At 45.2% G+C, this 288,358-nt stretch overlaps 3 protein-coding genes across 5 annotated transcripts; all 3 read right to left on the bottom strand.

The window, feature by feature from the left end:
• Positions 1 to 43,891: 43,891 nt before the first annotated feature.
• Positions 43,892 to 72,786, bottom strand: hspa13 (heat shock protein 70 family, member 13). The gene is made up of 5 exons (XM_068041287.1): positions 72,631 to 72,786; positions 65,364 to 65,704; positions 61,632 to 61,845; positions 47,181 to 47,348; positions 43,892 to 45,535 (listed from the first exon to the last, which is right to left on the bottom strand). The coding sequence occupies exons 1-5, from the start codon at positions 72,653 to 72,655 to the stop codon at positions 44,952 to 44,954; spliced, it is 1,332 nt and encodes a 443-aa protein (XP_067897388.1). The 5' UTR covers positions 72,656 to 72,786; the 3' UTR covers positions 43,892 to 44,951.
• Positions 72,787 to 88,998: 16,212 nt separating this feature from the next.
• On the bottom strand, positions 88,999 to 183,875 carry LOC137374726 (SAM domain-containing protein SAMSN-1-like). Of its 3 annotated transcripts, none has more exons than XM_068041285.1 (8): positions 183,631 to 183,874; positions 136,291 to 136,371; positions 129,014 to 129,166; positions 127,101 to 127,227; positions 108,651 to 108,802; positions 105,936 to 106,142; positions 100,691 to 100,835; positions 88,999 to 93,387 (listed from the first exon to the last, which is right to left on the bottom strand). In XM_068041285.1, exons 1-8 carry the CDS (start codon positions 183,685 to 183,687, stop codon positions 93,188 to 93,190), a joined length of 1,122 nt encoding a protein of 373 aa, XP_067897386.1. In that variant the 5' UTR covers positions 183,688 to 183,874; the 3' UTR covers positions 88,999 to 93,187. The 3 variants fall into 3 exon arrangements, with proteins under 3 accessions (XP_067897386.1, XP_067897385.1, XP_067897387.1); XM_068041284.1 differs by having other exon boundaries at positions 108,651 to 108,805; positions 183,631 to 183,873; XM_068041286.1 differs by lacking the exon at positions 136,291 to 136,371 and having other exon boundaries at positions 108,651 to 108,805; positions 183,631 to 183,875.
• Positions 183,876 to 198,483: 14,608 nt separating this feature from the next.
• LOC137374238 (uncharacterized) lies at positions 198,484 to 273,911 on the bottom strand. Its single transcript, XM_068040026.1, has 10 exons — positions 273,749 to 273,911; positions 271,989 to 272,081; positions 271,083 to 271,133; positions 255,454 to 255,497; positions 246,966 to 247,015; positions 244,070 to 244,110; positions 232,687 to 232,751; positions 230,240 to 230,360; positions 210,412 to 210,779; positions 198,484 to 198,693 (listed from the first exon to the last, which is right to left on the bottom strand). The coding sequence occupies exons 1-10, from the start codon at positions 273,909 to 273,911 to the stop codon at positions 198,484 to 198,486; spliced, it is 1,206 nt and encodes a 401-aa protein (XP_067896127.1).
• Between the last annotated feature and the right edge of the window lie 14,447 nt (positions 273,912 to 288,358).

Below are 288,358 nucleotides of genomic sequence, written 5' to 3'. Positions count from 1 at the left end.
TACCACCTACCGCCCTCCCTCAGCTGATGACTCAGTACTCCTCCATGTTGAACAGCACTTGGAGGAATCACTGAGGTGGCAAGGATGCAGAATGTACTCTGGGTGGGGGACTTCAACGCTCATCACCAAGAGTGGCTTGGTAGCACCACTACTGACCGAGCTGGCCGAGTCCGAAAGGACATATCTGCTAGACTGGGTGTGCGGCAGGTGGTGAGGGAACCACCAAGAGGGAAAAACATACTTGACCTCGTCCTCACCAATCTGCCTGCCGCAGATGCTTCTGTCCATGACTGTATTGGTAGGAGTGACCACCACACAGTCCTGTGGAGACAATGTCCCGCCTTCACATTGAGGATACCCTCCATCATGTTGTGTGGCACTATCACCATGCTAAATGGGGTAGATTTCGAACAGATCTAGCAATGCAAAACTGGGCATCCATGAGGCGCTGTGGGCCATCAGCAGCAGCAGAATTGTACTCATCAACAATCTGTAACCTCATGGCCCAGCATATTCCCCACTCTACTGTTACCATCAGCCAGGAGATCAACCCTGGTTCAATAAACAGTGCAGGAGGAACGCCAGGAGCAGCACCAGGCATGCCTCAAAATGAGGTGTCAACCTGGTGAAGCTATAATCCAGGACTACTTGCGTACCAAACTGCGGAAGCAGCTTACGATAGATAGAGCTAAGCGATCCCATAACCAACAGATTAGATTTAAGCTCTGCAGTCCTGACACATGAATGTTGGTGGACAATTAAACAACTAACTGGAGGAGGGTGCTCCACAAATATCCACATCCTCAATGATGGGGGAGCCCAGCACATCAGTGCGAAAGACAAGGCAGAAGCATTTGCAACAATCTTCAGCCAGAAGTGCTGAGTTGATGATCCATCTCAGCCTCCTCCTGAAGTCCCCAGCATCACAGATGCCAGTCTTCAGCCAATTCGATTCACTCCGCGTGATATCAAAAAACGACTGAAGGCACTGGATACTGCAAAGGCTATGGGCCCTGACAATATTCCAGCAATGGTACTGAAACCTGTGCTGCGGCCCTAGCCAAGCTGTTCCAGTACAGCTACAACACTGGCATCTACCCAGCAATGTGGAAAATTGCCCAGATATGTCCTGTACACAAAAAGCAGGACAAGTCCAACCCGGCCAATTACTGCCCCATCAGTCTACTCTCAATCATCAGTAAAGTGATGGAAGGTGTCATCAACAGTGCCATCAAGCGGCACTTGCTTAGCAATAACCTGCTCAGTGACACTCAGTTTGGGTACCACCAGGGCCACTCAGCTCCTGACCTCATTACAGCCTTGGTTCAAGCCTGGACAAAAGAGCTGAACTCAAGAGATGGGGTGAGAGTGACTGCCCTTGATATCAAGGCAGCATTTGAATGTGTATGGCATCAAGGACTCTTAGCAAAACTGAAGTCAATGGGAATCGGGGGAAAACTCTCTGCTGGTTGGAGTCATACCTAGCGTAAAGGAAGATGGTTATGGTTGTTGGAGGTCAATCATCTGAGCTCCAGGACATCACTGCAGGAGTTCCTCAGAGTAGTGTCCTAGGCCCAACCATCTTCAACTGCTTCATCAAAGACCTTCCTTCAATCATAAGGTCAGAAGTGGGGATGTTCGCTGATGATTGCACAATGTTCGGCACCATTCACAACTCCCCAGATACTGAAGCAGTCCGTGTAGAAATGCAGCAAGACCTGGACAATATCCAGGCTTGGGCTGATAAGTGGCAAGTAACATTCGCGCCACACAAGTGCCAGGTAATGACCATCTCCAACAAGAGAGAATCTAACCATCATCCGTTGACATGCAATGGCATTACCATCGCTGAATCCCCCACTATCAACATCCTGGGGGTTGCCATTGACCAGAAAGTGGACTGGAGTATCCATATAGATACCGTGGCTACAAGAACAGGTCAGAGGCTAGGAATCCTGCAGCGAGTATCTCACCTCCTGATTCCCCAAAGCCTGTCCACCATCTACAAGGCACAAGTCAGGAGCATGATGCAATATTCTCCACTTGCCTGGATGGGTGCAGCTCCAACAACACTCAAGAAGCCCGACACCATCCAGGACTAAGCAGCCCGCTTGATTGGCACCCCATTCGTCACCTTCAACATTCACTCCCTCCATCACCGATGCACAGTGGCAACAGTGTGTACCATCTACAAGATGCACTGCAGCAATGCACCAAGGCTCCTTAGACAAACACCTTCCAAACCCATGACCTCTACCAACTCGAAGGACAAGGGTAGCAGATGCATGGGAACATCACCACCTGCAAGATCCCCCTCCAAGTCACACACCATCCTGACTTGGAACAATATCGCCGTTCCTTCACTGTCGCTGGGTCAAAATCCTGGAACTCCCTTCCTAACAGCACTGTGGGTGTACTTACCTCAGATGGACTGTAGCGGTTCAAGAAGGCAGCTCACCACTACCTTCTCAAGGTCAAATAGGGATGGGCAATAAATGCTGGCCTGGCCAGTGACGCCCACATCCCATGAATGAATTTAAAAACATAAATATCTGAACTGAAATATTAAAGCCCTGTAACTTTTATAACCTAGTCCTCGTGCAGACTCACATTTATCCAAAAATCAGTTAACTGGGAACAAAAAGGGATTTTTGTTTACAACCGTTACAAAGAAATCCAAAGAATAAAAAAATAACTTACACTGAGAAGCAGCTATGATCGTCCTTTGTTTTGGCGAGATGACCCAAAGTCGAAAACTGGCTGCTACTCAGAATCTTTCCGGGCAATGTTGGTGAACAGTCTGCTTGGGTAGGCGTTCAAAGAAATTCAACTACAGAAGGCTTCACATAGGTTTTACAGCATGTGTGCAGCAACAGTTCTAGCACATGTGATGCAAAATCATTTTGAAAATGCAAGGTTTCTGCAAACCTTCAGAATGTTGTCAAAGTACTCAAGGTAACAGTGCAACTTCATACAGGCGTTTTGCTTTTCAAGAGTAAGGATTCTTCAAAATAAGGTAACTGTGGTTCTGGATTTTTCTTCTGATTCTGGCCAGTCCATATGCAGATCTCCAAAACTCCTTTTCGTCCAAAAGCCAGCTGGCTTTTAACAGTTCAAAGTGAAACGAAACTTTTTTTCCAAGCAAGTCCCATGATAATCATAAACTCTGTCTTGTCACAACACAAAATAGCTCCTTAGTCAAACCCCCTGTTATGTTTACTTGAAATCACATGTTTTCCACTAAAACCGTGTATACTGGTCAACCTTCTGTTCAACTTACTTTTTAAAAAAACACCCAAAGTTCAGCCTCTTAGTTTTAAAATATAGATTTCAAGTTTTAACAAAAAATATGGAAACTCTTGTAACAGAGGTATACATTTTGGTAGGAAGAATAAGAAGGCCACGTTCTCCTTGGAAAAAGAGAGGGGAAGTTTATGCTCTCCTCTGTGTGGGTTTGGAGGTGGAGAGAGTATGTAATTGGATGGGAAGGTGGCGGGCAGGGACCGCGTCACCTTCCCGCCTCCACCGAAATTAAGTGTCGGGTAGGAAGGCCTGTGAACAGCCTTCCCACCCGCCTCCAATTGAGGCCCTTAACTGGGCAATTAAGTGCCTCATCCTGCCACAGCCACAATTCGCCGAGCAACAGGCAGGCCTATAACCGCACAGCACGACAAACCGTGCAGGTTGCTTGCAGACTCCGGGTGATGGTGAGGTGGTCCCTTGTTAAAAGGCACTTAGTGCCTGAACAAGGGATGGGGAACCGGGAATGGGGGGCCCCGCTGAGTGCCACCACCCTGCCCTTGCTGGCGACCCCCTCCACACTCTTCCCTCGCGACCCCATCCCACGAGACCACTCCTACCCTGACCTACTTGTAGCCTGGATCCTGCGTGGTGGCGCTGCTCAGTTCTAGAGCTGATTGGCTGGCAGCTCTCAGAGGGCGGGACTTCAGTCGCCAGGGACCTTGATCTCGTGGAAGGCCCACCACTGTTCAGTTAAGTGCCTAATTGGCGATTTGGCAGGCATACCACAGAAGAGGCATCGCGTGGTTTTTACCGGTGCTTTAGCCAGAGGTCAAGATCCCCATCGCCTGGATAAAAATCCAGTCTACATGTATAAAAGGGTAGAGGAGCAGAGGGAACTGGGGGTACGGATACACAAATCACTAAAAGTAGTGACTCAGGTTAATCAGACCATAAAAAAGCAACCAAAGTGCTGAGATTCATTTCTAGAGGGTAGAATTGAAAAGCAGAGAATTTATGTTAAACTTATATAGTACATTGCTTTGACCACATTTGGAGTGTGAACAGTCCTGGTCTCCATTTTATAAAAAGACTATATAGAGGCACTGGAGAAGATGTATAAAGGATTTAAGGGAATGCAAACAATGCTGAAAGGTTTTACCGCTGAGTAAAGATTGAACAAGCTAGGGCTTCTTTCTCTGGAAAACAAAAGTCTGAGAGGTGCCCTGAAAGAAGTTTTTAAGATTATGAAGGGGTTTGATAGGGAAGCCATAGAGAAAATGTTTCCTCTTGTAGGTGAGACCAGAACGAGGGGCCATAAATATCATATCAGAAATATAATAATGAATCCAATACGAAATTCAAGAGAATATTCTTTACCCGGTGTGTGGTTTGAATGTAGAACAAACTACCTCATGGAGTAGTTGAGGCGAATAGCAAAGATGAATTTAAGGAGAAGCTAGATGAATACATGAGAAAGAAAGGAATAAAAGGTTAAATATAATATAAAAGGAATAAAAGGTTATGTTGATCGGGTGAGATGAAGACGGAGGCTCATGTGAAGCATAAACATCAGCATAGACCAGTGCTATTTCTGTTCTGTAAATATAGTAGAAACAGAGCAGCAGGATAGATGGGCAGGGTCGTGACAGTCGCCCAGATATCACATAACATCAGAAATAAAACAAATGAGGCAGAAGCACAAATCAGCTTTAAAGCACATGATATATAGCCATTACAGAAAACTGGCTACAACATGAGCATAATTGGGAGATAACTGTTCTAGGATACTGTATCTTTAGAAAGAACAGGCAAGATGGGAAAGGAGGGGCATTAGCAATATTGGTAGAAGGCACAATTACCACTGTAGAACAAAGGGTTTCAGTGTTGGGTAATGGAAACAGTATGAGTAGAGTTAAGGCACATCAAAGTATACAAGACTTTGGTAGAGGTTGTCTACAGACCTACTGATAGTCGGGATTTAGTGGGGTCTGTGGTATTACTGTGGAGATCAGGGAAGCTTGTAGCTACTTGAAGTTGATTTGTGTAGAACATGCCTGATCCTGTGTTGTGGTGGTTGACTCCACCCCACGTTTTTCGACATCAGAAGAGCCTCATCAAATATTGGTTTTCTCACAGCTTGGTGATGAGACGGACAAAAAAAATTAGCATCTCAAAGATCTAGCTTCAACCCATTCAGCATCCTTCCTATCAGCTCCCACACATTGCTCGAGGAGGGGTGGGGAGGTTAGCGCCCTGAGGGTTAGCTGCCAGCACTTCAGCCCCTGCTGCTACTCCACTCAGTCTGGACAGTGTTTGTTTAAAGAAGATAACAAACCAGGGACATACAGTAATACAGGGCAATGCAAGAACACAACACTCCCTCACAACCTGCAATGCATTCACAAAATATCGGGAGGGAAATGTACAAACTCCAAGAAAATGAAAATAAACTGCTTGCAACATGACCATATTTTAAAGAGCCCAAGAAGCCTTTAATAAACTCAGTAAATTTATTGATTTGGAGAAAACTGTGAGAAATAATATTTATTATGCTACAAAGGACAGTGATTTATAGGACAGTAAAATTCCTGTAGGGGCTAGCTCAAGATTAAATGATATTATGGAGATATGCAATTTAATTGGACATGAGGAAGTTATGCAGTGTTTGAGGTATAACCAGGAAAATTGCACCATTGATTAGGATCTAAAATCAGCATCCTGGGTGAGCGTGGGTGATGATGGTAGATTTTATGACAACCAGAGTCAAGAAATCAGGCACTAGGAGATGTGGACATTCCCATGAGAAATACAAATCATTTGGGAACAACCCACCAAAGGGAATCAATCTAGAATCAATGCACAATCCAGGAAATGTCAGGAAGGTACAGTTAAGAAAAGCTATTTAATATTTTTCTCTTGGTGATGGTGTCAGCTATGGCTCAGTGGGTAGCACTCTTGTCTCTGAGTCAGAAAGCGATGGCTTTAAGTCCCACTCCTGATAGTTAAGCCCAAATTCAGTGCAGGACTGAAGGTTTGCTGCACTGTCAGTGGCACTCTCTTTTGGACCATTTAACCAAGGTCCTATCTGCTGTCTGAACTTTGGGACCATGGAGGTTCTCATCAATTATTTACAGACTCCCTGCCCAATCTTTCATCTGATTGCCTGGACGTTCTAGAATGGCTTGTATCTAATGTCATGTGTGGGATGAACTTAGGATACCCAGGTGCGTACAGAGTTTCGAATAGAGTTTTTGCTTTGGGCACAATTGGCGAAACAGGCACATATTGCTCCCATTTAAAGAAGTGTTTCTCTTTCCCGAGTTTCTGCTCAAACTTATTTGCATATCATTGAACACAAAATCTGCAGTGCAACTGAGCATTATCTTAAAACGTAATTTTTTTTTTTCAAAAACTTTTGCTTGAAAAATATTGTTTGATATTTAACAGTGGTAAACAGATGCATTTTGATTAATGAATGAATCACTTTGGCTAGCCTTGCTGTGCTGGATGAAGGCAGTAACTTTCTGTGGCTAACTGTTACACTGAAGACTGAGAATGGGAAAAATCAAGTGCACAAATGAAGGATTTTTTTTCAATGCTCAGCTGCAAATTGGTTTATCACAAAAAAAAACATTTATTAATCAGTGTCAATCCTCCAACTTGGAGTAATTGATCTTAAATTACTGAAAATGACTTTTAAAAATATAAAGATCTATTTCATATTTATATTGGGATACATAAGTCCAGTCCTTAGTATACTTAAAAATTATATTCAAAACCCTTAAAAAATGTTCTATTATTCTCCTTGAGGCCAAAAATCCAGTTTAATTTTTGCAGCCTCCTCAAATACCTCCAAAGGAACGCAATTAGTAGAAACGCCCAATGGTGAATAATTTGATCTGGGACATGGCCTCTTTTGTGGGTGGAGCCTGCTTCTAGCGCAGTTTTTTAAACTAGCGTGAAAGATCGGGCAAAATCAAGCTGCATTGAATGCAATTGGCTCTGTGTGGATTGCATGCTGAAGCTGAACTGCAGAATAGATTTCAGGCTGAATATAGAAGGTTCAGAGGGGATGTGAAAAAGCAAATAAGAGAAGCAAAGAGAGAGTACGAACAGAGACTGGCAGCTAACATAAAAGGGAATCCCAAAGTTTGCTACAGACATATGAATAGTAAAAGGGTGGTAAACGGAGTGGGGCTGAATAGGGACCAACAAGGGGATTTGCACATAGAGGCAGAGGGCAGAACTGAGGTATTAAATAAATACTTTGCATCAGTCTTTACCAAGGAAGAAGATGCTACCCAGGCAATGGTGAAAGAGGAGGTAATTCAGATACTAGAAGTGTTAAAATTGATAAGGAGGAGGTATTGGATAGGCTGTCTGTACTTAAAATGGATAAGGCACTAGGACCGGATAATATGCAGCCAAGGATACAGAGGGAAGTGAGAGTGGAAATCCCAGAGGCACTGGCCATAATTTTCCAGTCTTTCTTAGATTCAGGGGTGGTGCCAGAGGACTGGAGAATTGCAAATGTTATACTCCTGTTCAAAAAAGGGTTTAAAGATAAGCCCAGCAACTATAGGTCAGTCAGTTTAACTTCGGTGGGGGGGGGGAATTCTAGGAAGATTAATTCGAGACAAAATTAATTGTCACATGGACAAGTGTGGCTTCATTAAAGAAAGCCACGATGGAGTTCTTAAAAGAAAATCATGTTTAACTAACTTGCTGGAATTTTTTGAAGAGGCAACAGAGAGGGTTGATGAAGGCAATGCATTTGATTTCATGTACATAGACTTTGAAAAGGCGTTTGATATAGCGTCACACTACAGACTTGCGAGAAAAATTATAGTTCATGGAATAAATGGGACAGTAGCATCATGGATACGGAATTGGCTGAGTGACAGAAAACAAAGAGTACTGGTTAATGGATGTTTTTCGGGCTGGAGGAAGGTTTGCAGTGGAGTTCCCCAGGGGTCAGTATTGGGTCCCTTGCTTTTCCTGAAATATATTAATGACCTAGACCCTGGTGTACAATTTCAAAGTTTGCAAAATTGACAGTGGGGTTCGAGGCCCTCACTTACCTGGAAGACCGGAGCAGCAGTCGACAGACCTGGGAGGAAGGCTGTGTCTGTGCCAGCGCACACTGGGGTTGAAAAGTGGGGGGGGGGGGGAATTAACAGTGGCATCACGGGAAATCTATAATCAGATTGGTTGTTAAGTAACAGCTATTATTGCCTGTAAATAGCTTTAAAAAATCAGAGAAAAAAAGTTCTTTTTTTTAAACACTCAAATAGCTACCTTGTAAGTGGTAAGGTTAGTACTACTAAGATTTTTAGTTAGTATAATTCATTAATAATTATTAATTAGAAAGTGCTGTTTGGACAGAGAGTAAAGCTATGAGTTGAGTGTGAGGGATTTCACTGACTAGGGGCAAGAAGGTGATCTTTGCTGTCTTTTGTTTTATTTTCTGTCTTTTCAGCCTCCACGGTACAGGGAAGAAGCTGATTGGCAAGTAACTGGTAAGTTATTCTACTTATTAGCATTAGCAATAATTAGTTTGTAAAGTTAAGTAATGGCAGGGCAGCCCAGCCAAGCGGAATGTGGTATGTGGGAAGCCATGGACGCACCATGTGTCCTTGACAAACACATCTGCAGGAAGTGTCAGCAGCTGCTGAAGTTTAGCTCCAGGTTTTTGGAGCTCGAGAGCGGCTGAAGTCACTGTGGTGCATCCACAAGACAGAGAACTACATGGATAGCACGTTTCAGGAGGCAGTCACCCCGGAGCTTACGAGAGCACAGGCAGAGAGGGACTGGGTGGCTGCCAGACAGACAAGAAGGTCAAGGCAGGTAGTGCAGGAGTCCCCGGAGGGCAACCTACTTTTTAACTGGTATTCAGTTCTGAGTACTGATGGGTGAGAGGGTTGCTCTGGAGAGTGCAGCGGGAGTCATGACCAGAGCACCATGGGTGGCTCAGCTGTGCAGGGAGGGAGTAGAAAAGACACCAAATGAATGCATAGCTGGAGTGATGGTGCAGGAGGGAGGGCTTCAGATTTCTGGGGTATTGGGACAGGTTCAGGGGAAGATGGGACCTGTACAAGCCTGACAGTCTACACCTGAACAGGACTGGGACAAATAACCTTGCAGGAAGGTTTGCTATTGCTGTTGGGGATGTTTAAACTAGTTTGGCAGGGGGATGGGAACCTGAGGGCAGTTTCAGACAGGATAATTTCAGGGCAGGGAATGGAAGGCAGAAAATTAGTGAGTGACTCTGAAAGACAGAAGAAGCAAAGGTTAAAAAGTGTGCCGCATAGGAATTAGGCAGTGTTAAAAGGTATTTAGTAAAATGCAAGGAGTATAGTAAATAAAGCCGATGAGCTGAGGGCACAGATAGACACTTGGCAAAATGATATCATTGTTACAATGGAAACTTGGCTTAAAGAGGGGCAAGAATGGCAACTCAACATCCCTGGATACAGTTTTCAGGCAGGATAGAGAGGGGGATAATAAAGGAGGGAGTGTCGCATTATTGATTAAAGAATCAATTACAGCTGTGAGGAGGGATGATGTGCTAAATGAATCATCAAATAAAGCCATATGGGTTGAGCTCAGAAATAAAAAACGGGCAGCCACACTACTAGGAGTGTACTACAGACCCCCAAATAGTGAGAGGGTAATAGAAGAACAAATATGTCGGCAAATTTCTGAGTGCAACAACAATAGGTCAATAATAGTTGGAGATTTCAACTACCCTAATATCAACTGGGATACCAACAGTGTGAAGGGCACAGAATTCTTGAACTACATTCAAGAGAACCTTTTTAGCTAGCACATAACAAGCCCAATGAGAGGGGGCGCAATTCTAGATTTAGTCTCAGGAAATGAAGCTGGGCAAGTGGATGAAGTAGCAGTGGGTGACCATTTTGGAGATAATGGGCGGAATTTTACGATGGATGGGAGCCGGACTCCGATGTGAAGGTCAGTGGCCAACCCTCGTCCACCTAGCCCGGGGATCCGTCCTGTATTTTACGGGTCCCCGGGCTTTAATTGTCCCGAGGCGGGACTTCCACCCACTTCAGGGAGAAGGTCCTGCCTCAGTGAGCTGCCAGCCAATCAGCGGGCCGGCAGCTCTTAGTCCCAAAGGCGCCACTGGGAGCGGTGGCCGCTGCTGGGACTGCAGCCAAGCCGACGCCATGGATCGAAAAGGGAAGGTAAGTAGGGGCATGCCTTACCAGGGGCATCGGTCCTTCCCTGGTGAGGCTGGAGTGGTCCTTTGGGGGAAGGTGGGTGTCTTGGGTCTCGGGGTGGGTTGGGAGGCGGGGGCGGCCCTCAATCGGGCACCCTGTACCCAGCTGTCATTAAGGGCCACTTAAGGGTGTTGATTGGCCTCGGGCGGGCGGGCCATTTCCCACCCCCCCCCACCCACCCCCTGCCTGACCTCCATAAACTTGTCCAGAGGCGGAATCGGAGCAGGCGGGCCTCCCGGAGCCTGCCATTCAATTTTATGCCACCCCCATGCCACCATCCAACCCGCTGGGGCGGCGTAAAATTCCGGCCAGTACCATAATACAGTTAGTTTTAGCATCATCATGGAAAAGGACAGAGACAAAACAGGAGTAAAAGTTCTAAATTGGGGGAAGGCAAATTTTACGAAACTGAGAAGATCTGGCGAAAGTGGACTGGATACAGCGACTTGAAGGAAAATCAGTGGCAAACCGGGGGGAAACATTCAAAAGCAAGATACTACAGGCACAGTGTAGACATGTCCCCACAAAGATAAAAGGTGGTACTGCCAAATCTGGAGTCCCCTGGTTATCTAGTAGCATACAGAGTAAGTTAAAGCAGAAAAAGAAAGCTTATGACAATCACAAAAAAAAACTTTAGAAAGCCTAGAGGATTATAGAAAGTGCAGAGGTGAAGTAAAAACGGAAATTAGAAAAGCAAAGAGAGGACATGAAAAATAATTAGCAGGTAAAATCAAAGAAAACCCAAAGATATCTTATCCGTACATTAAGAGCTAGAGGATAACTAAGGAAAGGGTAGGGCCTATCAGAGATGTACAAGGGGACGTATGCATGGATGCAGAAGATGTGGGCAGGGTTCTTAATGAGTTTTTTTGTCTGTCTTCACAAAGGAGAAGGATGATGCAGACATTGTAATAAAAGAGGAGGAGTGTGAAATATTAGATACGATAAGCATAATGGGAGAGGAAGTACTAGAGGGTCTGACATCCTTGAAAGTAGATAAATCGCCAAGACTGTATGGATTGCATCCCAGGTTGTTAAAGGAAGCCAGGGAAGAAATAGTGGATGCACCGAAGATCATCTTCAAATCCTCACTGGATATGGGCAAGGTGCCAGAGGATTGGGGGTCTGCCACTGTTTAAAAAGGATGTGAGGGATAGGAGAGTCTAACCTCAGTGGTAAATTATTAGAAGCAATTCTGAGGGACAGGATAAACTGCCACTTAGAAAGGCGCAGATTAATCAGGGATAGTCAGCATGGATTTGTTAAGGGAAGGTCATGTCTTATGAACAAGAATGTTGCCAGGGCTTGAAAGTTGTAGCTATGAGGAAACCTGCAAGGCTACGTGAAGATGGGATTAGATTGGGTGGCTTGTTTTTTCGGTCGGCGCAGACGCGATGGGCTGAATGTCCTCCTTTTGTGCCGTAATCTTTCTATGGTTCTATGGGTCTATGATACAAAACTTTGAAGCATTGTGAATTGTGAGAAAGATCGTGTAGAACTTCAAAAGGACATAGACAAATTTGTGGAATAGGCGAACAAGTGGCAGATGAAGTTCAATGCAGAGAAATATGAAGTGATACATTTTGGAAGAACGTGGAGAGACAATATAAAATAGAGGGTACAATTCCAAAGAGGGTGCAGGAGCAGATGGACCTGGGTGTATATGTGCATAAGTCATTGAAGGTGGCAGGACAGGTTGAGAGAGCAGTTAATAAAGCATACAGCACTTTATTAATAGGACATAGAGTGCAAGAACAAGAAGTTATGTTGAACTTGTATAAGACACGAGTTCAGCCTCAACTGGAGCATTGCATCCAGTTCTGGGTGCCACACTTTGGGAAGGATGTGAAGGCATTAGAGAGGGTGCAGAAAAGGTTCATGAGAATGGTTCCAGGGATTAGGAACTTCAGTTATGAAGATAGATTGGAGAAGTTGGGACTGATTTCCTTGGAGAAGAGAAGGCTGAGAGGAGATTTGATAGAGGTATTCAAGATCTTGAGGGGTCTGGACAGAGTAGATAGAGAGAAACAGTTCCCACTCGTGCAAGGATCGAGACTGAAAGGGCACAGATTTAAAGTAATTGGCAAAAGAAGAAAAAGTGACATGAGGAAAAATCTTTTTGTGCAGCAAGTGGTTAAGGTCTGGAATGCACTGCTTGAGCGTGTGGTGGAGGCAGGTTCAATTGAGGCATTCAAAAGAGAATTAGACTGTTATATGAAAAACAAGAATGTGCAGAGTTACAGGAAGAAGGCTGGGGGAGTGGCACTCGGTGAATTGCTCATTCGAAGAGCTGGTGCAGACACGATGGGCCGAATGGCCTCCTGCTGCTCTGAAACAATTCTGTGATTAAATTTGCACAATCCTGTGCACCAATTGGGCCAAATTATATCAAACAAACATTACAATAAAATGGAAACTCCAGGCAGTGATATATTATGCCGGAGGAAATTAATATGTGGATTGCATGATGAAGCTAAACTGAAGAAAAGATCTCAGGTATGCTCAGACATGTTGACAACACGACAAATCATAGAATGGTCTGTGTGGCTCAGGAGAGTGAGAACATATACTGCATCACTACCAATTTCAACATTTCATTCAAAGGATTGGAACATGCTCCATAGAAAAACTGACTTTTTGCACACAAATTAATGAAATAATGAGGTTAGAGTTAAACACAAAACCAACTATTCGAGAGATTGAAATTAAAGGAGAGGGGGATTGGAAATTACAAACTTCAGGGTTGGATTCCCTTGAGTTAACACTGAAAGTGGAGCTGTTGAAGCCATACTTGTTGCAAATATCCACAAGACGGATAACTAGTGAAAGGAGTGCTGCAAGATCTTTTAAGTACAGGGGATAATTTCTTGATATCTGGTAGTACTTCAGGGAAGTGTTTATATTTTACTGTTGCTGTCTGCAAAATATCTGATGGTTTTCGTGTCTGTATCATGATGTGTAATATTATTATTCCCAGTGACCTGGCCAATATTTATCCCTCAACTAACACCTAAAAAACAGATGATATGACTATTATCACATTGCTGTTTTTGGGAGTTTGCCGTGCACAAATTGGCTGCTGTGTTTTCTCGATTACAACAGTAATGACACTTCAAACAGTACTTACAAACATTTCAGCATAGAAGCAGGTCATTCAGCCCAACAGATTCATAGGGTTTTTTATGCTCCATGTGATCCTTCTCCCATCCTTCTTCACTCACCTCATCAATTGGTTATAAAGCACTTTGAGACAACCTGAAGTTATGAAACTTGGACTGGAAGAGCAGACAGCTCATGATTCATATGTGGTGCTAACAAGATGAGGTGCAGGATCTCACAGGTTGGAGATGTAGGTTGAGCAATAATATCATTTTATTTTAGCTCTGTAGTTAAAGACATAAAACTAAAAACCTGAAAATGGAGATTACAGGCACTATTCGTAGAATTCTTTTTTCTTCATTCTTGGGATGCGTGTGTCACTGGCAAGGCCAGCATTTGTTGTCCGTCCCTAATTGCCCTTGGGAAGGTGATGATGAGCTGCTTTCTTGAACTGCTGCATTCCATGTGGAGCAGGTTCATCCATAGTGCTGTTTTCTGTAGTGGTTTGATACAACTGAGTGGCTTGCTAGGCCATTTCAGAGGGCAGTTAAGAGTCAACCACATTGTTGTGGGTTTGGAGTCACATGTAGGCCAGACCAGGCAAGAATGGCAGATCTCCTCTGCTGGAGAGTATTAGTGAACCAGATGGATTTTTAAACAATAATCCAGTAGTTTCATGATCTTTATTAATGAGACTAGCATTTGATTCCAGATGTATTAATTAATTGAATTTAAATACCCCCAGCTACTATGGTGGGATTTGAATCCATGGTTCCAGATCATTAGACCGAGCCTCTGGATTACTAGCCCAGCAACATTACCACTATGGTACCATTCCGCCATATGACAGCATGTAAATAGATGTGAATAGCTCTAATGTTCTCTTAAAAAACACTGATAAACAGATTTGCATTTCTATAGTGTCTTCCACAACCTCAGGAAGTCGCAAAGTACTTTCCACCCAATGAATTAATTTTTGAAGTCTAGACAGTTTTAATCAGGGAAATGTGGTGCCCAATTGGCCACAGCAAGTTCCCACAAACAGCAATGTGATAATGACCAGATAATCTGCTTTTTCTGTGATGTTTGTTGAGGGATGAATATTGGCTCGGTCACTGGGGATAACTCCACTTCTCTGAAATAGCACCATGGGATCTTTTACAGCCACTTGAAAGGGCAGATGGGGTCTCAGTTTAATGCCTCATCTGAAGGATGGCACCTCTTCCAATATAGTACTCCCTCAGTACTGTACTGGTAAGTCAGCCAAGATTTTTGTCTACAACTCTCTGGAGGAAAACTTGAACCCACAACCTTCTAACTCAGGGGCAAGAGCTCTACCCACTGAGCCACAGCTGATATTAAAAAGGCAGGAAAAGACCCACTTGTCCAACCAGCCTGACCCACTCAACTGTAATACCTTGTGTTTCACAATACAAACAGTCCACTCCACCCAAAACCATGGATCTCCTGCAAGAGATAAACACCCAGGCTAATTTGGGGGAAAGAAGATCTGGGGAATTCCTCTCCAACCCCTCTGAGGCAATCGAAACTTGTCTGGGAGACTTTCTGCTTGATCATTTCTATAGTGCACCTGCCTTTAGCATGGGATGAGATGTGCCCAGCAAGAAACAGGTCCACATGTATGTTTATCCTTTTCTGTAAAGATATAAGCTTGTTTATGCTGGGACTTGAGACACTTCATTGGCTGATTTTTATGGGCCCTGGGAGATGGGATGGGACAGTGGGCGGTGGGGGGTAGGCCTATAAAGTAGCGATGGCGACAGAATGTCCTTTGCCTTCCAGTCACTCTGCGATTAAGTCAAGCGCGGGAAAGGCTGAAGACGGCCTTCCCACCCAGAGGCCAATTGAGGCCCTTAAGTAGCCAATTATAAGCCACTTAAGGGCCTCATCCTGCCACTGCTGCTTTTACACCAGAAGTGGATGTATATACCCTCTGACAAGCCTGCCTTTGCCCTTTGAAGCATCATAATGAAGAAAATAGAGAAAAGGACCAGTGCCAGAACACACCCTTGCTTAACACCACTGAAGATAGGGAAGCTGCCTGAGAGGGCTCCATTCCGCTTGACCTGACCTTTCTGGCCTTCATGCAGTTGACAGAGAATGATGAGGAGACTTGATCTAGATAGTATCTTCTAAAGTCTGTCTTGGTTGACTGTATCAAACGCCTTGGTGAGATCTATAAAAGTAGTACAGGCCTAGGTTTTGTTCTGTACAGTTCTCCTGGATCTGTCTCAGCACAAAAATCATGACTGTAGTTCCCCTATTGGGTCTCAATCAGCATTGATTTTCAGGGATGCTTTCTTCAGTTATTGTCAGAACAAGTCTATTTAGAAGCACTCTGTCCAAGATTTTGCCTGCAATGGAGAGTAAGGTGATGCCTGTGTAGTTTGAACAGTCAGACTTCTCTCCCTTGTTTTTGTACAGGGGGACAATCAATGCAGACGCGTTTGGCTGAAGGTCCTGTTTCTGTGCTGTAAAAATCTATAACTCTACGACTACATCTCGAAGGTCCAGAGACATTGTCCCTTTCTCTCAGCATGTTATAAACAGATCTGTAAGCCTATCAAGAATCACATCTCCTCTATGTTTATAGACCTCGGCTGGAATCCCATCTATTCGAGGGGATTTGTGTGATTTTAATTGGGCTGTAGCGGTCTTGATCTCTTCATGGTTTGGTGATTCATCTTGTTCAGACTTCACTGCCCTTTGGGAGATCTTTGCGATGGATGTCTCCTGAATCACCCACTGGTCATCAAATAGGCTCTCAATGTGTTCTGACCATTGGTGCATGACGTACTCTTGCAAGGTTGTGCCATCCGAAGATTTTAGTGGTATCTGCACCTGTGGGAAGGTCCATATACAGATCTCAAGGCTTCATAGAAGGACCTCATCTCTCCCATATCTGCATGTATTTGTATCCTCTCAGCAAGCACTGTCCACGGGTTGTTTTGGATGACACGGAGGTGCTGCAGCTTCCCTATATGCAGCTTTTGTCAGCTTGGTCATCAGGACATGCAAGTAATATAATCTATTGTGGCAGGAATGTTTCTTTTGAAGAAGCTCTTGGATTTCCATGTCATTTTCATCAATCCCATCTTGTTTTCTTTTGGTTGAAAAGCCAACCATTTCTGCAGCTGTTTCAAGTAGGATGGATTTCAACTGTTCCAACTGCTCTGGGTTAATATCACTGCCTGGAGTGAGTTCATTGCAGAGTCCGTCTTCAAGATTTTTTTGGAAAACTGCTTTTATGCATGGTAGACAGTGTCTATGGACTTGTAGTTTCCTTGCTTGTGGGCCTTTCCTTTTGAGTGATCGTTTGATTCTGAAGGCAACATTAGCTTGAACCAGCCTGTGGTCAGTGTAACAGTCAGCCTTAGACATAACTCTGGTGTGTAGTACGTCCTGTATACCACATTGGTGCACCAGAATATAATCCAAAAGGTGACAGTGCTTTGACCATGGATGCCTCCAGGTGGTCTTAAAGCTGGTATTCTGCTGGAATAGAGAATTAGTGATGTTGAGTTCATGCTCCGTGCAGAATTCCAGCAGAAGCTGACCATTGTCATTAGAGTTGCCAAGACACCTTGCTAATGCTATTGGTCATGCCTAAGTCTTGCATTGAAGTCTCCAAGTATGAAGAGTTTATCCTTAGAGTCGACCTTCAGTAGAAGGTTGTGCAGGTCACAGTAGAAGCCTTCATTGGTCACTATATCGGCTTGTAGGGTAGCAACATATATGCTGATAATGATGGTGAACTGGTTGTCCTGGATTGGTGGTCATAGGGATATGAGTTGATCAGAAAAACCAATGAGGAGGTTCTGAAGCCTGCTGGCAATGGAGTTCCTAATCATAAAGGCATCATTCATCTTTACCTTTCCCTGACCGTAAAATAGTATAGCCTGCTCCATGCTCTGTCAATGATTCCTGCTCTGCGAAATCAACTTCACTAATCCTGTGATGTCAATGTCCAGTTGGGCGAGCTCTCTGGCTACGAACGCAGAATGTCTTTCAAGGTGTTTATGGACATCTGAATCTGACATTGTGTGAACATTCCAGCGTGCAAGTTTCAAGATGTTTTGTCTTTTTGTTTTTGTCTTCTTTCCGTTGCACTGCTGTAGGAGATGCCTGTTGGCTACAGTAAGCCAACCAGGTGAGTTGAGACAAGCAATGTTTGGGCCACCTTTTCCAGGCCGTCCCCATTCAGAGCAAGCAGTGCTATCCCTAGAGAAGGCTGCTTGGTCACTCAGAGTGCTGCCGGATGATGTTGTGGTCTCAGGTCAACAGTTCAAACGACCCATACTAGTGAGCTTCCTTTCGCCCCTCCCCCATCGCTATGGGACTTTTCTTCCTGCCTGCCCTAAGTCTGTTTAAAGTGGAAATCATCTCGCACAGACTAATCCCGCTCTTTAGGCTAAGTGTTTCTCCACTGTGGCTCAGCAGGCTGAGACGGCTGCAGCAACTGCAAAGCTGCAGGTGTTATGTCGGAGTGTCCTTCTCCTAGCCTTTAGCTCGAAAGCCTGCCCTTAAGGCAGAGGGGTTATTTGCCATAGCTGTGATTCTGGCCATCAGTTCCCTTATGCTTGAGCCGATGCCCTTGAGATGTGGAAAGTCGCCTTGCTGTATCGTCATCATGGTCATTGAACCCATCAGATCTCCTCTGCCCAGTCTGCCAAAGCAGCCTTCCTTTTTTAATTGATGTTCCTGTAAAATATTTTACTATTTTGTTTTACGCTCCTTGATAATTTAATTTCATAATTCTGCTCTGCCACCAAAATCTTTTTTTTTACTTCTCTCCAAATCTCTTCGTATTCTGTCTTAGCATGCACTTTGCTACATTTTCAACAACTCCTCAACTGTGAATCCACAATGGCAACAGATACTCTTCAGGCCATACCCCAATCTCCTGTGGTAGAATCCATGAATGAACCACCATCGATGGGAGAGCTGCAATAAGCAATCAAATGGATGAAAAATAAAAAAGCCTGCGGCCCTGATGGTATTCCAGTTGAGGTCTTCAAAGCTGGTGCGATTTTGCTCATTTCAAGACTCCATGCACATATCCTATAGATTTGGGAGGAAGAAGAACTTTCCCTCACGGACCCCATAACTTCAAGAATGTGACAATTGCAACTATCTTCAAGAAGGGAGATAAATCATGCTGTGGAAACTATCGAGGTATTTCCCTCTTGATCATAGCACAGAAAATCCTGACACACATTCTCTTGAGAAGTATAACAGATGAACTTAGAGCTTGGATTAGTACTTGGAACTATGATGTTGTTGCTATTACAGAGACTTTGTTGAGGGAAGGACAGGATTGGCAGCTAAATGTTCCAGGCTTTAGAAGCTTCAGGCGGGATAGAGGGGGATGTAAAAGGGGTGGGGGAGTTGCATTACTGGTTAAGGAGAATATCACAGCTGTACTGCGGGAGGACACCTCGGAGGGGTCATGCAGCGAGGCAATATGGGTGGAGCTCAGGAACAGGAAGGGTGCAGTCACGATGTTGGGGGTTTTCTACAGGCCTCCCAACAGCCAGCGGGAGGTAGAGGAGCAGATATGTAGACAGATTTTGGAAAGATGCAAAGGTAACAGGGTTGTGGCGGTGGGTGATTTTAACTTCCCCTATATTGACTGGGACTCACTCAGTGCTAGGGGTTTGGATGGGGCAGAATTTGTAAGGAGAATCCAGGAGGGCTTCTTGAAACTATATGTAGATAGTCCAACTAGGGAAGGGGCCGTACTGGACCTGGTATTGGGGAATGAGCTCGGTCAAGTGGTCGAAGTTTCAGTAGGGGAGCATTTTGGGAACAGTGACCATAATTCCGTAAGTTTTAACGTACTTGTGGATAAGGATAAGAGTAGTCCTCGGGTGAAGGTGCTAAATTGGGGGAATGCTAATTATAACAATATTAGGCAGGAACTGAAGAATTTAGATTGGGGGCGGCTGTTTGAGGGTAAATCAACATCTGACATGTGGGAGTCTTTCAAACATCAGTTGATTAGAATCCAGGACCGGCATGTTCCGGTGAGGAAGAAGGATAAGTTTGGCAAGTTTCGGGAACCTTGGATAACGAGTGAGCCCTGTCAAAAAGAAAAGGGAAGCATTTGTAAGGGCTAGAAGGCTGGGAACAGATGAAGCCCTTGAGGAATATAAAGAAAGTAGGAAGGAACTTAAGCAAGGAGTCAGGAGGGCTAAAAGGGATCATGAAAAGTCATTGGCAAACAGGATTAAGGAGAATCCCAATACATATATAAAGAGCAAGAGGGTAACCAGGGAAAGGGTTGGCCCACTCAAGGTCAGAGGAGGGAATCTATATGTGGAGCCAGAGGAAATGGGCGAGGTACTAAATGAGTACTTTGCATCAGTATTCACCAAAGAGAAGGACTTGGTGGATGATGAGTCTAGGGAAGGGAGTGTAAATAGTCTGGGTCATGTTGTTATCAAAAAGGAGGAGGTGTTGGGCGTCTTGCAAAGCATTAAGGTTGATAAGTCCCCAGGACCTGATGGGATCTACCCCAGAATACTGAGGGAGGCAAGGGAAGAAATTGTTGGGGCCTTGACAGAAATTTTTGTATTCTCATTGGCTACAGGTGAGATCCCAGAAGACTGGAGAATAGCCAAAGTTGTTCCTTTGTTTAAGAAGGGTAGCAAGGATAATCCAGGAAATTATAGGCTGGTGAGCCTTACGTCAGTGGTAGGGAAATTATTAGACAGGATTATTCGGGACAGGATTTACTCCCATTTGGAAACAAATGAACTTATTCGTGAGAGGCAGCATGATTTTGTGAAGGGGAGGTCGTGTCTCACGAACTTGATTGAGTTTTTTGAGGAAGTGACGAAGATGATTGATGAAGGAAGGGCAGTGGATGTTGTCTATATGGACTTCAGTAAAGCCTTTGACAAAATCCGTCATGGCAGACTGATACGAAAGGTGAAGTCACATGGGATCAGAGGTGAGCTGGCAAGATGGATACAGAACTGGCTCGGTTGGATAAACTCGGATTGTTTTCACTGGAACGACGGAGGTGGAGGGGCGACATGATAGAGGTTTACAAAGTTATGAGTGGCATGGACAGAGTGGATAGTCAGAAGCTTTTTCCCAGGGTGGAAGAGTCAATTACTAGGGGACATAGGTTTAAGGTGAGAGGGGCAAAGTTTAGAGGGGATGTGCGAGGCAAGTTCTTTACACAAGAGGGTGGTGAGTGCCTGGAACATGCTGCTGGGGGAGGTGGTGGAAGCAGGTACGATAGCAACGTTTAAGAGGCACCTTGACAAATCCATGAATAGGATGGGAATAGAGGGATATGGTCCCCGGAAGTGCAGAAGGTTTTAGTGTCGACAGGCATCAAGATCGGCGCAGGCTTGGAGGGCCGAATGGCTGTACTGTTCTTTGTTCTTTGAATCACCTACTTCCAGTGGCTGAGGGAATCCTCCCAGAGACTGTGTAGCATTAGAGCTTCCAGATGAACCTCCAACATGGTCTTTGTTGCCCAACAAATCCAGGAAAAATGTCGAGGGCACAACCAGGAACTCTTCACTGCATTCATTGACCTGACCAAAGTATTAGACTCAGTAAATCGCGAGGCTCTGTGGATTGTGCTCCAAAGATTTGGGTTTCCAAGAAACTTCATCACAATCCTGTAATTGCTCCATGATGACATGACTGCAACTGTCCTGAGTGGGAGATCTGAAACAGACGCCTTCAAAATCCAGACTGGAGTCGAGCAAGGCTGTGTGATAGACCCCATACTATTTAAAATCTACCTGACAGTGGCTAGTCATCTTGTGTAAGATCAGCTGCCCTCTGGTGTGAGTATTAAATACCGCCTGGATGGAAAACTCTTTAACCTCAATTGCCTCCGTGCCAAAACTAAACTGACCACCATAGACATACATGATCTACAGTTTGCGGATGACCGCAGTGTTGTTGCCCACTCTGCACCAGATTTGCAAGCTGCTCTTGATCTCTTCAATTCTGCACACAAGAGACTCGGCCTGTCCTTAAATGTTGCCAAAACAAAACTCATATATCAACCCACCCCTGGTCAGCCAAATATTCCACCTCCCATATATGTTGAAGGACAGACTCTGCAATATGTTGAGAACTTCCCATACCTTGACAGTTATGTCTCTCAAAAGGTCACATTGACGAGGAGATCCAACATTGGATCAGCTGCGCCAGATCAGTCTTCTACAAACTACGGCAGCAAGTGTTTGACAACAAAGACCTCCGTAAGTCGATAAAATTCCTAGTGTTGTCACCGCATTCCTGTACTACAGAGAGACCTGGACTTGGTATCAGTGACACAAGAGCACTAGAGAAATTCCATCAGCAATGCCTCCGTCGCATCCTCCAGATTCAACAGGAGGACCATCAAACAAACACGAGTGTCCTTCTTGAAGCATACAGGCAAAACTCCTGCAAAACCAAATTCGATGAACTGGACACAGTTTCCGGATGGCCGAAAACCACCTCTGCTGCCAGGTCCTGTTTTCTCAACTCACAAATGGCCAGCGTTCCAGGGGAGGACTCTTTGAAGTGCAGCAGCAATGACATTGATGACTAGGAGGGGCTTGTGACCAATCAGTCAAAATGGCGCGAACTTGTCCATCAAGCTGCATCATGCTTTGAGTCCAAATGCCTTAATGATGAGGCACAGCGGCAGCAGAGAATGAAAAGGAAGCAAATCCTGCACGATGGATCCCACTACCTCGTACAACATCCTGCCCCATGTGCCCAAAGCTCTACAGGTTGAGAATTGGCCTGTTCAGTCACCTGAAGAGCCCTGGCAGAAACTCACAACCTTGAGTAGACGTTATTCTTGAATCAAGGGACAGCCGACCACGACGACGCACTTCGCTGCTATGTACTTAATATGTGCCGCTGCCCTAACCCTTAATTGTTTCCTTATGTCTTTATTCATCCATAGAGTCTCACTAGTGTTTAATTTGTTCTTTCCTTTTAGCAGAATATTTTTCTTGCATTCTGTTGAACACCGTTTTAAATGTTTCCCATTGTTCTCATTGTTTGCTAATATTTTTGGTCATTTTTATTTTCCCAAGTTCTATTCTTAGCCCCTCAAAATTATGTTTTCTCCAGTCTATTGACCTGATTTTCATTATACTTATGTTCTTCTCTATTATCATCTTAAAATATATTATATTATGGTCACTGTTGCCTAGATGTTCCCCTACTTTTACTTATCTGCTCAGTTCATTCTCCATTACTATATCAATAGTGAATCTTCCCTTGTTGGGCTTTTTACAGAATGGGTTAGAAAGGAGTCCTATAGACATTGTAGGAACTCCATTTCTTTATCCCCTTTACCTACCTCTTTTGTCCAATTAAGCTTGGAATAGTTGAAATCCCCCATGATTATTAATGTTTTTTTACTCAATTCCCTAATTTTTCTGCATATTTCTTCCTCCACCTCCCTTCAACTATTGGTGGTCTGTAGACTGCACTTATTAGTGTGATTGATCCTTTATTATCTTTTATCTGTATCTATATGGATTCTATCTTTGTCCTGCTGGTAGTTGCATCCCTTTTTTGCACTGCCATTACTAATATGTACAGCTGCTCCATCTCCCCTTTTTTCCTCTGTCCTTTCTAAATGTGTTATACCCTGCAATGTTTAATTCCCAGTACTGACTTTTCTGTAGCCATGCCTCAGTAATCCCTACGATGTCTGGTTCCTCCCAATGCATGATTGCCTTTAGCTCCCCTGTTTTATTAGGGACACTGTGTGCACTACTGTACAGATATTTTAACTCATTTTTAATAGGATTTCCTCTCACTTTATGTTTAACCATTTTTTCAGACTCCTCTTCTATAAATCTATCTATTCTCTTACTATCAATGTCATCCCTGACTTTCTTCTTTCCTATCTCTTCCCTGTTTTGTTTACATTTAGGTTGCTTAGGTTTCTTGTAGATCCCTCCCCTCATCTTACTAGTTTAAAGTATTTGCCACCTTCCTACACAGGTCCCATCTGGATCAGGTGGAGTCCTGTCCCAGAACTGGTGCTAGTGTCCCATGAAAATGAACCCCTCTTTCCCACACCAGCCCTTTAGCCACATGTTAATTCTCCTGATCTATTTACTCCTATGCTAATTTGTACGTGTCTAGGGCAGTAATCCAGAGATTCTTTGTTCTTTGTTTATTATTCCCCTCAAGGTCAAGCTTTTTAATTTAGAAACTAACTCCTGATCCTCTTTCTGCAGGACCTCCTCCCTGTTAGTACCTATGTCATCTGTTCCAACATGGACCACGAGTTCCTCTCCAGCCAGCGTGAGATATTTCTTATCCTGGCACCATGTAGGCAACACACCCTTCAGGATTCTCATTCTTGGCTGCAGAGGACGCTATCTATCCCCCTAATCTTACAGTCCCCTACTACAACCACATTTCTATTCTGCTCTCCCCCTACTTTGGACAACCTTCTGGGTCACAATGCCTTCTTCTGCATTGTGGCTATCCTCCCTGCAGCCTTTCTTGTCAGTAGACGTGTCTGTGTCTGGTAATGGCTGTACCTCGGGTTATCAGTTCCACAGAGTTAATCAAACAAGAACCTGGAAAAACAAGGGTAAACTATTTTTTGTCAGATTGGTGCCAGGCTCCTGCATGCCAATACTGTGATTTGACAAATAGTAAAATACAAGGTGAGGAAGCAAAGACCTTTAGGGGTGACTTCACTAATTTTAATCCTGAGCAGAGGTGAGGAGAAAGTGAGACGTATGAATGCTTCAGGCATCTGCAATAACATCAGTTACGTTACAGAGTGGGTATTCTGCAAGATGCAGAAATTACACATTGGACAGAAAAGCCTAGCAATGAGGGCACTGATACAGTGTGAGAGTGCGGATTGGAGATGAGGAGAAGATCGAGACCAGCTATAGAACTGGAGCAGTGCAGGATAGTGTAGACTGATAGTGAGTTGTCTGATGTCATTGAGAATAGCAAAGAGCCTAGCATTAGTGTTGGGCTGATCAGTGAAAGAAATGGAGCCAGTGGTCATGTTGAACATTGACATTGCCACGAATGTGATTAGAACATAAGAAATAGGAGCAGGAGTAGGCCATTCGGCCCCTCAAGTCTGCCCCGCCATTCAATAAGACTGATCTGCCCCAGACCTCAACTCCTCTTTCGTGCCAGCTCCTCATAGCCCTCAACTCCCCGATATTTCAAAAATCTATCTACCTCCTCTTTAAATACTTCCATTGATCTAGCCTCCACAACTCTCTGAGTTACAGAATTCTAGACATTCACTACTCTGAGAGAAGAAATTCCTTCGCATCTCAGTTTTAAATGAGTGTCCCCTTATTCTGTAACTATGTCCCCTAGTTTGAGATTCCCCCACTCATGGAAACATCTTCTCAACATCTACCCTGTCAAGCCCCCTCAGAATCTTGTACATTTCAATAAGATCACCCCTCATTCTTCTAAACTCCAATGAAAAAAGGCCTAACCTGTTTAGCCATTCTTTGATAAGTCAACCCCTTCATCCAAGGAATCAGCCTAGTGAATCTCTTTTGAACTGCCTCCAATGTCAGTATATCCTTTCTTAAATACGGGGAGAGAAATTAAATTGTTCGATTTGGGTTGCAGTGCTGCAATGGCAGGTTTGGCACTGAATGTTAATTGAACATTTTTGCTCAGCGCCGACATGCAACTTACTGTATTTGTCTCACAAATTGCTGTAACTTGATTCAATAATGACATGGTGATATCAGGGTCACATCTACGATCTTGGGAACATCGCACCCAATGGCTTATCTCCCTGATCAGTGAATGACAAGAATAGAGAAAGAAACAAAGTGAAAGACAGCGAAGGAAGCAGGGTGACTTAAAGTCAAATTGCAATATAGTGACAGAAATGGGAACAATGAGAGGGGAAAAGTAGTTAATTGAGATAGGAAAAAGTGATAGAAACAAAAAGAAATAAAACCACTAAAAAGAGCAAGCAGAGGAGGAGAAAGTTGCCCAGTTGCATTAGGAAATTTCTCTATTTCACTTTGAGAAGGTTATGAGTGAATGGTAGGGGAGGGTGCAAAATGTGTCAAAATTCTTGACCCATAAACTATGGAGTCAACAATCACAACCACCATAATCAGAAACAGCGGAAATCCAGTGAGAACATCATTACACTGCTTTCATATGAACATTGGAATTGCTAGACCATAATAGACCACAGGCCATCTGGTTAGACTTCTCGTATCTTGTGAACCAATAATAGCGGAGTTGTTGACTAATCATAGCAATCAATCCCTATCAATTAGTCTATAATTGAAAGCTTTGAGAACCATAGATCCAAAGGTACCTTTATTCTCTCAAATAACATATGTCATGTCTCAAATTACTCATATATGTTAGCCCAAAATGTTATTTTTTGAAAGGAATGTAATTTGCATTTAATGAGTGAAACCATTCTGAGTGTTGAAGCAAATTCACTGAAAATTATAGCCTTCTGATACTAGCACAAATGTGGATGGCAAGACTAGCACAGAAAAACTGTCAAAATAGGTAAAAGGATTGAAAAATCAAAGGGCGGAATTGTATGGGGCCTTTGGGGACAGGCTTGGAGGCAACAAAATGGCATAGGACGGTAATGGGTGGTGTGCCCAACGTTTTGCCAGTGGCGGGAAAGGTGACAGATGGCCCACCCGCCTGGAACCCAATTGCGCCACTTAAGTGGCCAATTAAGGGCCTTCGAGTCTCCATTTGTATTTTACCAGTGGGAGAACATGTGTGGGGAGATCACCAGGTAAACTCTGGCAGCCTCCCAGTGATCTCCAGGGTGGGGAGCCCTTCTTTTTGGGCACTCTTTGGCCCACGAAGGGGCTCCCCAGGGGCAATGGCTGTCCCTGTGGCAACGGCGCCACTTGCCCTCAGCGACCCCACCCCCTCCCTCGCTGTAGCCTGCCGGACTGGCCCTGGTGCCCCCAGGCCCCACCTACCTTACTTTGAGGGCTTGCGTCCATCAATGCACCTTCGTCTAGCAGGTGAAGCCCCAGCAGTGACCAAGGCTCCTGCTAGTGCTGTTGAGGCAGCTGAGTTGCCGCGCCCTCTGAGTGGGCTGGCAGCTCTTGGGGACGGTCCACTGTCCTTAATTGGATGGCATGTGCACCCGCTCTCATCCCTTGCCAAAGTGGGGTCACCACCCCACTTCCCCCCCCCCAACTTTCGCCCCAACAGCGGGACCTCTGCCGCCTCCGATGTGTGATGTTTACTTACATAATAATAGTAATCACACTTAAGGAAAGAAAATCTTGCATTTATGTAGCGCCTTTCCACTACCTTAAAATGTCCTAATGCGTGACACATCCATGTACTTTTTGAAATGTAGTCACTGTTGCAATGTGGGGATGTTAACTGATGATTGCACAGTGTTCAGTACCATTCACGACTTTTCAGAGACTGACGCAGTCCAGACCCGCATGCAGCAAGATCTGGACAACATTCAGACTTGGGCTGATATGTGTGGCACCAATGTTATTTCCCACATGACAGGCAATGACCAGCTCCAACAAAAGAGAATCTAACCACCTCCCCTTGATATTCAACGGCATTATGATCACTGAATCCCCCACTATCAACATCCTGGAGGTTACCATTGAGTAGAAAGTTAACTGGACCAGCCATATTAATGCTGTGGCTACAAGAGCAGGTCAGAGGCTGAGAATTCTGCAGCGAGTAACTCACCTCCTGACTCCCCAAAGCCTGTCCACCATTTACAAGGCACAAGCCAGGAGTGTGATGGAATACTCTCCACTTGTCTGGATGAGTGCAGCTCATTCAACATTCAAAAGGATCGACACTATCCAGGACAAAGCAGTCCACTTGATCAGCACCCCATCAACCACATTAAACATTCACTCCCTCCACCACTGACCCACAGTGGCAGCAGCGTGTACAATGTACAAGATGCACTGCAGAACTTGCCAAGTCTTCTTCGACCACACTTTACAAACCCGCGACCTCTACCACCTAGAAGGATAAGGGCAGCAAATGCAGGGGAACACCACCATCTGCAAGTTCCCCTCCAAGTCGCACACCATCCTGACTTTCTGTAACCGTCATCATGAGTCTCACATAGTGTGTTGTCTCCCTGGTGTGAGGATAAGGAGAGGGTGCAGGATATTCTGCAGGGGGAAGGATGTGAGCCGGTTTTGATACACATTGGTACCAACGGCATAGCAAGGGCAGGTATTGAGGTCCTACGGTCAGATTTTAAAGAGCTAGGGAGGAAGTTGAAGAGTAGGACCTCAAAGGTAGCAAGCTCTGGATTATTCCCAGTGCCACGTCCTAGAGAGAGCAGAAATAAGAAAATAAGGAGGGTCAATGCGCGGCTTGAAGCATGGTACAGGAGGGAGGGCTTCAGCTTCTTGGGCATTGGGACCTCAACAGGACTGGGACCAATGTCCTCGCGGGGAGTTCATTACTATGGTAGGAGTGGATTTAAGCTAAATTGGCAGGGGAATGGGCATCATCATATAGAAGTAGAAAAGAGGAATAAGGTGCATAATGCAACAGTGTTTGAACAGTGCTAAAGAAAGGGATAGTTCCATATTTATTTATTTTGTTTAGAGATACAGCACTGAAACAGGCCCTTCGGCCCACTGAGTCTGTGCTGACCAACAACCATCCATTTTTTATACTAACCCTACAGTAATCCCATATTCCCTACCACCTGCCTACACTAGGGGCCATTTACAATGGCCAATTTACCTATCACCTGCAAGTCTTTGGCTGTGGGAGGAAACCAGAGCACCTGGCGAAAACCCACACGGTCACAGGGAGAACTTGCAAACTCCACACAGGCAGTACCCAGAATCGAACCCTGGTCCCTAGAGCTGTGAGGCTGCGGTGCTAACCACTGTGCCACCCACCCCTATTGGATAAGAACAGACTGAAAAGTGCTATGAGGAATGCAAAGGCACGATTACAATGCATGTATGTGAACACACTAAGTGTGGTCAATAAGGTTGGTCAGCTACAAGCACAAATAGGAGTATGGGAATATGATGCAGTGGCAATAACAGAAACATGGCTTAAAAATGGTGAGGACTGGGTGTTTAATATACAAGGATATAAAGTGTTCAGAAAAGCTCCTCCAGAATGGTCCAAGCAGCAGAAGCATTGCCCGAGAACCCCAATAGTTTGCTCAATAATGTTCCTTGTTGCAGCATGGCTGTCATTGTAGGCCTGCTAGGCAGCTGTGCCCAGGCTCCGAACTGGAGTCATGAGACTTGTCTGGATAACCCTTGCCACCCAATAGTCAAACTTGGAGGTTTGGTAGGAATATACGGGACTCTGAGGACTGGCAGAGGATGAGTCAGGACTGCTGTCAGGCAAGCGAGCACAAACCTGCATACGCACTGCCTGTGATCACAAATCAGTTTATGTTAAAGGAGTGGATGCCCTACCAATTGATAAATATTCCAGAGAGCTGATGCAAAGCAATGTGTAGTCCATGCAGTCAATGGCAGCTTGCACCATTGGGAAGTCTGCCATGCATGAGAAACCACGTGCTCTCTCCTCCTGTTTCGGTCAATAAGGAGATGTGCTTTCTCATGGTGTAGAGAGCCTCAGTGAGCTCAGTGATACATCAATGCACTACAATCTGGGACCTGTTGTTTATGTGACCTGTTGCAGGCTGAATGGAGCTCATGGCAAAAACGTTAAGGATGATGGTGACCTTGACTGTGTCAGGCAGTACTGTCCATGCCCTAGGGCAAGGCTCGAATTGTGGCTGCAACAGCTGGCATAACTTGGTAACAACCTCCTTGGTAAGGCAATGGTGTCTCATACAGGTTGATGAAGGAGAATCACTCGCTGACAATCCTCTGTGAACATAGCCTCTTGCTGATTGCCCTCTTCCTCCTCCTGCCCCCTCTTCTGATAGTTTGTCCTGCTCTGTGGTGGCTGCCTTCATACTCCCAACTATGCTCTATATCCAGGGGCAGCCCTACGGGACCCTCTTTTGCAGGCTATGGGTGAGGCTAACAGCAAAAGGCAGCCAAACCTCTCTCGGTGTAGAGAATGTGAAGTCTAAAAACACAGCCAAAATCACCTGGAAGAGAAACTGTAGCCAGAACCGACAACTAACCTGTTAAGCCCTACAGTCCTTTTAAATATCACTGGTGTTGGAGGGAGTCTTCACGCCCACTTGTACCGCATTATCCTGAGCTAGGTCAGCATATGATTGGCACGGACATAATCACAAGTGATTCCTACACACAGCAAATGTAGCACATCTGAATAAAACATTTTTGACTTTAAATGCTGGCAGTGTGGATGCAACTCAAATTCTACCTCCTGTACCAAACGAGTGAGCCGTGGGTGCCCTTCCAGTCGGTAGTATCGATCCTGCCATTTTCAGCCCTTAGGTGGTCATGTAAAATGTATGCTACATGGCATAATCACTCGGGCAACATGCAGCCGTTATCATATTGCTGTTTGTGGGAGCTTGCGGTGTACAAATTGACTGCCCCATTTCCTACATTACCATAACGACTAAACTTCAATAGTTCATTGGCTGAAAAGCACTTTAGGATGTCCTGAGGTTGTGAAAGGCACTATAGAAATGCAAGTCTTCTTACAAGCTCAATCAATAGTTTCAGATGAAGAAACCCTCAGCTCATTAATCTCATCCTTCCAGATTCCCAACCTTATCACGTTGTCATTGATACATCAGCTTTTTTTAAATTCAGTTGTATCCTGGGTTTAGCCATACTACAATCTTCCTATTCTCTCATGTGTTCTGTCCTCTGGGCCAAGATGTTAAACTGAGTCCCTATCTGCCCTTTCCAGTGGGAGTATAACTTCAACAGGAAAATATTGCAAACCCAATGTACCGGACACATGGGATTTTGATTGAAGTTACAGCAACCGATTAAGAGCACCGCTTGAGGATGATCACTGACAGGTTATTTGCATATTTGTTGTTCTTTTAATTAAGTTAATTGATATTTGAAACTTTGAATGATGTTTGCTGTAAAGTTCAACTGCTTTCAAAATAAGAGCTTATGAAGATCGAAGATAATCTTGTACCAGGTACAGAAGCATAGTGGTTATGTTATTGGACCAGTAATGCAGTATACCTGGACTGATTTTATAGCAGAGCATTTGGAGAACAATAGTAGAATCGGACAGACATCTAGAGACAGGAGTTCAAATCCCCCCATGGCAGCGAGGGAATTTAAATTCTACTAATTAAATAAATCTGAAAATACTATTAGAAGTAATATTGACCATGTAACTACCAGATTGTTGTTTAAAAAAACCCCATCTCGTTCACTAATGTCCTTTCGGGAAAGAAATCTGCTGTCTTCACCCAGTTTTACCTATATGTGACTCCAGATCCACAGTAATATGGTTGACTCTTAATTGTCCTCTGAAATGGTGCAACAAGCTACTCAGGTATCGAGTTTCGGAGCTGGAGCAGCAGCTGGGGACACTGTGGAACATCCGCAAGGCGGAGAGCATCGTGGATAGCAGGTATAGAGAGGTGGTCACACCGGAGGCTCAGACTCCACAGGCAGGAAGGGAATGGGTGACCACCAGGCAGTGCAAGAGGATTAGGCAGGCAGTGCAGGAATTTCCTGTGGCTATTCCCCTGAAAAACAGATATACTGCTTTGGATACTGTTGGGGGGAATGGCCTCTCAGGGAAAAGCAGCAACTGCCCAATTCATTGCACCACGGTTGGCTCTGCTGCACAGGGGAGGAATAAAAAGTGTGGGAATGCAATAGTTATAGGGGATTCAATTGTAAGGGGAATAGATAGGTGTTTCTGTGGCCGCAAACAAGACTCCAGGATGATATGTTCTGCAGAAGGGTCACTGACCTGAAACATTAACTCTGCTTCTCTCTCCACAGATGCTGCCAGACCTGCTGAGTATTTCCAGCATTTCTTGTTTTTATTTCAGATTTCCAGCATCTGCAGTATTGTGCCTTTATGATATGTTGCCTCCCTGGTGCTAGGGTCAAGGATGTCTCAGAGCAGTTAGAGGACATCCTGAAGGGGGAGGGTGAACAGCCAGTGGTCATGGTACACATTAGTACAAACGACGTAGGTAAAAAAAGGGATGAGGCCCTAAAAGCAGAATATAGGAAGTTAGGAAGTAAGTTGAAAATAGGACCTCAGGATTACTACCAGTACCACGTGCTAGTCAGAGTAGAAATAGCAGGATATATCGGATGAATACGTGGCTGAAGAGATGGTGTGAGGGGGATGGTTTTAGATTCCTGGGACATTGGGACCGGCTCTGGGGGAGGTGGAACCATTACAAACTGGACAGGTTACACCTGGGCAGGACCGGGACTGATGGCCTTGGAGGAGTATTTGCTAGAGTGGTTGGGGAGGGTTTAAAGTAAAATGGCAGGGGGAGGGGAACCTTTGCAGGGAGTCAGAAGAGGGGGGAATCAAGGACAAGAACAAAACACAGTAAGGGGAATAAGAAAAGTGATAGGCAGAGAAATCAAGGGCCAGGATCAACAGGGCCACAGTGAAAAATAGTGGGAAGGGGACAGGTAATGTTAAAAAGACAAGCATTAAGGCTTTGTACCTTAACGTGCAGAGCATTCGCAATAAAGTGGATGAATTAATTGCGCAAATAGATGTAAACGGGTTTGATATAGTCGTAATTACGGAGATATAGCTGCAGGGTGACCAGGGATGGGAAATAAACATCCAGGGGCATACAGTATTTAGGAAGTACAGACAAAAAGTAAAAGGTGGTGGAGTTGCATTGCTGGTTAAAAAGGAAATTAACGCAATAGTGAAGAAGGATATTAGCTCTGACGATGTGGAATCTGTATGGGTAGAGCTAAGAAACACTTAGGGGCAAAAAACATTAGTGGGGGTTGTATATAGATCCCCAAACTGTAGTGGTGATGTTGGGAATGGCATTAAACAGGAAATTAGAGACGCATGCGATAAAGGAACATCTGTAATTATGGGTGACTTTAATCTGCATCTAGATTGGGCAAATCAAATTAGTCACAATACCGTAGAGGAGGAATTCATGGAGTATATATGGGATGGTTTTCTGGACCAATACGTTGAGGAAATAACTAGAAAACAGGCCATCCTAGACTGGGTATTGTGGAATGAGAGAGGAATAATTGACAATCTAGTTGTGCGAGACCCCTTGGGGATGAGCGACCATAATATGACAGAATTCTTCATCAAGATGGAGAGTGACGTAGTTGATTCTGAGACTAGGGTCCTGAATTTTAATAAAGGAAACTACAAAGGTATGAAGCGTGAGTTGGCTATGATGGATTGGGAAACGTTACTTAAAGGGATGATGATGGATAGGCAATGGCAAACATTCAAAAAGCGCATGGATGAACTGCAACAATTGTTTATCCCTGTCTGGCGCAAAAGTGAAATGGGAAAGGTAGCCAAACCATGGCTTACAAGGGAAATTAGAGATAGCATTAGATCCAAAGAAGAGGCATACAAATTTGCCAGAATAAACAACATACCTGAGGATTGGGAACAGTTAGAATTCAGCAAAGGAGGACCAAGGGACTGATTAAGAAGGGGAAAATAGACTACGAGAGTAAGCTTGCAGGGAACATAAAAACTGGCTGTAAAAGTTTCTATAGGTATGTGAAGAGAAAAAGATTGGTGAAGACAAATGTAGGTCCCTTACAGTCAGAAACAGGGGAATTTATTATGGGGAACAAAGAAATGGCTGACCAACTAAATACATACTTTGGTTCTGTCTTCACAAGGGAGGACACAAATATCATACCAGAAATGTTGGGGAACATGGGGTTTAGTGAGAGGGAGGAACTGAAGGAAATCAGTATTAGTAGAGAAATAGTGTTGGGGAAATGGATGGGATTGAAGGCTGATAAATCCCCGGGGCCTGATAATCTACATCCCAGACTACTCAAGGAAGTGGCCCGAGAAATAGTGGATGCATTGGTGGTCATCTTTCAAGCTTCTATAGACTCTGGAACAGTTCCTACAGATTGGAGGGTAGCTAATGTAACCCCACTATTTAAAAAGGGAGGTAGAGAGAAAGCAGGGAATTGTAGACCAGTCAGCCTGACGTCGGTAGTGGGGAAAATTCTAGAGTCCATTATCAAAAATTTTATAGCAGAGCACTTGGAGAACAGCAGTAGAATTGGACAGAGTCAGCATGGATTTACGAAAGGGAAATCATACTTGACAAATCTACTAGAATTCTTCGAGGATGAACTAGTAGAGTTGATGAGGGGGAGTCAGTGGATGTGGTTTATTTGGACTTTCAGTAGGCTTTCGATAAAGTCCCACATAAGAGATTAGTGTGTAAAATTAAAGTACATGGGATTTGGGGTAGTATATTGCGATGGATAGAAAATTGGTTGGCAGACAGGAAACAAACAGTAGGAATAAATGGGTCTTTTTCCAAATGGCAGGTAGTGACTAGTGGGGTATCGCAGGGATCTGTGCTAGGATCTCAGCTATTCACAATATATATTAATGATTTAGATGAGGGAACTAAATGTACTATCTCCAAATTTACAGAAGGTAAGCATGCAGGTGCAACACGCAGTTAAAAAAGGCAAATGGTGTGTTAGCCTTCATAGCGAGAGGATTCGAGTACAGGAGCAGGGACGTCTTGCTGCAATTATACAGGGCCTTGGTGAGGCCACACCTGGAATATTGTGTGCAGTTTTGTTCTACTTATCTGAGGAAGGATGTTATTGCTATAGAGGGAGTGCAGCGAAGGTTTACCAGACTGATTCCTGGGATGGCGGGACTGACATATGCGGAGAGATTGAGTCGGTTAGGATTATATTCGCTGGAATTCAGACGAGTGAGGGGGGATCTCATAGAAACCTACAAAATTCAAACACAACTTGACAGGGTAGATGCAGGAAGGATGTTCCCGATGGTGGGGGAGTCCAGAACCAGGGGTCATAGTCTAAGGAAACGGGGTAAACCTTTCAGGACTGAGATGAGGAGAAATTTCTTCACCCAGAACCTGTGAAATTCACTACCACAGAAAGCAGTTGAGGCCAAAACATTGTATGTTTTCAAGAAGGAGTTAGATATAGCTCTTAGCGTGAAAGGGATCAAAGGATAGGGGGGGAAGGCCGGAACAGGTTACTGAGTTGGATGATCATCCGTGATCATAATGAATGGTGGAGCAGGTTTGAAGGGCCAAATGGCCTACTCCTGCTCCTATTTTCTGTTTCCTTGAGTAGGAAGCTCACCGCCAACTGTTCATGGGCAATAAGTCGCTTCTAATGTGAGATGCCCGCATCCCGTGAATGAATAAAAAAAAAACTTCACTACAATTACCAAAAAGGTTTTGCCATTTGTTTCCCTGTATGTGTTGCCAAAAACATTTAGATCTCAAGGCAAGAAGAGGCACTCTAAAAGGGTCTGAACTTCTGCTACTCACTCATGAGAGTGCTCAAAGCGACAAGAGCTAAACTGCTGTCGGATAAGAACATTTAAAAATACTCCTGTTCTGAAAATTCTTCACAAAAGTTCCCTGACTGAAGGTAAACCCTCCTCTCCAACTGTCTCCTATCATTGCTTACTGTTCTCTGAAGCACATTGAAATGTTTACTTTGTTAATGACATGACCAGAGCACCATGGGTAGCTCAGCTGTTCAGGGAGGGAGGAGAAAAGACAGGGGAGCAATAATAGTAGGAGATTCTATAGTTAGGGGAACTATAGGCGTTTCTGTGGTCGCAGACATGATTCCAGGATGGTATGTTACCTCCCTGGCACAAGGGTCATGGATATCACCGAGCAGCTACAGGGCATTCTGGAGAGCAAGGGTGCACAGCCAGAGGTCGTGGTCCACATTGGTACCAATGATATAGGAAGAAAGAAGGCTGAGATCTTGCAGGCTGAGTGTGGGGAGTTAGGAATGAGATTAGCAAGCAGGACCTCAAAGGTAGTAATCTCCGGATTACGCCGAAGGCCACGTGCTAGTGAGTATGGAAGTAGGAAAATACACCAGATGAACGCGTGGCTAGAGAGATGGTGCAGGAGGGAGGGCTTCAGATTTCTGGGGCATTGGGACCAGTTCTGGGGAAGGTGGGATCAGTACAAGCCGGACGGTCTGCACCTGAACAGGACTGGGACAAATATCCTTCAAGGAAGGTTTGGTAGTGCTGTTGGGGATGGTTTAAACTAGCTAGGCAGGGGGATGAGAACCTGAGAGCAATCTTAGATAGGACAATTTCAGGACAGGGAACAGGAGGCAGAAAATTAGCGAGTGACTCTGAAAGACAGAAGAGGCAAAGGTTAAAAACTGTGCAGCACAGGAATTTGGCAGTGTTAAAGGGTATTCATTTAAATCAAGGAATACAGTAAATAAAGCCTGAGGGCACAGATAGACACATGGCAACATATCGTTGCTATAATGGAAACTTGGCTTAAGGAGGGGCAAGAATGTCAATTCAACATCCCTGGATATAGCGTTTACAGGCGGGTTAGAGAGGGAGATAAAAAAGGAGGGGGTGTAGCATTATTAGTTACGGAATCAATAACAGCTTTGAGAAGGGATGATATGTTATATGAATCATCAAATGAGGCCATATGGATGGAGATCAGAAATAAAAAAGGAGCAACCACACTACTAGAAATGTACTACAGACCCCGAAATAATGAGAAGGTGATAGAAGAACAAATATGTCGGCAAATTTATGAGTACAAAAACTATAAGGCAATAATAGTTGGGGATTTCAACTACCCCAATATCAACTGGGATACAAACAGTGTGAAGAGCACAGAGGGGACAAAATTCTTGAACTATGTTCAAGAGAACTTTTTTAACAGCACGTAACAAGCCCAACGAGAGGAGACTTAATCTTCAGTTATGAAGTTGGGCAAGTGGAGGAAGTAACAGTGAGTGACCATTTTGGAGATAGTGGCCATAATACAGTAAGATTTAGCATAATCATGGAAAAGGACAGAAATAAAACAGGAGTAAAAAAACTAAATTGGGGGAAGGCAAATTTTAAGAAACTGAGAGGTGACCTTTGGAAAGTGGACTGGATACAGCTACGTGATGGAAAATCAGTGGCAAACCAGTGGGAGGCATTCAAATGGGAGACACTACAGGCACAGTGTAGGCATGTCCCCACAAAAATAAAGGGTGCTACTGCCAAATCTAGAACCCCATGGTTATCTTGAAGCTTACAGGATAAGTTAAAGCAGAAGAAAGCTTATGACAATCACAAAAATCTTAATACTTTGGAAAGCCTCCAGGAGCAGAGAGAGGGCAGGGATGAAGTAAAAAAGGAAATTAGAAAAGCAAAGAGGGGACAGGAAAAAATATTGGCAGGTAAAATCAAGGAAAACCCGAAGATGTTTTATCAGTATATTAAGAGCAAGAGGAAAACTAAGGAAAGGGTAGGGCTTATCAGAGATGTACAAGTGAACTTATACGTGGATGCAGAAGATGTGGGCAGGACACTTAATGAGTTTTTTGTCTCTATCTTCACAAAGGAGAGGGTTGATGTAGACATTGTTGTTAAAGAGGAGTGTAAAATATTAGATACGATAAGCATAATGAGACAGGAAGTACCAGAGGGTCTGACATCCTTGAAAGTAGATAAATCGCCAGGGCTGGATGGATTGCATCTCAGGTTGTACCATTGTTTAAAAGGAGTGCGAGGGATAGGCCAAATATTTATAGGCCAGTCAGTCTGACCTCAGTGTTGTGTAAATTGTTAACATCTATTCTGAGGGACAGGATAAACTGCCACTTAGAAAGGCATGGATTAATCAGGGATAGTCAGCATGGATTTGTTATGGGAAGATCATGTCTTAATAACTTAATTGAGTTTTTTGAGGAAGTAACAAGAAGGATTTATGAGGGTAGTGCAGTGGATGTGGTCTACATGGATTTTAGTAAGGCATTTGACAAGGTCCCACATGGCAGACTGGTCAGTAAAATGAAAGCCCATGGGATACAGGACAGTGTGGCAGGTTGGATCCAGAATTGGCTCAGGACCAGGGCCAGGAAACAAAGGGTAGTAGTGGACGGATGTTTTTGTGAACTGAACGCTCTTTCCAGTGGCATTCCACAGGGCTCAGTGTTGGGTCCCTTGTTGTTTGTGGTATATATTAATGATTTGGACTTAAATATGGGAGGCATGATTGGGAAATTTGCTGATGACACAAAAATTGGCCATGTAGTTAATAGTGAGGAGGTTAGCCATAGACTCCAGAAAGATATCAATGCTTTGGTTGAGTGGGCAGAAAAGTGGCAAATGGAATTTGATCCAGAAAAGTGTGAGGTAATGCATTTGGGGAAGGCAAATAAAACGAATGAATACACAATAAACAGGGAGATATTGCGAGGGGTAGAAGGTGTGAGACCTTGGAGTGCATGTCCACAGGTCCCTGAAAGTGGCAGGATAGGTAGATAGAATGATGCAGAAGGCATATGGGACGCTTTCCTTTTTTGGCCGAGGTATAGAATTCAGAAGCAGGGATGTCATGCCAGAACTGTACAAAACGCTGGTTAGGTCACAGCTGGAGTATTGCATACAGTTCTGGTCACCACTTTACAGAAAGGACACATTTGCTCTGGAGCGAGTACAGAGGAGATGTACAAGAATGTTGCCAGGGTTCGAAAGTTGCAGCAATGAGGAATGATTGGATAGGCTAGGGTTGCTTTCCTGAGAAAAGAGGAGGCTGAGAGTGACTTAACAGAGGTGTACAAAATTGAGGGGCATAGATAGACAAGAAGGACTTGTTTCCCCTGGTGGAAGGTCAATTACCAGGAGGCACATATGTAAGGTGATTGGTAGAAGGATTAGAGGGGACATGAAGAAAAGATTTTTCACCCAGAGGGTGGTGGGTGTCTGGAATTCACTGCCAGGAATGGTGGTGGAGGCAGAAACCCTCGATTCTTTTAAAAGATATTTGGACATGCACCTGAAGTGCTGCAAGCTGCAAGGCCATGGACCAGGTTCTGGAAGGTGGGATTAGATTGGGTGGCTATTTTATTTCAGTCGACACGGACATGACAGTCTGAATGGCCTCCATCTGTGCCGTAATTTTTCTATGGTTCTAAATAGACAAGGGTGAAATTTTGTCTTATTTACAGTTTCATACAGCAAGGAATATATACCAGGACTAACACCTCCCAAATTTACGATAGTTTTTTTTCAACCCAGAAGGCCTTATGTTGCCAATGCAATTATTATCGGTTAGTCCAAAACATCAGTTTGCATTTCCAAACTCTCAACCTCCACCGCTGAGAGGGAGGAGGGCAGCTGATGCATGGGAACACCACCACCTCAAAGTTCCCCTCCAAGTCACACACCATCTTGACTTGAAAATATATCGCAGTTCCTCATCATCGTGGGATCAAAATCCTGGAACACCCTCCTTAATGGTAATGTGGAAACACCTTCACCACACAGACTGCAGCAGTTCGAGGCGGAGGTGCACCACCACCTTCTAAAGGGCAATTAGGGATGGACAATAAATACTGGCCTTGCCAGCGATGCCCATACCCCAGGAATGAATTTTTAAAAATCTTCGTAAAGGGGCCTAACACTGTAATGGTTTCAGTTGGAATACTTCTGCTGGTGCAGCAGGTGAAGTGCTGCAGTTAACCTCAGCATCCTGGAGAAGGAAACCGAGCCTACTTTTCTGGCCCCCATAGGATGCCCATTGATATTGATGCCAAGAAGGTGCTCGCAAGCTGTGGCTGGTCGAGTTGTTTAAAATGTTAGACAGAATAGATACAGAGAAACTACTCCCACTGGTGGGGGGAGTCCAGAACAAGGGGCATAATCTTAAAATTAGAGCTAGGCCTTTTAGCAGAGAAACCAGGAAGCACTTTTTCCACATAAAGGTATGAGAAATCTGGAATTTTCTCCCTCAAAGACTATGGATGTTGGGGGAAGTTTTCAAGACTGAGATCAATGGATTTTTGTTGGGTAAGGGTGCCAAGGGATATGGAACCAAGGCGGGTAAATGGAGTTAAAAGTAACTGAATAGCAGAACAGGCTTGAGGGCTGAATGGTCTACACCTTTTCCAAATAGAATCAACTCTGTCATGTGGATCCTCTCCAAGATTTCATTTAAGTGGCGCGCAGTGGTTAGCACAGCAGCCTCACAGCTCCAGCTACCCGGGTTCGATTCTGGGTACTGCCTGTGTGGAGTTTGCAAGTTCTCCCTGTGACCGCGTGGATTTTCGCCAGGTGCTCCGTTTCCTCCCACAGCCAAAGACTTGCAGGTTGATAGGTAAATTGGCCATTATAAATTGCCCCGAGTATAGGTAGGTGGTGGGGATGTGAGAGGGTAATGGAATTAATGTAGGATTAGTATAAATGGGTGGTTGATGGTCGGCACAGACTCGATGGGCCGAAGGGACTGTTTCAGTGCTGCATCTCTAAAAAAAAATCAGATGTGCCAAATAAACTTATCATCTCAATATTTTGACTAGGGCTTGTTAACTAGTGCTAGTTCTTCAGCAGGACACCAATGCTCCAATCCGAACCCTCTCAGAGGCTCTTCCTGCTCATTATTGTTGGAAGACGCAGCAGGTCTTAATTAGAATTCAGCTCATAACCTTGACAAACTCTCGTTCAGACCCAGATGTGTGGGCTTTCTTCGCCATTAACTTGGTAGTCTTGTGATACAATGATAATGGAGTTGTTGATTAATATCAGCAAGCTATCTCTTTCAATTAGTCTAGAACATACGCAGACAAAATCACTTGTTGCTACCCTCACCAACCCCCCCAGCATGCCACACTCATGCCAGGTCGTATTGCATGTTATTCAGTCTTCCACAGGTGACCCCTGCCTCTGGAATCTGGAGGCAGAGCTGGACTGGCCAGCTGCGGACAGGACATGCAGTGACACAGCTAATTGAACCAACGAGGCTTCACCCCCCACAGTATAAGATCATGCCCATGAGGGACGGGACAACACAACCTGTAAACGGGAGAAAGTAAGGCAGGCACATTTACACCGCTCCTCACCTTTTAGGTGGTGGGAGAGGGGCAGGCCGAGACCCACCTAGCACCAATCGCTCTCACTCTCCAGGTAATGCAAGGACATCTAGATACTTTTGACTTTCAGTTCTGCAGAACTCTAGCACTCGTTTGTCTCACAGAATCTTTCTGCTGGGGGTGGAAGGTTTTGGAATGACAGATCACTCTTCAAACAGACAATCTCCTAACCACGAGGAGAGCACAAGATTCTCACAAATTGAGACACAATTCAGGAGTTAGTTCCAACTGAGGCACATTTTAATTTATTCTCCAGTCCAGAGGCTGCAGTAACGTCAAAGGTAATAACAGCAGTCATGTAAAGTATAATAAATTAAACGTTACAGTATTTTCCCATACAGATACTGTATAACATGTTCCACAGGTTTGGAGGAACCTCGGTTCGAAATCAAATCGGCAACTCGTTACTTGGCTCCCTGCAACTAATTCCAATGTCGCAATTTCCTCAGCGTGTTGGTTTCTTCTGATCTGTTGCCAAAAGCTTTGGCAGAAGATTTGCAAAAATCCCCGTCTGTGAGGTATCCCGGGAGGGGGGGGGGGGGGGGGGGGTGGTGGGTGGAGAAGGAAGAGGTGGGAGGAAGCACACAGGGAAAAAGGGGGTCACATGAATTTAAGGCAACCAGATCGGGGATAAATTCCCAACCTGTGCGTTCAAACACAGCCATGTGCGCCAGTGATTTAGACCATCCTGTGGGCAAGAGATATTGGCAGCTCCAATCAGTAGAATGCACGACTCCCGACTGCGGACGCTGCCGCTATCCGACACAGCATTTGGGGGTTGGGGTATCAGCTCTTCCCAGCGGTTGAGACCACTCAACAGATTATATCCTGGATGAAGTGGGGGGAAATGTAAAAAAAAACCCACACAGAGATAGCTCTTCGCTAGATACAGAGCTGTTGGATGTCAGCTATCCCAATCAGAAGAGACTAGATTTGTCTCTTTATTGCTGCTGGTGAGGGGGAGGAAGGGGAGGGGAAGGGGAGGAGGAGAAAGAGGAAATCTGTGTTGCCAAGATTTTTAGTAAAAGGCATGAACAATTTTTGATATCTCACCAAGTGTGAACTAGAATTTCTAATTAGTGAGTTATTGTGATCTGGAAGCTGCTGCCTGGAAGGGTGGTGGAAGCAGATTCAATGGCAACTTTCAAAAAAATGAATTTAATAAATACTTGAAGAGAATACTGTGCAGGGCTATGGGGAGCACAGGGAAAAGAATGGGACTAGCTGGATAGCTCTTTCAAAGAGCTGACATAGGCATGATGGGCTAAATGGCCTCTTTCGCTGCAATGAAAAAACAATACTACTCCACATTTTGGCTTTTCTTGAGGCATCTAACACTAGGATGAAGTGTTAATGCTCAACACTAATAAACCCAATAAGGAATTTGGGAGAAAACTTTTTACCCAGAATGGTAAGAATGTGGAACTTGCTACCACACGGAATGGCTGAGGCAAACAGCACAGATGCTACATAAACACAAGGGAGAAAAGCAGAAGGATATAATGAAGGCAGTAGAGTGAGAGGAGTTGTGTGGAGTGTAAACACTACACAGACCTATTCGGCAAATGGCCAGCTTCTGTGCTGTAATTACTATGTAAATGCAGGTGGTTAGAGGTCCGACATTAGTTCTAAAAATCATGCGAGGTAATGCATTAAAAGCAATGCACTTCACAGGGCTGAGCTGGGTTTTCTCTGTGGAAATTGGCACTGATACATGAAACAAACCCAAAGATGATTAAATTGTTGCTCATCCGCAAGCAGGCTACACACATTTTTAATGATCAAATTAAATTTACTTTAAACTTGTAAAATGAAGCAGCTACACAAACCCCGAGATTTGAAAACCAGCCCCCAAAATATTTTGTCCGCCCATACCTTTTAGATTTTTTGAAGAATTCGCCCATCAATTTTGTTTTAAACAAAAAAAAAGACACAGCTCATACCTCCTGCGAGTGCCATAATCACATTGTTACGTGGCCTCAAGTCAAACAAGATGTGATGTTCAGACTAGGGTGGAGTGGGAATCAGCTGTCAGGAAGACAGGTTCAGTAACTCACAGCAATAACGCACACCTTTACAAGTCTCAATGGGGCTGTGAAATTTTTTTTCTCAGACTTGGCCTCCACATTTCCTCATATTAATAGCGTGTTTCATAATGCTGTAAGTAACGACAGCCACAGATAGGAAACAGTGAAAATTGACTGGGATAATGCTGAGAGTGAAAGATTACAGAAGCCAGGGTGCAAGATGCTTCCAACACAATCAGCAACTGTATCAGAGCTGGTCCTATACTGCTAACTGCAGGAATGGATGAGAATTTGGTGAAGTGTGCACGTCACACACGCACGCGCAGTTACCCTTCACCATTTAAAATGTTACTTAAGTGGGAAGGACTGTCTTGTTAAAAATACTTCTCCACTTTATAAAAGTATTTTACTTATCACAACTTTGTGACATGTTTGTACAAAAAAAGATTATTTCAAGAATATTCCTTCCCCACTTCTCACTTTCAGAAGAGCCTCAAATCTGTTCTCCTTCCCTGTTCCGCTGCTGCTGTGACCCCCACATGCACAGAGCTGTCCTGCATGGCATAGCATGGCTGCAACAGCTGATCTCCACAAATGTCCTGGAACCCGGAAAACTGTGCTATTAGCTAGGCAACATGAATGCTGGCTTAGCCAGTGACGCCCACATTCCATGAATGAATAAAAAAAAAACAAGTCAGATCAAGGAGTGTGGATAGGTACAGCTGCAGCAACTCTAAAGAAGCTCAACACCATCCAGGACAAAACAGCCCGCTTGATCAGCAGCCTGTCCACCATCTTAAACATTCACTCCCTCCACCACCAGCGCACAGTTGCAGCAGTGTGTAACATCCACAAGATGCACTGCAGCAACTCACCAAGGCACATGGGAACGCTGCCATCGCCAAGCGCCATACACATCCTGACTTGGAACTATACTGGCTATTCCTTCACTGTTGCTGGATCAAAATCCTGGAACTCCCTACTTAACAGCACTACTGGAGCACCTTCACCATATGGAGTGCAGCAGTTCAAGAAGGCGACTCACCATCACCTTCCCAATGGCAATTAGGGATGGGCAATAAATGCCGACCTTGCCAGCAACGGCCACATCCCAAGAATTAAGCAAAATGAGTCTAAAGCATGAGTGCCCTAGAATGCAAAACATAAGGGGAGATTTTATTAAATGCTTACCCATTCCTATGATTTTCTAATGCATGTCTGCACCAAGGACAAAAATGGCCTTCAAACCAGGTTCGATTCATAAAGACAACTTGCTTTATGTATAAAATTTTAAAAATATATATATAAATATATATTTAATAAATTTACTCTACCTTCACATTTTGGCTTACAGCACTGTTTAAATAAACAAACAAAAGTATAAAAATTACTTTCAATAAACAAACCTTCGATCAGGTAGAAGCAGTGATTTCCACCCCCCCATTCCCCACCTTGTTTGAATCTTCTGAAGCTCTTCTCGATCCTCTCAGAACTTCCAAAACAAAGTCAATTCCTTCATCATCCACCTTATCTTCAGGCTATTTACAGGACACTTTTCTAAATCCAGTCTTTGATCGCCAATCCTCCTGTCTCCTGAAGGCATTGTCATCGAGAATCAACGGCTGCTTCTGTACCTCTCTGAAAGTTGCTCATCCTTTGTGTGCCAGCTTAAGACCAGACAGTGTCCAGAGGCCAAGTCAATCTAGTCTTTACCAGACATCCGCTGCCCAGCACAGGAGAGCAGAGGCAGGAACTCAGCCCGACCATTCCCGCCATCTGCCCCTGTGACACTTGTGTTCAAACCTACAGGGGGACCCAGATCAGACAAGAGCAGAAACAGCGTGGATCAGGGCCAAAACCCACAACCTTGTCCCAGTCTGCTGGACTCGACGGAATGCAACGAGTCAGGTTGACACAGGGAGTCATTGGCGAAGCAAGAAAGGAAAATAAAACAGTGCAAATCGGGAACCGCCAGATTTCTCGAAGATTTCAACAAGCATCGACATCTGGTGACTGGCTCAAAATAATGTGCAATGCAGTATTAATCAGTTCCAGTTAATTCACTAAACGCATTTAAAAATAAAAAGAGGAATGTGGAAATCCAGAGTGTTGAGAAAGCAAAAATCCAAAATTAACAATGACTGACCTTGTGGAATGATCTGACTGAAAATTGGGAAATGGACCAGAAGAGAGTGGTAATTGTGTTAACACTAAGTGCTCATTCACCCACCTCTGATCATCTAATCCTTTATGAATGAATTCAATGTGGCGGGGTGGGGGGGGGGGGGGGGGGTGGTGGGAAAAGGAATCCATTAGTTAAAGTTCACTTTCTGTAAATGCCTGTTGGGAATCTCCAGGGCACTGACTTGCAACGGCCACGAGCCGCCCATGATCCCTGCCTGTATGGAAACACCAATCACCACTGCCAGGTCGGGATCCACTGAGGTGTTTGGCTCCTTGCCGAAGAACTCACGGATAACCTGGCGTATCCGTGGGATGCGGGTGGAGCCGCCAACCAGTACGATCTCGTCCACCTCGTACCTGCCCAGATGACCGCGGGACAGCACTTCCTTCACTGGGTCCAGGATCTTCTTAAATAGGTCTTGGTTCAGCCCCTCAAATAGATCCCTGGTCACCGTTTCTTCAAACAAAACTCTGTTGCCGCTGCCGTTGTCTCCTCCTTCACCGGAGTGCCCAGGGTCCGGCAGCGACAGTGGAACCCGGATCAGCACCGAGTCGTAGAGGGTCAGGTTCAGTTTGGCCCATTCCACGGCTTGGCGCAGATGGTGCACGTCCTGCTTGCGGGACAGCACAGATCCGTACCGCCGGTGTATCTGGTTAAGAAGGAACTGCAGCAACCGCTGGTTGAAATCCTGACCGCCCAACTGGTTATTTCCTGTGAGAATAAATCAAGTCAGATGGTCATAACATAAGGGGAAGGCCATTTGGCCCAACTGGCTGTGCCAGTTTACTGGAAGAGTTATCTAATTAGTGTCACACTCCACAATGCTCTTTCCCCATAGATCTGCAAATTTAAAAAGGAATTTTATTCTGTATCTAACCCATTCTGTACCTGCCTTGGGAGTGTTTGATGGGACAGTGTAGAGGGAGCTTTACTCTGTACCTAACCAGTGCTGTACCTGCCCTGGGAGTGTTTGATGAGACGTGTAGAGGGAGCTTTACTCTGTAGCTAACCTGTTTTTCTTTTATTTTCTTCTTTCTCTTAACGCATATGCTGTACCTGTCCTGGGAGTGTTTGATGGGACAGTGTAAAGGGAGATTTACTCTGTATCTAACGCCGTGCTGTACCTGTCCTGTGAGTGTTTGATGGGCAGTGTAAAGGGAGATTTACTCTGTATCTAACTCCGTGCTGTACCTGTCCTGGGAGTGTTTGAAGGGACAGTGTAGAGGGAGCTTTACTCTGTATCTAACCCGTGCTGTACTTGCCTTGGGAGTGTTTGATGTTGAGTGATCAGCAGTAACATCCCTCATAACAGTGACCACACTTCAAAAGAACTTCATTTTCTGTAAAGCGCTTTAGGTATTCCTTGAGTGTGGAGGGCGCGACAGAAATGAATGTCTTTTTCTATATCCCTAAGTATTGGCTGCTATAAATATGGGAATACAAGTTTAACCATTGCAAGCGGTACTCTCGCACAAACCTTAGCAGGTCAGAAAGGATAAAAGACCTGGGCACCCTCGTCTGGGATGCAGTTAGTGCCATTACTGGGAACCTGAATGGAATGAGCTCCGTCCCCCAACACAAACATCCTTCATCCTAATAAAAACTAATATTTGGGCAAGTGCTGTTCCAGTTAAGAAGAGAGACAGCAGGAGGATATTCAGCCCCTCAAGCCTGTTCCGCATTCAATAACCGCACAGCTGATTTGTATTTTAACTCCATCCACCTGCCTTAATATGCTTGGCTAGCAAAATCTATCGCTCCCAGATTTAATACAGTTAATTGAGATAGCATCTGCTGCTTTTTCTGTGAGAGGGGTTCATGTTTCTACCACCTTGTGAGTGGAGATGCTTCCTAACTTCTCTCCTGAATGGCCTGGCTCTGATTTTAAAGTTTATGTTCCCTTGTCTTTGGAATTTTATACCCCAGAGAGCTTTGGATGCTTGAGTTTATTCAAGACAGAGATCAATAAGTTTGGGTAAGAAGGGAATTAAGGGACATGGGGATAGCGTGGGAAGGTGGAATTCAGGTAGAAGAGCAACCATGATATTACTGAATGGCGCAGCAAGCTTAAAGGGCTGAATGGCCTACTGCTGCTACTATTTCTTAGGTTTGCCCTAGACTTCCCACACCAGCAGAAAATATTTCTATCTTTCTACCCCATCAGTTCAAATCAAATTACCCCAAACCTTCTATATTCCAGGAAACACAAGCCTTGTTCATGTAATCTCTCCTCATAATCTAACCCTCTAAGCTCTCATAACATTGTTCACAATCTGCACTGAACTCCTTCCAAGGCCAATATATCCTTTCTAATAAAAAGTGACAGAGCCCAGAACTCTACACGTGATTCTTTTACCTGCCATTGCTCTGGTCAGGAACATCCCTCCCTGTTTGTTCAGCAGGGATACATCCAAGGTGCCGCCCCCCAAGTCCACCACCAGCACATTGAAAACATCCACCTTGTGGAGCCCGTAGGCCATGGCTGCTGCGGTCGGCTCATTGATCACTCGTAGGATGTCCAATCCTGCAACAGAAACAGCCAGTTTCACTAAACCTGTTAACAGCCCTCAGGGCATGAATAGTGGGTGCAGTGATGCTAACGTGGTTTGCTTGCTGGAGGGAGAAAATGATAATACATCAACATGCATATAGATACAAAGAACACTTTCAAAAAGGGAGCTCAGGTGAAGCTTTCTCTCCATCAATCCCCACCCCACCAAGGCTAATCAAGTTGTGGATTAAGTTACCAGGAAAGGACACTAAAGCAAATAATGTAAAGGGGGCATCAAGGGATGACTGATGTGCTTCTGGGTACAGCAATGATTGAGGGATACGAGGAGGTAGCAGGACTAAGAGATCTGGCAAGCAGGTGGGTAGGTGGGATTGAGGGATATGGGGAGCAGGTGGATAAGCTGTGGCTGATCTATGGAAAAAGAAGATCAGGCTATGTTTTCCTGATCATAACAGACATGATGTTCAATCAAGAATTCTTTCCTCGATTTTCTTCTGTCGTCTGCAGAGACATTGTTACTTAGTCTGTTAGCAGTCAAAGTGTGAAAGCAATATGCTGAAATCATTCAGTACATTGCAGTTATAACCTCATCTCCTTCATTTCTACATAATGTATTGTTCACCTCATGGCAACCAGCTGTTTATGAGGGGGATTTATTTCCACCTCCGGCCATAACCATCCAGACAGTTGTACGCAAATAAACATCAAATGCTTCCTGACTGAACTGAAGCAGCAACGTTAGAGATTTCATCTCCCTTGTGGGTTTGAATGCAGCTCAGACTGATGGACGAGTGTCCAACGGCTGCGAGGATAAAACATACCATAATTTTATGTGGTCCCAGCTAATTCCTAAAGGACATGGACCTTCATTGGACAAAGCTGCCTGTAATTCACCACTAAATAAACTATCTTGTTCAGACAGTCTACAGTGCCATTTCGTGGGAAGGGAAAACGTGTTGAACTGGTGTAAGCGAATGCACAAGTGAAGGGTCAGAGCATTGACCTGTCCGGTACAAGCAGCCTTACTCTGGATTTAACCCGTGCTGTACCTGCCCTGGGAGAGTTTGAGGGGACAGTGTAGAGGAGCTTTACTCTGGATCCAACCCGTTTTTTTTTTGTAAAGGGAGCTTTACTCTGTATCTAACCCGTTTTTTTTTGTGTAGCGTCTTTTTATGCAATAAAATTTGAACATCTAGAGATTTCAGCTCCTTATTTCAGTTCTTTCACAGCCAGACCTGGAGGCAGAGACTGTTTAAGTTTTTCAGCCTTTTCTTTGTCTGTTATGCTGTATCTAACCCGTTTTTTTTTTTTGCAGAGGGAGCTTTACTCTGTATCTAATCCTTGCTGTACCTGTCCTGGGAGTGTTTGATGGGGACAGTGTAGAGGGAGCTTTACTCTGTATCTAATCCGTGCTGTTCCTGTCCTGGGAGTGTTTTATGTTGAGTGATCAGCAGTAACATCCCTCACTTTGACGAGAAATGATTACAGAAAAGAGCTAGTGCTGGGACTATGCTGCTCTGTGAATGGCGAAGAGGCACTGAGGCACTATCTCTAGCTAACCTTGCTCCAACACAGAATTCAGGTTCTGACCAAAAGCAAGCAAACCACAAAAACTTTCAGCTTGGTTCACTTGGTAGCACAACGTTCAGCACAATTCGCGATTCCTCAGATACTGAAGCAGTCAGTGCAGAAATGCAGCAAGACCTAGACAATATTCAGGCTTGGGCTGATAAATGGCAAGTAACAATTGCACCACACAAGTGCCAGGCAATGACCATCTTCAACAAGAGAGAAGTTAACCATCTCCCCCTGACAATTAATGGCATTACCATCGCTGAATTCCCCCAATATCAACATCCTGGGGGTTACCATTGACCAGAAACTGAACTGGAGTATTCATATAAATGCCTTGGCTACAAGAGCAGGTCAGAAGCTAGGAATCCTGCGGTGAGTAACTCACCTCCTGACTTCCCAAAGCCTGTCATAAGATCATAAGAACTAGGAGCAGGAGTAGGCCGTCCAGCCCCTCGAGCCTGCTCCACCATTCAATAAGATCACGGCTGATCTTTTCGTGGACTCAGATCCACTTACCCGCGCTCCCACCGTATCCCTTAATTCCTTTATTGTTCAAAAAGATATCTACCTTAGCTTTAAAGACGTTTACTGAAGAAGCGTCAACTACTTCACTGTGCAAGGAATTCCATAGATTAACAACCCTCTGGGTGAAGAAGCTGCTTCTTAATTCAGTCCTAAATCTGCTCCCTCTAATCTTGAGGCTATGCCCTCTTGTTCTAGCTTCACCTGCCAGTGGAAACATCCTCTCTACTTGTATCTTATCTATTCCCTTCATGATTTTATATGTTTCTATAAGATCCCCCCTCATTCTTCTGAACTCCAATGAATATAATCCCAATCTACTCAGTCTCTCCTCATAAGCCAACCCCCTCAACTCCAGAATCAACCTAGTGAACCTCCTCTGCACCCTCTGCAGTGCCAGTATATCCTTTCTCAAGTAAGGAGACCAAAACTGCACACAGTACTCCAGGTGCGGCCTCATCAGTACCTTATACAGCTGCAACATAACCTCTCTGCTTTTAAACTCAATCCCTTTAGCAATGAAGGACAAAATTCCATTTGCCTTCCTAATTACTTGCTGTACCTGCAGACCAACCTTCTGCGATTCATGCACAAGGACACCTAGGTCCCTCTGCATAGCAGCATGCTGCAACTTTTTACCATTCAAGTAATAATCCTATTTACTGTTACTCCTACCGAAATGAATGACTTCACATTTATTAACATTGTATTGGGTTGGGGCCGACCATGACTCATGGCCCTCCTGCCTTGGGCGCTATGGCGTTGGAAGGATGAATGAGAACGGGCAGAGACTGCTTGAGTTGTGTACCTATCATAACCTCTGCATCACCAACTCGTTCTTTCACACTAAACCCTGTCACCAGGTTTCATGGAGGCACCCAAGATCGCGTCGTTGGCACCAGCTAGACCTCATTGTCACAAGGCGAGCCGCCTTAAACAGTGTTCAAATCACACGCAGCTTCCACAGTGCAGACTGCGACACCGACCACTCCCTGGTGTGCAGCAAGGTTAGACTCAGACCAAAGAAGTTGCATCACTCCAAGCAGAAGGGCCACCCACGCATCAACACTAGCAGAATTTCTCACCCACAGCTGTTACAAAAATTTCTAAATTCACTTGTAACAGCCCTTCAAAACATTCCCACAGGGGATGCTGAGACCAAGTGGGCCCACATCAGAGATGCCATCTATGAGTCAGCTTTGACAACCTACGGCAAAAGTGCGAAGAGAAATGCAGACTGGTTTCAAACTCATAATGAAGAGCTGGAACCTGTCATAGCCGCAAAGCGCATTGCACTGTTGAACTACAAGAAAGCCCCCAGCGATTTAACATCCGCAGCACTTAAAGCAGCCAGAAGCACTGCACAAAGAACAGCCAGGCGCTGCGCAAACGACTACTGGCAACACCTATGCAGTCATATTCAGCTGGCCTCAGACACCGGAAACATCAGAGGAATGTATGATGGCATGAAGAGAGCTCTTGGGCCAACCATCAAGAAGATCGCCCCCCTCAAATCTAAATCAGGGGACATAATCACTGACCAACACAAACAAATGGACCGCTGGGTTGAGCACTACCTAGAACTGTACTCCAGGGAGAATGTTGTCACTGAGACCGCCCTCAATGCAGCCCAGCCCCTACCAGTCATGGATGAGCTGGATATACAGCCAACCAAATCAGAACTCAGTGATGCCATTGATTCTCTAGCCAGTGGAAAAGCCCCTGGGCAGGACAGCATTACCCCTGAAATAATCAAGAGTGCCAAGCCTGCTATACTCTCAGCACTACATGAACTGCTATGCCTGTGCTGGGACGAGGGAGCAGTACCCCAGGACATGCGCGATGCCAATATCATCACCCTCTATAAAAACAAAGGTGACCGCGGTGACTGCAACAACTACCGTGGAATCTCCCTGCTCAGCATAGTGGGGAAAGTCTTTGCTCGAGTCGCTCTGAACAGGCTCCAGAAGCTGGCCGAGCGCGTCTACCCTGAGGCACAGTGTGGCTTTCGTGCAGAGAGATCGACCGTTGACATGCTGTTCTCCCTTCGTCAGATACAGGGGAAATGCCGTGAACAACAGATGCCCCTCTACATTGCTTTCACTGATCTCACAAAAGCCTTTGACCTCGTCAGCAGACGTGGTCTCTTCAGACTACTAGAAAAGATTGGATGCCCACCAAAGCTACTAAGTATCATCACCTCATTCCATGACAATATGAAAGGCACAATTCAACATGGTGGCTCCTCCTCAGAGCCCTTTCCTATCCTGAGTGGCGTGAAACAGGGCTGTGTTCTCGCACCCACACTTTTTGGGATTTTCTTCTCCCTGCTGCTTTCACATGCGTTCAAGTCCTCTGAAGAAGGAATTTTCCTCCACACAATATCAGGGGGCAGGTTGTTCAACCTTGCCCGTCTAAGAGCGAAGTCCAAAGTACGGAAAGTCCTCATCAGGGAACTCCTCTTTGCTGACGATGCTGCTTTAACATCTCACACTGAAGAGTCTCATCGACAGGTTTGCGGTTGCCTGCAATGAATTTGGCCTAACCATCAGCCTCAAGAAAACAAACATCATGGGGCAGGATGTCAGAAATGCTCCATCCATCAATATTGGCGACCACGCTCTGGAAGTGGTTCAAGAGTTCACCTACCTAGGCTCAACTATCACCAGTAACCTGTCTCTAGATGCAGAAATCAACAAGCGCATGGGAAAGGCTTCCACTATGTCCAGACTGGCCAAGAGAGTGTGGGAAAATGGCGCACTGACACGGAACACAAAAGTCCGAGTGTATCAGGCCTGTGTCCTCAGTACCTTGCTCTATGGCAGCGAGGCCTGGACAGCGTATGTCAGCCAAGAGCGACGTCTCAATTCATTCCATCTTCGTTGCCTCCGGAGAATACTTGGCATCAGGTGGCAGGACCGTATCTCCAACACAGAAGTCCTCGAGGCGGCCAACATCCCCAGCTTGTACACACTACTGAGTCAGCGGCGCTTGAGATGGCTTGGCCATGTGAGCCGCATGGAAGATGGCAGGATCCCCAAAGATACATTGTACAGCGAGCTCGCCACTGGTATCAGACCCACCGGCCGTCCATGTCTCCGCTATAAAGACGTCTGCAAACGCGACATGAAATCCTGTGACATTGATCACAAGTCGTGGGAGTCAGTTGCCAGCGTTCGCCAGAGCTGGCGGGCAGCCATAAAGACGGGGCTAAAATGTGGCGAGTCGAAGAGACTTAGTAGTTGGCAGGAAAAAAGACAGAGGCGCAAGGGGAGAGCCAACTGTGCAACAGCCCCGACAAACAAATTTCTCTGCAGCACCTGTGGAAAAGCCTGTCACTCTAGAATTGGCCTTTATAGCCACTCCAGGCGCTGCTTCACAAACCACTGACCACCTCCAGGCGCGTATCCATTGTCTCTCGAGATAAGGAGGCCCAAAAGAAAGAAAAGAAAGAAGAAGATTCCATCTGCCAGACCTTTGACCACTCACTCAATGTATCTATGTTCCTCTGCAAAGTTTCACAGTCACCATCTACAAGGCAGAAGTCAGGAGTGTGATGGATGGGTGCAGCTCCAACACTCAAGAAGCTCGACACCATCCAGGACAAAGCAGCCCGCTTGATTGGCACTCCATCCACAAACATTCAGTCCCTCCACCACCGACGCACAGTGGTAGCAGTGTGCACCATCTACAAGGTGCACTGTAGCAATGCACCTAGACTCCTTAGACAGCATCTTCCAAACCCACAACCTCTACCAGCTAGAAGGACAAGGGAAGCAGATGCATGGGTACACCACCACATGCAAGTTCCCCTCCAAGCCACACACCATCCTGACTTGGAACTATATTGCCATTCCTTCACTCTGTCACTAGGTCGAATTCTGGAACTCCCTTCCTAACAGCACTGTGGGTGTACCTACCCCACATGGACTGCAGTGGTTCAAGAAGGCGGCGCACCACCACCTTCTCAAGGGCAATTAGGGATGGCAATAAATGCTGGCCTTGCCAGTGACGCCCACATCCCACGAACAAGGTAAAAAAAAAGTCAGAATGAGGGTTGAAGACCTATTTTAGGACTTTAGCAGGAGTAACTAGTGCTCCAATGCTGATTAGAGGTCAGATGTTAAACTAAGGCCCCAACTGCCTGCTTCTAGGTTAGTGTGACTTTAGAAGATCCTGTGGAGCTGTGAAGAGCGGGGCATTCTTAGAGTCTCCTGTCCAATCTCCTCCTCCTTGGCACCACCAAGAGCAAGTTGGCCGGTCACTCAGCTACTGTTACTGGGACCCTGCTGATGAGTTTCTCCACCTGACAGTAACGACTACATTTGAACAAAGTACAGTACCAGACTTGGTTCATTGGTAGCACTCTTGCCTGTCAGAAGATTGTCATTGTATAACACTGGGATACAGTACTGGTGGGGACAGGTCTGTCACTGCATAACACTGGAGTGCAGTACTGGGTGGGGGTTAGATCTGTTGCTGTATAACACTGGGGTACAGTACTGGGTGGCAGTGTTGAAGGTATTTATTTAAAAGCAAGGAGTATAGTAAGTAAAGCCAATGAGCTGAGGGCACAGATAGACACATGGTAACATGATATCGTTGCTGTAACAGAAACTTAGTTTGAGGGGCAACTCAACATCCCTGGATATAGATAAAAGCAAAATACTGCGGATGCTGGAAATCTGAAACAAAAACAAGAAATGCTGGATTCACTCAGCAGGTCTGGCAGCATCTGTGGAAAAAGAGAAGCAGAGTTAACGTTTCGGGTCAGTGACCCTTCTTCAGAACTGATAAATATTAGAAAAATCACAGATTATAAACAAGTGAGGTGGGGGTGGGGCAAGAGATAACAAAGGAAAAGGTGCAGATTGGACCAGGCCACATAGCTGACCAAAAGGTCACGGAGCAAAGGCAAACAATATGTTAATGGTGTGTTGAAAGACAAAGCATTAGTACAGATTAGGTGTAAATACACTGATTATTGAACAGCAGCAAGTGCAAACCTGAAGAAAAACAACCTGAAAAAAACAGTGGGTAAGCAAACTGAACAAACTAAGATGAAATGAAATAAATGCAAAAAAAGATAGTAAAAAATGTAAAAAGGAATGTAAAAAAAAAGGAAGAAAAAATAACTAAAAATGAAAGTAAAATGGGGGGCTGTCATGCTCTGAAATTATTGAACTCAATGTTCAGTCCGGCAGGCTGTAGTGTGCCTAATCGGTAGATGAGATGCTGTTCCTCGAGCTTGCGTTGATGTTCACTGGAACACTGCAGCAATCCCAGGACAGAGATGTGAGCATGAGAGCAGGGGGGAGTGTTGAAATGGCAAGCAGCCAGAAGCTCAGGGTCCTGCTTGCGGACTGAGCGGAGATGTTCCGCAAAGCGGTCACCCAGTCTGCGCTTGGTCTCCCCAATGTAGAGGAGACCACACTGTGAGCAGCGAATACAGTATACTACATTGAAAGAAGTACAAGTAAATCGCTGCTTCACCTGAAAGGAGTGTTTGGGGCCTGGGATAGTGAGGAGAGAGGAGGTAAATGGGCAGGTATTACACCTCCTGCGATTGCAGGGGAAGGTGCCCTGGGACGGGGATGAGGTGGTGGGGGTAATGGAGGAGTGGACCAGGGTGTCGCGGAGGGAACGATCCCTTCGGAATGCTGACAGGGGAGGGGAGGGGAAGATGCGACTGGTAGTGGCATCACGCTGGAGGTGGCGAAAATGGCGGAGGATGATCCTTTGGATATGGAGGCTGGTGGGATGAAAAGTGAGGACAAGGGGAACCCTGTCACGGTTCTGGGAGGGAGGGGAAGGGGTGAGGGTAGAGGTGCGGGGAATGGGTCGGACACGGTTGAGGGCCCTGTCAACCACAGTGGGGGGAAATCCTCGGTTGAGGAAAAAGGAGGTCATATCAGAAGCACCGTCATGGAAGGTAGCATCATCAGAGCAGATGCGTCGGAGACGGAGAAACTGGGAGAATGGAATGGAGTCCTTACAGGAGGTAGGGTGTGAAGAAGCGTAGTCGAGGTAGCTGTGGGAGTCGGTGGGCTTATAATGGATATTGGTCTCGGGTCGCTGGAGCTGTGAGGCTGCGGTGCTAACCACTGTGCCGCCCTAAATGAATCGTCAAATGAGGCCACATGGGTGGAGCACAAAAATAAAAAAGGGGCAGCCACACTACTAGGAGTATACTACAGACCCCCAAATAGTGAGAGGGCGGTAGATGGACAAATATGTAGGAAAATTTATGAGTGCAAAAACTATAGGGCTAAAATAGCTGGGGATTTCAACTACCCCAATATCAACTGGGATACAAACAGAGTGAAGGGCACAGGGGGGACAAAATTCTTGAACTACGTTCAAGAGAACATTTTTAGCCAGCATGTAACAAGCTCAACGAGAGGGGGCGCAATTCTAGATTTAGTCTTCAGTAATGAAGTTGGGCAAATGGAGGAAGTAACAGTGGGTGACCATTTTGGAGATAGTGACCATAACACAGTTAGTTTTAGCATAATCATGGAAAAGGACAAAAGACAAAACAGGAGTAAAAGTTCTAAATTGGGGAAAGGCAAATTTTAAGAAACTGAGAGGTGATCCGGTGAAAGTGGATTGGATACAGCTACTAGAAGGAAAATCAGTGGCAAACCAGTGGGAGGCATTCAAATGGGAGACACTACAGGCACAGTGTAGGCAAGTCCCCACAAAGATTAAGGGTGGTACTGCCAAATCTAGAACCCCCTGGTTATCTGGAAGCTTACAGTAAATGTCTTATAATGATCATAAAAATCTTAACACTTTAGAAAGCCTAGAGGAGTATAGAAAGTGCAGGGGTGAAGTAAAAAAGGAAATTAGAAAAGCAAAGAGAGGAAATGAAAAATTATTTGCAGGTAAAATCAAGGAAAACACAAAGATGTTTTATCAGTACATTAAGAGCAAGATGATAATTAAGGAAAGGGTAGGGCCTATCAGAGGTGTACAAGGGAACTTATGCCTGGTTGCAGAAGATGTTTGAAATGTGTCTACTTCAACGCCAGGAGCATCCGGAATAAGGTGGGTGAGCTTGCAGCATGGGTTGGTACCTGGGATCTCGATGTTGTGGCCATTTTGGAGACATGGGTAGAGCCGGGAACAGGAAAGGATGTTGCAGGTTCCGGGATTTAGATGTTTCAGTAAGAACAGAGAAGATGGTAAAAGAGGGGGGGGGGTGTGGCATTGATAATTAAGGAGAGTATTACGGCGGCAGAAAGGACATTTGAGGACTCGTCTACTGAGGTAGTATGGGCCAAGGTTAGAAACAGGAGAGGAGAGGTCACCCTGTTGGGAGTTTTCTATAGACCTCTGAATAGTTCCATAGATGTAGAGGAAAGGATAGCGAAGATGATTCTCGACAGGAGCGAGAGTAACAGGGTAGTTGTTATGGGGGACTTTAACTTTCCAAATATTGACTGGAAATACTATAGTTCGAGTACTTTAGATGGGTCAGTTTTTGTCCAGTGTGTGCAGGAGGGTTTTCTGACACAGTATGTAGACAGGCCAACCAGGGGCGATGCCACATTGGATTTGGTACTGGGTAATGAACCCGACCAGGTGTTAGATTTAGATGTAGGTGAGCACTTTGGTGACAGTGATCACAATTCGGTTAGGTTTACCTTAGCGATGGGCAGGGACAGGTATATACCGCAGGGCAAGAATTATAGCTGGGGGAAAGGAAATTATGATGCGATTAGGCAAGATTTAGGATGCGTAGGATGGGGAAGGAAACTGCAGGGGATGGGCACAATCGAAATGTGGAGCTTATTCAAGGAGCAGCTACTGCGTGTCCTTGATAAGTATGTACCTGTCAGGCAGGGAGGAAGTTGTCGAGCGAGGGAGCTGTGGTTTACTAAAGAAGTTGAAGCGCTTGTCAAGAGGAAGAAGAAGGCTTATGTTAGGATGAGACGTGAAGGCTCAGTTAGGGCGCTTGAGAGTTACAAGCTAGCCAGGAAGGATCTAAAGGGAGAGCTTAGAAGAGCGAGGAGAGGACACGAGAAGTCATTGGCGGATAGGATCAAGGAAAACCCTTAGGCTTTCTATAGGTATATCAGGAATAAAAGAATGACTAGAGTTACATTAGGGCCAATCAAGGATAGTAGTGGGAAGTTGTGTGTGGAATCAGAGGAGATAGGGGAAGCGTTAAATGAATATTTTTCGTCAGTATTTACAGTAGAGAAAGAAAATGTTGTCGAGGAGAATACTGAGATACAGACTACTAGGCTAGATGGGATTGAGGTTCACAAGGAGGAGGTGTTATCAATTTTGGAAAGTGTGAAAATAGATAAGTCCCCTGGGCCAGATGGGATTTATCCTAGGATTCTCTGGGAAGCTAGGGAGGAGATTGCAGAGCCTTTGTCCTTGATCTTTATGTTGTCATTGTCGACAGGAATAGTGCCGGAAGACTGGAGGATAGCAAATGTTGTCCCCTTGTTCAAGAAGGGGAGTAGAGACAGCCCTGGTAATTATAGACCTGTGAGTCTTACTTCGGTTGTGGGTAAAATGTTGGAAAAGGTTATAAGAGATAGGATTTATAATCATCTTGAAAAGAATAAGTTCATTAGCGATAGTCAGCACGGTTTTGTGAAGGGTAGGTCGTGCCTCACAAACCTTATTGAGTTTTTTGAGAAGGTGACCAAACAGGTGGATGAGGGTAAAGCCGTGGATGTGGTGTATATGGATTTCAGTAAGGCGTTTGATAAGTTTCCCCACGGTAGGCTATTGCAGAAAATACGGAAGTATGGGATTGAAGGTGATTTAGTGCTTTGGATCAGAAATTGGCTAGCTAAAAGAAGACAGAGGGTGGTGGTTGATGGCAAATGTTCATCCTGGAGTTTAGTTACTAGTGGTGTATCGCAAGGATCTGTTTTGGGGCCACTGCTGTTTGTCATTTTCATAAATGACCTGGATGAGGGTGTAGAAGGGTGGGTTAGTAAATTTGCGGATGACACGAAGGTCGGTGGAGTTGTGGATAGTGCCGAAGGATGTTGTAGGTTACAGAGGGACATAGATAGGCTGCAGAGCTGGGCTGAGAGATGGCAAATGGAGTTTAATGCGGAAAAGTGTGAGGTGATTCACTTTGGAAGGAGTAACAGGAATGCAGAGTACTGGGCTAATGGGAAGATTCTTGGTAGTGTAGATGAGCAGAGAGATCTTGGTGTCCAGGTACATAAATCCCTGAAAGTTGCCACCCAGGTTAATAGGGCTGTTAAGAAGGCATATGGTGTGTTAGCTTTTATTAGTAGGGGGATCGAGTTTCGGAGCCACGAGGTCATGCTGCAGCTGTACAAAACTCTGGTGCGGCCGCACCTGGAGTATTGCGTGCAGTTCTGGTCACCGCATTATAGGAAGGATGTGGAAGCTTTGGAAAGGGTGCAGAGGAGATTTACTAGGATGTTGCCTGGTATGGAGGGAAGGTCTTACGAGGAAAGGCTGAGGGACTTGAGGTTGTTTTCGTTAGAGAGAAGGAGGAGGAGAGGTGACTTAATAGAGACATATAAGATAATCAGAGGGTTAGATAGGGTGGATAGTGAGAGTCTTTTTCCTCGGATGGTGATGGCAAACACGAGGGGACATAGCTTTAAGTTGAGGGGTGATAGATATAGGACAGATGTCAGAGGTAGTTTCTTTACTCAGAGAGTAGTAGGGGCATGGAACGCCCTGCCTGCAACAGTAGTAGACTCGCCAACTTTAAGGGCATTTAAGTGGTCATTGGATAGACATATGGATGAAAATGGAATAGTGTAGGTCAGATGGTTTCACAGGTCGGCGCAACATCGAGGGCCGAAGGGCCTGTACTGCGCTGTAATGTTCTATGTTCTATGTAGGCAAGGTTCTTAATGAGTTTTTTGTCTCTGTCTTCACAAGGGAGAGGGTTAATGTAAACAGCATAGTTAAAGAGGAGTGTGAAATATTAGATACGAAAAGCATAATGAGAGAGAAAGTACTAGAGGGTCTGACATCCTTGAAAGTGGATAAATCACCAGGGCCAGATTGATTGCATCTCAGGTTGTTAAAGGAAGCCAGGGAGGAAACAGCAAATGCACTGAGGATCAACTTCAAATCCTCACTAGATACAGGAGAGCTACCAGACGATTGGAGGTCTGCGAACGTTGTACCAGTGTTTAAAAAGGGTGCAAGGGATAGGCCAAATAATTATAGGCCGGTCAGTCTGACCTCAGTGGTAGGTAAATTATTAGATACTATTCTGAGGGACAGGATAAACTGCCACTTAGAAAGGCATGGATTAATCAGGGATAGTCAGCATGGATTTGTTATGGGAAGGTCATGTCTTCATAACTTGATTGAGTTTTTTAAGGAAGTAACAAGAAGGATTGATGACGATAATGCAGTGAATTTTAGCAAGGCATTTCACAGGTTCCCACATGGCAGACTGGTCAGTAAAATGAAAGCCCATGGGATACAGGGAATGTGACAGGTTGGATCCAAAACTGGCTCAGAGCCAGGAAACAAAGGGTAGTCGTCGATGGATGTTTTTGTGAATGGAAAGCTGTTTCTAGTGGCGGCCCACAGGGTTCAGTGTTGGGTGACTTGTTTGTGGTATATATTAATGATTTGCACTTAAATATGGGAGGCATGATTGGGAAATTTACTGATGACACAAAAATTGGCCATGTAGTTAATAGTGAGGAGGTTAACCATAGACTCCAGAAAGATATCAATGCTTTGGTTGAGTGGGCAGAAAAGTGGCAAATGGAATTTGATCCAGAAAAGTGTGAGGTAATGCATTTGGGGAAGGCAAATAAAACGAATGAATACACAATAAACAGGAAGATATTGCGAGGGGTAGAAGAAGTGTGAGACCTTGGAGTGCATGTCCACAGGTCCCTGAAAGTGGCAGGATAGGTAGATAGAATGATGCAGAAGGCATATGGAACGCTTTCCTTTTTTGGCCGAGGTATAGAATTCAGAAGCAGGGATGTCATGACGAAACTGTACAAAACGCTGGTTTGGTCACAGCTGGAGTATTGCATACAGTTCTGGTCACCACTTTTCAGAAAGGACACATTTGCTCTGGAGCAAGTACAGAGGAGATGTACAAGAATGTTGCCAGGGTTCGAAAGTTGCAGCAATGAGGAATGATTGGATAGGCTAGGGTTGCTTTCCTGAGAAAAGAGGAGGCTGAGAGTGACTTAATAGAGGTGTACAAAATTATGAGGGGCGTAGATAGAGTAGACAGGAAGGACCTGTTTCCCCTGGCGGAGAGGTCAATTACCAGGGGGCACAGATTTCAGGTGATTGGAGGCAGGATTCAAGGGACAGGAGGAAAAGCTTTTTCACCCAGAGGGTGGCGAGTGTCTGAAATTCATTGCCAGTAATGGTGGTGGAGGTAGAAACTCTCAATTCTTTGAAAAGGTACCTGGACATGCACGTGAAGTGCTGTAACTGGCAAGGCTATGGACCAGGTGCTGGAAGGTGGGATTAAATTGGGCAGCTAGTTTATTTAGCCGGCTCGGACAGGATGGGCTGAATGGCCTCCTTCTGTGCCATAACTTTCCTCTGGTTCTACGGTGGGGACAGGTCTGTCACTGTATAACACTGGGGTACAGGTCTGTCATTGTATGACACTGGGGTATACTAATTATAGATTGAGGTGGAGAGAGAACTTTGAGATTGAATTAAGATTATCCCACTCCAGAGATCTAGAATCATAGAATGACCTCCTTCAGTGCAGTATCCATTTGGCCTGCTGAGTCAGTGCTGGCTTTCTGCAACAGACAGTCCCATCCCTCTGCCTTTCCTGTAACCCTGCACATTTTTGTCTTGACTGCTTATCCAATTCCCTTGGAAAGCCACAAATCTGCCTCCACCACCCTCTCAGGCAGTGCATTCCAAATCCTAACCACTCACAGCGTAAAAAAATGTTTTCTCAAGTTGCCTTTCATTCTTTTGAGCACCTAATCCAATGCGGTGCTCAGGCAGTGCTGCGCTAGAGGCACCATCTTTCAAATGAGACTTTAAACTGAGGCCCCACCTGCCCTGTCAGGGGAGATGCATTAGATCCCACGGTCATTATATCGAAGAGCAGGGGAAATCTTCCTTGTGCACTGAGCCAATACAACTGCCATGAATTGGGCAGAGATGCCAAACAGAGATGAGAGGGACCCAGCCATAGTTCCATCACAAGACCAGTGACACCCCGCTTACCCGCCAGCTGTGCAGCTTTCACCGTGTAGTTCCTTTGCCTCTCGTCAAACTCTGCCGGTACCGAGATGACAGCTTTGCTCACCGGCGCTCCCAGATACTCCTCTGCCATCTTCTTCAGTTCTAACAGCAAACGGGAGCCGACGTACTCGGGTGTGACGCGCAATGATTCGTTAGCAAAGACAGAGAACTCTGCATTGCCCTCATTATACAAGACCTGTAAGAGGAAATCACAGTTTGCTCAATACTCTATAGATTAAAAAAAAAACACTTTTTGCGTGATAATCTGAATTCAACCTCAAAGTGCTCCTACCCCACCAGTGATAGATTTGTACCCACCAATGCTGCACCCCAATGCTATACAATGACAGACCCCATAGTACTGTACCCCAGTGTTATACAGTGACAGATCTGTACCCACCAGTACTGTACCGCAGTGTTACACAGTGACAGATCTGTACCCACAACATATAGTATCCCAGTTATAACATAACAGATCTTTACTGTACCCCAGTATTCAGCAGCAGCATACCTGTACTCACAAAAAGTAATCAGAAAGGTTAATGAGATGTTGGCCTCTATCTCAAAAGGGTTGAAATACAAGGTGAGGAAGTGATAACTCAGCAGTGGAGCCTTGATCAGATCCCATCTGCAGTACAGCCACCAGTTTTGGGCAAAGCACTTCAGAAAGGATGCACTGGTCTTGGAAGTGATATAGATCAATTCCCCAGAATGATACCCAGGCTTAAAGGGTTAAATTATGGTTGCATGGATTTAGTGTGTACTCCTCTGAGTTTAGTGGTTGATGGGGGACCTAATTAAAGTGTTTAAAATTATGAAAGGATTCAGGGTAGGTACAGAGAAACTATTTCCTCTGGTGCAGTATTCAGAACAAGGGCTGGGGATGGGGGCATAATAAAATTAGAAACAGCTGTTCAGGAGTGATGTCAAGAAGGGCAAACACAAAGGGTAGTGGAAATCTGGAACTCCCCCCACCAAAAGTCAATGGTTGCTGGGCTCAACTGTAGACTTCACAGAATCGTTACAGTGCAGAAGGAGACCATTTGGCCCATCATGTCCACACTAGCTCTCCAAAAGAGCAATCCCCTCAGTTCCATTGCCTCCACCACATTCTCAGGCGGCGCATTCTGGACCTTAACCACTCGTTGCGTGAAAAAGCATTTCCTCATGTCACTTTTGCTTCTGTTAGCAAATACTTTAAATCTTTTCACTCCTTTCACAAGTGGGAACAGTTTCTCTCTATCTACTCTGTCCAGACCCTTCATGATTTTGAATACCTCTATCAAATCACCTCTCAGCCTTCTCTTCTCCAAGGAAAACAGTCCTAACTTCTCCAATCTATCTTCATAACTGAAATACCTCATCCCTGGAACCATTCTCATGAATCTTTTCTGTAGTCTCGCCAATGCCCTCACGTCTTTCCTGAAGTGCGGCGCCCAGAACTGGACACAATACTCCAGCTGAGGCCAAACTAGTGTCTTATGCAAGTTCACCATAACTTCCTTGCTCTTGTACTCTATGCCCTATTAATAAAGCCCAGGATACTGTATGCTTTATTAACTACTCTCTCAACCTGTCCTGCCACCTTCAATGATTTATGCACATATACACCTAGGTCCCTCTGCTCCTGCACCCCCTTTAGAATTGTACCCTTTATTCTATATTGTCTCTCCATGTTCTTCCTATCAAAATGAATCACTTCACATTTCTCCACATTGAACTTCATCTGCCACCTGTCTGCCCATTCCACCAACTTGTCTATGTCCTTTTGGAGTTCTACACTATCCACTTCACAGTTCACAATACTTCCAAGTCTCATATCAGCTGCAAACTTTGAAATTGTGCCCTGTACACCAAGGTCTAGGTCATTAAAATATATCAGAAAAAGCAAGGGTCCCAACACTGACCCCTGGGGAACTCCACAACAAACCTTCCTCCAGCCCGAAAAACATCCATAAACCACTACTCTTTGTTTCCTGTCACTCAGCCAATTTCAGATCCATGTTGCTACCATCCCTTTAATTCCATGAGCTACAAGTTTGCCAACAAGTCTGTTGTGTGGCACTGTATCAAATGCCTTTTGAAAGTCCATGTACATCACATTAACAGCGCTGCCCTCATCAACCCTCTCTGTTACCTCCTCAAAAAACTCCAATAAGTTAGTTAAACATGATTTTCCCTTAAGAAATCCATGCAGGCTTTCCTTAATTAACTCACATTTGTCCACGTGACTATTGATTTTGTCCCAAATTATTTTTTCCAGAAGTTTTCCCACCACCAAAGTTAAACTGACTGGCTTGTAGTTGCTGGGCTTATCGTTTTGCACCCTTTTAGACTGAATCTAGATTGAAATTTTTTTTGAATAAGAATTTCAAGGGATACGGAGCAAACCCAGGTAAATGGAGTTGTGGTACAGATCATCCATGATCTAATTGAAAGGTGCAGCAGGTTCGAAGGGCTGAAAGGCCTTCTCCTGTCTCTATACAAGCTGCATAGGGGACAGTGATAGAGGTCACAAGAAGCTTCTTGGTCGCAATATAAGGGATGTTTATGGAGGAGTGACATACACATTGCTTTGGTAACCTAAATCAGTGGAAAGGCAGAAAGCCCATTTTGAGCTATACAGCCCAGGAGGCCATTTGATCCATCGTGCCTGTGCTGGCTCTTTGAAAAAAAAACTATCCAATTAGTCCCATTCTCTCTTGGTCTTTTCCCAGTGCCCTGCAAATGTTTCCTTTTCAAGTATTCATCAAATTCCCTTTTGACCTCCACCATCCTTTCAGGCAGTGCATTCCAGATCATAACAACTAACATTTCTTCTCACCTCTTGTTTTTTGCCAATGATATTAAATCTCTGTCCTCTGGTTGCTGACCCATCTGCCAGTGGGAACAGTTTCTGCTTATTTACTTTATTATCATTCATAATTTTGAACCCCTCTGTCAAATCTCCCCTTAGCCTTTTCTGCTCTAAGGAGAACAATCGCAGCTTCTCTCCAGTCTCTCCACATAACAGATGTCCCTCATCCCTGGTACTATTCCAGTAAATCTCCTCTTCACCCTCTTCAAGGCCTTAACATCCTTCCTAAAGTGTGGTGCCCAGAATTGGACACAATGTTCCAGCTGGGGCCAAATTAGTGTTTTATAAAGGTTCATCATAACTTCCTTGTTTTTGTACTCGATGGTTGTACTTATAAAGCCAAGGATTCTATATGCCCTTGTTTTCAATAAAACAATCCTCATAGACTCATCCTTTAACTTTCAAAGATTTGTGTATGTGAACTCACAGGCCTCTGTTCCTTGTACCCTTTAATATTATTCCATTTAGTTTCTTTTGCATTTCCTCATTCTTCCAAAATGAATCATTTCATGCTTCTGTACTCCATTTATCTTGTCACCTGTCTGTAGCCTGAAGTTTCCCCTTAACCATCTGTGCTCCAAGAAAAAGCCCCGCTTCTCTCCATAATCAAACTCTCTCAGCCCTGATACCATAGGAAATAGAAGCAAGACTAGGCCATTTGGCCCCTCAAGTTTGCTCCACCATTTAACTAGATCATGGCTGATCTTCTACCTCAAAGCCATTGTCCCACACTATCCCCACATCCCTTGATACCTTTTATATCTTTAGTACCATTCCAGTAAATTGCCTCCACACTCCTAAAAAAGAAAGCGGTGCACCCAGATTGGATTTAATGAACAAAATGACTTGGCCTTTACCTTAAACTGGTAGCGGCTACTTTCTGTGTTCAGCTCCTCCGGCGTGAAGTGCTTCCCTATGAAGCGTTTGGCATCATATACCGTATTCAGTGGATTGGCATCTGCCAGATCCTGCGCCTCGTACCCTACCAGTATTTCCCGGTCGGTGAACAACACCACGCTCGGCAAGCTCTTTCGCCCAGCCTTGTCCGCAATTACCTCCACCTTCCCGGTGCCAGGCTGGAACACGCCAACAGAGCAGTAGGTGGTGCCAAGGTCCATGCCGATCACCTTCGGTTTGGGTGGGGGCAGGTATTGCTGCGCCAAGTACCCAGCCAATAAGAGGGCCAGAATAGAGGAGCCTGCAGAAACACAAGAACCTGAGTGAAAGACCGCTTCAAACCAACGGCAACCTGCAATGTAAATGAAACTCGAGGGAAGTCCGAGTGGAGTGATTTTTCCTGAGTTTTTCCTGCTCACTCATGCAGAAACCCAACCATAGTTGGCAGCTGGGGCTCAGTGGACAAAACTCTCACCTTCAAGTCAGAAGGTTGGAGGTTCAAGTACTGCTCCAGAGACATGAGCTCAAAATCCAGGCTGACACTTCTGGTGCCAGTCCTGAGAGAGTGGCACACTATCAAAGGTGATGTCTTTCCCACTGAATATTAAACAGAGGCTGCGATCCTTTGGTAGTTGAACAGCTCACAGTGTAGACTCATATGTGAAAGGTGGGCATGTGCAGAGGGCTAGTGGCACCCATAAAGAATCTGTGCTTTTGAGGTTGAAAGGGCTCCAAGGAAAAAGAGAGAGAGAGAGAAAGAACATAAGAGCATAAGAAATAGGAGTAGAGGTAGGCATTTGCCCCCTCGAGCCTGCTTCACCATTCAATAAGATCATGGCTGATCTGTTTGTGGCCTCAACTCCACTTTTCTGCCTGCACCCCACAACCTCTGAATGCCTTGTAGATCAAAAATCTGTCTAACTCAGCCTTGAGTATATTCAATGACCCAGCTTCCACTGCTCTCTGGGGAAGAGAATTCCAAAGATTAACGACTGAGAGAAGAAATTCCTCCTCATCTATGTCTTAAATGAGACACCACATATTTTGAAACTGTGCCCCTACTTCTAGATTCCCCCACAAGGGGAAACATCCTCTCTGCATCTACCCTGTCAAACTCCCTCAGAATCTTACATGTTTCAATAAAGTCACCTCTCATTCTTCTAAACTCCAATGGATATAGGCCCAACCTGCTCAACCTTTCCTCATAAAGACAACCCTTCATCCCAGGAATCAACCTAATAAACCTTCTCTGAACTGCTTCCAATGCAAGTATATCCCTCCTTAATTAAAACCAAAATTGTCCACAGTACTCTAGGTGTGGTCTCACCAAAGCCCTGTGGAGCTGTAGCAAGACCTCCCTACTTTTATACTTCCATCCCCCTTGCAATAAATGCAAACATTCCATTTGCCTTTCAAATTACTTGCTGTACCTGCAGGCTAACTTTTTGTGATTCATGTACGAAGACACCCAGATCACTCTGCACTGCGGAGTTGTGAAGTCTCTCTTCATTTAAATAATATTCTGCTTTTCTATTCTTCCCATCGAGAGAGGGGGAGAGGAAAAACAAAGCAACAGGAAAAGGAAGATTTCAAATTTGCATTCATCCCACAATGCATTCCACATTGAGATATTTTAATCATTTGAGCTACTGAGGAAAAATGTTTGACATTGGGCGTTATGCATTTAATCACTATGGAGAGATTTTTAAAAGTCTTTTTTCATCTGATCAGAGCCTCACATTGTTGATTAAAATTACATAAGTGGAGAGAGAGAAAAAAGGTGCTTAGTGTGAGATAAGCTCATTTGCATTTATGTGTCAGCCATGCCTCAATGGCATCACTCTCACCTGAGTCAGAGCTTGTGGGCTCAAGTCTCTATCCTGGAGACTTGAGCCAATAATCTAGGCTGACCCTTCCAACGCAGTACTGACGGAGTGCTGCACTGTTGGAAGTGTCATCTTTTGGATCAGACATTAAATCTGCCCTCTCAGGTGGACGTAAAAGATCCCAACTTTCTATTCAAGGCAAAGGAGATGAATGCTCCCCAGTGTCCTATCCAATATTTATCCCTCCCAGTTTCTGGACAAAACCAAAGTTTCTCAGGCCTTTATCAGTCCAGTGAATTTCCTCTGTACATTCTCCAAGGCCTCCATGTCCTTCCTAAAAAGTGTAGTGCGCCCAGAATTGGAATTGATAAATAAAACAGCTTGGCCTCTTCAGAGGACAGTTAAGAATCAACCACATCGGTGTGGGATTGGAGTCATGTTTAGGCCAGAAAGGACGAGGACAGCAGATTTCCTTGCCTGAAGGACATCAGTAAACCAGTTGGGTTTTTATTTCAATCTGACAACATCATGGTCACTTTTATAGAATCATACAATAATTACAGGACTCAAGGAGGCCATTCGACCCGCCGTGTCCGTACTGGCTCTCTGAGAGAGCAACTCAGCTAATCCCACTCTCTGCCTTTACCCCGTAGCCCAGCACACTTTCTCTCTTCAGATAATTATCCAATTCTCTATTGAAGGCCTCAATTAAATCTGCCTTCACCACACTCTCAGACAGTGTTCTCCAGATCCAAACCACTCGCTATGTAAAAAAATGTTTTTCCTCATATCGCCATTATTTCTTTTGCCAATCACTTTAAATCTTTGTCCTCGGGTTCTCAGCCCTTCCGCCAATGGAAAGTTTCTCTCTACATGGACTGTCCAGACCCCTCATGATTTTGAATATCTCTACCAAATCTCATCTCAGCTTTCTCTTCTTTAAGGAGAACAATTCCAGGTTTCTCCAATCTATCCACATAAGTGAAGTCTCTCATCCTGGAACCATTCTCATAAATCTTTTCTGCACCCTCTCTAATGCCTTCGTATCCTTCCTAAAGTGCGGTGCCCGGAATTGGACACAATACTCCGGTTGAGGCTGAACCAGTGTTTTATACAGGTTTATCATAACTTTCTTATCTTTGTACTCTATGCCTCTATTTATAGAGCCCAGGATCCAGAATGCCTTATTAACCACTTTCCCAACCTGCCCTGCCACCTTCACGAACGTGCACATATTCCCCCCAGCTCTCTCTGCTCTGCACCCCCTTTAAATTGCATCCTTTATTTTCATTTGCCTTTTTCTCGTTCTTCCTACTTTTACTGATACCAGCTTATTTCCAGATTTATTTATTCTTTTAAAACTGAATATAAATTCAAAGATTTGAACACTCTAGATTACTAGTCCAGTGACATAACCACTACACGACCATATCCCTTGAATATATATTGTCTGGTACAGTAAGAGGTGGGTATATTCAGTGTCCAGTACAGTAATACTGGACATCCAATTGAGTAACACATCCCCTTTTTCATTCAAATTAAAACATAGTTCTTTTTCTCAAAGGCTTTGCATTGCCAGCAGAAATGTCACCTCCTTAAATCAACAAGCACCAGCCCTCCAGTAAATATACCTTGCACCAAACACTTTGGACTTTATCTGGACAAAATATATATTTAACGTTTGGTTTATCAGTTGCACAGAGTGGGATTGAAGGAACACACAGTGCAGTTAAAAATACCGTAACATCTAGTATCTAAATCACACATCATTATGTGCTTAATGACCTTTAAATAATGATCAACTTTATAGAAACTTCTCCCCCACCTCTCTTCCTGAAAGGGCTGACCCCCTTCCCGCAGTGGCCCTCCACTAGTCACCCAAGTGGCCACTAGTCTTGTGAAGTCAACATGAGTGTCAGCAGGCTACCTGACCACGGGGGGAATCACAGCTGAACTAAATCCTGCACTCACCCAAAAACATAGGCAGGATATACACGTAGAATATACATAAAATGTAAATCTACACATTATCTGTACAGATAAATAAATGATATGTGAATACTAATATTTGGTATATTTACAAACAGAGCATATGGGAGCAAAATATATACACATCTATTTTATGCAAAGAGAAAACTATTTTTCTATCCTATATTTAGAAATTAGATATATAAACATATAATGAGAGATGGTACTTTTACAACAGATATAGTCAAGCAATTGCTGCTCCAGAAGTACACTGTTCCTATAAGGGTATCTGAAATTAGATGCCAGGTAGCACACAGCATTATACTGCTCTAAGTCGTGATACTATAGGATTACAAAAGCAACATATATTTACATAGCACCTTTCAAGTTATAAAACATCCCCAGACACTTTACAGAAACATTATAAAATAAAGCATGACACCGAACCACAAGGAGATGTTAGATGACCATGACATATAATAGTCATAGAGTTATACAGCACAAAAACAGGCCCATCGTGTCCATGCCGGCCATCAAGCACCTATCTATTCTAATCCCATTTTCCAGCGCTTGGCCCGTAGCCTTGCATGCTATTGCTTTTCAAGTGCTCATCTCAATACCTCTTAAATGTTGAGGGTTCCTGCCTCTACCACCACTTCAGGTAGTGCGCTCCAGATTCCAACCACCCTCTGGGTGAAAAGATTTTTCCTCAAATCCCCTTTAAACCTCCTGCCCCTTACCTTAAATCTATGCCCCCTGGCTAAGGATAAAAGTCTCTTCCTACCTAACCTATCAATGCCCCTCATAATTTTGTATACCTCAATCATGCCCCCCCTCAGCCTTCTCTGCTCTAAGGAAAACAACCCTAGCCTTTTCAGTCTCTCTTCATAGCTGAAATGCTCCAGCCCAGGCAACATCCTGGTGAATCTCCTCTGCACCCACTCCAGTGCAATCACATCCTTCCTAAAGTGTGGTGCCCAGAACTATACACAGTACTCCAGCTGTGGCCTAACTAGCGTTTTATACAGCTCCATCATAACCTCCCTGCTCTTATATTCTATGCCTCAGCTGATAAAGGCAAGTATCCCATTTGCCTTCGTAACCACCTTATCTACCTGTGCAGCTGCCTTCAGTGATCTATGGACAAGTACACCAATAGATGATAGATGTATATAATGGAAGATGCTGGTCCATCTCAAACAGATGCTGTACTGCTATATAAGCACAGTGTTACTACAGGGAGGTCAGAAATGCTCCATCCATCAATATTGGCGACCACGCTCTGGAAGTGGTTCAAGAGTTCACCTACCTAGGCTCAACTATCACCAGTAACCTGTCTCTAGATGCAGAAATCAACAAGCGCATGGGAAAGGCTTCAACTGCTATGTCCAGACTGGCCAAGAGAGTGTGGGAAAATGGCGCACTGACACGGAACACAAAAGTCCGAGTGTATCGGGCCTGTGTCCTCAGTTCCTTGCTCTATGACAGTGAGGCCTGGACAACGTATGTCAGCCAAGAGCGACGTCTCAATTCATTCCATCTTCGCTGCCTCCGGAGAATACTTGGCATCAGGTGGCAGGACCGTATCTCCAACACAGAAGTCCTCGAGGCGGCCAACATCCCAAGCTTATACACACTACTGAGTCAGCTGCGCTTGAGATGGCTTGGCCATGTGAGCCGCATGGAAGATGGCAGGATCCCCAAAGACACATTGTGCAGCGAGCTCGCCACTGGTATCAGACCCACCGGCCGTCCATGTCTCCGCTTTAAAGACGTCTGCAAACGCGACATGAAATCCTGTGACATTGATCACAAGTCGTGGGAGTCAGTTGCCAGCGTTCGCCAGAGCTGGCGGGCAGCCATAAAGACGGGGTTAAAGTGTGGCGAGTCGAAGAGACTTAGTAGTTGGCAGGAAAAAAGACAGAGGCACAAGGGGAGAGCCAACTGTGTAACAGCCCCAACAAACAAATTTCTCTGCAGCACCTGTGGAAGAGCCTGTCACTCTAGAATTGGCCTTTATAGCCACTCCAGGCGCTGCTTCACAAACCACTGACCACCTCCAGGTGCTTATCCATTGTCTCTCGAGATAAGGAGGCCAAAGAAGATATGATAGGTGTATGTAATGGGAGAAATATTTTACTGCTCTATTAGCAGTGTTACGAGAGATATCTATGATCGATGCTGTATTGCTCTATAAACATTGTTACTATAGGAATATATGAAAGATGTATATAATGGGAGAGATGCTGTAATGCCCTATAAGCAGTTTGCATAGGGATATATGATAGATGTATATAGTGGGAGAGTTGCTGTGATGCCCTATAAGCAGCTAGCATAGGGATATATGATAGATATATATAGTGGGAGAGTTGCTGTGATGCCCTATAAGCAGTTAGCATAGGGATATATGATAGATGTATATAGTGGAAGAGATGCTGTAATGTCCTATAAGTAGCTAGCATAGGGATATATGATAGATGTATATAGTGGGAGAGATGCTGTAATGTCCTATAAGTAGCTGGCATAGGGATATATGATAGATGTATATAGTGGGAGAGATGCTGTAATGCCCTATAAGTAGCTGGCATAGGGATATATGATAGATGTATATAGTGGGAGAGATGCTGTAATGTCCTATAAGTAGCTGGCATAGGGATATATGATAGATGTATATAGTGGGAGAGATGCTGTAATGCCCTATAAGTAGCTGGCATAGGGATATATGATAGATGTATATAGTGGGAGAGATGCTGTAATGCCCTATAAGTAGCTGGCATAGGGATATATGATAGATGTATATAGTGGGAGAGATGCTGTAATGCCCTATAAGTAGCTGGCATAGGGATATATGATAGATGTATATAGTGGGAGAGATGCTGTAATGCCCTATAAGTAGCTGGCATAGGGATATATGATAGATGTATATAGTGGGAGAGATGCTGTAATGCCCTATAAGTAGCTGGCATAGGGATATATGATAGATGTATATAGTGGGAGAGATGCTGTAATGCCCTATAAGTAGCTGGCATAGGGATATATGATAGATGTATATAGTGGGAGAGATGCTGTAATGCCCTATAAGTAGCTGGCATAGGGATATATGATAGATGTATATAGTGGGAGAGATGCTGTAATGCCCTATAAGTAGCTGGCATAGGGATATATGATAGATGTATATAGTGGGAGAGATGCTGTAATGCCCTATAAGTAGCTGGCATAGGGATATATGATAGATGTATATAGTGGGAGAGATGCTGTAATGCCCTATAAGTAGCTGGCATAGGGATATATGATAGATGTATATAGTGGGAGAGATGCTGTGATGCCCTATAAGCGCAGTCACCATATGATCCCCTATGGACACAGGATGGACCGGATCCGCCAGCCGCACAGGCCGAACCGGGGAAAGAGGGGTCAAGGAGCGGACACTCACCCAGGATAGCCATGGCCCCGGCCATGGTATCACCACTTTTGAAGGCTCTGTCCCCCGGTGTTCTCAGTAATCCTCCTCCTGCTGCTGCCGAGGCTCCAGGAATCAACTCTGCCCACAGCGCTGACTGTCCCTAACGGCGCCCCGCGGCCTGATGGGACCTGTAGTCCTTCCTCCTTCCCTGTCCCATCTCTTCCACTGACACCGGCGAGGGACGAGGACTACAACCCCCGGCATACCCCGCGCCGATGACGATGCCACGGCGGCAAGAGCAGCCCTCGCTCCTGATTGTTCTGATCCCGCTGACTTAGTGACAGCGACATCCGCAGGTCGGCAGAGGAGCACAGCATCTCACCCAAATTCTGAAACCAGTATTTGCTTGGGATCTAAAGGAATGCCTCAGCCCACCTGTTAATTTATGTGAATTATGAGGAAAATAGTGACGAGAGGATATAGACAGGCTGGCAGATGAAATTTAATGTAGAAACAGTGTGAAATGATACATTTTGGTAGGAAGAATGAGCAGAGGCAATATAAAATGAAGTGCATAATTCTAAAGGGGGTTCAGGAGCAGAGGGAGCTGGGGTATGTGTGCATTATTCATTGAAGGTTGCAGGGCAGGTTGAGAAAGCAGTTAATAAAGCATTCTGGATCCTGGGCTTTATAAGTAGAGGTATAGAATGTTATAATAAACCTGTACAAATCATTGGTTCGGCCTCAACTGGAGTATTGTGTCCAGTTCTGGGCACCACACTTTAGGAAGGGCGTGAAGGCCTTAGAGAGGGTGCAGAAAAGATTCACAAGAATGGTTCCAGGGTTGAGGAACTTCAGTTGTGTGGGCAGAGTGGAGAAACCCGTGTTTGCGTGGGTTTTCTCCGGGTGCTCTGGTTTCCTCCCACAGCCAAAAGACTTGCAGGTTGGTAGGCAAATTGGCCATTATAAAATTGCCCCTAGTATAGGTAGGTGGTAGGGAAATATAGGGACAGGTGGGGATGTGGTAGGAATATGGGATTAGTGTAGGATTAGTATAAATGGGTGGTTGATGGTCGGCACAGACTCGGTGGGCCGAAGGGCCTGTTTCAGTGCTGTATCTCTAAATAAATAAAAAAATAAAAAATAAAATTATTTCTGTTCTCTTAGAGATGAGAAGATTAAGATGAGATTTGATAGAGGTGTTAAAAATCATGAGGGGTTTGGACAGAGTAGATAGGGAGAAACTGTTCCCATTAGTGGCAGGGTCGAGATCCAGAAGATACCGATTTAAGGTGATTGGCAAAAGAAGCAATGACGACATGAGTAAAAACTTGTTCATGCAGCTAGTGGTTAGGATCTGGAACGTACTGCCCAAGAGTGTGGTGGAGGCAGATTCAATTGAGGTCTTCAAAAGAAAATTGGATAATTATCTGAAGAGAAATTATTTGCAGGGCTATGGGGAAAGGCAGGGGAGTGGGACTAGGTGAGTTACGCTTGCAGAGAACCGGCACGAACACAACGGGCTTAATAACTTCCTCCTGTGCTGTAGCTATTTTATGATCTTATGATTCCATGATAAGGTGTAGGTGAGGGCTGTGCATATTTCTGTTGGGCTTTTGCTCCATAAGGGTAACCATCCAACTTGTGATCTCCATTGAGACCTCCCCACTTTCATCCCCGGGTTCTCCCCTATTTATTTTTTTAAAATCCTCAACAATACCTTGCATCTATATAGAGCCTTTAACATATTAAAATGTCCCAAGACACTTCATAGGAGCATTGTCAAATACATTTTTGGCACTGAGCCACAGAAGTAATATTAGCGCAAAAGCAAAATACTGTAGATGGTGGAAATCTGAAATAAACAAATAAGCAATGTTGACAACACTCAGCGGTGAGGCCGCAACTGTGGAGAGAGAATTAGAGTTAACGGCTGGGATTTCATGTTGGATGGACAGGAGCTGGCCACTGATTGAAAAGTCAGTGACGAACCTGCTTCCGCCTTGCCTGGGGATCCGACCCACATTTTACGGGTCCCCAGGCTTTAATTGTTCCGAGGCGGGACTTCCACCTGCTTGAGGGAGGAAATCCCGCCTCATTGAGCTACTGGCCAATCAACGGGCCGGCAGCCATTAGTCCCAGCAGCGCTACGGGGACCAGTGGCCACTGCTGGGACTGCAGCCCAGCCGAAGACATGGAGCCTGGAAGACAGGTAGGATTTGGTTGCCTCGCCGGGGATAATTGGTTGGGCCCCGGCGAGGCAAGGGTGGTTGGTTGGGGGGAAGGAGGGGGGTGGCGGCGTGTTGGGCGCTGGGGGTGATTGAGGTAGATGTGCCCGATGAGTAGGGCCCGCCCCCCCCGAGACGATTGCCGCCTCCTGGTTTTCACAGGCGTCTTTTCTCGGCTCCAGGACGCCCACTTGCCATGCGTAAAATCCGCGTGGAGGCAGGCAAAGGCTCTTAAGTGGCCCTTAAGCCCTTGATTGGCCTGGAGCGGGCAGGCTGTTTTTTGCCACCTCCCCTGCCCAATGTAAAGGGGACGGAGACAGGAGCGGGTTGGGAAAGCAACCCGAAGCCTCCCGCTACATTTTACGCCCCCCCCCCACCCTCCGCCACCATCCGGCTCGTTGGGGTGGCGTAAAATTCCGGCCAATGTTTCAGGTCGGTGACCATGTCAGTGCTCAGATGAAAGGTCATCGACCTGGATTGTTAACTTTGTTTCCTTTTCCATGGATATGCCTGACCTGCAGAATATTTCCTGCTTTTTCTGTTTTTACTAAATTTGCTATGAGGTCCAGTGACCAGTGACCAACAGGTTTGACAAAGAGGCATCTTAAAAGGAGGGTAGAGAGGCAGAGAGGTTACGGAAAGGAATTCCGGAGCTAAAAGGCCAGAATTGGAGGAACGTAGAGATCTTAGGGGGTTGTGGGCCTTGAGGAGGTTACTGAAATAGGGAGAGGGGAATCCATGGAGGGATATGGGCATCCCTAACAAGGATGGCATTTATTACCCGTCCTTGGTTGCCCTTTGAGAAGGTGGAAATGAGTCTTCCTCCTGAACAGCCACAGTCCCGTTTGGTGTAGGTGCTCCCATGGTGCTATTAGGTAGAGAGTTTCAGGATTTTGACACAGTGACCATGAAGGAATGTCCGATATATTTCCAAGTGGGGATGGTGTGTGTAACTTTGTTGGGGGATTTTGGCGGGGAGGGCTGGAGATGGTGATGTTCTGATGCCCCTGTTCTTCTGGGTAGCAGTGGTTGCGAGTTTGCGAGTTTCTGTCAAAGGAGCCTTGGCGAGTTGCTACTGTGCATCAGGCAGGTGATGCACATGCCAGTGGTGGACGGAGTTCATGTTTAAAGCTGGTGGATTTGCCAATCTAGCCGACTGCTTGGTCCTGGATAGTGTCAATGCTTCAACTTATAATCATATATAAATGAGGGTCTTTGCCATCACCATACCAAAATCCCAGCTATTACGGTGGGACAGGGGTAACCTTAAACTGAGCTAAATGGAGCAAAAGTGATTCACATTGAGCCTGAAGAAGGTTTGAGCTTCATCTGACAGCCTGAGGCCACTGGGATCATTCTGTGCAACACCACCCCCCACCCCCAACTCTCAGTGAGAGGTTCTGATTCCCACTTAACGTAAGAGCATTAAAAAATAGGAGCAGTCATAGGCCATACAGCCCCTTGAGCCTGCTCTCCAATTCAGTACTATCATGGCTGATCTATCTCCACTCCACTTTCCTGCCCTATCCCATATCCCTTGATTCTATTAGTGTACAAAAATAATTCCTTTTTTTGCCATTGCAAAGTGCTTACCGCTAAGGAAATACTTTCAAAGTATAGTGACTGTTGTAATGTAGCAAACACAGCAGCCAATTTGCATACAGCCGGCTCTCACAAACAGGGCGGCACAGTGGCGCAGTGGTTAGCACCGCCGCCTCACAGCTCCAGCGACCCGGGTTCAATTCTGGGCACTGCCTGTGTGGAGTTTGCAAGTTCTCCCTGTGTCTGCGTGGGTTTCCTCCGGGTGCTCCGGTTTCCTCCCACAAGCCAAAAGACTTGCAGGTTGGTAGGTAAATTGGCCATTATAAATTGCCCCTAGTATAGGTAGGTGGTAGGGAAATGTAGGGACAGGTGGGGATGTGGTAGGAATATGGGATTAGTGTAGGATTAGTATAAATGGGTGGTTGATGGTCGGCACAGACTCGGTGGGGCCGAAGGGCCTGTTTCAGTGCTGTATCTCTAAACTAAACTAAACTAAACAATGCGATAAGGAGCAGATAATTGGCCAAGCGATAAATATTGGCCAGCGCAGTGCTTTACGTGCTCTTCTTCAAAATAGTAATGTGGGATCTTTCACATCCGTCTGAGAGGGAAGATGGAACCTGGGTTTAATGGCCAAAAGATGGGATCTGTGACAGAGCCGCACTCCCTCAGTACTGGACTGGAGTATCATCCTCGATTACATGCTCAAGTTTGGGACTTGAACCCACAACGTTCTGACTCAGGTGAATGATATCCTATGCCTGGAAATGAAGACTCCTGGGAGATAGTCCTGGTTGTTTTTGTAAGTGGAAGAACATGGATTGGATCATAATAAAAAAGCATAATACTGCAGATGCTGGAAAACTGAAATAAAAACAAGAAATGCTGGAAATACTCAGCAGGTCTGGCAGCATCAGTGCAGAGAGAAGTAGAGATAACGTTTCAGGTCAGTGACCCTTCTTTAGAATTGACAAATATTAGAAATGTAAAAGGTTTTAAGCAAGTAAAGCAGGGGTGGGGCAAGCGATAACAAAAGAGGTGTTGATAGGACAAGGTCACAGAATAGCTGACCAGAAGGTCATGGAACAAAGGCGAACAATATGTTAATGGTGTGCTGAAAGACAATGCATTAGTACAGAGAGGGTGTTAATGACTGAAAAGCACAAAGCACTCCAAGCACAAACATAAAAAAACACATTAAAAAAACCAGAACAGTGGGTAAGCACACTGGAAACAAACTAAACAAACTGAAAAACCTAAAATAAAATAACCAAATAAAAAATAAAAAAATAACCAAGCATAACCAAGCTCCGAAATTATTGAACTCAATGTTCAGTCCGGCAGGCTGTAGTGTGCCTAATCGGTAAATGAGATGCTGTTCCTTGAACTTGCATTGATGTTCGTTGGAACACTGCAGCAATCCCAGGACAGAGAGGTGAGCATGAAATCAGGCGGGTGTGTTGAAATGGCAAGCAACCGGAAGCTCGGGATCATGCTTACGGACTGAGCGGAGGTGTTCCGCAAAGCGGTCACCCAATCTGTGTTTTGTCTCCCCAATGTAGAGGAGACCACGTTGTGAGCAGCGAATTGAAAAAAGTACAAGTAAATCTCTGCTTCACCTGAAAGGAGTGTTTGTGGCCTTGGATAGTGAGGATAGAGGAGGTAAATGGGCAGGTATTACACCTCCTGCGATTGCAGGGGAAGATGCCATGGGAAGGGGACGAGGTGGTGAAGGCGTCGACCAAGGTGTCGCGGAGGGAACGATCCCTTCAGAATGCTGACAGGGGAAGGAAGGAGAAGATGCGTTTGGTAGTGGCATCGCGCTGGAGGTGGTGGAAATGGCGGAGGATGATCCTTTGGATATGGAGGCTGATGGGGTGGAAAGTGAGGACAAGGGGAACCCTGTCGTGGTTCTGGGAGGGAGGGGAAGGGGTGAGGGTAGAGGTGCGGGAAATGGGCCCGACACAGTTGAGGGCCCTGTCAACCACAGTGTGGACGAATCCTCGGTTGAGGAAAACGGAAGACATATCGGAAGCACTGTCGTGGAAGGTAGCATCATCAGAGCAGATGCATCAGAGATGGAGAAACTGGGAGAATTACAGGAGGCAGGGTATGAAGAAGTGTAGTGGAGGTAGCTGTGGGAGTCGGTGGGCATATAATGAATATTCGTAGACAGCTTATCCCCAGAGATGGAGACAGAGAAATCGAGGAAGGGAAGGGAAGTTCCGGAGATGGACTATGTGAAGGTGAGAGAAGGGTGGAAATTAGAAGCAAAGTTAATAAAGTTTTCGAGTTCTGGGCAGGAGCAGGATACGGCACCGATACAGTCATCAATATACCGGAAAAAGAGTTGGGGGAGGGGGCTTGAGTAGGACTGGAACAAGGAATGTTCAACATATCCCACAAAAAGACAGGCAAAACTGGGACCCATGCAGGTGCCCATAGCAACACCTTTTACTTGGAGGAAGTGAGTAGAGTTGAAGGGGAAGTTGTTCAATGTGAGAACAAGTTCAGCCAGGTGGAGGAGGGCGGTGGTGGATGGGGACTGGTTGGGCCTCTGTTCAAGGAAGAAGCGGAATGCCCTCAAACTGTCTTGGTGGGGGATGGAGTTGTAGAGAGAGTATGGATTGGATCATCACTGACCGTCTCTGTAACCTACAGATTCTTGGTGGTGTATGTGCCCTATAGATTCCTGACTTTTTTTTATTCTTTTCATGGCATGTGGGCGTCACTGGCAAGGCCAACATTTGTTGCCCATCCCTAATTGCCCTTGATAACTGAGTGGCTTGCTAGGCCATTTCAAAGGGCAGTTAAGAGTGAACCACACTGCTGTGGGTCTGGAGTCACATGTAGTCTATTAGGCAGATTTCCTTCTCTAAAGGACATTAGCAAACCAGATGGGTTTTAACAAAACTCGACGATAGTTTCATGACACCATCTCTGAGACTGTCTTTCAATGCCAGATTTTTATTAATTAATTGAATCTAAATTCCACCAACTGCCACAGTGGGATTTGAATCTGTGTCTCCAGGGCATTAGCCTGGACCTCTAGATTGCTAGTTCAGTGACATTACCACTACTCCACTGCCAACCTTTTTGCACTTATCTATATATTCCAGACTGTCTCTGTATCATACAGATTCCTCCCTGTCTCTGTATCCTATAGATTTCTCACTGTCCCTGTCCTACAGATTCTTGCTTTGCTCAGTATCTGCGTTGCTTTGGTCTAGATTTATCAAAATTATTTTTTCTGCCCCATTTTCCGATCCCTGCACCAGTCTCCAATTAAGAGAACGAGATTTTGATTGTGCACCTTTCTGACTAACCACAAGGAGGAGTAAGTGAACAACCTCTGCTCACTGAATGTTCTGCTTCAGTGTGAAGTGTGCGTGGACTTTGCCTTTCCCCAGATTAGTGGCATTGCAGTGTGGGTGAAAAACCATTGCGGTACACAACCGCCCTGCTTATCATTGTTTTTCTTCGAGTCATACTCCTAATAAGCACTGGTTAGACGCAGATTGCGTCCAGATTCTGAATACCATACTTTAGGAAGGATATCAAGGTTTTGGAGAGGGTGAAGAGGAGATTTACTACAATGGTATCAAGGTTATGCGGAGAGACTGGAGAAGCTGGGATTGTTCCCCTCAGAGCAGAGAATTTAAGGGGAGATTTAATAGAGATGGGCAAAATTATGAGGGACTTTGATGGATTGGGCAGGGAGAATTTGTTTCCACAGGTCGGAGAATCAGTAACCAGAGGACACAAATTTAAGGTAATTGGCGAATAATCCGGAGAGGAGATGATAAGTCATTTTTTTAGGCAGCGAGTTGTGATCTGGAATGCACTGTCAAAGGGCAGTGGAAACAGATTCAATAGTAACTTTCAAAAGGGAATTAGATAGGATTTGAAAAGGAAAGATTTGCAGAGCTATAGGAAAAGAGCAAGGCGAGTGGGACTAATTGGATAGCTGTTTCAAAGAACCAGCACAGACACGATGAGCTGAAATATTATAGATGCCAGAAATTAAACAAATTCCTGAAAAAACACTCAACAGGTCAGGCAGCATTTTTTGGAGAGAGAAACATTTAACATTTCAGGTCAATGATTTTATCAGTACTGACAGATGTTAGAAACAAACAGTTTTAAAGTAAGTAACATCCATAACCTTGTTACTTGTGGACTCGATGCTGTCCAGGCCGGCCTCCCATCTTGCGCACTCCATAATCTCTGCTGCCTGTATACTAACTCGCACCGAGTCAAGTTCACCCATTCTCCCCTATGCTTGCTGTCCTACATTGGCTCCTGGTCCAGCAATGCCTCAATTTTAAACTTCGCCATACTTGTTTCCAAATCCCTCCATGGTCTCACCTCTGTCTATCTCTGTAACCTCCTCTAGCCCCACAACCCTTTGCGATATCTGCAAGGTGTGTCCTCGATTTCCTTTACTCCACCATTGGTAGCCATGCCATCAGTTGCCGAGGCCCTAAGCTCTGGAATTCCCTCCCTAAATGATATGGGGAGGCAGTGGCATAGTGGTATTGTCACTGGACTAGTAACCCAGAGACCCAAGGTATTGCTCTGGGGACATGGGTTCAAATCCCACCACAGCAGAAGGTGGAATTTGAATTCAATTAATAAATCTGCAATTAAAAAGCTAGTTGAATGATGGCTATGAAACCATTGTCGATTGTTGTAAAAACCCATCTAGTTCACTAATATCCTTTAGGGAAGGAAATCTGCTGTCCTTACCTGGTCTGGCCTGCATGTGACTCCAGACCCATGCCCTCTGAAATGGCCTAGCAAGCCACTCAGTTGTATCTAACCGCTACAAAGGTACACTGTGGGTGTACCTACCCCACATGGACTGCAGCGGTTCAAGAAGGCAGCTCACCACCACCTTCTCAAGGGCAATTAGGGATGGGCAATAAATGCTGGCCTGGCCAGTGACGCCCACATCCCATGAATGAATTTTAAAAAAGCTTTCCAACTCTGTATCTCTCTCTCCTCTTTTAAGATGCTCCTTAAAACCTACCGCTTGACCAAGCTTTTGGTCAACTGTCCTGATATCTCCTTATGCGATTTGGTGTCTAATTATGTATGGTAATGCTCCTGTGAAGCACATTGGGAGGATTTACTATGTGCTGTATAAATGCAAGTTGTTATAGTAACAGGGCGAAAGAGATAAATGAAAATCCCATAAGAGAGAACAGCAAGACACCTCCGAGTGGGAGCTGTGCCTTGTCGAGAAGGGGTAGTGAATTAAACATTAAAATGCAAAAGGCAAAAGACCGCAGAAAGTAGAAAGTTAGAACAAAATAGTGATCTGTAGCTTTGTCCGTGTTGGTTGAGAGAGGAATGTTGACTAGGATTCCTGAAAAACTCTGTCAGCTTTTTTGGATGGTATCAAGTGGCAACAGGCAGGTGAAGTGTTTAATTTTGACTTTGAAGCGCGGGAACCCCCGACAGTGATTCACACCCTCAGGAAGGAAGCTGGACGGTTGGTCCAGATTTTGGTGCACGAAGCTTGTGGGACTGGAACCCACAACCTGCTGACTCAAAGACTGGACTTCTCCCAGCTGACAACAAAGTAGCATTTAGGCAGCATCTCCAACAGAGCAAAGCATCCCGAGGTGCTCCTCAGCAGAATTATCAGGCAAAAGTGGACATCAGGTTAGAGATTTTTGGAGAGGGTGACTAAAAGCTTAGTCAAAGCCATGGGTTTTAAGGAAAGTCTTAAAGGATGTGGGGGAGCTGGAGAGGATTCAGCAGAGAATTTCAGATTGTAAGGCCACAGGTGGGTGAAGGCACAGTTACCAATGAGGTCTCACCTCTTAGATCCCAGTATGTAGCTGTGACTTCATCGGTAGCATTCTTTTGCCTGAGTCAGAAGGTTGTGAGTTCGTGCCTCACTCCAGAGAATTTAACTGCATATTCTGGGTTGGCACTCCTAGTCCAGTGCTTAGGGAGTGCTGCACTGTTGGAGGCGCTGTCTTTCAGAGTAGATATTAAACCAGTCTCTCAAGTGGTTATGATCTATGGCCACTATTTTGCAGAAGAGCAGGGAAGCTCTCACTGGTGTCCTGGCCAATATTTATCCCGCAAACAACTTCACTAAAAATAATTATCAGGTCATTTTCACTTTTCTATTTGTGGAATGCTGCAATGCACAAAAGTGGCTGCTGCACTCGGATCTCCTGAGCTTGTGAAATCTGCAATATGAATATAAGATCTTTCTTTCTTTCTCTCTTTCTTTCTTTCTTTCTTTCTTTCTTTCTCTCTTTTTGAAATGTGTTAAGAAAACACATTGAAATTATGCTGTTGAAAGAGAGGTTTTCCCGTGGCAAGCTTAGGTAAACTTGGAATTAGTGTAAACAGTTAGATTTTACTTAACTGGGACTGAGTGTTCTCTGAACTCACAGCAGCCGGATGTGAGCAGTCAAAGGAAACCACTAACACCTTGCGAAGTGCAAAGTTCGTCTGGTCATACCACAAAAGAAATTTTTTAAAAGAATATATCTTTTAAAAATCTCTTAACTTTCCAAAAGCAAAGATAGAGATGGCAAAAGAATGAGAGAGAAGATGTGGACTATTATTTTACATGGCGAGTTGTTGTGATCTGAAATACACTGCCTGAAAGGGCGGTGGAAGCAGATTCAATAGAGAATTGTATAAATACTGGAAAAGGAAAATTTGTAGCTATGGGTAAAGGGCAGGCAGTGTGGGGCTGATTAGATAGCTCCTTCAATGAGACGGCATGGGCATGATTGGCCAAATAGCCTCCTTCTGTGCTGTATAATTCTATGGTGTCCTGGCTGTGCTTTGCTAGCATTGTGCCTGCTCTTCGAAAACACATTACAAAATGAGGGAAGGAAAATGTTTCAGAGGAGAGACGAACATTGGGCTGGGGTGGGGTGGGTGGTGCAGGGTTCACGGATGGAGGCCAATGGCATGGCTGCCAAGGAGAATGTTAAGGAAAGAAGCTTTTGAAGTTAATAGAAGGAGGTGGCAAAGCAGGAAAATCTAAGTCAAGAGTTGCAGTGGGTAAGTGACGGAAAGAGCATCCATCATTGGTAGGCCGCAAGGAGTCGGATTAGGGTTGCCAACTCTGGTTGGACATGTTCCTGGAGGCTTCATTCCATGATCCCCTGCCTCCAACCGCTCCACCCCCGCACTCCAACCATTGGTCGCCCGACACAGCCACCCTCGCAATGCCCTTTATTCTCACGACCAGAGAGTGAATGGACTCTTTATTGATGCTGTTCTTTGAGCTTGCATTGAGCTTCATTGGAACATTGTAGTAGGCCAAGAACAGAGATGTCAGCATAAGAGCAAGGTGGAGAATTAAAGTGGCACAGTGGGGGGAAAATCCTCAGTTGAGGAAAAAGCAAGACATAAAGTCTCCATTCCATTCCATTCCCCAGTTTCTTCATCTCCGTCACATCTGTTCAAACTGAGGATTCTCCCCCTACTGTGGCCACTTTAATTCTCCACCTTGATCTCACACTGATATCTCTGTCCTCAGCCTACTTCAGTGTTACAATGAAGCTCAACAGAAGCTCGAGGAACAGTGCTTCATCTTTTGATTAGGCACCTTACAGCCTTCTGAACTCAACAATGAGTTCAATAATTTCAGACCATAATCTATCCCCCCCATTTTGTTTCCTTTTCTTTGCATGTTTTGGTCTGAATCTTTTTGTCTCTGTTTTGCTTTCTGGCGGCAGTTGTTCATTATTCTGCCATTCACACCTCCTGTTGTCACATCATTTGTCTCTTTACTTGTCCCATTATAATGTCCTTTGGCTCTTCCCCACTGTTCATTACTGTGGCTGGGCCAAAATCCTGGAACTCCCTTCCTAACAGCACTGTAGGTGTACCTACACCACATGGACTGCAGCAGTTCAAGAAGGTGGCTCACCACCACCTTCTCAAGGGCAATTAGGGATGGACAATAAATGCCAGCGATGTCCACATCCCATGAACGAATAAAAAAACAATTCCGTTGTCGTTTCATGTCTCCCATCATCCGCCCTATTACCTTCCCTTTAGTTCTTTTTCCACCTTCCCACATTTGACCTACTTAAAACCTATTACATTTTTATCATTTTTCCCAGGTCTGATGAAGGGTCATTGACCTGACACATTAACTCTGTTTCTCTCTCCACAGATGCTGCCAGACCTGCTGAGTGTTTCCAGCATATTCTGCCTTTTTTGCCATGTCTGATAACTTTATAACTAATAAACAAAGTGTTCAAAGAAAAAAAAATTCTTTTGCTGTGATGTTTCTGTAGAGTTGTTTACAGCAGTGTCCTGGAAATCAGTTCTTAGTTCCTGGAGACTCCAGGGCAATTCTGGAAGGGTTGGCAACTCTCAGTGAGTGTGATGGGTAATCCATTTTCAGAGGAATGAAGTGGGGATGTATTTATCTTATTCTTTGATGGGATGTGGGCATCGCTGGCAAGGCCAGCATTTATTGCCCATCCTAATTGCCCTTGACAACTGAGTGTCTTGCTAGGCCATTTCAGAGGGCAGTTAAGAGTCAACCACATTGCTGTGGGTCTGGTATCACATGTAGGCCAGACCAGGTACGGATAGCAGATTTCCTTTCCTAAAGGACATTAGTGAACCAGATGGGTTTTTACAACAATCAATCATAGTTTCATGGCAGTATTACTGAGACTAGATTCCAATACCAGATTTTTAAAAATTCAACTGAATTTAAATTCCACCAGCTGCACAGTGGGATTTGAACGAGTGTCTGCAGAACATTAGCCTGGGCCTCTGGATTATTAGGCCAGTGATACTACCACAACGCCACCGGCTCCCCTGGTACTAATAACAGATAAGGATGAGGCTGCAAACCATTTCCAACCAATACTGAACCACATAGAGTGTTTTTCCTAATTCTATTGCCAACACTCAACAGCAGAAAGGTCAAAGGCATATATAAGATTTCTGCTGTCCTTCATAATGGGTGGCTGTGGTCTGGTATGTGGACTTTACATGCATTCAATCAAGTCATGGCTGACAGGTAAAAGACCTTCTTCCCCACCTAGCCTGTTCCACACAATTGTAATACCTTGTGCACTGCAATACTCTCCAACCCTGCCCGAAACCATGTGATTTCCTGGGACAGGTGAGAAAACAGATTAAAAACCCAGGTCAATTTGGAATAAAAAAAAAATCTGGGAAATTCCTCTCTGATTCATCTAGGCAATTGAAACGAATGCAGGAGATCACTCTGGCCCTGAATTATCTACCTTGTGTAAGAGGTGGTGTCTGTCCCATTCGGGAAAAGGTGCAACTTTTCTTATGTAACTTAAAACTGTGACCCCTGATCCTTCGCTATCTATTTAATTGGAACAAACTGCCAACTGCCAACGCAATCAAACAGAGTCAACATGGTTTTGTGAAAGGGAAATTATGTTTGACAAATTTGCTAGAGTTCGTTGAGGAGGATATAACAAGCAGAGTTGATAAAGGGGAACCGGTAGATGTAGTGTATTTAGATTTCCAGAAGGCATTCGATAAGGTGCCACATAAAAGATTATTGCACAATCATGGTATTGGGGGTAATGTATTAGCATAGATTGAGGATTGGTTAACTCACAGAAGACAGAGAGTCGGGATTAATGGGTCTTTTTTGGGTTGAAAAGACGGAACTAGTGGAGTGCCACAAGGAACAGTCCTAGGGCTTCAATTATTTACTATCTATATTAATGATTTGGAAGAGGGGGCAGGGTGTAATATATCCAAATTTGCTGATGATACAAAAATAGGTGGGAGGGCATGTTGTGATGAGGACATAAGGAATCTGCAAGGGGATATAGATAGGTTGAATGAGTGGGCAAAAACTTGGCAGATGGAGTTTAATGTAGGAAATTGTGAGGTCATGCACTTTGGTAGGAAGAATCAAAAGGCAGACTAGTATTTAAATGGAGAGAGACTTCAAAAAAGTGCAGCACAGAGGGATCTGGGTGTTCTTGTGCATGGAACACAAAAAATTAGCATACAGGTGCAGCGAGTAATTAAGAAGGCAATTGGAATTTTAGCCTTTATTGCTAGGGGGTTGGAGTTTAAAAATAGGGAAATCTTGTTACAATTGTACAGGGTGTTGGTGAGGCTGCACCTGGAGTACTGTGTACAGTTTTGGTCCCCATATTTAAGAAAGGATATACTGGCATTGGAGGCAGTTCAAAAGAGATTCACTAGACTGATTCCTGGGATGAAGGGGTTGACTTATCAAGAATGGCTAAACAGGTTAGGCCTTTATTCATTAGAGTTTAGAAGAATGAGGGGTGATCTTATTGAAACTTACAAGATTCTAAGGGGGCTCGACAGGGTAGATGTTGAGATCATGTTTCCACTAGTGGGGGAATCTCGAACTAGGGGACATAGTTACAGAATAAGGGAACACTCATTTAAAACTGCAATGCAAAGGAATTTCTTCTCTCAGAGGGTAGTGAATGTCTAGAAATCTCTACCACAGAGAGTTGTGGAGGCTAGATCACTGAAAGTATTTAAAGAGGAGGTAGATAGATTTTTGAAATATCGGGGAGTTGAGGGCTGGGACAGATCGGCCATGATCTTATTGAATGGCGGGGCATGCTTGAGGGGCCGAATGGCCTATTCCTGCTCCTATTTCATATGTTCTTAACTGAAGGGCAATCTATTCCCTTCATTATATTATAAACCTCAATCAGATCAGCCCATCATTTATTAAATCTTACAATGGCTGCCTGACAATGGTAGCACCTTTCTCCATTTACTCCACCATGTATGGACCTGTTATTAAGATTTTCAATGAGCAACCAGTGGAGAAACAAACATCAAAAAATAAGCCAGGATCCAGCTCCCCTATACCAACCACAGGCTCCTCTTCTCGATATCCCATGCCAAGATCCCACTCTCAAACCTCATTTCTATCCCAATACAAGGACCCACCCACCCATCCTACATTAGAGTCCATCTCCTGCTACTGACCCTAACCCACTTCCTTCTATCCCAAACCAGGATCACACTCCATTCATTGTTGGTTTTCAGTAAGCTTACTGATTCATAGGGTCTCTATTCCTCACCCTGTCCAGAAAGGGTTTTCACCAAACTGGTAATGAGTGCTAATTAATTCATTCTCAAGATATTGGTATCAATGACAAGGCTGCCATTTATTGTTGTCTAGTTGCCCTGACAACTGAGTAGCTTGCAAGGCCACTCCAGAGTTGTGAGTTAAACACATTGGCGGCCGTGCCTTCATCTGCCTAGGCTCTAAGCTCTGGAATTCCCTCCCTAAACCTCTCCACCTGTCCATCTCTCTTTTCTCCTTTAAGATGCTTCTTAAAATCTACCTCTTTGACCAAGTTTTTGATCACCTACCCTAATAACGCCTTATCTGCCTCAGTGTCAAATTTTGTTTGATGACACTTTTGTGAAGTGCTTTGAGGTGTTTTACTGCATTAAAGGTGCTATATAAATACAAATTGTTCTTGTGTGGGACTGGCATCACACACAGGCCATACTGGTAAGGATGGCAGGTTTCCTTTCCTAAAGGGACATTAATGAACCAGTTGGGTTTTTACGACAATCCAACACTTCATGGTCATTTTTACTGATACCAGTTTTCTACTTCCTTTTTTAACTGAATCCAAATTCTGAAGTGACCATGGTGGGATTCAAAGTCTTGTTTGCTAAATTGTTAGTTGAGGCCTCTGGATTACTTGTCGTCCCAACAATGTAAGGCCAGGAATTCCACAGCAAAACAGGATGGGACTTGAGTGTGATACCTTCCAGGGTCAAATAGTCTGGCAACATGCATGAAGTATGGGCAGGTGTTAGAGGCCAGCTGACGCAGTTGGTTTTATGGCCTAGCACAAGTCAGCACTTTCTAGATGAGGAACAAAATAGCAGAAAAACTAAGAAGATTAAAGGAGTGAATTAATTGAGGTTTAAGATGATTAAAGGAGTTAACAACAACATAAGAAATAGGAGCTGGAGTAGGCCATTTGGCTTTTCGAGACTGTTTTGCCATTAAATACGATCATGACTGATCTTCTACCTCAACTCCACCTTCCTGCACTGCCCCCATATCCCTTCGTATCCAAAACTTGTTTGACCTCCGTCTTGAATATACTCAGCGACTGAACATCCATAGTTCTCTGAAGTAGGATAGGATAGACAGAGAGAAGCTATTTCCTGTGGTGGGAGAGTCCAGAACAAGGGGACATCGTCTTAAAATTAGAGCTCGGCTGTTTAGAGGTGATATCAGGAAGCACTTCGTCACAGTGAGGGTAGTGGAAATCTGGAACTCTCTCCCAACCAAAGAAAAGCTGTGACTGCTAGGACAATTGACAATTTCAAAACAGAGATTGTTAAATCTTTGTTAGGCAAAGGGTATGAAGCGATACAGAACCAAGGCGGGTAGGCAGCAAAGAGGTGCAGATTAGCCCCAATCCAATGGAATGGCGGAACAGGCTCATGAGGCTGAATGGCCTCCTCCTGTTCTTAGTTTCCTGAGGAATAAAAGATTTATTTCCCTTTCTGAACCAGCAATAAAGGCCGTTCCGAACAAACCGCCAATCTGAATCAGTTTGACGCAGTGGAGAACCACTTTGGTTTCTGAACGCAAGCTGATTGCTCTTATCTGATAGTTTTATTAGTCAAATATGCAAATTTAATGTTCTACAAATATTTTATAAATCTTATAATTTACTCATTGAGCTACATTTAAAGAATTTAAAATGTTTTCATATAATTTCATTAAAGATCCGAATACAGACTACAACAGTAACGAGGGAACAATTCAAGCCAGGGCTTAAAATACAGGAAATTCAAAAACAACCTACATTCACAGATAAAATACAAAAATCTAATAAATATTTACACATAAAGTGTCTAAAATAAGCTTAAGACACGGACTGATGCAAATCACTCAACTGAATGTTGATTGAGGAAGGGAGCAAAGCGCCTTTTCCACAACCCGGTTAAAGGCCACAAACATGACCTAGCTAGTTATACAAATTGAATGTTTTTGTTTGCATTTATCATTTAATAAGTTAAAAAAAGTAGAGCAGTGGTTGCAGTTTATTATGTGTATGTTGATGTCTGTGTGTTTAATTGTCTGTATCTGCTTGTGTGTATGGTTGTATGTGTGTGTACATTTGTGTGTATTTGTATGTATGTTCATATGTTTGCGTGTATCTGTGTGTGTACATTTGTGTGTATATGTATGTTCATACACCTGCATCAATGTTCCCTCTAAGCTGTACGCCGCACTAGTCGGCCCCTTTAAGTTACCGCACATGTGTAAACATGCAAAAAATTTAAAGGAGCCATGCACTTAAATAAATCACTCCAAAAAAAGTTAGACGGAACGTTAACCTGCATGTATTTCTGTATGTATGTTGTGTGTGTAACTGTAGGCGGAATCTTACCAGCTTTAGTATTTTTCAGGCGTTGGGATCAAATGCGGGTCACCACTCCGCTGGTATCAGCTGGATGCATGGCGTTGTGATCTTACAGGAGGTGGTCAATTAAGGGGCCACTTCTGCTTTCACTGTCCAATGATGTCACCTAAGGTGAGAGGCCCAATCAGCGAGCTCACAGCACTGAATGGCCAGCAGCCCCACCGAGAGAGATGGGCATTGTTGAAGCAGGTAGGGGAGCGCGAGGGCACCTCAGAATGGAGACAGTCTCTGAAGCATGCCGAAAATTTTAAAATGAGGAATGGCCACAGCTGTCAGGGCCATTCGTTGTGCCGGGGAGCCTCTCCACAGGACTGCTTGTTGCCATGGCTGTGGCCTTCTCATCCCAGCAGCTCCGTGATAGGGGGATTGCGAGAAGGCCACCTCCAGGTAGCTGCCGGGCTCCGGCCTCAATATGGGGGCCCGTCCAACTTCAGGAAGATGCCGGCAGTTCTGGAACTGGCCCCGAAGTGGGACCTTAATTGCCTGAATTGGCTTCCTGCCCCTGTGGAGTAGTCTGGCAGTTCCTGTGGCAGCCAGCCTCCAGCAGGAACTCCCGGAGGCGGGAATCTGTCAGGAAGCTGACATGCCATGCAACTTTCAAAAATTCCCCACCCCACACTGCCTTCAAAGACACCTCCCCTGGCCTGATTCCATCCAATATGTGTTCTGTGTGTGTATCTGTGTGTAACTGTATATTCGCTGTGTGGCTCTGTGTGCAACTGTATGTGCGCTGTGTTATGTATTTGTGTGCATCTGTATATGCGCTTTGTGTGTATCTGTGAACTGTATGTATGCTGTTATCTATTCGTGTGCATCTGTATTTGCGCTGTGTGTGTATCTGTGTATTTATCTGTGTGCGTGGGATCAGACACAAGTACCAAGATCCTTTCCCATTTCTGTATTTCCCTGTGTAGCAATGCACTGTGGGGTGAATCACTAATTTTGTTGCTAGATTTGCTGCTTTTAATTTTCCTTTCATGAAAATTTTTAAACTATTCAGGCACAGGAAGGGGAAGTTAACCCCACCAACTCTCTCCTTTTTCACAAAGATCACCCAGCTTCTCACCTTAACCTTCACTCAGTCCTTTCTCTCTCCAGAGAACAAGCCAATTGTCTCTTAAACCCATTTATATTCTTGGTGGTGAAATTTCTGCTTTTTTTTCTGATTTTCCACCAGTAACTTTGGTGGAAATCCCCCATGACCTGTCCGTCCTGTCCCTGGAGAAACCCCAAAGTGAATGAAAAAACCCAGAGGAAATTCAACAGTTTTTCCCATCTAAAGTTGCCAACTTTATTAAAGATTAATCTCCAGGACACTGTTGTGAGCAAAACCCAGAGAGAAAGGTCACAGGAGCACCAATAAAATTTTGAGTTTCTATTATTTTCTTTGCATAGTTTCATTGATTAGTTCTCAAAATATTGGAATTGGGGAAAAAAGACTGTTTGACAATCAAGAAACAGCCAACCAAGTCATGAAGAGTCCATTTGCTTTCTAATTGGCCAGTGAAGGTGGAATGGATGTGCCAGATGACCAATGGTGGGGGCAGGGCAGTGGGAGGTGGTGTGCCCTGGAATTAAACCTCCAGGAATACATCCAAAGTTGGCAACCCAATGCCCATCACTAGCAAATATGGGCCCTGGAACAACTTACATCTTGTGTTATAGCACCTTAACCAAGTGGAAAGGGTTTAACAAAACATCTTCCTGTTAAAAACAGTGCCCCTTTTAATGACATGACCCTCATGTTCAAAGGCCAAGCCATCCATTTCCACATAGTCCACTGAATGGTCATTTCACCTTGCCAATTCCCTCTTCCAGGTCTACACCCTGGTTGGGAAAAAGAAATGCAGATGTGACCCAACCAGTTGGGAAATTGGGAAAATGCAGTTGCCAATTTCATGAGCTCAATCCCGGGCCACGGCGGAGAGAACCAAGATGGCAGAGATCTGCCTGCCACTCATTGTGTTGCAGAAGGTCTCTGCTGGTGGTCGGAGCTGCGGAATGGCACAACACTTGCGTCCCCACAGAGCTCAACCTCTCCAAATGCATATCCGATGAACGTGTAGCTTCCATCAGCTAGTCTGGCTTTCCCAATTTGTAACTCGTTCAATTTCTCCATTCTGGCATTGAGCATTGGCGCAGCCCATTTGTTTAGCTGATCTTTACATTAGGGAGGGTCATCCATTCTAGCAGGCAAGTGATCTTGGTTCGAATGCCTCCCAGGATGACATTGATCATGGAATAATACAGCACGGAAGGAGGCCACTCAGGCCCACCGTACCCATGCTGGTTCTTTGGTCGAGCTAAACAACTAGTCCCAATCCCTTTCCCCATAGACCTACAAATTTTTCTCCTTCGAGTACTTATCCAATTCCCATTTGAAATATATAAACAAAATTAAATAAGGGTGCAAAAAATCACAAGAGGCTTATTGGGCAGAAATTTCCCTGTCCTTTGGAGGCAGCTTTGGTGGTGGTAGGCTGGGAAATTTCGAGAAAAAAGCGACAGGATGGCTCCCTGATGTGTTCCCGCCTCCTCGCGATTTTTCCAGAGGCAGCTTCAGGGAAACGACCGCTACCCACCCGGCAGCATAGGAAGCCAATGTAGGTAATAACTGAGCCAATTAGCGGCCATTTTTAGAAGGGATTTTAATTTTGTCGGTAGAGCACGGGGCCCTGCCATGTCTGCAGCTTGCCTCCTCACAGGAGGCAAGAACACAGTGGGAAGTTGGAGTGTCATGAGATGCATATGCAGTGTTCACTTTAAAGGACCAAATTGGTGATGCTCAGTCCATCTGCCTGCAAAGGTTGCAAATCCAAGCATTTCACCTGCAGAAGGATCCAGCAGATAGCGCTGGGTGTGAGGGAATTGGCTACTGGTTCCATTATCAGTATCACACCTCCATATGGTGCTGCCATCTCCTTCTCCATTCAGCTCAGCATCATACAACCTTCGCAGTGGAGCTGCTAGCCATCCTTCACTTCAGGCACTGAGATTGGCCCTCCTGCATCTCCTTGCCACCTGCCGTCCCTAATTGGACAGCAGACACGGAGGTGACCTACTAATTGGCAATGACATCAACGTCAGGTTACCCACGCTCGTGCCAAAATTCACCCCATTGAGTGGAAATAATTTGCCATTCACCAAACTTTTTAACAAGTGTTCTGTGTTTTTCAGGAGATCGCAGGGTGAAGTCAAAACCATGCCCATCATTTTCCCTGGTAGATTCATATTAAATAAAGGAAACCGTGTTCAATGTACACCCATAGATATTAATACAGAGAATGAAAAGCCTCTCAAATGTCCACTGGCTCCCACTGCATGACTCAAAACTGTACAACTTGATTATTCCCAACATGATCAGTTGGCAAGGGAAACACCTTCAACCATTTCTGGCAAGTTGTCTACATCCAAGTCTTCTTTTCCATTGTCTGAGATTTCAGAGGTAGCATAACATCCAGAGTCCCTGGGACATTCTATCAGGTGTGATTGGTCAGACTTGAGGTTGGAGGATTGGCTCTGTGTTATAACATCGTTGTTTACTTCCTCTTCACTTAGAACTATAAGACAAAAGTGTAAAAGTATTATTCTCTTTATCCATCATGATCTATTCACTGGTAATTAAGAACAGAAAATTAATAATGCTCTTGTCTGGGAATCAGGTGGTTGTGAGTCCAAGCCCTGTGTTTGTACTTGGCCACATACTAGAGTACCACTCCAGCATATGATGATAGTACTGCATTGTCCGAACTTCTTTGCCCTGACCGCCCCTCCAACCTTTCAACTAGATCCCTCAATTCCACTGACCCACCTTCTGCCCATATCCCTCAACACCACCTATCCACCTTCTTCCTGTATCCCTCAATCCCACCTACCCACCTTCTCCACATATCCCTCAACTTCACCTGTCCACCTTCTCCGCGTAACCCTCAACTCACCTACCCACCCTCTTGCCGTATCCCTCAATCCCACTTTATCTCCAGTATCCCTCAATTTTTGGATGACCTCAAGTTTACCCAAGATAGAATGTGAGAGGCTGGCGAGGAGTAGGTTAGAATAGTCAAGTCTAGACGTAACAGAGGCATGGATGAGCAGCAGCTGAGTTGAGGCAGGAATGAATTCGAGCGATGTTATAAAAGTGAAAGTAGGCAGTCTTAGTGACGGCACAGATATGTGGTCAGAAGCTCACCTCGAGGCTAAATATGGAACCAAGGTTGCAAACAGTCTGGTTCAGTCTCAGACAGTTGCCAGGGAGAGGGATGGAGTTGGTAGCTAGGGAATGGAACCAAAGGCAATAGCTTCAGCCTCCCAATATTTAATTGGAGGAAATTTCTGCTCATCCTGTTCTGGCTGCCAGATAAGCAGTTTGATAATTTAGAGACAGTGGTGGAGTCGGGAGAGGAGGTGGAGAGGTAAAGCTGGGTGTCGTCTATCTACATGTGAAAACTAACACTTTATTTTTGGATGGTTACCGAGGGCAGCATGTAGATGAGAAATAGGAAGGGACCAAGGGACACGAGTGGGAAGAGAAGCCATTGATGGTGATTCTCTGGCTGTGATTAAACAGATAAGATTGGAACCAGGCAAGTGCAGTCCCACTCAGCTGGATGACCGTGGAGGGGTGTTGAAGGAGGATAGTGGGGTCAACCACGTCAAAGGATGCAGACAGGTCAAGGAGGATAAGGAGGGATAGTTTACCTTTGTCATAGTAATTTGTGACTTTGATAAGAGCCGTTTTGGTACTGTGGCATGGGTGGAAACCTGACTGGAGGGATTCAAACAAGGAGTTCCAGGAAAGATGGGAACGGATTTGGGAGGTGACCACATGTTCAAGGACTTTGGAGAGGAAAGGGATGTTGGAGATGAGACAGTAGTTCGCAAAGGTCAAGCATTTTTTTTTTGAGGATGGGTTGATGACGGCAAATTTGAAGGAAAGAGGAACAGAACTTGAAGAGAGAGAACCATTAACATTATACGAACATACGAATTAAGAGCAGAAGTAGGCCATTCGGCCCCTCTAGCCTGCTCCACCATTCAATAAGACCATAGCTGATTTGTTTGTGTCTCAAATTGCACACTCCCATCTACCCCTGATAACCTTTGATTCCCTTGCGTAAGAAGAATTTATCTACCTCCACCACCTTCTGAGGCAGAGTTCCAAAGTTGTACAACCCTCCGCAAGAAAAAATTTCTCCTCATCTCTGTCCTAAAAGGGCGACCCCTAATTTTAAAACAGTGCCCCCGAGTTCTGGACTCACCCACAAGAGGAAACATCCTTTCCACATCCACCTTGTCAACACTGTTCAGGACCTTATATACTTCAATCAAGTCTCCCCTCACTCTTCTAAACTCCAGTGAAAACAAGCCCAGTCTGTCCAACCTTTCCTCATAAGACAACCCGCTCATTCCAGGTATTCCACATAATTACGGAAAAAGACAGAGATAGGACAGGTGTTAGAGTTCTCAATTGGGGCAAGGCCAATTTTATTAAACGAAGGAGTGATTTAGTGAAAATGGACTGGAAACAGCTACTTGAAGGTAAATCAGTGTCAGAGCAGTGGGAGGTATTCAAAGGGGAGATTCACAGGGTTCAGAATAAACATGTGAGACTGGGTGAGTCTCACCCAGGGTGAGATGGCCAAATCTGGAGCCCCATGGATGTCAAGGAGCTTACAGGGTAAGAATAGGCAGAAAATGAAAGCTTATGTCCGACAACGAAAATCTACTACAGAAAGCCGAGAGGAGTATAGAAAGTGGAGGGGTGAAATCAAAAAGGAAATTAGGAAAGCAAAGAGAGGGCATGAAAGAATATTGGCAAAGAAAATCAAGGTGAACGTTGAACTCTTATTATATTAAGAGTAAGAGGATAACTGAGAGAGTAGGGCCCATAAAAGACCAAAAAGGTAACCTATGTGTAGGGGTGGAAGATGTTGGTATGGTTCTTAATGAATACTTTGCATCTGTCTTCACAAAAAGGGAGGGGGGGGGGGGGACATTGTAGCTAAGGAGGAGGAGTGTGAAGTATTGGATGTGATAAACATAGGGAGAGAGGAAGTGTTAATGGGAATAGCATCCTTGAAAGTTGTTAAATCAAAAGGGCTGGATGAAATGTACCTTAGGTTGTTCAAAGAAGCAAGAGAGGAAATAGCAGAAGATTTGACCATCATTTTCCAGTCCTCCCTGGATAGAGGTGTGGAGCCGATGGACTGGAGAATTGCTAACGTTGTACCTCTATTTAAAAAGGGAGTGAGGGCTGGACCGCATAATTACAGGCCAGTCAGTCTACCTCAGTAATGGGCAAATTATTGGAATCTATTCTGAGAGACAGGATAAGCTGTCACTTAGAAAGGCACGGATTAATCAAGGATAGTCAGCATAGCATTGTTAAGGGAAGATCTTGTTTGACCAACTTGATCGAATTTTTTGAAGAAGTAACAAGGAAGATAGATGAGGGTAGTGTAGTTGATGTGGTCTACATGAATTTTAGCAAGGCTTTTGACAAGGTCTCACATGGCAGACTGGTTAAAAAGAAAATCCCAGGCGATCCAGGGAAATGCAGCAAGGTGGATACAAAATTAGTTCAGTGGCAGGAAGCAAAGGGTAATTGTTGACGGGTGTTTTTTTGCAACTGGAGGGCTATTTCCAGTGGCGTTCTGCAGGGCTCAGTACTGGGTCCCTTGCTTTTTATGGTACATATTAATGGTTTGGACCTAAATGTAGGGGGCATGATCAAGAAGTTTGCAGATGACACAAAGATTGGCCATGTGCTAGATAGCAAGGAGGATAGCTGTAAGCTTCAGGAAGATATTGATGGTCTGGTCAGATGGGCAGAAAAGTGGCAAATGGAATTCAACCTGGAGAAGTGTGAGGTGATGCATTTGGAGAGGTCAAACAAGGCAAAGGAATACACGATTAATGGGAAAATACTGAAAACTGTAGAGGGACCTTGGAGTGAATGTCCACAGATCCCTGAAGGTAGCAGGACAGGTAGATAAGATGGTTAAAAAGGCATATGGAATACTTTCCTTAATTAGCCGAGGTATAGGATAGGTTATGCTGCAACTGTATAACTCATTGGTTAGGCCACAACCTGAGTACTGTGTGCAGTTCTGGTCACCTCATTACAAAAAGGATGTAATTGCACTAAAGAGGATACAAAGAAGATTTACAAGGAAGTTGCCAGGACTGGAAAAATGCAGCTATGAGGAAAGATTGGATAGGCTGGGGTTGTTCTCCTCAGAACAGAGAAGGCTGAGGGGAAATTTGATTGAAATGTACAAAATTTGAGGGGCCTGGATAGATTGGAGGTGAAGGGCCTATTCACCTTAGCAGAGAGGCCAGTGATTAGGGGGCATAGATTTAAAGTGATTGGTAGAAAAATTAGAGGGGAGATGAGGCAAAACTTTTTCACCCAAGTGTGATATATGCATTGCTCTGAAATAAATCAGCTATACATACCCATATCCAGGGGGTTAGATTTTTCCAGCAGCAGACACAGAAGGAGGTAGAGTTGGAATGTGGAAGAGGGATGTGAATGGAGAAAGATACAAGGAAGTAATCAGAGATGGCCTGCTCTGTGATTGATACCATGAGAGTAGTGAAGCCATGTGAGATAGCAAGGTCAACGAGGTGGTCGTGAATATGGGTTGTGGAGTTTATATAGAGGGAGAGATTTAGGGAGGATAAGAGGGCAGTGAGCTCAGAGGATGGAGAGCATGATGAGTTGAGATGAAGGTTGAAATCACTGAGCATGAGAAGTCATCCGGTGCAGAGGCTGAGGAAGAAAAACAGTCAAGATATCTCGGTGAGGAAATTTTTATCATACTTGGGTGGACTGCAGAGAACCAGGATTTTAATTGAGAGGTGAGGGTGGCACAGTGGTGCAATGGTTAGCACCACAGCCTCACAGCTCCAGCGACCCGGGTTCAGTTCTGGGTACTGCATGTGTGGAGCTTGCAAGTTCTCCCTGTGACTGTGTGGGTTTCCGCCGGGTGCTCCGGTTTCCTCCCATTGCCAAATGAACTTGCAGGTTGATAGGTAAATTGGCCATTGTAAATTGCCCCTAGTGTAGGTAGGTGGTAGGGGATATGGGATTAACGTAGGATTAGGATAAATGGATGGTTGATGGTCGGCACAGACTCGGTGGGCCGAAGGGCCTGTTTCAGTGCTGTATCTCTCTATGACTCGAGGTGAGGGGGTGGAACAAGGCTCAAAGGAGAAGAAAGTGCCAGAGGATTAGGGGGTCAGACCAAGGCATGATTTGATTATAAGAACCACACCACCACCACGACAGTCTTGCTGGGGTCAGTAAGTAGAAGGCATAGCAAGGCAGTGACGCTTCATTTATGTGGAAAGTGTCATCACCCCTCAGCTAGTTCCATCAAGGTCATGATGTCAATATAATCACCACAATGGTGGCAAGAACTGGTCTTCCCAGTCTCAGGTGTTTTACTGTTCAAGGTTGATGTTACTAATCTTTAAACATGACTTAATTAGCTGGGCGAAATTAGATCACAAGGGACACGTCCTTACACAGTACAGCACAAAGACAGTTCCACCACAAACTGATAACTGGTCTCTTATCAATCAAGCATTTTCGCAGAATCACCAGACTTTCCTTGAGTTAAAACTGCTAATTGACTCACCATTGGAATATGTCTGTTATCAAAAGCTGTGTGATCCACAATTTTGCATTGAACAGGGACTGTCAGGTTAGCTGTGGCTGAGAGGGTAGCACTTTCACTTCAGTCTTAGAACTTTGTGACCACAAGTCTCTGGAGTCAAGCGACCACACAACCTTCTAAGTCTGAATGCTAAGCCAGAATAAGCATGACATTTCCCTGTTCAATGCAAAGTCTACTCCAGAGACCTAAACACAAAATCCAGGCTAATACTCTCAGTGCAGTACTGAAGGAGTGCTGCACTGTCAGAGGTGTCTCCTTTTGGATGAGATGTCAAACTGAGGCCCAGTCTGTGATCTCAGGTGGGTGTAAAAGATCCTGTGGTCACTATTTTGAAGAAGAGCTGGGGCCTTCTCACCAGAATCCTGAGCCAATAGTTACCCTTCAACCAACATCACTAAAAACAGAGGATTTGGTCATTATCATATTGCTACTTGTGGGGCTTGCTGTGCATAAATTGGTTCTGTGTTTCCTTACATTACAACAACTACACTTCAAGACATTGACACTGATGCACACACTGAATCCAGATACTGGGCCAACATTTTATTCAAGTGATGGGGGTCTTGGGAGCAGGTCACAGGCTGGGGAGAAACCACCTTGGACCTCTGCCGGACCCTTGATGCTTTTTCATGGTGGGCAGGCAATTAACTGCCCGCCTTCGGGAATGCTATCCCTTTGAGGGACGGGCTTCTGCCTCCAAATAAATTGGAAGGCCAGCAGATCTGCCATACTGGCAGCGTCACTGGGAACTACGGCCACTGCCAACAGCACAAGAGGCCCTGCAGTATGAAGGCCCTGAATTGCCCCAAAAGGAGGGATCTCCCCATATTCCGCTGGACTTTACCTGGCGGCATCTCCCCACGGCAGCAAGCCCCTCTGTTTTCAACAAAATAGGCGACAAGAGGCTCTTAAGCAGCCATTAATTGGCCACAAGGGCTGAAATTGGCTTGGAGCAGGAAGGGCCTCAGTGACTTTCTCTGTCCCGGACAAAATGGCAGGAATGGAACCCCTTGCCATTTTGTTTGACCTCCCCCCTGCTTCCAAGGAAAGCATGAAATCTTGCCCACTGACTCACACACTGGGCTGAATTTTCCAGCCAACGTCAGGTTCCCAATGTTGTGACCATATGTGGGTCCCAACCCTGATGGTGTCCAAGTCTTGCCCGCCTGCGGGATCTTCCTGGAGGTGACCAATTAACAGGCTTGCTCTGGGAACCCCATCTAATTAGGGACGGAGGACGTGTTGTGCAGCCAGGAGGCCAGTCAGAGAGCCCAAAGCTGTGGACAGTCTGAAACCCTGATGTTGGCGGGAGACCACTCGGGCACCTCAAGAGGGAGGTGTGTTCTGGAGACTTCCTAAATTGTGAACAGTAAGTGTGGCCAAGCTTGCCAGGCTATCAGTGTAGAGCCAGAACCCCTCCACAGGATGGCCAGCGGTCACGGGTGTGACCCTCCGATACCCGCAGCTTGTGGGGGGCAGGATTTAAAGGAGGTGTCGATGACCCCCAACCCCAGCGTCAGTGGGGGGTTCATCTGCCATCAGGAAGATCCCGGCGGCGTCACGAATCTTCCCCCAGGTGGACACAATTGATCTAAATTAGCTTCCCATTGTTACCCGGCGGGTACTGGTGCTGGACAGATGACACCTTTATCAATATTACTTGGAGGCAGGAACGTGTGAGGAAGCCATCCCAACAGGATATTCTTTATTATTGTGACAGGTCCCTACTCAAAATCCTTCTCAGAGAGTCCAGGAAAATTCAGCCCACTGAATCCAGACACTGAATCACTCCCTGATTTTCCTCTTTTGTCTATGTGGAACTACCTGGCCTCCAGTTACTCCTTTCCCACCCCAGGTCTGTCTCCTCCACACCCTTTCTCCCACTCCCTCAACGCTGCATCCCCCTACTCCCGCTGCCCTCAACAAGTAGTACAGGAGCAAAAATGATAGATTTGAGGAACTTAGAGATACGAAATGAAATTTTGAAAAACAAGAAACACACGAGGGAATAGAATGAGAGAATAGATCTGGCAAATATCTTTGGGCACAGGAATATCCTTGTGCATGTGAGAGGAAGTGATGGCAAAGCTGCGGCAGGTGATATAAGGACTCATGCACCTTCATGTATAGAGACTGACAGAGTAACAGGGTCAGGCAGAAGTACTAATATCGTCCTTACCATCATAATCCTGCTGAGCAGCAGTCAGAAGCTTTGCTCTGTGTTCTGCATCTGTGATGTTAAGTTCAATGAGGTGACTCTCCTTGAGGTCCTTGAGGTCCTCCAGACTCTGGTAGCCATTCAGAAGGAATGTGGAATAAAGATCCTACATAGGCCAACAACATGGAAATCAGAACAATTATACACAGAGAGAGACAACAAAGCGTTCAGCACTTATAACATGATGCTCCTTAAAACCTACCTCTTTGACCAAGTTTTTGGCCATCTGCCCTAATTTTGCCTTATGTGGCTTAGTATTGAATTTCATCTGATAATTGCTCCTGTGAAGCATCTTGGGACTTTTTTTTTTACCTTAATGCACCATATAAATGCAAGTTTTTGTTGTTGCGAGTACCATTCTGCTCGCCAAACATTTCAGTGAATTCAGCTAATTCAGCTATCCCGCTTTCCGAGCAAGGAAACTGCCCAGTGAACTATCACTGTGGTATTTGAGTTCTATCTCTAAGCCATGCTTCCTCTAAACACAGCAGCTCTCTGGATAGACGTGAGTGCTGAATCTATCCTTTGGTGTCGGTGTGAATAGATCCCCGTTGTAAAAGCTTGTCACCTGCAAGTCTCCTTATATTTGAAATATGGCAAGGAGGATGAGTTATACTGGTCTGTTATGATTTAGCACAGCACAAGTGGAGAGAGGATGGTGAATAAGGTTGGTGAGCGACAAGCACAAATAGCAGTATGGGAATATGATATCGTAGCAATAGCGGAAACTTGGCTTAAAAATGGCAAGGACTGGGCGCTTAACATACAAGGATATAAAGTGTTCAGAAAAGATAGAGAAGGGAAAAAGGGAGGTGGGGTGGCAGTGCTGATTAAGGAAGACATTGTAGCGTTGGAAAGAAAGGATGTCCTTGAAGGGATAAGATAGAATCCATTTGATTAGAGTTGAGAACCAACTACTAGGGGTATTCTGTAAGCCTCTAAATAGTGAGAGAAAGATAGAGGAGCAAATCTACAGGGTAATCACAGAGATGTGCAAGTGGTGGTATTGGGGGACTTTAATTACCCAACTATTGGTTAGAATAATGTTAGAGTAAAGGATAAGGAGGGGAAGGAATTTCTGAAATGCGTTCAAGAGAACTTCCTTGATCAGTATGTTAACTCCCAACTAGAAAGGAGACATTGCTGAATCTGGTGCTGGGAAATGAGGTGGGCCAAGTGGACCAAGTATCTGTCAGAGAGCACTTGGGTAAGAGCAGGGATAGGCAAAAACATGTTGCACCACGGATAATTGACAAAATTATTGACTCAGTCACAGACATGGGGGCCATTAATTGGTATATAAAGTGCATAGCCAACCTAATGTATCTAAACACAGTCCGATTTAAAACACATTTCTCCCTATTAAGTGAGATACTCGATATTGCTTTTGTTTGCGCCAGTAGTCAATGTCTGCCCACACACTTGATGTAGTGATGCAGAGAATTTGGATAGATGTCCATCTGTCACAAGTGATCTTGCTCTCTCCATCTCCCCACCACCCGTCCCCCCCGCCCCCCACCCTCCCTTGCTGTGTCCTCTCTGTGCCCATCTCTTCCCTCTCTGTGCCCAGCCCGCTCCTCTCTGTGTCCCCTTCTCTTTCCTCATCCTCTCTCTCCCCTCTCTCGCCCCTCTCTGTATCCATCTCTCTCCTCTGTGTCCTCCTCTCTCACCCCTCTCTGTGTCTATCTCTCTCGCCTCTTTCTCTCCCCTCTGTCCATCTCTCTCTCTCTCTTCCTCCACTGTGTCCCTCTCTCCCCCTCTGTGCTCCCCTCTCCCTTCCCTCTCTGTGTACCCCTCTCTCTACCCCTTCCACTCTGTACCCATCTCTCTTTCTGTCCCCTTGTGTCCCCCTGTCTCTCTCCCCCTCTCTCTCTATCCTCTGTGTCCCCCTCTGTCTCTCTCTCTCACCTGCTCTCCCCCTCTGTGCCCCCTCTCTCTCTCTACCCCTTCCCTACTCTATGATCCCCTTTCTCTCCCCCCAAGTCCCTCATGGACGTCAACATTTTTACCACGGACTCTGGTGTTTGAGTACTGACACATTGCTGACCCTGGGTAAGAGTGATCTTCGTATCATAAGGTTTAGACGAGTATTGCAGAAAAGCAAAGAATGAAATAAGGTAGAATATCTAGATTTGAAGAGGGCTAATTTCAATGCTATGAGAAGGAATCTAGCCAGGGTAGAATGGAAACAAAGACATACAGGAAAAACAATATCGGAACAATGGGTTATCTTTAAGGAAGAGATGTTTCAGGTACAGGCTAGATACATTCCAACAAGGGTGAAAGGCAGGGGAACCAAAAACAGGGCTCCTTGGATGATGAGAGAGATAGAGATTATGATGAAACAAAAAAAGAGGCTGTATGATGCATGCCAGGTGAATTCTTCCAGTGAGAACCAGGTCAAATACAATAGGATGAGAGAGGAGGTGAAGAGGAAAATAAGACTGACAGAGAGAATATGAGAAGTGAATGGCAGGCAACATAAAAGGGAACTCAAAAAATCTTCTACTGGTATGTAAATAGTAAGTGGGTAGTAAGAGGTGGGCCTGTTAGGGACAAAGAGGGCAATATATGCTTAGAGGTGCAGGGCAAGGCTAGAATACTTAATAAGTACTTTATATCAGTGTTTACGAAGGAAGAGGAATCTGACAAAATATCGGTAAAAATGAAGCAGGTGGAGGCAATGGATAGGTAAAAATTGAGAGTGAGGATGTACTGAAAAGGCTGGCTATGCTTAGGGTAGATAAGGCACCCGGTCTGGATGGTTTGCATCCCAGGTTGCTAAAGGAAGTGGGAGTGGAGATAACAGAAGGGCTTGCCAAAACCTGTCAATCTATTCTGGATACGGGGAAGGTGCCAGAGGATTGGAGAGTAGCAAATGTGACACTCTTATCTAAGAAGGGTGTAAGGACAGTTCTAGCAACTACAGGACTGTTAATTTAACATAAGTGGTGAGTAAGGTTTTAGAAACAATAATCAATAATCTAATTGAACTTTTTGATGATGTAACAGAGAAGGTTGATGAACAGAATGCAGCAGATGCTGATTATGTGGATTTTAAGAAAGCGTTTGATAAAGTACCACTTAAAAGGCTGGTTACCAAAATTGAGGCTCATGGAATAGGAGGTCAGTGTCCAATTGAATGAAAATTTTGTTTAAGGACAGAAAACAGTGAGTCGTGGTAAATGGTTGCTTTTCTTTTTTTTTATTCATTCATGGGATGTGGGCATTGCTGGCCAGGCCAACATTTATTGCCCATCCCTAATTGCCCTTGAGAATGTGGTGGTGAGCTGCCTTCTTGAACCTCTGCAGTCCATGTGGGGTAGGTACAGCCAAAGTGCTAGTGGTTAGATACAACTGAGTGGCTTGCTAGGCCATTTCAGAGGGCATGTAAGAGTTAACCACATTGCTGTAGATCTGGAGTCACATATAGGCCAGACCAGGTAAGGACAGCAGATTTCCTTCCCTAAAGGACATTAGTGAATCAGATGGGTTTTTACAACTATCGACAATGGTTTCATGGCCATCATTAGACTAGTTATTTAATTGCAGATTTATTAATTGAATTCAAATTCCACCTTCTGCTGTGGTGGAATTTGGACCCATGTCCCCAGAGCAATACCCTGGGTCTCTGGGTTACTCGTCCAGTGACAATACCATTACGCCACCGCCTCCCCATGGAGAGTCGGTGCAGACACGATGGGCCGAATGGCCTCCTTCTGTGCTGTAACAATTCTATGATTCTGTGGGTGCAGGCACATTGATCTTTGAAGGCAACAGGGCAGATTGAGAGACTGGTTAGGAAAGAATTTGGGAACTTGAGCTTCATAAGTAGAGGAATGGAGTACAAAAGCAGGGAAGTTATGCTGAACCTTCAAAAGCTCTGGTTAGTCCCCAACAAGAGTATTGTGCCCAGTCCTGGTCACCACACTTCAGGAAGGATGTGAGGGTCCTTGAGAGGGTGCAGAGGAGATTTACCAGAATGGTTCCAGGGATGGAGCATTTTAGTTACAAGGTTTAGTTGGAAAAGCTGGGGCTGTTCTCCTTAGAACAAAGGAGATTGAGGGGAGTTTTGAAAGAAGTGTACAAGATTATGACAGACTTAGATAAGTTAGACAAGGAAAAAATGTTTCCATTAACTAATGGTAGAAGGATTAGGGGTTACAGACTGAAGGTTTTGGGCAAAAGATATGGGGGAATTTGAGAAAGAACATTTTTTATGCAGTGTGTGGTAATGAGCTGGAACTCGCTGCCCACGAGGGTGGTGGAAGCGGAGACAATCAATGATTTCAAGAGGAACCTAGTTGAGAACTTGAAGAAAATCAACTTGCAGGGATACGGGGAAACGGGAGGGGAGCAGGACCAACGAGTAGCTCCCCGGGATCTGGCATGGAATTGATAAGCCGAATGGCCTCCTTCTGTTCCATAAATGACTCTATGATATCATACCGATAGTACAAAAAAGAGGGATTTCTGACTGAGCGAGGAGGAATGAAAATGATCTGTTGTGACTTTTTACACAATATTTTCTTGGGATATTTACATCGCTGGTAATGCCAGCATTTATTGGCATCCTTTGTTGCCCTGAATGCATCGGAGACTAATTAAAGGTTTAAGTTCAACTAAGTTGGAGTCACATATAGGGCCAGACCAGTTAAGGGCAGCATGTTTCCTTCCCGAAAGGTCATCTGTGAACCAGTTGGGTCTGAATGATAATCCAAAAGCTTCATGACCAATTTTACTGATACCAGCTTTTTAACTTCCAGATTTTAAAAACTTGCTTCAAACAGTTATGGTGGAATTGGGACTCATACTTTCTGGATTATTAGTCTAAGCCGGGAGTGGTACTAGTCCAGTAAGATAACCAAAGTGCGAGTGTAACTACCTACTAAAAGGAGCTCAATTTCAGACAGTAATTCCATGTTATTTGCCTTCAGTGCCTTGGGAACTGGGAAATGGTGGGAGGGGCCTTCCAATCTTGATTTAGTGAGCCATACCAGAAAGTGCATATGTGTTAACATAAGCCAATGCGCACCCCACCACACCCCACTCCCAACATGATTAAAAAGGGCTCCCATCACTCAATACTAGACATACAATTGAAGAATGGATGAAGGGTAAGCTGCTTTTGGGTTCCCGTGCAAGAATCAGCATGGTCAGGAGAGGACAAGGTCGGGAGGAAACAAAGAGTGCGGACTGTACTGACCTGCAATTGGATTCTTTCCAACAGCTCCTGCAAGGAATCAGGAGCTGGCTGCTTGCTCTTCCTGTGTGTCCTTAGTTTCTTGGGCATAGCTTCTTCATTGGGCAGGATGTCCACGTATATGAACTTGAAGTTTCCCACCTTGTCGTTCAGCATTCCTGTCCAGGTGCCCATCGTTGGCTTGTTAATTATATCGATGATGTCACCTTTCTGAAAGCGAGGTTTAAGGTCGGTGTAAATTAACCTTTTCCCTTTGAACTCAAAAGGCCTGACAGAACTGAGCCAAAAACACAAAGATGGGCCAGCTTTAACTCGAGGCGGGTAGTGGGTAGAAGGCAGGTGATGCTCGGCAAAAAGACACTTCCCCTCCCCTCCCTTTCTCTCTATGCAGCTCACCAGTTGTGGGAGATGCAGGGATTCAGCTGGTTCCTGCGTCGAGCCTGGGTGAGGACATGGCAGGGGTGGGGGAGACACTGGGGAAGAGTGAAAGGGCCAAGACGGGCGGGCAACGGCCCCGAGTTTTTGCATTTAACACTCCTGCTGCTCTTGACAACACAATAAAAACAAATTGGCTATTTCCTGGGCTGTTTTCTGAGCAGTCAGCTCTGAGGAATTTCTCAGCCCGTGTGAGTGTCAGCTGTGGTTCAGTGGGTAGCACTCTTGTTGCGCTCTCAAGTTCCCCTGCCAGAGGCTTTGAACACTAAAATCTAGGCTGATACTCCATGGCAATACTGAAAGAGTGCTGCTCTGTCAGAGGTGTCATTTTTCAGATGAGATGTCAAACCAAGGCCCCGCCTGCCCTCTCAAATGGATGTCAAAGATCCCATGGCACTATTCTGAAGAAGAGCAGAGGAGTTATCTCTGGTGTCATGGCCAATATTTATCCCTAAATTAACATCACTAAAAAAAACCCAGATAATCTGGTCGTTTATCACATTGCTGTGTGTGGGATCTTGCTGTGCGCAAACTGGCTGCTGCATTTCCGACATTGGAACAGTGACTACATTTCAAAAGTACTTCATTGGCTGTAAAGTGTGTTGAGGCATCTTCAGGTTGTGAAAGGCGCTATAAAAATGCAAGTCTTTATTGTGTTCTAGGGAGCAAGACTGTTTTACAATTGTGTACAGTCAAAGATTTCTGTGGGTGATGTCATTGTCAGCAAACTGGGAGGTTGTCGGAATGCCAGGAAAAGTGACGTAAATGGTGGTTTTCAGTCAGTTTCCCTCCAGGGGATGCAAGGACCTCTCACCAAATATACAGCATGTGATTGGTGCAAACCCCACCAAATTCAGAGCCCAGACCTTCATAGATAGAAAGATTTGCATTGATACAGCACTTTACACAACCTCAGGGCATCCCAAAGTGCTTCACAGTTAATGAAGTATAGTCAATGCTGTAATGTAGGTGAACACAGCGGCCAATTTGCGCACAGCAAGATCCCACAAAGAGCAATGAGATAACTGACCAGACAAGCTGTTTCCTTTCCTGAAGTAAAATACTGCAGATGCTGGAAATCTGGAAATACACAGCAGGACAGGCAGTGCCTGTGGAGGGAGAAACAGTTAATGTTTCAAGTCGATCACCTTTCAGTTATGACTAAAGGTCATTGACCTGAAACATCGGCCAGTATTTTATTCTGGTAATTGTGGTCGTGACGTCCCGCAAAAGCGCCAGCAAGAATCACGCGTCGCCCCTTCTGTGTGAAGCCCGCCCAATCAAGTGCCAATTAGAAACTTAACTGGACAGCGGAGCGCCTTCCACGGGATCAAGGACCCTGGCAACTAAAGTCCCACCCTCTGAGAGCTATCAGCCAATCAGAGACAGATCTATAACCGAGCAGCGCCACCACGGAGGCAGCGGCTGCTGCTGGTGGAGAACCCACCTGAGACTCAGGAACAGTGCTGGACCCAAGTCACAGATAGGTCATGGCGGGAGAGGTCTCACGGGGTAGGGGTCGTGGGTGAGGGTGTGTATGGGTTCGGCAGCAAGAGCAGGGGTGTGGCCCTCAGCGGGCCCCCCTACCCCTTTCCTCGTTGCCAGGTGCCCCGATCAGGCGCTGGGTTCTTTTTAATGATGAACCACCCCGCCCCCCCCACCCCCCCACTCCATCCCGGAGCTGGCAAGCAGCCCACACAGGATTTCTTGGTATGTTCCCCATGCGGCAACAGGCCCACCTGCCGCAGGGCTAATTCCTGCCATGCTGGGATGAGGTTCTTAATTGGGCATTTAATTGCCCACGTAAGGGCCTCAATTACCGGTGGGGTGGGAAGGCTGTTCGCGGGTCTTCCCGCCCCAGTTTAAATTCGGTGGAGGCAGGAAGATGGCTGCCAACCTGCCCAATTGCATGCTCTCCCAGCCTCCAAACCCGCCATGGGGGAGAGCATAAAATTCCCCCTATTAACTTTATTTTTTAGTGACATTTATTGAGGAATAAATATTGGTTAGGAAACTGGGAAGAACTTCCTGGATCTTTTTCAAAATAGTGCCTTGGGATCTGTTTACATCCATCTGAGAGGGCAGACAGGGCCTTGGTTTAATGTCTCATCCAAAAGGCCGCACATTCAACAGTGTTGCACTCCCTCAGTACTGCACTGGGAGTGACTTCCTGGACTTGGTCTCTGGAGTGGAGCTTGAACCCACAACCTTCTGACTCAGAGGTCAGAGTGCTGCCCATTGAGCCACCGATGCCCAAACCCAGACAAATCAGCTTTATCTTACCTTGAGCTTGAGGGAGTCGGTATCGTAGGGGCTCGGAGTGAAGTCCGTATGAACCTTTGCTCGACCACAGAATGGGCCTGTGTAGGATACCTCCTCATCCATCCTGAAACTGTCCCGGTTACTTGTTGCATCTGAGCTACTGGCGATGCCACCTGCTTAAGAAACAAAGAAGCATCATGACTACTAAAGGTAGCTCGATCTACAACTCTTTCCATATCCTTCAGCATTGTTACCTGTCTCTCTCCCCCTTCAAGAGCATTCCTGAAAATCTTGCTTCCTGTGCCTTCAGTTCCCCCAACTCCCTTCTCACTTCCCTTTTAGTGTTACTCTCTCTCTAGTACACCCTTCTTGGTAAAAGAAGCCTTATGTATGAAGAGACACTTGGAAGCTCAGCTGAGCCTATCCCAATCTGTAACTTTGGCATGAATTCTGGAGAAATTAAATAAATTAAATTAAAGAAAGTAAGAACTTGTATTTATGTAGTGCCGTTTGCAACCTCATGACAACCCAAAGTGCTTTACAGCTAATGAAGCACTTTTGAAGTGTGATCATAGGTGTAAACTTAGGAAATATAGCAGCCAATTTGCACATTGCAAGATCCCACAAAAAGGAATGCAATAATGATCAGATAATTTGTGCTGATAATGTTGGTTGAGAAATAAATATTGGCCAGGACACTGGGAGAATTCCCCTGCTCTTTGGCAAAATAGTGGCCGTTGGATCTTTGATGCCCAACTGGTATTAATGTTTTATCAGAAAGATATCACTGCCAGTGGTGTAGTACTATGTCAGTACGAGCACCAGCCTAGATCAGGATTTGAATCCACAACTTTCCTGATTTAGAGGTCACAGTGCGATACACTGAACCCCAGCTGACACCCAAAACTAATCACTTGTGGTGTTTCCCCAGAGTGTTCATTGACCTTCTGACACCATAACAGCAGGAGATTGGGAGACAACCTCATGGATATTCTCTCCCAAGGTTTTGAAGATATAAAGAGTGAAGGGCATTTTAAATTTACTTTCTAAAAGAGTGCAATAAATATGGACACATCAGCAGTAAGGGCAGAAAATGTTAGGAATGTACAAACGTCAGCATCTGAAAGTAAATGTAAGTTTTTAATCAGGCCCTTTAATATTAAATTATCTTCCTCTTTAAGATCCACTCATTATGTATTTGCAGAATGTATGCTACAATTTGCTGGATTGTGCATTAAATATTCTCTCAGCTTCAGTAGTAACTCCCAGAAGTGGACCACATGTCCCCTATGATCCAGAGCATACCTATATTGTCCAAATACCTAGTTCAATGTTAGTGTACGACAGTGGGTGGTAACAAAGAACATATGGGGAGGTGAAATTGGTCTTTGGCAGTAACACAAAATTCCTGATAGAAAATCAACTCCCCACCCCCCATTTTACACCCTGCTCAATTTTCTTTCCCATTGGCTTGCTGAATATGGAGCCATGGGTCATCACTTGTGTCGTTCTGTCTTTACGTAAGATGAACTTAAAAGACACTCTAGTGAGATGGGTACAACTGTAAACCAAAAAACGTATTTATTCTGCAGAAAACACAAAAATAAAGAAAATATAGTTTTCAACAATTAGCATTAAAATAGTAAAACACCCCAAAGGACTTCATGGGAGCATAATCAGATAAACGTTGACACTGTCACATGGGAAAATATTATAATAGATGACTAAAAGTTTGGTGAAAGAGTAGGTTTTAAGGAGCATCTCAAAGGAAGAGAGAATGAGGCAGAGAGGGAATTCCAAAGTTTAGGGCCAGGTAACTGAACGTATGGTCACTAATGGTAGAATGAAGAAAATCAAGGATGTGCTATTAATTATATATCAATTGTGTTTAATTATATGCAAGTGGAGGGCATTAATTGGGGTTTCACTTGATTACATTTCAAGAGATAGTTATTGAAAATGTGTGTGGTTGAGTTAGGAGATATATGCTTGTAATGTTTCACTCTGTAAATAAATGTAAGACTGAGTAAAGATGGGCTCCAGTATTATCCTTCACCAGCTGGCTTTCCGGAATAGAACATGGTAGCAGAGAATGGTTGCCTAAAGGTGAAGATTGGAAGCTGAGAAAAAAATTCCGACAGAAAATTACAAGTAGCCATTGTGGAGAACTGTAGATAACACGTGTAAATTGTCGGCACGATTGCCCTCCAATGTTTTTTTAGAATTAGAATTAGAACATTACAGCGCAGTACAGGCCCTTCGGCCCTCGATGTTGCACCGACCTGTGAAACCATCTGACCTACACTATTCCATTTTCATCCATATGTCTATCCAATGACCACTTAAATGCCCTTAAAATTGGCGAGTCTACTACTGCTGCAGGCAGGGCGTTCCACGCCCCTACTACTCTCTGAGTAAAGAAACTACCTCTGACATCTGTCCTATATCTATCACCCCTCAACTTAAAGCTATGTCCCCTCGTGTTTGCCATCACCATCCGAGGAAAAAGACTCTCACTATCCACCCTATCTAACCCTCTGATTATCTTATATGTCTCTATTAAGTCACCTCTCCTCCTCCTTCTCTCCAATGAAAACAACCTCAGGACCCTCAGCCTTTCCTCGTAAGACCTTCCCTCCATACCAGGCAACATCCTAGTAAATCTCCTCTGCACCCTTTCCAAAGCTTCCACATCCTTCTCAGAGTCCGAACCATATGACCAGTGTAAGAAAAAAGTAGATATGCGGACACAGGTTGCATCTCCACCAAAAAGAAAACAAGTTATGGCCTCGATGTTTTCGTTTCCTACAAGAAGTAGAATTAGAAATAAAGGCCAGGATTTTTCATGGGACCCAACGGGACAGGGAAAGTAGAACTGGAAGCGGGTGGTGAAGGCCTTCCCACTCCGACTCCCGTTCCCATTAGAATCTTGCGCTGGCCAGCCAATTAACGGCCGGCAAGTGGGGTGGCTGTCCAGTATGTGGCCTTCTGCTGCTTCCCTATCAGGAGGCTACCCCTATAGATAACCAGTAGGTTTCTGCTCTGCCTATCTGAGTGCCCGCAACTACCCCACACCCCCACCTCCCAGGTTCTGCTCCTCGCTGGAGTACCCTCCTCTGGAATGAACGATGCCCCTGGCACTTGGGCACTGCCAATCTGACTGGCACACCCTGGTAATAGCTGCTCCAATGCTGCCCGACCTGCACCTCCACCCCCTCGCCTCTCCGGTCCCTCTCTAGTGTGCCCCCTCCAAGTAGCATGATCTCATCAAGGAGGCCTCAACCCCAAAGAAATAGCTGCCTATTCCTTACAACCAACTAAAGAAAAGAGCCTACTGCACAGTTGCCAAGTGCAGCAACGTGTTGCCACCTTTAAAAGCTGACGAGGCTCAGATGTCCTGTGTTCCCCCATGCGCTCACTGTTAAATCCAGAGGGGCCCGTTAAATTGTGTTCAATTGCCTCATTAACAAGATTAAACGTCTGTCAATTGCTACTTTCAAAAATGCGGGCGGTTTCCCCACATGACTTCCTGTTGGGCACAGCGCGATGCTATCGGGAGGGGCTGAGCTGATGCCATCACACACAATTTTACATCTCCCCCCATCTCCATTGCTGCCTATTTCAGCAGCCTGAAATCCCAGTCAAAGTATTTTGTGAGCTGGATAGCTGTCAATTGGAGAGTGATGAAGGTTTGGATCTTCCATTAGAGTTCTTGGACAAAATTTACAAGACAGATGATCTATGAAATGCTTCTGACACATGGTCAGACTTTGATAGATTTCAGAAAACAGATGGTAGTTCAATGGAGAAATATATCATGGACTTTAACAGACTGTGTAAAAGATTGATAAAATTCAATTTAGAGATCCCTTGTTCAGTGCTAGTGTTTAAATTGCTGGCTCGTGCTAATGCATCGCATATGGGCAGGCTTCTGGTTCTAACTGGTGATTGGTTCTCAGACAGACTGCAGGTTGAATTTTATGGGACCCCGAGACAGGCTTGGAGGCTGGGGTGGGGTGGGAACCATATAATTGTGACTGGAGGTGGGGGTTGGAGGGCCTGTTGCCTCCCTGTTGCAACACAGTTTTGTCGGGGACAGGATAAGTCGAAGATGGCCTTCCCACCCAGAGGCCAATTGAGGCCCTTATGTAGCCTATTAACAGCCACTTAAAAGGTCTCTTCCTGCCGCCACTGGGATTTAACCAGAGGCGGGAGTGGGGGGGTGGGGGGGTGACCTCTGCCACACGAGAAAGTCGGCCAGTAAAAAGAAGCAACCCCACTGCAGGCTTGGAGGGGGGAGGGTCCTCTGTGAGCAATCTGTGGCCCACGGAGGGCCCCCCTCCAGGAAAACCAGCATCTCCAAGAACCACCCTCCCCCCCTGCACTAAACACCCACCCTCCCACCCCACCTTGCTGGGACCTGCCGGTTCGGCACCGGTGACCCCGCCTCACTTACCTTGGATCCGGGCTCCAGTGCTGAGCCTGAGTCCATGGCCTCTTGCAGTACCGGCAGTGGCCACCACTCCAAGTGGCACCGCTGATCCGGCTGAGCTGCCGGCCCTGTGATTGGTCGGCAGCTCTTGGAGGCGGGATCCCCATCTTGAAAGGGAAGGGGATCCTGGTGCCAGGCTGTTAATTGGCTCGGTGCTGTAGAATTGCTCCTAGGGGGCTCCAGCTGACTGAGGCCAGATTCTCCCCGCTTTTTTATTTTGGCGCTGGGAGCCCTGCCAGGGGCTCAAAATTCAGCTCCCCGTGTTGGATCACGTGTCTGCTGCCTTGAAAAAATTCCTGTAGGAACAATCATTTCCTGCAGCCTTGGTGGAACAAATGGGACATTCTGCAGTGACACAAAAGATAGAGGACTCAATGATTGCTGGATTTCAAAATGGTCCAGTTACTTGTGTGATACAATGGTAGGGTTACAGACAGGCAGAATGTGGATGAAAGCACCTTTAGCAGATCTGGCTATTATAGCAGAAGACAGAATTGGAACAGCAATAATGGGTGAATGAATCCCAGGAGTTCCCAAGGAACAGTTAATAGATTCTTCAGGTTTGACTCAAAGAACTGCCCCAAGTGGAGAGGCAGGGTCCTCAAAATGACACATGACACAGAGAATTCTGAGGCAGAAGAGGAAAATAATGATATATCCAAACAAATCATACTGGTCACAAAGAGTTTTCGTCCTGCGATGAATGTGTGAGTTGTGGAATCGTTCATCTGTGCTAGACAGTGCTGGCATTTTGACAGTATGTGGAACAGATTGGTTAAAATGTGATCTAGATTCACTCAGTAGTGAGGATCGGTGCAAGATAAGGAACGTAAAAGTATGACTTGCTTTAGGTTTGGTGACGACAACACATTGAGGTCACTGAAGAGAGTTGTAATTCCATGTAAACTAGCTGGAGTAAGCTATTTTCTAGGTATTGATGTAATCTCTAGTGAGATACCGTTCTGTTGAGTAAAGCTTCTATGAAAAAGGCACAAATGAATAAAATCAAAATACTGCAGATGCTGGAAGACCAGCCGAATATTTCCAGCATTTCTTGCTTTTTATCAAGGCACAAATGAAACTTGGCATGGAGCATGTTTTTCATTAGAGTTAGAGAAGTAATGATGGCATCAGGCAATAAGAATCAGAGGAAAAAAGCAAATTGTCTTAAACCTTACTTGTCAAAAATTAAAAACCCTGCTAAAGGATGCAGTGTGGTTGATGACGAGTATACTAGGCTAATAGAAGAGATTAGCGATAAGTGTGAAATCTGTATAAAGTATTGGAGGATGCCACTACATTCTATGGTAAGCCTTCCATTGGCACGAGACTTTTACAAGGTAGTTGCCATGGATCTAACGATATGGGACAAGGACAGAAATATTTTCATTCTACATTTTATAGACCTGGTAAACAGGTTTAGTCTTTCTACAATAATAAATAGTAAGGACAAAAGGGTGATTACAGACAAAATCATTGAGAAATGGATAGGGACTGGACTTGGGACACCAGCTAAGTTTCTGACTGATAATGGAGGGGAATTTTCCACTGACAAGTACAGAGATATGTGTGAAAACAGGAACCTCATGGTCATGAATACCACAGCTGAATGTCCTTTTCAACAATGGACTCTGTGAAATGAATCCCACGGTGATCAATGAAATGCAGAATAAAATCCTAACTGATTAGTAGGTTGACAAATACACTGGCAAGGGCGGTTCATGCAAAGAATTTGCTTCAGTTGATTGGAGGGTATAGTCCCTATGAATTAATCCATGGACAAAATTCCAAATTGTCTTCTGTGCTGTGGGATAGTCCTCCTGCTCAGGAAGGTACTACAATTTGAATACTTTACATGCAGGGAGACGGGCTTTAATCTGGCTGAAGTTTCGGAGAAAAATCGAAGAACTCAGGCATCGTATAAGACCATCTGGGTCCAACTTAATTCAGGAGAATTGGTGTATTATAAAAGAGAGGGTCCTAGGAAATGAAGAGGACCTGGTAAGGTAATAGGTTGTGACGGCAAGACAGTAGTTATCAATCACGGCAATCAAATTGTTAAGTTTCATTCCATAGACTGATCAGGTTTAATTACAAAATCTCTGACTCTGAGCACCTGATAGAAGTAAAAGAGGCACTTTGTACCTCAGTGCTCATGCATTTTATTATAAAGGTCCTGAGGAACAGAATACGGTAGATCAAGGGCTGGATAGTGGTATTGTGAGTGATCATGACACACAGGACAAAGCTATCACATCCACAGGTCAATTGCCAGAGTGGGTACTCAGGTGACATAAATATACAGAGGGGTCTAGTGAATGGAGGGAAGTGCCAATTGTGGGACGTGTAGGAAAAGCTACTGGCAAATTTAAATATGGGTTGAATGTTCAGGATGATGGCCAAGAAGTGAGGTCCATAGGTGGCACAGTGGCGCAGTGGTTAGCACCGCAGCCTCACAGCTCCAGCGACCCGGGTTCGATTCTGGGTACTGCCTGCATGAAGTTTGCAAGTTCTCCCTGTGACTGCGTGGGTTTTCGCCGGGTGCTCTGGTTTCCTCCCACTGCCAAAGACTTGCAGGTTGATAGGTAAATTGGCCATTATAAATTGCCCCTAGTATAGGTAGGTGGTAGGGGAATTGAGGGATGGTGGGGATGTGGTAGGAATATGGGATTAATGTAGGATTAGTATAAATGGGTGGTTGATGGTCGGCACAGACTCGGTGGGCCAAAGGGCCTGTTTCAGTGCTGTATCTATAAATAAAATAAAATAGACTGTCAGAATGGGGTGAATGAGTGGAGAGTACGAAAGTGCAGTGCATGTACTGATAGTGGTTCCAGAAGTGACCCTTATATCAGAAAATGATCAAGTCCCGAGCAAAAGCCTCCGATAGTGCAAGAGGGAGAACTCACACTAATAGTTCCGACAGACATAAAACTGCAAAGACGGCTATAGTTTGAATAGATTCTCCAATGAAATGAAGGCTGCAGAACAATCTTGGAACAGAACTAGAAGCAGAAGTCCCCATAACCGTGAAGTTTTGGTGGCTGCCAATCAACTTGAGGACCAAATAATGAGAGGCAAAACAAAGGGAATTAAATAGTTGGAGAAAGTTTTGTGTTTATTATGAGGTACCAGATAAGGGGCAACCTTGTCACATAAGTGGATTTGTACTGAAAACCTCTTACAGATGGGACTTATAAAGCGAGGCGAGCTGTGAGGAGTTTTGAAGAGCGACTGGGTTACACAGATGAAAAAGTAATCTGGAAAATCTTTTTAGCTCTTTTGGCCACATAAAAATGGGAGTGTGGGTCAATCGACATAAAAGCTGCATTTTTGCAGGTCAACAATTTTCAGAGAAGTGTTTCTGAAACTGCCAAAAAGGTAGCAGATGCAGAAGAAAAACTATGGAAAATAACTAAATGCTTCTCTGACCTGAATGATGATTCCAGGTTGTGGTATTTTTCAGTGAGATCTGCTTTGCTGAAAATAGCTTGTGTTAAACTACAAGCAGATCCCGCTAAGTTTTATTGGTATCATAAAGGGAACTTTCAGGCATGTTCATGATGCACATCGATGATATCTTATCAGGAGGGACTGCAGAATTTGAGAAATGTGTTATTAATAAGATTAGAGTAAAATTTAAGATTGGGAGTCAGGCTTGTGGGGTTTTTTAAATATATTGGTTTAGATATTAAGCAGACCAAGTCTGGAATAACTTTAAATCAAAAATCCTATTTAGAGAGTGTTCCTCCCATCCCGGTTAATCGTACCAGGTAATCTGAGAAAGATAATGGCCAGAATTTTATGGTCCCCCAACAAGCGGGCTGGTGGTGGTGGTGGGGGTGGGGGAGGGGGGCAGGACTGAAAAATTAAGTGAGAGGTGGGGGTGCTGTTTCCAATGCCTTCCTGCCCCCGTTGCAATTTTATGAGGGGTGACGGCGGCGAGAAACGGCCTAGCTGCACCATGCCAATCAAGGCCCTGAAGTGGCCAATTAACTGACACTTAAGGGCCTCCTCCTGCCGCCTCTGGTATTTTACCCACGGTGGCCTGATAACAAAGGCCCTAAGAACCCCGCCTGGTAAAACCTGGCGGCCTTCTTGTGGGCTGTGGGGGGGCCCTCCTGATGGGCACATCGTGACCCTCAAAGGGCTGCCCCTAAAATCCCACGCACCCCCAACACAAAACACTTCTCCAGCTCCCCTAACTGACCCCCATTGCCTTGCCGGGGCCTGGTTGATTGTTCCCGGCGAGACACCAAAAACTTACTGTGGTCCTGAGGCCGTCCTTCCTCGTGCTTCCAATGGCTGGGTGTAGTCCCAGCAGTGACCACCGCTCCCAGTGACGCTGCTGGGCCTAAGAGCTGTCAGCCTGATGATTGGCCGGCTGCTTCGTTAGGCAGGACTTCCTGCCTCAAGAAGGTGGAAGCCCCGCCCAAGGACAATTAAGGGCCTGGGGAGTGAAAAATCCCAGCCTGGCTTCCCAGGCCTGGTGGAGACGGGCTCGCCACTGATGTTTTGGCCGGTGGGTGTGGCCTCTCGCCCAACGTTAAATTCCAGTCAATGTTATATCTAAAGGACAGACAGAGCAATTGCGAAGCTTGATTGATCAATTAAACTGGTTCAGCACTCAGACTAGACCAGATGCTAGTTTTGATGTGTTGGAGTTAAACAAGCATCTCCCCTTGACATTCAAATAGCATTACCATTGCTGAATCTCCCACTATCAACATCCTAGGTGTTACAATTGACCAGAGTAGCCATATAAATACTATGGCTACAAAAGCAGGTCAGAGGCTAGGAATCCTGAGGCAAGTAACTCACCTCTTGACTCCCCAAAGCCTGTCCACCATCTACAGGCACAAGTCAGGAGTGTGATGGAATACTCTCCACTTGCCTGGATGGGTGCAGCTCCAACAACACTCAAGAAGCTCGACACTATCCAGGACAAAGCAACTCGCTTGATTGGCACCCCATCCACAAACATTCACTCCCTCCACCACCGACGCACAGTGGCAGCTGTGTGTACCATCTACAAGATGCACTGCAGCAACGCACCAAGCCTCCTTAGACATCACCTTCCAAACCCACGACCTCTACCAAACAGAAGGACAAGGGCAGCAGATGCATGGGAACACCACCACCTGCAAGTTCCCCTCCAAGTCACACACCATCCTGACTTGGAACTAAATCGCCGTTCCTTCACTGTCGCTGGGTCAAAATCCTGGAACTCCCTTCCGAACAGCACTGTGGGTGTTCCTACCTCACATGGACTGCAGCGGTTCAAGAAGGCAGCTCACTGCTGCCTTCTCAAGGGCAATTAGGGATAGGCAATAAATGCTGGCCTGGCCAGCGACACCCAGATCCCATGAATGAATATTAAAAAAAGTACTGCGATGAAACACCATCAAGTCAAGAATATTTCAAGGACAAATAAAACATCAAAAAAAAGTTTAATCTTTAGAAATACATACTGAAGACTCAAAAAACATGAAACAAGTCATTTTTAGTAATGTTTCACGTGTTAATCTTCCTGATGGGTATTTGAGTGTAGCTGGTTTCATGATATTTCTTCTGGGTGAAACCTGGAAATTTAGCTTGGGAAGCGAAGAAAATAAAACGGGTTCTTCAAAGAACTTTAGTTCCTGAAACACTGACGTTTGTAGAGGCAGTGGATATGGAATTCTATTTGTCAAATATTTTAAGTGAGATTCTATACAAGGGGTATACTAAAGATAATATACCCATCGAAGGTTGTGTAGATAATCGTTCATTGTGGGATACAAAAAGTTGCGTGAGAAAAGGTTACGGATTGACCTTGCTGGCTTGAAACAAATGCTGGAGAGAAAAGAAATCTCGAAAATTAAATTGGCGGAGGCAAGTCTGTCAGATGTTTTACAAAAAGAAACGCTTGCACGAAGAAATTGTTAGGGGTCCTTAGGAGAGGTGCCTCGCAATGTAATGCTCTGTACAGATTATGGAAGTGTTTTGATTTGTTATGAAATTTTAGTTGAGCATATTAACTTTTCATTAATTTTTATTTCAAGAGAAAGAAGGAAATTTGTTAATTGTATATCAAGTATGTTTAATTATATGCAGGTAGATTTTCATTAGAGCACATATAAAGAGACACTTAGTGAAACTGTGGTGCAGTTGAGTTAGATGTATGCTTGTAATGTTTCATTCTGTAAATAAATGTAAGACTGAGTAAGGATTGGCTCCAGTGCTATCCTTCACCAACTGACTTTCCAGAATAGAACATGCACAAGGAGCCAAAATTGGAGAAGGATGGTGATCTCAGAGGGTTGTAAGGCTGGAAGAGGTTGCAGAGGTTGCGAGGCCATAGGGGGATTTGTAAACAAGGATATGAACTTTAAAATCAAGGCATTTCCAGACCAGGTCAGCGAGCGCAGAGGGGCTGGATAAATGGGACTTGGTGCGAGTTAGAATACAAGCACAGAGTTTTAGATGAGTTCAAGTTTACAAATAGTGCAAGAAGGGAAGTCAGCCAGGAAAGCATTGGAATAGTCAAATTAAATCCAACATTTTAAAGTGTTATTGTACCACTGTTCTAGGCAATATTTCATTTTCAAACAAGCTGTTGCTAACCTAACTGGCTCGAATTTTCTGGTTACAAGCAGGCTGTATTTATTGCACCATTCTGGTACTTCCTCCTGAGAGACAGAGAGAAAGAGTTACCTCAGTCTGTGTGCCTGCAATTTGTTCTTTCAGATTTAATTAACCCATGAATAGATATTCCACCAACACTGACTGAAAACAAAGGCTCAAGATGCTACTCAACAATGTGACCAATTTGGCTAACTAACCCCTGGGAAAAGATTGGGTGTGATGGCCGAATGGCCTACTTATTGGCATTAATGTGTGGAGTCTTACAGCTCTTCGGCATCCCACTGTCCAACTCAATAACTCCCGCCTCCAGTCAAATGTCATCAGCACTCATTGTTCATACGGATGTTTAAAATTACACTAAACATGAGGAAATAGACAGATTTTCAGCTCATCAATGTTTGTTTTCTGGCAAAGGAATGTGATTGGGAAACGTAGGGGACAATTTTTCTGGCTTTACCCCCTCTCACTCCCAGCTCCTCCACCTTGCACACCCAAAGCATGCAACTCCTGTCCTAGAATCAATGGTATTTCCTGTCCCAGGATAATGACAGGGCTTGAGGGGCCATCCTAAGTTTCAGGCCTAGTCCCATGGCCAACCCCCAGTGCCAGTGGTTGGGGGCAGGAAAAGCAGACCCCTTCGGCCTCCAGCTGGTTGCCTGTCCCCAGTGATGGGTTTGATAGCTAGCAGGTCTCAATTTGACTGTACCATCTTCAGTGGGGTTGTTGGAAAACTAAAAAGACATTCTCACTTACAATTCTTTGGCCTGTCCACTGAGCCTCTGCACAGTGGGCATTGGGACAAGTTACAGTGCTATGTTCTCTGGGCACTCAGGCCTGGGGTGTCCAGCCAACAAGCAAGACTAGGGTTGCTAACACTCTAGAATTATCCTAGAGTCTCTTAGGAATTAAAGATTATTCTACTGGACGCTGCTGCAAGCAACATTGTTGTAAAAACCCATCTGGTTCACTAATGGCTTTTAGGGAAGGAAATCTGCCGTCCTTACCTGGTCTGGCCTACATGGGACTCCAGACCCACAGCAATGTGGATGACTCTTAACTGTCCTCTGATATGACCTACCAAGTCGTTCAGTTGTCAAGGGCAATTAGGGATGGGCAACAAAAGTATTAAGGGATATGGGTAAAGGTGGGTATATGAGTTAGATTGCAGATCAGCCATGATCTTATTAAATGACAGAACAGGCTCAAGGCTGAATGGGCTACTCCTGTTTCTATTTTCCTGTGTTCTTTGAAGACTTGCTTCATATAATTATAAAGACATTGAAGATGATGGCAGCTGGGGTTTGGGGTGTGGTGCGGTGCAGCGGGGAGGCTGTTTAATTTGGGTCGGGTAGTTGAAGGCAGGAGACTATCTGATGAAGTCTCCAGGAATATGTCCAAACAAGAGTTGGCAACCCTAGGGAAGCCATAGATTGGAATGGGTGGGAACACCCCTTCTCTTCACCACCATCCTCGTGCCCCCTAACTCAGGCATTCTAGAGGGGAAAAGATCAAGATAGTCTGTCCAATAGACCTTGAGTGAATAGCCAGTTTGTGGACTTATATGAAGCCTCCTACCCAAGAAAGACTTGTCTTTCACAGCCTCAGGACATTCCAAAGTAGTTTACAGTCAAATGACATACTTTCAAAGTGTGATCACTGTTGGAATGCAGGCAACACGGGAACCAAAGGTGCACAGCAAGCTCCCACAAACAGCAATGTAATAAATAACCATGGCATGCACCTTAGATGTCGATTGAGGGATACACGTTGACCACGTGCTAAAAGTGAAATCTCCATCGCACTACAAAAATAAAAGATCTCTCATGATCCAAAGCGTGCCCTTTCAAACAAAGGGAAAATGGAATAAAGTAGCAGCTCTGTGTGTACCTTTAACAGTCACCATGGAGCTACTGATAAGAACGTGTGGGTGTTTTTTTGTGACGCAGAGATAACCACATTACTAGCTCAAGTGCTCTTTGCCTGAGTTTGCTTATCACCTGAATCTGCTGAGGTAGTTTAACACCGGTGCACATCCTCACTAAATGTGGCCATGGTAACAGAGAAATGTTCTTTATTTTTTAACCCTTATAATTTACAGTATTCTGCAACTCAGTTAAAAAATTCAACCAGCACATCAAACCAGGCCTGTTGTTAAATTACAAGGAAGACCTTAGGAAAGTGGGCTTGTTTTCTTCAGGAAAGAGATGGTGAGGGAACCTGACTGAGGTATTCAAGATTATGAATGAAAATGACGATGAGGCAGGAAAACTGTTCCATTTGATGAAGGGTTCAGAGGTTGCAAACACAAACAAGGAAATTAGAAGTACACAGGGAAGTCTGGGGGAACTTTTTCATCAAAAAACAAAGAACAAAGAACAGTACAGCACGGGAACAGGCCATTCGGCCCTCCAAGCCTGCGCTGATCTTGATGCCTGCCTAAACTAAAACCTTCTGCACTTCCAGGGACCGTATCCCTCTATTCCCATCCTATTCATGTATTTGTCAAGATGCCTCTTAAACGTCTCTATCGTACCTGCTTCCACCACCTCCCCCGGCAACAAGTTCCAGGCACTCACCACCCTCTGTGTAAAGAACTTGCCTCGCACATCCCCTCTAAACTTTTCCCCTCTCACCTTAAACCTATGTCCCCTAGTAACTGACTATTCCACCCTGGGAAAAAGCTTCTGACTATCCACTCTGTCCATGCCGCTCATAACTTTGTAAACCTCTATCATGTCGCCCCTCCACCTCCGTCGTTCCAGTGAAAACAATCCGAGTTTATCCAACCTCTCCTCATAGCTAGTGCCCTCCAAACCAGGCAACATCCTGGTAAACCTCTTCTGTACCCTCTACAAAGCCTCCACGTCCTTCTGGTAGTGTGGCGACCAGAATTGCACGCAGAATTGCATCCAAGGGGTCATTGCCATGAAGGGATATTGAAGCAGACAGAATAATTTGGTTAAAGAGCCTTTAGATATATCTCTATAGAGAGAAAGAATTGAGGGATATGGGGAGTTTGAGTGATATAGAGAGAAAGTGATCCTGGTCTATGAATAAGGGTCAGGGCTGTTGGACCCAATAGAATTTTCCTGTTCCTGAAAAATTCTGATATAATAAAGCTAGGGCTTGGACAATAACATAGTAACAGCTACTTGAATGGGAAGAACCCATCACACATTTAAATCTTTGTCTCCATTTTGTTGCTGGCTTCTGTTTCTCAGAATACTTTTGTAGGTGAGCCCTCTTTCTGTACATCCTCAGGAATCTTTACTCAAGCTCTGATATGCAGGCGCTTATCTACCCAGAAACAGAAGCACGTTCATCAAATTTGCTTGAGCCACTAGTTGTAACAGGTGCCTATACAGAACTCTCTTTGACTTTGAGAAGTAGCAGAATAACCCTACACTGGTCATTCTTTTAAGCTTTAACAGACAATCAACTTAATTAAACTCTAAATGAACAAGTGAGTAAATAGCAGAAACTTAACATATATGCTTATAGTAATTGTAGTAACTTTGCTAACCTGTTGCATAGTAGAAATAACACACAGTTCAGAATCTGCACTGTTGGACGTGTTGTTTTTGGGATGAGACTTTAAACCGATTCTGTGCTTTCAGATTGATATAAAAGAATTTTGAAGAAGAGTGGGGGAGTTCTCCCCAGTGTTTTGGCCAATATTTATCCCTCAACCAACATCACTAAAACAGATGACCTGGTCATTATCGCATTGCTGATGTGGGAGCTTGCTGTGCACAAATTGGCTGCCTCTACCCTACATTGCATCAGTGCCTACACTTCAAACATACTTCATTGGCTGTAAGATGCTTTGGGAAGTTCTGAGATCATGAAAGTTGCTACAGAAATGAAGTCTTGCTTTTTATCATTTTTAATCAGCCTTTTTATGTAATGATTCTTGTTCCCTTTCTCATTAACTCGAGAGTCATCTATCTTCATTAATACACTTCAGAACCTCAGTCTGCCTGTCAAGATAATGTAACAAAGGAAAGTTTAAATTGGTGCTTTTACGAAGTGCGACTAGGTAGTATTAAGGGGTCATATTTAGCCAGGACTAGATGAATAAAAGCCGATTCCCTTCATTCTTCATAAAGGTGTTGAGTGAGATCAGTCTGACACAGGGGCAGCGTGTTTCCTACTTTGCAACAGTCCAGAGGGGAAACCATTGATAAATTGGATAGCTCAATCCCATTCATTCAACATAACACGGACACATCATTTATTTGCACTCTCATTATCTACCAGAGCTTTCCAAATAGAAGGAGATGTTAAAGATGATTGAATGATTTGATATGGTACAAAAGGAGAAACTATTTCTTCTGGTGGAGAAGTCCAGAACAGGGGGGGGGGTATAACCTTAAAAATAGAGCTAGGTCATTTAGGGGTGATGTCAGAAAGCAGTTCTTCACACAAAGGGTAGTGGAAATCTGGAACTCTCTCCCCCAAAAAAAGCTGTTACAGCTGGAGGTCAATTGAACATTTCAGAATTGAGATTGATAGATTTTTGTTGGGCAGAGGGTATGAAGGGTTACGAAACCAAGCTGGGTAGATGGAGTTAAGTTGCAGATCTGCTGTGCTCTAACCGAATGGCACAAGAGGCTAGAGGGGTCGAATGGCCTCCTCCTATTCCTACTGTCCTTAAAGCCTTGTTCAAGACACCAAAACCACGCATTTCTTTATTTGCTATTTGTGTTTACATCTGTGCACATTGGAAAAGTGCATGGCACAGCCCACAGATTGGCATCCAAATGGTCAGATACCCATGGGCATTTACACTCAAAGACTTGCTCTTGGTAGTTGAGGCTCCCAGCAAGGAGTGTAAAGTCAGGGGGTTAATGCTGATGTTTCCACATTATTTTGTCGTGTGTTTGTCCACCCTCCTGTGCCTTGGGTGTCTTTGTACTATTTATGTGCAATCAAAATCTGGGGCCTCTTAATTAACTGATATCCACTGGTCTTGGTGTAAAGAGAAGCAGAGAAAGAAATGAGAATTTTTTTTTCATGCAACCAGTTGTGATTGAAAGGGCGGTGGAATCAGATTAAATAGCAACTTTCAAAAGGGAATTGGATGAAAAAAATGCTTGAAGGGGAAAACCTTTGTTGGGTGACAGAGAAAGAACAAAGGGGAGTGTGGGACTAAGTGGAGAGCTCTTTCGAAGAGCCAGCACAGGGGCAGGCGACTCGTCTGCTGCTGAAACCCTCATCCATGCCTTCATTATCTCTCGACTTGACTATTCTAAAGCACCCCTGGCTGCTCTCCCACATTCTACCCTCTGTAAATTTGAAGTGATTCAAAACTCCACTGCCCTTGTCTTAACTTGCACCAAGTCGCATTCGCATATCACCCCTGCGCTCAATGACCAACATTGGCTCCCGGTCAAGCAATGTCTTGATTTTATAATTCTTGTCTTTGTTTTCAAATCTCTCCATGGCCTTGCCCCTCCCTATCTCCAATATCCTCCAGCCCCACAATCACATAAAAGGTTATTGCACAAAGTAGCAGCTCATGGTGTAGTGGGTAACATACTAGCATGGATAGAAGATTGGCTGGCTGGCAGAAAACAGATAAATGGGTCCTTTTCTGTTTGCAGAATGTGGCGAGAGGAGCCCTGCAGGGGTCTGTGCTGGGGCCTCAACTTTTTACAATTTATATCAATGACTTAGATGAGGGGAGCGATGGCATGGAAACTAAATTTGCAGATGACACCAAGATAGGTAGGAAAGTATGTTGGGAAGAGGACATAAGGAGCTTGAAGACTGATATAGATAAGTTGAGTGAGTGGGTAAAGATCTGACAGATGGAGTCTAATGTGGGAAAATATGAAGTTGTTCACTTTAGCAGGAAGAATAAAAAAGCAGAGTATTACTTAAAGGGAGAACGACTGCAGAAGTCTGAGGTGCAGAGGGATCTGGGTGTTCTAGTGCATGAGTCACAAAAAGTTAGTATACAGGTACAGCAAGGAATAAAGAAGGCTAATGGAATGCTATCCTTTATTAAGAGAGGAATTGAAAATAAAAGTAAGGATGTTATGCTTCCGTTATACAGGGCATTGGTGAGACCACATCTTGAATACTGTGTGCAATTTTGGTCTCCTTATTTAAGGAAGGATGTGAATGCATTGGAGGTGGTACAGAGGAGGTTTACTAGATTGATAGCTTGACTGAATGAGTTGTTTTATGATGAAAGGTTGGACAGACTGGGCTTGTTTTCACTGGAGCTTAGAAGAGTGAGGGGAGACTTGATTGAAGTATATAAGATCCTGAACTCAACAAGGCGGATGTGGAAAGGATGTTTCCTCTTGTGGGGGGAGTCCAGAACTAGGGGGCACTGTTTTTAAATTTAGGGGTCGCCCTTTTAGGACAGAGATGAGGAGAAATTTTTTCTTGCGGAGGGTTGTACGTCTTTGGAACTCTCTGCCTCAGATGGTGGAGGAGGGTCATTAAATAATTTTAAGATGGGGTAGATAGATTCTTCTTACGCAAGGGAATCAAAGGTTATCAGGGGTAGATGGGAGTGTGCAATTTGAGACACAAACAAATCAGCCATGGTCTTATTGAATGGTGGAGCAGGCTAGAGGGGCCGAATGGCCTAATTCTGCTCCTAATTCCTATGTTTATCTATAACCCTCTGAGTTATCTGCGCTCCTCTAATTCTGGCCTCTTGCATGTCTACGATTTTAATTGCTCTACCATTGGTGTTTGTACCCTCAGTTGCCTCAGCCCCAAGCTCTGGAATACCCTCCCTACACCTCTCCACCTCATTTTCCTCCTTTAAGACACTCCTTAAAACCTACCTCTTTGACCATGCTTTTGGTCATCTTTTTGTGGCTCGGTGCCATTTTTTAAATAATGCTCCTGTGAAGCGTCTTGGAATGTTTTATTATGTTGAAGATGGTATTATATATATATATATATATATATACACACACACATTTATATTTGTTGTTATCATTTTCAGCTCCTCTGGGCCCATCTTTTGTTTCTTTACTTGTCCCATAGTTACCCCCTTTTTGCCTTGCACCTTTTGTCAATTAATTTCTCCTGCCTTCCACCTTATCTCAATCCTTCGGTTTTGTCCTTTCCTACCCTCCCCCATTTCCCTGCCTCTGTACTTACATAAAACATGTTACATCTCTAACTTCTTCCAGTTCTGACAAAAGGTCATCGACCTGAAATTCTAACTCTGTTTCTATCTCCAGAGGATACCCTGCTATTTCCAGCATTTTCTGCTTTAATTTCAGGTTTTCCTCCTTATTATTGTGACAGCGTAGCTTCTAACATTTGACCATGAGCCTGCAACAGGCTACACCTTTGGAAACACAATTTAGTGGACTTACTGGATGAGCTTTGGCCACTGTTCAGACTATAAAGGCTCTCCATAGACTCGGAAGCTTTCAGGGAACCTTCCTCTGCTTCATGTTCTCCTATGGCTTGGTTTGAAGGATCTTCTGCATTGTCCACACACTGGAAGACACAAGTTTTCTCTTAAAAACTTTAAACAATTGCGACGGTCACTGATTCCCTCCCAGAACCAATTAGATAATATAGGAACACAGGAACAAGAGTAGGACAGTTAGCCCCTTCAGCTTACTCTGCCATTCAGTGACTGATGTCCAATTAACTTCTTTGCCCCATATGCCTTAATACATTTGGTTAACAAAAATCTATCAATCTCAGATTTAAACTTCTACCACCCTTTGTGTGTAGAAGTGTTTCCTAATTTCACTCCTGAAAGGTCTGGCTCTAATTTTTAGACTATGCCCCCAGTCCCAGACTCCCCAACTAGCGGAAATAGTATCTCTCTGTTTCCCTTAATATCTTGAAAACTTCCATATGATAAGTGGTGAAACTTAGGTGCTAAATTGTTCCACTGATCGTGACATCATTTGCTGTACCATTTAGGACAGAACAATATGACTCCTGTGTTGCTGTGTGGAGCTAGTCACCAGGCTGTGATCAGAAGCAGGAAGCCTGCTTGATCTTTGCTGTTGGCAGCATAATGCAACTGAAGCAGCTCAACAAGCACCCCTGGTTCACTCAACACTGTCCTTTGTGGGACTTTCCTGGTCTGGTCTGTACCCATTGAGACACCAAAGTGGCACCTAACAGATCTTTAAGAAGGCAGCGCCCTTTTAAATGCAATCCCCATGTGATTTGCCTCCCATACGCGACAGCCGGTATTAACGTGATCGTGCTATTGCTATATAACAAGAAAGCTTCTTCTGTCTAGCGACCTTTTGCACAGTTGTCTCCAGCTCCACTCTGACCTGCAGCTATATTTAAACTACAGTCAGTGCTTAGTACAAGATGTACTCCCACACTTTGTGGGGACAAGCAGAGTATTACACAGAATTTACAGCACAGAAGCAGACCATCCAGAACAACTGGCCCATGCCAGTGTTTATGCTCCACATGACCATCCTCCCACCTAACTTAATCTAACACTATCAGCATATCCTTCTATTCTTTTCTCCCTTATGTGTTTATCCAGCTTTCCCTTTAATGTATCCATGCTATTCACCTCAAAAACTCCATGTGTTAGGACATTCCATATTCTAACCGCTCTCCGGGTAAAGAGGTTTCTCCTGAATTCCCTATTGGATTTATTAGTAGCTATCTTATATTTATGACCTCCTTCACAATTGGAAACATCTTCTCTGCGTTTGTCCTATCGAACTCCTTCATAATGTTAAAGAGCTCTATTAAGCTGCCCCTCAGCTTTCTCTTTTCTAGTCAGTCTATCAGGATAAGTGCATCCTGTCAGATGTGGTATCATTGGTGTCAATCTTTTTTCAGCACCTTCATTGGTGCCTTGATCTTTTTTGTAAATATTGGAGACTAGAACTGTGCAGAGTACTCCAAGTGTGGTCCAACCAAGATTTGATACAAGTTTACTTTAACATAGGATTAAAATTAGAAGGGCTTAAGCATATCAAAGGTAACTGAATGTTAATGTGGTGTTATTTACCGCACCTAAACGCAGATAAACTAATGAATAAACACGGCTGTTTCTGCTTAAAATAAAAAGAGTGCTTAAAGTGCTATAACTGGTAACTTTCAAGTTGATGTTAATGTGAATGGATAATGCTTGTCATTAGTTTTTCCGATATAAACAACTGCCCCTTTTAAACACTGCCATTTTAATTGATGGGAACTGCGCTGTTGCTCAGATGAGATATTACCATCTTCATTAGAAAACAGTGATGCCGTAATCAGATCAGGGTGAGCACAGTGCGTCGGTAGAACTCACCATCTCCTCCGACAGAGCCTTGATGTACTTGCGTGCCATTTTCTTCTTCATGGTTTTGGAAATGGCTCGCATGGTTTTCCCCAGCCCGCTCTGTCCAGACTTGGATGGATTCTGTTCCCCGGCGGATTCTGCCCCTTGCTCAGCTTCGCCACTCTATGCAGAGCAAAAGAAATCCCTTATCACTAGGCTTGCAAGTCACTTCAGGTTTCACCCTACCACGTAACAAGTGAAAAGAAAAGTCCATTCTCTGCTTTAATGCTGTTTGTGCCCAGAAAGGAATTTTACCACAAGATGTTATTAAAGAACTTGCATTGATATAGCACCTGTCATGACCCTCAGTACACCTCAAAGTACTTCACAGCCAATTAAGTACTTTTTGAAGTGTAGTTACCATTGTAATGTAGGAAACGCAGCAGCCAATCTGCACACAGCAAGGTATTAAGGAGCATCTTAAAGGAAGAAAGAGAGATAGAGAGGCAGAGAGCTTCTTTTACTGTTAATCTTTAATTCTTGGAGACTCCAGGAGAATCCTGAAGGGTTGGCAACCCTGATTTTATTTTATTCCTTTTTCATTTTCACCCTGAAGGCCCTTGACCGTTCACTGAGGTATAGGTTCTACAGGCATCGCATACTATTTGGTACCAAACTACCAGGGGGCCATTTAGCACAAATTGAACCAAACAGTCAGTGTCAATGGGCTGTCCAACTACAGGAGGCATCACTACCAAGCCTGATGAGCTCCTCACCTTGGCATTTAGCAGGCTGCACTGTGAGGTGATTGGGAATTGTTGATCTTTGTTTTCCCTTGGTTCCTGACTAAACTGCATCATCAGCGGATGACTTTTTTTAAAAAAAAGGTCTCCTGCATTATGCAGTATCTCTCATAGCCTGACAACAGGTGACACTCCCACTGCCGGGTACCCATATCCTGACAACAGGTGACACTCCCACTGCCGTGTACACATATCCTGACAACAGGTGACACTCCCACTGCCATGTACCCATATCCTGACAACAGGTGACACTCCCACTGCCGGGTACCCATATCCTGACAACAGGTGACACTCCCACTGCCGTGTACACATATCCTGACAACAGGTGACACTCCCACTGCCGTGTACCCATATCCTGACAACAGGTGGCACTCCCACTGCCGTGTACCCATATCCTGACAACAGGTGACACTCCCACTGCCGTGTACACATATCCTGACAACAGGTGACACTCCCACTGCCGTGTACCCATATCCTGACAACAGGTGACACTCCCACTGCCGTGTACCCATATCCTGACAACAGGTGGCACTCCCACTGCCGTGTACCCATATTCTGACAACAGGTGACACTCCCACTGCCGTGTACACATATCCTGACAACAGGTGGCACTCCCACTGCCGGGTACCCATATCCTGACAACAGGTGGCACTCCCACTGCCGTGTACCCATATTCTGACAACAGGTGACACTCCCATTGCCGTGTACACATATCCTGACAACAGGTGACACTCCCACTGCTGTGTACACATTTCCTGACAATAGGTGGCACTCCCACTGCCGTATACCCATATCTTGACAACAGGTGACACTCCCACTGCCGTATACCCATATCTTGACAACAGGTGGCACTCCCACTGCTGTGTACACATATCCTGACAATAGGTGGCACTCCCACTGCTGTGTACACATATCCTGACAACAGGTGACACTCCCACTGCTGTGTACACATATCCTGACAATAGGTGGCACTCCCACTGCCGTATACCCATATCTTGACAACAGGTGACACTCCCACTGCCGTATACCCATATCTTGACAACAGGTGGCACTCCCACTGCTGTGTACACATATCCTGACAACAGGTGACACTCCCACTGCTGTGTACCCATATCTTGACAACAGGTGACACTCCCACTGCCGTATACCCATATCTTGACAACAGGTGGCACTCCCACTGCCGTATACCCATATCTTGACAACAGGTGACACTCCCACTGCCGTATACCCATATCTTGACAACAGGTGACACTCCCACTGCCGTGCACCTCTGGCCCAGAGGGACCAGTAACTCCTGCCCCACCATCCAGTCTGAGAGGTTTACATCTACTCTCTGGTGACAGATACATTCTTCATCATGGAAGTTTCTTAATGATGCACTGTCACTGACGATCAATGATTTCGAAAAGGAAATTGGATGGGCACTGAAGGAAATAAACTTGTAGGGCGATGGGGATAGAACTTGGGAATGAGAGTGATTGGAGAGAGCCAGCATGGACTCAATGGGCCAAATGGCCTCCTTCTGTGCCATAATGACTGCATGACTTCCACTGACCTATGCTGCAATGATAGTCCCTGTTCTGCAATAGCTGCAACTCAGTGGGCAGTACTCTCACCTTGTGAGTCAAAAGGTTGTGGGTTCAGAATCCCCTTTGCTGAGATTTGAGCACATATTCCAGGATGGCATTCCCAGTGCAGTACTGAGGGAGTGCTGCACTGCTGGAGATGTTTTCTTTTGGATAAGACATCTGCCCCTCAGGTGAATGTAAAAGATCCAATTTAAAGAAGAGCAGGGAAGTTACCCCCGGTGTCGTGGGCCAATGTTTATCCCTCAACCGACATCATTAAAACTGATTATCTGGCCATTTTCTCATTGCTGTTTGTGGGAGCTTGCTGTGCACAAATTGGCAGCCATGTTCCTCTATATTACAACAACATCACAAATGAATGACAAAAAGAGGCACTTTCATTGAAAGGTGCTATATAAATGCGAGTTTTTTTTGAGTTGCACATAGCAAAGACTGCTATAATTTGATTCAGTTTCTCTGGATCAGGGAGTTAGTTAGTGTGCCTGCTTCTGATCGCTACCTACTTAACCTTGACTACAATCCCTTTCAGTCAAATACCCTCAGACAGTAGAGTTGCCAAACCTCCAGGATTATTCGGGACTCTCCATTATTAAAGATTAATCTCCAGGACAATGCTGCCAGTAAAACCCAGGGAGAAAGATCATTAAAATAAATGTGTGTTTCTTTCATTTTGTTTGGACACTTTTGTTTATTATTGATAAAAATATTGGAAACAAGTGGGCAAAGTCCATTTGACTAACAGGCGAGAATCACCCAATCAAGTAATTAAGACACAGATCGTTCTTCAATTGGCCGTGGGAAGCCGGGGTCCTGTGAGGATGTGTCGGTGAACCAATGGCAGAAGGGTGGGAGGGCGGGGCGATGGGAGGCAGGAGACCATGTGATGAAGCCGCCTGGAATCCTTCTGTCCAATCAGAGTTTCAATTCATTAGGTAGGCTTACACTTGAAAAATGGCGAGGTGAGTAAGGTGTTTGAGGAAACTTAATGGGAATAGTACCATCATGGTTGCATTACAGGGTTACTAATCTAGCATGCCTAGGTTAATGGTCGAGCAATACGGGTTCAAATCCCACCATAGCAGTTGATCAAATAAATCTAGAATTTTTATTTATTTGTTTCATGGGATGTGGACATCGCTGGCAAGACCAGCATTTGGGCCCATTCTTAATTGACCTTGAGCAAGTGATGGTAAGCTGCCTTCTTGAACCACTGCAGTCCATCAAAAGCTAGTACCTGCAATGATGACCATAAACTACTAGATTATTGTAAAAATACATCTGGTACACCAACATCTTTCAGTGAAAGAAATCTGCTGTCCTTACCTATCCTGGCCTGTCTGTGAATCCAGAGCCACAGCAATGTAGCTGGTTCCTCTAAATGCTGTCTGATATGGCCCAGCAAGTCACTCAGTTGTCAAGAAGGCAGCTCACCACCTCCTTCTCAAGGGCAATTAGGTATGGGCAACAAATGCTGGCCTAGCCAGCGACGCCCACATCCCACAAATGAATGAAAAAAAGGCTTGCTGAGTGGTTAATGAGCCAGAATCAGGACCTTCAGCGGAGGAGTGAAGGGAAATGTTTTTAAACAAGAGGGAGTTTTGCACTGACTGAAAAACAAAGGTATCAATGAATTGGCAGAAATAGGACCAGCAATAAAGTGGACAGGCTGGTGTAGCTAGGTTGTTCTCCTTCGGAGCAGAGAAGATTAAGGAGAGATTTAACAGAGGTGCTCAAAATTATGAAGGAATTTGATAAAGTGGATAGGGAAAACTGTTTCCACTGTCAGGAGGTTGGCAAACAGAAGACACAGATTGAAGATAATTGGCAAAAGAACCATGGAGGGAGATGAGGACAAATGTTTTTAAACTGACTGTTTGGTCCGATATGTTATGATCTGGAAAGCATTAACTGAAAGAGTGGTGGAAACAGATTCAACAGGAGAATTGGATAAGAACTCGAAGCTGGGACTATGGACAAAGAACGGCAAGGAGTGGGACTATTTGGAGAGTTCTATCGAAAGCCAGCACAAGCATAATGGGCTGAATGGCCTCCTTCTGTATCGTAAAATTCTCTGATTTTTTTTTTCCTTCCTCTCAGTGGAACTGCACTGTGCAGCTCACCTAGTTGATAAGCCAGACATCTAACCCCAGCCCGATGCATTGTACAACCAGCAACCAAGAGGAGCCCAAGTTCAATCATGGGGAGGAGGGATAGATTCCGTTATTCATTCATTCCGCTACTCACCCGCTCCATCAGCTTCCATTACCATGATACAGCTGAGATTAGACACTCATTGTCTGGAAATTACAAACTAAATTATGAGTGGAACAATATGGGAGGGGGAGGGAGGCAATACATTTATTGCGTTTTGCTTCCCCTCATCCTTCAGGCATTTTTATGTCTGACAGATGCAGTAAATCAACAGCAATAATTAGAGTCACTGAAACATGGAGATACATAGACAGTGAATCTGTGTGCCAGTGAAAGAGGGGGAGAGGCATGCACACACTGAATACAAAATACTGAAAGGGATAGACAGGGTAGATGCAGGTAAGATGTTTCCCCTGGTTGGGGAGTCTAGAACCAGGGGACACAATTTCAAAATAAGGGGGAAGCCAATTAGGACAGAGGTGAGGAGAAATTTCTTTACTCAGAGGGTTGTGAATCTTTGGAATTCTCTACCCCAGAGAGCTGTGGAAGCTCAGTCATTGAGTATGTTTAAAACAGAGATTGACAGATTTCTAAATACCAATGACATAAAGGAATATGGGGATAATGTGGGGAAAAGGCATTGAAGTGGATGATCAGCCATGATCGTATTGTTTGGCGGAGCAGGCTCGATGGGCTCAATGGCCTATTCCTGCTCCTATGTTCCCATGGTCCTACACAGTCAGACACACACAGACAAACACAAACACATAGAGTCAGACACACACACACAGACATATGCACACAGTCACACAGATGCACATACACACACACAGACGCACAAAGACACAGACACATACACTCACAAACAGACACAGTCAGACACACACACAATCGCATGCATGCACAGTCAGACAGACATATACACACAGTCAGACAGAGATATGCAGACATACAGATACACACACGGCTACACAGATGCACGCACAGACACATACATTCACACACACTGTTTAGATCAGGTGAGAGGGGCCCAGGAGTTCCCTCTGAGCCTTTGCCCGGTTTAACAGTAACAGGGTTTAATTTTTAAAACACTGTATTTTTACCTCCCCCTTAGTGAATCCTTGTTCACCACTTTCCAATTGTAAGGGAAAGAAATCAATTCAGACAGGTTTTCTTAGATTTTAAACAAGAAGGGTAGAAGTTTATTAATCTTTAACTCTAATCCTGTTACCGACCACGAACAGGTGACGCGATCACGCTAGCATGCATAGGCAATAAACACACACGCAGATAGAGACAGAAAAGTAGACAAGAATAAAGGGGACAAGTTTGACGCAACAGATGGATTTCTATTTTACTGTCCTTTCAGTTTGTTGTGAAGTTTTTGGTTGCCAGTCAGACTTGCAAAACGCTTCAACTTGTTTCAAGGTCGGAGTCTTTTCTCTCTTGAGGTTTACGTGTCTTTCGTGGGTCCGGTGGCTTGGGGAGAAAGCGAGAGAGAGAGAGAGAGAGGCTTCCTTGCTCCAGCTTCAGTTTCAACTAACTTCTGAGTCTTTCTCTGTGGCACAATTCAAAAACCCCAGGTTGCCCAGCAGGGAAGGTGGTGGTGTAGTGGTAATGTCACTAGACTGGTAATCCAGAGGTCCTGGCTAATGCTCTGAGGACACCATGGCAGATGGTGACATTTGAATTCAATCTGGAATTAAAAGCTAGTTTAATGGTGACCATGAAATCATTACTGATTGTTGTAAAATCCCATCTGGTTCACTAATATCCTTTAGGGAAGGAAATCTGCCGTCCTTACCTGGTCTGGCCTACATGTGACACCACACCCACAGCAATGTGGTTGACTATTAAATGCCCTCTGAATTGGCCTAGCAAGCCATTCAGTTCCAGGGCAATTAGGGATGGGCAATAAATGCTGGTCTAGCCAGCAATGCTCACATCCCACGAACGAATAAAAAAAAAGGTTAGTCATGTGACTAGCTGGTCTGACCACCTCTGTTTGTGGATTCTGCCATCTTAGCAGCCATCCTGGAATGCGAGCTTCCTCACCTTCAATGTCTGGTGATCAAAGTCTACAGTGGGTTAAGCGGACCAGGTAATAGTCCTTTGTCTCCACAAGCAGCATCTCTTAGTATGTAAATGTCCTTCCAGCCAAGTGTCTGGAGATTTTTTAACAAGTCATTTCTTCACTCCAGCAACAGTTTAAAATCAATCTTCCTATGACAAAATTAATATGCCTCATTCTTGACAGGTGGGGATCTGCATGACAACACACAGACACACTGATACAGTCACAGTCCCACTCAGACAGGGAAAGCAAGAGAGAACAGGAATCTAGAACACAGGGGCCCAGTCTCAGAATAAGGGGCTGATCATTTAGGACTGAGGTGAGGAGAAATTTTTTCCATCAAAGGGTTGTGAATCTTTGGAATTCCCTACCCCAGAGGGTTGTGGATGCTCCATCATTGAATATATTTAAGGCTGGGATAGACAGATTTTTGATGTTTCAGGGAAACAAAGGATATGGGGAGCGGGCGAGTGGAGGCAGACATGCTCATATTGAATGGTGGAGCAGGCCTGAGGGGCAGTATGGTCTACTCCTGCCCTATTTCTTATGGTCTTATGAGATTCAGTGTGCCATTTTTGAAGGATATGTCAGCTGGTGAAGTGGATAGACAGTGTCCTGCTGCCTGAAATGATACAGATAGCTGGATCCATTCACACTCTGTGACCTTGACCTGACAGTGAGGACACGTACACTGTTCTCAGTTTTCTCCTCTGGCTTTGGTGAGTGTGGATGATGTCTGAATCGGTCAAAACTCCCGAAACTGCTGGTGCGCTGTAATAGAGACGAGAGAAACAGCACTGATTAGTTACAAGCCGCAACCATTGACACGTGCTAAAACTGGAACTTACACAGGTAGAAGACTTTCAGATTTTACCATGTTTCAAAACTTTCTTTCTGGCCACCTTTTTCTGCAACAATTCTCTTGCCTCCTCACCTGAAAGTGCTGTGGAACAGCTGAATAGTCACTGGTCACCATCTGATGACTTCACCTTGCTCTTCGTATCTCCTGTTTACAACAATGGCTACCCTTCAAAAGTACTTCATTGGCTGAATAAGCAGTTTGGGGCATTCTGAAGTTGTGAAAGGGGCAATATAAATGCCTTTGTTCTTTCTTTCCCAGACAGTGAGCATCATCAGGCTATTCCATCACGGAAGCCCTCAAAATTGACCTCGACATTTAGATGAGACATGAAACCTCTGCTCTCAGGTGAATGTCAACAATCCCAATGGAAATATTCGAAGAAGATCAGGGGAGTTCTCCCCAGTGTCCTGGTCAATGTTTATCACTTAACATCATTAAAACAGATGATCTTGGTCGTTGGTGTTTGTGGGATCTTGCTGTGCACAAACTGATTGCTACATTTCCTACATTTCACTTCAGAAAGTACTTCAGAGGCTGTAAAGAACTTTAAGACATCTGGCGGTCATGAAAGGTGCTATATAAATGCAAGTTTTTCTTTCATTTTGACCCTCTGATCAACCAAAGTCTTCCCATCTTGCTGAACCTTGCCTGGGATATTGATTGGGAGAAGGAACTCAGTGATTTTCCAAACTCTGAGTTACCAAGGCGGATTCTAGAAACCTGGCACTCCAGTGAAATCAGCACAGGTGAGGAATTGAATCGGTTACTTTCTGGTGTGAATTAGCTCCCACCTTACAAATCCAAACCCAACCATTATTCCATTCAGCATACAGTCTCTGCATTGGTTAAATTAAATCTACCTCCCATCCAGTGACAGAAATTAATCAGAGAGAAAGATCTTTTTTCTCAACGTCACTAAGACGAGGGATGTTAGAGCTAGGGAATGGAACAGTCCGTATCAGCATCAAACAATATCCAGGCTTGAGCTGATAAGTGGCAAGTAACATTCGCGCCACACAAGTGCCAGGCAATGGCCATCTCCAACAAGAGAGAATCTAACCATCTCCCCTTGACATTCAATGCATTACCATTGCTGAATCTGTATTTTATTTAATTTATTTTATTTAGAGATACAGCACTGAAACAGGCCCTTCGGCCCACTGTGTCTGTGGTGACCATCAACCACCCATTTATACTAATCCTACATTAATCCCATTACCCTCTCACATCCCCACCTTCCCTCAATTCCACTACCACCTAGCTATACTAGGGACAATTTATAATGGCCAATTTACCTATCAACCTGCAAGTCTTTGGCTGTGGGAGGAAACCGGAGCACCCGGCGAAAACCCACACGGTCACAGGGAGAACTTGCAAACTCCGCACAGGCAGTACACAGAATCGAACCCAGGTCGCTGGAGCTGTGAGGCTGTGGTACTAACCACTGTGCCGCCCACTTACAACTTCCTAGGGGGTTACCATTGACCAGAAACTGAACTGGAGTAGCCATATAAATACCGTGGCTACAAGAGCCGGTCAGAGGCTAGGAATCCTGCGGCAAGTAACTCACCTCCTGACTCCCCAAAGCCTGTCCACCATCTACAAGGCACAAGTCAGGATTGTGATGGAATACTCTCCAATTGCCTGGATAGGTGCAGCTCCAACAACACTCAAGAAGCTCGACACCATCCAGGACAAAGTAGCCCGCTTGATTGGCACCCATCTACAAACATTCACTCCCTCCACCACCAACGCACAGTGGCAGCGGTGTGTACCATCTACAAGATGCACTGCAGCAATGCACCAAGGCTCCTTCGACAGCACCTTCCAAACACGCAATCTCTACCTCCTAGAAGGACAAGGGCAGCAAATGCATGGGAACATCACCACCTGCAAGTTCCCCTCCAAGTCACACACCATCCTGACTTGGAACTATATCGCCGTTCCTTCACTGTCGCTGGGTCAAAATCCTGGAGCTCCTTTCCAAACAGCACTGTGGGTGTACCTACCCCAAATGGACTACAACGGTTCAAGAAGGCAGCTCACCACCACCTTCTCAAGGGCAATTAGGGATGGGTAATAAATGCTGGCCTGGCCAGCGACACCCACATCCCATGAATGAATTAAAAAAAACACTCCTGGGCAGGTACAGCATAGGGTTAGATACACAGTAAAGCTCCCTCGACACTGTCCCATCAAACAGTCCCAGGGCAGGTACAGCACGGGTTAGATATAGTGTAAATCTCCCTTACACTGTCCCATCAAACACTCCCAGGGCAAGTTCAGCATGGATTAGATACAGAGTAAAGCTCCCTCTACACTGTCCCATCAAACACTCCCAGACCAACGCTGTCCCATCAAGCACTCCCAGGGCAGATACATCACGGGTTAGATACAGAGTAAAGGTCCCTCTACACTGCCCCATCAAACATTCCCAGGGCCAATACAGCACGCTTTACCTTTTATCTAAAGTAGTAAGTGGAAAAATATTTAAGTGGGGTGAGCTGACATCCTTTGCAATGACCTAAAAGATACTGAAACTGAGTTTTGTATGTTGATCTGAGATAACATGCTGCGCCTCAGAGGATGAGGTTTGTTGTTTTTTTAATCTACACTTGATATGAAAAGATGAAAAGATAACAGTGTCAACGAGCTTTTTATCACAAAAGAGGCAGATTGCCCTCTCGGATCCTCAGCAGACACTACACAAGTTCCAAAACGAGGAGGAAATTTGTTCTGTCTGAAACTAGCTTATCATGAAGGTGTTCAGGATGGCTAGGCTAGTGGACAGTTATCCGTTCAGAATGGTGGTTGAGTCTAGATGCTTGGACAGGGTGGGATAAAGTCTCGACATTTAGACAGGGTGGGTTGAGTCTGAATGTTTTGGACAGGAAGGGATTGAATCTAGACATTTGGATAGGGTGGGGTTGAGTTTAGATGTTTGGGTAGGGTGGGGATTGAGTCTAGACGATTCGATCGGATGGGGTTGAGTCTGGACGTTTGGACTGGAGGGGGATGAGTTCAGAGGTTTGGCTGTGCCTGGTTTGATATGATTGGTCTTGTATTGCTGATTTTCACCAGGGCATCTGAGGGGCTGCTATAAGCATAAGAAATAGGAGTAGGAGTAGACCATATGGCCCTTCAAGCCTGCTCTGCCATTCAGTACGATCATGGCTAATCTTCTACCTCAGGCCCGCTTTCCCACATGTTCCCCATATCCCTTGATTCCCTGAGAGACCAAAAATCTGTCAATCTGAGCCTTAAATATACTCAACGATGGAGCATCCATCTCTGAGATAGACAATTCCAAAGATTCACAACCCTCTGAGTAGAGAAAATTTTCTTCTTCTCAGCCCTAAGTGACCGTCTCTTGATCCTGAGACTATGCCCTGTTTTCTAGATACCCCAGCCAGGGGCAACAGCTTCTCAGTGTCTAACCTGTCAAGACTCTTCAGAATCTGGTATGTATCAATGAGATCACCTCTTATTCTTCTAAACGCCAGAGAATATAGGCCGAACTTAGCCTCTCATCATAGGACAACCCTCTCATCCGAGGGACCAATCTAGTGAACCTTCGCTGTACTGCCTCGAATGCAAGTATACCCTACCTTAAATATGGAAACCAAAACTGCACATAATATTCCAGGTGTGGTCTCACCAAAGCCCTGTACAACTGTAGTAAGACGTCCTTATTCGTGTACTCCAATCTCCTTGCAATAAAGGCCAACGTGGCATTTGCCTTTCTAATTGCTTGCTGTACTTGCATGTTAACTTTCTGGGTTTCTGGTACAAGTACACCCAACTCTCTCCGAACATCGAAATTTACAAACTCCATACCTTTTTAAAAATATTCTGCTTCTCTATTCTTATCACCTCACACTTCCCAACATTAAACTCCACCTGCCACCTTGTAGCCCACTCACTTCACTATTAATTAGCTTCATTCACCCATGCTAAAAAAAAAAGGAAAGGAATTTGCATTTCGATAGCACCTTTCACAACCTCAGGACATCTCAAAGCACTTTATAGCTAAGGTAGTACTTTTGAAGTAAGAGCAGAATACTGTAGATGCTGGAAATCTGAAATGAGAACAGAAAGTGCCGGAAATACTCAGCAGGTCTGGCAGCGTCTGTGTAGAGAGAAACAGAGTTAATATTTCAGGTCTACAACCCCCTTCATCAGAACTGTCGTGGCTTTTGTGGAAAGGATTGTTCATAACACTAACTGAGATAAGCACTTTTGGTCCGGGGATTAAAACATCTCTAGAACCAGTTCTGAGGAAGGGTCGCAGACCTGAAATGATAACTCTGTTTCTCCAAGTACTTCTGAAGTGTAATCACTGTAGTAATGTAGGGAAACAGCATCTAATTTGTACACAGTAAGATTCCACAAACAACAATACGACCTTGACCAGATCATTTGTTCTTAAGCAATATTGATTGAAGGCTAGATATTAGCTAGGACACTATAGAGAACTCATAGGAACATAGGAAGATAGGAACAGGAGTAGGCCATTCAGCCCCTCGAGCCTGTCCCGCCATTCAATGAGATCATGGCTGATCAGTGGCCTAACTCCATATACCTGCCTTTGGCCCATATCCCTTAATATCTTTGCTTGACAAAAATATATCTATCTCAAATTTAAAATTAACAACTGTTCTCGCTTCAACTGCTGTTTGTGGGAGAGAGTTCCAACCCTCTACCACCCTTTGCATGAAGAAGTGCTTCCTAACATCTCTCTTGAACGGTCTAGCCCTAATTTTTAGACTATGCCCCCTAGTTTTAGAATCTCCAACCAGTGGAAATAGTTTATCTTTATCTACGCTGTCTTTTCATGTTAATATCTTGAAGACTTCGATCAGATCACCCCTTAACCTTCTAAATTCTCTTCTGTGAAATAGTGTCATGGGAGTGTTTATTTCCACCTGAGAGGGGAGATGGAGTCTCTGTTAAGTGTCTCATCTGAAAGACAGTTACCTTCAACAGTGTAGCACTCCCTCAGTACTGCACTGGGAGCATCAGTCTAGATTTTGTACTCGGGTCTCTGAGTGGGATTTGAACCTGTGACTTTTAGACTCTGAGGTGAGAGGGCTTTCCGCAGAGCTAAGGCTAACATCCTACCAACTAATACACACCTCATTCAAATATTTAGAATCAGGGGCTCCTGAGTTCTCAAATAAGCACATTGTTATTTATCAACACCTTTACAACACTTTTAACCGACTGAAAACAAGGTGGGGCTCACTGCCACACATCAGGTATTGGGACAATATTAGGGGAGGTGTCTGATCGCACTGTCAGAGACATGCATTCAAATAATACAGGGTAGGGAAAATATCCTGTGAATTGTGCTCTCAAAATGGAACTTTAATCTAAAAGTGCCCACACAATATGAATCTTAAGTACTTAAACTACTGAGAAATCAAAACTAATTAAAATCCTGAAAGTCTTCCTTGTCAGTGATAGGACAACTAGAATTGAGGCCTGAGTACCAAGGGTAGCTTGTTAGTGAGTCATAAATATGCTATACCTTATCTGGTAAGAACCTTTGTTAAAAGGAAGACTGGAATGTTGGGAGTGGAAATGTGAATTTGGTATATCTAGCTGACCATGGCTCATTAAGTTTGACATATTCCAGAATCATTTTGTAGCAGGAGTGATTTTGTTTTTTATTCATTCCTGGGATGTGAGCATCGCTGGCCGGGCCAGCATTTATTGCCCATCCCTAATTGCCCTTGAGAAGGTGGTGGTGAGCTGCCTTCTTGAACTGCTGCAGTGCTGTTAGGGGGACAGTTCCAGGATTTTAAACCAGTGACAATGAAGGAATGGTGATACATTTCCAAATCAGGATGGTGTGTGACTTGGAGGGGAACTTGCAGGTGGTGGTGTTCCCATGCATTTGCTGCCCTTGTCCTTCTAGGTGGTCGAGGTCCCGGGTTTGGGAAATTAATTTTATTCTTTCATGGGATGTAGGCATCACTGACAAGGCCAGCATTTGTTGCCCATCCCTAACTGCCCATTTCAAACTACATTGTTGGTCTGGAGGCACAAGTAGGCCAGAACAGGTAAGAATAGCAGATTTCCTTCCCTAAAGAACATTAGTGAACCAGATGGGTTTTTACGACAATTGATGATAGTTTCATGGCACCACGACTGAGACTAGCTTTCAATTCCAGAGTTATTTTTAAATTTAATTAATTGAATTGAATTTAAATTCCACCAGCTGGTGTCGCGGGATTTGAACCTGTGTCACCAGGGCATTAGTCTGAGCCTCTGGATTACTAGCTCAGTGATATTACCACGACACCACCATCTCCTGTCGTAGATTTTATTAACACCAAAGGAGATGAACCATTTGGATGGAAACACGTCATTCAGTTTGGCCAATTGTATGAAAAGCACATTTCTTTGAAATCCGGATTTATTGAGTGATACTTTGCACATAACTTGGGAGATTTTCTTTGTTTCCATTAGATTTTCTTGAACAGGCTTGGTGTTTACTGACTTTTCTCACAAACAGTCCAGAATTTCTAAAGAAACAAAGTTATTTTGAACATACAAGAAAGTAGGAAATGAGAAAAGTCTATTCAGCAATCACTCTGTCTCAATTCTCACAAGTTTAGTTCATTTTTTTTCACCAATTGGTGGCTTTTGCACCTCCAGAATATGTAAATTGCAGGTTAGATAGAGCGTAAACTCCCTCTACACTGTCCCAAGAAACACTACCAGGGCAGCCACAGCACGGGCTAGATATAGATATATCAAAAAAAAAAGCTCCCTTAGTCTGGGAGAAGATTATTTTTCTGAAGAAATAATCTACAAAAGAATGTGAAACATTTCAATTGTCCCTTTATTTTCTTGTCCCCTATCAATATACATTGGCAATTTGCTCTGGGGTCTCCCAAATGCTCCCTATAACATTAGTGGAAGGTCAGGAGAAGATCAGTCTATGAGGTGTATGCAGGGTACTGCCAATCGTCAGCCAGAATTATAGTGTTTGATCTCGAACAAATCCCCAGCTCACAAACCTCAAGCAAGGAACGGCTATTCAGACAATGAAATCCATCATATCCAGAGTCTATGTGTGATATTTGTATCATTGGTTCTCCCCACCTCCAGCATCATTCATTGATCTTCAGTTCACAGAAAGACTAAGTTCCTCCCTTGATTTACCTGGTGTCAGCCGTGGCTCAGTGGGTAGCATTCTCAACACTAAGTCAGAAGATCCAAGGTTCAAGCTCCAACTCCAGAGACATCAGCCCATAATCCAGGCCAACACTACCAGTGCAGTAGTGAGGGAGTGTTACACTGTCGGAGGCACTGTATTTCAGATGAGACGTCAAACCAAGAACCCATCTGCCCTCTCGTGTGGATGTAAAAGATCCCAAGGCACAAAGAAGAGTAGGGGAGCTCCCCAATATTTATCCCTCAACCAACATCACTAAAGCAACTTACTTGATCATTCTCACATTGCTGATTGTGGGATCTTGCTGTGTGCAAATTGGCTGCTGCGTTTCCTACATTACAACAGTGACTACACTTCAAAAGTGCTTTATTAGAGTCATAGAGTTATACAGCACAGAAACAGGCCCTTCGGCCCATCGTGTCTGTGCCAACCATCAAGCACCTAACTATTTTATTCCCATTTTCCAGCACTTGGCCTGTAGTCTTGTATGCTATGGTGTTTCAAGTGCTCATCTAAATACTTCTTAAATGTTGTGAGGGTTCCTGCCTCTACTACGTCTTCAGGCAGTGCGATCCAGATTCCAAACACATTTCCAAATGTGAAAACATTTTTCCTCAGATCCCCTCTAAACCTCCTGCCCCTTACCTTAAATCTATGCCCCCTCGTTATTGACCCCTCCGCTAAGGGAAAAGGTTTCTTCCTATCTAACCTATCAATGCCCCTCATAATTTTGTAATGGCTGTGAAGTGTTTTGCGATGTCCTGAGGCCATGAAAAAAATTATAGAAATACAAGTCTTTCTTACTTTAAAAGAAGCAGCTTTGACGTTTATATCTGTCTGATGCTCTGTCCCAATTTAACAGCTATTCAATAACTCAGATCCCTTCTCATAATCTTTTCTACATGCCTCTATCTGGGAAAAAAAATATTTTTTCTAAGTTTGGCAACTCTTGTAAAAGCAAGTTACCAAAAGATTATTTTAAATTGTTTCTTGTTTCACTTCCGTTTTTATGTAATTCCTTTGATGGTTAATTTTGGGGTCTATCTCGCTCTTTCCGTAATAAATCAGTTTCGATGTAAAACCCCTTCACTTTAGTTTTCTATTTTTTAAATCACAAAGTCCTTCCTCTCAGTAGCTTGTTTGCCAGATGTTGTAGAGAGACCAGGAAAACTCCAGTTTGATTGTCAGTCTATTCTGTGTTTGTTGAGCTCAAGGTGGTGGTGGGGAGGCGATGTGGTGGGGGGAGGTGCTTTTTTAGTGAGGGAAGATACAGGAATTCAGCTCCTGATTCCTGTCCTGTGCTCGTGTGTCACTATTGGGTGAGGACAGGATTGCCACAGTCAAATAGCTGCAAAGCTGACTGTCCAGGCTCACAATTGATCACCTGGGTGAGATATTGGAGATCTGTTGAGGTCATTGATCTACCCCAGGAGAGAGCAAACAGCCACACAGCAAATCTGAAAAAAAAGAACTATTTGCTTCTTTGTGTTGTCACAGTTCCCAACTTTGCCTCCAGCTCAAGCAGTGAGGAAAATCCACACCGCAGCACTGTCCCAGCACAGATAGTGAGGACAGCTTACATCCCAGCAGAGATAGTGAGGACAGTTCAAATCCCAGCACTGTCCCAGCAGAGATAGTGAGGACAGTTTACATCCCAGCATTGTCCCAGCAGAGATAGTGAGGACAGTTTACATCCCAGCACTGTCCCAGCAGAGATAGTGAGGACAGCTTACATCCCAGCACTGTCCCAGCAGAGATAGTGAGGACAGTTCACACTCCAGCACTGTCCTAGCAGAGATGGTGAGGACAGTTCAAATCCCAGCACTGTCCCAGCAGAGATAGTGAGGACAGTTCAAATCCCAGCACTGTCCCAGCAGAGATCGTGAGGACAGTTCACACCCCAGCATTGTCCTAGAAGAGATAGTGAGGACAGTTCAAATCCCAGCACTGTCCCAGCAGAGATGTTGAGGAAGTTCACATCCCAGCACTGTCCCAGCAGAGATAGTGAGGACAGCTTACATCCCAGCACTGTCCCAGCAGAGATAGTGAGGACAGCTTACATCCCAGCACTGTCCCAGCAGAGATAGTGAGGACAGTTCACACTCCAGCACTGTCCTAACAGAGATAGTGAGGACAGTTCAAATCCCAGCACTATCCCAGCAGAGATAGTGAGGAGAGCTCACACACCAGCACTGTCCCAGCAGAGATAATGAGGACAGTTCAAATCCCAGCACTGTCCCAGCAGAGATGGTGAGGACAGTTCACATCCCAGCACTGTCCCAGCAGACCAACACCCCAGCATTATCCCAGAAGAGATATAAAGGAAAATCTACACCCTAGCACTGTTCTCACAGAGAAAGTTAAGGACAATCCTCACCCAGCACTATACCAGCAGAGAGAGTGAGGACAATCTCCAGCCCAGTATTGTCCCTAGAATTTTTAACTCCCCTCTTTCCCCAGAACACGAGAGCTAAAATCAATCAATAAAAGTCATCACTCACTCTCATGGGTCTTATTACAACAGAAAATTAGGAAAGCAGAACTGCTGCATGGTGCCGGAGCGAATCTTCATTTCTGTCATTTCCGCCTAGTCTTGTTGGAAAGGAAACATCTTAAATAGAAACCACAGAAACTGGCTATTCGGCCCAACTGCTCTATACCGGTGTTTAAGCTCCACACAGGGAAGTGCCCCAAAACTCATCACTTAATATCTCGCACTGGAGAAGTGACAAAAGGAATTTGACAAGTAATTAAAAACAAAACAAACTCAGAGTGAGATCTTCTTCTCTCCCTCTTCTTTGGCCTCCTTATCTCGAGAGACAATGAATAAGCGCCTAGAGGTGGTCAGTGGTGTGTGGAGCAGCGCCTGGAGTGGCTATAAAGGCCAATTCTAGAGTGACGGGCTCTTCCACAGGTGCTGCAGAGAAATTTGTTTGTTGGGGCTGTTACACAGTTGGCTCTCCCCTTGCGCCTCTGTCTTTTTTCCTGCCAACTACTGAGTCTCTTCGACTCGCCACACTTTAGCCCCGTCTTTATGGCTGCCCGCCAGCTCTGGCGAACGCTGGCAACTGACTCGCACGACTTGTGATCAATGTCACAGGATTTCATGTCGCGTTTGCAGACGTCTTTAAAGCGGAGACATGGACGGCCGGTGGGCCTGATACCAGTGGCGAGCTCGCTGTACAATGTGTCTTTGGGGATCCTGCCATCTTCCATGCGGCTCACATGGCCAAGACATCTCAAGCGCCGCTGACTCAGTAGTGTGAATAAGCTGGGGATGTTGGCTGACTCGAGGAATTCTGTGTTGGAGATACGGTCCTGCCACCTGATGCCAAGTATTCTCTGGAGGTAGCGAAGATGGAATGAATTGAGACGTCGCGCTTGGCTGACATACGTTGTCCAGGCCTCGCTGCCATAGAGCAAGGCACTGAGGACACAGGCCTGATACACTCAGACTTTTGTGTTCCGTGTCAGTGCGCCATTTTCCCACACTCTCTTGGCCAGTCTGGACATAGCAGTGGAAGCCTTACCCATGCGCTTGTTGATTTCTGCATCTAGAGACAGGTTACTGGTGATAGTTGAGCCTAGGTAGGTGAACTCTTGAACCACTTCCAGAGCGTGGTCGCCAATATTGATGGATGGAGCATTTCTGACGTCCTGTTTTCTTGAGGCTGATGGTTAGGCCAAATTCATAGCAGGCAGCCGCAAACCTGTCGATGAGACTCTGCAGGCATTCTTCAGTGTGAGATGTTAAAGCAGCATCGTCAGCAAAGAGGAGTTCTCTGATGAGGACTTTCCGTACTTTGGACTTCGCTCTTAGACGGGCAAGGTTGAACAACCTGCCCCCTGATCTTGTGTGGAGGAAAATTCCTTCTTCAGAGGACTTGAACGCATGTGAAAGCAGCAGGGAGAAGAAAATCCCAAAAAGTATGGGTGCGAGAACACAGCCCTGTTTCACACCACTCAGGATAGGAAAGGGCTCTGATGAGGAGCCACCATGTTGAATTGTGCCTTTCATATTGTCATGGAATGAGGTGATGATACTTAGTAGCTTTGGTGGACATCCGATCTTTTCTAGTAGTCTGAAGAGACCACGTCTGCTGACGAGGTCAAAGGCTTTGGTGAGATCAATGAAAGCAATGTAGAGGGGCATCTGTTGTTCACGGCATTTCTCCTGTATCTGACGAAGGGAGAACAGCATGTCAACGGTCGATCTCTCTACACGAAAGGCACATTGTGCCACAGGGTAGATGCGCTCGGCCAGCTTCTGGAGCCTGTTTAGAGTGACTCGAGCAAAGACTTTCCCCACTATGCTGAGCAGGGAGATTCCACGGTAGTTGTTGCAGTCACCGCGGTCACCTTTGTTTTTATAGAGGGTGATGATATTGGCATCGCGCATGTCCTGGGGTACTGCTCCCTCGTCCCAGCATAGCAGTTCATGTAGTGCTGAGAGTATAGCAGGCTTGGCACTCTTGATTATTTCAGGGGTAATGCTGTCCTTCCCAGGGGCTTTTCCACTGGCTAGAGAATCAATGGCATCACTGAGTTCCGATTTGGTTGGCTGTATGTCCAGCTCATCCATGACTGGTAGAGGCTGGGCTGCATTGAGGGCAGTCTCAGCGACAATATTCTCCCTGGAGTACAGTTCTAGGTTGTGCTCAACCCAGCGGTCCATTTGTTTGCGTTGGTCAGTGATTGTGTCCCCTGATTTAGATTTGAGGGGGGCGATCTTCTTGATGGTTGGCCCAAGAGCTCTCTTAATGCCATCATACATTCCTCTGATGTTTCCGGTGTCTGAGGCCAGCTGAATATGACTGCATAGGTGTTGCCAGTAGTCGTTTGCGCAACGCCTGGCTGTAACTAGCAAATGATAGTTTCCTTCATTGCCCATTTTACACTTTTATTCTTTTAAGTTAAGTTTGAGTTTTTGTTACGCTAACTTCGTTACTGTAAGCTCACGACTCACTCAGCACAAGAGCAGTGCTCGGCCGATAAATTAGCTGCTCGCACATGTGGCTAATTGGGAATCCAGATGTGGCTAATTACATTTCTGAACAGTAAATAAAAAATGAATAATGAAACATCCTTGTGCAATCTCAATATCGATATTCACCAAGGGAGTGCTGTACTGCCGGAGGTGCCGTCTTTCGAATGAGACATTAAACTGAGGCCCCATCCGCCATCTTGGGTGGGTGTAAAAGATCATAAGGGCACCATTTTGAAGAAGAGCAGGGGAGTTCTTCCCGGTGTCTTGGCCAATATCATTAAAACAATTATCTGGTCTTTATCTCAGTGTTGTTTATGGGATCTTGCTGTGCACAAATTGGCTGCTGCGTTTCCCACATAATAACAGTGACTACACTTCAAAAGTATTTCATCAGTTGCAAAACACTTTTTTGTTTATTCGTTCCTGGGATGTGGGCGTCGCTGGCAAGGCCCACATTTATTGCCCATCCCCAGCTGCCCTTGAGAAGGTGGTGGTGAGCCGCCTTCTTGAACCGCTGCAGTCCATGTGGTGTAGGTACACCCACAGTGCTGTTAGGTAGGGAGGTCCAGGATTTTGACCCAGCGATTTTGGGACATCCTGAGGTCATTAAAGCTGATAAAGAGATGCAACTCTTTCATTCTTTCCCCTTTCACTCTCAGTGTTCACTCCGCCTGCGAGGCAGACAGTTTAACATTCAGGTGTTTTAATTCGCCAAAAAGTTGGCCTTACAGTTCAGAAGAACAGTGGCTGCGATGCACAGGCCCATGAGAGGCTGAAAAGAAGAATGGTTTAACTTTAAACCAACTTCACTCAGTTCAGGTCTTTTGAGGAAGATGTGGGTCGAGATGTTGCATTTACAAATCGAAGATTGCGGGGGAATAAGATTGTGTGTCTTGCAGTCTGATGTCACTCGATGGACTTTCTACCTCAATGTTCTTCATCGCGACTCCACTCAATATGAAACTGTTAGCAGCAAAGTCAACTCATTCTATCAGGAGTGTGTCAACTCGGAATCAAAAGAAGTTTTTTTTGATTGAGGAGCATGTGGTCAACCACGTCATTAGGAACATAGGGATAGGAGGAGATCATTCAACCCCACCATTCAGTTATATCACGGCTGATCTGTATCTTAACTCTGTTTGTCCACCTTGGTGCTGTAACCTATAATAGCCTTACCTAATAAAAATCTATTGATCTCAGCGTTGAAATTTTCAAGTGACTCCCAATCTCAACAGCGTTTTTGGGGGAGGGAGTTCCAGATTTGCACAACCCTTTGTGTGAAGAAGTGCTTCCTGACTTCGCTCCTGAATGGCCTGGCTCTAATTTTAAGGTCATGCCCCCCACCCCCACCGCACCCCTTCTTTCTATCTACCCTATCAACTCCTTCCATCATCTTAAACACATCACCTCTCAAACTTTTTTACTCAATGGAATACAAACCAGTCTATGCACCCTCCCTCATAACTTAACCTGGTGTCATGTCAAAAGCTTTAGGAGAGGTTGAGGAGGCTGCTGCTCACAGACGATGTAATTTGAGACTTTGATAAGAGCAGTTTCAGGGCTACAGCCCGAGAAGAAAATCTAATTGGATAGACTCAAAGATTGGCACAGAATTCAAAATCAAAAATCATGTTCAAGGACTTGGTTTTTTTGAGGAAGAGAGTGATGACAGCTGTTTTGAACGGAATAGGAGTTGAGGGAACCAGTAACTATATCAACTAACATGGGAGCCATGAGGGGACATTGGGTGGTCAACTGTTTAGTGGGAATAGGATGAAGAGAGCAGATGGTGGGTAGCATGACAAAATGAAATTTAAAAAATGGTCGAGGGGAGCTTGGAGAGAAACTAGAGAAAGGTGCAAGTTCACAGCTATGGTCAGGTGGAAGATTGATTGGCCAGATGAAGGTAGGTAAATGCCAGAGGCAGCTGAATAGAGAGTGTGAATCTGAGTGATAAAGAAGTCCATGAGTTCTTTGCACTTCTTATTGTTATTGGAGGTTAGGGTGGAGGGAGCAGGGGCGAGGGGTTTGAGAAGAGGGTTTGGAGAAGAGAAGCCAGGGGTTATCTTTGCCCTCCAGAAGTATCAAGCAGTTTTGACAGAGTGTATCATGTGGTCCCATTAGATGTGGTGATTGATGGCTAAACCAGTTGTGTAGCAGATAGGCTCAAGAAAAGAGAAGGCTGCGAGGGTACCTGATCGAGGTCTTTCAGATAATGAACGGGTTCGATAGGGTAGATGTAGAGAAGATGTTTCCATTTGTGGGGGAGACCAAAACTAGGGGCCATAAATATAAGATAGTCACTAATAAATCAAATAGGGAATTCAGGAGAAACATTTTTACCCAGAGAGTGGTGAGAATGTGGAACTCACTACAACAGTGAGTGGTTTAGGTGAATAGTATAAATGCATTTAAGGGGAAGCTGGATAAACACATGAGGAAGAAAGGAATAGAAGGGTGATAGGGTGAGATGAAGAGGAAGGGGAGGATGCTCGTGTGGAGCATCAACATTGGAATGGACCGGTTGAGCCGAATGGCCATTTTCCGTGTTGTACACTCAAAGTATTTAATGTTAGTCTTAAGGGAATGAAGATGGGACTGTATCAGAAATGACATGGGTGCAGGAGAGAGGAAGTGCAACAAGTGTAACAATCTTCAAGAAGTGCCGAGTTGATGATCCATCTCGGCCTCCTCCTGAAGTCCCCAGCATCACAGATGCCAGTCTTTAGCTAATTTGATTCACTCCACGTGATATCAAGAAACGGCTGAAGGCACTGGATACTGCAAAGGCTATGGGCCCTGACAACATTCCGGCAATAGTACTAAAGACCTGTGCTCCAAAAATGCCTCGCCCTTAACCAAGCTATTCCAATACAGTTACAACACTGGCATCTACCCGGCAATGTGGAAAATTGCCCAGGTATGTCCTGTACACAGAAAGCAGGACAAGTCCAACCCAGCCCATTACTGCCCCTTCAGTCTACTCTCTATCATCAGTAAAGTGATGGAAGGTGTCGTCGACAGTGTTATCAAGCAGCACTTGATTAGCAATAACCTGCTCGTTGACACTCAGTTTGGGTTCCGACAGGGCCATTCAGCTCCTGACCTCATTACAGCCCTGGTTTAAACATGGACAAAAGAATTGAACTCAAGAGGTTAGGTGAGAGTGACAGCCCTTGACATCAAGGCAGCATTTGACTGAGTATGGCATCAAGGAGCCTTAGCAAAACTTGAGTCAATGGGAAACAGGGGGAAGACTCTCCATTGGCTGGAGTCATACCTAGCGCAAAGGAAGATAGTTGTGGTTGTTGGAGGTCAATCATCTCAGCTCCAGGACATCACAGCAGGAGTTCCTCAGGGTAGTGTCCTAGGCCCAACCAACTTCAGCTGCTTCATCAATGACCTTCCTTCAATCATAAGGTCAGAAGTGGGGATGTTCGCTGATGATTGCACAATGTTCAGCACCATTTGCAACTCCTCAGATACTGAAGCAGTCCGTGTAGAAATGCAGCAGGACCTGGACAATATCCAGGCTTGGGCTGATAAGTGGCAAGTAACATTCACGCCACACAAGTGCCAGGCAATGACCATCTCCAACAAGAGAGAATCTAGCCATCTCCCCTTGGCATTACCATCGCTGAATCCCCCACTATCAACATCCTAGGGGCTACCATTGACCAGAAACTGAACTGGAGTAGCCATATAAATAAAAACAAGAAATGCTGGAACCACTCAGCAGGTCTGGCAGCATCTGTGGAAAGAGAAGCAGAGTTAACGTTTCGGGTCAGTGACCCTTCATCGGAGCCATATAAATACCATGGTTCCAAGAGCAGGTCAGAGGCTAAGAATCCTACGGCGAGTAACTCACCTCCTGACTCCCCAAAGCCTGTCCACCATCTACAAGACACAAGTCAGGAGTGTGATGGAATACTCTCCACTTGCCTGGATGGGTGCAGCTCCAGCAACACTCAAGAAGCTCAACACCATCCACGACATTGCAACCCGCTTGATTGGCACCCCATCTACAAACATTCATTTCCTCCACCACCGATGCACAGTGGCAGCAGTGTGTACCATCTATAAGATGCACTGCAGCAACGCACCAAGGCTCCTTAGACAGCACCTTCCAAACCCACGACCTCTACCACCTAGAAGGACAAGGGCATCAGATGCATGGGAACACCACCACCTGCAAGTTCCCCTCTAAGCCACACACCATCCTGACTTGGAATTATATCGCCGTTCCTTCATTGTTGCTGGGTCAAAATCCTCGAACTCCCTTCCTAACAGCACTGTGGGTGTACCTACCTCACATGGACTGCAGTGGTTCAAGAAGGCAGCTCACCACCACCTTCTCAAGGGCAATTAGGGATAGGTAATAAATGCTGGCCTGGCCAGTGATGCCCACATCCCATGAATGGATAAAAAAAGTGTTTAACTGAGAACAAGGGCATTAAAAGTTGAGGAGAGGGAGTGGGTGAGAAGCTCGACAGCTGCAAAAATATTGTGGCAAATGGAGGGCCAAAAGTCAGGCAATTGGTAGCTTGAAAGTACAATTATAAATGACTGGTGCAGCATCTTTCTAACTTTTTCAGCACAAACCAGGATTCAATGCTGAAAAATTACCTCTGTCACAATGATTGAAATCTTTCATTCAGCCAAGACCAGGAATGGACATTCTTGCCCTTAGCTGGAGATGGTGTCCAACATTGAGAAATGGAGAAAGGGAAGGAGAGAATAAAATAAAACACCTAAAAATTTTACTCAATCTGTCTTTAAGCTTTAACCTTGTGTTCCACTTTGCAGACAGTGAATGATGTAATCAGACATGAAGAATACAGCCAATTGGCTCTGGTTAATAGCAATGATGAAATCCCTGTAGAAAGACAGAATGACTCAGTGAGAATTCAGTCTCGCCAAGACCTCCATTTTCTTTATAACGCATTCAAAAATAATTTTTAATGAAAGGAAGACCTTTGCCTGCTATATATTTCCCTGTGAGTGTCAGCCTAGATTTTGCCAGAATACTGGGAGATCGATAGCACTCTAGTAAGGGAATAATAATCTATTGGGTGAGGTTACAGTAAGGGAGATAGTAATAAAGTCTGAATCAGGGTTACTATGCATGTTTGTGAATGCACAAAGAGTGGGAAATAAGATTGGGTAAGTTACAGGTGCAGATTGCTATGTGGAAATATGAAGTTGTGGCTATGACAGAGACCTGTCTCAAAGAAGGACATGACTGGGTATTAAATATTCCTGGATACAAGGTGTTCAGGAAAGATAGGAAGGGAAGAAAGGGGGATGGGTGGCAGTATTAATTAAGGAGAACATTGCAGTGCTGGAGAGAGAGCATATCCCAGAGCGGTCAAGGACAGAATCTATTTGACTAGAGCTGAGGAACAAAAAAAGGTATAATTACATAGCTCGGTGTATTCGAAAGGCCACCAACTGGCAGAAAAGATGTAGAGGAACAAATTTGCAAGGAAATTGCAGAGAGGTGCAAGCATTATACAGTAGTTATAATGGGAGACTTTAATTATCTGAATATAGACTGGGATAATAGTACTGTAATGAGGGGCAAGAGTTCCTAGAGTGTGTTCAGGAAAATTTTCTACTGCAGTATGTTTCCAGTCCAACAAAAAAGGAGGCACTGCTAGACCTGATTCTTGGGAATGAGGTGGGCCAAGTGGATCAAGTGTCCGTAGGAGAATATTTAGAGGGCAGTGATCATTGTATCATAAAGTTTAGGTTGGCTATGGAAAAGGACAAAAAACAATCCAGAGTAAGAATAATTAACTGGGAGAACACAAACATCAATGAGGTAAGAATGGATCTAGACCAGATAAATTGGAATCAAAGATTGGCAGGAAAAACAGTGCCTGATCAATGGGCTTACCTTCAAAGAAGAGATAGTTCAGGCACAGTCAAGGTATATTTTCACGAAAGGGATAAATAGGGTAAAACAAATCCAGAACTCCCTGGATGATAAAAGCGAAAGAGATTAAGATAAAGAAGAAGAAATGTGCTTATGACAGATGTCAGGTAGATAATACAGCAGAGAACCAGGCTGAATATAGAAGGTTCAGAGGGGATGTGAAAAAGCAAATAAGAGAAGCAAAGAGAAAGTATGAAAAGAGACTGGCAGCTAACATAAAAGGGAATCCAAAAGTTTTCTATAGACACGTAAATAGCAAAAGGGTGGTAAAAGGAGGAGTGGGGTTGAATAGGGATGAAAAAGGAGATTCAGACATGGAGGCAGGAGGCATAGCTGAGGTATTAAATGAATACTTTGCGTCTGTCTTTACCAAGGAAGAAGATGCTATCCAGGTCATGGTGAAAGAAGAGGTAATTAATACACTAGAAGGATTTAAAATTGATGTGGAGGAGGTATTGGATAGGCTATCTGTACTTAAAGTTGATAAGGCACCAGGACTGAATGATATGCATCCAAGGATACTGAGGGAAGTGAGAGTGGAAACTGAGGAGGCACTGGCTATAATTTTCCAGTCTTCCTTAAGCTTAGGGGCAGTGCCAGAGGACTGGAGAATTGCAAATGTTCAAAAAAGGGTGTAAAAATAAGCCCAGTAACTACAGACCGGTCAGTTTAACTTCGGCGATGGGCAAACTGTAGTGGAATTCCCCAGGGGTCAGTGTTGGGACCCTTGCTCTTCCTGATATTAATGACCTAGACCTTGGTGTACAGGGCACTATTTCAAAATTTGCAGGTGATAAGCAACTTGGAAATATTGTGAGCTGTGAGGAGGACAGTATAGAACTTCAAAAGGACAAAGACAAGTTGGTGGAATGGGCAGATAAGTGGCAGATGAAGTTCAATGCAAAAAAGTGTGAAGTGATTTATCTTGGTAGGAAGAAGGTGTAGAGAGAATATAAAATAAAGGGTATAACTCTGAAGGGGTGCAGGAGCAGAGGGACCTGGGTGTACATGTGCATAAGTCATTGAAGGTGGCAGGACAGGTTGAGAGAGTGGTTAATAAAGCATACAGTATCCTGGGCTTTATTCATAGAGTACAAGATCAAGGAGTAAAAACAGGAAATGCTGGAAATACTCAGCAGGTCTGGCAGCATCTGTGGAGAGAGAAGCAGAGTTAACGTTTAGGTCAGTGACCCTTCTTCAGTTCTGAAGACCCTAAAGATGCCATTACCAGGACGAGATGCTGGGGAGGGGCAGCTTAAATGTCGAAATGACCTTTTTTTGTCCTGCTTCCATTCTCAAACACTACAGTGACACGAAGTACCTTACAATCTCCAGATTAACCAGAAGTAGTGTCCAAACTGTTGCTCTCAAATCATGAGACCAACCAACCTCTTTGTGCTTCTATTTCTGAATTATTGGCTTGTCCTGTTCTAATTTCATGGCAGTTCAGAAAGGCTTTTAGTGCTTCTGCGTCACAGCTGCTGAATCTTAAATCAGAGCACCTAGGACATGTTCGTATCTATAACTTGAGATGAATAAAGAAAGAACTTGCATTTCTGTGGAGGCTTTCACATCCTCAGGATATTACAAAGCACTTTACAGCCAATTTGCGCATAGCCAGCTCCCACAAATAGCCATAAAAGATGCAATAGGCCGAATGGCTTCCTCTGTCCTTTAAACTTCTAAGGGCAGCACTGTGGCGCAGTGGTTAGCACCGCAGCCTCACAGCTCCAGCGACCCGGGTTCAATTCTGGGTACTGCCTGTGTGGAGTTTGCAAGTTCTCCCTGTGTCTGTGTGGGTTTTCTCTGGGTGCTCCGGTTTCCTCCCACATGCCAAAGACTTGCAGGTTGATAGGTTAATTGGCCATTATAAAATTGCCCCTAGTATAGGTAGGTGGTAGGGAAATATAGGGACAGGTGGGGATGTGGTAGGAATATGGGATTAATGTAGGATCAGTATAAAAATGGGTGGTCGATGGTCGGCACAGACTTGGTGGGCCGAAGGGCCTGTTTCAGTACTGTATCTCTAAAACTAAAGAGTCTGGGTAGGTTCCTGCTTCTGGTTTCTACCTCAGTGACAATAACAACAACAATTTGCAGTTACATAGGATGTGTCTGTCCTTGGATTGCTGCAGTATTCCTGTGAACATCAACGCAAGCTCGAGGAACAGCATCTCGTTTACCGATTAGGCACACTACAGCCTGCCGGACTGAACATTGAGTTCAATAATTTCAGAGCATGACTGGGCCCTATTTTATTATTATTTTATTTTATTTTGTTTTATCATTTTTTTTAACCATGTGCCTGCCTTAAACTGGGTTTTTCATATTTGTGCTTTTGGCTAGGGCTGTTTGTTTGGTAGGCTCATTCAGAAAGTAAGGAGGCATGGGATTCAGGGAAAGTTGGCTGTCTGGATACAAAATTGGCTGGCCCATAGAAGTCAGAGGGTGGTAGTAGATGGAAAGTATTTAGCATTGAGCTCGGTGACCAGTGGTGTTCCACAAGGATCTGTTCTGGGACCTCTGCTCTTTGTGATTTTTATAAATGACTTGGATGAGGAAGTGGAAGGCTGGGTTAGCAAGTTTGCTGATGACACGAAGGTTGCTGGAGTTGTGGATAGTGTGGAAGGCTGTTGTAGGTTGCAACGGGACATTGACAGGATGCAGTGCTGGGCTGAGAAGTGGCAGATGGAGTTCAACCTGTAAAAATGTGAAGTGATTCATTTTGGAAGGTCGAATTTGAATGCGGAATACAGGCTTAAATACAGGATTCTTGGTAGTGTGGAGGAACAGAGGGATCTTGGGGTCCATGTCCATAGATCGCTCAAAGTTGCCACCCAAGTTGATAGGGTTGTTAAGAAGGCGTATGGTGTGTTGGCTTTCATTAACAGGGGGATTGAGTTTAAGAGCCGCGAGGTTATGCTGCAGCTCTATAAGGCCCTGGTTCGACCACACTTGGAATATTCTGTTCAGTTCTGGTCACCTCACTATAGGAAGGATGTGGAAGCTTTAGAGAGGGTGCAGAGGAGATTTACCAGGATGCTGCCTGGACTGGAGGGCATGTCCTACGAAGAAAGATTGAGGGAGCTAGGGCTTTTCTCATTGGAGCGAAGAAGGATGAGAGGTGACTTGATAGAGGGGTACAAGATGATCAGAGGCATAGATAGAGTGGATAGCCAGAGACTTTTTCCCAGGGTGGAAAGGGCTATCACCAGGGGGCATAATTTTAGGGTGATTGGAGGAAGGTTTCGGGGAGATGTCAGAGGTTGGTTCTTTACACAGAGAGTGGTGGGTGCGTGGAATGCGCTGCCAGCGGTGGTAGTAGAAGCAGATACATTAGGGGCATTTAAGCGACTCTTGGATAGGTACATGGATGATAGTAGAATGAAGGGTAGGTAGTTAGTTTGATCTTAGAGTAGGTTAAATGTTCGGCATAACATCGTGGGCCGAAGGGCCTGTACTGTGCTGTACTGTTCTATGTTCTATGTTCTAACTCTGCACTAATGCTTTGTCTTTCAGCACACCATTAGCACACTCTCTTTGCCTTTGCCCCATGACCTCCTTGTCAGTTAATCTCTCCTGCCCTTTGCCTATCACACACCTTCCATTTTGTTCTCTTTCCCCCCACCCCAGCTTCACTTGCTTAAACCTATTACATTTCTAACCTTTGCCAGTTCTGATGAAAGGTCACAGACCTGAAACGTTAACTCTGCTTCTCTCTCCACAGATGCTGCCAGACCTGCTGAGAATTTCCAGCACTTTCTGTTTTTATTTCAGATTTCCAGCATCTGAAAAATTTTTTTTTATTCATTCATGGGATGTGGGCAACGCTGGCTAGGCTAGCATTTATTGCCCATCCCTAATTGCCCTTGAGGAGGTGGTGGTTAGCTGCCTTCTTGAACCGCTGCAGTCCATTTGGGGTAGGTATACCCACAGTGCTGTTAGGAAGGGAGTTCCAGGATTTTGACCCAGCGACAGTGAAGGAACGGCGATATAGTTCCAAGTCAGGATGGTGTGTGACTTGGAGGGGAACTTGCAGGTGGTGGTCTTCCCATGTATTTGCTGCCCTTGTCCTTCTAGTTGGTAGAGGTCACGTGTTTGGAAGGTGCTGTCTAAGGAGCCTTGGTGACTTGCTGCAGTGCATCTTGTAGATGGTACACACTGCTGCCACTGTGCGTCAGTGGTGGAGGGAGTGAATGTTTGTTAATGGGGTGCCAATCAAGTGGGCTGCTTTGTCCTGGATGGTGTCGAGCTTCTTGAGTGTTGCTGGAGCTGCACGCATCCAGGCAAGTGGAGAGTATTCTATCGCACTCCTGATTTGTCCTTGTAGATGGTGGACAGGCTTTGGGGAGTCAGGAGGTGAGTTACTCACCGCAGGATTCTTATTCTCTGACCTGCTCTTGTAGCCATGGTATTTATATGGCTACTCCAGTTCAGTTTCTGGTCAATGGTAGCCCCTAGAATGTTGATAGTGGGGGAATTCAGCGATGGTAATGCCATTGAATGTCAAGGGGAGATGGTTAAATTCTCTCTTGTTGGAGATGGTCATTGCCTGGCACTTGTGTGGGGCGAATGTTACTTGCCACTTATCAGCCCAAGCCTGGATATTGTCCAGGTCTTGCTGCATTCCTGCACGGACTGCTTCAGCATTTGAGGAGTCACGAATGGTGCTGAACATTGTGCAATCATCAGCGAACATCTCCACTTCTGACCTTATGATTGAAGGAAGGTCATTGATCAAGCGGCTGAAGTTGGTTGGGCCTAGGACACTACCCTGAGGAACTCCTGCAGTGATGTCCTGGAGCGTAGGTGATTGACCTTTTGCTTTTATTGCAGTTATATAGTGCCTTTATTGCAGGAAGACATCCCAAGGTGCCTCGCAGAGTATAATCAGACTAAATTTGATACTGAGCCACTTACAGAGTGACCATCTTCTAGAAAGACTGTATGATTATGATCACCAAGTGAGTACAGGAACAGGCTGGTGTGTGATGCCTACCAGAATTGAATAGCCACCTAATATTCACTCTGTAGGCTCAGGCACAAAATTTGAAGCCTCCGGCACTCTTGGTACTGTGCCATAGTGTGAGGCAGCACCTTCGGACAAGAAGGGAGGAGATAGAAGGGAAGACAAACTTTGTATCTCAGGATCGATTCAACAACATTCGTAAATGCTGCATCAGGACAGACAATTTTTGGATGTGATTGTATCTACAATGATGCAATCTTAACCCAAGCCCATTTATTCTCAGAATCACTCCCTAAATAGCAGTACTGACGGGCAGTGAGAGCTGAGTCATCGCTATCCAACATTTAACCACCATTTCACCGTCCTTATGTCACCATACAGCCTGCATTATTGCACTATATTCAACCGTCGCATGATGGCTCCTAGTAAACCTTGACACACGACCAGGGAACTGCTGTAATACAGACACACTCTGAAATCCATTAAAATACAGTCACACTCCCAGAGACCCTTGTAAATATAGACGCACTTCCAGAGACCACCGTAAATACAGACGCACTTCCAGAGACCACCGTAAATACAGACACATTCCCAGCGACCCCCTGTAAATACAGACAGACTCCTACAGATCACCTGTAAATACAGACACACTTGCAGAGACCCCTGTAAATACAAATGCACTCCCAGAGACCCCCTGTAAATACACACTCCCAGAGATCACCTGGAAATGCAGACACACTCCCAGAAACCCCCTGTAAATACAGACACACTCCCAGAAACCCCCCTGTATATACAGACACTCTCCCAAGGACCCCCTGTAAATACAGACACACTCCCAGAAACCCCCTGTAAACACAGATACCCTCCCAGGGACCTCCTTTAAATATTGTCAGCTTCCTGGGGACTCTTTACAAATATGTACAGAGATTCCATGTGCAGAGAAGAAGAACCTGCATTTATAAAGCACCTATTCCTATCTTCAGGACATCCCAAAGTGCTTTACAGCCAATGAAACAGTTTTGAAGTGTAGGTACTAATGTAGGGAAACATGTCCTGCAAATCGTGCAGAGAAACACCCACAAACAGCAATGCGTTCAGTGACCAGATAAGTTGTTTTGGTGTCATTTGTTGAAACATAAATATTGCTCCTTTGCTTCAAACTGAGATTGCAATAAATGTAAGGGACCTGGTGACTCTTTCATGTGATATATTTTAGTTCTCTCTTTCAGCAAGCGCACAATCCTGCTTAATTTATCGTGTTTTAATCACATATTGGAACCCACCTTAATGATTTCCTTCTCTTGGAGAAGCTATTATCATTTTAATTATTTATGTGTAATTTATCAGTGTGAGGATGTTAGTGGCAGTGGATGCAACACTTTCCATGTCAGACAACCAGTGTCAGCATCAAACACTCCCAGGACAGGTACAGCATGGGTTAGATACAGAGTAAAGCTCCCTCTACACTGTCCCATCAAACACTCCCAGGGCAGGTACAGCATGGGGTTAGATACAGAGTAAAGCTCCCTCTACACTGTCCCATCAAACACTCCCAGGACAGGTACAGCACAGGTTAGATACAGAGTAAAGCTCCCTCTGCATTGTGCTCATTGGAAACCTTAACTGCAAGTTCAGAAAAGCACCTGGATGCACAATGTGAATTTTATTTCCAGTGCTCTCAGTGAAATTGCCGACTCGAAAAAAACGGGTTAGATACAGAGTAAAGCTTCCTCGACACTGTCCCAACACTGTTCCTCTTTCCCTAATCAGAAATACCACTTTTGTACCAATGTGGCTTTTCTCCATATCCTGCACGAGCCACGTTATTGTCAAATTATGAGCAGCTTTCTTATTCTGGATTCCCGTTGAGAACGGGATTAATTTTCTCATTAGTTCTCATGGACCCATTTCATCCTAAACAGGTTTCACTTTCTCTTCTCCATGTTATGCTGAAGGAAGACAGCCAAGAGCAGGATCTTTGATGTCTGCACTGTATATTCAATGTAATTCTATGAGATGATGTTGTTGTGAACAGAACATCATAAATAGTAGCAGGAGTAGGCCATATGGCCCTTCGAGCCTGCTCTGCCATCCAATAAGATCATGGCTGATTGTCTCTCAACTGCAATTTCCCATCTGATCCCTATATCCACTGGTTCCCTTCAGTCTTGAATATACTCAATGACTGAACATCCAAAACCCTCTGGGGTATAGAATTCCAAAGATTCACAACGCTCTGATTGAAAACAATTCTCTCATCTCTGTCCTAAATAGCCAACCCTTTATCCTGGGACTATGACCCCTTGTTCGAGACATGCCAGCCGGGGGAAACAGCCTCTCAGCATTTACCCTGTTAAGCCCCTTAAGAATTTTGTGCTTCAATGAAATACGTGGAGAGGCGATGGATGGATACACCCCTCATGAAAAGATCCAAAAACAAATTCCAGAACATTCCACTTCCACTGCAAGAATTAGGATCAAAAAGAGATGGGTCATGGGAGAAATCCATCTACATGTAGAGACATAGAAACATGGAAATATTTACGCTACACAGGGAGGCCATTCGGCCCACCATGTCTGTGCTTCAAGGAGATGCAATACCCCTCCCCATGATAAAGTTCTAATATCCGAGTAAAATTTCCATGGGACAAATTGCCAATTAGAGGGTGAAGAGATACCAGGCAGCTTAAAGCCATTTCTTCAAAGCTTACATGAATTGGGCAACTCCTAGGGAGGCCAGAACATGGCCACAATATAAAGCCTTCCCAGTAAAAGATAGGAACATGACTTTATATAACATCTTACACTGCCTCTGGAAGTCCCAACACATCTTACAGACAACTAAGTTGGGGTTTTTTTTTTGAAGTGCAACTACTGGGCTGGATTTAGTGGCCCCGTCTCGGGTTCTGGAGGCAGACCCGGAAGTGGGTGCTGTTGCCAATCGTCACGTGTGCGGCCGGCCCACCGCAATCACGTGGCGGGCAGCCAATTATAATAATGGAAGCGCGGGGCCTGGCCAATTACGTGATGGGGGCAGGATTCGAGCCACCGCAGATGACTCCAGAGCACGTGCTGATGCCATATTTAAAGCCCTGCCAGCCCTGGTTTCATTGCTGCCTTAGAGTCATTTGCTGTTTGCTGTTGAGTCTGGTGCTGAATGACTCCTGGACCTTCCAACCCCCTGACAAGGAAACCAGAGTATGGCTCAGGCAAGATACCAGGTGGCCCCACAGTTTAGCGATGCCTCCCTCATGATTCTCCTCCAGGGTGCAAGGGAAATGCGGGACATCCATTTCCCCAGGGATGACAGGAAGAGGTCCTCCCACCTGACCAAGCAAGCCTGGATGGAGATCACACAGGGGATCAGCAGCCATGGGGTCACCCCACCCCTGAACATGAGTCCAGTACAGGAACATAGTGAATGACCTCCTTCCACTTCCATCTGACAAGGTGAGTGCTCCATACCAATCTCCTTTTTGGGTATTGTATGTGGCTGCGTGGGATTCACGGGAACAAGGCACCACAAAGGCACTGGCAAAGAGTGATAGGCATTAACACTTTCTACCAGATACAATGTGGCATCTCGGCCACAGGCACCTTCTTGGACAGATCACTCCCACCTCCCCTGAGAGTCGATGTGGGAATGAGCCACATAGGAAAACCCTGCAGTGGATGAGGGGCTGCCGCGAGCACACCTGTCTTGTAGCTCTTCCTGTGAAGTATGACTATCTCCCTCTTTCCACTTTCAGGCCCATAACAACAGGGAGACCTCGCAGACTGGTGGTGGAATTTCCGACATATGGTCTCTCTCAGCAGCTCAGAATAAAGCATTGGGCTTAGCGGGGACCCAGAACTGCTGCTCAATAGTGAATGGTGAGACTCGAGGCTCCATGCAAGAGAATCTGGATTGTCTTTCATGGACATCTAACACACTTCTGGAGATCCACGTAATGTATGGATATCATGACAAGATCTGCAATGTCCAACACACACATGTTTGTGTTCTTTCATGCAGGTCAGTGTTCGCAGGAGACTCAGTCCAAAGGGGTACAGCAGTCAACCTCTGAGGACGAGCACTCAGGGGATGCAGTGTCCCATGACTCTCCTGCACCTTCCACCAGTGCCGATACTTGCAGTTCAGTGGCTTTGTTCTCAGCTTTAGAATCAAGGTCACAAGCTGGTGAGAGCACTGTACACATGCCTGAGCAGCTAGCTTAGGCTGAGACGACCAAGAGACTGAGGGTGGCCAGGCACACGCTGAGCCCCTGCAGGATGACGAGCCTCTGGTGTCGACAGCGCAAGTCATGCAGGAGTTGTAGAGAGAGGTAAGGCAACATCTGAGGGAAATGCCGGACGTCATGCGTAACCATGGGCGCATGATGGTGGAGTCCATCCATGATATGAGTTCTGCCATGTCTCATGCATGGGAATGCATGGCTTCCTCCATCGAAAGGTTGGCAATCCTCATGGAGAGACAAAGCCCACAGATGTGTGCAGACCTGTACACCATCGCCTTGGCCACAAGCTAAACGCAGCACTGAAAAGGTGAGAGAAGGATGAGGCACCTGGAGTCTTTGTTAGCTCCTCGTCTTTCTCTGATGAGCAGGGAGGTTCAAGTGAGCCTTGAAAGGGAGGAGAGGCTGACCTCCACAACTGGGAGCTCCCCTCAGGGCACTCCAGGTGTGGAATGCGGCTCCTCAGCCTCTCGGCCAGTGAGCCCAGCTCCAGTAGCCACAATGCCTGAGGAAAGTCTGCACCTGTGCAGGAAACCCACAGGCAGCCAGGGCCCTCCAGGTCTCAGGCAGCCAGAGGGAGCCCACCAAAGTTATCCCAGGCCAAGGGGCAGCCTGATCAGCAGCCTGCATCCAGCCCAGCTGCTGATGCAGGGGTTGCACCCCATAGAAGCATTCGGAAACGTATAATGAAAACCAGCTAGAGACACTTGGCGTTTCATGAAATTTGCCATTTGTTTCTGTTATAATGCTTTTCGCTTTTGAAGTTAACATTCATTGTGGAAAATGCTTATCCCTTCATGCCATAATTGGGAGATGTAGGCACAGCCCTCCTTTGGTAAGTGTCTCTGGTACACCAGAGTGCATGGTTAAGCTGGGCACCAGGCAAACAGACTGAAGACTTTTCGGTAAGTTTTTATTGCTTCCGCTCTGAGAGGTCATCATGGTGGTTTAAAGCGGTGAAGTATGAGACTGTCTCTTGCCTCCTGGTCCTCCCTCCATTGGAGGCACTGCATCACCTATGGGGGATCCACAAAGACAGGGTGTATGAGATCCATGCCAGGTGATCAGTAGGCCGACAGAGTGCTGTCCTTGCAGAGACAAAGTCACCTTAGCATCTTTGCCTTTGCTACTCCTCTCGACTTATGTACTGATGGCCCTCAGTGCCCACCTTGCCGACACATGGCAGGCAATTTGCGCACAGCAAGGTCCCACAAACAGCAATCTGATAAATGACCAGCAATGAGATGAATTTTTTTTTTGTGATGTTTATGGATAAATATTGACAAGGACACCAGGGAGAACTGCTCTTGGTCGTATTTGAGATTGTGCCTTGAGAAGTGTTATGTCCATTTGACAGGGCCGTGGTTTAATGTCTTATCTAAAAGATGGCAGCTCCCTCAGTACTGCACTGGGACGGTCAATCTCAATTATGCACTCAAGTCTCATGGAGTGAGATTTGGACCCACAAGCTTCTAGCTTAAAAGCAAGAGTTCTACCACAGAACCAAGGGTAACATCAGTACCTAACACAGTAAAGCAACCTTACAAGATCTTTCCTTACGGGGGTAGCACTCCTGGCTTTCTATTGATCCAATTGAATCACCAAGTCTATGGCCAAACTTTCATCATCCTTCCCCCCACCAACCTCCATTCCCACAAAATAAGTGTGTTGTGGTCAGTGTGTGTACATGCATTCAATCAACAGGGGAGTGGATAGTTTAGCACCCATTTTTAAACTGGGAGGCAGAACACATCTGGGTAATTACAGATCAGTTAGTTTACTGACTACAACAACTTTCATTCATATAGCATATTTAATAACTGTAAAACTTCCCTAAATGCTTCAGCAGAGTATAATCAGACAAAAATTGACACCGAGCCATGCAAGGAGATATGAGGAGAGGTGACCAAAAGTTTGGACAAATTGATGGGTTTTAAGGGGCGAATTAAAGGGGAAGAGAAAAGGCTTGGCCGCAAATGGTTGAGCGATGAAAATCGGGGATGTGGAAAAGGACATAATTGGAGAAGTGCGAGATCTCGCCGAGTTGCAGGGCTGGAAGAGGTTACAGAGATAGGGAGAGGCAAGGCTATGGGGAAATGTAAACACAAGGGTGAGAATTTTAAATTAGCGGCTTCGCCAGTCCGCGAGCCAGTGTAGGTCAGTGAGCACAGCAATGATGGGTGAATGGGGCTTGGTGTGAGTTTGGATGTGAAGGGTAGAGCTTTGGATGGGCTCAATTTTACAGAGTGTGCAAGTTGGGATGCTGGCCTGTACAGCATTGGAATAGTCAAGCCTGGAGGTAGTCAAGCCACGGATAAGGGTTTCAACAGTAGATGAGCTCATGCAACAGAGGAAACGGGTTCTGTTACGAGATGGAAATAACATGTGCGGTCGGGTTTTTAACTAAGAATGCATTTGCCACGTATCTAGATAACGAGAAGATAATTATATGTAGCGAGCAAGGATTTCAAAAGAGCCAATCATACTCGACAATCCTCAGAGAATCCTTTGAGGAGGTAACAGATATATTGGTGAGGGAAAATACAATGATGTAGTATCTGTAGACTTCAGAAAAGTTTTTGACAGTTGAGATTCACTAGAAAAGTTTGTGGAATTAGCAGGAGGAGAGCAAACTGGAATAGAAATTGGTTATAATAGAGAAAACAGAATGTAGGATTTAAGGGCAGAAGTGTGCAGTGATGTCCCACAGGGTTCAGTTCTGGGGCCACTTTTATCTGCTGTGTATATCGATGATTTGGTTTAGAGCTAGAGGGAATGGTGACAGAAATTTGCAGATGATATCAAAGTAGGAAGTAGAGTTAGTTCTTTAGAAAACCAAAGGAAGGGACAAAAGGATATTGCTAAGATGGGGGGGATGGGTGGAAAGAGTGGCAAATGGAATTCAATATCACGTGTTTTATATTGGTTTAAAAAAAAAGTAACAGCAGTAATGATACTGTGAATAGAAGTAGGGTTAGTGCTGTGGAAGAGTGAGGGATTTGGGAACACAGGTTCACAGGGCTTTAAAACAGCACCTCAGATTGACAAGACTGCAAAAATGATCCGATGGAGTTGCTCTCTCTCTCTCTCTCTCTCTCTCTCTCCTGTTTGATGTAGATATGGAGCAACAACTATAATTTTGCATTCAGGTCATTAAGCCAGATAGAGTCAGGAATGCCAGAGTGTATTGCTGTGATTGACGGCACAGAAGGAGGCCATTCGGCCCATCGGTCAGGATTTTATGCTCCGTTAGAAGGCGGGATTTTTGGCAGGGGTGGCCGGAGAATTGACGCAGAATTGTCCGCCACAGAAACCGATGCCTTAATGCCAGTTAAGGGAAGGGGGAACTCTGCAAGTGGATACTATTGGGGGGAAGGGGGAACTCTGCAAGTGGATACTGTTGGGGGGGGGAAGGGGAACTCTGCAAGTGGATACTGTTGGGGGGAAGGGGAACTCTGCAAGTGGATACTGTTGGGGGGAAGGGGGAACTCTGCAAGTGGATACTGTTGGGGGGGAAGGGGAACTCTGCAAGTGGATACTGTTGGGGAGGAAGGGGGAACTCTGCAAGTGGATACTGTTGGGGGGAAGGGGGAAGTCTGCAAGTGGATACTATTGGGGGGAAGGGGGAACTCTGCAAGTGGATACTGTTGGGGGGAAGGGGGAACTCTGCAAATGGATACTGTTGGGGGGGAAGGGGAACTCTGCAAGTGGATACTGTTGGGGGGAAGGGGAACTCTGCAAGTGGATACTGTTGGGGGGAAGGGGGAACTCTGTAAGTGGATACTGTTGGGGGGAAGGGGGAACTCTGCAAGTGGATACTGTTGGGGGGAAGGGGGAACTCTGCAAGTGGATACTGTTGGGGGGAAGGGGGAACTCTGCAAGTGGATACTGTTGGGTGAAGGGGGACTCTGCAAGTGGATACTGTTGGGGGGAAGGGGGAACTCTGCAAGTGGATACTGTTGGGGGGAAGGGGGACTCTGCAAGTGGATACTGTTGGGGGGAAGGGGGAACTCTGCAAGTGGATACTGTGGGGGGGGGGAAGGGGGACTCTGCAAGTGGATACTGTTGGGGGGAAGGGGGACTCTGCAAGTGGATACTGTTGGGGGGAAGGGAGGGACTCTGCAAGTGGATACTGTTGGGGGGAAGGGGGAACTCTGCAAGTGGATACTGTTGGGGAGGAAGGGGGAACTCTGCAAGTGAATACTGTTGGGGGGAAGGGGGAACTCTGCAAGTGGATACTGTTGGGGAGGAAGGGGGAACTCTGCAAGTGGATACTGTGGGGGGAAGGGGGAACTCTGCAAGTGGATACTGTTGGGGGGAAGAGGGGAACTCTGCAATCCAACATCAGGAGACGGCATTAACGGCGGCACCAATGCCACCCCCTCCACATGATTGGGAGGACGGCTGCCGTCATTATTCTCAATGGCCGCGCACTGCGCAATCGCGACTGCACAGCTGCTAACCTCACAGGCAGGACTGCCGCCATTTTGCACACCCGCTGCTCCTCTCGGTGGTGGGATAATAAAATCCAGCCCATCATGTCTGTGCCGGCCCAAAAAAAGACCAACCGAGTTTAATCACACTTTGCAGGTCCTCATCTGTAGTCCTGTTTACAGCACTTCGAGTACATATCCAATTGTTTTTTTAAATACGATGAGGATTTCTGTTTCGTCCACCCTTTCAGGCAGCAATTTCCAAATTTCCCCTCAATTCCCCTCAAATCCTTCTATCAATTGCTTTAAATCTATGTCCCCTGGGTATTGAAATAAAAACAAGAAATGCTGGAACCACTCAGCAGTTCCGATGAAGGGACACTGACCCGAAACGTTAACTCTGCTTCTCTTTCCACAGATGCTGCCAGACCTGCTGAGTGGTTCCAGCATTTCTTGTTTTTATTTCAGATTTCCAGCATCCGCAGTATTTTGTTTTTATCCCCTGGGTATTGACCTCTCTGCCTCCTTTGTAGTTGTGAATCAGACATTGAGTCATTACATGTTTCATGGTCTGAGCAGTTGCACACTGGAGAATTTTCACATTTTCATTTCGGCATTGAGTATCCACATCTGCCAGAGTTTGTGTGGACGTGGTTTAGGGTTGCCTGGGAACGTCGTGGAAGCATAAAGCCAGGGACCTTCTGCATCGGATCAGGAGGTAATGAATGTAAAAGCCAAGTGCTGGTAATGAGACCTAATTAAAACCTTAATAAGACCTCATTTAGAATATTGTATTCAGTATTGGGCTCCACACCATAGGAAGAATATTGAGAGTTTAGAAAGGCTACAACACAAACTCACCACGATGCTACCTGGTATTAGGAAATACAAATCTAAAGAAAGGCTTGGAGAATTGTTGATGTTCTCATTAGAACAGTGCAGATTGTGGCCAGCAATGAAAGGGTGTGACTGGGTAGATGGAATTAAACTGTCTCCAGAATTGAGGGTCTAGAATGAAGGACCATAAATACATGATTAATTGTAAGAAATTTTACACAGTTTTATGAAGATAAGGAATTCACTTACTGGGGAATTCTCCCCAGTGTCCAGGCCAATATCTAGCTCTCAACCGACATTACTTTAACAGATTATCCGATCATTGTCATATTTCTGTTTTGGGATCTTGCTGTACATAAATTGGCTGCCACATTTCCTACATTAAAGCAGAGACTGCACTTCAAAAGTACTTCATTGGCTGCAAAGCACTTTGGCATGTCCTGAGGTTATAAAAGGCACTTCATAAATGTAATTTTTTCTTTCCTTTCTTTGCAGGGTTTGTGATTGAGAGAGAAGCCATGTCAACATGCAAAATTAGATTAGATAGGTAGATGAGGGATAAAGGATAGAAGGAAGATGGGAACTGTGCTCATAAATATGATTGAGAGAACTATTTGCTCGGGTGCAGGGTAAACGCTGACACCGACTCGATGGGCTGAGTGGACTCTATTCATGTTGTAACATCTATGTGTTTCCTTGTAGGATAATCATAAATGCATTTGTTCTGATCCCCTCTGTCTGATATTTTGCTGAAATCATAAAAGCATTTTCCTGCTTGTTTGGCAGTTGGCGCATTTCAAAGTGATTCATTTTGTAAGAAGGGTTTTGAGGTTCTTCTGAGCGATGTGAGAGGGTCTGATGGCTTTGCAAGGCTTTCTATCTCTGTCCGCTGGAAGAAGTGTGAATTCCTTTTAACAGCGAGGTGGACCAAGATAGTTGATATTTTAACCAAAATGAGCTGCTAAGTCTGTGAATCAGACCCACGTATTCCCTTTCACACTCACATATACTCTTCCTCTACGAGCTACTCCATCTGTACTTGCGAGGCTATTATTATAGTTTGTCTGTATGAATATAAAGTGAAACTGCGGTCGGTTATGGTCATGCACTGTGAATGCAGAACAGGCCTGTTTGACGTGTGAATTTATCAATTTGATTGTAAAACAAAAGTTACAGGCCAAATGACAAAGCCTTCCATGCAAGATGTACATCTGGTAGAATTCGTCCTTTGAACCCCTCATCTTGTGTCAGCTGTGACTCCGTGGGCAACACTCTCACCTCTGCTTCAAAGGGTTGTAGGGTTAAGTCCCACTCCAGAGGTTTGAGGCCATAATCCATGTGGTACTTTGGGGATGCTGCATTTTTTTGGGTGAGATATTACACCCAGACTCTGTCTGCCCTATGAGATGAACTACGTGTAGAACAAACAGTTGGATTGCTGGGTGAATTGAAGCTATCAGATCTGAGATCGATAGATTTCTGTTGGGTAACGGTATCAAGAGATATGGAGCAAATGCAGCTAAACTGTTGAGGTGCAGATCAGCCAGGATCTAATTGGTTGGCTGAACAGGCAGAGGGCTGAATGGCCTCCTCCCGTCCCTATGCTCCGACATTCCTTCCTGTCTCTTTGGAAGGTTGATAAAAATCCATGCATTCCACCCTCTACCTTCACACAACCTTTGGAGGCCGTGCCTGCAACACCTTGGTCCCACACTCTGGAGTCCCCAGCCTCAACCCCTTTGCCTTTATCCTTTTAAGTCCTTCTCAAAACCAGTTATTGCAAAGGAATGCTTGGGCACCTCTCCTCATCCCTCCCCTGGCAGCTCATTGGTTGTACCCCTATCTATCTCCAATTGGCAGACACATTCTGACACATTTTTTTTATGTTACAGGCTCTATATAGAGGCACAATTCTTATAAACAGATGATCTGGTTGTATGTGGGATCTTGCTGTGTGCAAATTGCTTGCTGCATTTCCTACATTACAACAGTGTCCATACTTCAAAAGTATGTCATTGGATGTGAAGTGCTTTGGAACATCCTAAAGTTTTGAAAGATGTTATAGAAACTCAAGTTCATTCTAGCTGCAAGGCCTTGGCAGATGGCCATTTACAGTGCTTCCCGGTCTGACAATGCCTCAATTTTAAAATTCTCATCCTTGTTCACAAATCCCTCCATGCCCTCTTCCCTCCCTATCTCTGTAATCTGTTCCAGCCCTACAAGCCTCTGAGATCTCTGCACTCCTCCAGTTCTGGCCTTTTGTGTATCCCCCATTTGCATTACTCCACCATTGTGACAGTTCCTTCAGCTACTGAGACTCTAAGCTCTGGAATTCTCTCTAAAATCTCCTAAACTGCTCCATCTCTCTACCTGCCTACCCTCCTTTAAGGCAATCCTTAAAAACATACTTGTTTGACCAAGCTATTGGCCATCTGACCTGATAGCTCCTTCTGTGCTTTGATGTCATAAATGTTTTTATTTGGGCTTGACCTTGTCAGGAGCCTTGGGATGTTTTGGTAAGTTAAAGGCACTATATAAATGCAAGTTGTTCTCACTGTGACCGTGAGCTCATAGTACATACAGCGAGGTGGGTTGTGATGACTGACCGCTTGACCAATGGATGATCAGAGCTCGATTGCTGCTCTCCCCCTCACTAATTTCTGCAAATTCCACTGTGCGGAATTGCTGACAAAACTGATCAACATCAACAAAAAACAAACCTAACAACCTTTGTGAAATGTCAAAGAACAAAGAACAAAGAACAGTACAGCACAGGAACAGACCATTCGGCCCTCCAAGCCTGCGCCGATCTTGATGCCTGTCTAAACTAAAACCTTCTGCACTTCTGGGGTCCGTATTCCTCTATTCCCATCCTATTCATGTATTTGTCAAGATGCCTCTTAAACGTCTCTATGGTACCTGCTTCCACCACCTCCCCCAGCAGCAAGTTCCAGGCACTCACCACCCTCTGTGTAAAGAACTTGCCTCGCACATCCCCTCTAAACTTTCCCCTCTCACCTTAAACCTATGTCCCCTAGTAACTGACTCTTCCACCCTGGGAAAAAGCTTCTGACTATCCACTCTGTCCATGCCACTCATAACTTTGTAAACCTCGATCATGTCGTCCCACCACCTCCGTCGTTCCAGTGAAAACAATCTGAGTTTATCCAACCTCTCCTCATAGCCAATGCCCTCCAGACCAGGCAACATCCTGGTAAACCTCTTCTGTACTCTCTCCAAAGCCTCCATGTCCTTCTGGTAGTGTGGCGACCAGAATTGCATGCAATGTTCCAAGTGTGGCCTAACTAAGGTTCCGTACAGCTGCAGCATGACTTGTCAATTTTTATACTCTATGCCCTGACTGATGAAGGCTAGCATGCCGTATGCCTTCTTGACTACCTTATCCACATGTGTTGCCACTTTCAGTGACCTGTGGACCTGTATGCCAAGATCTCTCTGCCTGTCAATACTCCGAAGGGTTCTGCCATTTACTGTATACTTCCCACCTGTATTAGATCTTCCAAAATGCATTACCTCACATTTGTCCGGATTAAACTCCATCTGCCATTTCTCTGCCCAAGTCTCCAACCGATCTATATCCTGCTGTATCCTCTGACAATCCTCATCACTGTCTGCAACTCCACCAACCTTTGTGTCGTCCGCAAACTTACTAATCAGACCAGCTACATTTTCCTCCAAATCATTTATATATACTACAAACAGCAAAGGCCCCAGCACTGATCCCTGCGGAACACCACTAGTCACATCCCTCCATTCAGAAAAACACCTATCCACTGTTACCCTCTGTCTTCTATGACAGAGCCAGTTCTGTATCCATCTTGCCAGCTCACCTCTGATTCTGTGTGACTTCACCTTTTGTACCAGTCTGCCATGAGGGACCTTGTCAAAGACTTTACTGAAGTCCATATAGACAACATCCACTGCCCTTCCTTCAATCAATCAAGTCCACATAGACAACATCCACTGCCCTTCCTTCATCAATCATAACTTTGTAAACCTCTATCATGTCGCCTCTCCACCTCCGTCGCACATAAACCCATTAGCATGTGGTACAGAGACATAGATGCCAGAAAAGTGCCATGATCCATCCTGGGCCTCTGATGATTTGACCTTAGCTCGGTTTACCAGTCCATTGCTGCCCAGTGAATCTTGACAGTTGTTGGATATCAAAGGGAAAACTCACCAATCCCACCCTCTCCGTGGACAGCCTCACCCCTCAAAGTGATCACAGTTTGGGGACAGGGTTTAGTGAGAGGGAGGAACTGAAGAAGATCAGTAGAGAAATGGTGTTGGGGAAATGGATGGGATTGAAAGCCGATAAATCTCCAGGGCCTGACAATCTACATTCCAGAGTACTTAAATGGCCCTAGAAATAGTGGATGCATTAGTGGTTATCTTACAAGATTCTATAGGCTCTGGAACAGTTCCTACAGATTGGAGGGTAGCTAATGTAACCCCAATATTTAAAAAGGGAGGTAGAGAGAATACAGGGAATTATAGACCAGTCAGCCTGACGTCAGTAGTGGGGAAAATTCTAGAGTCCATTATCAAAGATTTTATAGCAGAGCACTTGGAGAACAGTGATAGAATCGGACAGTCAACATGGATTTATGAAAGGGAAATCATGCTTGACAAATCGACTAGAATTCTTTGAGGATGTAACTAGTAGAGTTGATGAGGGGGTGGCAGTGGATGTGGTTTATTTGGACTTTCAGATGGCTTTCAACAAAGTCCCACATAAGAGATTAGCGTGTAAAATTAAAGCGCATGGGATTGGGGTTAATGTATTGCGATGGATAGAAAATTGGTTGGCGGACAGGAAAGCGTAGGAATAAATGGGTCTTTTTCAGAATGGCAGGCAGTGACTAGTGGGGTACCGCAGGGATCGGTGCTAGGACCCCAGCTATTCACAATATATATTAATGATTTAGATGAAGGAACTAAATGTAATATCTCCAAATTTGCAGATGACACAAAACTGGGTGGGAGGGTGAGTTGTGAGGAGGATGCAGAGAGGCTTCAGGGTGATTTGAACAAGTTAGGTGAGTGGGCAATTGCATGGCAGATGCAGTATAATGTGGATAAATGTGAGGTTATCCACTTTGGTAGCAAAAACAAGAAGGCAGATTATTATCTGAACGACTATAAACTGAGAGAGGGGAATCTGCAACGAGACCTGGGTGTTCTCGTACACCAGTCGCTGAAGGTAAGCATGCAGGTGCAACAGGCGGTAAAAAAGGCAAATGGTATGTTGGCCTTCATAGCGAGAGGATTCGTGTACAGGAGCAGGGATGTCTTGCTGCAATTATACAGGGCCTTGGTGAGGCCACACTGGAATATTGTGTGCAGTTTTGGTCTCCTTATCTGAGGAAGGATGTTTTTGCTATAGAGAAAGTGCAGCAAAGGTTTACCAGACTGATTCCTGGGATGGTGGGACTGACGTATGAGGAGAGATTGAGTCGGTTAGGATTATATTCGCTGGAGTTCAGAAGAGTGAGGGGGATCTCATAGAAACCTATAAAATTCTAACAGGACTTGACAGGAAGGATGTTCCCGATGGTGGGGGAGTCCAGAACCAGGGGTCATAGTCTAAGGATACGGGGTAAACCTTTCAGGAGTGAGATGAGGAGAAATACTTCACCCAGAGAGTGGTGAGCCTGTGGAATTCACTACCACAGAAAGCAGTTGAGGCCAAAGCATTGTATGTTTTCAAGAAGGAGTTGGATATAGCTCTTGAGTCTAAAGGGATCAAAAGGTATGGGGAGAAAGCAGGAACAGGTTACTGAGTTGGATGATCAGCCATGATCATAATGAATGGCGGAGCAGGCTCGAAGGGCCGAATGGCTTACTCCTGCTCCTATTTTCTATGTTTCTATGTTACATCAGCCCCGTGGCACCAATACACCAACGCTCGGGTGCAGTTTGGCTGACTGCAACGCCTTTTGCAGTCGATGGTCTGCTAGCACTCTCTAGTCTGGACTCAGCCATCTGGTGACAGTGAGGTCCAGCAGCAAGAATTGGTGACAATAGGAGAGTAGAGGGTAACACTTTGTAGGGATGGGGAGATGGGTGACTCTGAGCCTGTATCCCTGCAATGCGGTTTGACCCTGATAGCAACAAGAGTAATGGAAAAGATTAAGTGTGTTGTGTTATCATGTGTCAGTTGTTGCAGTTTGACAGATTGTAGAGATAGTGTCAGTCCTACAACACAGCTAACACAGTAGCTGTTGTGTTATAGAACCTTATCTCTGTAATCTCCTCCAGCCCTACAACCTTCCGAGATCTCTGCGCTCCAACAATCTTGCCCTCTTGTACACCCCTGACTTCCGTCCCCCCACCATTGGTGACTGTTCCTTCAGGGGCCTGGGTCCTGAGCTCTGAAGTTGCCTCCCCTAAGCTCTCCAACTCTCTACCTCTCTCTCCTCCTTTAAGATGCTCCTTAAAACCTAGCTGTTTGACCAAATTTTTGGTCAGCTGTTCTACTATCTCCCTAAGTGGCTCGGTGTCAAATTCTGTTTGATAATCGCTCCTGTGAAGCTCCTTGGGGTGTTTCACTGCTTTAAAGGTGCTATATAAATGTAAGTTGTTGTTGCATCGATGTAACTGGGTCCTCACACACAAAAATTTTCAGCTGCTATGATTCAGATGCCCACAGCAGAATGGATGTAGAAGGAGCAGATCGCACTGTTCATATCTCATGTGGGTGTATAAGTGGAGCTTATCACATTCTATATTATTTCATGCATTCTTTTCCCCACATAATTTAATATAACTGTGGCCAGCTCTGAAGATTGCATGAGTTTGCTACTACTAATTATTTTTGTTATCAGTCTTCGGGGTGTGGGCATCGCTGGCAAGACCAGCATTTATTGCCCCTCCCGAATTGCCCTTGCGAAGGTGGTGGTGAGCTGCCTTCTTGAACCGCTACAGTCCATTTGGTGTGGGCACACTCACAGTGCTGTTAGGGAGAGAGATCCTGGATTTTGACCCAGCGACATTTAAATTACATCTGATGCAACTCACAAGAATGACCTTTAAACTGGATAAGATTTTCCTGGTCTCCCAAGACAACTCTCAGGGAAGTGGCTAAAAATCACATTTCACTTATGACAGAAAAATCAGGGCAAGCCCAGTACAAAAGCAAAATGCTGCAGATGCTGGAAATCTGAAAGAAAAATGCTGGAAATACTCAGCAGGTCTGGCAGCATCTGTGGAGAGAGAAACAGAGTTAACGTTTAAGGTTGGTGACATTTCATTAGAACCAGGGGAACCCCATGTAAGTTCAGGGCTAATAAATCCAGTACAATATCTGTACTGGAGATTACATACGTATTGACTTTCCAAAACTTTTTGATAAGGTTTCTCACAGGACACATACGGCAAAAGTCAAAAGCTTGGAGGAACTAAGCTGAATACAAATGTAAGGACATGTTATTGAGTTTGTAGGATGAGATGAAGTAGGGTGGTGGGAGGCTTGGAGTGTGAATAGCCTGTTTTGGTTCTTTAAAAGTCATTGCTTTCCTTTAAAACACAAAGCATATTGCGTACAGTTCTAGCTAACCAATTAGCAGAAGGATATTACTCATGGAAAGATAGTGGTGAAGATTCACTAAATTGATAACAGAAATGAGAGCGAGAAGGAAATAATAATATCATTCCTCTGAGACACATCTTTTGGAGTATAGACAGCCTTGTTATATAAGGCAAGGGAAAGAACTTGTATTTATATAACACCTTTCTCATCATCAGGATGTCTCAAAACATTTGACATAATTAATTACCTCTGATGTACAGTCACCGTTGTTACGTCGGCAAATGCAGTAGCCAATTTGCACTCAGCAAGTCCCACAAAAAGCAATGAGGTCAATGACCAGTTTAAATTTTTTTTGGCGTTGGTTGAACATTGGCCAGATCACCAGCACAAAGCTTTCAACATTCTTTGAACCGTGCCATGGCATCTATTAGATCGATCTGAACTGTCAGACGCGGCCTTGGTTTAATGTCTCATCTAAAAAAACAACACCTCTGACAGTGCAGCACTCCCACACAGGTGGCGAGTGAGCACGGTCAAGCCACTGGGATCCTGGGCCTGGACTAGATGGGCAGAATAGCCTGTTGCTGCTGCTGGAAATTCTATGTAACTGGCAAGCTGCCCTGGGTGGGCAACAGGACTCTGGCCAATCTCTCCTCTCTCCCAGGCTCACTGTAGCATCTTCCAGTTGACTGAGTTCACTGAACTCGGCATGGAGTGGGGAAACTCTTTACATCAGGTACCGCAGTGTGCCAGGTACCTGTGAATCTATACAAGGAGCAGGAGTTCAGGGCTGCAAGATATGAGGAGAGGAGACGGGGGTGGGGGTGCAAAACATTGCTTAGTGAAGGGCTGATAGCAAACAGAGTAGGTTTTAAAGGATGGTAAGGAAAGAGAAAGAGGCTGGAATTTTACATTGGGCGGGAGGCCCCACCCACCGGCCAAAAGGTTGGGGGTGAGCTCCCCTTCGCCGGGCCTGGGAGCCACGCCAGGATTTTACATGGCCCAGGACCTTAATTGGACTTGGGTGGGACTTCCACCACCCCCCCCACCCCCAAGGCAGGAAGTCCCACCTCCAAAAGCTGTCAGCCAATCAGCGGCCTGCAGTTAATAAATGCTCTGGTTAGACCTCAATCTAGAGTAACTGCATTCAGTTCTGGGCACTGCAGTTCAGGAAGGATATGTTGGCCTTGGAACAAGTGCAGTGGTGATTCACCAGAATTATAATGGGGCTAAAAGGGTTATATTATAAGGACAGGTTGGATAGATTAGGCTTTTATTCTATGAATATAGACGATTAAGGGGCGCTCTAATCGAGATGTTTAAAATGATTAAAGGAGTTGAGCGCGTAAACATAGGCCATTCTGCCCATCGAGCCTGCTCCGCCATTCAATACAATCATGCCTGATCATCCACTTCAATGTCTTTTCCCCCACACTATCCTCATATCCCTTTATGTCATTGGTATTTAGATATGTGTCAATCTCTGCTTTAAACATACTCAGTGACTGAGCTTCCACAGCCCTCTGGGGTAGAGAATTCCAAAGAATAGTAAAGAAGTTTCTCCTCATCTCTGTCCTAAGTGGCTTCCCCCTTATTTTGAAATTGTGTGCCCTGGTTCTAGACTCCCCAACCAGGGGAAACATCTTAGCTGCATCTACCCTGCCTATCCCTTTAAGTATTTTGTAGGTTTCAATGAGATCACCTCTCATTCTTCGAAACTCTAGAGAATACAGGCCCAGTTTCCCCAATCTCTCTTCATAGGACAGTCCCGCCATCACGGGAACAAGTCTGGTGAACCTTTGTTACACTTCCTCCGTGGCAGTAATATCCTTCCTAAGGTAAGGGGACCAAAACTGCACACAGTACTCCAGGTGCGGTCTAACCAAGGTTGTATACAATTGAAGCAAACTTCGCTACTCCTGTACTCAAATCCTTTTGCGATAAATGCTAACATACCATTAGCCTTCTTAATTGCTTGCTGCACCTGCATGTTAGCTTTCAGTGGCTTACTGACAAGGACACCCAGGTCCCTTTGTACATCTACACTTTCTAATCTCTTACTATTTACGAAATACTCTGCACGTCATTGTTTCACCACGTTTGACACTTTCAGTGTTAACATTCAGCTGTTTTACTGTTTATCCATGATAGAGAGAAACTATTTTCTCTGATGGGGAGAATCCAGAGCAAGGGGGCAAACCTTAAAATTAGAGCTAGGGCATTCAGGGGTGATGTCAGGAAGCACTTCTGCACACAAAGGGGAGTGGAAATCTGGAACTGTCTCCCCTAAAAAACTGTTAAGGCTGTGGGGAAAATCGAAAATTTCAAAATTGCGATTGATAGCGTTTTGTTTGGTAAGGGTATTGAGGATTACAGAACCAAGGTGGGTAGATGGAGTTCAGATACAATTCAGCCATGATCTAATCGAATGTCAGAACTGGTTCAAGGGACTGAATGGCCTCCTCCTGTTCCTGTGTTGCTATGTTCCGATACTGTGGACTCTATATAGAAACCTTGTACAAGATCAGCTAGCGTGGATAAACAGTAAAACAACATTTAACTGCAAATGAAAAGTGATGGATGTTAACAGTAAAAATGCCAAACATGGTCAAACAATCTTGGGTGCAGGTTTTAAAGGCAGCAGGAAAGGGGTTTTGATGTGGTAGCTTTTTTAAAGTATGATTGCATTTTGGGGTTTTGACAGTCGATCGGGAGAATCTGTGCCAACATGCAGGAGGATCAGTACAAGAGGACACAGTTTCAAGATCATCGAAAGGAGAACAAGAGAGGAGATGCAGAGAATTTTTTACACAGTGAGTTGTTATGATCTGGAATGCGTTGCCTGAAAGGGCAATTAAAGCAGATTCAATAGTAACTTTCAAAAGGGAATTGGATAAATACTTGAAAAGGAAAGAAAAAATCAGTGCTATGGGGAAAGAGCAGGGAAGTGGAACTAACTGAATAACTCTTACAAAGAGCTAACACAGGCATGATAGATTGAATTGCCACTCTCTGTCATGCATGATTTCTTCTTTGCAAGTATTTATCCGATTCCCTTCTGAAAGTTACTATTGAATCTGCTTTCACCGCCCTTTCAGGCAGTGCATTCCAGATCACAACAACTTGCTCAATTAAACGATTCTCCTCATCCCCTCTGGCTCTTTTGCCATTTACCTTAAATCTGTGTCCTCTGTTTTCTGACTCGCCTGCCACTGGAAAAAGTTTCTCATTATTTACTCTCTATCAAAACCTTTCACAATTTTGAATACCTCTATTAAGTCTCGCCTTAACCTTCTCCGCTCTAAGGAGAACTATCCCACCTTCCCCAGTCTCTCCAGGAAACTGAAATCCCTCATCCCTCGAACCAGTCTAATGTTTATCGCGGCAGTAGCTACAGATCACTGTAGGAGAGTTGGCTCTGAAAGAAGTGATAAATTATTTTCGGCAGTTCTCAGTTTCAGAAAGTCCATCCTTTCATGAATAAACAATCAACTTTGGACCAGTTCAGGGAATTGTGACTGTGAATCCACTGTGAAATTTGAATGCTCTTATACATGAACTGATACCAGACCCACCGGCTGTCCATGTCTCCGTTTTAAAGACGTCTGCAAACGCGACATGAAGTCCTGTGATATTGACCACAAGTCGTGGGAGTCAGTTGCCAGTGATCGCCAGAGCTGGCGGGCAGCCATAAAGACGGGGCTAAAGTGTGGCGAGTCGAAGAGACTTAGCAGTTGGCAGCAAAAAAGACAGAAGCGCAAGGCGAGAGCCAACTGTGAAACAGCCCCGACAACCAATTTTATCTGCAGCGCCTGTGGAAGAGCCTGTCACTCTAGAATTGGCCTTTATAGCCACTCCAGGCGCTGCTTCACAAGCCACTGACCACCTCCAGGCGCTTACCCATTGTCTCTCGAGACAAGGAGGCCAAAGAAGAAGATATACGAACTGTTGCCTAAAATCATTTATAAAAGTTGCTCATAAAAGCCCCATAGCTTTATACCTCTGTACAGAAGCAGAAAGCAACCGACAGTGACTAAACACTGCGATATGGAATAGGAAGGTGAATCAATTTTTCTCAATAAGGTTTCAGCCATGGCTCAGTTGTGAATGCTCTCACCACTGAGTTAGTAGATTGTGAGTTCAAGCCCCCACTGCAGGGACTTGAGCACAACATCTAGGCTGACACACCCCATGCAGTAATGAGGGAGTACTGCACTGTCGGAGGTGCCATCTTTCAGCTGAGATGTTAAACTGAGGCCCCATTTGCCCTCTTAGGTGGACTTAAAATACACTATTTCAAAGAAGAGCAGTGGTGTTCTCCTGATATCCTAGTCCAATATTTATCCTTCAACCAAAAAAAAATCAGATATCACATTGCTGTTGGTGGGATCTTGCTGTGCGCAAGCTGGCTGCTGAGTTTTCCTCTGCAGCCTGCTTTGCCTGGTACTACAACACAAATAATTGTTATATGAATCCTACCCTCTGGTTCATTGTAAAAAAACAAAATAGCCTAACCTGACACGCAACAAGCAATATTTTGAATCCTTTTCCCCGAAGGCTGTGGATGCTCAGTCATTGAGTGAGATCAATAGATTTTAGGCACTCGGGGAATCACGGGTCATGGGGAGTGAGTGTGAAAGTGGAGTTGAGGTCGAAGTTGAGCCATGATCTTATTGACTGGCAGAACAGTCTTGAGCAGCCGTACGTCCTACTTATGTTATTACGATTGATTTTGACATGCTGTTGGGATGACATTGAATAATCTTGTAAAGGAAAGACTTGCATTTCTATAGCACCTTTCACAACCTCAGGACAGGCATTTTACAGACAATAAAATACTTTTGAAGTATAGTTCCTGTTGTAATGTAGCAAAGTGCAGTTTTGATGCCCAAGTGGTTATATCTCCGTAGCAATGCACAATGGACAGAGTCCTGGATATAAACAGAGTGTGTATGATCTTTAAACGCACTCGGGCTAAGGCTTGGGTACAAGAAATCCCTAAATTACTGAAATGCCACGCTGATCAAGGACCCAGATTTGCCGTGAAGTTGCATTTGAGCGTCAAATTTCAAACTGTTTTCAAAGTGACCATCAGCAGCTTTTACAGTTGTATACACACAGGTGCGCTCAAACACACACACTCACACAGATCACAAACATAAATCCGTGCAGACTCATAGGCATACATACACAAATATAGTACATTTCCACATTCATCAGGCATGCACATTTATGCACACATTACACATGCCTACATACATGCACATGCAGACACAGACACTCATATATCCACATTCTCTAGATGCTGCATATGCACAGCAATACACTTCTAGAAAACCACATGCACATACATACAGACAAACATGTAGAGACACCATATGCAAACACACACGCAGATACACACAAATACACTTCAGAGTCCTCACAAAGTCCAGTACTGAATTGTTTAATTCCTTCTCCTGTATTCTAATTATTTGCTCTCTCATGTAACTTCTGCCTAGCAGTTTAATCTATAATCGGCTCTTCACATATCACAGATAATGTAGGCACCAAACAGATGTGAGAAGCACGATTGCAAGAGACAGATTAGAAGCCTTGTTCTGATCCCTTGACTTCTATGGATGGTTTACATCTATAAAAGGTTGGGACTGTTGCTTCATCAAAACCTTTTAAGTCACAAAAAGAAAATTTTACAAGAAAGCTCTGAGTGGTGATTATTATTTGGTGGGTACTAGCAGCTACCATCAGTGATCATTCATCCTAGGTGCTGTACCATTAACTCAGGAAGTTCTGCAAACCCCCTGCACATACACTCGATTCTTGTTATACACTTTTGTAGAATTGGGCAGTTACAACATTTCGAAGCTACAGCCAATTTCAGGAAGTACACGTCCCAGACAGGGCAGATTTACTATTCTACTACTCTCCCCACCGCTCCCCCCATCCCCGCTGTCTCACTGTTTCTCCTCCCTCAATCCAAAGGCATTAACTCACACTGGATTAGGGGTCTACAAGTGATCACTACCCTGCAGTCCCTCATCCAAGTGGTCACTCTTAGAGTATGAATCCAGACAACAGCAAAAGCAACAACTTGCATGTATATAGAACCTTTAATGTAGTAAAATGCCCCAAGCCACTTCACGGGAGCAGAAATGAAACAAAATTTGACAGTGAGCCACGTAAGAAGAAATTAGGAGAGGTGACCAAAAGCTGGTCAGAGGTATAAGGAGTGTCTTAAAGAAAGAGAGATGGGTAGAAAGGCAGAGAGTATTAGGGAGGGAATTCCAGAGTTTAGGATCTTGTCAGCTGACAGTGAGAAATGGAAAGCCTAGTCCTGTCTTTACTCTGCATCCAGATGCGTGCACTTCCTACACAAATATCACTGGAGAATGCCCAGGAGTGAGAATTTTGCCTGTTTTTGGCCCTGCCCGGCTCAGATGTCCCAAACACCAACATGTTACAGCTTGACTAACACATCTGGTCTCGATGCCTCGGCGTTACTCTACATGGTACCTTCATCCACTGAGTCACTGGATATAATTCTGAATAAAGCCTCTTCATTTTCACTTCCATTATATAGAGTCCCAGTGGACCAAATCTCTTTATATTTACTCCCTGGATACAGTATCCCAATGAACTAAACTACCTCCCATTGCAGAGTCCCAATGAATTAAACCCCTTCCCATTTAGTCCCGTGATATAGATGTCCAATGGACCCATCTAATCCCATTTGTTCCTATTACATAGAATGGCAAACCACCAAACCCTTTCATAGACTCTGCCATTCTATTGAATCCCAATATACCAAACCATAGAACTTTCTGAAGTTATCCAACTGTAATGCAAACTAATGTCTTGTTCGGCCGAATCTATGGTGAAAACCTCAGTGTGCACTTTAGGTCTTCAATGCCCAAAGTCCTGGATTGTAAACTCTCAATTACTCACTGGCAAATCCCACATACTCAAATAAAGTGTTTCGCCTTTTTACAGAGTAAGGACATTTCACAATCCCTCAGCATCGAACTTACCTTAGGCTTTAAGCATTTCTCTTTATCCGAAGCATTTGAAGCTTTCCGGCGTATCATCTTTCCAAGCTTTGATTAAACCCCTGACGCCTAAGAAAAAGAAACGACACTAAGGCTAAACAAGAGCTGAAGAAGCAACTGTCTTGAAACCACAGTGTTTCAGATCAGAACAGTTAAACTTCCTCATAGAAGCCGGAAGTATTATCTGCAGTGAAGAGATACAGGAACATCGCTGAAGTTTCTGAAGCATAACTAAAGCATGAGTGACCTAATATCAGCCATTAGATGCCTTGATAATTTCCACTCGTGTGCCACCAATGAGGTAAAAGCAATTTCCCCACACTATATCTCAAAAGCCTTTCCCTCCATTTCCTTTATAATTACACTATTATTTGGTTTATCACCATTTATTATTTTAGCAGGATACAGAACATTAACTGACAAAGAAATTGAACTGTTATGATAATTTTCTGATTACAGTGAGGCATTTAGGTTTCTGTTTTATTTCTAAACAGAATGCAAGAAACCACTAGCAATTTGACATTTGACCCCTTTCTCTCAGCTTCAACCAACAACATCTCTATCTTTACTACAATCTTTCATATCGCTCTGCTTTATTGACACTGCCACAGGGACAGAGTAGAGGAATTTATGCTGTACCTGTCCTGGGAATGTTTGACAGAACAGTGTAGGAACATAGGAGCAGGAGTAGGCCATTCAGCCCATCGAGCCTGCCCTGCCATTCAATACAATCATGCCTGATTATCCACTTCAATGCCTTTTTCCAACACTATCCTCATATGTCATTGGTATTTAGAAATCTGTCAATCTCTGCTTTAAACATACTCAATGACTGAACCTCCACAGCCCTCTGGAGTAGAGAATTCAAAAGATTCACAACCCTCTGAGTAAAGAAATTTCTCCTCATCTCGGTTCTAAGTGGCTTCCCCCTTATTTTGAAATTGTGTCCCCTGGTTCTAGACTCCCCAACCAGGTGAAACATCTTACCTGCATCTACCCTGTCTATCCCTTTAAGTATTTTGTAGGTTTCAATGAGATCATCTCTCATTCTCCGAGACTCTAGGGAATACAGGCCCAGTTTCCCCAATCTCTCTTCATAACACAGTCCCTTCATCTCGGGAACAAGTCTGGTGAACCTTCGTTGCACTCCATCTATGGCAATAATATCCTTCCTAAGGTCAGGGGACCAAAACTGCATACAGTACTCCAGGTGCGGTCTAACCAATGTTCTATACAATTGAAGCAAGTCTTCACTACTCCTGTACTCAAATCCTCTTGCAATAAAGGCTAACCATTCGCTTTCCTAATTGCTTGCTGAACCTGTATATTAGCTTTCAGTGACTTATTGACAAGGACACCCAGGTCCCTTTATAAATCTAGATTTTCTAATCTCTACCATTTAAGAAATACTTTGCACATCTATTCCTCCGGCCAAAGTGGAGAATCTCACATTTTTCCACATTATATTCCACCTGTCATGTTCTTGCTCACTCACTAAGTCTGTCCAAATCCCCTTGAAGCTGCTTTGCATCTTCCTCACAACACACATTCCCATCTAGTTTTGTGTCATCTGCGAACTTGGAAATATTACATTTGGTCCCCACATCCAAATCATTGATATATATTGTGAACAACTGGGGCCCAAGTACTGATCCTTGTGGTACCGCACTAGTCACAGACTGCCAAGACTTTATCAAAATCCTTCTGAAAATCCAAGTATACCACGCCCACTGACTCCCCTTTATCAATTCTGTTAGTAACATCCTCAAAAAACTCCAACAGGTTCGTCAAACATGATTTCCCATTCATAAATCCATGTTGACTATGCCCAATCAGATCATTATTATCCAAGTGTCCATTTATCACATCGTTTAGAATAGATTCTAATATTTTCCTAATGACTGATGTAAGACTAACAGGTCTCTAACTCCCTGTTTTCTCTCTCTCTTCCCTCTTAAATAGTGGGGTGACATTTGCGACCTTCCAATCTGCAGGAACCACTCCAGAATCTATAAAATTTTGGAAGATGATCATCAATGCATCCACAATCTCCATAGCTACCACTTTCAACACTCTGGGATGTAGAATATTCAGTCCTGGGACTTATCAACCTTCAGCCCCATTAATTTCTCCAATACAACCTTCTTACTAATACTAGTTTCCTTCAATTCCTCATTTCCCCTAATCCCTTGGATCTCTAATTCTGGGAGATTTCTTGTATCTTCCTCAGTGAAGACGGGCACAATGCAATCATTTAGCTTCTCTGCCATTTCTCTAGTTTCCATTATAAATTCTCCTGACTCTGCCTGTAATGGACCCACGTTTGTCTTAGCCAGACGTTTCCTTTTTATGTACCTGTAGAAGCTTTACAGTCTATTTTTATATTTTTTGCTAGCTTACATTCATATTCTATTCTCCCTGTCTTTATCAGTTTCTTCGTCCTCCTTTGCGAGCTTTACTCTTCTTTTTTTTTTTTGGTTTTTTTTCCTTTTTTTTTTACTCTGTATCTAAACTGTTTTTTTTTTCAATTGGTGAGACACACCTCAACACAACGAGAAAACAGAGATATACCTGAGAGTGGGAAATACACAGTGTTTGCTCATGCAGTATAGAGCAAGTTTTACTCTGTATCTAACCCCACCCCTCCCCCGTGCTGTACATGTCCTGGCAGTGTTTGATGGGGACAGTGTAGAGGGAGTTTAATCTTTATCTAACGTGTTTTTTTTTCTTTTTTTCTTTTTTTTCTTCATAGAGGGAGCTTTACTCTGTATATAACCTGTTTTTTTTTTCTGTATCTAACCCCGTGCTGTACCTGTCCTGGGAGCGTTTGGTGGGACAGTGTAGAGGGAGATTCACTCAGTATCTAACTTGTACTCTACCTGCCCTGGGAGTGTTTGATGGGACAGAGTAAAGCTGCCTCGACATTGTCCCATCCACTTACCGAGCAACCCAGGGAAAAATTATAGGGCCTTAATAATCATGGTTATTTTCATTCTCTTTGAACACTTTTGTTAATGAATTATCAAACTGTTAGAGATAGGGGAAAAGGCTGTTTGACTGGGTGAAGCAGTTGGAGGCGGGAAGTCATTTGATGAAATCTCCAAGCATATGTCCAACCAGAATTGGCCATCATATTGGTGGAGCCTGCAGTGCAATATTTCCACATTTGTTGAAGATGTGGTATTGGGGCCTTGTGTTAATGAAGTCCCTCATGTTCCTTGCACTGTCTTGGTCTGGTCAAGCGAGTGAACTCTCCATCAGCTTTCAGATTGGCTTGTGGTCTGGATGCTATCTCATTCACCATTCGCGACTCCTCAGATACTGAAGCAGTCCATGTAGAAATGCAGCAAGACCTGGACAATATCCAGGCTTGGGCTGATAAGTGGCAAGTAACATTTGCGCCACATAATTGCCAGACAATGACCATCTCCAACAAGAGAGAATTTAACCATCTCCCCTTGATATTCAATGGCATTACCATTGCTGTATCCCCCACTATCAATATCCTGGGGGTTACCATTGACCAGAAGGACGTGGATGAGCTTTCCGGACGTCGATGGTGGGCACTGAGGAAATGGCTTATTACCTGCACCCGCTTCCCCCCCCACTTCCCCTCACCCTTCCCCCCCACTTCCACACACCCCCCCTGCCCCGTCCCCTTCCCTGCTCCACCCTCTCAGCTCACCCCCTCACAACCCCGTCCCAGGCCCCCCCCCGCATGATCTTCCCCTCGCACCCCATTCCCCTGCACCCCCCCCACCCCCTTACAGCCCCCTTCCCAGCTCCCCCTTGCACCCCCCTCCCTCCACCCCTCCCCCTCACATCCCCTCCTCCCACCGGCATCATCCGACACCTGTGTAGGGGCCCTAACAACCCCACTGCCCTGTGGGCGTCTCGGGAGAGACCAAGGCTAAGGGAGTAAACCCTAACAAAAAATCCGGAGCGGAACCCCGTAGGCGGTCATGTGTCACCTTTGGCATGTTTCCAGCAGTTCCTGCAGCCATACCGGTGCCAAATGTCGTGCTCTGCACTCCTTTGGACCCCACCAGAAAGGCCGAGAGGGGGGTTTTGACGACTGGGCAACTCTCAACCTCCATAAATTCGCCCAGGCATGCGCCATGGAGAGGTCACTCCATAGTTGCCTCACAACGACTGAAACAACACGGAAGGCAGCAGTTACGGGTTATAAGTGCAGATAAATTGGCATAGAAACTGGGCGCCACGGGTTGCCTTTGTCGGTGGGAGAGGTCATCACACCTCACTGGACAGCTACCGCCCGCCTCAAACCGGGCAGCCCCCGGTCAATAAGGTTCTGTCCCGCCACTCTACCTGCTTCAATGGGTGCTTGGAGCTCAGGGTCATTGCCCGAAAGGTGGACTGATACACCGCACCAAACAGCACGAAAAAAGGAAAGAAGGTACCAGCCCTGCGATTTGCAAGCTGGAACGTCAGAACTATGTGTCCTGGCCTGTCGGAAGACCTTACACAAATCAACGATTCTCGGAAGACCGCCATCATTAACAACGAGCTCAGTAGACTCAATGTAGACATTGCAGCACTTCAGGAGACACGCCTCCCCGCGAGTGGATCTCCAGCAGAGCAAGACTACACCTTCTTCTGGCAGGGCAGGGATCCTGAAGAACCAAGACAGCATGGAGTGTGCTTCGCCATCAGAAACTCCTTGCTCACCATGATAGAGCCTCCCTCAAATGGCTCGGAAGGCATACTGTCCATCCGACTGCTCACCACCTCTGGTCCAGTACACCTACTCAGCATCTATGCTCCAACACGCTGCTCCCCACCTGAAGCTAAAGATCAGTTCTACGAGGAACTCCATAACATCATTAGCAGCATCCCCAACACCGAACACCTATTCCTGCTGGGGGACTTTAATGCCAGGGTTGGGGCCGACCATGACTCATGGCCCTCCTGCCTTGGGCTCTATGGCGTTGGAAGAATGAATGAGAACGGGCAGAGATTGCTTGAGTTGTGCACCTATCATAACCTCTGCATCACCAACTCGTTCTTTCACACTAAACCCTGTCATCAGGTTTCATGGAGGCACCCAAGATCGCGTCGTTGGCACCAGCTAGACCTCATCGTCACAAGGCGAGCCACCTTAAACAGTGTTCAAATCACACGCAGCTTCCACAGTGCGGACTGCGACACTGACCACTCCCTGGTGTGCAGCAAGGTTAGACTCAGACCAAAGAAGTTGCATCATTCCAAGCAGAAGGGCCGCCCGCGCATCAACACGAGCAGAATTTCTCACCCACAGCTGTTACAAAAATTTCTAAATTCACTTGAAACAGCCCTTCAAAACACTCCCACAGGGGATGCTGAGACCAAGTGGGCCCACATCAGAGACGCCATCTATGAGTCAGCTTTGACCACCTACGGCAAAAGTGCGAAGAGAAATGCAGACTGGTTTCAAACTCATAATGAAGAGCAGGAACCTGTCATAGCCGCTAAGCGCATTGCACTGTTGAACTCCAAGAAAGCCCCCAGCGATGTAACATCCACAGCACTTAAAGCAGCCAGAAGCACTGCACAAAGAACAGCCAGGCGCTGCGCAAACGACTACTGGCAACACCTATGCAGTCATATTCAGCTGGCCTCAGACACCGGAAACATCAGAGGAATGTATGATGGCATGAAGAGAGCTCTTGGGCCAACCATCAAGAAGATCCCCCCCCCTCAAATCTAAATCAGGGGACACGATCACTGACCAATGCAAACAAATAGACCGCTGGGTTGAGCACTACCTAGAACTGTACTCCAGGGAGAATGTTGTCACTGAGACTGCCCTCAATGCAGCCCAGCCTCTACCAGTCATGGATGAGCTGGACATACAGCCAACCAAATCAGAATTCAGTGATGCCATTGATTCTCTAGCCAGTGGAAAAGCCCCTGGGAAGGACAGCATTACCCCTGAAATAATCAAGAGTGCCAAGCCTGCTATACTCTCAGCACTGCATGAACGGCTATGCCTGTGCTGGGACGAGGGAGCAGTACCCCAGGACATGCGCGATGCCAATATCATCACCCTCTATAAAAACAAAGGTGACCGCGGTGACTGCAACAACTACCATGGAATCTCCCTGCTCAGCATCGTGGGAAAAGTGTTTGCTCGAGTCGCTCTAAACAGGCTCCAGAAGCTTGCTGAGCGCGTCTACCCTGAGGCACAGTGTGGCTTTCGTGCAGAGAGATCGACCGTTGACATGCTGTTCTCCCTTCATCAGATACAGGAGAAATGCCGTGAACAACAGATGCCCCTCTACATTGCTTTCATTGATCTCACCAAAGCCTTTGACCTCGTCAGCAGACGTGGTCTCTTCAGACTACGAGAAAAGATTGGATGTCCACCAAAGCTACTAAGTATCATCACCTCATTCCATGACAATATGAAAGGCACAATTCAACATGGTGGCTCCTCATCAGACCCCTTTCCTATCCTGAGTGGCGTGAAACAGGGCTGTGTTCTCGCACCCACACTTTTTGGGAATTTCTTCTCCCTGCTGCTTTCACATGCGTTCAAGTCCTCTGAAGAAGAAATTTTCCTCCACACAAGATCAGGGGGTAGGTTGGTCAATCTTGCCCATCTAAGAGCGAAGTCCAAAGTACGGAAAGTCCTCATCAGGGAACTCCTCTTTGCTGACAATGCTGCTTTAACATCTCACACTGAAGAGTGCCTGCAGAGTCTCATCGACAGGTTTGCAGCTGCCTGCAATGAATTTGGCCTAACCATCAGCCTCAAGAAAACGAACATCATGGGGCAGGACGTCAGAAATGCTCCATCCATCAATATTGGTGACCACACTCTGGAAGTGGTTCAAGAGTTCACCTACCTAGGCTCAACTATCACCAGTAACCTGTCTCTAGATGCAGAAATCAATAAGCGCATGGGAAAGGCATCCACTGCTATGTCCAGACTGGCCAAGAGAGTGTGGGAAAATGGTGCACTGACACGGAACACAAAAGTCCGTGTGTATCAGGCCTGTGTCCTCAGTGCCTTGCTCTATGGCAGCGAGGCCTGGACAACGTATGTCAGCCAAGAGAGATGTCTCAATTCATTCCATCTTCGCTGCCTCCGGAGAATACTTGGCATCAGGTGGCAGGACCGTATCTCCAACACAGAAGTCTTGGAGGGGGCCAACATCCCCAGCTTATACACACTACTGAGTCAGCGGCACTTGAGATGGCTTGGCCATGTGAGCCGCATGGAAGATGGCAGGATCCCCAAAGACACATTGTACAGCGAGCTCGCCACTGGTATCAGACCCACTGGCCGTCCATGTCTCCGCTTTAAAGACGTCTGCAAACGCGACATGAAATCCTGTGACATTGATCACAAGTCGTGGGAGTCAGTTGCCAGTGATCGCCAGAGCTGGCGGGCAGCCATAAAGGCGGGGCTAAAGTGTGGCGAGTCGAAGAGACTTAGTAGTTGGCAGGAAAAAAGACAGAGGCGCAAGGGGACAGCCAACTGTGTAACAGCCCCGACAAACAAATTTCTCTGCAGCACCTGTGGAAGAGCCTGTCACTCTAGAATTGGCCTTTATAGCCACTCCAGGCACTGCTTCACAAACCACTGACCACCTCCAGGCGCTTACCCATTGTCTCTCGAGATAAGGAGGCCAAAGAGATGACCATTGACCAGAAACTGAACTGGAGTAGCCATATAAATACCGTGGCTACAAGAGCACGTCAGAGGTTAGGAATCCTGTGGCGAGTAACTCACTTCCTGACTTCCCAAAGCCTGTCCACAATCTACAAGGCACAAGTCAGGAGCGTGATGGAATACTCTTCACTTGCCTGGATGGATGCAGCTCCAGCAACACTCAAAAAGCTCAACACCATCCAGGACAAAGCAGCCTGCTTGATTGGCACCCCATCCACAAAATTTCACTCCCTCCATTACCGATGCACAGTGACAGCAGTGTGTACCATCTACAAGATGCACTGCAGCAACGCAGCAAGGCTTCTTAGACAGCACCTTCTAAACCCGCACCTCTACCACCTAGAAGGGCAAGGGCAGCAAATGCATGGGAACATCACCACCTGCAATTTCCCCTCCATGTCACACACCATCCTGACTTGGAACTATATCGCCGTTCCTTCACTGTTGCTGGGTCAAAATCCTGGAACTCCCTTCCTAACAGCACTGTGTGTGTACCTACCCCACATGGACTGCAGCAGTTCAAGAAGGCAGCTCACCACCACCTTCTCAAGGGCAATTAGGGATGGGTAATAAATGTTGGCATAGCCAGCGATGCCCACATCCCATGAATGAATTTTAAAACATCCTCCTTCTGCCCCTCCTTTCTAGACGGGAGTTACAGGTCTCAACCTGTTCCAGTCACTTACTTTCATATCTTGAATTTTTAAAAATAGTTAACTAAATAAGCCATAAGAAGCTTTATAATTGGAGGTAGAGTGTACAAATGCAAGGAAGTTAGACTGAACCTTTACTAAACATTGGCTGGGCCCCAGCTGGAGCAATTTGTCCAATTCTGGGCACCACACTTTTGGAAGGATGTCAAGGTCTCGGAGAGTGTGCTGAAGAGGTTTAGTGGAATGATACCAGGAATGAGGGACTTCAGTTATGTGGAGAGACTGGAGATGCTGGGATTGTTTCCCTTAGAGCAGAGAAGGTGAAGGAAATTGTGAAGGTGTTTGATGGAGTAAATCAGAAGAAACAGTTTCCAGTGCAGAAGAGTCAGTAACCAGAGGACACAGATACAATGTGATTGGCAAAAGAACCAAAGGTGACATGAAGAAAAACATTTTTACACAGCGAGTTGTTGTGATCTGGAAGGCACTGCCTGAAAGGGTGGTGGAAGTGGATTCAATAGTCGCTTCAAAAGGAAATTGTATAAATATTTGAAGTGGAAAATTTTCAGGACTATGAGGAAAGAGCATGGGAATGGGACTAATTGGATAGCTCTTTCAAAGAGCCACCACAGTCACAATGGGTCAAATGGCCTCCTTCTATATTGTATGATTCTCTGATTCTTTATCAAGAAAAAAACTCAAAATTGAAATATAAAAGATGTAGTTGTGTGGGGAGGATGGGGAGTGGAGATGAGAGTGTGTAAGGAAGGGGGAGAAATGTATGTACATGGGAGGGAAGAATGGAGATGTGTAGGGAAGGAGAGGATAGGTGTGTGTTTGTATGTGTGTATGTCTATTTGTGCACGCTTGTGTAATTGTATCTTTTTTTTGTTTGTTCACGGGATGTGGGCGTCGCTGGCAAGGCCACTATTTATTGCCCATCCCTAACTGCCCTTCAGAAGAGCTGCCTTCTTGAACCGCTGCTGTCCTTGGGATGTAGGTATACCCACAGTGCTGATAGGGAGGGAGTTCCAAGGTTTTGACCCAACAACGGTGGAGGAACGGCGATATATTTCCAAGTCAGGATGGTGCGTGACTTGGAGGGGAAATTGCAGGTGGCGGTGTTTGCTGCCCTTGTGTTTCTAGCTGGTACAGATCGCAGGTTTGGAAGGTGCTGTCAAAATGATTCAAAGTGGGCTTGATTCTTTGTTTGTGTTTATGTGTGCCAGTGATTAAGTATGGGTGTATGCGTGTTTGTGTGTGTGTAAAAGGAAGAGCTGATTTGAAGGATTTTGATGATATCATACTTCCCCCTCTGTTTCATCATTTCCTTTCATTTTCCTAATCCATTAATGAATCAGTCTCCTGGTAAAGTACAGATGACTGTGTACACACTGATATCATTTGCTTGATTTTCGTGGCAAAATATCCCCAACCTCACATGTTGCCTCGATGTACAGCTTGGTGCAGATCCACACTGGACTGAGGCAGACAGGGGACTGGGGGAATGAATCAGACAGCGACCTCCTGCTACATAGCCTGTGTTGGGTGAAGTTAGCCTCGGCTCAACTGTTAAGGTCGAATAGCTTGCCTGCACTCACTTTCATTGCCCCCAATTATAGAATTACCATGTGGCAATGTACCAAATGATTGTCAGCACCTTTGGGACGTGGTGACAGCCACCACCCTCAGCAGAGGAGGTGAAGAGAGAAAGACCTTCAAATTGATTATAAAACCTTGGCAAGATCGCAGTTAGAGCACTGTGTGTAGTATTGGGCTCCACACTAGAGAAGATCTCAAGGCATTAGAGAGGACACAACACAGACTTCCTGTATCCCTGTTGTGAAGCAATGCAAATACTAAGAAAGAATCGCAGATAGATACAGCACAAGTGAGGCCATTTGGCCAATTGCGTCACGCTGGCTCTTTGAAGGAGCGATCCAAATAGTCACACTCCCTCTCTTATTTACCCACAGCCCTGCTCATTTTTCTCCTTCAAGTATTTACCCAATTCCCTTTTGAAAGTTACTATTGAATCTGCTTCCACCGCCCTTTCCGGCAGATCACAACAATTAATTTTAGAATGTTAACGAGAAAGGACAAGGCAATAGTGCAGAGTAGCAATACAGGTAATGATAACCAGAGTGTGACAAGAAGGGACAGAGCATAAAAACATAAGAGTGCACCAGCAAATAAGGTATAAGGTCAGAGTAGGGAAAAATGATAAAAAGGCAGATTTAAAGTTCTTTATCTGAATGCAGCATTCAAAACAAGATGGATGAATTGATAGCACAAATAACAATAAATAAGTATGATACAATAGCCAGTACAGAGATTTGGTTGCAAGGTGACCAAGGCTGGAAACTAAATTTCAGAAGGATAGGAAGAAAGGAAAGGGAGGTAGGTTCTGTTCATAAAGGATGAGATAAGTAGTGAGAAATGATCTTGGCTAGAAAGATCAAGATATTGAATCAGTTTGGGTGGAGATAAGAACTAACAAGGGAAAGAAGTAGTTACTCTGGAGGACAGGGTATAAATCAAGAAATAATGGGACCTTGTAGGAAAGGTACTGCAATAATCAGGTGATTTTAATCTTTATATAGATTAGATGAATCAACTTGGCAAAGGTAGTTTGGAGGATGAGTTCATAGAGTTCTGAAGAAGGGTCACTGACCTGAAACGTTAACTCTGCTTCTCTCTCCACAGATGCTGCCAGACCTGCTGAGTATTTTCCTGTTTTATTTCAGATTTCCAGCATCCGCAGTATTTTGCTTTTATCATAGAATCTATTTGGAACAATTTCTTAGAACAATACATTCTGGAACCAACCAGGGAGCAGGTTATTTTAGACTTGGGAATGTGTAATGAGAAAGTATTAATTAATGATCTCATTGTAAAGGACCCTCTTGGCAAGAGTGATCATAACATAATGAATTTTACATTCAGTTTGATAATGCGAAACTTGGGTCTGAAACTAGTGTCTTAAACTTAAATAAAGGTATGAAGATAGAATTGGCTACAGTAGCCTGGGAAAATAGGTTAAAAGGTAAGACAGTAGATAAACAATGGCAGATATTTAAGGAGATTTAAGACAAGGCTGAAGCATTTGCATCCATCTTCAGCCAGAAGTGCCTTGTGGATATCCATCTCGGCCTCCTCCTGAGGCCCCCAGCATCACAAATGCCAGACTTCAGCCAATCCAATTCACTCCGCATGATGTCAAGAAATAGCTGAAGGCACTGAATGTTGCAAAGGCTATGATCCCTGACAACATTCCGGCAATAGTACTGAAGACCTGTGCTCCAGAACTAGCCACGCCCCTAGCTAAGCTTTCGAGTACAGCCACAACACTGGCATCTACCCGACAATGTGGAAAATTGCCCAGGTATGTCCTGTCCACAAAAAACAGGACAAATCCAACCCGGCCAAATCCCACCCCATCAACCTACTCTCGATCATCAGCAAAGTGATGGAAGGGGTCGTCGACAGTGCGATCAAGCGGCACTTGCTTAGCAATAACGTGCTCACTGACGCACAGTTTGGGTTCCACCAGGGCCACTCAGCTCCTGACCTCACTACAGCCTTGGTCCTAACATGGACAAAAGAGCTGAACTCCAGAGGTGAGGTGAGAGTGACTGCCCTTGACATCAAGGCAGCATTTGACCGAGCATGGCATTAAGGAGTCCTAGTAAAACTGGAGTCAATGGGAATCAGGGGGTAACCTCTCCGCTAGTTGGAGTCATACCTAGTGCAAAGGAAGATTGTTGCAGTTGTTGGAGCTCAATCATCTCAGTCCCAGGACATCATTGCAGGAGTTCCTCAGGGTAGTTTTATTCGAACAAGTCAACATGGTTTTACTAAAGGGAAATCCTGCTTGACATATTTATTACAGTTTATTGAGGATGTAACTAGTAGGGTAGATAAAGATGTAGTATACCTGGATTTCCAAAATTCAATAAGGTGCCACACGTAAGGTTAATAGATAGTGGGGTGCTGCAAGGACCAGTGCTGGGGCCTCAGCTATTTACAATCTATATTAATGACTTAGATGAAGAGACAGAGTAATGTATCTAAGTTTGAAGATGATACAAAGGTAGATGGAAAGGGAAGCTATGGGGAGGACACAGAAATGCTGCAAAGAGATATAGACAGGTTAAGTGAGTAGGCAACAAAATGGAAGATGGAGTATAATTAAGGGAAGAGTGTAGTTAAGCACTTTGGTCATAAGAATAGAAAAGTAGAATATGTTTTAAAAGGTGTGAAACTTGTAAGCGTCGATGTTCAAAGAGAATCGGGTGTGCTTATACAAGGAATGCAAAAAGTTAACATGTAGGTATAGAAAGCAATTAGGATGGCAAATGGCATGTTGGCCTTTATTGCAAGGGAGTTGGAGTACAGGAATAAGGAAGCATTGCTACAATTGCACAGGGTTTTGGTGAGACCACATCTGGTGTACTGTGCGCAGTTTTGGTCTCCACACTTAAGGAAGAATATACTTGCATTGGAGGCATTGCAGTGAAGGTTCACTAGATTGGTCCCTGGGGTGAGGGGGTTGTCCTATGATGAGAGACTAAGTAAATTGGGTCTGTATTCTCTGGAGTTTAGAAGAATGAGAAGTAATCTCATTGAAACATAAAAGATTCTGAAGGGGCTGGATAAGGTAGATACTGAGAGACTATTTCCAGTTCTCAGGGAATCTATAACGCGGGGGCACAGTCTCAGGATAAGGGGCCGATCCTTTAGGATTGCGATGAGGAAAAATTACTGCACTCAAAGGGTTGTGAATCTTTGGAATTCCCTACTTCAGAGGGTTGTGGCTGCTCCATCATTGAGTACATTTAAGGCTGGGAAAGACAAGATTTTTGGTCTCTCAGGGAATCAAACGATATGGCAAGCAGGCGTGAAAGTAGAGTTGAATCATAAGATCAACCGTGATCGTTTTGAATGGTGGAGCAGGCTCGAAGGGCCTTATGATCTACTCTTGCTCCCATTTCGTGTGTTCTTTGTTTAGACTCAACCATCTTCAGCTGCTTCATCAATAACCTTCCCTCCATCATAAGGTCAGAAGTGGGGGTGTTCGCTGATGATTGCACAATGTTCAGCACCATTCGTGACTCCTCAGGTACTGAAGAAGCCCGAGTCCAGATGCAGCAAGACTTGGACAACATCCAGGCTTGGGCTGATAACTGGCAAATAACATTTGTGCCATGCAAGTGCCAGGTAATGATCATCTCAAAGAGGAGAGAATCTAACCATCCCCCCTTGCTGTTCAATGGCATTACCATTGCTGAATCTTCCACTATGAATAACCTGGGAGTTATCACTGACCATAAAGTGAACTAGATCAGCCAGATAAACACTTTGGCTACAAGAGCAGGACAGAGGCTAGGAATTCTGTGGCGAGTAACTCACCTCCTATCTTCCCAATGCCTGTCCACCATCAACAAGGCACAAGTCAGGAGCGTGATGGAATACTCTCCATTTGCCTGGATGGCTGCGGCTCCAACAACACTCAAGAAGCTCAACACCATCCAGGACAAAGCAGCCCGCTTGATTGGCACCCCATCCACCACCTTCAACATTAACTCCCTTCACCACTGATGCAGTGTGTACCAACTACAAGATGCACTGCAGCAACTCACCAAGTTTCCTTAGACAGCACCTCCCAAACCTGCGACACCTACCACCTAGAAGGACAAGGGCAGCAGATGCATGGGAACATCGCCAACTGAAAGCCACACACCATCCTGACTTGGAACTATATCATCGTTCCTTCATTGTCGCTGTGTCAAAATCCTGGAACTCCCTTCCTAACAGCACTGTGGGTGTACCTACCCCAAATGGACTGAAGCATTTCAAGAAGACAGCTCACCACCACCTTCTCAAGGGCAATTAGGGATGGACAATAAAGGCTGGCCTAGCCAGCAACACCCACATCCCATGAGCAAATAAAAAAAAAGATATTTCATAAATCTCAGCAAAGATATATTCTATTGAAGAGGAAAGACTCTATGAGAAGGATGTGTGGCTAATGAAAGAAATCAAGGATGTTATCAAATTGAAAGTAAAGGCATACTGTGCTGTGAAGATTAGTGATAGGCCAGAAGATTGGGAAAATTTTAGAAACCAGCAAAGGATGGCTAAAAAAAATAAAAAGGGAGAATTAGAGTATGAGTAAACTAGCAAGAAATATAAAAACAGACAATAAAAGCTTCTACAAATATATAAAAAGGAAAATAAATTATGCATTGGTCCCTTCGAGGATGAGACTGGGGAATTAATAATGGGAAACAAAGAAATGTCAGAGACTTTGAACAAAGTATTTTGTATCTGTCTTCATAGTAAAAGACACAAAAGGCGTCCCAAGAATAGCAGAAAATCAAGACGCAAAATGGAGGGAGGAACTTAAAACAATGACTAACAATCAAGAAAAATAATGAGGAAACTTAATGGGACTAAAGGTTGAAAGGTCCCCTGGACCTGATTGCCTGCACCCTAGGGTCTTCAAAAAGAAGTTGCTACAAAAATAGTGCGCTGGATTTTGCCAAGCCCACAATGTCGGGCTACGTGATGGAGGTGGGGGGGGAGTGGGTACGGCTGGAAGATCATTCCGTCAAAGGCCCGCCACATAGGCCGATGCCAGGAGGGCCCGGCCTGATCCTCCGAGCGGCAGCAAGGCTCCGTGGCGGCCCCCCCGCAGCTGGGCGACGGAACCTGGATTTAAATATTTAAATGAATGAGATGAATAAATTTAAATCAACTTACCTTGAATCTTTGGGGCCCACCGTGATCTTCAGTGCAGTGGCTGGCACTCCCGCGCCTTCAATTCCCCGTCTGGGGAACGCAGGCGTGACACTTGTGAGGAGGGGGGAGGAGCTGAGATTTTATACTGCGGGGGAGGGGGAGCAGGTCAAATAAGCATCAGCAGTGTAAGGGATGGTGGGAAGGGTTGAATTTTCAACTTTCTGCAGGCTGGGGTGGGGAGGTCAGAATTCAAAGGTAAATGTTTTTTGCGGGGAAAGGGAAAATACTCACTGTAGTTTTTACTGGGGAGTTGGAAAGGGGCTTTACAATCTTATTTTGTAAATTTTTGGGGGGGGATTCACTTTAAAAATTCAAATTTGCCAGCAGGGAAAAAGGGCACCAGCGCCTGTGTACAGGTAGCTGACACCATTGCCTGTGACGGACTGCCTGCCCCCTCTACATGATTGGTGGGGTGGGGGCACAGGCCACCTCGGCTATCTAAATGAGCCGCTGTGTGGGAGATTGTGGCGGCTCTTCAGTGGGTGCGGCCACCATTTTTTGGGCTCGCTGCTGGCAGCTAAGGCGGGCTTTTAAAATCCAGCCCAGTGGGTGGATTGGTTATAATCTTCCAAAATTCCCTAGATTCTGGAAAGCCCGCAGCGGATCGTAAAACCACAAATGTAACACGTTTATTCAAGAAAGGAGGGAGATACAAAGCAGGAACTAAGGGCCAGTTAGCCTAACATCTGTCATTGGGAAAATACTAGAGTTCATTATTAAGAAATAGTAGCAGGACATTTAGAAAATTATAGTACAATCAGGCAGAGTCAATATGGGTTTATGAAAGGGAAATCACCTTTGACAATTTTATTAGAGTTCTTTAAGGATGTAACAAGCAGGGTGGATACAGGAAAACCAGTAGATGCAGTGTATTCGGATTTCCAAAAGACATTCAATAAGGTGCCACATAAGCAGTTACTACACCAGATAAGAGCTCATGGAATAAAACCAAAAAGTGCTGGAAATACTCAGCAGGTCTGACAGCATCTGCGGAGAGTGAAGCAAAGATAATGTTTCAGGTCAGTGACCTTTCATAAGAAATGTTCTGATGAAAGGTCACTGACCTGAAATGTTAACTTTGCTTCTCTCTCCGCAGATGCTGCCAGACCTGCTGAGTATTTCCAGCACCTTTTGGTTTTATTTCAGATTTCCAGCATCTGCAGTATTCTGCTTTTATTTATATAAGAGCTCAGGGTGTTGAGGATAACATATTAGCATGCATTGGGGAATGACAAACTAACAGGAAGCAGAGAGTCAGGATAAATGGGGCATTTTCAGGTTGGCAAACTATAACTAGTGGAGTGCCACAGGGATCAGTGCTGGGGCCTCAACTATTTACCATCTATATCAATGACTTAGATGATGGGACCAAGTATATTGTAACCAAATTTGCTGATGATACAAAGATAGGTGGGAAAGCAAGTTGTGAGGAGGATGCAAAGAATCTGCAAAGGGAAATAGATAGGTTAAGTGAGTGGGAAAAAAAATTGGCAAATGGAGTATAATGTGGGAAAATGTGAGGTTGTCCACTTTGATGGGAAGAAGAGAAAAGCAGGATATTATTTAAATGGAGAGAAACTGCAGAATGCAGTACAACAAAATCTGGGTGTCCTCGTACATGAATCAATAAAAGAAAGCATGCAGGTATAGCAAATAATTAGGAAGGAAATTGAAATGTTGGCATTTATTGCAAGGGGATCGAGTATAAAAGTAGGGAAGTCTTTTTTTTCTTTTATGAGATGTGGGTGTCACTGGCAAGGGCAGCATTTGTTGCCCATCCCGAAATACCCTTGACAACTGATTGGCTTGCTAGGCCATTTCAGAGGGCAGTTAAGAGTCAACCACATTGCTATGGGTCTGGAGTCACATATAGGCCAGACCAGATAAGGACAACAGATTTCCTTCCCTAAAGGACATTAGTGAACCAGATGGTTTTTGCAACACTCCTCAGATACTGAAGCAGTTCGTGTAGAAATGCAACAAGACTAGTACAATATCCGGGCTTGGGCTGATAAGTGGCAAGTAACATTTGCCACACAAGGGCCAGACAATGACCATCTCCAACAAGAGAGAATCTAACCATCTCCCCTTGATATTCAATGGCATTACCATCGCTGAATCCCCCACTATCAACATCCTAGGGGCTACCACTGACCAGAAACTGAACTGGAGTAGCCATATAAATATTGTGGCTACAAGAGCAGGTCAGAGGCTCGGAATCCTGCGGCGAGTAACTCACCTCCTGACTCCCCAAAGCCTGTCCACCAGATTGGCACCCCATCCACAAACATTCATTCCCTCCACCACCAACGCACAGTGGCAGCAGTGTGTACCATCTACCAGATGCACTGCAGCAACGCGCCAAGGCTCCTTAGACAGCACCTTCCAAACCCACAACTTCTACCAATTAGAAGGACAAGGGCAGCAAATGCATGGGAACACCACCACCTGCAAGTTCCCCTCCAAGTCACACACCATCCTGACTTGGAACTGTATTGCCATTCCTTCACTGTTGCTGGGTCAAAATCCTGGAACTCCCTTACCTACCCCACATGAACTGCAGCGGTTCAAGAAGGTAGCTCACCTCCACCTTCTCAAGGGCAATTAGGGATGGGTAATAAATGCTGGCCTGGCCAGCGACGCCCACATCCTATGAATGAATAAAAATAGCAATCATTGATAGTTTCATGGCACCATTATTGAAACAATTCCAGATTTTTCCTAATTAATTGAATTTAAATTCCACCAGCTGCTTTGATGATATTTGAAACCATGCCCCAGGGCATTAGCCTGGGCCTCTTGATTACTACACCATCAACTCCCCGAATGTACAGGACATTGGTGAGATTGCACCTAGAGTACTGTGCACAGTTTTGCTCTCCTTATTTAAGGAGGAATATACTTGCATTAGAAGCAGTTCAGAGAATGCTAATTATTGGGATGAAGGGATTGTCTTATGAGGAAAGGTTGAGAAGTTTGGGCCTATACTCATTGGAGTTTAGAGGAATGAGAGAGGTGATCTTACTAAAACATATATGATTCTGAGGGGGCTTGACAGGATAAATGCTGAGAGGATGTTTCCCTTCGCGGGGGAATCTAGAACTAGGGGGGCACAGGGGTCTCCCATTTAAGATAGAGAAGAGGAGGAATTTCTTCTCTCAGAGGGTCGTTTATCTTTGGAATTCTCTTCCTCAGAGAGCAGTGGAGTAGGTCATTGAATATATTCAAGGCTGAGTTAGACAGATTTTTGATCTACAAGGGACTCAAAAGTTAAGGGGGGGGAGGGGGGAGTGGATGGTGGGGGTGGGAGGCAGACAGGAAGCTGGAGTTAAGGTCAAAATCAGATCAGCCATGATCTTATTGAATGGCGGAGCAGGCTCAAGGGGCTGAATGGCCTACTCCTGTTCCTATTTCTTATGATCTTACTGCATGAAACTTCTTGTCATGTCACCTCTTGTTCTTTTCCCAATCACCTTGAAACTGTGGCCAACGACTACCCACCTTCCTGCCACCAGAAACAGTTTCTCCTTACTTAATCTATCAAAACCCTTCATGATTTTCAACATCCCTATTAAATCTCACCTCAACCTTCTCTTCTCTAAGGAGAACAATCCTAGCTTCTCTAGTCTCCCCATGTTACTAAATTCTTTCCTCCCTGGTACTATTCAAGTACATCTCCTCTGTACCCTTTCTAAGGCCTTGATATCCATCCTAATATGTGGTACCCAGATTTGGATGCAGTTCTCCAGCTGAGGCCTAACCAATTATTTGAAGAAAAGTCAGCATAACTTCCTTGACTCTGTTTATAAAGCAAGGCTTGGAAAACTGGATTGTTTCTCATTAGAACAATGCAAAGAACAATGCAAAGGGCGGCACAGTGGCGCAGTGGTTAGCACCGCAGCCTCGCAGCTCCAAGGACCCGGGTTCGATTCCGGGTACTGCCTGTGTGGAGTTTGCAAGTTCTCCCTGTGTCTGCGTGGGTTTTCTCCGGGTGCTCCGGTTTCCTCCCACAAGCCAAAAGACTTGCAGGTTGATAGGTAAATTGGCCATTATAAATTGTCACTAGTATAGGTAGGTGGTAGGGAAATATAGGAACAGGTGGGGGTGTTTGGTAGTAATATGGGACTAGTGTAGGATTAGTATAAATGGGTGGTTGATGTTCGGCACAGACTCGGTGGGCCGAAGGGCCTGTTTCAGTGCTGTATCTCTAATCTAAAAAAAAAAAATCTAATAATCGATGTGTTTAAAACGATGGAATGATGAAACAGTGTTGAAAGAAGCAGACTGTTTCCTGCAGTTGGGGGAATCAAAAAATTAACTCAAATGCTAGTTTTTATTCCTGTTTATTTTGAGGGGGAAAAAATCTATTCATTGTGGAGTAAAAGTTCTTATAATTAATTAGAATGTGTCATTTTTACTTTAAAATTTCAATTTTTCCCAATGAACAGGAACCAATGGTGTAAGGTGGTTGTTGGGGAGAGGCAGTATTTGGAAGGAAGCTAATAATCACAAATTATTCCCCCATGACCTGTACAGTTGAACCCATTTAATCTCCTAAGAAAAGATGTGCATAGATTTACCCTTTGAACTGACCCTGGATTGGTTGAATTTGACTTTGAGTCTGTTTGAGCTGAGTTGGCTAAATTTACACCAAATCAAGCCAAATACATGAAGCTTGATCTAGAAAGTAACCACCAATCCTTATGGTTGCTTCTTTATGTAGAGACAAGGTTAAAGGACACTCAAATCTCTTCAGGAGTAAGTATAGATCAGAAGTAAGCTTTCTGCTGCTTGTCCATTGAAGGCCACCATGTCTCAGATGTGACTCAGTTGTTAACGCTTTTGCCAATGAGTCAGCAAGTTGTGGGTTCAAGTCCCACTCCAGAGACTAGAGCACAACAGTCTAAGCTAACACTCCAGTGTTGCACTGTTGGAAATATTATCTTTAGGAGGGGATGTTAAGCCGAGGCCCTGTCTGCTCTCTCAAGTGGACATGAAAGATTTCGCGACACTTTTTTTGAAGAAGAGCAGAAAAGTCATCCCTGCTGCACTGGCCAATATTATTGTCACTTAAAAAACAGACTATTTGATCATTACACATTGCTGTTTGAGGGAGCTTGCTGTGTGCAAATCGGCTGCCAGGTTTCTCACATTACAACAGTTGTAAAAGGTGCCATGTAAATGCAAGTCTTTCTTTACCCGTTGGCGTGCAAGATTATCTGAAATCAAATGGATAGAATCCCAGCCTTATTGACGGTTCCACTGTGTCAGTTTCCATTACCGAGCTGGGCTCACTTAATCAATCAGCACCAGGTCAAGAGGATTCAAATCACCCATAGTTGTGGACAAGAAGAAAGTGGTGGCATTTATTGGGCAACTATGAGGATTTCTGTTGTGGTTGGCATTCTGAAATAACTAAAGAATCTGAATTCATATAGGGCCTTTCACAACCTCAGTATATACTAAAGCGCTTTACAGTCAGTATTTTTGAAATTAGTCACCATTGCAATGTAGGAAATCTGGCAGCCAATTTGCTCACAGCAAGCTCCCACGAACAGCAAAATGGCCAGATAAGCTGTTTTAGAAAGTTGGTTGAAAGATAAATATTGGCCAGGATGCTGAGGAGAACCCACTGCAATTCTTCGAGTAGAAGCAGGATAGCTGGGGCCTTGGTTGCACCTCTCTTCCAAAAGGCAGCACTTCTGACAATGCAGCACTACCTCAGTACTTCACTGGGAGCATCAGCCTAGATAATGTGCTCAAGTATCTGAAATGAGCTTTAAAACCACTACTTTGCGCTCTAGAGGTGAGTGTGCTGACCACTAAACCATGGCTTGCCCCCAAACCTTGTCACCCTTCCATCAGGAGTACTTCAAAATACTTAGATCATAGAAACTTTCAATGCAGAAGGAGACCATTTGGCCCAACGTGCCTGTGCTAGCTCTTTGAAAGAGCAGCCATACTTAGTCTCACAACCATGCTTTTTGTCTGAAAACCCTGTAAGTTCCTTATCCCCAAGTTCCAGTACAACTCCCTTTTAAAATTATTTACGGAATCAGCTTCCACCACCTTTTCAAGTAGAGCATTCCAGATCCCGACAACTCTGAGTGAAAGAAAATGTCTTCATATCCCTTCGAGATGTGTTAACCGAGTTAATTAAATAAATTAACTTCACATTATAGAGTAGCATCAGCTCACTTTGGTGCAGGTAGTGCTTTATGAGTGGCAGTCCAGGCACTGTTGTACCAAGGTAGCTTTACCAAGGTAGCTTTATTGGCTTATGGTGTTCATCTAAACAGCCCAAAGAAGCAGAAAGATTAGACAGGCCTGTCCTATAGCAGTGAAATAGCCAGGATTTTGTTCTGTCAGGTGCCATGGCAAATAAATCTACTTCAAAATGTCCTTTTATCAAATAGGAATTTCACAATAAGGTTGAAATGGAAATGTATATACTTTCATTAATCCACTCAAATAAAGCATATTGTCATGAAAACGTGCTATGCTGAATGATGATTTTTAATTCATTGGTTGTAACCCTACATTAAACTTTTCAAAGGAAAGCTGGAATCTTAAATTCACTTTAAAAAGACAGCAGCTAAGATGACCACCGCAATTTGCCTTGAAATACCTCACATTCCAAGGTATCATGGTGGAGACGCATGTCTGAACAAGCTCTTATCCAGAACAATAGCTTGAGCAGTTGAATGAATTATATGGTATCACCCTCATTAGCAAGACATTCAAAGTCATCTTGGAACATTGACCCTAGTGGAGATGAATCTCCAGGGGGTAATCATTGAAACAATAAGACCTGAGAGAGATTGAAATTCTTCGATTTGAATCTCATTAAAATGAAAAAGAGAGTACACTGAGACAATCATATGACAGTCTGTCCATCTCTGTGAAAACTTAGAGTTCCCTTTGGACATGAGAGACAATCTTTGAGTGCTAATCAGTGCAGGGCCCTACTGGGGGTTGTCTCTCTCTCTGTCTCTCCAGGTAATACTGTAAGTTTTGAACCCTGTTTGCGGACTGCAAAACATTCAAGTCTATCACTGCTGCAGACAGAGAATCCTGGGAGAAAATCATCTACATCACTGTTTCCAAGAAAACCCTGAACCAGGTGGCCACCTCTACCAACCAGGAACTTTAGGACAACAAATTCATCCAGAAGACAACTGAATTACCAGATTCCGCAGACTGTATATTATTTTATTTGCTCTGGACTCTAATCCAACCAATCTAGTCTTCATCACTCTGTAACCTATTTGTGTGTGTGTGATTCTCGTGTGTGTATGTGTGAAAGTTGGAGCGTAGTTTATTATTTTTACTTAGATTGGGTTTTGATTTTAAGTACAATAAACTAAGCTCTTTCTTGTTTAATCTCAAGAAAACCTGTCCAATTGGTTCTTTTATGATCATAGCACATAAAGGGTTAAACACTTACTAAATTGGTACTGTTTAAAATAAATAAATCCTGTTGCGGTCAAACGGGGAGAGGGACAAGAGGGGAGCCTTTCAACCTCTCCTCACCTGGTCGCAACAATATGAAAAGAAAAATCAGTCTCATCAGAAAAAACTCTTAAAGCATCATCACTCATAAAGGATTGTGAATCTTTGGAACTCTCTACTGCAGAGAACTGTGGACACTTAGTTGGATACATTTAAGTCAGCGATCAACAGATTTATGGATACTAAGGGAATCAAGGGATATAGGGATTGGGTGAGAAGGCGGAGTTGAGGTAGAAGATCAGCATGATCTTATTGAATAGCAAAGGAGGCTTGAAGGACCAAATGGTCTACTCCTGCTCCTATTTCTAATTTTCTTACGCTCATGAAATCCAAGCACTGGTTATGTGCCGTGAGTCTATCAATAAATATTCTATCAATAACTAGTCTATCAATAACTTCACTACTATTCACTACAATATCCTAAAGAACATTTAGAATCATAGGCCCAACTAAATCAGTTTTTTATTGGTCAAATGCAGAATTGATTAACTCTGGGAGAACTCCCATTGTTCCTGTGTCCTTTCCAATGAGCTAAACTCCATCTTTTCTCAAGGATTAGTCAGATAAAAACAAAACAATGTAAATTTTAGGGGGAGTGGTGTTTGAACGCCATGCATACTCCACTCTCCATGTCCCGTCCTTTACGCCCATGACATAGAAATTTATAGCACACAAGGAGGCTCTTCAGCCCATCCTCTCTGTGCTGGCCCGCTGTGAAAGCAATTGGGGACTGATTGCACCTATGACATTCTGTGATGTATTTCCTGAGCCTCAATCCAAACTGACGTCAACCTGCTGTCCGCAGTGCCACAGTGAGGAGGTGAAGGCGGAATTGTTCACCATCAATAAGTGAGACAAGATGCAATAATAAGATCCAGTCACCCTCTTTCACCATTTCCTCCTCCCCTGTGGTTGACTAATCCCTGCTACGCCAGCAGTGAGAGCGATTGCACAAAGTTGCAGCAAGGACAATGGTAGTGAAGTAAAATAGAGATGTTCCCCCTGTTCAAAACACATTGTACTCGTGACTAAACGGAGGTTCACCATTGTTACCACATATTTCTCCTGAAAACACACTGCCCATGTTTTAAGCTGTTTTCAGAGAAAATGTATTTTCATGTCTTGAGGTTACATTACAACAACATGCATTTACTACATTAAAGGCTCTGTCTAAAACATCTCAAGGCACTTCACAGGAGAGATTATCCAACATGATTTGATACTGAGTCACATAAGAAAATATTAGGACAGGATCAAAGACGTAGGTTTTAAGGAGCATCTTAAAGGAGAGATAGAGAGTTGGAGAGGTTTAGGGAGGGAATTCTAGAGCGTAGGGCTTAGGTAGCTGAAGGCACGGCGGCCAATGATGGAGAAATTAAAATCGGAGATAAGCAAGAGGCCAGAATTGGAGGAACGCAAATAGCTCGGTAGGATTGTAGGGCAGGAAGAGATTACAGAGATAGGGAGGAACGAGGCCATTAAAGGAGTTGCAAACAAGGATGAGAATTTTAAAATCGAGGCTTTGCCAAACTGGGAATAATACAGGTCAGTGAGTACAGGGTTGATGGGTCAACAGAACTTGGTGTGACACGTTATACCAGTGCATTCCCCTGAAAGCAAGTTTTGGGCCAATACCAGCATAATACATGGTTCTTCATGTTAATACAGGAATATGGTTACCAAATACATACAATTCATTCCAATAGAACCTGTTTCTAACTGCCTTACTGATGCGGGGTCTAAGGTGCAGTGCTCAGATATGTACAGTGCACAGGGCTGAATTTTATGTGTCCACCGCTGATTTAGGTGGCAGGCGAGAAAAACAATCTCCCGTCCATGCGGGCCGCATGTTGCAGAGCTGCCGCAATCTTCCGTGTGGCGGCTCATTTAAATAGCCGGGGTGGGGGCCCCTCCCCCACCAACCCCACCGAGCACATGGAGGGGGCGGGCTGTCTGTCCCCGACAATGGCGTCAGCTGCCTGTGTGCAGGCACTGACGCCATTTTTAAAGGGCTCTCAGCATTACTGGGAAATTTAAATATTTAAAGGGAAATGGAATTAAAATAAACAAATACATCTCTTTTGCCCATCTCCCACCCCCCCCCATCGCAATTAAATTAATTATTTGCCCTTTTCCCCCAAAAGAACACTTACCTTTATCATCTGACATTTCCCCTCACCCCCCCACAAACTGCACAAACCTTTAACTCCAACCCTTCCCCCAACCCCTACACCCATGATGTTACTTTGACCCCGTTCCCTCCCTTCCTGCATTGATAAACTTACCTCCTCCCCCCTCCCCCCCAGTGTGGCACCTTGTTTCCCCAGAAGGGGATCCGAAGATGTGGGAGTGCCAGCCACCGGGCCAAAGATCACAATGGGACATCAGGTGGTGACGTGAGTTTCATTAATTCATTCATTTAAATTTATTTAAATGTTTGGGGTCCCATCGCCGAGTGGCAGCGGTGCCACCACGAGGCCTCACTGCCACCAGTAACATCGGGCTGGGTCCTCCCGCCGTTGGGGTTTTGGCGGCCCTCTCCCGCAGGCATCTTCAGGCAGCTCCCCTCCCCCCACCATGGAACCCGATGCTTGGGGAGGACAAACTCCAGCCCACAGTGCGTAAAGGAAGACAATTCACTTCCCTCTGGTAGTTGACAGCTCATGTGTGTGTTTCACTATGAGCTTTTGTACTGCACATTACGCAATGCACAAGTACAAATATGTTGAATGAAGATAGCATTCTTACCTCCGAGTCAGAGGTTGTGGGTTCAATTCTCACTTCAGAAGCTTGAGCATACAGTCTAGGTGGGCACTGCAGTGCTGTACTGAGGGAGTGCTGAAATGCCGGAGGTGTTCTCTTTCAGATGAGAAGTTGAACCAAGGCCCTGTCTGCTCTCACAGGTATATGTAAAAGATCCTATGACATTATTTCGAAGAACAGCAGGGGGGGATTACCCCAATGTCCTGGCTAATATTTATCTTTCAGCCAACACTGGAAAAACATTATCTTATCATTGCTGTTTGTGGGATCTTGCTGTGCTCAAATTGACTGCTGCATTTCCCCACAATGGGGACTACACTTCAAACGTAATTCATTGACTGTCAAGCAATTTTGGACATCATGAGGTTGTGAAAGGTGCGATATAATTTCAAGTTCTTTCTTTATCATACACACAATGGTTAAAAGGGTACAATTCACCCTTATCTGGTAGTGTCTCTTAGGCAGGTGGAGAATGCCTGTGCCTGTTGTTTTTAAGGCTGCGTTTGCTGACAATGCAACCACTAGGTGGCGCAGTACTTGCACATGCACAAATGCAGCCTCGTGCACTGAAATATCACTGTCTGCGACGTTTTAGATAGCTGCCAGTAATAAAAATGGCGCTGCTCAATTTATCATAAGATTTGTCACAAAAAACAAATTAAATTCATTTGCTGCGATCCCACCTCCACCCCCAACAGTATCCCGCTTCTCTTCCCCGGCGCTGCCTCCAACGCCGGCCTGCTTGCTCCCAGCTTCAACCGTACCCCCCCAGCCTGTTGGCCACTCACTTCGCCCTCGCTGCTTCATCCCACTCAGCCACCTACTCCGCTCACTGCCTCAACCCCCCCTCTCCCACCCCACATTGGTCATTCGCTCCAGCCCTCACCTGAGTTTTCCCCACCCCCCAGTACAATGCTTCTGGAGAGACCCCAACAGCTGACCTTCCTACTCTCCAGCCGTCCTCTCCCTCCTCCCTCCTGCTCCTCCCGTAGCTCCCCCTAATTGCTGGGTCTGCCACCAACACCGATCGGACTTCCCGCTCTGCTCTCACTCTCACTCCGGCTCCCCGCCCCGCTGCTCGCCCCACAGACCCGCTCTGCCCCTGCGCTCTGTCCTCTAGCCCTGCTCCACTCTCACTCCCCCAAACAGTAAGAACCACAGTCTAAACCTACCTTCTACCATTCTGCAGCATGTTGATACACCAGTGCATGCGCCACTGGATATATTCATGAGCGGCCTCCGCTCAGTGTTAATCCATAACGGCCAATCTCTCTCGGGGCTAGTGTAGAGCCCATCTGTATCTCAGTGTCAACCCCTGAAAGAACGTTAGCAAATATTGAAACATATACATACCAATGTGTACGACAGATCCATTTCTGTGATGGAGCTCGGAAACCTTTGGCAGTGGCAAGTGTGCGTACAGGAGAAGAAAGACCAATTGCGCTCCATTGGCAGAGTTATATCAAATCGGAAGTTCTCCAAATCCTGCAGCTTCTTACAGCAGGAATGGTGCTTTCGATCCCATGGAGAGAAGAATTCTGGTATTTCATACCACTCGGGGCTGTGGATCCTAATCAGTGATCGGTCGGAGAGGTCCCAATCAGGGTCTGGCTCATACATTTCCTTCAGTGTCTCGGCACAGCATTTCTTCCCCTGAGGATTGGGTTGTGGATGCAGTGGTTTCTCCACACACATGGCATCTTCTGATCCCTGAACAGGAGCTAGTCAAATGAAAGCACACATACACACAGCTCAACTGCATGATAATAGGTCAAAACACAGGACATTAACAAACACAGAATGGGTGTGCATTTGGCAATGAACCTTAATATAGGTAAGTGTGAGGTAATACATTTTGGCCAGAAGAATAAAGAAGTGACATACTCCTTGCAAAATTAAGGCCGGGATTTAATGAGGAGGTGATGGCCCCGACCACCGGCTGGAAAGTCCGGGGCAAGCCTGCATCCACCGACTCTGGAAGCCACAGTGCTATTTAATGTGACTCAGGTAATTAATTGTCTGAGGGTGTGGCATCCGCACCTCTGAAACAGGATGTCCTGCCTCCAAGAGCTGCCGCCCATTCAGTGGGCCAGCAGCTCTTCAGTCTCAGCAGCGCTACCGGGATCTGGCCACTTCTGGGACTGCAGCAGTCCCCAGATCCCGGACGGTGGGGTGGGAGAGGGGGGGGTCTTCCAGTGGGGGGAGGCTGCTGCCACAGGGGAGCCTTCCACAGCACAGAGGGGCCCAATCAGGAAGGACCCCTCCCCATCCCAGCCCACAAGGAGGCCGCCAGGTTTTACTGGGCGGCCTCCCCAGGTGGTGAAGTGCACATCCACCGCTGGTAAAATACCAGAGGCGGTGGGCAGAGGCTCTGAAGTGGCCATTAATTGACCACTTATAGGCATCAATTGGTCTAAGGGCGGCTGGGCCGGTAAAATATCAGCGGAGGCAAAGGGCATAGCACCCTCCCACCATCCCACCCAATTTTAAGTCTCCTTCACCTCCCATTCCACTCCCAGGGACCTACCCGCCTTCTCTCCATATCCCCAGCCTTCTCTCCATTTCCCTCAATCCCACCTACCCGCCTTCTCTCCATATCCCACAACCTTCTCTCTATACCTCTCAACTCCACCTACCCGCCTTCTCTCCATATCTCCAACCTTCTCTCCATTTCCCTCTATCCCACCTACCCGCCTTCTCTCCATATCCCACAACCTTCTCTCTATATCTCTCAACTCCACCTACCCACTTTCTCTCCATATCTCTCAATACCATCTTTTTTAATGGGATGTGGGCATCGCTGGCTAGGCCAGCATTTATTACCCATCCCTAATTGCCCTTGAACTGAGTGGCTTGCTGGGCCATTTCAGAGGGCAATTAAGAGTCAACCACATTGCTGTGGGTCTGGAGTCACATGTAGGCCAGACCAGGTAAGGATAGCAGATTTCCTTCCCTGAAGGGATGGGTTTTTACAACAATCGACAATGGTCCCCATTAGACTAGCTTTTAATTCCAGATTTATTAATTGAATTCAAATTTCACCATCTGCCATTGTGGGATTTGAACCCATGTTCCCAGAGCATTAGCCAGGGCTCTGGATTACTAGTCCAGTGACATTATCACTACATCTCCCCCTTCTCCCTATATCCTGCAATCACACTGACCCACCTTCTCCCCGTATCCCTCAACCCCACCTACCCACCCGTCACTGTATATTTAACTCACCTCATCATCAGGAGGATAAGCAACTTCATGGACAGGTTGGGCCGAATGGCCTATTCCTGTGCTGTAATTTCTATGTGATTCTATGCAAAACCGTTGTCGGAGCAGAATCCAGAATTTAATTGAAAAGAGAATTTGCTAGTTTGTGAAAAAAAGAGGAATGTTACGTGATAGACGGAGTTAGCATGGGAATGGCACTAGAACAATATGGATGAGATGGCATGAACAGTTTTTTTTTCTTTTGTAACAGTCTATAACTTATATATTTTAAATTACAAGATCGAGGAAATGATTTTTAGGCAACATAGTTTGCACTTTTAAGGAGCTATAATGATGGGGGGACTTTCACTCTCCTGAACTGGACTGGAATGAGGAAACTGTTGATGGCCAAAATGGAGAGTGGTTCCTCGAATGCACTCAAGACTGTCCCTTAAAACCAAGAATCATTACTTTGCTAATCTTGTTCTGTGCAATAAAGTGGAAGAACAACCTGAGGGAAGAGAATAGTTGGGAAATGGTGAATATAAGCAAGGTAGGTCTTTAAGATCTTTAAGGGCGGCGCAGTGGCGCAGTGGTTAGCACTGCAGCCTCACAGCTCCAGGGACCCGGGTTCAATTCTGGGTGCTACCAGTGCGGAGTTTGCAAGTTCTCCCTGTGACCGTGTGGGTTTTCACCGGGTGCTCTGGTTTCCTCCCACTGCCAAAGGCTTGCAGGTGATAGGTAAATTGGCCATTATAAATTGCCCCTAGTGTAGGTAGGTGGTAGAGAATATGGGATTACTGTAGGGTTAGTATAAACGGGTGGTTCTTAGTCGGCACAGATTCGGTGGGCCGAAGGGCCTATTTCAGTGCTGTATCTCTAAATAAATAAATAAGATTTTGGAACAGTTTGATAGGGTGGATGTACAGAAAATGGTTCCATTGCAAGTGAGACCAGATAGGGTTCATGAATATAAGATAGTCCCTAAATCCAATGGGGAATTCAGGAGAAACTTTGTTACCCAGGGAGTGGTTAGAATGTGGAACTCGCTACCCCTGGGAGTAGTTGCAGAGAATAGTACAGATGCATTTAAGGGAAAGCCAGATAAACATATGAGGGAGAAAGGAACAGGAGGATGTGCTGACGGGTTCAATGAATAGGGGCAGGGGTAGACTCGTGTGGAACATAAATGCCAGGAGGGCCGAATGGCCTGATTCTCTGGGGTAAATACTATGTAATACTACAGGCTGAAATTTACACTTCCGCCACCATAATAGGCAGTGGACATAAACAAACTTTCAATTTAAATTTTTAAAAGTAAGTTTAATGAAAAAATTTAAATTCATTTAAATTGCCCCTCTCCTATCATCCCAATAACCATGAAATTCATGAATTGCCCTCTCCCCCACCAAAATACTTCCCCTGCCCACCTGACCTTCCCCTCCCCTCCAAGTACATAAACTTTAAACTCTAATCCTTCCCACCATCCCCTAAACCAATGATATTAGTTTGAGCCCGCTCCCCCGCCTTCCGCTGAGAAACCTACTTGTTCCCCCCTCCCCACCTGTGTTCCACTTCGGACCCCCGGAAGGCGCGGGAGTGCCGGCCACCGACACCAATATTGCAGTGGGAAGGAAGGCGGAGGCGAAAAGGTAATTAATTCCTTCATTTAAAGTTTAATTTCCATATTTAAATTTTGCTCCCATTGCCACGAGGCCTCACCGGCAATATCAGGCTAGACCTTCCTGGCATTGAGGCCCATGATGGGCCTCCACCAACGGCATTTTCCAGCCAACCCCCGCCACGACCCCCAACAGAACAGGTTCACTTTTTTTTTAATGGGATGTGGACATCACTGGCTAGGCCAGCATTTATTGCCCATCCCTATTTGCCCACTGAAGGCGTTTTTACATGTGTTTGTGAATCAATGTATTTCTCAAATGATTGATATTTTACGAATTACGATGTGTTGCTGTATTCAGTAGCAGGTTTTTTTGTCCAATGACATTACCACTACGCCAACTCCTCCCCAACAATAGATAAGGAACAAGATTCAAAGGTGAAAGTGTTAGACTGGAAACTGGCTCATTTCCAGTGTATGATAGGAGCATGAGCCCCGATAAATTGGTTTTGGGGGAATAAAATGACAGGCTAACGAGTAAGCGAGCAGTAGAAGATATATAAATGTGACATAGACATGGTTAAAATGTGCAGAAAGGGAGAAAAACAGGGATTAGGAAAGGTAAGAAGGGTTATGAAAAAAACAGTGCCCAAAAAAAATCTAGGCCCTTCTAAGCTGTAAAAAGAACTGATGAAGGAAGACATACAGACAAGTCTGAGGTGTTGAATTTTGGCAGAAGGAATCATAGAAAGTTTAAGGCACAGAAAGAGGCCACTTGGATAGGGTAAGGCAATACAGAACTATATATAATATAAAACTAGGCACAGGTGTAAAGAGTGTGCTGGAACTGAGGGACCTGGGGGTGCATGTGTATTGATCTTTGAAGGTGGCAGGACGTATTGAGAGAGTGGTTAATAAAGCATATGGGATCTTGGACACCATAAATAGAGGCATAGAGTACAAAAGTAGGGAAGTTATGCTGAACCTTTATAAAGCTCTGGTTAGGACTCAACTAGAGTATTGTGTCCATTTCAGGTCACCAAATCTTAGGAAGGATGTGAGGGCCCTTGAGAGGGCGCAGAGGAGATTTACCAGAATGGGTCCACGGATGGGGGATTTTAGTAACAAGGTTAGTTTGGAAAAACTGGGCTTTTTCTCCTTGGAGCAAAGCAGATTGAGGGGAGAATTGATAAGAGGTGTACAGGATTATGACAGGTTTAGATAAGTTAGACAAGGAAAGACTGTTCCCATTAACTGATGGTAAAAGGACTAGGGGACACAGATTGAAGGTTTTGGGCAAGAGATGTGGAGGGAATGTGAGGAAGAACTTTTTTACGTAACGAGTGGTAATGACCTGGAACTCGCTGCCCACCAGGGTGGTGGAAGCGGAGACAATCAATGATTTCAAAAGGAAATTTGATGGGCACTTGAAGGAAATAGACTTGCAGGGCTACGGGGATAGAGCGGGGAAGTGGGATTGATTGGATTGCACCTTGGAGAGCTGGCATGGAATCAATGGGCGGAATGGCCTCCTTCTGTGCCGTAAATGATTCTATGACTCTTGTGCCGAAGAGTGAGGGAGAGCAGAGATTTTCAATAAGTATCTCACCATAGCTTTTACAGAGGAAGATGAGAGTGGGATTAAATAAATGTATTTACTTAAGGGCAGCTCAAAACATTAAATAGACAATGAACTTCTTCTTGAAGTTCAAATACCATGAATAAACATAGTATCATAGAGTCATAGAGTAATGCAGCACAAACTAGTAAACCAGAGACCCAGAGCATTCCTCTGGGGACATGGGTTCGAATCCTACCATGGCAGAAGGTGGGATTTTGAATTCAATTAATAAATCTGGAATTAAAAGCGAGTCTAATGATGGCCATGAAACCATTGTTGATTGTTGTAAAAACCCATCTGGTTCACATCCAGCCGTGAATGGTGGTGGACAATTAAACTAATAACTGGAGGAGGAGGCTCCATAAATATCCCCATCCTCAATGATGGGGGAGCCCAGCACATCAGTGCAAAAGATAACACTGAAGCATTTGCAACAATCTTCAGCCAGAAGTGCCAAGTGGATCATCCATGTCGGCCTCCGCCTGAAGTCCCCAGCAACACAGATGCCAGTCTTCAGCCAATTCAATTCACTCTGCGTGATATCAAGAAATAACTAAAGGCTACGGGCCCTGACAACATTCCAACAATAGTACTGAAGACCTGTGCTCCGGAACTTGCCGCGCCCCTAGCCAAGCCAAGAGGAAGAATGGACAGGTTAGCAGAATGGACAGATAGATGGCAGAGGTCGTTCAATGGGGAGACATTTGAAGTCCTGTATTTCGGGTAAAAGAACAGAGGAATGAATTTCACTCTAAATTTTTAAGATCCTTAACTGAATGAAGGAACAGAGATGTGCAGATACATAAATCTAAAAGATTGGGCTGCTTGGGATTATTTTGTGCAGTTCTGGGCACCCTAGTATATAGGAAGAGCCATTGAAAGGTAGAAGATTCATTGGGATGACACCAGAATTGATAAATTATCACACTGAAGGAGGGCTGGAAAATATTTTTAGTTTTTTCTTTGTGCAACAGATTATGGGGGAGATCCAATGGACGTTTTCAAATGCGAAGAAAATTTCTCTTTAATCAGTAAAATGGGCTGCAGAATGCAACTAAAACAAAGCCAGAAGCTTGAAGAAATGCTTTAGGTCAGAGAATTATAGAACATGAACCTTGTTCCGCAAATAGCAACCAAGTCACGGATAATAATGGTAATTGGAAGGGAATTAGATAAGCATTTGAAAAGGAGGAATATATAGCATTAAAGGAAAGAGCAGAGAAACAGAATTGAAATAGATTGGTCCACGTGGTGAGTTAGCAATGGGTAGGCGGTGACGTAGGGTATTATCACTGGACTAGTGACCCAGGGTTCAAATCCCACCACTGCAGAAGGTGGAATTTGAATTTAATTAATAAATCTGGAATTAAAAGCTAGTCTAATGATGGCCATGAAACCATTGTCGATTGTTGTAAAAACTCATCTGGTTCACTAATGTCCTTCAGGGAAGAAAATCTGCTGTCCTTACATGGTCTGGCCTACATGTGACTCCAGACCCACAGCAATGTGGTTAACTCTTACATGCCCTCTTAAATGGCCTAGCAAGCCACTCAGTTGTACCTAACCGCTATGAAGTCAATAAAAAGGAATGAAACTGGACGGACCACCTGGCATCGACCTAGGTACCGGAAACGACAACGGCAAACCCAGCCCTGTCGACCCTGCAAAGTTCTGCTTACTAACATCTGGGGCCTTGTGCCAAAGTTGGGAGAGTGTCCCACAGACTAGTCAAGCAACAGCCTAACATAGTCATACTCATGGAATCATACCTTACAGACAATGTCCCAGACACTGCCATCACCATCCCCGGGTATGTCCTGTCCCACCGGCAGGACAGACCCACCAGAGGTGGTGGCACAGTGGTATACAATAGGGAGGGAGTTGCCCTGGGAATCCTCAACATCGACTCCGGACCCCATGAAGTTTCATGGCATCAGGTCAAACATGGGCAAGGTAACCTCCTACTGATTACCACCTACCGCCCTCCCTCAGCTGATGAGTCAGTATTCCTCCATGTTGAATAACACTTGGAGGAAGCACTGAGGGTGGCAAGAGCACAAAATGTACTTTGGGTAGGGGACTTCAATATCCATTGCCAAGAGTGGCTCGGTAGCACCACTACTGACCGAGCTGGCCGAGTCCTAAAGGACATAGCTACTAGACTGGGTCTGCGGCAGGTGGTGGGGGAACCAACACGAGGGAAAAACATACTTGACCTTGTCCTCACCAATCTGCCTGCCGCAGATGCTTCTGTCCATGACTGTATTGGTAGGAGTGACCACCGCACAGTCCTTGTGGAGACGAAGTCGCGCCTTCACATTGAGGATACCCTCTTCATGTTGTGTGGCACTACCACCGTGCTAAATGGGATAGATTTCGAACAGATCTAACAATGCAAAACTGGGCATCCATGAGGCGCTGTGGGCCATCAGCAGCAGCAGAACAGTACTCAACCACAATCTGTAACCTCATGGCCCGGCATATCCCCACTCGACCATTACCATCAAGCCAGGAGACCAACCCTGGTTCAATGAAAAGTGCAGGAGGGCATGCCAGGAGCAGCACCAGGCATACCTCAAAATGAGGTGTCAACCTGGTGAAGCTACAACACAGGACTACTTGCGTGCCAAACTGCATAAGCAGCATGCAATAGACAGAGCTAAGCGATCCCATAATCAACGGATGAGATCATGGGCAGCACAGTGGCGCAGTGGTTAGCACCGCAGCCTCACAGTTCCAGCGACCCGGGTTCAATTCTGGGTACTGCCTGTGTGGAGTTTGCAAGTTCTCCCTGTGTCTGCATGGGTTTCCTCCGGGTGCTTCGGTTTCCTCTCACATGCCAAAGACTTGCAGGTTGATAGGTAAATTGGCCATTTGCCATTGCCCCTAGTATAGGTAGGTGGCAGGGAAATATAGGGACAGGTGGGGATGTGGTAGGAATATTGAATTAGTGTAGGATTAGTATAAATGGGTGGTTGATGGTCGGCACAGACTCGGTGGGCCGAAGGGCCTGTTTCAGTGCTGTATCTCTAAACTAAACTAAACTAAGCTCTGCAGTCCTGCCACAACCAGTCATAAATGGTGGTGGACAATTAAACAACGAACTGGAGGAGGTGGCTCCACAAATATCCCCATCCTCAATGATGAGGGAGCCCAGCACATCAGTGCGAAAGGTCAGGCTGAAGCATTTGCAACAACCTTCAGCCAGAAGTGCCGAGGTGATGATCCATCTCGGCCTCCTCCTGAAGTCCCCAGCATCACAGATGCCAGACTTCAGCCAATTCGATTCACTCTGTGTGATATCAAGAAACGACTGAAGGCACTGGATACTGCAAAGGCTATGGGTCCTGACAATATTCTGGCAATAGTACTGAAGACCTGTGCTCCAGAAATTGCCGCATCCCTAGCCAAGTGTTCCAGTATAGCTGCAAAACAGGCATCTACCCGGCAATGTGGAAAATTGCCCGGGTATGTCCTGTACACAAAAAGCAGGACAAGTCCAACCCGGCCAATTACCGCCCCATCAGTCTACTCTCAATCATCAGTAAAGTGATGGAAGGTGTCATCAACAGTGCCATCTAACAGCACTTGCTTAGCAATAACCTGCTCAGTGATGCTCAGTTTGGATTCCGCCAGGGCCACTCAGCTCCTGACCTCATTACAGGTTTGGTTCAAACATGGACAAAAGAGCTGAACTCAAGAGGTGAGGTGAGAGTGACCGCCCTTGACATCAAGGCAGCATTTGACCGAGTATTGCATCAAGGAGCCCTAGCAAAACTGGAGTCAATGGGAATCAGGGGGAAAACCCTCCGCTGGTTGTAGTCATACTTCACGCAAAGGAAGATGGCTGCTCCAGGACATCACTGCAGCAGTTCCTCAGGATAATGTCCGAGGCCCAACCATCTTCAGCTGCTTCATCAATGACCATCCTTCAATCATAAGGTCAGAAGTGGGGATGTTCGCTGATGATTGCACAATGTTCAGCACCATTCGCGACTCCTCAAATACTGAAGTAGTCCGTATAGAAATGCAGCAAGACCTGGACAATATCCAGGCTTGGGCTGATAAGTGGCAAGTAACATTTGTGCCATACAAGTGCCAGGCAATGACCATCTCCAACAAGAGAGAATCTAACCATCTCCCCTTGACATTCAATGGCATTACCATCGCTGAATCCCCCACTATCAACATGCTAGGGACTACCATTGACCAGAAACTGAACTGGAGTTGCCATATAAATACCATGGCTACAAGAGCTGGTCAGAGGCTAGGAATCCTGCGGTGAGTAACTCACCTCCTGACTCCCCAAAGCCTGTCCATCATGTACAAGGCACAAGTCAGGAGTGTGATGGAATACTGTCCACTTGCCTGGATGGGTGCAGCTCCAGCAACACATCCAGAAGAAAGTGGCCCGCTTGATTGGCACCCCATCCACAAACATTCACTCCCTCCACCACTGACGCACAGTGGCAGCAGTGTGTACCATCTACAAGATGCACTGTAGCAACGCACCAAGGCTCCTTGGACAGCACCTTCCAAACCCACGACCTCTACCACCTCGAAGGACAAGAGCAGCAGATGCATGGGAACATCACCACCTGCAAGTTCCCGTCCAAGTCACACACCATCCTGACTTGGAACAATATCGCCGTTCCTTCACTGTCACTGGGTCAAAATCCTGGAACTCCCTTCCTAACAGCACTGTGGGTGTACCTACCTCATATGGACTGCAGCGATTCAAGAAGGCAGCTCACCACCACCTTCTCAAGGGCAATTAGGGATGGGCAATAAATGCTGGCCTGGCCAGTGACGCCCACATCCCATGAATAAATTAAAAAACATAGGCAGGATGGGTCAGTTGGCCTATGCTGTCGTCTGTATGCCTCTATGATATGCTGACTGCAAGGCATGACTGACCCAGTCAAATATTATCCTGTTTCCCCCTCTACGCATGTTAAAGAAAGATTTGCACTTAAAGGATTTGATAAGGTCGATAGAGAGAAACTGTATCTAATGACGAAAGAATCCAGAAGAAGGGGGCATAACCTTAAAATTAGAGGCAGGCCATTCAGAGGTGAAGCCAGGAAGCATTTCCTCACACAAATGGTAGTAGAACTTTGGAACTCTCTCTCCCAAGAAGCTGTTGAGGCTGGGAGTCAATTGAAAAATCTAAAACAGATTGACAGATTTTTGTTAGGCAAAGGGTGTTCAGGAATCTGAAACCAAAGTGGGTAAATAGAGTTGAGATACAGGTCAGCCTTACGCTAATTGATTGATGGAACAGGTTTGAGGGGCTGAATGGCATATTCCTGTCTCTATGTTCATATATCGTGCATTTCATGACCTCAGCATGTCCTTAAGTGTTTTGCAGACAATTAATAACTTTTAAAGTCTAGTCACTGTTGTAAGGTAGGAAACACTGCAGCCAATTTACACATCAGGGTCAAACGGCAAAGCTAATGACCAGATAATCTATTTTTAATGATGTTGGTTGAGGGATAAATATTGGCCAAGGATATCGCAGAGAACTCCCCTCCTCTTCTTTGAAATAGTGTCATGGGATCTTTTACATCCACCTGAGAGCGCAAATGGGGTCTCGGTTTTACATTTCATCTGAATGGTGACAACTCCAACAGGGCATCACTCCCTCAGTACAGCACTGGAAGCGTCATCCTTGATTTTTGTGATCAAGACTGTATTTTGGGACTTCATAATGTTCTGACTCAAAGGCAAGAACACTCCTCACTGAGCCACGGTGAAAGAATGTGAGCAAATGTTGCAGCTTTCATTCATCACAGCCCATGGCACGAAGAGTTGGCACTTTCCCACCAGACAAAAAGTATTTTAAAGTGGTTCTACACTGAAAAGCCAAGGAACCAGGGGTTCGGTAGCATAGTGGTTATGTTACTAGACTAGTAATCCAGAGGTCTGAACTAATGATACAGAGACATGAGTTGAACTCGAGCTACAGCAGCTGGGGAATTTAAATTCAATTAAAATAATACCTGGAATTAAAAAGCTCGTGTCTGTAATGGTGACCATTAAAGCCTATCAGATTCAGGGAAGGAAATGCCATCCTTACCCAGTCTGGCCCATATGGCGTCCAGACCCAAAGTAATGTGGTTGACTTGTAATTGCCCTCTGAAATGGACGAGCAAGCCATGCAGTTGTAGTCAAGAACTTCCATCACCACCTTCTCAAGGGCAATTAGGTAATAAATGCTGGCCTTACCAGCAATGTCACTTCTCATGAATGAATTAAAAAAAGACATAAAAACCAGCGGAGCCCATTCAATACTTTGAGCCTGCTCTGTCATTCAATTAGATCAGGGCTGACCTGCTCCTCAACTCCGTACATCTGCCTAGTTCCACATTCCTTGATACCTTACCAATAAAAAAAAATGCACCTCTGAGCAACGGAAAAGAGGTTATGCATAGGGAGTATGAGGAGCTAGGCACTAAATTAAAAAGCACAACCTCAAAGGTAATAATCTCTGGATTATTACTTGAGACATGTGCAAATTGGCACAGGGTAAATAAGATTAGAGAGATGAATGTGAGGCTCAAAGACTGGTGTGGGAGAAGTGGGTTCCGGTTTGTGGGCCACTGGCATTACTGTTGAGGAAATTGGGACTGTACCGCTTAAAAGAATGAGAGGTGATCTCATTCAAACTGACAAGGTTGATGCAGGAAGGATGTTTTCCCTGCCTGGGGAATCTAGGACTAGGGGACACAGTCTCAGAATAAGGGGTTGGCCATTTAGGACTGAGATTATGAAGAATTTCTTCACTCAGAAAGTGGTGAATCTTTGGAATTCTCTACCCCAGAGGGCTGTGGAGGCTCAATCGTTGAGTATGTTCAAGACTGAGATCGATAGATTTCTACACATTAAAAACGTTAAGGGATACGGGAATACTGCAGGAAAATGGTGCAGAAGTAGAAGATGAGCCATGATCTCTTTGAATGGCGGATTGGGCTCAAAGAGATGAATGGCCTACTCCTGCTCCTATTTCTTATGTTCTTATGACAGTGCAGCACTGCCTCATTACTACATCGTGAGTATCAGTCTGGATTAGGGGGCTTAAGTCTCTGGGGCTGGCAGAGACAAGAGTGATACCCACAGAGCTAGATACCCTCTGAGGACAAGAGCTTCACCTCAAATCAGGTGCAGTTGTCATTCCTTAGCCTGAGTGGAACCTCTCGACAGGGCAGCCCTTGTCTGTAACAATGGAAGGGAAAAATGAAGGAATACCGATGGAAGGAAAGGCATATAAGATGGAGGAAATGAGTGTGAGGATGGCATGTTTTAGCTATGGTATAATGATCACTCAGAAGTATGTGACCTCTTCTCGAGGTCACCTTGACCCTGCCTAACAATGGTTGTGGGATATTGTTTCTGCATCAGCAACCTCGAGGTCAACTAGAACAAAGCACTTGAGCACTAAATCAAACTGCAAACGCTGTAATTGAAATTCTCACATTGAAGCAAATCTCCATCATCAATTGCTAACTATAAAAGGAAAGAATTCTGAAATCTTAAAGGGACATGGTCTTTGTATAATATTGTTTGAAGAGTGTTCAATGATATATGCACCGGGTGTGATACTAGGAGATAAACAACAACTTGTATTTATATAGCACCTTTAATGAGGGAATACATCCCACAATGCTTCACAGAAGCCTAATTTTGACACCAATCCACATTTGGAAACAAGTTTGAGAACTTTAAAAATCGGGGTGTTGCCAGACCAGGAGTCAGGGGTGAATGGGGTTTGGTGCAAGTAAGAATGTGGTCAACATAGGAAAAGTCATTGGATAATTTCAATGAGATAGTTAGTTAATGACTCACAAGTACCAAAGTCATAAATAGATTTGGTTTAGTGTCATCAGTGGGAGAATCTTGAATTCCCAGTGCTTTTCACCTTACATAGAACATAGAACATACAGCACAGAACAGGCCCTTCGGCCCACAATGTTGTGCCGATCCTTTGTCCTCTGTCAAGGACAATTTAATCTATACCCCATCATTCTCCTTTATCCATATACACCTTGCATCCATTTACTTTGTACATATTTTTTTATCCAAGTTTCTCAGTTAAAAATAAATGCTCACAGAGCACAGCAAGGTTGAAAAAAGTAAGAGATGACAAGAAAAATCAGGAAGTAAAGCTTAACACCAAGCCTGAAGACAGTAGGACAAATATAAATTAGGAGAAATAGGGAATTGTACAGTTTTGAACTCCTGGGAAACAGCAGACAATGGCACAATAAATCTTGATTTCAGTACAGTGAGGATCCAGGGAGAAGGAAGAGAATGTCAGATGGTAGTCCCTGAGGAACGTGAGAAAATATCAGAGCAGCATTTACCATATTTGAAGGGGGAACAGATAAAGGCAAAGATCTGAGCAAGGAGATTCAGTTGATAAGTTCACTGGTGCTTGATATAAGAATTTATCCGTGTGCAGCTGGAAGCAGATATGAGTTCGGTTCTTCTGCAATATAGCATTCATAGAATCATAGAGCCATACGGCACAGAAGGAGGCCATTCGTTCCATCATGCCTGTGCTGAGTCCAATTAGTCCCACATTCCAGCCCTTTCTCCATAGCCCTGCAAATGTTTCCTTTTCAAGTATTTATCCAAATCCCTTTTGAAAGTTACTATTGAATCTGCTTCCACTGCCCTTTCAGGCAGCACATTCCAGATCACAACAACTAGCTGCCTATAAATTCCTTCTCTTCTCCCCTCTGGTTCTTTTGCCAATTATATTAAATCTTTCATCCTTCTGGTACTGACCCCTCCTGCCAGTGGAAACAATTTCTCCTTATTTGCACTACCAAAATCCCTCATAATTTTGAGTCCTTCGATTAAAACTTCCCTTGACCATTTCTGCTCTAAGAAGAACAATCCCAGCTTCTCCAGTCTCTCCATTTTAGAAGCTTTAGAATGTTTTCTTCAAAAATTCCCTTCAAATGAATACTCAAAGATAAATAATTGTGCTGTGACCCCATGTCGCCCTCATGAAGGAAATACATGTCATGCAAGTGATATCTGCAAAGTGTAAGAAATGTTTTAAAGGGCATATGTCTTCAAGAAATTCTATGTGGCAAACCTACTTCTGTTTCGGGGGAGGGGAAAATCCAGAAAAGCATAAAATTATTGCCACAGTGACATTATGAACAAGTAATGAGTTATAGCATGATTCATGCCACAAGTGTTTTAAAACTAATAGAAAAGTTTCTCAACTCTGCCACTTCTATTAACCCCAATTTCTTCCCCTCTTCCCCGAAGGTTCTGGCTCCCTTTGGGATACTGTATTATTGGGATAATGTATTTTGTTCAGCAGTGATCCTGAGGTATTCGAGTGTCAGCGTGTACGACAGACAAATACGATTCTGTCCTTATCTGGGATAGGAACAACATCAAGCCCAAGATTTTCTCAAAGTCACACACACACTATCCCAAACTGGACATGCATTGCCGCTGCTTTGGAACATAGGAACAGGAGTAGGCCATTCAGCCCTTCGAGCCTGTTCTACCATTCAATCAGATCACAGCTGATCTGTATCTCAACTCCATTTGTCCGCCTTTGTCCCGTAACCCTTAATGCCCTTTCCCAACAGAAATCTACCGACCCCAGTTTTGAAATTTTCAATTGAACCCTGCCCCCACCGCCCGAGCCTCAACAGCGTTTTTGGGAGGTTGAGGGGGGGGGAAGAGTTCCAGATTTCCACTACTCTTTGTGTGAATAAGTGCTTCCTGACATCACCCCTGAATGGGTAAGATCTAATTTTAAGATTACGCCCCCGTGTTCTGGACACCCCCTACCAGAGGAAATAGTTTCTCTTCATCTACCCTCTCAAATTATTTAACCATCTTCAGCACCTTGATTAGATCACCCCCACCCCTCTTAATCTTTTATACTCAAGGGAATACAATCATCATTTATGTGACCTGCCCTTACATTTAACCCTTTTAGCCCTGGTTTCATTAATCCTAGCTGGATCAATTTTTTTTTTATTCTTTCATGGGATGCGGGCATCGCTGGCTAGGCCAGCATTTGTGGCCCATCCTTAATTGCCCTTGAGAAGGTGGTGGTGAGCTGCTTTCTTGAACTGCTGCAGTCCATGTTGGGTAGGTACACCCACAGTGCTGTTAGGAAGGGAGTTCCAGGATTTTTATCCAGCAACAGTGAATACCTGGAACTCCCCACCTAACATCAATTGGGAGCACCTTCACCACCAGGACCCAAAGGTTAAAAAGAAAAGAAAAACCTGCATTTATATAGCACCTTTCACAACCTCAGGATGTCCCTAAACTCTTTACAACCAATGAAGTACTTTCTGAAGAGTAGTGATTGTTGTAACATAGGAAGCACAGCAGTCACTTTGCACACGGCAAATTCCCATGAACAGCAGTGTGGTGTTGACCAGGTAATTCTCTTTTGTGATATGATTGAGCGATAAATATTGCCCAGAACACCGGGGAGAACTCTGTTGCTCTTTTTTAACATAATGCTATGGGATCTTTTACATCCACCTGAGAGGGCAGATGGGGCCTCATCAAGAAAGCCCGCCACTACCTTCTGAGGACAACTAATGATGGGCAATAAATACCAGCCTTACCAGTGACACACATGTCCCAAGAACAAATTTTAAAAAAACATGCATAAACATTCCATTTTGGATGGACAGCATAGAGATCGGGAGCAGGACCCAAGTCAGATTTTGGCCTCCCAGCTCAGAGATACTTAGGCCAAGCATATCATTCTCACTGTTACCCACGTAAGACCAGTGAACACAGCACAGGCAAGGGAATGAACGTGCTGCCTTTTGTCTTCACTGACCTACATTGGCCTCCGGTCTGGCAACGTCTCAACTTTAAAATTCTCATCTTAATGTTCAAATCCCTCCATGGCCTAGCCCCTCCCTCGCTCTGTTACCTCCTCCATCCCCACAGCCCTATGAGAGCTCTGCACTCCTCCAACTCTGGCCTCTTGTGCATCCTCGATTTTAATCGCTCCACCATTGATGGCCATGCCTTCAGCTGCCTGGGCCCCAAGCTCTGGAATTCCCTCCCTAAACCTCTCTCCCTCTCGGTCTCTCCCTCTCTCTTTCTCTCTCTTCCTTTAAGACACTACATGAAACCTACATCTTTGACCAAGCTTTTAGTCATCCGTCCTAATATCCTTTTTGTGGTTTGGTGTTAAATTGTGTTTGATAACGCTCCTGTGAAGTGCTTTGGGTTGTTTTACTAGGTCACAGCTGGAGTACTGTGTACAGTTCTGGGCACCACAAAGGAAGGATGTGATTGCACTGGAGAGGGTGCAGAGGAGATTCACCAGGATGTTGCCTGGGCTGGAGCATTTCAGCTATGAAGAGAGACTGAAAAGGCTAGGGTTGTTTTCCTTAGAGCAGAGAAGGCAGAGGGGAGATATGATTGAGGTATACAAAATTATGAGGGGCATTGATAGGTTAGATAGGAAGAAACGTTTTCCCTTAGTCAAGGGATCAATAACCAGGGGGCATAGATTTAAGGTAAGGGGCAGGAGGTTTAGCGGGGATTTGAGTTTAAAAAAATTTACCCAGAGGATGGTTGGAATCTGGAACGCGCTGCCTGAAGGGGTGGTAGAGGCAGGAACCCTCACAACATTTAAGAAGTATTTAGATGAGCACTTGAAACACCACAGCATACAAGGCTATCTGCCAAGTGCTGGAAAATGTGTTTGATGGCCGGTACAGACACGATGGGCTGAAGGGCCTGTTTCTGTGCTGTATAACTCTATGAATCTATGACTCTACATTAAATGCACTATATAAATGCAAGCTGTTAATGTTTAGTGAAATACATGAATCATCCTTTGGTCTGAGAAGATTGATATTTTTGTGCAGAATAGTCTTACCAACTCAACTACTGACTTCATTTACTGGAACTATTCATTCAGAAAGTGAGGAGCACATAGCTTTATTAACATTTAAAGTGTAGGTGCTTACATTTAATTCTTTACTTTTCAAAAATTTATTTTTACATTTTGGAACCCCATTTGCTTCTCTCCATTAAGTAGCAGGAAAAGGCCATTCAGCCCAACTGGTCTGTGCCAGTATTCGTGCTCAAGATGAACAACAAGTTATTGTGGCTCAACATGGGCCTCCTCCTGCTTGACCTTTCACTTTTGGGGCAGTTCAAAACTAAGGGAGATAAATATATAGATAAATCAATCACTAATTAATCCAATAAGGAATTCAGAAAAGATGTCTTTACTCTGGGAGTGGTGAGAGTGTGGTACCAGGTAGAGTGTTTGAAGGAAATAGTATAAATGCATTTAAGGGGAAGTTAGATATCTACATGAGGGAGAATGGAATCATTGGGTATGACAATAGGCAACATTCCCTATAATTCTCCTACGCTGTGCATGGCCCGTTTGTTGCACTGCACAGTCCCGTTAAGATTGACACGTAACCACACATTTGCACGTCTTAAAGGGATCACTTCTCGAATGCGGCCTATTTGTTCCCTGTGCGGTAAGTTTTGGACTGCTGTGGGGCCCTGCGCCCGTGCAGCTTAGAGGGAATATTGCTGATAGGGTGAAAGGAAGAAGGATGGGAGGAGGCTCATGTGGAGCATAAACACCAGCATGGACCAATTGGGCTGAATGGCCTTTTCCTATGCTGAAAGATTCTACGCAATTCTACGTATTTCATCTAACCCTTTCAACACATCCTTTCATTCCTTTCTCCATCATGTATTCATCTAGCTTCCCTATCAATACACCCATGCATTCTGGATGACATTGTGTCATACTTTCAAAGGTTCCTATGGATGCCCACCAACTTCCCTATTCTTCTTATATGAGGCTGGAGAGCAGATCATTCAATTTTGGTGCCATTTCACAATCCTCAGGCAACATCAATGCATGCCCACCCTCTCGGCAAGAGCACAAGAAGATGGGTCACTCTTGGGATCTCCAGTTGATTCTTCCCTTCCCACAAAAAGCTTCTGGATAATGGTAGAATTTCTTGATTGCTTTCCCAGCAGAGACCAGTTAACACAGATTAAATAATTTAAAAGTCTTATTGAATGCGGTCCATTATTTCAAGTGGCACTGGAATACAAAGGGTTGAAAGTTCTGATAAAGTTAAATAGAGCTCTGGTTAGATCTCATTTAGAGTACTGCTTTCATTTCTGGGCACCGTACGTCAGGAAGGATTATATTGGCTTTGGAGGGGGTTCAGCACAGTTTCACCAGAATGAGACAGGAGCTAAAAAGGACTAAATGCATAGACTAGGCTTGTATTCCCTTGGATAGTAAAGATTAAGGGGTGATCTAATTGAGGTGTTTAAGATGATTAAAGGAGATGATAGGTTAGATCAAGAGAAACTATTTCCTCTGGTGTGGGAGAGTCCAGAACAAGGGAGCATAACCTTAAAATTAGAGCTAGTCCATTCAGGGATGATGTCAGGAAGCACTTATTCACACCAAGGATAGTGGAAATCTGGAACTCTCCACCCACCCCCCACTCCCCAAAAAAAAGCAATTGAGGCTGGGGAGGGTCAGTTGAATATTACAAAGCCAAGATTAATAGATTTTTGTTTGGTAAGGGAATTAAAGGTTAGAGAACTGGGGCAGGTGGTTGGGAGTTAAGATGCACATTAGCCATGATCTGTTTGAATATGGGACAGGCTAGAGGGGCTGAAAGGCCTCCTCCTGTTCCTATGTTTTGAACTCATTACAAATTGAGAGTCTCCTGGTTTGTATGGTTCATTTCCACAGTAAGGGTTGATTCACTGAGTCAATTAGACTGGCTCAGAGAGTGATCCTAAAAAACACACCACCAAACAAATATGTGCAAGTGAAATCACCTCCTTCCTTTAACATAAGGCTTTTGGATAAGGCAATAAATAGATCCCTAGGGTGGCCAATCCTGGTTGGATGTATTACTGGCAGATTCATTACATGATGTCCCGCCCTCCCATTGCCCCGCCCCCCACACTCCTGCCATTGGACACCCATTAGGTTCATCATCACGGCGCACCAGCTTCTCATGATCAATTGGAAAATAAATAGTGGAAACGATACAGAACCACATATATTGGAATGCTGTTTGTGGGATCTTGCTGTGCATACATTTGCTGCCATCTTTTCTGCATCACAATAGTGACAACACTTTACAAGTACTACACCAGCTGTAAAGCACTTTGGTTATGAAAAGTGTTGCATAAATACAAGTTTTTTTCTTTCGCTCCTGACGGTGATAATGACCAGGATGATCTGGTTTTTCGTGATGTTGGTTGGGGGATAAAGATTGGACAGGACACTGGGGAAAACTCCCCTACTTTTCTTTGACATAGTGCCATAATGACCTTCCACATGAAAGGGTAGACGGACGCTCAAATCTCGAAGGCATTATCTCAGAAAGTGCAGCACTGCAGTGGGAGAGTCAATCCAGATATCCTGGACTGAGATCTTGGGAGCGGGACTTTAACACACAGCTTTCTGACTCAGTTTGTCACCCACTGTGCCATGGCTGACATCAGTATGTGTAGGTGGACATCAGTTACCGATTCTGCTGTGAAATCCATCTCTGTAGTGTCGCCCATTGCCACAGGAGAAATGATAGGACACTGGCTACTGCCAATGCTACAGAACCCATACCCCAGCAAGCGTGAGTGTCTTCAGGTCAGGAGCAAAGATACGGAGTGAAAATTTTTTTTAAAAGGAAAAAATTGATTGCAACACTTACTGTGAGGAAGTGCGGTTTGTTTTCCATCTTCGGTGCTGTGGCTCCTTCTATTCCGAATCAGTTTCTGAAGTCGCTTTAAGGTTCCAATCTCTTCCGTCTCTTCACTGCCCGGCTCTACACACTGCAAAAAAAGGGAGGAAGCTAGATGAGTACATGAGGGAGAAAGGAATAAAAGGATATGTTGATAGGGTTCGATGAAGTTGGATAGGAAGAGGCTCATGTGGAGCATAAAAAATGATTTTGGACCAAGTAGCCTGATTCTATGCTGTAAGTTCGATGTCAAAGTATCACAGGCTGTATTTGTGCACTCCAAAGATCTTAACATTGAAAATAAAATCAAACAACCAAAAATGTGAATGTCCTAATGTGCTACAAAACTTGTCAAAATGTCTAAAGTTTGTTAATTGAAAAACATGTTTACAATTCTATAACCATAATTAGATGTGGTTCAATGGTTAGCACTCTTGCTTCTGAGTCAGAGGTTGTGGGTTCCAGAGACTCAAGTGCAGAAAGTCTAGGCTGAAACACCCACTGCAGTACTGATGAAGTGCTTCACTGTTGGAGGTATTGGCTTTTGGATGAGATGCTAAAACAAAGTCCCATCTGCCCTATCAGGATGTAAAAGATCCCTTGGCACTTTTTCACAGAAGAGCAATGAAGTTCTCCCCGGTGTTCCAGCCAATATTTATCCCTCAACCAATGTTACTAAAACAGAGTACCTGGTCATTATCACATTGCTGTTTGTGGGGTCTTGCAGTGTATACCTTTACTGCTGGGTTTCCTGCATTACCACAGTGACCACACTTCAAAAAGTATTTCATTGGCTGTAAAGTGTTTTGGGATGTCCTGAGGTCATGAAAGACACTACAGAAAAATGCAAATGTTTCTTTATCAAACTATAGAGGGAGGTTTCCTTAGAGCTATAGTGTCATTTACAGCATGAAGGAGGCCATTCAGCCCATCGAGTCCATGCCAGCTCTCCACAGAACTATCCAGTCAGTCCCACTCCCCTGCTCAATCCCAGTAGCCCTGCAAGTTTATTTCCTTCAAGTGGCCATCCAATTGCTTTTTGAAATCATTGGTTGTCTCCTTTTGCTCAGATTGTTGAATGCACAAGCAAAGGGGGTGGAGCAAGGGGAGTGAAAAGTGAGCTTAAAAAATGGTTACTTTTCCTTCTTGGGAATATTAGAAACTGCTCAACAATGAAAGGAACAAGGTGGGAAAGAAGATTCAGGAGAGAGAGTTTTTAGGAGGGGAAGCATGAGATTCAGGAAGAATTGCATTTATATAATGTCTTTCTCAACCTCAGAACATCCCAAAGTGCTTTAGAGCACATGAAGTACTTTTTGAAGTGTGATCACTGCTGTAATATAGGAAACGTGGCAGCCAATTTCCACACAGTAAGGTCCCACAAAATGACCTGATCATCTGTTTAAGTGATGTTGGTTTGAGGAATAAATGCTAGCTAGGATACTGTGGAGAAAATTAATTGTATATTAATTGAATTTAATTGTATACAGGTGGTGGGCTTTATCTGGGATTCACTTCTATTCCCATAAATAGGAACAGAGTAAAACAATGATTGTTGGGTTAGCAGGTGCATGTTTGTAATGTGTATCCATGTAACTAAATGCTTATGAAAGTGTGTGTAAAGATTGGCTCCAGTTCTATCCTTCACTACATGGCTTTGTGGAAGTGAACAGAGAACTCCCCTGATCTTTGAAATAATGCCATGGGATCTTTTACATGCAACTGAGAGGACAGATGTTTCCTCATTTTAAAATCTCATCCAAAGATAGCACTTTCAACATTGCAGTTCTCCCTTCAAGAGTATCAGCTTGGATTATGTATTTAAGTTTATGGACTGGGACTTGAACCCACAACCTTCCTCCTCAAAAGATGAGCGTGCTATCCATTGAGTCAAAACTGCCAGCACTGACTGTTCATTAAATTTGCATTTGAAGTCCTAATTGACAGACATAAGAAAATAAAACAGATGCAAAAAAGCTGGAAGTTGAGCTCAATGACTGTAATGTGTGAGCTTTTGCAGCAAAGCATTGTACTGGTGAGCTGTCTATGAGTATGTTCATGTAACTTGCCAAGATCTGACCCTTGCATCTAGAACCCTCATTTCTGGCATGTTGACAGGGACTGTAGCCTCTGTCAATTATCACAATGTGTACAATGAAGAAAGGAAGACAAAGAAAGCAAGGGAGACACAGAAGCTGAGAAATGCAGAATATGGAAAGGATGCAGAGAATACATGATGGCGTGGCCGTATCTATACTTGATGCTTTTAGCTAGGTCTTTGTTTAGCTGTAAAGCAATGCCTCAGACATACAGGATCGTAACCAATAACTCACACCTGCGATTTTCCCAGTGTTAAAATCTCTGCGTTGTAAATAGCCAGCACTGGACTGAGAAAACCTGGTTTCCTTGCCCTTTACCTTAAGCAGGTGATTTCCTTCATCATTCCTGGCATGTTCCTTGAAGAGGTAATCAACATTCCAGTCTGTAACAGGTAGCAGGAAAAAGCACAGTCAGAACAGAACAGGAACTGGTTTAATGTGTAAGTATGTATGTATGTCTCCTGTGTGTGTGTCTGTGCATGTATGCACTTGTCTCTGTGTATGTCACTGTAGACTTACATGTCTCCTGTTTGTGTGCATCCTGTTTATGTCCTCTGTGCCTGTGCATCTGTGCATGTGTGCTTGCAAGTGTGTGCGTGTGGGTGTGTGTGCTTGCGAGTGTGTGCGTGTGGGTGTGTGTGCACTCACACATGTGTCACACTAGCCAGCAAAGGTAAGGAAATATATGGGAAATGGAAGAAGCCGATGATCCAATCACTTGTTCTTGCCCCAAAATCCAAAGAGGAATTACACTGACCTACAACATACATAGATGTCTCACCTGGAGACATGTAGAGGGGTGTATCAAAGCAGCTAAAAGCTTTCATGCACTCCTCCTCTTCTCCTCTCTCCCTTCGTTCTACTAGATCTCAAAGTTGTGCATTTCCTCACCTCCCTCACTCTTCCCCTCCTCACACAGTCTACAAGTTTCTAAAACTCATGTTTCCCTCACCTACCCACAACTTCCAGATCTACCTTACCTTCTCTCCTGCTTCAGTAAGTGTCTAATACTGTAGGCCCTTGGGCCTCAAGGTGTGTCAATCAAAATATACAGACTGCAATGTTATCAAATGCTTCTAATTTGGGATAAAATTAATTATAATTCAATAAATTTGAATTGACACTGGACAGACCATAAAGAAAAGCATTTTTTTAACAACAACAATTGATATTTATATAGATTTACAGAACAGAAAGAGGCCATTCGGCCATCATGTCTGTGCTGGTCGAAGAAGAGCTATCCAGCCTAATCTCACTTTCCAGCCCTTGGTGCGTAACTCTGTAGGTTACACAAGTGCATATTCAAGTATTTTTAAATGCTTTCCAGGTTTGGATCCCTCCAATCAGATTTCTGCCCCTGCCACAGGACTCTTATCAAAGTTCTCCACCCTTCAACTTCCCCTTTGTGACAGTGACAAAGATAAACTATCCTTCCTTATCCTTCTCGACTTAGCTGCATCATAGAGTCATAGAGTTATATAGTACAGAAACAGGCTCTTCGGCCCATCATGTCCATGCTAACCATCAAGCACCTATCTATTTCAATCCCATTTTCTGGCACTTGGCCCATAGCCTTGTACACTATGGTGTTTCAAATGCTCATCTAAATACTTCTTAAATGTTGTGAGGGTTCCTGCCTCTACCACCTCTTCAGACAGTGTGTTCCAGATTCCAACCCCCTCTAGGTGAAATTTTCTTTCCTTAAATCCCCTCTAAACCTCCTGCCCCTTACCTTAAATCTATGCCCCCTGGTTATTGATGCCTCGGCTAAGGGAAAAAGTTTCTTCCTCTCTAACCTATCTATGCCCCTTATAAATTTGTATACCTCAATCATGTCCCCCCTCAGCCTTCTCTGCTCTAAGGAAAACAGCCCTAGCCTATCCAGTCTCTCTTCATAGCTGAAATGCTCCAGCCCAGGCAACATCCTGGTGAATCTCCTCTGCACCCTCTCCAGTGTAATCACATCCTTCCTATAGTGTGGTGCCCAGAACTGTACGCATTAGTCCAGCTGTGGCCTAACCAGCGTTTTATACAGCTCCATCATAACCTTCCCTGCTCTTATATTCTATGCCTCAGCTAATAAAGGCAAGTATCCCATCTGCCTTCCTAACCACCTTATCTACCTGTGCTGCTGCCTTCAGTGATCTCTGTACTTCCTAGTGTCCTACCATCCATTGTATATTCCCTTGCCTGGTTAGTCCTCCCAAAATGCATCACCTCACACTTCTCAGGATTACATTTCATTTGCCTCTGCTCCGCCCATCTTACCAGCCCATCTATATTGTCCTGTAATCTAAAGCTTTCCCCTCACTATTTACGACACCACCAATTTTCATGTCATCTGCGAACTTATTGATCATACCTCCTATATTCACACCTAAATCATTAACGTACACTACAAACAGTAAGGGTCCCAGCACCAATCCCTGTGGTACACCACTGGTCACCATTGGCTTCCAATCGCAATCCTTTGACTTGGTTGACCGCACCATTCTCCTCCAACGCCTCTCCACTATCGTCCATTCTTAGCTATCTAATCACAACTAAAGTAAATGGTTTATCTTCCTGCTCATGCACAGTTATCTCTGGTGTTCCCCAAGGATCTATTCTTGGCCCCTCCTATTTCTCATCTACATGCTGCAATATCATCTGAAAACACAGCTCTGATGACACCCAGCTCTACATCACCTCCACCTCTATTGACGCCTCCACTGTTGCTAACCTATCAGCCTGCTCATCTGACATCCAGTAGCAGAAATTTCTTCCAATTAAATATTGGGAAGTCTGAAGCCATTGTTTTCAGTCCCTGATCTAAACACCATTCCATAGCTATCAACTCCATCCCTCTCCCTGGCAACTGTGTGATGCTGAACCAAACTGTTCGCAAACTTGGTGTCATAGATAACCCCACGATGAGCTTCCGACCACATATCCATGCCATCACGCAGACCGCCTATTTCCACCTCCATAACATCACCTGACTTACTCCCTTACTCAGCTCATCTACTGAAACCCTCATCCATATCTTTGTTACCTCTAAGCTTGACTATTCCAATGCAATCCTGGCCAGTCTCCCACATTCTAAAATCTATAAATTTGATGCCATCCAAAACTCTGCTGCCCATGTCCTTATTTGCTCCAAATTCCATTCACCATCACTCTGTGCTTGCTAAACTACATTGGCTCCCAGTCAAGCAATGCCTGCATTTTAATATTCTCATCCTTGTTTTCAAATCCCTCCATGGCCTCACCCCTCCCTATCTTTGTAATCTCCTCCAGTTCCACAACACTCAGATATATGTGCACCTCTAATTCTGGCCTCTTGAACATCCCTAATTTTAATTGCTCCACCATTGGTGACTGTGCCTTCAGCTGCCTGGGCCCCAAGCTCTGGAATTCCCTCCTTAAATCTTTCCAACTCTCCACCTTGCTTTCCTCCTTTATGATCCTTAAAATGTGCCTCTTTAACCAAGCTTTTGGTCATCTTCCCTAATAACGCCTTATGTTGGCTCGGCGTTATTTTTGTTTGATAATGCTCCTGTAAAGTGCCTCGAGACATTTTGTTACATTAAGCACGCTATATAAATACAAATTGTTTTCATTCTAGAGGGAGCTTGCACTGAGTTCATTGGTTGCTCTGCTTCCCTATAACACTTCAAGAGTAAATGACTGGATGTAAGCACTCTGGGACTTCCTGAGGTTATGAAAGACGCCATTGAAATGCAAGTTCTTTACCTTTCTCTCTTTGGCTTCTACACACTCTTGACTTTGGTAGCAGAAACTTAATGGACAGTCAATATTTGTTTCAATTTAACCACAGCAAATATTTTTTTATTCATTCATGGGATGTGGGCGTCACTGGCTATGCCAGCATTTATTGCCCATCCCTAATTGCCTTTGAGAAGGTGGTGGTGAGCTGCCTTCTTGAACCGCAGTCCATATGAGGTAGGTACACCCACAGTGCTATTAGGAAGGGAGTTCCAGGATTTTGACATAGCAACAGTGAAGGAACGGTGATATTGTTCCAAGTCAGGATGGTGTGTGACTTGGACGGGAACTTGCAGGTGGTGGTGTTCCCGTGTATTTGCTGCTCTTGTCCTTCTAGGTGGTCAAGGTCGCGGGTTTGGAAGGTGCTGTCTAAGGAGCCTTGGTGCGTTGCTGCAGTGCATCTTGTAGATGGTACACACTGTTGCCACTGTGTGTCGGTGATGGAGGGACTGAATGTTTGTGGATGGTGTGCCAATCAAGCGGGCTGCTTTGTTCTGGATGGTGTGGAGCTTCTTGAGCGTTGTTGGAGCTGCACCCATCCAGGCAAGTGGAGAGTATTCCATCACACTCCTGACTTGTGCCTTGTAGATGATGGACAGGCTTTGGGGAGACAGGAGGTGAGTTACTCGCCGCAGGATTCCGAGCCTCTGACCTGCTCTTGTAGCCACGGTATTTATATGGCTACTCCAGTTCAGTTTCTGGTCAATGGTAGCCCCTAGGATGTTGATAGTGGGGGATTCAGCAATGGTAATGCCATTGAATGTCAAGGGGAGATGGTTAGATTCTCTCTTGTTGGAGATGGTCATTGCCTGGCACTTGTGTGGCACAAATGTTACTTGCCACTTATCAGCCCAAGCCTGGATATTGTCCAGGTCTTGCTGCATTTCTACACGGACTGCTTCAGTATTTGAGGAGTCGCGAATGCTGCTGAACATTGTGCAATCATCAGCGAACATCCCCACTTCTGACCTTATGATGAAGCAGCTAAAGATGGTTGGGCGTAGGACACTACCCTGAGGAACTCCTGCAGTGATGTCCTGGAGCTCAGATGTTTGACCTCCAACAACCACAGTCATCTTCCTTTGCGCGAGGTATGACTCTAACCAGCAGAGAGTTTTCCCCCTGATTCCCATTGACTCCAGTTTTGCTAGGGCTCCTTGATGCCATACTCAGTCAAATGCTGCCTTGATGTCAAGGGCAGTCACTCTCACATCAACCTCTTATATTTATCTTCTTCTTTGGCCTCCTTGTCTCGAGAGACAATGGGTAAGCGCCTGGAGGTGTTCAGTTGTTTGTGAAGCAGCACCTGGAGTGGCTATAAAGTCCAATTCTAGAGTGACAGACTCTTCCACAGGTGCTGCAGATAAAATTGGTTGTCGGGGCTGTTACACAGTTGGCTCTCGCCATGCGCTTCTGTCTTTTTTCCTGCCAATTGCGACGTCCCTTCGACTTGCCATACTTTAGCTCCGCCTTTATGCTGTCCGCCAGCTCTGGCGATCACTGGCAACTGACTCCCACGACTTGTGGTCAATGTCACAGAACTTCATGTCGTGTTTGCAGGCATCTTTAAAGCAGAGACATGGATGGCTGGTGGGTCTGATACCAGTGACGAGCTCGCTGTACACTGTGTCCTTGGGGATTCTGCCATCTTCCATGTGGCTCACATGGCCAAGACATCTCAAGCGCCGCTGGCTCCGTAGGGTTTATATGCTGGGGATGTTGGCCGCCTCGAGGACCTCTGTGTTGGAGATACGGTCCTGCCACCTGATGCCAAGGATTCTCCGGAGGCAGCGAAGATGGAATGAATTGAGACGTCGCTCTTGGCTGACATACGTTGTCCAGGCCTCTCTGCCGTAGAGCAAGGTACTGAGGACACAGGCTTGATACAATCAGACTTTTGTGTTCTGTGTCAATGCGCCATTTTCCCACACTCTCTTGGCCAGTCTGGGCATAGCAGCGGATGCTTTTCCCATGCCCTTGTTGATTTCTGCATTGAGAGACAGGTTACCGGTTGAGCCTAGGTCGGTGAACTCTTGAACCACTTCCAGAGTGTGGTCGCCGATATTGATGGATGGAGCATTTCTGACGTCCTGTCCCATGATGTTCATTTTCTTGAGGCTGATGGTTAGGCCAAATTCGTTGCAGGCAGCCGTAATCCTGTCGATGAGCCTCTGCAGACACTCTTCAGTGTGGGATGTTAATGCAGCATGGTCAGCAAAGAGGAGTTCCCTGATGAGGACTTTCCGTACTTTGGTCTTCGCTCTTAGATGGACAACCTGCAATCTGATCTTATGTGGAGAAGACTTGAACGCATGTGAGAGCAGCAGGGAGAAGAAGATCCCAAACAGTGTAGGTGCGAGAACACAGCCCTGTTTCACACCACTCAGGATAGGAAAGGGGTCTGATGAGGCGCCACTATGTTGAATTCTGCCTTTCATATTGTCATGGAATGAGGTGATGATTCTTAGTAGCTTTGGTGGGCATCCAATCTTTGTGAGTAGTTTGAAGAGACCACGTCTGCTGATGAGGTCAAAGGCTTTGGTGAGATCAATGAAACCAACGTAGAGGGGTATCTGTTGTTCTCGGCATTTCTCCTGTAGCTGGCAAAGGGAGAACAGCATGTCAATGGTGGATCTCTCTGCTCGAAAGCCACACTGTGCGTCAGGGTAGACACGCTCAGCCAGCTTCTGGAGCCTGTTTAAAGTGACTCGAGCGAAGACTTTCCCCACTATGCTGAGCAGGGAGATTCCACAGTAGTTGTTGCAGTCACCGCGGTCACCCTTGTGATGATATTGGCATCGCACATGTCCTGTGGTACTGCTCCCTCATCCCAGCACAGGCAAAGCAGTTCGTAGAGTACTGAGAGTATAGCAGGCTTGGCACTCTTGATTATTTCAGCGGTAATGCCGTCCTTCCCGGGGGCTTTTTCACTGGCTAGAGAATCAATGGCGTCACTGAGTTCCGATTTTGTTGGCTGTTCGCCCAGCTCATCCATGACAGGCAGAGACTGGGCTGCATTGAGGGCAGTCTCAGTGACAACATTCTCCCTGGAGTACAGTTCTAGGTAGTGCTTAACCCAGCGGTCCATTTGCTTGTGTTGGTCAGTGATTGTGTCCCCTGATTTAGATTTGAGGGGGGCGATCTTCCTGATGGCTGGCCCAAAAGCTCTCTTAATGCCATCATACATTCCTCTGATGTTTCCGGTGTCTGAGGCCAGCTGAATACGACTGCATAGGTGTTGCCAGTAGTCATTTGCGCAGCGCCTGGCTGTTCTTTGTGCAGCGCTTCTGACTGCTTTAAGTGCTACAGATGTTAACTCGCTTTGGGTTTTCTCGTAGTTCAACAGTGCAATACGCTTAGCAGCTATGACAGGTTACAGCTCTTCAAAGTGAGATTGAAACCAATCTGCGTTCTGCTTCACACTTTTGCCATAGGTGGTCATTGCTGAGTCATAGATGGCGCCTCTGATGTGGGCCCACTTGGTCTCTGCATCCCCTGTGGGAGTGTTTTGAAGGGCTTTTTCAAGTGAATTTCGAAACTTATGTAACAGCTGTGGATACGAAATTCTGCTAGTGTTGATGCGTGGGCGGCCCTTCTGCTTGGAGTGATGTAGCTTCTTTGGTTTAACCTTGCTGCACACCAGGGAGTGGTCGGTGTCACAGTCCGCACTGTGGAAGCTGCGTGTGATTTGAACGCTGTTTAAAGAGGCTCGCCTTGTGACGATGAGGTCTAGCTGGTGCCAACGACGTGATCTTGGGTGCCTCCAAGAAACCTGGTGACTGGGTTTAGTATGAAAGAACGAGTTGGTGATGCAGAGGTTGTGATAGGTACACAACTCAAGCAGTCTCTGTCCATTCTCATTCATCCTTCCAATGCCATAGCGCCCAAGGCAGGAGGGCCATGAGTCATGGTCGGCCCCAACCCTGGCATTAAAGTCCCCCAGCAGGAACAGATGTTCGGTATTGGGGATGCTACTAATGATATTATGGAGTTCCTCGTAGAACTGGTCTTTAACTTCAGGTGGGGAGCAAAGTGTTGGAGCATAGATGCTAAGTAGGTGTACTGGACCAGAGGTGGTGAGCAGTCGGATGGACAGTATGCGTTCCGAGCCATTTGAAGGTGGCTCTGTCATACTGAGCAAGGAGTTTCTGATGGCGAAGCCCACTCCAAGCTGTCTTTGTTCTTCCGGATCCCTACCCTGCCAGAAGTAGGTGTAGTCTTGCTCTCTTGGAGATCCGCTGGCAGGGAGGCATGTCTCCTGAAGTGCTGCAATGTCTACATTGAGACTACTGAGCTCATTGTTAATGATGGCGGTCTTCCGACAGGCCAGGACGCATAGTTCTGACATTCCAGCTTGCAAAATGAAGGGCTGGTACCTTCATTCCTTTTTTTGTCGTGCTGTTTGGTGCGGTGTTGCAGTCCACTTGTCAGGCAGTGACCCTGAGCTCCAAACACCCATTGAAGCAGGTGGACTGTGGCGGGACAAAACCTTACTGACCGGGGGCTGCCCAGTTTGAGGTGGGCGGTAGCGGTCCAGTGAGATACGATGACCTCTCCTGCCGACAAAGGCAACCCGTGGCGCCCAATCTCTACGCCAATTGAACTGGGCTTATAACCCGTAACTGCTGCCTCCCGTGTTGTTTTGGTCACTGTGAGGCGCATGCCTGGGCGGATGTATGGAGGTTGAGAGTTGCCCAAGCGTCAAATCCCCCCTCTCGGCCTTCCTGGTGGGGTCCAAATGAGTGCAGAGCACGACGTTTGGCTCCGGTATGGCTGCAGGAACTGCCGGAAACATGCCAAAGGTGACACATGACCGCCTTCGGGGTTCCGCTCCGGATTTTCTGTTAGGGTTTTACTCCCTTAGCCTTGGTCTTTCCCGAGACGCCCACAAGGCAGTGGGGTTGTTAGGGCCCCTGCTCAGGGGTAGGCGGATGCCGGTGGGAGGAGGTGCGGGGGGAAGGGGCAAGCGGGGAAGGGGGTGCGGGGGGGAGGGGGTGCGAGGGGGAGTGGTGTGTGGAAGGGGGGTGGAACTTATATTTATATTTATACTTATACTTATATTTATATAGCACATTTCACATAATAAAACATCCCAAGGCGCTTCACAGGAGCATTATAAAACAAAACATGACCCTGAGCCACGAACCACCTCAGGAGATATTAACAAAACCTTGGTCAAAGAGGTAGGTTTTAAGGAGTGTCTTGCAGGAGGAAAGTGAGGTGGAGAGGCAGAGAGATATAGGGAGATTATTCCAGAGTTCGGTGCCGAGGCAACTGAAGGCATGACCACCAATGGTGGAGCAATTAAAATCAGGGATGCTCAAGAGGCCAGAATTAGATGAGTGCAAGTATCTCAGAGGGTTGTGGGGCTGGAGGAGATAACAGAGATAGGGAAGGGGTGAGGCTATGGAGAGGTTTGAAAACAAGGATGAGAATTTTAAAATCAAGACGTTTCTTGACCGGGAGCCAATGTAGGTCAGTGAACACAAGGTTGATAGAGAGCCGGGTCTTGGTACAAGTTAAGACACGGGCAGCAGAGTTTTGGATGACCAAGTTTATAAAGACTAGAATGTGGGAGACCAGTCAGGAGTGCATTGGAATAGTCTAGAGGTAACAAAGGCATGAATTAGGATTTCAGCAGCAGAGAAGCTAAGATAGGGGCGAAGTCAGGTAATGTTATGGAGGCGGATGACGTGAATATGAGTTCATCTCAGTGTTAGATGGAACACCAAGGTTGAGAACAGACTGGCTTAATCTTAGACTGTTACCAGGGAGAGAGTTGGAGTCAGTAGCTAGGGAATGGAGTTTGGAGTGGGGACTGAAAACAATGGCTTCAGTCTTCCCAATATTTAATTGCTTTCTGATGATGTCGCCAAGGGGCAGAATGTAGATGAGGAATAGAAGGGAGCCAAGGATAGATCCTTGAGGGTCACCAGAAGTAACAGTGCAGGAGCAGGAAAGGAAGCCATTGCAAGTGATTGTATCGCTGTGATTAGATAGATAAGAATGGCGCTAGGTGAGAGCTAGTCCCATCCAGCTTGTCAACAGTGGAGAGTTGTTGGAGGATGATGGTGTGGTCAACTGTGGCAAACAGTGCAAATGAGTTAAGAAGGGCGAGGAAGTAAAGTGAACCTTTGTCACAGTCACATAGGATGTAATTCGTGACTTTGATAAGAGCTGTTTTGGTACAGTGGCAGGGGCAGAAACCTGATTGGAGGGATTCAAAAGTTCCGGAAAAGATGGGAATGGATTTGGGAGGAGACAACATGTTCAGGACTTTGGAGAGGAAAGGGAAGTTGGAGACAGGATGGTAGTTGGCAATGACAGTGGGGTCAAGGCTTTTTTTTTTAGGGGAGGGGTGAAGCAGCAGATTCAAAGGAGAGAGGGACAACACCTGAAGAGACAGAATTGTTAACAATATTGGCCAACATGGGGATCAGGCGGGGAAGTTGGACGATCAGTAGTTTAGCAGGAATAAGAGCCGGAGGTGGGTCTCATGGACAAGATGAACACGGAGAGGGCATGAGAGGAGATAGGAGAGAAAGTGGACAAAGATGCGAGTTCAGGGCTAGGGCAGGCGGGAGCTTTACAGGAAGTTTGGCCTGATGGGCTAGTGGAAGGGAGGGACACGGCAGAGGCAGCTGATCAGATGCCCTCGATCTTAGTGATAAAGAAGTCCATGAGCTCCTTGCATTTATTGTTGGAGGTGAGGGTGGAGGGGACTGGGGAGAGGGATTTAAGAAGACAGGTTTGCATTAAAGGAAGTAAGCCGGGGGTTATCTTTGCATTCCAGGATGATCCTGGAGAGTGAGCAGTTTTAGCAGATGAGAGCAGGACCTGATAGTGCTTTAAGTGGTCCAGCCGGATCTGGTGGTAGATGGCTAAACCAGTTGTCCGCCAGATCCTTTCAAGTGTGCATCTCATGGAGTTAAGGAAGCAGAGATGAGGGCAATACCAGGGAGAACTCCCAGGGTGAGAGAGAGTAATGGTCTTATTGGGGACTGGGGCATCAAAGGCAGAGATGAGGGTGCATTTGAGCAAATCAGTGGCTGCAGAAATATTGTGGCAAATGGAGGGCCAGAGGCTAGACAGTTGGGATTTTGACAGTACAGTTGTATGTGAATTGGGGGATAGTTACACTCTACTCTCTCTACACTCTAGTGGGTTAACTGTTCTAAAAATGGGAAAGATTACTACCAGTTTTGAGTAGAAAACAGTTTCTGTTCCATGAACTGTTCCAGTGGATGCTAAAGATCTTGCATGTCAGGATTTGAAGAAGAGAGTGAGAATTTTTCAGGTCTCACTTACTGAATAATGAGTTTATTTGATAGGTAATAGCAAAGGTCTTTTTTTTGCCCGACACATATGGCCATTAGCACTAAGCATTTTGGTTCCAAAGTGTGATGAAACCCTACATACAAAACTCCTCCTTGTATCCTTATTGTCTCCTATCCTCCATTTTACATTTAACAAGCAACCTCCATTTTAATGTATTTCAATGGATATAAAACTATAGACTGAAGTTTGACTGTTTGTCACAGTCAGTGCTCCCTCATGATCTACATGCTCTGAAACTTCTTTGAACATAATGATTGCACAGAATTACAAAGAATTGGCAGCGCAGAAAGAGGCCATTTGGCCCGACTGGTCTATGCTGGTATTTATGATATACATTAGGCTCCTCTCGCCCTACTTCATACCCTATCAGCAAATCCTTCCAATTCCTTCCTCCCTCACATACTTATCTAACTTCACTCTAAATGTATCTATGTTATTCACCTCAGCCACGGTCTCAAGTTCTGCATTCTCAAGAGGCAATGGCAAAAAGGTATAAAAAGTACTTGCTAAGCAAAAGGGTCACTGAGTTCCAGAACAACAGGGTTATCATGTAGACAGACACAAGTACATGTTGAACAAAGATGTAGCTACAAACCAGAGGAGACGCCTTCAGATACCGGCCTCTGAGATGTGTTTCTTTAAAAAAAAATTAAAACAAAGATTTATTATGTGATAATTAAACAAGAAGGGTGAAACTTGCTGTCTTGAGGAATATTGTGAACATAAAGTGCGAGAATTCTCTCCACCTATCCTTTTTCCAAAATGTTTCCTGCCACCACTGTGTCAGCCAATGAGTTGGATAAGACTGACAGTAGGACTCACAGCAAACAGTCTATTTTGCACCAAACAAGTTGATTTACTCAACAAATGGCACACTACAGCAGTCTTCAGAGTCTGTTTAAAAAGCGTTTCTATGAACTACAGCAAACTGAACTCATGACTGAAACTACAGCAACATCTCCTGATAAAAGCAGGTGTATTTATCCAACATAATGCAGTAAGTGGAGGATAGTTACTGAATACAGATTATGCACACAAATTCAATCTGCAGTCACTTACAGCAGTCTGGTCTCCAGGCGTGATTGGCAGTGGAGTTATCTGTCCAAGATCGTGGTGTCATTATAGCTAGCCTTATGCTTTAAGTGATATTTGAGGGGCAAACTTTTTTAGTCTGCATTATGGCAGGAATGTTCACCCTCACCAGCGGTGGGTTTGGGAAACCCAAGCACTCTGCCCACCATTGTGGTCAAGAGCACACCCCTTCTTTTGATCCACGAGGCCAACAGCCCAGACTTGTAAACTTTTCAGAGTGTGAGCAAGGCTGCACTCATTGGCTGCCCTTTGCTGCTTATAGAAAAGATTGTTGGCAATGATTGGTCTTCTTTTTGAAGTAATTATTTTACTGTCAGTGGTTTTAACCCTCTGGAAGAGTGCGTAGACCCATACAACAGGCACACCTAACGGATTCGTAATCACCTCTGTCTTGTCAGACAATGTGATCGATCAGTCTGTAATTTGGAGGCCAATTTCCAACATACGTCATTATGTTGTATATCCATCACCATGAAAGTCTTAGCTTTATTTACATTATTATTTATGAGATTCATGTGAGCTGAGCTTCCAACTCCATCTTATCACCATGACGATGACTATCTTGGCAATATCACCTAACTCCGTCCCTCTTCAACCTCTGAAATCCACTTCTTTGGCACAATGCCTATTGTATTTTTCCCTTAAAACAGCAACTTCTACTGATGTAGTACATTTAACATAACAAAACATCCCAAGGCTCTCAGAAGCACCGTTGTATTATTTTCTACATTAAAGGCACTATATAAATGCAGGGATGTTGTTCTTATTGAAGGAAAGAACTTTAAAAGATTTTTAAAAATACAAAATGCTCCTATAGAATCATAAAATAATATAACACAGAAGGAGGCCATTCAGCCCATCGAGTTGGCAGTAGCTCATTTAAAGAACAATTCAGTTAGTCCCACTTCCCTGCTCGTTCCCCATATCCCTGCAACTTTTTCCTTCAAGTATTTGTCCAATTCCCTTTTCAAAGCTACTATTGAATCTGTATCCACCACCCAATCAGGCAACACATTCCAAATCCTGACCATTCATTGCTTTAAAAGGTTTTTCGTCATGTCACCTCTGGCTCTTTTGCAAATCACTTTGAATCTGAACCTTCTAGTTATCAACTCTCAGCTATTGGAAACAGTTTCTCCTTATTTATTCTATCTAAACCCTACATGATTTTGAACACTTCTATCAAATCTACTCTTAGCCCTTCTGTGCCCTAAGGAGAACCAAATGTTTTTATTTGTCTTGCATTAAAAATCTTGCAGTTTTTCCAGTCTATACACGTAACTGTATTCTCTCATCCCTGGATTAATTAGTCAAATCCTGAACTCCTAATTCAATGAGTTTTGACCTCTTTGAAGTTCACAATGTTATGATCATCTGGTTAATGGTTTGTATTAATTTTCTATAGGTAACTTTTAATTTGGGAATTGACTTTTTTTAATGCATGGCAAATGAAAACACCTGGTTTGAGAGCTGGCAAACAAATGAAGTGTGGTTACAAATCAAAGGGAGGCCCATGATTACTGAATAAGGTCATAATGGGAAACATGAAGACTCAAAACAATGGGAACCTCTCTGAAATTGCTATTCGAGATGGAGTGCCTGCAGCTACCTCAATCAGGGATTTAAATTATTCATATGATTTTCCAGAACAAAGGGAAGATTTGAAGTTGGAAATAATTAGTCTAAATTCCTATCTGTGACATCCCACATGTACTACTTGCTATGGAGATAGATATTGCGCAGGAAATGCCTTTTGGGTCAGGTGTTTTTTTTCTGTCCACTTGTTGACAGACAAGCAGTTGGCTTTTGGAAAAGCAGATTGGCTTTGAGAGCAGCTGGACTCAGGAGCAAAGAGGCCATCAGGAACCAGGGGAGTTTCTGTCTTGAGGCAGAGCCGTGCTCAAGCTGAGAAGTCCAGATTCAGGAAGTGATCTCATACCTCAGAAGAAAGCTGAGAAATTAAGTACATTAAAGTGAATTCCTAAGAGCTATGGTGCACTTGGGATTGGTCCCAGGAAAAGTGAACAAACCACCAAGATCCTGGCTCTTTGGTTGGAAGTAAAAGTCAAACGGGAGTGTTCTGTAAGTTTTTAAGTTTAAAGTATAAATGTCTCAAGTTGTAGTGTTAAATTAGTGTTTTGCTTCGTTTAACTCTTGTACAGTAAAGTTTTTGTTTAAGATGTGAAATCTTGTCGCATAATTCTTTCAGTAATAACTGGCAATTCGACTTTCTCTTTTTAATGGTTTATAATCTCTAACAGGATCATAACAACAGTTAACAACACCCAGCAGTCTGAGATCTAAGTTTGATATTCTCAATTGAAAATTACTTCTTATAAAGTAGTAAAAATCCTAATTCAACAGAGAATTTGATGTGAAATGCAATAAATTCTACTTACTTTGCCTTTTTCCGTATTTTTGTGTCTAGCTTGCTTGCTTCGGAGAACTCCTAGAAGTGTATATAAGCAACTGGTGAAAAGGATACCAAAGGTTGTAAAGGAATTTCGAATTATTAAACCAACAAGCCTTATGGAGGATTATTGAAGTCGAGTCCAAGTCCTAATCGGCTCTGACTTAATTTGAACTTTTTTTTGTTGTTTACATACCTTTTCTTTTCTGTGTTTTCAGCACATATTCTAGAGCTGCGTACAAATCATAGAATATTCCGGCTTAAAAAGAGGCCACTCAGTCCATCGTGCCTGTTTTGGTTCCTTTAGTTTGGTTCCTTTAGTTATCCAATTAATCTCACCACCCTGACCTTTCCCCATATCTTCTTCCCTTCAAGTATTTATCCAATTTCGTTTTGAAAGTTACGATTGCTTCCACTGCCCTTTCAGCGAACACATTCCAGCTTACAACAACTTGCTCCTTTAAAAAAAAAGTCTCCTCATCTCCCCTCTTGTTATTTTAAACTTGTCACACAATTGACTCTAATTGGCAAAGAAACAGCTCAGCAGCCTTCATCTTGGCCAATCAAGTGCCAGTAAATGTAACATGCTGAGGTGAAACAGGTGATTTTGGATCTATGGTGCTCAAAGCTCTTCATTACTGAGTCTTTTCCTCACTTGTGTCTGGGTTAGTTACAGACCATTCATAGAGTTTGACACTTGTCTGAGTGGAGGCAATTTGTGGACATGCGTGGAGGTCAGGGGATTGCGAGTGTTCCATACTGGCTATGTCCAACCGCAAAAACGTGAGGGGATAATGTTCATCTGACAGTCCTCTGGATTGGTGAGTCCTATGCTACAAGATTGTGTTACGATCAGAGCTGTCATTACTGTGGGATAAATCAATTTTGAATTAACATTAGAGGCATTCTGCCTTTCTTTCTTCATATGCTCAAGCAACTTCATGAAAAGAAATCATGATCTGATCATTATCACAGTCCACGGGAGCTTGCTGTGTGCAAATTGGCTGCCATGTTTCCTTATATTTCTTCAGTGACTACACTTCAAAAGTATTTCATCTGCAGTAAAGCACTTTGGGATGTCTTGAGGTTTTGCTATAGAAGTAAAAGTTCTTTCTTTTTTCTTCTTTATACACTCAGCGAGTAAAAGTGAACAATTGGCTCCCGTCTGTCACTGCACAACTCATATGTGTTCAGGCTCAGCTCCTGTACATTTATAGTGCACAGAGGGTAAAAGGGAATGATTCACTCTTGTCTGTTACTGTACGGCCCGTGCGTGTCTCAATGTCAGTTCCGGTACGTGCACCATAAACAGCATATAAACATAACAATTCACTGGCAAGTAAATAGTAAGCGAGTAGTAAGAGTGGCGCATATTAGGGACAGAGAAGGTAATATATACTTCGAGGTGCAGGGCAAGGCTAATATACTTAATAACTGCATTGTATCAGTGTTCACTAAGGAAATGGAGGCTGACAAAACATCAGCAGAAGCAGAGAGAGTAGAGGCACTAGATAGGATAAAAATTGAGAGGGGGTGTTACTAAAAAGACTGGCTATGCTTAGGGTAGGTAAGTTTTTTTTAATCGTGCATGGGATGTGAGCGTCACTGGCCAGGCCAGCATTTATTGCTCATCCCTAATTGCCCTTGAGAAGGTGGTGGTGAGCTGCCTTTTTAAACCGCTGCAGTCCATGTGGGGTAGGTACACCCATAGTGCTGTTAGGAAGGGAGTTCCAGGATTTTGACCCAGCGACAGTGAAGGAACGGCGATACAGTTCCAAGTCAGGATGTTGTGTGACTTGGAGGGGAACTTGCAGGTGGTGGTGTTCCCATGCATTTGCTGCCCTTGTCCTTCTAGTTGGTAGAGGTCACGGGTTTGGAAGGTGCTGTCTAAGAAGCCTTGGTGCGTTGCTGCAGTGCATCTTGTAGATGGTACACACTGCTGCCACAGTGCATCGGTGGTGGAGGAAGTGAATGTTTGTAGATGGGGTGCCAATCAAGTGGGCTGCTTTGTCCTGGATGGTGTGGAGCTTCTTGAGTGTTGTTGGAGCTGCACCTATCCAGGCAAGTGGAGAGTATTCCATCACACTTCTGACTTGTGCCTTGTAGATGGTGCACAGGCTTTGGGGAGACAGGAGGTGAGTTACTCACCGCAGGATTCCTAGCCTCTGACCTGCTCTTGTAGCCACGGTATTTATATGGCTACTCCAGTTCAGTTTCTGGTCAATGGTAGCCCCGAGGATGTTGATAGTGGGGGATTCAGCGATGGTAATGCCATTGAATGTCAAGGGGAGATGGCTAGATTCTCTCTTGTTGGAGATGGTCATTGCCTGGCACCTGTGTGGCACGAATGTTACTTGCCACTTATCAGCCCAAGCCTGGATACTGTCCAAGTCTTGCTGCATTTCTACACGGACTGCTTCAGTATCTGAGGAGTCACGAATGGTGCTGAACATTGTGCAATCATCAGCGAACATCTCCACTTGTCACCTAAGTGACAAGGCACCTGATCCAGATGGCTTGTATTCCAGGTTGCTAAAGGCAGTGGGATGGAGACAGTGGAAGGGCTTGCCATAATCTTCCAATCTTCCCTGGATACAGGGGAGGTGCCAGAGGATTGGAGAGTGCCAAATGTGAGACCTTTATTCAGGAAAACGTGTAAGGACAGTCCTAGCAGCTAAAGCCAGTCAGTTTAATATCAGTTAGAAGCTATTTCAGGGAAAATATCAATGGACACTTAGAGAAGTTTGAGTTAATTAAGGATAGCTGGCATGGATTTGTAAAAGGCAGATCATGCTTGACAAATCTAACTGAATTTTTTAATAAAGTTACAGAGAAGGTTGATGAAGGGAATGCGGTGGATGGTGTTTATTTGGATTTTAAGAAAGCATTTGATAAGGTACCACATAAAAGGCTGGTTAACAAAGTTGAAGCTCATAGACTAGGAGGGTCAGTGTCCAACTGGATAAAAAAAATTGACTTATGGACATGAAACAGCGAGTCGTAGTAAATGGTTGTTTTTCAGACTGGAGGATGGTAGATAGTGGTGTCCCCCAAGGTTCAGTGCTGGGACTACTGCTTTTTTTGATATATATAAATGACTTGTATCTTGGAATACAGAGTAGAATTTCAAAATTTGCTGACAACATCTATCTTGGAGGTGAGGCAAACAGTGAGGATATGAACCGCCTGCAACAGGGCATAGATAGGCTAGCAGAATGGACAGAGAGGTGGCAGATGGAATTTAATACTGATAAATGTGAGGTAATGCATTTTGGTAAAAGGAATAGGGAGAGCCAATATAAACTTAATGGCAGAGTTCTAAAGAATGGGCAGAAACAGAGGGACCTAGGGGTGCATGTGCATTGATCTTTGAAGGTGGCAGGACAGATTGAGTGAGTGATTAGTAAAGCATACGGGACCTTGGGCTTCATAAATAGAGGCATTGAGTACAAAAGCAGGGAAGTTATGATGAATGTATATAAAGCTCTGGTTAGGCCCCAACTAGAGTATTGTGTCTAGTTCTGGTCACCACACTTCAGGAAGGATGTGAGGGTCGTTGAGAGGGCGCAAAGGAGATTTACCAGAATGGTTCCTGGGATGAGGGATTTTAGTTACAACGTTAGGTTGGAAAAGCTGGGTTTGTTCTCCTTAGAGCAAAGCAGATTGAGGGGATATTTAATAGAAGTGTACAAGATTATGACAGGCTTAGATAAGACAAGGAAAAGCTGTTTCCATTAACAAATGGTAGACTACAGGATACAGATTGAAGGTTTTGGGCAAAAGGTTCAGGGGGAATATGAAGGAAGCACTTTTCTACGCAGCAGGTGGTAATGACCTGGAACTCGCTATTACAAGAGTTGGTGGAAGTGGAGCCAATCACTGACTTCAAAAGGAAGTTGGATGGCCACCTAAGAGAAATAGACTTGCCGGGCTACAGGGATCGAACTAGGGAGTGGGACTGACAGCATAGCTCTGTGGAGAGCCGGCAATCACTCAATAGGCCGAATGGCCTCCTTCTCTGCCGTAAATGACTCTATGGCCCACTCCCATCTGGTATTGTACAGCCCCGCGTGTGTCTCAGCATCAGCTCATAGATAAACATCCATAACCGTTGCAAAATAAATTATTTTTGTTTTCAAAGGCTGATAATACCCCTCAAAATTCTGGAAGATATGCCAAAAGGTGGTAAAAATCAAACTTTCCTGGGGTGGAAAAATAAGGTTTTTCTTCAGTGCTCACATCCCAGTACAAAAATCCTGAGATTCACATTGACAACAGGCACATTTTTTTGTGCATTACAGTTTTTCCCTGAAGTATAAATGATGGATCTACTGATTACACCTGCAGCGTAAGTTATAACAAGTTCCTGTCCTGCTGCACTCGCAGTGGAACTACTTGTTTTCATATCATAGTCAGAAACAAAAAGAAAGATTTGCATTTTTATCGCACCTTTCATAACTTCAGGATATTTCAAGGTGCTTTACAGCCAATGAACTACTTTTTGAAATGTAGTCTCTGTTGTAATGTAGAATGTGACGGGGGCATGGTAGCATAGTGGTACTGTTACTCGACGAGCAATCTAGAGACGAAGATTAATATTTCAGAGCCATGAGTTCACATCCCACCACAACTGCTGGTAGAGTTTAAATTCAATTAATTAATAAATCTGGAGTAAAATACCAGTTTCATTGATAATGCTAGATTGTTGCTTAAAAAAAACTCAGCTGGTTCATGAATGTCCTTTAGGGGAGGAAATCTGACACCCTTACCTGGTCTGGCCTACATGTGACTCCAGACCCACAGCAATGTGTTTGACATTTAACTGCCCTCCGAAATGGCTGAGCAACAAACTCAGTTGCAGTTGGCTCACCACCACCTGCTCAAGGGCAATTAGGGATGGGCAATAAATTCTTGCCTTGCCAGTGATGCTCACATCCCAAGAAAGAATGTTTAAAAAGCCAATTTATGCACAGCAAGCTTCCACAAACAGAACTGCGAAAATGACCAGATAATCTCTTTCTTTTAGTGATATTGATTAAGGGATAAATATTAGTCCAGGACAACCTGGGAGAACTCCCCTGCTCTTCTTCAAAATATGGGATCTTTTATATCCATGTGAGAGAGCAGACAAGTTTTGAGTTTAACATCCCATCCAAAAGCTGGCACTTCTGATGATACAACACTGCGAATTTCAGTCTGATTTTGTGCTAAACTCCCTGGAAGGGGACTTGTACTCATAAATGAGGCTGCCATCCACTGTGTTACAGCTCTCAAGAACTTTAAGTTTTGATTTACACTGAAGAGTTGTAAAACCTGATCCTATAATGCCAGTGAAAATCCTGGAATCCCATGGAATAAAAGAGCATTTAACACTACAAAGTAGAGACACTGGGCATAGCCAGATTCACCAGAATAGTCCTGGGGTTTAGAGGGTTAAATTATGAGGACAGGTCACATAAACTCGGATTGTACTCGCTTCAGTGTAAGAGATTGAGGTGTGTTCTCATCAAGCAATTTAGAAACGTAAAAGGATTCAATAGGGTAGATACAGAGAAACAATTTCCTCTGGTAAGAAAAATTAGAGCCAGGCCATTCAGGAACAAAATCAGGAAGCACTGCTTCACACAAAGGGTAGTGGAAATCTGGAATTTTCTTACTTCCGCCCCCACCCCCACACCTGTCATGAGTTTCTTTGTGTTATTAAGCAACACAATGAGGTATGTGGATTCCAGTTCCTTGAAGATCTCTAGAAGGTTTATTTACAGCTAAACTAATACACACAATACAGAGAAACCTATATACAGAACCTTGGCCAAGAACATTGCAGAGTGACTATTGGCTTCTAGTCACATGACTACATTCTGGTACTTAGCTCATTAGCACACTGAGTTCTTAAAGGAACATCACTCTCAAAGTGATTATACAACACCCCCCAAAAGGTGCTTGGACAATTGGAGCTTTCCGGACTGAAATAGATATATTTTGTAAACCATGGCGTGGAGTCAACTCCCCCTTGGCCCCTTTATTCCCTTCACCCACTTGATCCTGGCCGTCACGTGGGACTAAGTCCTCTTAATTCAGGCTCAGGCTGGGTGTTTGGGATATTAGGGTTTCAGGAGAGTCAACCTGCACCTAATCCACCGGCTATGGTTAATGGCTTAGTACAAAGAGGAGGAAACTCAGTCCTTTCTTTAACTATCAATTTACTTTATTCACGTTGTTGTACAATGTAAGAATAAGGCTTATACACTTGGTTAGACAAAAGCATGCAACTTAAACTGGGTTATACAGTTAATAACAAAGCTAACTGGAATCGATGAGCACACCCACTAGGTTCCTCTGACCTTTCCCTGACCTAGTCACAGAAAACAAAGGATAATAACCGAAAAAGGGGAGAGCTGACGCTGGCCAGGCGTTCCGTTCTCTCTCTTTTACATCGTCGCCGCGTTGCTCATGCAGGGTCTTCCACTTCCGCGATGGTTGGTCTACGGAGTTTCTCGCTGGCTCTATGACTGAGATTCTCTATACTTATTCTCTTATCTCTTCAAACTGTGCTGTTTCTTTCCGGTTGGTTTAGGCCTGCTCGCCTCGTTCGTATCTTCTCCTTATTGGCCCAGGCCCAAAGACCCTGGTATCACACCGTGTCCAAATAAGGCTCTATTCCTGTGATCTCTCCCTTGTCTGTCACATAAATTAATTAGTTCAAACTGGTTTTTACCAGCACAGGCCAGTGTCTGAGCTCAGGTTACTTTAGTTCACAAACAATCCAACAGTTTGTAACAGATTCTGTACTTCTCGCAGCCCCTGGCCAACAATTTTATGTTAAGTAAAGGTATAGATGGATTTGGAGCTAAGGTGGCTAAATAGAGTTGAGATACTGATCATCGTGGTGTAATTGAATGGCGGAGCAGGTTGAACGGTCTGCTCTTCTTCCTAATTTTTCTATATTTAGGATTAATTTAAGAGTTTTTGGTCAAAAATAGCAGACAGCACTTGAAGTGTTAGCATTTTTTTGCAGCTGTCTCCCTTTTTAAAAATTTTTGGCAGCTTTTTTTAGTTTAGTTTAGAGATACAGCACTGAAACAGGCCCTTCAGCCCACCGAGTCTGTGCCGACCATCAACCGCCCATTTATACTAATCCTACACTAATTCCATATTCCTACCACATCCCCACCTGTCCCTATATTCCCCTACCACCTACCTATACTAGGGCAATTTATAATGGCCAATTAACCTATCAACCAGCAAGTCTTTGGCATGTGGGAGGAAACCGGAGCACCCGGAGGAAACCCACGCAAACACAGGGAGAACTTGCAAACTCCACACAGGCAGTACCCAGAATTGAACCCAGGTCACTGGAGCTGTGATGCTAATCACTGCGCCACTGTGCCGCCCTAAAATTGAATTCAAACTTCATCACTTGCCATGGTGGGATTTGAACCCATGTCCCCAGAGGATTAGCCCAGGCATCTGGATTATTAATCCAGTGACATTACCACTATGCCACTACCACCCCTTTTGTGGGATTTATTTTTATATTGCCTTGAGGGAAAATTAGAAAGAGAGAAAAAACTAAAAAAAAAGGAAATAACTGGGCTAACACCACAGTTTTCTGATGCATCACATGGGGCACTGCTAAGCCATTCGGCCCAGGGTAGGTTAAGATTCACTCTCACCTATGCTGGGCCTGCTGTTCTCAGCCAGAGGGGTAGTACAGGTCATTACCACTGTAAATTGCGGACCAATCACAAGAATACTGCAGAGTCGGACTGAGAGTGAATGTGGACATAATTTGGTCCATTTGAATTCTGAATAATATGAGTGAATGAGAAGAGAACAGATTGGCAGTAAATGGGGAGGGATTTGTCCATTGGGATTCTGTACAATGGAAAGGGGTTTGGTCCATTGGGATGTCACACAATGGGAGTGAATGGGAAGGGGTTTGGTCCATTGGGATTATGTACAATGGGACTGAATGAGAAGAGATTTGGCCGTTTGGGATTCTGTACAACGGGAGTGAATGGGAATAGATTTAGTCATTTGGGATTCTGTACGATGGGAGTGAATGGGAAGAGATTTGGTCGCTTGGGATTCTGTACGATGGGAGTGAATGGGAAGAGATTTGGTCGTTTGGGATTCTGTCCAATGGGAATGAATGGGAAGAGATTTGGTCATTTGGGATTCTGTACAATGGGAATGAATGGGAAGAGATTTGGTCATTTGGGATTCTGTACGATGGGAATGAATGGGAAGGGGCTTGGTCCATCGGAACATGCTTGGATCAGATATATGTAAATTAATTATATCCTCTATGCCTGATTTCACTGAAGCTTTGCACAGCAACTTAAATTTCAGAGTTCCATTATTCTATTCAAACTGAGCTTGTGCTACACAATTTTCAGCAAACTCTAAATCAAAATAAGATTTCAGAATCATCTGAAAGGTTTAAGGATGGCAGTCTGCATTTTTCCACTTACCCAAGATTCCGATTTTTGTGGCAACCTCCGTGTCGGAGTTGGATCTGGAAGAGATGGATTACTGATGTCAGCCTCACCCACCAAGCCTTTGTTATCCTGATGACATTTAACGGGTTCATAGAGACTATCCATGGAACCCTCCTGCACACAATGGGATTAAACCATTTTGTTAAAACAAAGACATGATGGGGGAGGGGGCGAGAATTCTAACTCCAGACTATGACCATCTTCAACAAGAGAGAATCTGACCATACCCCCTCGATATTCAACAGCATTAACATCGTTGAACTCCCAATATTAACATCTTGGCGGTCACTGCTGACCAGAAACTCAACTGGACCAGCCATGTAAACACTGAGATTACTAGAACAGGTCAGAGGTTCGGTATTTTGCGGCAAATCGCTCACTTCCTGTCTCCGTAAAGCCTGTCTACAAGGCACAAGTCAGGAGTGTGATGGTTGAGTGCAGCTCCAACAACACTTAAGAAGCTTGACACCATCCAGCACAAAGCAGCCCGCTTGATTGGCACCCCATCCACCACCTTAAACATTCACTCCCTCCACCACCAACACACAGTGGCAGCAGTGTGTACCATCTATAAAATGCACTGCAGCAACGCATGAATGCTCCTTCGACAGCACCTTCCAAACCCGCAATCTTTACCACCTAGAAGGCCAAGGGCAGCAGATGCATGGGAACACCACCACCTGCAAGTTCCCGTCCAAGTCACACACCATCCTGACTTGGAACTATATCGCCGTTCAGGTGTGGATATCGAGAAAGGCCAGGATCGGGTTAGGCTGTGGTGCCTTCCTGGGTCAATTGGCCTGCCAATATTCACTGTCCCCATATCAGATAGTGAGTGAAAATTCAATGAAAAGATTTAAACACAAGGATGATCATTTTAAATTGGAAGTATTGCTTACCCATGCGCTAATGTAGGCCAGCGAGCACAGTGGTCAACTGGACTTGGTGTGGGATAGGATAAAGGAAGCAGTGTTTGGATGAGTTGGAGTTTATTGAAGGTGGAAAATGGGAGACTGGAATAGTTAGGTCTTGAAGTGACAAAGGCATGGATGAGGGTTTCAGCAACAGGTGGGCTGAGATAGGGATAGAGGTGGACAATATTGCAGAGGAGGGAATAGGCAGCCCATGTGGTGGAGAAGATACGGGGCCAGAAACTCAGCTTGTGATTGAATAGGACGAGTGTGCAAACAGTCTTGTTCAGCCTTAGACAGTGGCCAGGTGAAACTGATGGCGGGGGAGTTGGTGGTGGGGGCTGAGAGTAATGTCTTCTCTTTTAACAGGAGGAAACTGTGACTCATCCAGGAATGTATATTGGACAAGCAGTCTGACAACACAGACAGTGGAGGAATCAGAGCTGGCTGCTGCCACTGTGCATGTGGAGCCTGACCCCAGTCCGGCAATGCCTCAATTTTAAAATTCTCATCATTCTTTTCAAATCCCTCCGTGGCCTCACCCCTTCCTATCTCTGTAATTTCCTCCAGGCCCACAACTCTCTGAGATCTCCGCACTCCCACATGCCAAAGACTTGCAGGTTGATAGGTAAATTGGCCATTAGCAATTGCCCCTAGTATAGGTAGGTGGTAGGGAAATATAGGGACAGGTGGGGATGTGGTAGGAATATGGAATTAGTGTAGGTTTAGTATAAATGGGTGGTTGATGGTCGGCACAGACTCGGTGGGCTGAAGGGCCTGTTTTAGTGCTGTATCTCTAAACTAAACTAAACTAAACTAAACTCCTCTAATTCCAGCCTCTTGTGCATCCCCTGATTTCCATCGCCCCCCCATTGGTGGCTGCACCTTCATATGCCTGGGCCCTAAGCTTTGGAATTCCCTGCCAATGCCTCTCTACCTCTCTCCCCTCCTTTAAAACGCTCCTTAAAACCTACCTCTTTGACCAAGCTTTTAGTCACCTGTCCTAATAACTCCATATGTAGCATGGTAAAGTACCTTGGGACATTTTACTATGTTACAGGTATAATGCAAGTTGTTGTTGATATTTGTGGATGATGTCGCCAAGGGGCAGCATGTAGAGCAGGTGGAAGAGGAAGGGCCAAGGCAGACCTTGGGAGAGACTCCAGAGGTAATAGTGCAAGGGTAGGAAGAGATATCATCGCTGGAGGTGCTCTGGTTACAATCGGATAGGTAAGGCTGAAAATGAAAGAGGGGAGTTCCACTGAGCTATAACAGAAAAGGGGATTATGGTATGGTCAACCATGTCGAAGGCTGCTGAGAGGTTGGAGAAGACAATTGCAACACAGTCACAACACAGTGGGTGTAAATTGTGACTTTGACTAAGGCCACTTCAGTGCTGTGGCAGAGGCAGAAATATAAAAGTTGGGGGAAAGGTGAGCACAGATTTGGGAACGTGGGAGTGACTAGGTGAAAAAAGACCAAGGTCCATCTATTACACCTTCTAGCTTCCTGGTAATCGCATGATGCAGTGACAATGGAGTTGTTAACTAACCATAACAATCAATCTCTATCAATTACTCTACGAACAGACCCATACATGAAGCAATGACAACCATAGTGTTGGAGAGACGTGGGAACCATCAGTCCAAACTGCTCCTGACTTCCCTTTTAACATCAGCGTTTTTATTTTCCAAATGTTTCCAACATTTGAACCCTTATCCCTGGTTGTTCAATCGCTTCAGAATTTACACCTGCACACATGAGGTAAAAGCCCGTGAGCAGTAAAACATGCCCGTCAACAAGAGAATTACTCTCTTATTTTGCAGTATTAATATTAATGGTCATGAAAAGCACTGCCAGTGTTAACACCAAAAATACAGGGAGCAGCAGCACGGTCCAGACACAAGTGATCTAGAAGATTAATTTATTCATCACACTTTATTTTTGCGATCCTCAGTAAGAAAATGCCAGACCAGGCCAGAGAATCTTTCATCAGCGATCCTTTTCTTTGCTGCTCATGCAGGGAATTAAATCACAGCGGACACACATTCTGACTTAAATCCCAAGCTAGCCAGGGCCCACTTTCTAATCAATAACCTGCTGCGCCAGCTCTGGGCCTTCGCCAGCTTATCTGTAACTCTCACATGGAATTTACCAAAAACAGAACTTACCAGCGAGAAACAGAAGAGGTTCATTCTTCACGGTGAAATGAGGGCAAGGTGCGGTGGGGGGTGGGGGGTTGGGAGGGCAAATAATCTAAAGAATATATTTGAGAGAGACTCGACTGTCCCTGCACTGTTGCTGACAGGCGAGGCTCAGTGAGAGGCTCAACTGTCGGTGTAGAGATTATCGCTGGATGAAACCTCTAACTAATCTGGGTTCAGAGCCATTAAAAGCTCAACTGGATCAGACTGCAATCTGTTTCCTTATCTCTGTTATATGCCACAATATTCAAGTCTTTTAACCGAGTGGACAACAAACCGCCACAGTCTGTAGCTGAAAATAACAGCCTTGGAGAAGGCGCAGAAGAGATTTACTAGAATGGTACCAGGGATGAGGGACTTCAGCTATGTGGATACTGGAGAAGCTGGGGTTCTTCTCCTTAGAACAGAGCAGGTTAAGAGGAGACTGGATAGAGGTGTTCAAAATCATGAATAGTTTGAATGAGTAAATAAGGAGAAACTCTTTCGAGTGGCAGAAGGGTCAGAAAGCAGAGGACACTGAATTAAGATGATTGGCAAAAGAATCAGAGGTGACATGGGGAAACTTTTTTTATGCAGCAAGTCGCTATGATCTGGAATGCACGAACTGGAGTTTTTCTCACCACATGTCTGGGTCAGTTTTAGACTAATTGATAGAAAGATTGATTGCTATAATTAGCAGGGTGAGGGATGCTGAGGGTGGGGGGTGATGTAGGGCTGGAGGACACTAGAGAAAAGATAGTGAGGGAAAATTCAATGAAAAGATTTAAACACAAGGATGCTAATTTTAAATTGGAAGTATTGCTTACCCATGCACTAATGTAGCGAGCACAGTGGTCAGATGTGGTGGAAACAAATTCAATAGTAATATTCGAAAGAGAATTGGATAAATACTTGAAGGGGGAAAAAAATTACAGGGCTTGTAGAAAAGCAAGGGAGGGGAATTAATTAGATATCTCTACCAGAGCTAGCACTGGTTTGATGGGCCAAAAGGGCTCTTTCTGCACTGTATCAGTCTATAACAAGATCTTTTAGTTTGTGAGGTGTGATTGTACATAGCTACATTGGAAATGCTAGACCACAAAATACCAAAAATTCCAAAGACCAAAGACCAAAAGATTTCTGTCATCCTGGTAGTCACACGATACATCATTAATGGAGTTGTTGGCTAATTATAGCAACCAATCTTTCTATCAATTAGTCTAAAACTGACCCAGACATGAAGTGAGGAAAACCCCAGTGTTGGATTGCTTTGGGAACCATGGGCCCAAAGTCAAATGTTCCTCCCGAGTATGCTAAACTCACTAAATGTCATGTCTCATGTAACTTTTCTACTCTATCCCAAAATGTTAATTTACATAGTATTTACAGCACCCAAACACACCATTTGGTCCAACAGACCCATGCCGGTGTTCATGCTCCACATAGTCTCCTCCTATCCCTCCTCTAATCTCATCAACACCCCCTTCTATTCCTTTCTCCCTAGTTTCCCCTTAAATGTATCTATGTAACTTGCCTCAACTCCTCCCTGTGACAATGACTTCCATATTCTCACCACTCTGTGGGTAATGAAGGTTCTCCTAAATTCCTTATTGGATTTATTAATGACTATCTTATATCTAATACAAATTATTTGAACAGATGGTTTAAGAGAGGGTAGCTCTGGAATGGGTGTAGTCAAATGGTGACTTGTTGACCTGCCTTTGTAGGTGACTTAATCATTTCTTTGAGAGACACAGAAGAAGGGTCGAGGCCCACAGAAAAGAAGACAAAGTGGGATAAATTAAGAAGCAGCCATTGGGGGTTGCCACACTTGAGTTTCTGAAAAAGGCAATACTGAGGGATGAGTTAATAAGTTCCAGAAACAGCAATGCGATAAATACCAGATAATTTGTATTAGTAATACTGGTTGAGGGGGGACCAGAGGGAATTACCCTACTCTTCTAGAGTCATAGAGTTATACAGCACTGAAACAGGCCCTTCATCCCATCGTGTCTGTGCCGGCCATCAAGCACCTAACTATTCTAATCCCATTTTCCAGCACTTGGCCCATAGCCTTGTATGCAATGGTGTTTCAAGTGCTCATCTAAATACTTCTTAAATGTTGTGAGGGTTCCTGCCTCTACCACCCCTTCAGGCAGTGTGTTCCAGATTCCAACCACCCTCTGGGTGAAATAATTTTTCCTCAAATCCCCTCTAAACCTCCTGCCCCTTACCCTAAATCTATGCCCCCTGGTTATTGACCCCTCCACTGAGGAAAAAGGTTTCTTCCTCTCTATCCTATCAATGCCCCTCATAATTTTGTATACCTCAATCAGGTCCCCCTCTTAGCCTTCTCTGCTCTAAGGAAAACAACCCCAGCCTATTCTTCATAGCTGAAATGCTCCAGCCCAGGTAACATCCTGGTGAATCTCCTCTGCACCCTCTCCAGTGCAATCACATCCTTCCTATAGTGTGGTGCCCAGAACTGTACACAGTACTCCAGCTGTGGCCTAACTAGCATTTTATAGAATGGTTACAGCACACAAAGAAGCCACTTGGCCCATCAAGTCCATTCTGGCTCTCTGCAAGAACAGTTTAGCTAGCTCCGCACCCCGTTACATTTCCTGTAACCCTGCAAATATTTTCCCTTCAGGTACTTATCCAATTCCCCTTTGGAAGGCCCAATTGTATCTGCCTCCACCACACTCTAAGATAGTACATTCCAGGTCCCAACCACTCACTGCGTGAAAAAGTTTTTCCTCATGTCACCTTAAATTGGTGTCCCACCAATGGGAACAGTTTCTCTCTACCTACTCTGTGTCGACGACCCCTCATGACTTTGAACACCTTTATCAAATCTCCTCACAACTTTCTCTACTCTAAGGAGAACACCCCACCTTTTCCAATCTATCCACGTAATTGAAGTCCCTCATCCCTGGAAGCATTCTTGTAAATCTTTTTTGCACCCTCTCTAAAGCCTTCACATCCTTCCTAAAGCGCAGTACCCAGAATTAGGCACAATTGGGATCTTTTATATCTCTCTCAATACTGCACTGTGAGTATCAGCTTAGTGTTGGTGCTCAAGTCTCTGGAGTGGGCCTTGAACCTTCTGACTGAGGGGTAAAAGTGCTACCAACTCAGCCCAGCTGATGCCAATGTGATGAGCTTTAAATACTGCAAAATAGGAAGTTGTTGAATTTCACTAAAATTAAAGCACAGAAGCAGACTATTCCTCATTGAGTGGGCACCTTAGCAAATCTGTGCTGTACCCTTTCTATTGCCTGAACTTAGAGTGAAGCCAAAAACTGCACACAGTACACAGACTGCGGTCTTAATCAGGTTTTATATGGATTGGATATATTTAGATGCATTCACCCTTACATATTGACCTTAATAGTCCATGGGATGGGGATTACCCATGTTTCAGGTGCAAAATGGGTGTAAATAGGATTGCCAACCCTCCAGGGCTGGCCTAGAATTGAAGATTAATCTCCAGAACACTGTTACAAGCAAATCAGGGGAGCAAAAGTCAGAGAGGCATTAAAAGAATTGATTTTTTTTTTCATTTCAGATTATTATTTACAAAAATATTGGACATGGATGCGAAGAAAGGCTATTGGACTGACAGTCAGGAATCATCCAATCAGGGAATGTAGGGTTTGTTCGCTTTCCAATTGGCTGTGGGAAGGCAGCGCTGCAAGGATGGACGTGTTGGTTGACCAATGGCGGCAGTGTAGGGTGGGGCTGTTGGAGGCAGGGGGTCATGTGATGAAACCTCTGAGGTGATTTATGACTTTAACCCCTTATAGGGACTAAACCAAATCAGGAGTACATCCCTCTGAATCTCCTTTAATCAAATTCAAACCAGACAAATTCTCATAGGCACTTATTTGGGTAAAAGAATTGTACTAGCTTTCCCTCAAAGAAAGAAAACCAACAGAGAATATTACCATCTTTCAAATAGCCTTTTTTAATAATTATGGCTAAGTCATAAATATCCCAGATATTATAAGGGTCTGGGAACTCTCTTCAATACGTATCTCTCCACTTAAAGAGACACAGAGAGAGGGGTTCTTTGTAGTTGTATACAGAATGCTACATGAGACGATTTATTAACTTTTATAGATTCATTAAAGAATTTAACATGCAATACACTTCTAAGTGGATAAGTATATCATAATATCAAATAGTACTAAAAGATGTAACACATAATCTTATTTCTAACATAGAATCCAAAAGTTTAATCTTGCTAATGTTACAGTAAAAATATTTTAGAATATCCAGAATATCTATCAAAATTTAAAGTCAACTTTTTACGTTAAATTTCCCGTAATTGAGAAGCATTGTTTGAGGATTCAATACTTCTAATTTTTTGCTTCGAAATCTTTCATGTTTATACTGTTTCTGATGTGTTATCTGACTTTTAGCGTATAGATGTGACCTTCCTGAGTGTGTTTATCTTCCTTTTAAAATCTATATCTTTAATTACCATCTCTACTTAATGTTTTACTGGAATTCCTTTGCTTTTGAAGTTGTGAGCATTTATCTGGTCAAAATGTTTATAATTGTATTTACTTGACCTCTTGTTCCTGTCAGTCCATTCCATTTACTGTTTCATTATCTATAATTGCCCTTTCCATGGCACCCCAAAGCAACCCCCGGATCCGACCTGTCTACACAAACCAATTACATTTATTGCTACCTCTTACTGACAGGATATTTCAATGTGTGTCTTTATCTTCCAAGCCCCTGACAACGGAGACACAAATGGATTTCCCAACTTGTTTCTGGTTCATAACAGAGACCTTGAAATTTTCTAACTCTACCTTCTTAAAGGGGAATGTCAGTGAGTCTTAAAACCTGACCATTTATTCAATCTTTAATTCTAAAAGGTATAATATTTTAACTGTTTCTAAATTCTACCCATTTAAGCCTATTATACCTATATTCCGTCACACCTCCAGGAATATGTTTAACCAGAATTGGCAACCCTAGGTGCAAAGAACACCAGTTTAGTGTTGGTCCTGCTGTTAAATGTGTTTGGGCCCCATTTTTTCCAATCATCCTGGCCATTAAGGCCCTTGGATATGTTAACCAGAGACCTAATCCCCGTTAAGGGGTCACTTGCTGTAATTAGTCACCGATTTCAATGCAAGGCAAGTTAGAATTAAGCTATCTTCAGGTTATGGTCTCTGGAATTAATCTGCTTGACTGTCCTAGTCTGTCATTGTGGCTAATGTGTGCATTGAAGCAAATATAAATCCAATCCACTGACCTCAGAGTCAGATGAATGGATTAAACCCTTCAGTTGCAATAGTATTTTTGGCCTTATAAGAAATTGAGGTCACATTGTAATCTCTCCAAAGATAATTTGATTATTTGCACCAAATTACCTGAGTTTAGGACCTTTATTTATAACCAAAGAAATAAAGAAAAGATTTGCATTTCTATAGCAACTTTCAAGACCTCAAGATATCCCAAAGTGCTTTACAGTCAATGTACTTTCTGAAGTGTAGTCATTGTTGTAATGTAGGGAAATGCTGCAGCCAATTTGTACACAGCAAGCTTCCACAAACAGCAATGTGATAATGACCAGATCATCGGGGTTTTTTTTGGACTGTTGATTGAGGGATAGATATTGGCCCAGGACGCCCGGGAGAGGTCACGTCTCTGGAATGGGACTTAAACAACAGAGGGCAGGAAAGGGGCAAGATAGAACAAAGATGGAACAGCAGTTTCTGTCCCCAAGTTAGCATTGCTACTGACGACAATGAATTGAGAGCCTCAATGGCGAACTAGAAATGAGGGTGAAAAATTGGTTTCATGTTGGCTCCTGGCACAAAGTGGGTAGCTCATCAAGGATGTACATTCAAAGGGTGCCTCACTCTGGACCTCATCTCCATCAAGCCAGCAAGCAGCAAGCACCAAACCTGCCCACAGGTAGGTTCTGGGAATGGGTGGGTGCAGCAGGTGGTGGGGGGAGCTGAGCGGGAGGGGGTTGGATGAGGAGGAGAATCAATCTCAGGTCGACAGTACTGTTGTGAATCTAGGAGGAACTGAGGGTAAGTAAAGGTAAGTAAATGATAAGTACAGCGGCTCTTTAAGGACTGCTGGTTAGGTCACAGTGTCTGTGTGATGCATGCTACAAGCTAGGTTCTGCTCAATTTGGGAGCAGAGTCCTCATGCTGGTGATAATCCCCTGATTAACATATTTAAGGTACCTGTTTCAAGAACACGTCTTGGGCACTTGGAAGTCTCCAGACTCCAAATTGGCAGGCGGGGACCTTCTGCGGCAGATTGGGTGAGGAACCCCGTTGAGGGAATTTCATCGCCATAACGCTCACTTACCACCCAGAAATCAGGCACAAGTCATCCTTTTTACATTTAAAATTCTCTTTTCAAATCCCTCCATGACTTCGGCCCTCACTATTTTTTATAATCCCTCCTCTAGAAACTTACGAGATCGTTGTGCTATTCCAATTCTGCCCTCTTGAGCATCCTGGTTTTAATCACACCAGCCTTGGTGGCCTTCAGTTGCCTGGGCCCTAACCTCTGGAATTCCCTTCCTAAACCTCTCTACCTCTTCACCTCTCCTCCTTTAAGACGTTCATTAAAACCTACCTCATTAGTCAAACTTTTGGTCATCTGCCCTAATGTCTCCTTATGTGGCCTGGTGTCAAATTGTGTTTTATAATGCACCAGTGGGGACGTTTTATTCTGCTAAAGGTGCAATATAAATATAAGTTGTTATTGCTACTAAATGGTTTCTGATTTCAAAGTTTACAGTCCTAGGAATGTAAATCCATTAAATGTGTTCTATTGAGCATTCCATAGAATGGGTAACTGATGCAGCTTTGGCGTGATACTGTATTTATATGGACCCATGTCGCACTGGATCATCCAGAACAATGAGCATTTTGTAGAGAAGCCAAGTGCAGAGTTATTGAGATCTATAACATTACACAAGCATGCCCGCCCTCACTGATTTTGGATCAAACTGCAAATGCACAGGAGGTGCACAGCCTCTGATGGAGAAAGGATAGGTCAGCATTAACCCTGAAGTGCCTTTACTGTTCCCCATGCCAAGTGATTTGTGTATTTCCCAGAATTTACATGTCAGCTTTAGTTCAGACAAGGGACTCCCACATTACCCAGTGGCCTGTGTTGCAGAGCACTTGCTCTTCAGTTGTGGGGGTGAGAGGTTCAGCTGTGCTGCCCTCCACAGTTGAATAAGCTGCCAACATTCACTGGAAAATGGTCACTCCACCCAGGTACACGAGGGTAAGTTTTTTTTTTAAACTCAGTCATGGAATGTGTGTGTCACTGGCAAGGCCAGGATTTATTATCCATCCCTAATTGCCTTTTGAGTAGGGTTGAGCCACCTCGAATATAACTGAGTGGTTTGCTAGGACATTTCAGAGGGCAGTTAAGAGTCAGCTACATTGCTGTGGGTCTGCACTCACATATAGGGTAAACTGGGTAAGGACAGCAGATTTCCTTTCCTATCGGTGGATATTTATGACAATCTAATAGCTTCATGGTCACCATCATTGGTGCTTTTTAAGTTCAGATTTATTTAAGTAATCAAATTTAAATTTTTCAGATGTTGTGGGATTTAATATCATCTTTCTGGGTTAGTAGTTAAAACCTCTGGATTACAAACCCTGTTACACAACCCCTTGCCTATCACCCCCACTACTGCTCTCAGCAGGGCTGTAGACCAGTTTTCAGTCAACTCCCTCTGCGTGACGAGAGGAAAAGAATTGAAGGGAAAACAAACCTGAAAACAAAACACATTAACAAATAATTCACTTTGTTTCTGAGATCTCTGTTTTTGTTCTGATTGCTTTAAAATGATAAGCCTGCGCTGTTAAGTTATCAGAATTTGTTTTATTGGGTGCACAACATAATCCACTGAACTAGACCAAACTGACCGAGTAAAAAGTTATCCTGACCTTCGAATTGCAATCGGCCCAATCCCAGGGCCGAATGTTATTTATAATATTCCTACCACTCTTCACCCTGTGGGTTTTCCCTCCCCCCCAAAGAGTTGGAAAAGCAAGCACCATTAACTCCAAGCTCCCCTCCGAACCACAAAACACCATCCCGACCTGGACTTATATTGGCCATTCCTTCATCACTGTCATAGAGTCATTTACATCACAGAAGGAGGCCATTCGGCCCACTGAGTCCATGCCAGCTCTCCACAGAACTATGCAGTCAGTCCCACTTCCCCGCTCGATCCTCGTAGCCCCGCAAGTCTATTTCTTTCAGGTGCCCATCCAATTTCCTTTTGAAGTCATTGATTGTCTCCGCTTGCACCACTCTTGTGGGCAGCGAGTTCCAGGTCATTACCACCCGATGTATGAAAAAAGTGCTTCCTCATATCTTCATATCCCCCTGCATCTTTTGCCCAAAGCTTTCAATCTGTGTCCCCTCAGTTAACTTGTGGCCATAATTCATTGAAACAAAAAATGCCACTTGACCTAACAAGCATCTCTCTCATGCAATTCACAACCCCATCTCTCCACCTTCTAGCCACATTCAAGATCTACCTGCTCAGATGGATGTTAAAGATCCTGGTACAAGACATATACACACATGAGAGTTCTGCTGCTGTCCTGGCCCACATTCCTTCTTCACTAAAAGCAAGAAAAACAGGTCAATCATCTCATTTGTTTAGATAATCTCATGTGCCAAGTGTTTCCCTACATAACAACAGTCACTACACTCATTACTCCCATAATTCATTGAATGGTTCCCTCACATGGTGGATGACATAATGGCCTTGGAAAAGGTTCAGAATTGAGCTGCAGAATTGATTGCTTGCTTAAATAGCCTCAGTTACTCAGATTACATAAAATTACACAGAATATGCAGCACAGAAACAGGCCATTCGGCCTCACAGTCCATGCCAGCTTTTATGCTCCACTCAAGCATCCTAACAAACTTCCTCATCTAACTATTAGCATAACCCACTATTCCCTTTTCCCTTATATGCGTATCTAGACTCCCCTTAAATGCTAAAATAAAAGCAAAATCTTGCAGATACTGGAAATCTGAGCTAAAAACAGAAAGTGCTGGAAATACTCCACACATCAGGCAGCATCTGTGGAGAGAGAAGCAAAGTTAACATTTCAGGTCTGTGACCTTTCATCAGAACTGGCAAAAGTAAGAAAAGTATTAGGTTTTTAGCAAATGAAGGGGGGTTGGAGAGTAATTTTCCAGATTTTTGCTATTGCTTCCTGGGTTTTTCTCTGTTATTTATTGGCTGTCCCAGGGGATATGACTGCTGAGGGGATGGGAAGAGTTCAGTCACAATACTCCAGCCATGATGCATGTAGGACAGGCTTGATGCACGAGCGGACCTTTTCCTACCTGTCGTATTCGAGTGTCTGTATGAAGCTCTTTGACATGTTTCAGGCATGATATGGCATGATACAAATCTAAGCTTCACTTTCTTTGACCTAAAACACCATTGCTTTTCAGAGTCCATCTAATTGTCTCTCAAATCCGTGTCTGTATCTGCAGTAGTAGCTTGTCCTTAAACTGACTACAGCTGGTGAACTGAAGAACAAATATATTTTGATCAAATGAAGCAGGTTAATGAACAGAAAAAAGGTCATTGCCTCACAGGACAGTCTCTTTTTCATAAATCAATCTAACCTACTCTCTTCACCCCATATCCCTTAATCACCCCACCCACCTTCTCCCCATATTCCTCAATCCCACATACCCACCTTCTCCCCATATTCCTCAATCCCACCTACCCACCTTCTCCCCATATTCCTCAATCCCACCAACCCACCTTCTCCCCATATTCCTCAATCCCACCTACCCACCTTCTCTCCATATTCCTCAATCCTCCCATCCACCTTCTCCCCATATTCCTCAATCGCACCTTCTCCACATATACCTCAATCCCACCTACTCAGCTTCTCCTTATATCTCTCAATCACACCAACCCACATTCTCCCCATATCCCCAATCCCAACTACCTGATTTCTCCTTATATCCCTCAATTCGCATCTACCCACATTCTCCCCATATCCCCAATTCCAACTACCCAACTTTTCCCCATAGTCCTCAATCCCATCTACCCACCTTCTCCCCATATCCCCCAATGCCACCCACCCATCTTCTCCCCATTTCCCTGAATCCCACCTACCCACATTTTCCCCATATCCCTCAATCTCACCTACCCACATTCTTCCCAGAGCTCCCAATCCCACTACCCACCTTCTCCCCATATACCTCAACCCCCACCTACCCATCTTCTCCCCATATCCCTCAATCCACACCTACCCACATTCTCCCCATATCCCCAATTCCACCTACCCACCTTCTCTCTATATCCCTCAACTCCCACCTACCCACCATCTCCCCATATCCCCAATCCCACCTACCTACTTTCTCCCCATATCCCTCAATCCCCACCTACCCACATTCTCCCCATATCCCCAATCCCATCTACCCACCTTCTCCCCATATCCCTCAAACCCCACCTACCCACATTCTCCCCATATCCCTCAATCCCCACCTACCCACCTTCTCCCTATATCCCTCAATCCCCACCTACCCACATTCTCCCCATATCCCCAATTCCACCTACCCACCTTCTCCCCATATCCCTCAATCCCCACCTACCCACCTCCCCATACCCCTCAATCCCCACCTACCCACATTCTCCCCATATCCCCGACCCCACCTACCCACCTTCTCCCCATATCCCTCAATCCCCACCTACCCACATTCTCCCCATATTCCCAATCCCACCTACCCACCTTCTCCCCATATCCCTCAATCCCAACCTACCCACCTTCTCCCCATATCCCTCAATCCCCACCTAGCCACCTTGTCCCCATATCCCTCAATCCCCACCTACCCACATTCTCCCCATATCCCCAATCCCACCTACCCACCTTCTCCCCATATCCCTCAATCCCCACCTACCCACATTCTCCCCATATCCCCAATCCCACCTACCCACCTTCTCCCTATATCCCTCAATCCCCACCTACCCACATTCTCCCATATCCCCAATCCCATCTACCCACCTTCACCCCATATCCCTCAATCCCCACCTACCCACCTTCTCCCCATATCCCTCAATCCCCACCTACCCACCTTCTCCCCATATCCCTCAATCCCCACTTACCCACATTCTCCCCATATCCCCAATCCCACCTACCCACCTTCTCCCCATATCCCTCAATCCCCACCTACCCACATTCTCCCCATATTCCCAATCCCACCTACCCACCTTCTCCCCATATCCCTCAATCCCCACCTACCCACATTCTCCCCATATCCCCAATCCCACCTACCCACATTCTCCCCATATTCCCAATCCCACCTACCCACCTTCTCCCCATATCCCTCAATCCCCACCTACCCACATTCTCCCCATATCCCCAATCCCACCTACCCACCTTCTCCCCATATCCCTCAATCCCCACCTACCCACATTCTCCCCATATCCCCAATCCCATCTACCCACCTTCTCCCCATATCCTTCAATCCCCACCTACCCGCCTTCTCCCCATATCCCTCAATCCCCACCTACCCACCTTCTCCCCATATCCCTCAATCCCCACCTACCCACCTTCTCCCCATATCCCTCAATCCCCACCTACCCACATTCTCCCCATATCCCCAATCCCACCTACCCACCTTCTCCCCATATCCCTCAATCCCCACCTACCCACATTCTCCCCATATCCCCAATCCCACCTTCTCACCTGACCGATCAGGAGAGATATATAACAGGCAATTGAATTGAGATCATCTGTATTGCCTCCAGTCGGAGAGTCCAAAACAAGAGGGCACAATCTGAAATTAGAGCTAGGCCCTTCAGAAGTAAAATCAGGAAGTTCTTTTTCACAGAATAATTAAAATCTAGAACTCTCAACCCCCAAAGGCTGTGGACACTGGTGGATAATTGAAGCCTTCAAGGCTGGGATGAATAGGTAGGAGCCACAAGGAATGTGGAACTACGGTGGCTAAATGGAGTTGAGGTGCAGGTCAGCCATGATCTATAGAATGGTGGAACAGGCTAGAGGGGCTGAATGGCCTCCTGTTGCTCAGTTCCTCTGTCTCAGGCCTACTTTGCTGTTTGGCATTCCCGCCAGCAGGTGGCACAGGAGACAGGCACAATGGCTTCACTCTGTTTCCTCTCCCACCCTCCGTGGCCCTGTAATTAAACAAGCAGTGAAGGAGAATGAGCCATGGCAAAGTTCATTCACAAACTATCCATTGTCATGGTAACAAGTCTCTGCCACCGGCACTCTTTGCTGAAATGCCTGGTCCCTCGTGCCCCTTCACCTCAGATACGTCATCTGAAAAAGAACCTAAGCCACTGGAAGCAATGTAACAGCAGGCTCTGCTTGATTGTGATATTACTTTGACGAGCATCGCTCAACTCTTCTCCTCCACCCTCCCTCCCATCTAGAAGCTGCAGACGAGCCGGGGCATGGGGTAGGGGGGATTATTCGTCTTATTCACTGACCAAAAGCAAACTGGAGCAGCAGCAGTTCTTCAGATTCCTTTGTCCCTTCAGCTTTTATGTTTTTAAAAAGCCCATTGCGTCAGCTGTGCCTCCGTGGGTGGCAATCTCCTGCCTCTGAGTCAGAAGGTCATGGGTTCAAGCCCCACTCCAAATACTTGAACGCATAATCCAGGCTGACACACCCAGTAACAGTACTCAGGGAGTGCTGCACTGTCAGAGGTGCCATCTTTTGGATGTGACATTAAATTGAGGCGCCCCTGCCCTCTCAGGTGGGCATAAAAGTTCCCATGGCCACTATTTCGAAGAAGGACAGGAGAGTTCTCCCAGGTGTCCTCGCTGATATTTACCCCATAGATCAGTAAAAACAGATTATCTAGCCATTATCACATTGCTGCCTGTGGGATCTTACTGTGTGGAAATTGGGCTGCCATGTTTCCTACAACAGGGACTGCACTTAAATAAGTACTTAACTGGCTGTAGAGCAGTTTGGGATGTCTGGAGGCCACAAAAGACACTACAGAAATGCAAGGTTTTTTTGTTCTTTCTCTGTGTATTTATAGGGTTATTTGTTGTTTCTGTCTTCTGTGAGCCTGCGCTCAACTTGCTAGATGTCCGAAGTGTGGTACTGGAAGCTTGGTCTGATGGGACTCGCCACTGAGTCCCACTGCATAACATTCCCAGCGGTCTATGAACAAGACACGGGTTGAGAATGTGTCCCGTGATTAACGGTTAAGCGTGGTTCGAGCGCTAATGAAGTCCGCAGACACAATAATGCCATAATCCCAGAATGATGCACATGTTTTTCTTTTCATATTCTTATGTAAACTGAGTCTAGGCTCAAAGCTGGAGCTTTTCCAAAGAGGATTAGGAACAGATTGGCCCTCACGTAACATCATCTCCCATTACCTGATGAGGAATCCTGACAGAGCTGCAGAATCTGCACTCCATGCATAGTGTTTGAACCACTAGTTAACCTTGCAAGGCTCAATATACGGACAACTGAGAACAACAAGCAGTGCAGACAATTACACAGTTTTCACACCTTTCCTGGTTTAATCAAATAGTTTTGGTTGAGGCTTTGTGACAAAAGTAAGGAATGCTGCATGGTTGAAGACAATTCCTTCAGTTTTTCACCGGTATCAGCATCAAACACTCCCAGGACAGGTACAGTATGGGTTCTTTGGCCTCCTTGTCTCGGGAGACAATGGGTAAGCGCCTGGAGGTGGTCAGTGGTTTGTGGAGCAGTGCCTGGAGTGGCTATAAAGGCCAATTCTAGAGTGACAGACTCTTCCACAGGCGCTGCAGATAAAATTGTTTGTCAGGGCTGTTACACAGTTGGCTCTCCCCTTGAGCTTCTGTCTTTTTTCCTGTCAACTGTTAAGTCTCTTCGACTCGCCACACTTTAGCCCCGCCTTTATGGCTGCCCGCCAGCTCTGGCGATCGCTGGCAACTGATTCCCACGACTTGTGGTCAATGTCACAGGACTTCATGTCGCATTTGCAGACGTCTTTAAAGCGGAGACATGGACGGCCAGTGGGTCTGATACCAGTGACGAGCTCGCTGTACAATGTGTCCTTGGGGATCCTGCCATATTCCATGTGGCTCACATGGCCAAGCCATCTCAAGTGCCGCTGGCTCAGTAGTGTGTATATGCTGGGGATGTTGGCCGCCTCGAGGACTTCCATGTTGGAGAAACGGTCCTGCCACCTGATGCCAAGGGTTCTCCGGAGGCAGCGAAGATGGAATGAATTGAGACGTTGCTCTTGGCTGATGTACGTTGTCCAGGCCTCGCTGCCATAGAGCAAGGTACTGAGGACACAGGCCTGATACACTCGGACTTTTGTGTTCCGTGTCAGTGCGCCATTTTCCCACCCTCTCTTGGCCAGTCTGGACATAGCAGTGGAAGCCTTTCCCATGCACTTGTTGATTTCTGCATCGAGAGACAAGTTACTGGTGATAGTTGAGCCTAGGTAGGTGAATACAGAGTAAAACTTCTTCTACACTGTCCCATCAAACACTCCCAGGACAGGTACAGCACGGGATTGGCTGGGCAATTTGGGAAGCACTTCCTGCCTGCAATCAGGGGGTGCAGCTGCACCTGCACCTATATTGCTGCAACTGGAGTGGAGAGAGTAGAGTAACTGTACAGTGGAGAGAGCTGCATTTACTGTGGAACTGTTACACTTTTTCAAGGACTAAGAAGACCTGCAAGTCATTTTGGAGAGGTGAGTGTTGGAGCACCAGAGAACTGTTTGTTGTTTGGACTGTTGGGGGAGGGAGGAGGCACTGGAAGGTCCAGGGGTGGGGCTGTGAAATTCTATAGGGAGCCCCTCTACTTGCTCTTGTATTTATCTTCCATCCTGCACAAAAGGGGCTCCCTCCCCACCCCCAACTGAGTGGCTCGGGACGGCTGGAGCTGCCGGCTGAAGACAATCCTTATACAACAGCAGAAAAGGGAGAGGCTCTAGGCGACCTGGGCGAAGAACCCTCCCCTAACTGGAAGACTGAACTGTAGACTCTGCAGCAAGGTGCTCCAACCATCAATTGAACTGTAACATCCTAGCAGCTGTTCTCTCCCTTCCATCACTTGGCCACCTATCCTCTCCTCTCCTTGTCCTTTTCAGCCCTATCCTCCTCTACTCCCATTCCCTCCCCCATCATATTGCTTGTGTTTAAGAGAAAACTGTTGTGTGCTTTGTTTCTTGGGGGTGGGCGTGGCTCTGCGACCCCATGGCCCTCTTCGCTGGGTGGCAGGGCCTTCAAGCATGTATGCTGCTGCGGGCGCTGCAGCTGCACCTGTTGCCCCGTCACCGTTTGCACTGATAACATCGAAGCATGGGTTCAAGAGCTACGTCCACCCAAACATGTCAATAGAGGTATGCGTAAAGGCAATGGCCGAGGTTGTCGGCCCTTCGGCCATTGTTGCTGCCTCAAAAATGTACGGGAAGGTGGTGTTTTTCCTGAAGACCGAGCGGGCGGTGTCCCTGGCTCTGAGCAAGGTGCTCACCGTGGGTGGGACCTTTCTGCTAGTGGACCCCCTGGAGGCCACTGTGCAAAGGGTCATTCTATCGAATGTCCTGCCCTTCATTCCTGGTGAGCTCCTCCTTCCCCACCTGCACCATCTGGGGGAGGTAAAGACGGGGATCACCCCAGTCCCGCTCTGTCATGGGGAGAACAGCCTCCAGCATGTGTACTCCTTCCGCCGTCAGTTATTTATGCAGCCACTTCAATGTGGAGTTCCAGGGGGTGGCCTACCGCGTCTCTGGACCTCAGACGGGGTGCAGTGCCATGTCTTCAAGGGGGTGGGGCATGTTCATAAGAACTGCCCCAACCTCCCGGCTGCCAATTCCACCTCAGCAGTCCAGGGTGGCACCGCTGCACCTCCTCCCACTCCCCCTACACCTCCACCAGACACCGTTCAGTTGGTTCCGGAGGCTATGATTTTCACAGCCTCCGGTGGGGTGGGGAGTGCCCGTCCAGGTGGAAGGAAGGCGCAGAGGAAAAATAAACATCAAGAGATGCGTCCCCTGGACACATTGACACAACCCGAGCCTGAGCTCAGCCCAAGGCCTGATCTCGGGGAGCCCACTTGCCCCAGGGCTGGGCTCGGGTCCAGGGTGACTAGCCTGGGGACGCCTCACATTCTGCCACTGCCACTGGGTCGGGTGCCCTGAGTGGAGGGGAGGGCGAGGCCCCAAAGGGTCAGCCCTCCCAGCCAAAATTCACCACCAACCAGACTCCCAACCCGGTTATAATTGAAAATTTTGCCCCAACTGCTGGGTCTGTGGGCACTGGCGAGGCAGGAGATGGCCTCCTCTCTCTGCCTCTGGTCCCAGCTCCAGCTGGATTTCCGGAGTTGGGCACTTCCATCTCCCCAGGACCACTCATTGGCCTGGGGACGGAGGGAGAGGGGGTTCCTGAACCGCTGGTATCCACAGGCTCCAGTTCCATCCAAGAACCCAAAGAGGACTCCTCCACCATCGATCCTGGGGGTGGGATCATGACGGAGGTGGGACCAGCTGGCGCGACCGGGACATCCACCCCACAGTGTATGGTGGGTGTGTCGGCCGCTGGCGGTAATGACCCGGAAAAGGATGGGGACTCGGTGAGGGGCACGGAGAATGATCTTGATTCCATCGCCAGTGAGGTGGTGGAGTCCCTTGTGCCTCCCACCAAGTCTCCTCTCATCCCCACGGCGGAACTCCGGTATTTACTCGGGGCTTGCAGGGGTTGCCGCAATAAAGTTCAGCTGGCCCTCAGCCATTGGTCGAATCTGACGCTGATCATCCAGTCCATCCGTGCCGCTCTCAAGAAAGCGGGCTAGGGTGCGGGCGTGTAACTGGTTGAGAGGCGCCGATTTAATGTGTTCCTCAATGGGTTGCTGGGAGAGTGGAGGTGCACTTCCACTCCCTCCTCACAGTGAGGTGTTGGTGATGGTTTTTAAGTACCTTTGACCATGATCATAACCATAACCAGCCTCAACATCAACGGCAGCAGGGGGGGTCTCACCGCAGATTTCACAATCTCTCAGTCCTCAGGGAAGGGAGATATGCAGTGAGCTTTCTGCAGGAAACCCACACCATTCCGGGAGACGAAGCCACCTGGCTCCTGGAGTGGCAGTATGGGGCCTACATGAGTCACCTTACCCCTATTTCTAGTGGGGTGGCTATCTTGTTGGCCCCGACTTTTCAGCCAGAGATCTTGGGGGTCAAGGAGCTAGTGCCGGGCCGCTTGCTCCACCTCGCCGTTCGCCTGGGTAGCGTGCCGCTCCACTATGTAAACGTGTACGCACCCAGACCTGGCGCGTTGCAAGCACGCTTCTTTGAAGAAGTGTCTGCTCTCTTGAGCTCCATCGATAGCAGCAAGTGCATCATCCTTGGGGGGGGGGGGGATTTTAACTGTACCCTCGAGGTGGGGGATCGCTCCGGACCCCAGCGCGACCAAGCGTCGGTGGAGAGGTTGAGGGGACTGATCAGTTCCCTGAACTTGGTGGACGTCTGGTGGAATCTCCATCCCGACTCCAGTGCCTTCACGTGGAGGTCTGGAGGAGGAGGGTCCCGAATCGACCACCTCTACTTTTTGCAGGCATATGTTTCCCGCAGCTCGGCGGCCTGCATGCGGCTGGCGCCGTGCTCGGACCACTACCTGGTGTGGGCAGAGTTCACTCCGCTCCGCACGCGGGCAGGGTCTGCGTACTGGCACTTTAACAACCGGCTGCTGGAGGACAAGTGATTCCGAGACTTGTTCCAACGATTCTGGGCTGACTGGAGAAGGAAGCAGGGGGGCTTCCCTTCCTTGAGGCTATGGTGGGATGTGGGCAAGACTCACATCCGCGCCTTCTGTCAGGAGTACGCGAAGGGGTCGACCAAGAGGCGGGAAGCCGAGATCGGGCGCCTAGAGAGGGAGGTGCTTGTCTTGGAGTCCCGCCTGGGTCATGCCGTCGTGGACCCGGCCCTGTGGCAGGCGTATAAAGAGAAGAAGGGCGCGCTGAGGGACCTGCAGCTCATAGGGTCCCGAGGTGCGTATGTGAGGTCGCGGATCCAGATCTTCTTCTACTCGCTGGAAAAATGACAGAGGGTCCGTAAGCAGCTCGTCGAGCTGCTGGCCAATGATGGATCCTCCATCACGGATCCGGAGGAAATGGGCCTTCTGGTCCGTACTTATTAGTGTGCGTTGTTCTCTCCGGATCCGTCCAGCGAGGCCGCGCACAGAATTTTGTGGGAGGACCTGCCGTAGGTCAGCCCGGAGGGCGCCGAAGGATTGGAGGCTCCGCTCACATTGGCGGAGCTGACCGGCGCCCTCCACCAGCTCTCGAGGGGCAAATCCCCGGGGCTGGATGGGTTGACCGTGGAGTTCCTCAGGGCGTTCTGGGACATCCTGGGGGACTATTACGCGCGGGTCCTGGGGAAAAGCCTGGCGACCGGGGAGATGCCCCTCTCGTGGCGCAGGGCGGTCATCGTCCTGCTGCCAAAGAGGGGCAATCTCCACCTGCTTAAAAACTGCCGTCCAGTCTCCCCACTCAGCACGGATTATAAGATCTTTGCCCGGGCTATGTCTACCCACCTGGGCTCTGTGCTGGCCCACATGATCCATCCCAACCAGTCCTACATGGTCTCGGGCCGGTCCATCCAGGGCAACATACACCTGGTCCGGGACCTGTTTAGTTTAGTTTAGAGATACAGCACTGAAACAGGCCCTTCGGCCCACCGAGTCTGTGCCGACCATCAACCACCCATTTATACTAATCCTACACGAATCCCATATTCCAATATCATCCCCACCGGTCCCTATATATTTCCCCACCACCTACCTATACTAGGGGCAATTTATAATGGCCAATTAACCTATCAACCTGCAAGACTTTGGCATGTGGGAGGAAACCGGAGCACCCGGAGGAAACCACGCAGACACAGGGAGAACTTGCAAACTCCACACAGGCAGTACCCAGAATCGAACCCGGGTCCCTGGAGCTGTGAGGCTGCAGTGCTAGCCACTGCGCCACTGTGCCGCCCAGACCTGATCCATCTTTTCCAGAGGACTGGTCTGTTGGTCGCCTTTCTCTCCCAAGATCAGAAGAAGGCATTTGACAGGGTGGATCACGAATACCTTTTTGGGACTTTGCGCGCTGTTGGACTCGGGCCATATTTTGTGTCCGACTTTTATATGCCGCCGCAGAGTGTCTAGTCAAGGTTAATGGGTCCTTGACGGCGCCCCTTTGCTTTGGGAGAGGAGTGCGTCAGGGATGCTCATGTCCGGCCAATTGTATACCATCTGCGTGGAGCCGTTCCTGTGCCTGCTTTGCAGGAGGTTGACGGGATTGGTTCTGCGCGAGCTGGCCATGTGGGTCGTCCTCTCGGCTTACGCCGATGACGTGCTCCTCGCGGTCACAGATCCCATCGACATGCAGAGGATGTGCGACTGCCAGCAGACCTTTTCTGCCGCATCCTCTGCGAGGATCAATTGGGAGAAATGTTCCGGTCTTCTGGTGGGTCAGTGGCGGGTGGACTCCCTGCCGGAGGAGATGACACCTTTTGCGTGGAGCACCACACACCTCCTCTATCTGGGAGTCCACCTTAGCCCCACTGAGGAAGCCTGGCTGGCAAACTTGCAGGAGTTGGAGGCGAAAGTCACCACTCGGCTGGTGCGCTGGACAGGACTGCTCCGAGTGCTTTCCTACAGGGGCCGAGCGCTGGTCATAAACCAACTGGTGGCGTCGATGCTGTGGTATCGGTTGGTCACTTTGGCCCCGCCCCCTGCATTCGCCAGCAAGATCCAGAAGAAACTCGTCGATTTCTTCTGGGGCAAGAGGATACACTGGGTCTCTGCAGCAGTCCTGAGTCTCCCGATTGAGGAGGGTGGCCAGTCGCTGGTGTGCATCCGCACGCAGGCTGCGACTCTCCGCCTTTGGACCCTGCAGAGATACCTGTACGTTGAGTGTCCTCCTAGATGGTGTGCGCTGGCAGCGTATTTTTTTCCGTCAGTGTCACTGCCTTCAAGACAACACGCAGCTCCTGGTGGAGACCATTAGCCGCGCCTCTCTGAGGGAGTTGCCTGTCTTTTATCAGGATCCATTTCGAGTCTGGAACATGGTCGCCTCCAGTCAGAGCGCTCCCACGCCGGCGAAGGAGAGCACCTTAGCTGTCCGAGAGGCCGACTCCGGGGACGGACAGGTGGGCGGAGGAGTAGCAAAAGCCCCCGGGATGCCGCTCATTACCGGTGACGAGGGGGCTCAGGAGAGCAGAGCGCTCCCAGCTGAGCTGACCCCTGCACGGCTGGAACTGCTCATCGGACCCAGGTCCCAAAACCCTCCTCGGGAGCCGGTCCCGCACAACCCGAGCCGCCTCTTGGAAATGCCCTCCTTGCCATTCCAATCGGTGCGGAGGGGTTTTCTGTATGGGCTGCTCCTGCACACTCTCCACTTTCTCGCCCTCATCAGCTAGCTGGACACGCCCTGGCAGTCTGCGTTGCCATCTGGTGGTGAAGGGAAACCCCGATGGAGGTCTCTCTATGCGGGAGTCCTCCCCCTTTACATCAGGTCCTGGGGTGGAGTGTGTTGCACAGGGCAGTCCCGTGCAATAGGCTTTTAAGTAGGTTCGCGGACTCCCAGGCTGCCTGTAATTTCTGCGGCCTGGACGAGTCCGTGTTCCATGTATATACGGAGTGTGCGAGGTTGCAGCCCCTCTTTGAGTATTTGAAGGGGCTGCTCCTCAGGTTTTGGTTGCACTTCAGCCCCACGCTCCTGATCTTTGGACACCTGGCGCGGAGGGGCGTGGGCCGGGAGGAAGATCACCTCGTCGGTCTGTTCCTGGGCCTGGCCAAGGTGGCAATTCACAGGTCCAGGCTGCAGGCCATATATATTTTTTAAAAATGGGTTAGATAACAGAGTAAAGCTCACTCTACACTGTCCCACCAAACACACCCAGGGCAGATACAGTACAGGTTAGATATAGAGTAAAGCTCTCTATTGATACCTACTCAATCCTCACTCTGTTAAATCAGTAGCTTGCTAAAATCTTGCATTTGTGTCACTGAGTTTATGAAGAAAAACCATAAGAAAGGTATTTGCTCCCAATCCAGTGGCCCCTACTGAAAGTCAGTGCAGGTGCAATCATCAGTTGAGGACCGAGTTGTGATGCCACGCGTGGTGGAATAAATGGTTAATAAATGCAAGGATTACACATGAAGCTCGGTGCCATCCAGGACTAAGCAGCCCGCTTGATTGGCACCCCGTCAGCCACCTTCAACATTAACTCTCTCCACCACTGATGCACAGTGGGAGCAGTGTGTACCATCTACAAGATGCACTGCAGCAACTCACCACGCCTCCTAAGACAGCACCTTCCAAACCCACGACCTCTACCACCTAGAAGGACAAGGGCAGCAAATGCATGGGAACATCACCACCTGCAAGTTCCCCTCCAAGTCACACACCATCCTGACTTGGAACTATATCGCCGTTCCTTCACTGTCGCTGGGTCAAAATCCTGGAACTCCCTTCCTAACAGCACTGTGGGTGTACCTACCCCAAATGGACTGCAGCGTTTCAAGAAGGCAGCTCACCACCACCTTCTCAAGGGCAATTAGGGATGGGAAATAAATGCTGGCCTGGCCAGCGACGCCCACATCCCTGAATGAATTTTTAAAAAATGAAAAGGCGCCAAAGAAACGCAAGATCTTTCTTTGTTTCTCATTCAGCCTGGATTACTGTGAGTCTGAAGGAAGAGAATTAAAAAGAAATCTAATCCCAACATAATATATTAAAATGACATGATATATTATATTATTATAACAAAGCCACCAAGTGTTGGAGCACTGTGATCTTCATGCTTATTTCAGGTTTTTACAGCTCTAAGTGTAGCTTATGGCCTAGTTTTCATCAATAGCCTGACCTCTTAGTTGCTGCTGGGTCGAAGAATAAAGAACTGACATGGATGAACAGAGCCATAACCTAGTTTTAATCAATGGTCTGACCTATTGGGTGGTGACTGATACTGGTTATAATATACAACAGCTTTTATGCTCTAATTACAGCCTAGATTCCTGCTGAATGAAGCTAGGGCCCTATTCCTCTCAGGGAAAAAAAAAGCATGACCCCCAGGGCAAATGACTGACAAAAGAAACAGATTGTGACTTATTTATACCTGTGTTGTGTCTGAGGCTGTAACCTCCCCACGCTGTAATCAAAACTCCACATCGAACGTTCTGTTACTCAACACAATCTTTCCCAGGACCTCTCACAGTGTCCCAAGGGGAGACACACAGATAGACACACAGACACACAGACACAAACAGATATACACATACACACAGATATACACATGCACACACAGATACACACACATACACAAATACGAACATACACAAATACATATATACACACAGACACACGCAGATATATTCACACATACACAGACACATGCAGATATACAAACACACAGATATACACACAGACAGACACATGCAGATACACTCGCAGATATATATATATATACACACACACACACACAGACACACACACATGGATACACATAAACACATACACAGACACGCACAGAAATTCACACAGATACACACACAAACACATAGAAATACAGAAACACACACAGCACACACACCCACACACACACAGACATACACTCACATACACACAGATATACATATAGACACACACATAGAAACATACATAGAGAGACATACATACACAAAGACACATCCAGTGAGATACATTCAGACATGTTCCCCTGTGATGAGAATTTTGTCTTATAAAAACACTTTTCCTTGGCTTTCTTCTGTTTTTTTTTTAATTGGGCCTCACTGAAAGGAAATTACATTTTCAGTTGGCAGTGGAACCTGGGCTTAAAAGAGAGAAAGGTCTTCTATTTATAAAGCACCTTTCATGACCTCAGAATATTGCAAAGAGCTTTATAGACAATTACAAAGAATTCATAGCACAGAAACAGGCCATTCGGCCCAGCTGGTCCATGTTGGTGTTTATGCTCCACATGAGTTTTGTCCCACCTGTCTTCATCTCACCCTATCAGTATATCCTTCTATTCCTTTCTCCCTCGTGGTTATCCAGCTTCCCATTAAATGCATCTGAGTTATTCACCTCAACTACTCCTTGTTGTTGCGAGTTCCACTCTCTGTGTAAAGATATTTCTCTGGAATTCCCTGTTAGATTTATTAGAGTCTGTAAGTCCTACTCGAACGCAAAATCTCGGCTGACAGTCCTGTGCAGCGCTGAGGGAGTGCTGCAGTGTTGGAGGTGCTGTCTTTCAGATGAGACATTAAAGCGAAGCTCTGTCTGCTCTCTCAGGTGGATGTAAAAGATCCCATGGTGCTATTTTGAAGAAGGGTAGGGGTGTTCGTCCTAGCCAATATTTATCCCTCAATCAACATCACAGAAACGCATTATCTGGCCATTATCACATTGATGTCTATGGGAGCTTGCTGTCACAAATTGGCTACTGTGTTTCCTACATTACAACAGAACTTCAAAAAGTTCTTCATTGGCTGTAAAGCACTTTGGAACAGTCAAGTGGTCGTGGTTGGCATCCTTTCATCTATGAAAGATGATGGACACACAGCAAATAATCCATTTAACTGGGGTGTCTTCTCTTGGTGCATCTTTGCTGATGGCTGTGAAGGCCAATCCTTGAGAGGCCGGTTCTGCCACAAATGCTGCACATGAAGCTGCCAAGTGACGCTGTGAGTTGTTGTTTTTGATGTTGGTGCCTGTTGCCAAGCTGCTGTAGTGACTGGTCATCATGGTAGTGCACACCAGTCTGCAGGCTGTGTCACCATTTCCCTCTTTCGGCAGCTAGTGACTCCCAGGTGCGATAGTCGACATTTAGGGCCTTCATGTCACGTGGTCGTGAAAGGCACTATATAAATGCAAGTCTTTCTTTTATCCGATTTTCTGACACCCTAGTTTTGGACTCCCACACAAGTGGAAAGATTTTCTCCATGACTACCCTGTCCAACTCCTTCATAATCTTAAAGACCTCTATCAGGTCACCTCTCAGACTTCTCTTTTCTAGAGAAAAGAGCCCCAGCCTGTTCAATCTTTCTTGATAGGTATAGCCTCTCATTTCTGGTATTATTCTAGTAAATCTTTTTTTTTGCACTTTCTCCAGTGATGTTTTTAAATGTAGAAATTGTTGTCATGTACAGAAGCTTGTCAGACAATTTGAACACAGCAAGCTCCCATCCCTTGTGCCAGTAGAGACTGATGAGATGAAAGTCTGCTTGGTCTGCTCGTTGCAAGGGCTTGAGCCTGAATCGAGCCTGGGCAAAGTCAACCCAGTTCCTCGTGAATAGGTCAACAGGATGACGATGTCGTAATTCTGTTCATTGGCAGTCCTGCTCAAAGAGGCCACAGGAAAAGATAATGTGAACTCCTGTGGGTGTTACATACTAACAGGAAAGGCTCAAATTGCAACAGTTTTAAAATTGAATGGCTTGTTAGGTCACTTCAGTGGGGAATGAAGAGTCAACTATATAGTGTGGGACCAGAGTCACATGCAGACCACACCCTTTCCCAAAAGTATTAAAGGAAGAACTTGCATTTAGGTAGAGCCTTTCATAGCCTCAGGATGTTGTAAAGTGCTTTACAGCCAATAAAGTACTTTTGGAGAGTAGTTACTGTCATAATGTAGCAAATGCAGCTTCCAAATTTGCACACAGTAAACTTCCATAAATGTGATGACTGGATAATCTGTTTTTTGTGTGATGTTGATTGAGGGATAAATGTTAACCAGGAAACTGGGGAAAATTCCCCAGCTCTTCTTTATAATAATGCTGTGGGATCTTTTACATCCACCTGAGAGAGCAGACAGGGCCTTGGTCCAACGTCTCATCCAAATGTTGATAATGCAGCACTCCCTCAGTACTGCGATGGAGTGTTAGTCTAGAATTTGTGCTCAAGTCCGAGAGTGGGACGTGAACCCACAGCCTTCTGACTGAAGGTGAGAGAGTGCCACGGCTGACACCAGTTGAACCAAAGGACCTTATCGAATCCATCAGTCACGCTCATTTTTATTTCCTAGTATCTGTCTGCCCATTTATCAGATTTACTGAATTTCACAACTTCCCATGATGGGATTTATAAACCCGGTAAGTGTAACCACTACTCTACTAGTAGAAAGTGGTGTTTTGCAGTTGGAAGGGGTGGATGCGGGGTACAAGCTGCAATGGATTGTGAAATAGTCGTCATGGTGCCATGTCCTACTCTACCCTGCCAAATGTTCCAGGGCTCTCGGACACATCATCACCATCTCCCGCTGTGGTTAGATACTTACATGTCTACCACACTGAGGTGGGGGGGGGTCAGAGGGGAGAGTCGGAGGGGAGGGGTAGAGGAATGGAAAAAGTGTTTCATTATCTTGAAGACAACAATTATAATTTTGTTTACCTGCATAAAACAGGCCTCAGAATCGATCCAAATTAAACCTCATTATTACACATTGGGGCCTACTGGAATCAATCTTTTCTTTCTTGGATAGGTTCTTTGTTTATTTGCATCTGTGTACACCCCAGGATCCCAACCCACCTCCCTGCCCCCACCCTTCCCTCCCCCAATTCAAGCCTCTGAAAGGAGCTACAGGTTCTGAGCTAGGGGAGGTTTCTTGTGGGAGAGGTCCTACAGTTATACCAATTAGCTCCTGAAACAGAGAGAAAGAGCTTTCATACAATACCTTTCATGACCTATCTCAAACCACTTTACAGACGATTAACTTATTCTTTGATGTGCAGTCACTGTTATAAGGAAAATGCAGCAGCTAAGCTGCACATAGAAAAGTCCCACAAACAGTAATGTGATAATGAGCAAAGAAACTGTTTTCCTGATTTTGGTTAAGGGATATATATTGACCAGGGCACTGGTGAGAACTCCCGTCTTCTTCTTTGAAATAAACCCACCTTTAACACCCACCTGAGAGGCGGACGGGGCCTCAGTTTAACATAACATCTGAAAGACTGCACCTCCAACAGTGCAGGACTCCCTCAGTACACACTGGGAGCAGCAGCCTAGATTATGTGCTCACGCCTCTGGTATCGACTTGAACTCATTATCTTCTGATTTAAGAAGATCTTCTGGGTGAGGCGGTGGCATAGTGGTATTATCACTGGACTAGTAACCCAGAGACCCAGGGTATTTCTCTGGGGACATGGGTTCGAATCCCAATGCAGCAGAAGGTAGAATTTGAATTTAATTAATAAATCTGGAATTAAAAGCTAGTCTAATGGTGGCCATGAAACCAGTGTCAATTGTTGTAAAAACCCATCTGGTTCACGAATGTCCTTTAGGGAAGGAAATCTACTGTCCTTACCTGGTCTACATGTGACTCCAGGCCCACAGCAATGTGGATAACTCTTACATGCCCTCTGAAATGGCCTAGCAAGCCATTCAGTTGTACCTAACTGCTACGAATTCAATAGAAAGGAATGAAACCGGACGGACCACCCGGCATTGACCTAATCACTTGAAACGGCAATGGCAAACCCAGCCCTGTCGACCCTGCAAAGTCCTCCTTACTAACATCTGGGGCCTTGTGCCAAAGTTGGGAGAGATGTCCCACAGACTAGTCAAGCAACAGCCTGACATAGTCATACTCACAGAATCATACCTTAACGATAATGTCCCAGACACTGCAATCACTATCCCAGAGGTGGTAGGACAGTGGTCTACAGTAGGGAGGGAGTTGCCCTGGGAGTCCTCAACATCAACTCCAGACCCCATGAAGTCTCATGGCATCAGGTCAAATATGGGCAAGGTAACCTCCTACTGATTGCCACCTACCGCCCTCCCTCAGCTGATGAATCAGTACTCCTCCATGTTGAACACCACTTGGAGGAAGCACTGAGGGTGGCAAGAGCACAAAATGTACTCTGGGTGGGGGACTTCAATGTCCATTGCCAAGAGTGGCTCGGTAGCACCACTACGGACCGAGCTGGCCGAGTACTAAAGGACATAGCTGCTAGACTGGGTCTGCGGCAGGTAGTGGGGGAACCAACACGAGGGAAAAACATACTTGACCTTGTCCTCACCAGTCTGCCTGCCGCAGATGCTTCTGCCCATGACTGTATTGGTAGGAGTGACCACCACACAGTCCTTGTGGAGACGAAGTCCTGCCTTCACATTGAGGATACCGTCCATCGTGTTGTGTGGCACTATCACCATGCTAAATGGGATAGATTTTGAACAGATCTAGCAATGCAAAACTGGGCATCCATGAGGCGCTGTGGGCCATCAGCAGCAGCAGAATTGTACTCAACCACAATCTGTAACCTCATGGCCCGGCATATCCCTCACTCTACCATTACCATCAAGCCAGAAGACCAACCCTGGTTCAATGAAGATTGCAGGAGGGCATGCCAGGAGCAGCACCAGGCATACCTCAAAATGAGGTGTCAACCTGGTGAAGCTACAACCCAGGACTACTTGGATGCCAAACTGCATAAGCAGCATGCGATAGACAGAGCTAAGCGATCCCATAACCAACGGATCAGATCTAAGCTCTGCAGTCCTGCCACATCCAGTCGTGAATGGTGGTGGACAATTAAACAACTAACTGGAGGGGTTGGCTCCACAAATATCCCCATCCTCAATGATGGGGGAGCCCTGCACATCAGTGCGAAAGATAAGGCAGAAGCATTTGCAACAATCTTCAGCCAGAAGTGCCGAGTTAATGACCCATCTCGGCCTCCTCCTGAAGTCCCCAGCATTTCAGATGCCAGACTTCAGCTAATTCGATTCACTCCGCATGATATCAAGAAATGACTGAAGGCACTGGATACTGCAAAGGCTATGGGTCCTGACAATATTCCGGCAATACTACTGAAGACCTGTGCTCCAGAACTCACCGCGACCCTAGCCAAGCTGTTCCAGTATAGCTACAACACTGGCATCTACCCGGCAATGTGGAAAATTGCCCAGGTATGTCCCGTACACAAAACGCAGGACAAGTCCAACCCGGCCAATTACCGCCCCATCATTCTACTCTCAATCATCAGTAAAGTGATGGAAGGTGTCATCAACAGTGCCATCAAACGACACTTGTTTGGCAATAACCTGCTCAGTGATGCTCAGTTTGGGTTCCGCCAGGTCCACTCAGCTCCTGACCTCATTACAGCCTTGGTTCAAACATGGATAAAAGAGCTGAACTCAAGAGGTGAGATGAGAGTGACTGCCCTTGACATCAAGGCAGCATTTGACTGAGTATGGCATCAAGGAGCCCTAGCAAAACTGAGGTCAATGGGAATCAGGGGGAAAACTCTCTGCTGGTTGGAGCCATACCGAACACAAAGGAAGATGGTTGTGGTTGTTGGAGGTCAAACATCTGAGCTCCAGGACATCACTGCAGGAGTTCCTCAGGGTAGTGTCCGAGACCCAACCATCTTCAGCTGCTTCATCAATGATCTTCCTTCTATCATAAGGTCAGAAGTGGGGATGTTCGCTGATGATTGCACAATGTTCAGCACCATTCGCGACTCGTCAAATACTGAAGCAGTCCGTGTAGAAATGCAGCAAGACCTGGACAATATCCAGGCTTGGGCTGATAAGGGGCAAAGAACATTTGTGCCATACAAGTGCCAGGCAATGACCATCTCCAACAAGAGAGAATCTAACCATCTCCCCTTGACATTCAATGGCATTACCATCGCTGAATCCCCCACTATCAACATTCTGGGGGCTACCATTGACCAGAAACTGAACTGGAGTAGCCATATAAATACTGTGGCTACAAGAACAGGTCAGAGGCTAGGAATCCTGCAGCAAGTAACTCACCTCCTGACTCCCCAAAGCCTGTCCACCATCTACAAGGCACAAGTCAGGAGTGTGATGGAATACTCTCCACTTGCCTGGATGGGTGCAGCTCCAACAACACTCAAAAAGCTCCACACCATTCAGGAAAAAGCAGCCCGCTTGATTGGCACCCCATCTGCAAACATTCACTCCCTACACCACCGACGCACAGTGGCAGCAGTGTGTACCATCTACAAGATGCACTGCAGCAATGCACCAAGGCTCCTTAGACAGTACCTTCCAAACCCGCGACCTCTACCACCTCGAAGGACAAGAGCGGCAGATGCATGGGAAAATCACCACCTACAAGTTCCCGTCCAAGTCACACACCATGCTGACTTGGAACTATATCGCTGTTCCTTCACTGTCGCTGGGTCAAAATCCTGGAACTCCCTTCCGACCAGCACTGTGGGTGTACCTACCTCACATGGACTGCAGCGGTTCAAGAAGGCAGCTCACCACCACCTTCTCAAGGGCAATTAGGGATGGGCAATAAATGCTGGCCTAGCCAGTGACGCCCACATCCCATGAATGAATTTTTAAAAAAGTTCTCCCGATTAGCTACGGCTGAAACTGAAATGCTAGTGGATAGTGAAAATCTGGAACGGTTCCCCCCTCCCCCACCCCAGAAAAGCTGATGAGGCCGGGGGTCAACTGAAGTATTTCCAAACTGAGATTGATAGATTTTTGTTAGACAAGGGCATTCAGGTTACAGAAACAAGTCGGGTGGATGGAGTTAAGATACAGATCAACGGTGATCTAATTAAATGCCGGAACTGGCTCGAGGAGCTGAATGACCTCCTCCTTCTCTTAATTTCCCAAATGTATCATCAACCCTCCAACCCACAGATTCAAGACACAACTGGAGTCTGAAGACAACGATTTCAAAAAGGCACCTACACAAAATACCTGAATGATATCAAGAGACAACATGAAGTTATATTGAGTCACTGGATAGTGTATTCCAACA

The sequence above is a fragment of the Heterodontus francisci genome, chromosome 10 (assembly GCF_036365525.1).
Source record: "Heterodontus francisci isolate sHetFra1 chromosome 10, sHetFra1.hap1, whole genome shotgun sequence".
Classification (NCBI taxonomy): domain Eukaryota; kingdom Metazoa; phylum Chordata; class Chondrichthyes; order Heterodontiformes; family Heterodontidae; genus Heterodontus; species Heterodontus francisci.
Note: the sequence above shows the minus strand (reverse complement) of the source record. Positions and strands in the feature narration are given on the sequence as shown.

Excerpts from the sequence above, each read along its gene's own strand:
- hspa13 (XM_068041287.1), bottom strand. The coding sequence starts at position 72,655 with ATGGCCGGGGCCATGGCTATCCTGG. Across the intron at positions 61,846-65,363 it reads GTAGCCGCTACCAGTTTAAG|GTCTTGTATAATGAGGGCAA; the intron begins GTAAAGGCCAAG and ends TTCCTCTTACAG. Across the intron at positions 45,536-47,180 it reads CCTGACCAGAGCAATGGCAG|GAAATAACCAGTTGGGCGGT; the intron begins GTAAAAGAATCA and ends TTATTCTCACAG.
- LOC137374726 (XM_068041284.1), bottom strand. The coding sequence starts at position 183,687 with ATGATACGCCGGAAAGCTTCAAATGCTTCGGATAAAGAGAAATGCTTA. Across the intron at positions 108,806-127,100 it reads CAGTGGCCAAAGCTCATCCA|CAGGTGGCATCGCCAGTAGC; the intron begins GTAAGTCCACTA and ends TTGTTTCTTAAG. Across the intron at positions 100,836-105,935 it reads TGGAAAGAATCCAATTGCAG|GATCTTTATTCCACATTCCT; the intron begins GTCAGTACAGTC and ends TGGCCTATGTAG.
- LOC137374238 (XM_068040026.1), bottom strand. The coding sequence starts at position 273,911 with ATGTTATCAGTGCAAACGGTGACGGGGCAACAGGTGCAGCTGCAGCGC. Across the intron at positions 232,752-244,069 it reads ATCTGAAGGCGTCTCCTCTG|ACTGGAATGTTGATTACCTC; the intron begins GTTTGTAGCTAC and ends TACCTGTTACAG. Across the intron at positions 198,694-210,411 it reads TGGATCTGTCGTACACATTG|GTTCCGTCGCCCAGCTGCGG; the intron begins GTATGTATATGT and ends ATTTAAATCCAG.